Here is a 288,358-nt window from a genome sequence, read left to right as displayed (position 1 = left end):
GACTGAAAGTTTGAATCCAAAATGAAAGGGAGAAGGGGCTGGCTTACAGTCTTCCATGTGAAATGGCGTAGAATATCACAGGCATACTTGGATTGAGAAAGGGAAATACCTTCCTTGGATTGCAAGACTTGAAGACTGTGAAAATAATGTAAGTGTCCTAAGTCTGTCATTTCAAACTTCCTTTTAAGGCTAGAATTCACATGGTTTATAAGGTTGGGATCACTACCAGTCAGGATAAGATCATCAACATAAAGAACAAGAATGATAAGAGACTTGCCCACTTTCTTGGTGTAGACACTATTGTCAGAATGACACCTAGAGAAGACAGATTCTAAAAGAAAGTTATCCATTTTGGCATACCAAGCTCGAGGAGCTTGCTTGAGACCATAAAGGGATTTCTTAAGCCGACATACAAGGCTGGAGTCTGTTTGTATAAAGCCAATAGGTTGTTCCATATAGATTTCTTCATGAAAGTCCCCATGCAAGAAGGCAGATTTAACATCCATCTGATGGACTTCCCATTTGAAAGAAGCAACAAGGGAAAGAACAAGGTGGATAGAGTTCATTTTGGCAACAGGGGAGAAGGTTTTAGTGTAGTCAATGCCTTCAACTTGTGAAAAACCCTTAGCAACAAAACGAGCTTTATGTTTATCAACTTTCCCATCTGGTCCATACTTGGTTCCGTAAACCCATTTGCATCTAACAAGTTTTCGTCCCTTTGGTAGAGGAACAAGATCCCATGTATCATTTGCCAATAATGAATGATATTCTTCATTCATAGCTGCTTCCCAATCTGGATGGCCTGAAGCTTCTGCAAAGGTGTTAGGATCATAATTCACTGAAGCTTGAGCCAGTAAACAAGAGGCTCTATAGAACTGAGAACGTGTACGTCGCTGATCTATAGGATCACCGGCAAGATCACCTGTTGCATCCCGAGTAGCACAGACCCATTTTGGAAGCCGAGGAGCTGAAGGAGGATCCTGAGAAGGTGGGGGAGGAGTTTCGTCCTCGCTTTCATCATCTGAAGAAGAAATATTTTCAAAAGTAGAAGAGATAGGGAGAGGTGGCACATCCGCCGAACTAGGTTCGCAGGCCGATATATTTTCAGCAAACTTTACATCTCTTCTAATGATAAAATTTTTGGACTTAAGTGGAATAAGTCTATATCCTTTGACATCTTCAGAATATCCAACAAAAATACATTTTTCACTCTTATGTTCTAAAGCTTTATGCTTCTCATCTGGAATATGGGCCCATGCTTCACTTCCAAAAACACGAAAGTGACTTACATCTGGTTTAATTGATCTCCATGCTTCTTCTGGAGTGATATTCTTTAAAACCTTAGTAGGAGTGCGATTTATTATGTAATTTGCACAGTTAATTGCTTCTTCCCAATAATTAAGACTAAGTCCTTTAGATTGAAGCATACAATTAGCCATTTCCTTTAAGGTGCGATTCTTCCTTTTAGCTACACCATTTTGTTGTGGAGTACATGGAACAATATGTTGCATTTGAATTCCATTCTCAGTGCAGAAGTTGATGAATGTGTTTTTAACATATTCTCCGTCATTATCAGATCTTAGCTTAAGAATTTGATGTCCAGATTGTTTTTCAACAAAGGCCTTAAAGGCCAAGAACATGTTAAATACTTCACTCTTGAGTTTTAAGAAGTATACCCAAGTGCGTCTAGAGAAATCATCAATGGAAGTTAAGAAATACTTGTAGCTAGAGAATGAAGCAACTAGAAGTGGACCACATAAATCACTATGCACAAGCTGTAAAGGGCTGAGGCGTGCCAAGAGGCACGTTTTTCAAAACTGTCTTGATGATGTTTTCCAAGTACACATCCAGAACAAACACCATCTCTGCAAGATACCATTGGAAGACCTGTCACCATATTTTCTTTACATAGATTCTGAAGAGAGCGATAGTTTAAGTGACCAAATCGCTCATGCCAAAGTTTGCTCACTTCATCATTATGAGCAACAAATACTGAGGGAAGATTTGATGACCCAAATTTGTGAAACTTATACAACCTTGTAGAATCATCAGCAATGCCAGTAGCTAAAATCTGTCTAGGATCTCTTAGGTCCTTAATTACAACATCGTGAGGTGAAAACTCAACGATTTTACCTTCACCTGAATGAGTTATCTGATATACAGATAGAAGGTTGCAGGATAAGGTTGGAACACATAATACATCATTAAACTGACCATTGTCTATATGAACAGTTCCAGTCCCTACAACACTAAGAGATCTATCATCACCAACATATATATTTTGGTGTTACAATCATTTAAAGAAGAAAACATGGCTTTTTTTTTGGCCATGTGATAAGAAGCTCCAGAATCAATGAGCCACTCATGAGAATGAGAAGAAGAAGATACATTTAGTGCATAGCCAGACCGAGATTCTTGACAACCACATGCAGAAAGTGCCATTCCTGAAGATGAAGTTGAAGTTAAAGAGTGCTCCAAATGGATGTTATGCTTCTTCATTGCTGCTTCCAAGGCTTCCATCTTCTTAAAGCATTTGGATTCTAAGTGGCCATCTCGATTACAAAAGTTGCAATGTCTATCAGTCTTCTTCCCTTTGTTTTTATTTGTCTTATCATTTTTTTGAAACGATTTTTCATTTTGAGGCTGAAATTGCTTAGGATCCTTGTTTGGTTTAGGACCATTCTTTTTAGGATACAACTTCGTAGGATTCTTTGGATTTGGTTGTTGCTGGGCGGCTAACGCTTTCTTAGAAGAGTTTCCAAGAGGAAGAAGACCAAGGTGTAACTCTTATTAAAGAATCAAAAAAGGAATCAAAGGAAGGGGACTTGTAGGTTTGTCCTTAAGAAATGAAGGCTTCTCTTGTAGAATGGAAGGTGGAAACAAACACAGAATAGGCTGGTCCCAACTTAGTAAGAATGGAGTAGATAAGGCTACTATCTTCTTTCTTAACCTTAACACCTTCCAAGAGAAGTCTAAGGGTCTTGAACTTGGACAAAAAATCTTCAATGCAAGAAAAGTTATTGGGGTCCAATGTAAGCAATTCATTTTCAAGTTGATGGGCTTTAAGTTCATTTTTAATTCCAAAGACTTTAGTAATCTGTTTCATTGCTTCATCAGGAGTATCAAGTTCTACAATATGGAATCTAAGATCTGGAGAAATAGACATCCCTATCAACCCACATGCTTGGTCTTGCCTATTTTCCCATTTAGCTGCCTTATCTTCATCTTTCAGTTTGGTCTCTTGGCCTGTGGCTATTCTGCAAAGACCTTTACTTCTAAGTAAATCCACAATGTAGGACCACCATTGGAAGTAGTTGGTGCTGTCAAGAATTACTTGGCATGAAATTTCCATTTAAAAAAAAAAGCTGAAGCTATAGATGCTGAAACTAAGTGTTTCAATGGAAAGATCTTGAAAAATTAGGCTGTTTCAAAAAAAATAGTTCTGAAAACGGCTTCCGGATGAAGAAGTTATGGCCCTTTGAAGAAAATTTGATGAAGTCGTCGACGAAGTGTGGGAATGTGCGGAAATGAAAAATCCGCCCCCACAAAATGGAGACTTGAACCCAAGACCTCTACTCTCATAAATTAGCTTTGAACCAAGTGAGCTATACAAAAATTTTAAGAGAGAGAGAGGGAGGGGGGGGGGGGGCGGTTGATGCTTTGGGTTGTGTGCTTGCTTTGAGAAAGCTCTTTTTCCCTACAAAACAAAAAACACAAAACCCAACACGGACATAAAAGAAAACGAACCTTGCGGCTTGAAGTTAGCTTTAGCCAGAAACTAAATATTTTCAAAAACGAACCTTGCGGCTCGAGGTTAGCTTTAGCCCGAACCTAAATATTTTCCTCAATGTTTCTGATTTTTCGAGATCACACTAAGGCGCAGCGGAAAAGAGCATACGCATGAGAAAAATCATTCCTTTCTGTTTCTAATTTTCCAGATCACACAGAGTCGCAGGGCAAAGAGCATACACAGAAATGAAAGGTATAGATCCGGTAATAAAAAAAAATCTAAATAAACCGAAAACCGAAATAAACAGAGAGAAAATAACTGTAAACTGCAAATAAACACTGTATACCTCCAGATCTTGAAAATGACGCAGCTAAGGCTACTGGAAACCTTTTCATGTGAAACGAAAGGGGTTCCTCACTAGAAAAGATGCTCCCAACATAACAGAGCAGTCCTCTCGGCCCGAAAGTAGCCAGAAACAGTATATCTAGGAAACGGTTGTCGGATGCAGTTCTACCGGCTTCAGATTTGGATCACCAACGGACGCGGCCCTCAAATAGCTCTGATACCATGTAGGAATTTACAGGGTAAGTTCCTCAGACAGAACACCAAAGGAAACCGCTCACAAACAGATCACAGATCAATACACCAGTATTTTGACGTGGTTAAAACCCTCAAAGAGGGAAATAGTCCACGGCCTGAGCCAATGAGGCCACTTCAGGCAATTTATTAATAAAAGAATGAAAATTTACATATGCTTCTCTCATAGATGGATTACCCTACAAATGACCCTCCATGCTATTTAAATAGAGATCATGGACCAATCGGGTGTTAAGCCACAGATCAAGTGTCGGTAATACCGAGGAGAGAATGAATCGTCGGATCACTACATATCGTGACCGTCAGATTGTAAGTTACAAAATCTACATAGTAAAGAAACACACTTTACCTAACTCTATACCTAACTCTATACTAGACCAAGTTGTACTTAAATATTTCCTATGTGTCGGAATATCCTAACATCCAGCCCCAATCTGTTCGCGCTCCGGGTCGAAAAGGGGGCTCCACCTCTTGAGGAGAACCGGAGCCATCTCAATATGCTAGTACTTTGCCAGTACCAGATCCATGTAAACTTCCTTTGCAAAATGGAGGGAGAACCATCCACGGGGAAGGACATGAACATCCGGTAATTCTTTAAGTAGGGCACCCCAAATTTCTTTTACCCATTGCGTCAGCCTGTTAGCAGAGTATGCACGACCTCGCACATGACCGACCAGCACCGTGCGAGCCATGACCACAGCTTCCGCTATGGCCGAGGTCTCGCCAAACTTGATGGTAATATCCTTAGCAGTCGCCTTAATGCACCTTGCTTTCCTCTTCTTGGTATGGGGGGCCGAAGGGTGATCAACAAAAGGGTTTTGGAAACCCTCAGGGGAGATGCTCTTTGCAGGTTTAACGTTTACCGCCAGGGTTTCGAAACATCCAGAAGGCCATAGCCCAGGCACAGGGGGAATATTAGATCCAACCACGAGAATATCAACCGGGGGCGTCGGGAGAACAGTGGATAGGGGCGGATGAGGATCGAATGAGAGTGAGTGAGGCGTGTAGGTAGATAGAATGTGCAGAGTACCCGGAGATAGGGGAGGAGCTTCAAGACCCGGCGAGTCCACAGGAGGCGGCTTAGAGGAATAGGGGGCAGAGTTATATCCGGGCAAAGTGACCACAGGCGTAACGGCATGCGAGGTAAGGTCCGATATCAGAAATGGATCAGAAACCGACATAGAGAAATTAGGGTTACCGAAGATTACCCGATCCGGAAAAGGGTCCGCGGTGTAGTCCATGAGTTCTGTCTCCATATTCCCCTCCATAACAGCCAGCGGTCAGAATCGGATGGCGACGGGTGTGGTTAACGGCGAAATGGCACCGGCGAGAGGCAGTGAGAATGGATACAGTACATGCGACGGCCTGCAAGATTATGTAGAAAAAACCCTAAACATTTACCCTAATCCGGCGCGCTCCATCCTCTGCCGCCAGAAAAATTTATAATTGTATCCCTTTCTTGAACAATTTCCAGGGAGGAATATTTCTGCAACAGGAAGCCACAAACATTGCTTGTCTCTTCAACTTTGGGCTCCTCTTGAAAAAGGTTTTGTTTGTCATCTTCTCCACAATTATTTGTAAGCAAATCCCTTTGAAATTCTACAAAAATATCATCCTCCTCTAAATCATCTGAATCATAGATCAAAGAATATTTATCGACTTTAATATCAACTTCTTGAAATTGTTCTCCATTTGAAGGATGTGGATCGTAAAATAGAGCCTCTTTATTAACCTCTTGATGGGCTTGCTATTTTTGTGCATCTTCCCATGACTGGGACTGTTGTACTCCTGCATTTCTCAACATCCCATTTGAGTCATACAAATCATAAGAAGGAGAATCATACAATTTGGCAGAATAAGATCTCAAAAGGGTTTGTTTGTAGCTCGATGATGAATAAGATCTATAGGGGTTTGTTTGTAGCTCGATAATGTCTCCATCTTCTCTTTCTTGATCACTGGGTGATGCTTCTTGATGTGAGTAGATATCTTCTTCGAGTGGAGCCTCAAAAATATGTTCAGTAGGATCTTTAACCTCAGAAATATTTTCAACGTTAAAATGTGTGCAAAAATATTCAAACAGAGCATCCGGTGGATATAATATTTTGCAAAAGTGGTTAAATGCCATGTGAAAGTTATTTAAGGAAGATATGCTGCCACGAGGTATTTTTTTGTACCAAAGTATAACATCTTCCTCTAAAGCAAACATGAACGATTTCATTTTCACATCTTAAAAAATAATACTTAGTTGTTCCATGCATTCATGAAAATCCTTGAGGTTTTGGTCCAGCCTTCTATCTGTGTTTCCATTAAATCTAGGTAAATAGGTACACCATTCATGAGATGAAGGGACATGATGGGGATAACCAACAACAAAAGAAAAATCCAGTGGGGCAAATTTGCTGGCCAAGAATACAAGAATGGCCATTTTGAAAACCCCTTTAGGTAAGTAATCTCAAGATCAAATGTATGAGAAGTTTTCTGCTATTTAGAATCAAAGCGAGTATGAGGTCTCTTGAAAGTCAGGATGACCAAATAAAGTAATAAACAATGGATTTTCCAGGGTGTTTATAATAATATTCAAACAATGGAGTCACCAAGGTGAGAGATCTTCAACCCACACTTCCCTTTCTCACCTGATAGAGGGAATGTAAAAAATGTCGTACCCAGGGAAAAATATTCTAATCCATTCCTCGACAATGGCGGCATAAAGTTGTTGTAGATTTTTCTATCTTCCACCACAGAATTTATTTTAGAAGATATAGAAGCCTCTTAGAGACAACCTTTGGGTTGATAGGAGACCAGTGCCTAGGGCATCTGAAAGGAGTGCTTTTGAAGATTATTTAAAGGCTTTCTATTGCATTCCATATGTCACGTAGTTTGAAAAGAAATAATTCAGGGGCTTGGTTCAATAGTCCGTCATCAAGGTAAACTCAAGAAAACACATAGATATAAATACTTAGGGGGTAAATATTGCTAATCTCAAAGAGGATTGCCTTGGTTCTGGTGGTCGACACACAACAATAGGTAGCTTAACATTGTTTTTGTATTATAGATGAACAAGTTAAAGGATATGAGGGGAATTGATGCAGAGGGTTGGATAGAACACAAAATACTAAGCAACAATATACAACAAAAATATGGAAGAGTGAGGATATGAAAATGCAGAAAGAGTGGAACACGAATTAAGGTCTCAAACTCTATGCCTCATGAATACATTTGTTACCAAACAACAATAAGTAAATATGTGCACATACATGTACTGTAGCCTATTAAATAACACAAATAAATATGTTGTTAACACTACTACTTTTTATTACTTAGCAACAAACCTACAACCATAAGGAGAGTGATACCAACAACTTCATTACACTATTTCAGAGGAGGAAAGACATACATGAAGTGATAAAAAATGGGGAAACATACTGTGCATTGCTTTGATTGGAATCAACAAAACAATTTCATTAATCCTTCAATATGGAGTCCAAATCATAGTCCATTACAATTAACCATTGTATTAGCCCAAGGAACTCATGAACAAACAAATTGAACCAAAGTGGAACCAAAGAATTCAGACCTCTTGTGTGTAGAATTCCAAAACCCTTGTTAAGTGTTTCATCCCTCTTTTTATAAGGAGGGGGGGAGCTTTGAAAGAAGTTACAAAATATCTCATCCAAGATCCAGCTATTTGATCGACTAGCCATCTCAAAATGCAAAGGTCCGCTGCCCAAATCATTATAATAAGATTTGATTCCTTTCTTTAAAATGTAGAAATTACAATATAAAAGACCAAAGGAAATCATAATGATGATTGAGGAAAATATCTCACTGCCATTCCTGTGATGGCCTCTAATCAGGTCACATCTCTGCCATGATTCTCCTCTTCAGTCACTTGGCCAGTTCGCTTGTGGCTTTCCCCTTAACTACTTGAACTTCCCACTTTCTAGAGTTGGGAGAAATCAATTGTGGTGGCCTTAGTGGTGTCGCAAAATCACAACTGCTAACTCATCCATCTCTTCGCTCTCTGTATTACACTATCAGAGTGATATATCAGAGCTTTGCCTTATCATAACTTTATTATTAAAGGACATTATCTAAAAAACGATTTCTGATGACCTTAGCCCCTTTTTACTTTCCTCCATGGAACTGGGTGCGGTGACCGGAAACTTAGTTTTATCACCAAAAAATTGATCATCTAGCCTAATTTACTAGATGGATCGAAGTACACCATGTAAAGCCAATTTTACCATAGTAAAATTGCTTTCTTTATGAGAAATTTTGTTTCGCATTTTGTTCCTGCACGGGGGCCATTTTCCTTTGTTAAGAGCTTTCTACCCAAGGTTCTTTAAGTTCTTCTGGACCATGTGCTAGCCGAATATCAGAGCCACCTTATTGGAACTTTCCAATTGAAAATTGTTATAAAGTGCCAACATCCTTAACCTCCGATATGCGATCTTCGATATGATGTCATCACTCCACGTGGAAACTCATGAGTGGTGACACATGTCACCTTGATTTGTCCCCATAGGCCCCTAAAAATGCCAAAACTTCCTGCCACGTGTCCTTATTGGAACCAATCATATGTTTCCACGTGTCTCGCTAGAGGAGAGACAAAAGGGTCCATCCACCTTTGGTTTTGCGATGAAATCCTTTGTTAATCCTTATCAACGCTCCCTGACAGTTTTTAACGCTATCAAAACTTTTCCCACATTGGACATTTTAAAATCTTGTCACCTTCAAAAGTTCCGATCCTTTGATTTTCGATGTTACGATGTTGCGATATTATGATGTGCTGATCTCCTCTGAGCTCCGATACTACTTGCTCCAATGCATTGGACCTTTGACATGCAAGACCTCTGATATGCGATCGTCGATATGTCGATGCTATGATGTTGCAATCCCTGATATTCCTAATGTTTTGATGTGCGATCGCTGATATCTCTGGACCTCTAACATGCGATCTATGATTTTCCTTCATAAGGTTTTAATCCCTGAACTTCAGCAGACCATATCTTTTGATCCAGGAGTCCATTTTTGAACTTCCAGATATTGTTGGAAAGCTGGTTCAGAGAAATATCTAATGGATAGGGTATGATGTAGGAATTGAGTCATCTTGCAGCTTGGAAGATGAATGCAAGATTCTCTTCTCATTTACAATTTGGACAACTGGAAACACATTTTTCAATAAGTGACAAAAAAGCTCTCGGATGATCCTTTGATATGTGCATGCATGCATCCAAGAGGCTCCAGATGCTCCCACAACATGGGTATGCATGCATCCAAGGAATTGTCTGCCAAGTGCTATGCCTGCATCTCAAAGATTTGAGCCACCTTCTCAGGCCCAAAGCCCAGGTCACTGTCCAAAACTAAATGACACTTCCAAAACTAAAAGATGACAACATAACAATGATACAAATGAAAATATTTAAACAAGGGATTCACTAGACCCCTACTAGCCATGAAACCATTTCATCAAACATGTCACAAATATGTAATCTACATGTTTAAACAACATATCTAAGCATAGGGGTCTTATACTCATATGAGAATCGATAAGAAGCATTGATGCCTCAACACATTAGCTGTAGTTTCATCCATTAGGCCATAGATACATTTTTCATTTGTTTACAATTAAAAACATGATGAGAGACATACATATCTAATGTCATAATACATGTTCATAACCAGCATAATAATAACAGAAATTCCAAGGAAATAACAACCATATAATCCACATATAAACCAATATAATACTCATGAAATAACAAGGAAAAATAACCTCATATTAATGATGCAAAGGCCAACAAGTTGTGGGACTTCAATGAACCTCCCGACCGTAGACATGGTTGAGTCAAATATCTCTTCAGCCAGTCACTCCCGTGCCATATTCCAAGCATGAATGTTGGATCTCATAAAACACATCAATAAAAACCATCCAGGGCTTTTAGAGGCCAAGCCACCTCAACCCATAAAACAATGATTGTACCTCATGGTCAGACATCACAAATCCATCACCAAATTGGTCTCTACCCAAGCCTTCTAAGGCTCCAAAGCCTTTGTTCCAACTAAGGATTCCAGGACTACTAACTCAACCCAAAATTGTCGTTGGGTTCCAGAGTGTTTGTCTAACCAAGGCTCTAGGACTAGTAACTCAACCCGCCAAGGGCTCTAGAGTGTCTTTCCAACCAAGGCTCCAGGACTAGTAACTCAACCCAAGCTATTACAGGGCTTTAGAGAATTTTTCCAACTAAGGCTCCAGGAACTAGTTACTCAACCCAACCTAAAGGAAACATGAGAACCAACCAGAAAATAAAGAAATAAACCCACAAAACCATGGCTATCCCAGAAATGGAAAGGCTAGGAAAATCCACTTTCAATCCAGGAAATCCTCCATGCCAATGACAGATCATGACCAATAAATGACATGCATATTCCATGCATGCCAAAACTAGTGAGGAAAAAATACATGCAACTCGGTACCTGTAAGAAAAATATGTTGTAGCTGTTGATCTTGATGTCTTATTACACTTTCCAGATTTTCCTTTGACTTCTTTCTCCAAAACTCCAAGTATGCTACAATCTCTAAGAGTGTTTCAAGAAAACTCTAAGTGTCCAAGTGTATGAGAGAGAGATCCAAGATTGAATTGACAAAAGTCTGTGAATTGATCCTCAGAAGCCTTTTTATTAATGAGGCCTCTATTTTCTTCATTTCCTTCATTTTGCTCCTCACATGCAACATGTGACCTTTCACCTTCATTTTCTCCTAATTTCCATTATTTTCATAAATAAATGTGCCAAAATGCCACTTCGCCTTTCCAAATCCTTTATCATTGCCTTTTCCAATTTCCTTAGCCATCACTTAATCACCAGTGATTCCCATCGCTATGATTTTTCCCAACATTCAAATTGGGATAAGTGTCACATCAAACTCGGATATTATTTTTCCTTTATTAACTTTTATTACATGGAATTTTCACTAGGGCTGTTACACCTTGGCAAGGTTTCCTTCCGTCAGAAGGTCCAAAAACCAAGGCATATCTCTACCTCAAAACCATCATACCAGTCATAACATGCTCATGGAAATATATGGACAGTTTTGGGTACCAGTGTCCCACAATGGCCCTACTCTAGAAGTTCTTTACCAACATACTATTGCCTATTCCAATTCCTTTTGTTGCTACTGTTGCTAATTTCTTGCAGTCAATTTCAACCACCACAAACTAGGCATTTTCAGGCTTTCATGTACCAAGCACATAATTTCCATTAGATTCAAAATAAATTGGAATAAATTCACGTCATACCTAATTGGTGTCTTGTCAATAAGGTACACCTGCAATTCTGTTCACTTCCTGTCACAACAAGTCAAACTAGTTGTTTGATAAAATCATCATGAATAAACATATCACATCTGGTTAGCTCAAAATATAACCATCATAAATTAGAATCATAGATCACATGTAACCATCATAAGTTAGAGTCATAGATCACATGCATAATAAAAATGAAATAACTTATTGATACTTATCCTTTAATCGGTCCTCGCTTCTGCCTTTGTTCTTTGTCCTTTATGTAGACACATTGAATCGGTTGCCAAACCCGAAAAGCACCCAATGCCTTCTCTTTTCTTTAACCATGTACACATACACAAAGTGTACATCACACGCATACAACCATTCATGATGTACGACACCACAAAATACATACACCTACACCTGATGGGAAACAAAACTCATACACCTACACTCAGTGTATAACACAATACCATACATACACATACACAAAGTACAACACAATGAATACACGTCACGATACAATGAATACACAATACACATAACATAGTACCACATGTATACAACGCAACGTGTATGACATGCACATAATACCACATGTACACAACACCACTTGTACACAACACCACCTGCACACAACACCCCATGTACAACATGTACACAACACCACATGTACAATCATGCACACAACACCACATGTACATAGCACCACATGTACAACATGCACACAACACATTATGTAGACAACACTGCATATACAACATGTACATTAGCACCATATGTACACAACACCGTATATGCAACATGTAAATAGCACGATATGTACACAACACCACATATACAACATGTGCACAACACCATATTTACACAACATCGCATATTCAACATGCCCACGACAACAGATGTACACAACACCACATATCCAACATGTACACAACACCGCATATACAATGTGTACACAACACCATATGTACATAGCACCACATATCCAACATGCCCATAGATCATATGTACACAACACCGCATATCCAACATGTACACAACACCACATATGCAACATGTACACAACAAAATATATACACAGTACTGCATATGCAACAAACACACACAACACCATATGTACAAAGTACTGCATATGCAACATGTACACAACACCTCATGTAGAACATGCACACAGTACCACACATACGTAACACCACATGTACAACATGTACAACATGTACAACACATACACAATAGTATTACTTTGCATCCAAAGACAACACCATCTCTACCAAGCAACCTTGCTTCTAATGTATTTCCGTTATTCGTGCTTGTTCCAACATGCTGCATATCGCACTGCTTTCATTCCATTGATGTATCCCTCAACATTACCTGCCCATAACATAAACATAGACATAGTATAATCACATAATATAAATTCATAGCACATGTTACTAACCCCATAGATTTTTCAGGGCTACTCTTCCCAATTTATTTCTCATAAATAAGAACTCTTTCATTCCCTTCACCTGCATAAGCAATCATTCCTCCACAAGAATGATTCCTGAAGACCCTGTCAGACAACGACACACATACATACATATATACATATAAACATCAGCATAAAACAATCATGATCCCTAATGACCCTGTTAGACAATGGAATACATAGATATATATACATATAAACATTAGCATAAAACAATCATGATCCCCAACGACACCCTGTCAGACAATGGCATACATACATACATATATATAATCATTAGAATAAAACAATCATGATCCCTAATGACCTTGTCTGAAACAAGATATATACATACATGAATACATATATAGACATCAACATAATCATGATTACAACATAGTTACCACATATCACAAGGCCAAGGTTAAGAGAAATCCCTTTATCCATGCACAATATGCACAACATTGAGAACAACAGTTCTCAACATAGCCAAGGCATTTGACACCTCAAATCCATTTAATTTACCTTTCCTGATTACCATTCTCATGCATGTCCTGCCACCATCGATTTACCCCAGTGGAGTTTTCATATTCTTGCCTTTAGCTACCATTATACGTGCATTGGGCTTCATCTGAGTCTTTCATTACCTATTGAGTTTCATTCATCTCACCTTGAGCTCCATTAACTTTCCTCTTTCCCCAACCAATTCCAAAGAATTTCAAATCATAAAGGTAAGAACAAGAAACAAAAAAGAAGAAAACCATTAAAAATCAGTAGCAATACGACACCACAAACAAAGTGGTATGGCCATAGAATATACATAAACAAACTAAAAATCAAGTGCAAATAAATCACAGGGCACCGAAAATACAAAACTAGCAACAAACACCATGAATCAAACCCAAGGGTTCCCAATGCTTCCAAGGGAAAATTTAACCTGAGCCTTCTTCAATATTTCATGTTAGTACCATGAAATCCTTGAATCATACTTCCATAAACACATAATTGTCAATGTATAAATAAATATAAGAATATACCAATTATCTTACCTTGCTTTGCCAGGCATATTTCCTTTTAACTAAACACATCCATGCCATCTCTCAAGGGACTCCAATTCCCTTGATAGATCCAACTATAACTAGAAAATAGCTAATATACCTGTCAAATACATGTTCATGAATCTAGCACATATCCACATAACGTAAGACAAAATCAAGGTTAAGAAGAATTCATGTATGCAAGCACTCATTCATTTCGAATTGTGGTTTCCAAACATAGCCAAAGGAATTCTCACCCAATTTCTTTCTCTACCTTTATCTTGCTGCAATCGAGTCTTAATATGCCCTATCATATCACCCAATTGTTAGTTATATAAAAAAATCAACTGTTACCTTGTCACGCTTGTTGGGTTGTGTTATATTCTTTCCATGACTAGCCCCCCTTGTCGGTAGCCCCCCTCTATGGGGTCCAGGGTAGCGCCTTGAGGAATTTGTTTTTGGACCCTATATTAGGTGGATGGGCCTACCTATGGTTTTGTGCATGGCTTTCGCACATAGTTTTGGGTGCTACGGTTTTCGGTCCATGGTATTTTGTAGATCCGGTTAAGGGAACTATGGTTATGTTCTAATCCAGGGTTAATGGATTGGGGTTTATGGATGCTTCAACATGTATATATATGTATTATAATATTGAAAGGAAAATAATGAAAAATCAATCTGGTAGTCCCGGTTTTGGGATCCAGGGGAAAATATTTATGTATATTTGTTTTATGTGTTATGATCTCACCATTGTTTATTTTCCGTTTTTTTAGAATTCGTCTACGGTAATTTTTGAACGGGGTTAAAACCTACAACACTAATTCCAAACATGTTTCCCTGCAACTGCTCACACATGTCAGTCACATGTTCCAAAGATCAAGACATCATATCTATTAATATGAAATCAACCTTTACCAGGACTAGAAACCATGTCATAATTTGCAATCAACTCATAGTCATAAGTCAAAATACTATGATTATCACCCACCTGCACTCAAGCACATATTAGCTATCTCAACACATATTGAGTTAGTACAACCATTTTAAAACAAGATCATTCCTTCATACAATCTTATAGACACATACTCATATCATGTAATTAATCAAACATTCAAACAATGTGTAAACACACCATGTTAGATAATGTAATTAGACTATATAATCAAACTCATTCCTCAATGTGTCTCAGGGGAGGCTATCACATTTTCACAAGTTAGACCACATTAGTACCACACATATGACAAGTATATCGACTCATACCTGAATATCATAACCATAACTATCTGCACAAACCAATCCAAAGTAGCACAATACATAATGGCATCAAAATCTTAACTGCAATGGCCATAATCTCATGCATATGACCACAATGCATATAACAAGAAGTTAACTATTGAGCATGACTAACCGCACATGCGTATATGACTGTATTAATTAACTAGCATCTATCATGCATGTAACCACAACAACAATAGAATGACAAGCACATACATATCCATAATAATGACCATTAACCAACATACTTGCGTGCCAAACATACAATACCTATATGATGATCTACCCTTACCCCGAGGTCTAGTGCTGCAACTTTACTCTAATAATTTGTATCTCTTGCTCTATCTCAGCCAACATATCAACATCATAACATACCAACAGTATCATGATGACACAACTGCATTCAATGGCTATCTCAATGCATGCATAAAAATCACATAGACAACTAAGATTCTGGCATGAAAAACACCGTCAACCCATCCAGTCCAAGTGTTTGAATCTTGAAGCTCTGATACCACTTTGTGGTATCAGATATAACCCAAAGAGAACGGAAAACCACTCTAATGCCATGCTGTAGCCACCCCACCCACAATTACCCACTTTCATCGGCTTGTCAGGGTAAACATGAGATGAGGGCTACTATGGCATGAATCAACCTCCTAAGTATAGTTAAGGAAGTGGAATGGAAAAATTGAAACTTTAATGACCTTCCTTAGGGGCTACAAGAACCCCAAGAGCTAAACCACCCCTCCAGGTTCCCAACCCCTAAGTTGGATTGATTTTTCATTGACATGAACTCCTTGTCACATTCATGAGGCCACATCCATGCAACTGTAGGCCTCCAGTCACATGCATAATCTTGCAAGCTAGCGATTGCAGTCCCAAATTCCCAATTTTGTGCCTGAAACAACGAAATTTGTGCCACCATTTCAGGGCTAGACTCCAGATCACTACCCAAAACTTGATGAAACTTTCTAAAACAATAAATGACACAAATACAAAGCCTCTAACACAAAACGTTATCAAGTACTTGACCTAACCAAGCCCAACCATGACATATATTTCATCAAACATTTTGAGAACATGTAATCTACAGGTCATGAATGCATATCTGAATATAGCAATCTGATGCTTATCTGAGAATCATCAAGAAGTTCTAATTCCCTCTCACAATAGTTACAATAACATCTATTAGGTAATGTATTCAATAACCATTCATTTACTAATCAAAACATGTTAAAGGAAATAACTAGAATCTGTCATAAAACCATGCTTATAACCAACATATAACCAGAGTAATAATAATGATAGAACAACCATCAAAGCCACATAATAACAAGTATAAATACTCATGAAATACACGAGGAAAAAGGCACTTATTAACATATGAAAAAGCCAACCAAGTCAGGGACTTCCATGTGCCACCTAACCATATAGATTGGGTTGAACCAAATCTTTCTTTCAGCCAATCACTTCCGTGCCATATTCCAAGCATGAATGAGGGACTCACAACAAAACAACGAGGGCTTCCTCAGGCTTTACCGCATATCCCGCCATTACCGGTCAAGGGATTTCTAGGCTCAAAGCAAGCCGCTGCCTAACCAGACTTTACTGCAATCCTGCTATTACTGGTCAAGGGATTCCTAGGCCCAAACAAAGAAACATACATTAGTAGGGTTTACTGCAATATCACCAATACTGATCAAGCCTGGATCACTAGGCCCTAAACAAGCATAGATGCCTCCACACTTATTCACTAATACCTTGAGGAATTTTCCTATCTCCACCCTCAGGCTTTACTGCGTATCCCACCGTTACTAGTCAAGGGATTTCTAGGCCCTTGGGAATTTTCTTGAGACCGCTTAACTGAGTTCCAAAACTATCTGATAATGCAACCTCAGTTAAATGAATGAACCCCATCACACCATGGATATCCAAAAAAGGCAAGGAAAAGTTGAAACCACTATCACACCTGGAAAATCCCATGCCAATGACAACAAGAGAACCAAATGTACACATGCATATAACATGCATGCAAAACTAGCAAGTAAATCATACATACAACTCAAATACCTACAAGTAATCCCATTGTAGCTACTTGATACAATTATTCCTTGCTTAATATTTCTTTCCTTTGCTTTGTTATCCTTCCTTTACCTTCCTTTCTTCAATGCTAGAGTGCTCCAAGAATTCTCCAAGTGTGCAAGAGTATGAGAGAATAGAGAGAATATAGAGAGAGCTCCAAAACTGACCGGACAAAAGTCTGTGTACTGATCCTCATAAGCCTTTTTATCAATGAGAACTCTTTTTCTTCATTTTCCTTTATTTTTCCTTCAATTTCCTTCACATGCAATCCTATGACCTTTCACCTTCCTTTTCTCCTAATATCCTTTATTTCATATATAAAATTCCAATCAATGCCTCCTTGCCTTTTCAACGCCTTTTCCATTACCTTTGTCAATTTACCTTAGCCATAATAAAACAAATGAACACCCACTAGGATGTTTTTCCCAACATTCTTGGAATAAGTGTCCCATGGCCTTGGTCTTATTTTTATTAACTTTATTACATGAAATTTTAACCTGGGGTGGTTACAAGTAATTATTAAGAAGAGTAATTAAGTGATTAGACAACATTTCACTTGGTTTCTCAATAGCCTCTTGGATTTTGTCTCCCTTCCTTCTTTGTGAAAGATAAAACAAAAAAAATAATTCCTTCTCCATGTATCCCCTTCCCATTATTCAAAAATCTCCCCCCCCAACTAACACCATCCTTGAGCCACCATGCCACCCCTGCCATCACTCCACCTACCTGTTTGTCCCTCATTTAACACTTTGGGTGGTCGATTCACCCATTGATCTCTAATTAATGCAATAAAGTAATAATATTCTTTAAATTTCATTCAAACGTATGGATTCATAAGAATCCTATTAATTTAAATATTAAATAAATCATGTTTAAATATATTTCATTAATTATATCCCTGCAGAGGGTACACATTAAATGATTGACATGACAATCATGAAATATATCACGTTTAATGTAGGGCAGCACGCTGTCCCCACCTAGCAGCTTGCATGGCCACCGCACGACCAGGGGACTCAATCCAAGCAAGGTAAGATTCCACCGGCTCTGTAAGAAAGTGTGTGAAAGCTCGAGAACATACACTGACATCAAGGATATTACACTAGCTAGACCAGGGAAACAATTATGGTCCTGAGAGGGAAAGGACACAACTATAATCCTATGAAGTGGAAGGAAATTAGATCCATAGGTAAGAAAAGCAAATTGGGAGCCATCACAATTGATAAGCCATTGAGAACATTCCCCAGGCAGAATAATTTCAAGCCAACATGTCACATATATAGGTGACATTTAGTCCTAGGCATTAATACTTGCAGTTTGTCATCATGGTTCAAGGATATTTCTAATCATTCAAGCTTCTCCGCACTATGGATCTCTTCTTCTTAGGTTCAGAATTTTACTTTTTTTCCCTAAAATTCTTATCAAGGTTGACATCATTTATTCTTTCTTTGTTTGCTATAGTCGGTATTTTGGATTTTGGTTGTTCGTCCCTCTCCTTGGCCCTATTTTTTTATGATGTTATCTCACCTTCCTCTTTGTAAATTGGACTTGCCTTCCTCTCTATATTTTGATCTTTCTTGTTGATTTTCAACTGCATCTCATTGGCCCTTTGTCCCTCTCAATCATGTGTTATCCCTCATGAAACCTTTATTATCTTCACTCGACATCCCTTATTCTCGCTGCCCTAATCATCATGGTGTGCCATCAATTGGTTCATCCCACGAGATGTGGTCACTGAGGTAGGCCTGGTCTGCCACCTTCTCCTACTATCAACTCCCCTTTTCTACACAACACTCGTGCCCAAACTTCAGCCAAAGCTGCAATGGAATGATATAGACATATTATTCCAAACTCGGTTAGGAGGGCTATTTTAGATATTGAGTAACATGTCAGACAAGCACATAGATTTGTTCCTAACTCTCACGTGGAGAGGGAGACTAGAGATTGAATCCCTAATGTTGGTAATTCAACTAGTGCAAGGGAATCTACTTACAAGTATATGGTTAACCTGTACTAGCATGTTAAAATCTCATGGGTAGAGTCCTTACTAATAGAGAAAACACTCAACATGAGCTCCTCATTTGCATGGTTGAACTCATTCAGAAAATTGGACATTGTGAATCACAAAATCAATTTGTTGTTCAAGCACATCACAAGCACTCAACTCCCATTGTTGGATATAATGGAGATTCTTAATCACCCAATCAAACACACATCCCAACAACATGATATCATTCATAACTCATAATCTGGTCTTAATTTTGTCTCATAATATGTTTTTGTTCATCTATTCAAGTAATTATGTCCATGTAATACTTTCTTTTTGTTTAGGGTTTATGCTTTCAGATCAACAAATTAGGAACAATAACACAACTTAGAACTTTTGATTTTATGCTACTGGTCTGATTTCCCCATTTTTAGACCAATAGAGACTATCTATGATGTAATTTTGTGTTTTTTGAAGTTATATAATTTCTCTGACCTTACAAAAAAAAAAATTATAGATTAGGATTAAGGGTTAATTAATCACTAGCCAAGCTTGATCATTAATCAAGCTAAGGCTAATCATAAGCTTGATCATTAATCAAGCTTAACCATTAATTACTCATCTAACATAAAAGGATGTAGAATACCAGTGTATTCATGCGAAGTGTGGGTATGTAACTAGTGTATAAATAGTTTGTGCGTATACTAATAACATTAACATGGTATATCGCACAAGAAATCTCACAATGGCTAGGTTAACAACCTAATGTAGAATAATAAGATAAGGGAGTGAGCATGACATACAACCCTCCTTCAAAACAATTTGCCTCGAAGTTGGAGTTAAAGGGATACAACAATTAAGAAGTAAAATGATAATTAGAGATAATTGAAAAATGAGAAAGGTGTAGTAACCGAAACTAAACAAAATCACAAGAATAAACCAGCTTTGTCTATATTTCATGCTAACCTATATCCTCCCATACTCCTTAACCTACTTCTTCTCCCATCCTATCTGTCCTTTTTTGTAATATATTATGGCACCAACTATATTGATCTAACCATTGATATAAAAAAAATGGAAAAAGTGTCGACTATATGGGACTAACTTCCTCAATAGGCAATTTGTAGTCATCATTGTTTGTTTAGGGGAGCATGCCATCACAGAACTCCCACAACTCTAGGTTTGGAATTTATACATTAGGAAATTCTCCCACCCCTCCTCAATGTGTCAGGGACAACACCCTAACATAGGCCACACTATGACACTAGTTCTGGATACTTGTCATCAAATTATTCCACTGTGTAGTCATGTTACTTATTGTTTTCACCTTATTCAATGTCATAGCGACAAATATAAATTATAAAAAATATGAAAAGAAAATGTACATCATACCATTAATCATTCAATAACCTGACATTGATCAATTGCTAGTATGGGTATATGAATATTGCGTATCCATGGTTACATTGTATTTCTAAAACCCATAATATTCATAAATTAATGTAAATTCATATCATAGGAATGTTGCACATGTTTTTTTTTTAAAATAAACTAATTATAGCCTTATATTCACAAAACATCATATATTTACAAAATCATAGTATGCAGGGTGGCTTTCCACAATGGGAAAGGAAGCTTGGCATATTAACCATGTTGACATAGAAAATATTATAGAGTCAATAAACAAAGAAAAATCTGGAAATTTTTGAACAACAAAAAAGTTTGAGACCAAAAAGGTTGGCTACTGTAGCATGGTTTAACCATGTTTCATTATAGAAAAAAAATGAAACATAAAAGGAATAAACATAATTAAAAATATTAAGAAGAGAGGTAGTTCTCTAGGGGAGGGCTTATAGTTACCTCTTCCTTAATAACACTAGGTTTCTATGATCTTGGAGTGCTTGCTAGGTTATAAGAGGGTTGAAGAGGGTACTCATGTAATAGGATTGGGCTTCCTTGGGAGTTATTGGAGCCCATAAAACTATCCCTATCTCCTTTGTGCTTAGCTCATCCCACGAGGCCTTTAATTGTGATAGTTAGAAAACATCCCATTCATTAAGGACTTGATATTGCCTTCAAGGAGTGACAACTATTTTTTTAACTCAGTGTTTTCATCCCTTTATGGAGTGATGGCTTGGGAAACCATAGCTTTGGTTGTTCAATTCATCTCAACGAAGCTAATATTTTGTTTTTTGTTTTTTGTTTTTTGTTTTGTTTTGTTTTTTTCAATAGTTTGGGAATTACCAAGGGTTTGTAGCCAACCCCGTATACCTACTAACATCCTCTTAGAGCCCATAATTTCCCATATTCTCTACATTGCTACATCAACCTCATCAATGGAAACCTTGCCTTCTATAGGACACCCATATAAAAATTGGCTTTGGGTGCACTCCATATCCCACTTAGTTCTCCTAACATGTTGCTAACCTAGATCCTTGGAGTGGACATAGTGTTTTATCCCTACAACTAGATGTTTTCCACTATTATTGCATCAAGAAGATACCATGAATCTAAAACTTTCCCTAGTTGGTGTATTGATAACCCAAGCTCCCTCCACCTGCAAGTCCCCTCTACATAAATCTCATCTCTAGGAAGCACGAGGATGAAGTTGGGTAAGGTAGATCCTAGGTGAACCTAATGTGTATAAATCTCAAACCTCCTCAACTCGATGGAAATAAAAAATCCTTCGATGAGGTGGGTACGCTGCTCAATTCCCATTAAACAACTCAAAACCACCCTTCATTTGATATGATATCTTGTTCATGGTTATCTTCCTTTACATGGATAAAATTCAAGCAACTATCCAATAGAAGGTCTCATCTGCATGCACCCACCTAAGCCACCATCTCAATGGGCTAACTCCCTCACACTTACCATTATCATTAATCATTACCATGCACATGGAAATGAGTAGGGACATGAAACACATTCAAGAAAGGAGGTGGGCGGAGGAAATCATACAAGGCACTTCTTACAACCATATGACTTGTTTCTCCCACACTCGTCGACCTTGCCACAATGTTGATCTCAACTTCCACATCCATTATCCTGCTTTACTACACACTCGAACCTTGGATGAACACCCCATTTTGGGGATTGCACATGGTGATTTAAATAGCATGATGTTTATTAATTAATTTGCTACTAAAACTTTTAATTCTCCATTTGCATTTGAAACAACAAAAAATAACCAATGATATGCTAATTGTACTATCCATAATGAAAGGGTTTCTACAAACTAGGGTTTTCTCTCTAGCATAACCATGGTGTGAATGGGTAGGGGGGAACCTTCTTCTATAAAAATATGACTTTTGGAGATGCCAAAGTTGTTGATCATCCTGCCAATGATCACATCTCTCTCAATAAAGGTTTGAGGCATAAGGATAGATCAAATCACTTTGTCTCTTTTGCAAAGCCACTAGCCCGATTTGCTTGATAATCTCATGGATCGAGACGTTGTTTACAAAGTAACTATCAACCCCATATCCAAATTTAGATCTAGAAGAATAGGGATATACATGTAATTTATGCAGGATCTTGCCCTCATTTGTAAGTTTTTAGGATCTTGGCCCAAGAAAAAATCCATAGTGACTTAGATAAAAAACAAATGGAAGGAAAATGGGGAAATTGGTTTGGAATTAGGAGAAATGGGATTCTTCACTATTTTTTTCATAAATATAGAGGATTGAACTAGGGTTTTTGAAAATGGCCCTTACTTATTTAATTCAACTGGTTTATACCTTCATTTTTGGACTAGTCATTTTAGCCTATACAAGGAAGACCTCATAGCAACACTTGTCTAGATCCAACTATTTTCCCTCCCAGAGAATTTTAGGAAGAAGAAAATATGGACAGAATTGGAAATGCATTAAGGCATTTCATCAAAATATTTGAGGTAACCAAAAGAGGTTTCTATACTTCATATGCTCATATCTATGTGTATATGGACATATCACAACCGCTCTCATCTTCTGTTAATATTTCTTATCATGACATAGTGTGAAAGCAACCTTTGGACTAAGAAAACATCCCCTTCCATTGCCAAATATTCCATGAGTATGTCCACGTATTCATATATTTTCCTCTGCTACAAACAAAACCCCCTAGGTAGTAAGAAATTATAGTGGACAAAGATGGATTCATGTGGCTGAATCAAAGAAGAAAATCTCCTTGCTCACGACAATCCATGGGATTAGATCCAAAGGTGTCACTCATAACAAATTTGAGATAATAGTAGATCAGAGTTTGTAGACTTGGAAGAGGCAACCCGTAGTGAAATAAGAAAATTTCCCATTGCAAGGTTGAAAATACCTAACGAAGGTCCTGTTATACTCCTATAGTTATAGGTGTCATATTTCATGATTGACTGGTTGAGCTCTGTAATATGTTCATACCTTTCCTTGCTGTAAAGGTTTCCATATTATCAAAAAAAATAAAAAAATAAAAAAATGTAAAGAGGGTATACCCTAAAAGAAAAATCAAAGGGTGAAAAAAAAAATAAATGGCCAAAAGAAAACATGAAAAGAAATGAACCCCAAACAAAAATGACCAGGAAAGTGTGCAAGTCCAAATGCCACTACTATTTCATTTTCTGTAAATAAAGCATCATGTACAACTTGTTGAAACTTTATGCCACAATTGATGAATGGCTAAATAGCTTAATCTTGGCTAAGTTCATGTTTGAATTTCCTGTTTTAGAGATAGAGAATAAAAATCTATCCAAACTGTTTAATCTTGGCAGATGAGTAGATAGGTAGAGAAACAAAGGAGCTCAACTGTTTAATCTGAGCCCTTGGAAGTAATAAGTGTAGACTTAGGTAGGCTTACCATGGAAAGAAAAGAAAAAGTTGAAAAGGGTTTGCTAGTCTAAGTGCACCCAAAAGAAAGAAGAAAAAATGTTAGGCAAAGTAGGCTGGGTAGGTAGATGAAGTTGCAAAATGAGACTTGTGATAGGTTTTGTCTCTAAAAATGTGTTAACTTACACCTCTATGACAAATGCAAAGCAAATATTTTGGAGTAGCTCAAGCGAGGCATGACTAACTCCCCTTCTTATTTTTCCCAAAACATTTACTACTCCCCCCCCAAAGATATTAAGATCTGCTTAATATTACTCATTAATCACTTATCTCATTTCATCAACATTTTCCTAAGTGAATCCACTTTTACTTAGGGAAATGGCAAAATTCTCCATAAAAACCCTTTTTGTACCATAGGCCTAAGTCCATCATTTATCGCTACCATTTACATTTCTTCCATATTAACTTTAACATGTATTATTATGTAAATCCCGAAATAAACCCCTTCTCGTAATATGTATATATGTATAAAATCCCCATTATTAATATCCCGCCTCGGTCGAAATACCACCATAGTCATAACATAAAGCAAGGTTAATAAACTCATATGGACTTTATTAATAACCTTTCCCCGCGCGTTCAAAGGATTAGTTAACCCCACGTTAATTAATAATTTAATCACCCTGTAAACCAACAAAAATGCACCCGATATAATTTATTAAATGTTAATTATGTCGGTCCCACGCATTAAACCCCCGCCATGTCCGTGGAGTGCCCACTGTCGGATCTCAGCCCATCCATCCAACGATCCATAATCATATTGCAACCCCCTCCACTACTGAACTTTACCTCCCGGGGAAACGGTGGTTTTGCTCCTGTACCAGGGACACATGTCGACTGCCTGACGTGTTCACTGCCCCTCCGCCCAAAACCGCCCAACCCCAAAAGCGGTGCGGGGAAAACCATTTACCGCCCTCCCCCCCGGTGACGTCATCCACTGATGTCAGTTGTCCTTTGTTGACGTCACTTGCCACGTTACTGCCACGTCATCTGTCCCGTACCCCCCGCTGACATCATGCTGATGTCATTCATCCTTCAAGTCAAATTTTCCCGCCAAAAATCATTATTGTCAAATAAAGGGTAAAAACGCCGTTTTCTATAGTTTTTTGCATACAACACCCCACGCGCTCCAGGGTCAAAATTGACCAATGTTCACTGTTCATCCCCGACCGCCTCCCAAACAAGAAAGCTCCAGCACCAGCTCCACGACCAACCGTTCAACCTGCACAGTATAGTTCCTTCCTCATTTAACATAGTTGAAAGCAAAAGAGGGATTTCTAAGCTCGTAGAAGAGAAAATTAGGGATAAACAGGGATATTTGATACCCTAGCTAGTGGAAACCTGAAGAAACATGAATTGCAGAGGAAAGGCAGTGTAAAGACACGCAAGCATCTTTGTTTTACTAGACAATGATGTACAGAGATAAACAGGGTAAAACATAGTCAAAGAGTATCATAGGAGCATTAAAGAGTATCAGATCAAAGTCAAAGTGTATCAGATTAGAATTGAAGATTGTCAGATCAGCATTAAAGAAAGCAGATCAATAGTAAAGACTATCAGATGTGCACAGTTATTGCAGTAGACAGCTACAGGCCGAACCCTAAAAGCCTACCTCCAGCACAACATAAGTTAGCTGTTTCTACTTTGCTTGTAAATTACTTTAGGTTAAACTTAGATATTATCTCATAGCCTTGATGAGATATTCTGTTGTACATATTTTTGTTGTATAAATACCCCCTTCATTAGAGTTTTAAAGAGGTTGGGTGTGCGCAGATTTTCTAGACTTTTCTGTAAATACTAAACCTTTGGAATAAAAAGCTATTGGAAACAAATTGTTGTTTGGCCTACTGGATGAAGAATTGATGTAGAAGACTTGTCACAGAATTCTTGAATCAACCTATGGATCAATAAGTACCCTTATATCTTGTGTTTTACAGTTTTCTTGTCTATTATGTCATCTATGTTTCATGATTTGAATGATAAAGAGAAAGATTAATTCAGAATTTTCTTAACTGCACTCTGTTTTCAGTATTTATTATTCTCTGTGTTTTCTTCAGAATTAGTATAAACAATGAATTCTTAATTGCTCCTATTTCCTGATTCTCTCATGTTGAGTATTTGCTAAGGAATTCTTAACTGCTCCTTATCAGTAATCATTCACTTTCCCTCTTTTCAATATGATGAAGGATTCTTAACTGCCCTTCACCCATTTGAGTCCATTCCATCTGATTCCATCCTTTTAATTGTTCCATGTTTGACTACCTTGCTCTGTGATGCCATCCTCTGTCAGAAACCAAATCCAGAAAACCATCTCCTTTGACTCCATCATGCCCAATGGATTGAACTCTTTCAGTTTTGCCACACTGTTCTATTGAATCTCACCACCCAAACTCAAAACAAAACCCTTGAACATCATAACTAGCCTAATACCTTAAAAAACAAAGCTAAATCATAAAGCGAAAGCCCTCTCTGGATGCAGATTGGCTAGAATCTGTATGTAAAAGATTGGTCTATGGTTACCTCGGCCGTATTCCCTTTCTTACAACTTTTGGGAACAACCTGAGTGATAACATCATTGGCGACCCCACTGGGGACCTGAATAATTGTCTGTTGCTATTGTTTATTTCATAAAATACAGATGGAGCCCGAAGTTAGCCAGGTAGCCTTTGAAACTGATTTTTTCTTTGCAATTGCAGAAGTAAATAAATGCTGCTACAGTCTATCCCCAATCTAGTTTATGTTTTGAACAGTTGGTTTCAAATCTTTGATCAGTTCCTCTTTTCAAATAGTCTTTTAGGATAGTTCAAAAAATTCCCACATCCAAAACCTCCTAGAAGAGTTTGTTAAAGTTGTATTGTCAAAAACTATTCCAAGAAAAAACCAAAAACATACCTAGAAACTGGCTTTAGAAAGGTTTCATTACACCAGATCAAATCATGATTCTAATCTTCCACCTGTATTTGAAAATCCTAATCTGATTTCTAGGATTCGTAGAAGCCAAGAGAGCCAACAAAATTCTGCTAGTTCACACCTTGACAAAAATTTGCAGAACCCCATTCAATCTGAGCTTACCTCTGGAAAAAAACCAAACCTTTCTGTGATTACTGCAGCTTCTCCAAGTTCACCATCAGCACCCTAAGCTACCTTTTCCACTCCATTTACAACACACATTCCTACTGTTATCCCTACTTTTCCAGTTGTCACACTTATCTCTGCAATCATGGCAAACTGATATACTCCCCTAAACTTACCTGCAAATCTAGGGGCTATGCCTCAAGATTATCAAAGCAAAATCACTTATTTTGACGGTACTAGCACTTACACAGCTCAACAACATACCAAGAAAATGACCGACTATTTTGAAAACTATGAGATTGATGATGATGATGTCAGAATGAAAGTATTTGCTCAAAGTTTAATTGGAGATGTTAGAACTTGGTTTAGAGCCCTCCCTACAAACAATATCAATGAGCCACAAGCTATTTTTTAGACCTTCTTGAATAGATGGGAAAAGAAGAAAGATCCCCTCCACATTTTATCTGAATATGAAAACCTAAGAAGAGTCACACAGGAAACTGTCTAAGACTGCTGTACCAGATTCAATAATATCTACAATGCTATTCCTCAAAATCTCAGACGTCCTCCAGCTTTGGCCTTGATCAAATTCCCTGATGCATTTGACTCTGATATGGCATAACAACTTAGGGAAATAGCTCCTTGAAACTTAGAAGAGATGCAGAGTATAACTGTTAGTGTGGAGGCCAACCTGATATCTAAACGGTCTAGAGCCAGAGCTGAAAGAAGGACACCTTTCAAAGAAGAACCTTCTACCGTAGAATAGAAATTAGATACAATTATAAAAGGAATGGACAGACTTGGGGATAGAGTAGAAATAATTGAGAGAAAATCCCCTTGGGATGGTCAACCAAGAAATGTGGGAAGAAATCCAAATTTCAGGAAAAACCAAAATCCTAACACTGGAAAGATAGGGCTTGACCAAAACATTAGGCCCCCATTTCAAGAAAATTATGCTGAAGCCTCAACTTCTGATGAACCAACTGAAGACACTCAAATTAATTTTATGGGACTCAACAATGAACAACAAGTTTTCTTGACCCAAGAGGATCAAGAAGCTAACATTCTTGAATAATTCCAAACTCAGTCAGGTGAATCATTTGACTTTAGGGAGGGATATGATACAACCATTTATGAGGTTCACAAACAATACAATCTGAGGAGCAGAAGGATAGATGTCCTTGAAATTAGAAAACATAAAGATACCAAGTAGCCTAACAAAGGTAAGATCAGTAACCCCCCTATACATATTCTTTCTAAAACAGATCCTAACCTTGATAATCCAATCGTTGAAGATATATCAGATAATCAGCCTCCTAACAGACAACCTTCTACTTCTACTCCTACTAAAGAAAAAGAAGAAGAGCCTCTAGAACATGATTTGGAAACAACTTCAGTCCATAATCCCACTCTCGAAGAGGAGAAAAATGCAGAAAATTCAGCTTTCCGAATTACAAAAACTCAGACCGAGAAACCTTTCAATCTTGAGACAGAACTAGGCAAAATAAAGATAGCTGTTCCCTTATCAGAATTAGCTAAACATGATGTCTACAGAAGTCAAATCAGCAGATCACTCAAAATTTCTGTGAATGAAGATTCAATAAATGTTTTTGATGACTAGCCTGAACTGATATTTGGCCCTGAAGTAAATGGAAAAACAGCAAAGGGACAAGTTCCTCCTTTTTATGTGGCTTTAAAAATACATGATAAGATACTCCATAATGCCATGTTCGATTCTGGTGCTTCCCATAACTTAATGCCTAAATTTGTAATGGAAAAACTTGACCTTGACATCACCAGGCCATATAAATATCTTTTTTCTTTTGATTCAAGTCAGGTCAAATGTTTGGGTTTAATCAAAGACTTATGTGTGTCACTAGTCCAATATCCTGCCAAAACCTTCTTAATGGACATAGTAGTAGCTGATATTCCACCCAAGTATGGTATGTTATTGTCTAGATCTTAGGGTGCAAAGCTTCAAGGATCTCTACAGTTAGACATGTCTTATGCTACTATTTCAATGTTTGGTCAACCAAAGAGACTATACAGAGAAACCTTAATGAAATATGTAGTAAGTAGTAAAGAGAAACCTCAAAATTTCCCTATCTACTCAGTACATTCAGACATGGATTCTTTTATCCTGTACAATTCTGAAATTGATCCCCCACATGAAATAAAAGTTTTGGTAGATGAAACAGAAGAAACAACGAATGAAAAGTCTAGTGCCCGAATCCAAGAGATCTCTGAAAATCATGAAACGTTGGATAAACCAAAACAATCTGAAAGACCAGATCTCCCTGCTGAAAAGATCCCTGCAAATCTAGATACTAATTATAAACATGAAATCCTTTGGTACATAGAATTTGATGGTTCAGTGAACAAATTGGGGGCAGGAGCAGGGGTCTGGGTGCACAACCTTGAGAAAAATCATGCTGAAGGTCATGCCTACAGGTTAAATTTTAGGTGCATTAATAATATGGCTGAATATGAAGCTCTGTTGCTAGGTCTTAAACTGCTGAAGAAATTGGGAGCAACTAGAGTGTCAGTCCTAGGAGATTCTGATTTAATCATCCAACAGATAAAATGGAAGTTTATGACAAATGATCCCAGATTGAGAGAATAAAAAGCAACAACCATAGACATCCTTAACACATTTCTAGAAACTCAGCTTGCCAAAATCCCAAGAAAACATAACTTACAAGTTCACAACCTAGCAAATTTTTCCAGCACCTGTAAATTACCATTTGAACCAAACTATCAATTCACAATAGAAATTAGACACAGGCCAGCCATACCTAATAATGTAAAAAAATGGCAAGTGTTTGACAATGATAATCAGATCAACAATTTTTTAACCCTTGAAGAAGAATTTTCTAGCACCAACATAGATGAAGACATGGTTAGTGAGTTTGATCAAATAAGTTAGATACAAATAGACATTTTAGCAGAAAATACAAGTCAAATGCTTCATCCAACAAAATTCACCAAAGAGGAAATATAAGAGCTCAAACAAACAGATGTTGATGAGATTGTTGAAGGAGAATCTGAAATTATTAATTTGAAAGACAATCATTTGCTCAAAGGATTAACTCCTTTGGAAGATCCCTTTGATTTCAATGATATTCCAAAGAAACCTTAGATGGAACCTCCAAAAGCAGACATTGAAGACTACAACATAGGAACCAAAGAAAATCCAAAAATGATAAAGCTGTCCAAATCTTTGCCCCCTGATAAAAAGCTGAAGTATGTTGAACTGATCAAAGAATTTCAAGACGTTTTTTCCTGGAGCTATGAGGACTTGAAATCTTATGATACCTCTGTGATTCATCATACAATACCCCTCAAAGAGAATCAAAACCATTCAAACAAAAGCTCAGAAGAATCAACCCTGTACTGCTTCCTTTAATTGAAAAAGAAATCAGACAAATGCATGATGCAGGGATAATTACGCCAATCAGATTTTTCAGAATGGGTGTCTAATTTAGTTCCTACCAAGAAGAAAACATGAGAAATCAGGTTATGTGTTGACTTAAGAAATGTAAACAAGGTTTCTTTGAAGGACAACTACCCTTTACCCAAGATGGATCATATTTTACAAAGGGTAGTAGGTGCTTCTAGGATTTCACTTTTGGATGGGCTTTCAGGTTTTAATCAGATTCTTGTTCATCCTGATGACCAAGGAAAAACTACATTTACAACACCATGGGGTACATTCAAATATGTTAAAATGCCATTCGGACTTAAGAATGCAGGGGCAACCTTTCAATGGGCAATGGACATAGCTTTTGCCAAAGAAATTCATGATTTTCTGGTTGTATATCTAGATGACCTCATTGCGTTTTCCAAAATAGATCAGCAACATTTAGATCATTTGAAACAAGCGTTCCTTAAGTGCAGAGAGTATGGTATATCATTAAATCCTAAAAAGTCTTTGTTTGGTCTAGAAGAAGGCAAACTGTTAGGTCATATCATCTCCAAAGATGGCATCAAAATTGACCCTACTAGAATTGAGCGATTTTGCAAATACCTCACCCCAGAAATGTCAAAGAACTTCAAGCTTTCCTAGGGAATATTAACTTTTTGAGAAGATTCATATCTAATTTGGCTGAATTAATCAGATTGCTGAACAACATGTTAAAAAAGATTCAAAGGTTAAATGGACAATAGAAGCCAAACAAGCATTTGAAGAAATCAAAATGGTTTTGACCAAAACACCAGTCCTTACAAGTCCAAAATTCGATAGGGACTTCATAATTTTCTCATTTGCATCAGAACACACCATAGCAGCTATTTTACTACAAAAAGATGACCAAGAATGTGAAAAACCCATAGCCTTTTTTAGTAAAGCACTTAGAGATGCACCTCTGAATTACAAAATCATGGAAAAACAAGCCTTTGCACTTGTGAAAGCCATTCAAGACTTCAAAATCTACATATTGTACTCACATGTAATAGCTTCTGTGCCAAATGCTGTTGTAAAAGACATCTTGACTCAGGAAGGAATTGAAGGCAAATGAGGTAAATGGATTACTAAGATATTGGAGTATGACATTGAAATAAAACCTAAAAAGCTGATAAAAGGACAGGGATTGGCTAAAGTCATGACTGAAACCAACTTTCAAGCCCTAGATATTAATGAGCTGGATAATGAACAGGAGATGGCGACTCCACAAATCAGCCAGGCCTTCTTAAAATCACCTTGGTATGCTGATATAATTCATGTATTATTAAACCTGTAAGCTCTTACAGGGTTATCCAGAACAAATAAAAGATTTTTAAAGATGAAAGCTTCAAAATTCTGTATTTTAGATAATGCTCTTTTTTGGAAAAATCATGAATGTATTTTATTGAATTGTTTGATAAAAGAAGAAGTTGACAGAATTCTCAAAGAATTTCATGCAGGGGACTGTGGTGGACACCTGTATTGGAAATCAACTGCAGACAAAATCCTAAGGGCTGGATTTTACTGGCCATCCTTGTTCGCTGATGTAGAGAAGTTTGTCACTACTTGCCACAAATTCCAAATTTTTGAAGGTAAAAGAAAACTTTTACCCTTGCCCTTGAGACCAATTTCCACTGAAAGAACCTTTCAACAATGGGGTTTGGACTTCAATGAGAAATCCATCCCCCCTCTTTTGGCCAACATAAATGGATCCTTACTGCCACAGACTATTTCACCAAGTGGATAGAAGCCATTCCTTCTAGACAAGCCAATGACATAGTGATCATAGGATTCTTAGAGACCAACATCTTGTCTAGATTTAGCTGTCCTGAAAAGATCATAACTGACAATGCTGCTGCCTTCAAATCCAAGAAAATGATAAATTTCTACAGTAAATACCACATCACTTTAGGCCATTGCATAGCCTATTACCCTCAAGGTAATGGTCTGGCTGAGTCTTCCAATAAAAGCTTGATTAACATTATTAAGAAATTGTTGGAAGAGAACAAGAAAAACTAGCACAAGAAGCTCACAAATGCACTTTGGGCAGATAGACTTACTACAAAAAGATCAATTGGAGCCAACCCTTATGAGCTAGTTTATGGCATGGAGGCTATATTTCCTTCATCTTTAGGAGTTCCTGTAATAAAATTGCTGCAAGAATCTCAAGTGGAACCCAATGCCATTCAAAGAAGAATAAATCAGACCATCCGTTTGCAGCAGACCAGAGAGCAAGTGCACCAGAGATCCCAAGTGTTACAAGAAAAACTTAAGAAGATATTTGATAAAAGGACCAAAGCAAAAGACTTCTACATTGGAGACAAAGTTCTAAGGTGGGATTCCAGGAGAGAAGACAAAGGAAAAAATGGGAAGTTTGACTTCCTGTGGAAAGGACCATATATCATCCAGACATTGCAAGGGAACAACACTTACTTTCTGAAGAGCCTGGATGGTACAGAAACAGAAGAAGGACCAGTGAATGGTCGAATGCTGAAACACTACTTTGATCCAGTTTTTTGATATATTCTGACTCTAACATGTACATAAGGAAATTCAGGATCAGTAGCTTGAAAGAAGTGATCAGCTTGTTTATTGCAGCAATGAGAATAAGGAGGAAAGTGCAGAAAATTTTGAAAGCAGTGAAGTAACTCTACCATTTTTGTTTTGCTTCATTTTCAATTTATCAGAGATTGCAGAAGAAGACTTGGGAGCAGGAACATAAGATCAAAAAATCCAAGTAAACTATCCAGAACAGATGTACAGTTGTTTGAATCAGCTTAAGAAAACTGTATATATTTTACAACATCCTTTTTTACAGTTTCTAAGATTCAACAAAGGAAGATTTTAGAGCACAGTAAAAGGTATTCATAAGGCCATCTGACTTGCTGTTCTTGAATTTCCACCAGGGAAAGCCATCCCCAAGTGGAGCCAGTGTTATACTCCTATAGTTATAGGTGTCATATTTCATGATTGACTGGTTGAGCTCTGTAATATGTTCATACCTTTCCTTGCTGTAAAGGTTTCCATATTATTAAAAAAATAACAAAAATAAAAAAATGTAAAGAGGGTATACCCTAAAAGAAAAATCAAAGGGTGAAAAAAAAAAATGGTAAAAAGAAAAAATGAAAAGAAATGAACCCCAAACAAAAAAGACCAGGAAAGTGTGCAAGTCCAAATGCCACTACTATTTCATTTTCTGTAAATAAAGCATCATGTACAACTTGTTGAAACTTTATGCCACAATTGATGAATGGCCAAATAGCTTAATCTTGGCTAAGTTCATGTTTGAATTTCCTGTTTTAGAGATAGAGAATAAAAATCTGTCCAAACTGTTTATAGGTAGAGAAACAAAGGAGCTCAACTGTTTAATCTGAGCCCTTGGAAGTAATAAGTGTAGACTTAGGTAGGATTACCATGGAAAGAAAAGAAAAATTTGAAAAGGGTTTGCTAGTCTAAGTGCACCCAAAAGAAAGAAGAAAAAATGTTAGGCAAAGTAGGCCGGGTAGGTAGATGAAGTTGTAGAATGAGACTTGTGATAGGCTTTGTCTCTAAAAATGTGTTAACTTACACCTCTATCACAAATGCAAAGTAGATATTTTGGAGCAGCTTAAGCGATGCATGACTAACTCCCCTTCTTATTTTTCCCAAATCATTCACTAATTCCCACCCCAAAGATATCAAGATCTGCTTAATATCACTCATTAATCACTTATCTCATTTCATCAACATTTTCTTAAGTGAATCCACTTTTACTTAGGGAAATGGAAAAATTCTCCATAAAAACCCTTTTTGTACCCTAGGCCTAAGTCCATCACTTAGCACTATCATTTACATTTCTTCCATATTAACTTTAACATGTATTATTATGTAAATCACGAAATAAACCCCTTCCCGTAATATGTATATATGTATAAAATTCCCATTATTAATATCCCGCCCCGGTCGAAATATGACCATAGTCATAACATAAAGCAGGGTTAATAAACTCATCCGGACTTTATTAATAAAATTTCCCCACGCGCTCAAAGGATTAATTAACCCCACGTTAATTAATAACTTAATCACCCCACGAAGTAATAAAAATGTGCCCGATATAATTTATTAAATGTTAATTATGCCGGTCCCGCGCATTAAACCCCCACCATCTCCGTGGAGCGCCCATCGTCGGATCTCGGCCCATCCATCCAATGGTGTATAATCATATTGCGACCCCCTCTACTGTTGAACTTTACCTCCCAGGAAAATGGTGGTTTTGCTCCCGTATCAGGGACACGTGTCAACCGCTTGGCATGTTCACTGCCCCTCCGCCTGAAACCACCCAAGCCCATAAGCGGTGCGGGGAAAACCATTTACTGCCCTCCCCCCCGCTGACATCATCCACTGATGTCAGCTGCCCTTTGCTGACGTCACTTGCCACGTCACCACCATGTCATCTGTCCCGTACCCCCCGCTAACGTCATGTTGATGTCGTCTGTCCTTCAAGTCAAATTTTCCCGCCAAAAATCATTTTTGTCAAATAAAGGGTAAAAACACCGTTTTTCTATAGTTTTTTGCATACAGCGCCCCGCGCGCTCCCGGATCAAAATCGACCGATGTTCGCTGCTCATCCCCGACCGCCTCCCGAACAAGAAAGCTCCAGCGCCAGCTCCGTGACCAACCGTTCAACCTGCACAGTACAGTTCCTTCGTCGTTTAACACAATTGAAAGCAAAAGAGGGATTTCTAAGCTCGTAGAAAAGAAAATCAGGGATAAACAGGGATATTTGCTACCCTAGCCAGTGGAAACCTGTAGAAACATGAATTGTAGAGGAAAGGTGGTGTAATGACATGCAAGCAACTTTGTTTTACCAGATAGCGATGTACAAAGATAAACAGGGAAAAACACAGTCAAAGAGTATCATAGGAGCATTAAAGATTATCAGATCAAAGTCAAAGTGTATCAGATCAGAATTGAATACTGTCAGCTCAACATTAAAGAAAGCAGATCAACATTAAAGACTATCAGATGTGCATAGTTATTGCAGTAGACAGCGGTAGGCTGAACCCTAAAAGCCTGCCTCCAGCACAACATAAGTTAGTTGTTTCTACTTTGCTTGTAAATTACTTTAGGTTAAACTTAGATATTATCTGATAGCCTTGATGAGATATTCTGTTGTACATATTTTTGTTGTATAAATACTCCCTTCATCAGAGCTTTAAAGAGGTTGGCTGTGCGCGGATTTTCTAGACTTTGCTGTAAATACTGAACCTTTGGAATAAAAAGCTATTGGAAACAAACTGTTGTCTGGCCTACTAGATGAAGAATCGATGCAGAAGACTTGTCACAGAATTCTTGAATCAACCTATGGATCAATAAGTACCCTTATATCTTGTGTTTTACAGTTTTCTTGTCTATTATGTCATCTATGTTTCATGATCTGAATGATAAAGAGAAAGATTAATTTAGAATTTGCTTAACTGCACTCTATTTTCAGTATTTATTATTCTTTGTGTTTTCTTCAGAATTAGTATAAACAGTGAATTCTTAATTGCTCCTGTTTCCTGATTCTCTCATGTTGAGTATTTGCTAAGGAATTCTTAACTGCTCCTTATTAGTAATCATTCACTTTCCCTCTTCTCAATATGATGAAGGATTCTTAACTGCCCTTCACCCATTTGAGTCTATTCCATCTGATTCCAGCCTTTTAATTGTTCCATGTTTGACTACCTTGCTTTGTGATGCCATCCTCTGTCAGAAAACAAATCCAGAAAACCCTCTTCTTTGACTCCATCATGCCCAATGGACTGAACTCTTTCAGTTTTGCCTCACTGTTCTATTGAATCTCACCACCCAAACTCAAAACAAAACCCTTGAACTTCATAACTAGCCTAATACCTTAAAAAACAAAGCTAAATCATAAAGAGAGAGCCCTCTCTTGATGCAGATTTGCTAGAATCTGTATGTAAAAGATTGGTCTATGGTTACCTCGGCCGTATTCCCTTTCTTACAACTTTTGGGAACAACCTGAGTGATAAAAGGTCCAACAAAACATTCTTAGCCATCAGCCTCATTGACACCACGAGGAAAATAATTTTTTCTTGAAAATGAAGTGGTTATGTATGAAACATTGATCTAGGAATCCCAAGATAAGTTGGAAGACATGGATCTTGATTCCCTTGATATTCAAGCTATGGCAGCAAAATGGAATGGTAAAGATCCAAAATAAATTCCAAAACTTTAGGTGAAAATCCTCAACCAAACCCTACACAAATCTAAGATTTACTCCCATGAAGACTCCTCAAGTATTAATTCAACTTCCTCCAATATTGGTATTGAGTTGAACTCCTTCAAATATGCTCATAATAATTTTAAGGAGGAAAGGAATAAAGGCATGGGAAACAACAAAAAATGCTTGTAGGAATTAGGAGAAATATGGCAGAATGACCTTGATGGCAAAGGTGTTTGCCTCCCACCCGCTTCAATTAAGATCATTTCATGGAACATAAGAGGCCTCAATTACAAAGGCAAAAAGAGTCTCCTTTGTAGTAGAATTCACTAAGAACAATAAACAATAATCATGATTGAACAAACAAAATGCTCATGCAAGCAAGCAGTAATCCCAACATCCAAATGTTGGACTAGATCTCAAAGCATAAGAATTGATGAAAAAACTCAATTGGGTGGGTTAGTGATAATATGGCACCCATAAAGAAGCTATTCTCTTGGAATTTTTAGCCATTCCAATAATATTATCCAGCGAGATTTTGACCAATTAAATCTACCAAGGAAGGATATCTCTTGATTGTCTATGGCTCCCATATTGTAGGAAGAAAACCTAGATTTCTTAAATCACTATGCAATCTTCAAAACTTGATGCTCTATCTTTAATGGATCATTGTAGGTGAATTTAACTTCATTAAATTTTTAGAGGAAAAATGAGGAGGAATAAAATACCTGACACATAGGTAGATAAATTCAATGAAACTATGTGACAACTTAAACTAGTTGATATACACACGATCAATGGCACCTTCACGTAGAAAAATTGAAGAGGCATGGATCATCAAATTTCTTCAAGGATAGATTACTTCCCAGTTTTAGAATCCATTTTAGAAAATTATATCTTCCTGGAGGCCTCCATCCTCTCATACAGAAGTTTGAATCACTAGCTAGTCTTCTTAAGGTTGGACATCAATGCAAGGCCCAAGAAAATACCATTTTGCTTTGAAAGTTTTTGGTGCCATGATCATTCCTTATTGGACAAAGCTAAAATTTTGTGGCTACAAGTAGATTCATTGCTTAGATAGGCTATGTATTAGTTCCAAAAAAAATTAAAATACATGAAATCCTATATTAAGAGGTGGAACCAAGAGGAATTTGTAAACATCTTTTAAGCCCAAGGAAAACTAGAAAAAGGAATGACGACTCTGATTATGAAGATTTTATTAGATGTAAGGACAAAAGCCTTAGCCAAGGAAGAGGCATTTCTCATCCAAAAATTAAAATAATGGAGACGCGATGAAGAAATCCATTTCCATGAAAAATAAAGTGTAAGATGGCTTAAGGAGGGCGAAAAAATACTATTTTTTTGATAAGTCAATGATAAATCATAGAAGTTGTAATTTTTTGGGTATGTTTTATATTCTTTGCATGACTAGATTTATAAAAAACATGACATTTCAACATATAAGGTCATCATAAAATAACATCACAAACTTAAAGTGGGAAAACATCACACCATTTCTCATCTTTGAAGGGCTTGATGCCATAGGATAGGTAGCATTTCTAGCTTAAACATGTTGGATATGTGTTATATTCTTTGCATGACTAGCTACACACATTTTACATTGCACCTGACATAGTGGAGAGGGCGGGGGGGGGAGGGGCGTGGAAACCCTTGTTGGAAATGTAACTAGCGTTGGTCTTCATAATATAATTCAAATGCATTGTTGATGTATTTATTATATTCATCATTATTATTTATTTCTAGTCAAAGCATGTTCTTCATGCTTATAGGGTTTATTGGGTCAAAAGAAAATTTATTGTGATTCAAAGTCCCATTTGGAATTATTTTAAGAAAAAAAGAAAATTATTTTATCTTATGTCAAAAGAGTCAAAATTTCATCCACAGACCAAGTGGGCCCTCCCTGGACAAGTCAGCCTAAATAGGTAGTTATTTGACCTCTTGGACATGTATAAATATAAGGCAATTCAACCTCATTCATGCACTCACTCGATCACTTCAATTTCTATGAGAGAAGAAGAAGAAAAAACGAGAGAGAGAGAGAGAGAAAGAGAGAGAGAGAGGTCAAAGGAGAGTAAATTCTTATTTTCTACCCTAGTTTTTGTTCGCACATGCAATTTTTTCCTAAGGCATATTTTGTGCCATTGTAGGCCCGAAATTTCAGGAGACCAAATTTCATAAATTTGACTAGTGTTGACTTCTATTGACTATGACTTGTTGGAGATGGCTTGGAGGAGGGTTGACTTGGGTCTTTGTGGTAGTCTTGGTCTTTGTATTAGGTCTTGCATATCTCACTTTGATCTGATTCTATACGAAGAGGATTTTTCATGGGTTTTCCCCCCTGTGGGGTTTTTCCCTTGCTTGGAGACTAATTCCTTTTGTTATTTTGCTTTTGTAATATTTATGTTTTTTACATTTTGGTAATTGCTTTATGAAGGCAATATAAATTTAATAAGAAGCCAACAAACATTCACAAGTAATTATCAAGTTAGGATAAATCTACCCTAATCTACAAGCATCTTGATTTCTCAACATGGTGTCAGAGCTAAGGTGAAAGAATTGCAGATTGAAGGTCACATTCTGTTGGCTTATTTGAAGATATTATTAAATAGTTACATCTGTTTCTATCAAAGAAAAATAAAAACATTTGAAGTAGAAACCATCACTTTTGAAGATCATTACAACAACTATCTCTCTCTTGATATTATTGAAAGCTTTTTAGTTCTCTCTCACTCATGAATGCTCAAAATCCTCTCATAAAAACTCCTAAAGACACCCTTACAATAGTTATCTCCCTCTCAAGACACACATCGATCTCTATTATTAATATTTATGAAGATTATGGCAAGTTCCAAAATTATAGAAAAAAGTATATTCAAGAAGCAACAAAAAGTTTACTCAACCAAGGAGTCTATTTTTATCTCTTAGGATAATTCATCTTGTATGAGGTTTGTGGCATACATATAAGTTAAGTATCAACACTTGATAAAGTCTTTAGCATGGTTCCAGATTTATGATCTTCTTTTAACTCAAAGATATTGATATGAAGTCTGTAGCATACATTGTAGGAAGTCCGAAACTTACATTTGTTTATGATCCAATTTACTGTCATCATTCTTTGTTTGAATTCTAAGATGAAGAAAAATGTATGTTTAGTCTTGTTTCTTATTATATTGTAAGAATATTAGTTTTCCTCGCAAGAACTATGCGAAGAAGCATCTATTTACCTATAAGATGACTATAATTTGAACATCAATGAAGAAGTTAGAGAAAAGGAAAGAAAATTTTGGGCATATAAATCCATCCAAATACGTGATGATAATTTTGAGCAGTCTGAACTAGCATTTGTGAATTATTCAAATCTGTGGTGGATTGATACAATATATGAAGGATGAATCATATATCTTTTGTGGTTTGAACTACATGGGGAAATTGTGAGGAACAAACCAAACTTCTGAAAGTACTACAAGAAATCCTAATTGTTTCAGAGATAATCACAACTGTGTTAGAAGTCCAATACATTAAGAATTGAAGTATGTACACAAGCTAATGATAATTGGTGTGATAAAATATCCAAACAATGTGATTTTATGTGTTTACTTTCATAACTAATTTGAATACTTGGTGAAGTTGAAGCAAGTATTTTCATCCTTTTGGAACCTTGTGAAGAAAAACTATAATATATTACACTTGCAATATAACACATCAACACACTCTCATATAATCTAAGAAGATAATGATATTTTCTCAAGGATATTTGGGAAGATGATATGAAGTAAAGGTTTGAGACATAAAGGTGCTAAGTATATCTTTATGGAACCCTTGAAAGTGCGAAGTAATTCTGGAACATAGGAACTATGATCAAAGAAATTTGAAGTTTGTCATACTTCATCATTGTTCAAAGTGACATTCAAATCTATAATTAATATGAGCATCTCTATGACAAATCAAAAGAAATCATCTAAAATTTATGGAAGTTTGAGCAAGATAAGAGATTATTGTAGAATATGATGTATGACATTCAAATTCATAACTAGATTGAGCATGGAAAGTATCTGCTTGAAGGCATTGATGATGACACTAAATAACACTTATCCAAGATCCGAACACTACACATCAAAGGTATCCAAACGTTCTGTGGAGGAAACCAAATTTTCTACTGTAGAAGGCATCTGATCCTTCTATTACATTATGGTGACATTGTGAACATTAGACCTTTGGGGACAAAGTCTCTGTTGAATTCCTGAATTGCCTTCTTTTTTATACCCTTTTACCTTCATTTCTATCTTTTTAATGATAAGTTTTGCCACATTTTCAAGTTGAAAGGTCACTTCAGATATGCTCAGACATAATAAAAGGTATCATTCATTCATGGTTTATAGTCTATTGTTTATTTATGAAATTTAATCAATACATCTCTATAGCTACTGAAATGCACTCATTCTACAACCAACCAAAGGTTCTGCAGCTACATCCATGGTCAGACAAGTTCCAAATTGTTTGAGGAGGAATAAAGGATATAGGTAGATGATCATATGTTCAACATATGGATACTCACCTATTACACCGATCTCACAACTCACAAGGTTTGAGAGATTTAATTGTTAAACCAGAAGTCAACTCTGGTTATCATACTTCAGCCTTGCGCAGAATTTGAAGGAAGATTGTGGCATCGTCAAGTGAGCATGGGACTGAATGAGAAAAGTTTGGAACCAAAGATTATAACATATCAAATCAAAATATTCTCATGATTTTCTCTTCTAGTAGCAAATCATGAGAAGCATGATTCAAATGCTCTTTATTAGTACTCTTCTTTTTGTGATTTGACATTGATTGGTTTGCACAAGCCAAGCAGTCACATATTATAAAAAGATCAATAATATTTCCTTAATTTTCTCATTTCAATTGTTTTGTTTAATTTTAGATTTACAAGTTAATGACCAAATTGAGTCTTCACAACTACACACACTAGTAGTTCCACATAGTTGTATTTCAGATCATCACTTTCAAGTTCTTTTTCTTAATACAATTCAAAATTTGGTGAAATTGTGAAGAACTTAGATTAAAGCTTTCTTTCTATTGAATAGAGTAAAGACTTCAATTTCCAACAATAAGCATAGCATTTCAATTCATTGTTCTAGAATAGGGTTTCAATTTTGTTCATTAGAATAATCTTTCAAATTTCAATAGAGTAAAATTGTAATTCTTGTCAAGCAGAGTAATTTTCAATTCAACTCAGCAGCATAGAAATTTCAACTGATTTCAACTTTAAGATTAGTTTGCTTTTTACAGAATAGTTTTGATGGAAAATAACATGTGTGTAGGAATGCTATGAGTTAATCTTGTTGACTCAGAATTACACTTTGCTTCAATAGATTTAAAATTACATTCAGTTTCATCGTTTAATAAAAAACAAATGTCCTAACATATATTGTGCACATGCACTTCATAAGTACAAGAAACTTGGTTGACAGTTAATTAACTAATTTAATCACTAATTAAATTAACCAACATTTTGGCACCGTTACCAGGGAATTGTATATAGGAATTTATTTTTGGTTTGCATATCATGTAAAATGCATTCATCCTTTAGATGCATATTTAAAATCATATTAAAATAATTTATGATGCATGTATAAAGAATGATATTCTAGGGGTAGATTTATAAGTAGAGGTAGAGGATGTAGTTCAATACCAACATCACCAATCACCTCCACTAGACCATGTAGTGCCACACCATCCACTAACACTCGCATCCCATCCATAGCAGGTAGATATAGACTTCTTGAGGTACACATATATGAAATTCAATCTAGGGACTCACCAAATTCTTCCATGGAAGCTGTAGTTGAAGAACCTATATCACCTACTGACGGATTTGTATTTCTCTCTTCAACAGGAGAAAAACTCTTAGGAAAAGAGCTAGAAGTGCCAAGTGAGGAAGAGGAAGATTTTTTTTATGAGATACCATTAGTAGAAGAACCATAGGAAGAAGTAGACAATACTATTTTTGAACCTTATATTAGCTCCGAGGAATCTACAATGCAAGGATAAGTGGAAGGAGAAGTACACAATGTAGATGATGAACTTAGGATTAGTGGGGGAAGAGGTAGAGGAGGAAATAAAGGAGGTGGACGAGATGGTAGAGGAGGAAGGGGAGAACAAGACCCTCATGGATTCCCTATCTTTGATGAAGATAACATAGCCACAATGGAAAATATCTCACCTTATATTCTTTCCAATTTTCATGGCTTAAGAATTGAGGATCTTGAGACACTTCTTTTTGAGTTTGAAGTATTATGTAGATCCTATGACTATTTAACTGATACTAAAAATTAAAGTTATTTCTAGCTCTACTCTAAAAGACGGAGTCCTTAAATTTTTTATGGGTCTAGGAATAGACTCTATTAGAACATGGGATGAAATGAAGGGAGTATTCCTAAAAAAATATCAAGATTATTGTATGCACCATAACCTTAAGGATGAATACTTTAAGGTGATGCAAAAGGAGCATGAAAATATTGAAGACCTAGTGGAAATATTTTCCTACAATATCAAAAGGGCTAAGATGCACAATTTAGATGAGGAGACATTAAAAACTCTTTTGCTAAAAAATATAAGAGATGAGTGGATTGATATTATCAATTTAATGGGAAAAGGAAATGTTTCCCAATTATCATTTGATGGATTTTGTAAGTTGTGCAAACATATTTCAAGAGTTAAGGGCTAGATATGGTAATAATCCAATAGATCTAACCATGTTAAGAGTTAGTAAATCTTCATTTGGAACACTAAGTAGAAAAGAATTCAAAAAATTGCTTGACAATTTAAAAAAAATATCCTTGGAAATCTTGGTGAACAACTAGATACTCTAAAGATACAAAATAAGCAAAAGATTGAGAATGTTGCATTATCTGTTTTCTCTCCTAGGTGTAGGAAAAAGCATGCTCTAAGAGAATGTCCTCTTGATAATGTGAAAATTTGTGTCATATGTGCTGAAAATCATGATACAAAAGAATGTCCTTCAATGCTTGGCTCAAAGTTGTCTTTTAGGATGAAGTTGGACCAAGTAAAGTTGAATCACTTTGTTTTATTACCAAAAGACCATATCAGTCTTAACAAATAGGTATGGCACAAAGTCCCAACACTCAATATCAACCATATGCACTACCATAAAACAATTTGAATGCACCTATGCCTTGGAAACCTTGGCCACCCCATCCTCAAAATCCATCCTAGGCACAAGATTAGAAAAATTCTTATGGTAGAAATCCCTAGTATCCTCAATTCCAACAACTATATCCCCCATAACAACCTCAATACTACCCTCCTCAACTGACTCAACCATAATTTCAAACACAACCACTTCCAATACCATCCACTCCATTTCCTCAGAAATCAAATCGACTACCTGCTCAACCACTTCCAAATCCAAATAATAAAAATCAACAACCCATCTATAATGTTGAAGGTCAAAATTTTCAAGCTTTTATGACAGTCCCCTTAGGTATAAATGATGTCCAACTTAGATCTGGTATGGTTTTGCAAAAGAAACCACCACCAGTTTTCATCCAAGAATTTAAAGAGGATAAGGTTCCTAAAAAAGAGACACTTCTTGATCAAGAAAATACTCCTCCAAAGGAATATGTTCCTACACATTTAGGTGACAACCAAATAAAGCCAAATTCTACAATTCCTCTAGTAGAACAACCTTCTGCTCCCCTACAAAATCCTCCTTTTCTTGAAAGACTCAAAATCGATAAGGGAATAGAAAGGAAAATTGTTTTATTTGAATATGATATGATAGACGAACTGGAAAATATTTGCATCAAAATTCCTTTAATTCAAGCTATAAAGGAAATAATTGTATTTTCAAAAACAATTAAGGAGTTGTGCATTAAAAAAAGAGGAAGAAAAATAAAAGATGTTAAGAAAATTCAATTGGTAGGAAAGATTTCAAATATTATGTTGGGGAAACCAATAGTCCAAAAATATCTAGATCCTGGTAGCCCTATTGTAAAAATCCACATCAATGGTGTTGAAATCCCAAATACCTTGATTGATTTAGGAGAAACCATTAATATTATGAGAAAACTAACTATGGATCAATTAAAGCTTCCCAATCTTCAATATACCCAACTTTTCTACAATTAGCAGATAGATTTGTTATCAAACTAGATGGTATATTAGAAGATGTGTCTATGTATTTAGATTCATGGGATTATCCTATTGATTTTATTATTTTAACTCCCAAGAATAATTAGGAGGCCATCCATTGATCCTTGTTAGACCTTTGCTAGCTACAGTTGATGCATTCATAAGTTGTAGATCTAGTGATATGTACATTTATGATGGTATCTCTACTAAGAAATTCACATTGTACCCACTTGCAAAAACAATAACTGAAGTAGAAAATGAAGTTTTGATAGATTATGATAATGAATAATTTGATGATATTCAACCAATATTTACTCCTTCACAAATAGATGAGGAAGATGGATTGATAAATTTGATGAATAATAATGATTCTTCTTCATATTGTGAGCAAGATCAAAATTTTCAAGAGAAATGTAATATTGAATATTTATCATCTCATCAAATGGATTTACATTCTATGGAAAATTTTGGCAACTCAAAATAAAATTTTCTAGCAAAAACTTTAAACATTAATAATAACCCAGAAGAATTTTGAAAGAGACAATTGATAAAGATGCTACAAAAACTTTCCTATGCATACGCATGGGAATAAACTGATATGAAGGGAATTGATAATAACACATGTATGCATCACATTTATATTTAAGGAAATGTCAAACCAGTTAGACAACCTCAAAGATGGATGAATCCCAATTTGAGATAAATTTTTAAGGAGGAATTACAAAATTTTCTTAATGTGAATTTAATTTATTCGATATTAGATAACTAATTGGTTTCACCTTTAGTGATTATTCCAAAGCAGAATGGAAAATGGAGAGTGTGCATTGATTATAGGGAATTGAATAAGGCTACTTTAAAATATCATTTCCCACTACCCTTCATAGATAAAGTATTAGATACCTTAGTAGGGAAGAAATATTTTTCATTTCTTGATGGTTTCAGTGGATATAACCAAATCTAATTGGCACCAGAAGATCAAGAAAAAAAACCTTACATGTCCATGGGGTACATATGCTTATAGGGTACTTCCTTTTGGGTTATGTAATGCACTTGCAACATTTCAAAGAGAAATCTTAGGTATATTTTCTGATCTAATTCATGATTGCATAGAAGTTTACATGGATGATTTCACTGTCTATAGAAATACTTTTGAAGAAGCCATTGAAAAACTAGAAAGAGTTCTCATTAGGTATAAGGAAGCAAATATTTCATTAAGTCATGATAAATGTTTTATGATGTTTAACGAGGGAAGTTTTTTAGGCCATGTTAGGTCCTTCATTTTTTGGAGGTATTTTGAAAACAAGCCTGCAAAACAATTGCAGAGGAAGAATGGATAGATCTATCAGAAGAAAATCACCATAAAAATGAATGAAGCAAAAAAGTAAACGTTAGGCCTCAAGTAGCCGAAAAAGAAGTAAAATGCACCCATGCAAGCAAGAAAGGCTGGTTCAATTTTGAAAGAATCAAGAATAAAAGGGACAAAGGCACCGAGATTTTGTTAAAGTGGACTAGATCAAAGGCGGGATCAAGGAACTTGCATAGGACTAGATCAAGTGAGCGAGACTATAAAAGAAGAAGCAGAGGGACAAATAAAGAATCAATAGATGGATCTCTTGATCTACATGTTTGCCATCAACCTATTAGCTGTTGTTATTTTTCATGTGGAGATAAATAAAGAATCAATAGATGGATCTCTTGATCTACATGTTTGCCATCAACCTATTATCTGTTGTTGTTCTGCATGTAGAGTCTTCAGTCTGCACAAAGCTCTAAATCTTGTATATGAATTGTAATGTTTAGTGAAATCTGATTCTATCTAAGAGATCATGCAAGTATGTATGGGTTTTTGATGTAATGACTGGGCTATAATAATAATAAAATGACTTCTAAAACTACATTGTATTAGATATCATTTTGGGATTCAAATGCGTTAAGTAAGTCATTCACATATGACCATTTCCATGAGAGGTAGTCATAACTGATAAACAATTTCTCATGATTTTTGAATAGTTCACTTAGCACTCATTGCATTGGGTGATGCTGACAGGGGTGAAGAAGTGGGATTGAAACTAGTGAAATGAATCACATAGTGTCAAACATCACTTCTGGGGCTTTCACCTAGTAACCAAGACTTCTCAGGTAGTCACCCATACCAGATTGCCTTTGGCTCAAGCGCGCTTAACTGTGGAATTTTCCCCACAATCAAGCCCACTTAGCTTGCTACCCCATTTGCAAAACCTTAGAAAGTATTATGCCTCATGAACCATTCAAGAAGAGATCCCTTAATGTTGGCATTATGATTCTGGTATGGCTCTATGTTACAGATGTTGTACTTGATGGCAACACCCTCAAGTGGCAAAACTATAATCAGGCTCTCAAAATGATAAAAATTAAGAAGTACGCATGTGCTCAGTGAAAAGCGTGCGTACCCGCAGGTACGCCGTGCAGGGGCTGCGGCCATACACGTAGGTCACCCGTTCAGAAGGTGCGGACCCCCATTTCACTTACTTCAAGGCAGAAAAGCGCGCTCACGTGGGGTTTCTTATGTTTGGCCCGTGGTATTTAGCCCGCCGTTCTTGATTCTATGGTTTTGGCCCGTGGTATTGTTTTATATTATTATTATTATTGAGCCCCATGTTTTGGTTATCTATGGTATTGATCCATGATTTTAGGAAGAGCTTGCCTATATAAAGCAAAGGAGATCACTTGGCCAATGTATCTTTTGCAAATTGAATATCTTAAGATCTGAAATATTGGGTTATCGTTTTAAAAGCTTGATCTATATAAAAGTAAGGTTGAAAGTGAATCTATGAAGCATGATATCTCGGGCGTGTGATCAGATCTGGGCATCTGACTATTTGTGGCACACTGGTGGACTGCCAATTTGGCCCTAATCAGAGGTACGCAGGTGATTAACAGTGCAAGTGCGTGGGTACGCACAACAGAAGAAGGTGCACTGCGTGGGTACGTAGAGCAGAATAAGGCGCAGTGCGTGGGTACACAGCGCGTCAGAGGTTCAGGTGCGTAGGCACAGTGAAAGTACGCGACGCTTCAGAGCTGCAGGTGCATAGGTACGCAGCGCGATCGCATCTGTGGGTGCGTGGCTACAGTAGCAGTACGCGACGCGATAAAATCTGTGGGTGCATGCCTACAGTAACAGTACGCAGCGTGATTGAAGAAATAGTGCGTGGGTATGCGGTGCAACAGAAGGCTCTCTGCGGGTATACGCAGGGGAGCAGAAGGTGAAGTGTGGAGGCACGCAGGCCAGATAAAGAAAAACTGCGGATCTGTCTTAAGACCTTTTGTTGGCTGAATTTTTCTGTTGATAAGGTGTTCTGGGTTTAGTTTACTGTTATTGTTGATCTGGTTACTGCAATTGACTGGGTGATTTACTTGTACTTGATGATCTCTTGATGTTTATGGATCCAGTTTGAAAATTTATGAAAAGTGGTCCTTGAAAGAAAAGAAGTAGGGGGTTGTAGCTCCCTTCCAGGAGAGACTGGAAAACGAGAGAGAGTTGTAGCTCTCTGCAGGTTGCAGCCTACGTACTAGTAAAGGACTGCACTAGTACAAAACCATTGTAAAAGGAGTTTCTAATTTGAAAGAAGATAGAGACATATTGCAGCAGGTGGTTTTCACCCACATTGGGTTTCCACCTTACATCTGGTGTTCTTTGGTGTGACTATCTATTTTCTTTGTTCATTATTTTATGGTACTGACATGCAAAAATAATTCAAAGTATAAATAAGGAAGATTTATTAAAAGAACTTGATAATACTGATTCATCCCCCCCTCTCAGTATTATTTCCAACACTTAACTCTTTTTGAATTTAAGTAAGTTATTTAATGTCTGCACACCTCCTTTAAAATTTTGTTTCGTATGAATTTATGAATCGTTGTCATTTTATTCGTAAATGGTTGTTTCAATAGTGATATGGTTGTGTAGGTTAGTAAGATGGTTAACTTCATAAGTAATATAAAAATAAATTCAACTTTTCCCCATTGATTTGGATCCCTTATTTCTTTCTCGGTTCTATATTGCTTTGGGTGAGATGCTCCTTTTGCAAAATGGGAGAGAAAATGCTTGCGAAAAACTAGACTACAATGACTCCATTTGTTGGCAAACGTAGGCAAAACCCTGGGTCTTCACTGTTCCAAATTTTCTTCCAACAAATGGTTTCATTATCGGGACCCTAAAATATCAGGAGGGATCTAGATCATGGTATCTAGAATTCTTGGCATAATTGTTTAGGACTGGTGGCATGAGAAGGTTGACCATTTTATTTTGCAATGGGTTCAACTGAGACAAAAATGTCTAGATTGGGTTAAAGAAGAAGTTTTGTATGCTAAACCTGCTTGTGAACAATACAAAATCTTTCGGTGCAAGTTCCTTGAAGAATTACATAATTGGTTAAGGCAGCTGCAAGTTAAAGTAGAAGATGGAAGTCACCCTAGGCTCCATAGAGATTGGTAGGCAATTGATTTGGCTAACTCCACCAATTAGACACATATCTAACAAGGGTTGTTTATTTTTGGCTAAATGAAACATTAGAAGGCTATGTTATTGAGTTTGCAGCAAAAAATCATCAGTCCTTTTCTAGAGTAGAAGAAATAATTATGTTTGGGTTGTGGGGAAGATTGTTGAAAGAGATCCCAATTTAGATCAAAATCTTGATGGTCAGAGAAAATTTACTACCGTTCCAAGAAGATTGGATGGCTACTTAAAACCCTTAGTGCTGGGGATTAGATCTAGGGGGAGGAATGTTGTGCAGTTTTAGAAAATGAGGGGTTGTTGCTGTTGGTTTGTTGGGGCTCGACACAGGTTCAGAGTTAATTAGCTAAACAAATCCCTGTACTACTGGCCCTTTCAGCAACAATCCATGGAGCGCGGACTAAGGTCTCACCCGAAGTAGTATGGGAGGGTGCTAGAACTAGGTTTCTGCACCCTTGAGATGTCTGAGAGGTGCGACTGGTCCACTGTTGGTTCGCAGGTTGCTTCATGCATTTTCTTGTTCCTCACGGCCTGATACACTGCCTTCGTACAACTTTAACCAGGGGCTGTGGAGCTCCTGCGCCGCGCTCTACGCTATTACCCGGAGATCTTACTTATCTTGCAGTACTAGTTAATTACCTTCTCATACTTGAATGTCTTAAGTTATAATTAGTTATACAAAACATTCATATAGGTTCGCACATTAAATAGATAGTATACTCGCAAATTGTATCCAATCATGCACTAAACCAAGAAGAGATACACATAAATATAGTAAAACTTCTGTTTATTGATTCTTCCAACAGTTACAGACTCGACCTACCTTGTGCACTCAGCTGCAAGAGTCCGTGCACTTAGCTGCGGACAACTAGGCCTCTGCGCACTTAGCTACAAAGCCTTCTCCTACTATATGATCCACAGACACACTTTACACTTCGACTCAATCATTTCGGCTTCTCCTTTTCCATTCTTCTACTAGTTAGTTTTCTTATACAGTTAGAGCCTTGCTCTATTTATACAATCCCATGGTCCGCAAACCATAGGTAGGTCTATCCAGCTGACATTACATTACAAAAACTAGGGCAGACAACCTTATGACTCTATTATGATTTCACGCTCCGCACCTGCAATTCGTGGAGCTTTTACAAAGGATTTGGTCAAAACTTGGGCTTTAAGCCCCAAAACATGCCTTGGGGGGATTCCATGCCCAACAAGCCCCTAAAAAAAACATCGTGACTCACCCTCGAGTCACTCTGTTGGCGTGGAGATCTTTGCACGGAGTCCCTCCAACTGTTCTTGAACTGCGGCAAGGTTAGCAGCGCACTAAGCTGCTGCTTGCTGGATCTGCTGCATTCGTTGTTCCGATACCTCTATGTTAGAAGTGCTTCTCTGCATTAGTTCATGTATCCCCTATTGGAAATAATACTGGGGGGGGAATCAGTATTATCATGACAAATATTTCCTTTTTACTTTCAGATAATATATGCTACTTCAGTTAATAAAAACCGCGTATATACGCAGCTTCAGATAAGGAAAACTGCGTATATAAAGCATACTTATAATTTGATTTATCTTTCTGATGTCAGTTATTAATCTGTGAATCAGAAGCAAATAAACAGTACTAGAACCAGTGAAACGGAGCAGAAGACAGTCACACACATGAACACAAGATATAAGGAGGAAACCCAATGTGGGTGAAAACCCCTGCTGCAATTCGTCTCTATCTTCTTTTTAATTAGAAACTTCTCTTTACAATGTTTTGCACTGATGCAGTCTTTACCAGTACGTAGGCTACAACCTACAGAGAGCTACAACTCTCTCTCGTTCTCCAGCTTTCCTGGAAGGGAGCTCCAACCCCCTTAGTTCTTGTACTAGCTTGAGATACTAGTACGCAGGCTCCTACCTGCAGAAGGCTGCAACCTTCTCTCTGCTTTTAGGGACCTCGTTTCATTAATTTTCAGACTGGATCCACAAGTAATATCAATCAAACATCAAGTATTTTTGCATCAACCAAACCCTTTTCACCAATCAAAAACTGAATTAGATAAACACTTCTCTATCAGCTATACCCAGAACACAGTAATTGTAATCAAACACCAATTCTGAACCCAGAACAATGCAGCAATAAAACAGAAGCAGCTAGAACATAAATCAAGATATGTACGCTAATTCACTATTCATCAATCTGTGTGTATACGCTTCTGTACCACAACCAACCTGCGTATACACTTCTTTCATTCACAGAAAAAGCGTGTATATGCACCTACACTTCACTGAACCTGCGTACAGATCTATAAAGGATAATTTATTCTTTTAAACATTCAGACATTAGTTAACCCAAATTTATAGATCAAGAGTGCGCCACATATAACAGATCAAAATCATACAGAGATACCAATGTTCAAGCCTTGAGATTTTGATCCATCAATAGTCCTTATCCTTCTCGCGCTCAGGTTCCTCCTTCATTTAGATCTAGATCTGCACCATAACCCAATCACGAGTATTCCAGATCTAGCACGATATCAGATATTCAAATAAATCAGATGATCCACTGCCACATGATCTCCTTCCTCTTTTATAGTTTTAGCCCTTCCACAATACCACGGTCCAAAAACCATAATAAACCAATACCAAGGGCCCAAAACCTGGGGTCAACACTTCTAACGAGATACCATGGTCCAAAACCATTGGTTCAAATTCCAAGGACTAACAACCACGTACCAAAAATAAGTTTCCCACCATGTACGTGCTTTTTTGTGCATAAAAGTGTGTGTATATGCATATGCGACTTTCGAACGTATAACCCGCGTGTATACGCGTCTTAGGTAAGTGAACCTACATATACAAGATTTCCTTCATTCTGAGCACCTGAACTGAGATCTGTCACCAAAGTGAGTTGCCATCAAGGACAACACCTGTACCATAGCGCCACACCGGTGCCAAAATGCCAACATCCCCTACATGTGTGCAAGCTTGCCCTCAATTTCTGCTGTGATGGTGAAGGCCTTGTTGATCCAAGGCTGAATACGTGCCTTCAGGACTGCTTCCTTGTGTTGTGCCGCGCCCACTTGTTCTTTCAGTGCTTTGGCCTATTGCATCTGAGCGAGCCTCTAAGTGAGGGCCACTGTCTGTGCAGTTCCTTTGATGCTGTCATACTGCTGTTGGAGTTCTTGAGCCTCTGTCTCTAAGTGTTGGATGTTGGGGTCCTCTTGCAGATTTGTGAGGACCTCAAATGATTCTTCCAACATGCTAGTGCAGTCTCGCATTGCATTGCCAATTTCATCCAGTCTCGCTTTGATAGCGCTAGTGCGCTATTCTCTGACTTTCAGAGTGGTGGACAGCTGTGCATTTAATTACATCTCGGCGATCTGAAGGTTCAACTCCAGCTAAACCTTTGTCATTTCCTCCCTCACCTCATGCACCCCTGCTGCTAACCTGTGGATGTGTGCCTTTGCTGGTATGTCTGCTGGGATGGCTAGCTCTTGGATGCTTTGTCAAGCTTCGTCTATTACCTATACCAGCTATTGATTCTGGGACACCACTTTGTCGCGCTGCAAGCTCAATTTTTCCATATTGATTTTCTGCTTGCTGAGGACTTGTAGTGCACGACTCTCCCTAGCTTGCAGCTTTGTAGTTACCCCACCCTGTAAAACATATAAGGTCTCTCACGAGAGTGCAGCCATATTGATACCGAGACCCTTCAGCGCGCTAACCGTAGGCCTCTCGGCCTCATTTGTTGTCACTAGTGCCCCTTCTGGCAACACTATGGTATTCATCACCTAAGCGCGCATCATCTGTTCTGCTGCCATTGTTCGAACTGCAAGGCTGGTTGAAAGGGTACCAGCCTGAGGAGTGCGCACCTGCAACTCCTGTAGCTACGCTCTGAGGCCCCCTAACACAATCTAGTTCTCATGCATGAAATTTTGGAGGGCCTTAGAGGTGACATCGTGCACTGTCTCGCTGATGTCGTGCAGATCACCCTCAGTTGCGGTGATCGGGTCAATAGATAAATTTGATGCCTTGACCTTCTTGCATGACCCTATCCACTTGGCTGGGTACTATCGCTTCAACTGTGTTGATGTGGTTTGTGGATCTGCAACTCCCTCTTCTTCCTCTGCTTCCTACCCATGCGAAGGCGATGTTTTTCCCTCATGCGCCTTCACGGCTGCCTCCTACACTGCTACTGCTGCTACAGCCTTTTCCTGCTCAGTTGTTGTCTCTACAGTGTCTCGTGCTGCCTGCACTTCTGCTACCACTGCCTCCTTCCTTCTCTTTTCTACCAACTATGTGATGCGTAGCTTGGCCTCATCTTTCTTCCTCTGTGCTGCTGACTTCTCTATCTTCGCGATGTCTAGAGCATGCCACACCAGCGACCATGCCTCCAGTATGTTAAAGATGACATCGTCCATGGCTACAAAGGGTAGTTTTCTCCATTGTTTGGTCAGGTCCTTGCACACTCTGATGTAAATTTTATGGATGTCAGCTTTGAATTCCGCAAAACTTTGTAGGCTGTTGTAGACAGTGGGCGACAACCGCGACTTGCGGTTGATCCCCATTCTGAGGTTCATCTCCATGAACACCTAGAATATTTTATTGTTGTAGATCCTCTTGGCATCCTTTGTGGCCCAGAGCGAAGCGTACTTCATGGCCCCTAGAAGATCCCTGTCAATTGTGGGGAATTGACTATCCTCTTGTAATTCCGGTGCCACGAGCACTATGGACAGTAGAAGCCATGCATAGTGGAATGTTTTGCCCTATTCCTAAGCTTCGTGGCGATTCTCCAAAAAATCCTTGCAAAGGAACTTGGACCAGTTAAATTGGACCCCCTCTGTGCACTACTCAGTCAATGCTACCACTGATGCAAGTACATCGTCTGTACGAAACTTGTGCATAACCTTACTAGCCAATATTTGGGTTGCCACTTTCACTGCCTTGTCAGTGATGCTAGATATGGTGTAGCCGCTTTTCTTCTTTGCCAGCTTGTACTTTTTCTTCATGGCCTCGATGATGGCGAAGTCACTGCTTTTCCCTTCTGAGATGTCCACGGGGCCCTCTCCTTTGCATGGAAGCTAGGAAATGCGGTGAATCAAGTCTGCCATGATGGGGATGGGCTCTTCCAACCACAAACACCCATCATGCGCAAGGAAAAGTAGCTGCTTGATGACAAAAATGGTTATTGGGGCATGGTGGAAATGCGACACCCAGAGTAGGTTCAGTAGCCCAACCTTTTCCACTCTGCACAACCACTTTCGCGGCTATAATTCTGTAACCCCTGCTGCGGTGTTCTGCTTGGGCTTCATGAGGTGCGAGGTCTCAAGGTGAGGGAACTTCTCGTGGTTAGTGAGGTCCTAATATTCAAATTTTAAGCTCGGCACCCATCCTAGGTGCGTGCCCTCAAAAATAATGTTGTCAGGGAGAAGCGGGTTTGGAGTGAGCTCTTGGTCTCATCAAGGTCCTTGGGCACTTTAGCCTTCCCTTTTCATGGGGCGACATAGGCGGGCAAATTTTTCAGGGGGTGCGCAGGCTGAGTTTCCTCCATGCCTTCATCCTCGTCCTCTGTGATGATAAGATCCTCCAAGTCTTGTACTTCTTCATCAGTCTCTATGGTGATGACTTCCCCTTCTCCTCCATTGACAGCTTGGTGCACAGCGAGTTCTGCAGGGACACACATACGAGAACCACCGCTTGTTTGTCCTTCTTGGGTCTTGGCATGCACGATGATTTCAAGATTTCTGCTACAATCTTGACACCTTTTGGAGCATCCCCCATAGTCAGGGCCTGCGCGGCCTCTTCAACGGTCATTTTTGTTATCTCCATAACGTCATCAACTGTTTCCATCATGTCTGTCCTGAAATCTAGCATTCGTGAACTTAGGGGCTCAATTAATGTTCGGTACACAACACTCAGGGCTATGCTCAATAGATCAATTCGCAAATGACCAAGTGTTGTTTGTTGGGCAACCCCTTATAATTTATAGCACTTTTTGAATTTGAACTTGACTGTTTCCCCCAAATCTAGTTCATTAATGCTCCCTTGGCAGCAGATTACCCCAAATATTGCCCATAAATTGTGCCTTAAATGGCTGTTGCCCACTCCATTTGGTCTTAAGTTGAGAATCACATCGTGAGTAGTGACTTCAATGGTCACTTTCTAGGCAACCGGCGCAACATTGCAGCCTCCTGTGTGCGGGCGTGGACCTTGTGACTCTTTGCTTCTGTGTGCAACTCCAACATCGCACAGCCCTCGAGCAGAATAGTTTATAGTCCCGTGCTTCCTTTCAACTACCTGCAGAGATAAGACTTTACTTCTTTCGGCTAGTCTGGTGGTTGCACCACCCGTGTGAAGTTTCATCCTATCATCCATCATGTTTCCTGGAGAATACCCACATTTTATGGTTGACACCGCGCATTTTACCATTTACAACATGCTACCCTGGTCAATACACTTAGCAATGTGTAGTCCAAGCCAAGGCATCAGACTGATCAATTCGTGGCGATAGGCCTTAAACCTGTGATTGCGATTGTACACATCCTGCCTTATCACCCTGGTCCTTTTTCCAAGAAAATATTCCATTATCTCGTCCTCTAGCTTCTTGACTTCCGTGTTCACTAGAGTGCTTTTCTTCCTTAATCGTACCCTTTCTTCTTCAAGTTATTGGAGTCTAAAATTTCCTTGCTAGATTTCTGCTTCCAAGGTTTTGTGAACCATCGTATCTACCGGCGCTATCATGCATAGTCTAAGCTCTCCAAGTGCTATAGGGCTTACTGTGGTTGCTTCATACTCCAGCCTTGGCGGTGCTTGCGCGGTCAGGTTTTTGCACGCAGTCCTATAACCCTAGATAACCGCTGGTACGCATAGGTCCTAGTTAGTTCGCTTCACATTATGGACCTTGTTCAGTGCTTCGTGTACTTTGTTAAAAGCTTATGCGTGGATATTCTTCTGCACACTTGGTCTTTCCATACTCCATGGTCCCAACCGAAGGGGTTGTTCGTGCCATTGCCTTACTCGCACCTACTTACTGATCGTGTCTCCTAATGTGAGGACGATGTGCATTCGTGCAAGTTTCGTACCATATGCCTGTATCTACCGGGCTAGGTGGGTGCGCTGGCCGGTTCATCTGAAAATCTTGTTTGTTAATCACATCAGAGGTTTCCCAAACCGTATACACATCATCCTTTTGCATTCGTGCCAGTCCTAAAAACTTCTCTGGTGCGTACCCTTCTATCTTGCGAGTGTAGCTCGTAGTACCCATTTCATAGCGTCAAAAAGCTGCTGTTTCGGTACTTCTCTTTCAAATTTTTTCAGGAAGTCATCCACCTTGCCTAACCCATCATACATAGGCAGATCTCTTAACTCTGTCGCTATGGAGTGCATCGAACTCGTCATCATGTTATAGTTGAGCGTGGTTACCTCGTGTAATCGGTTTTGCCATTGTTTACCTCTGTCTCTATGCAGTGCAAAAAACTCATCATCATGTTATAGTTGAGCGTGGTTACCTCATGTAATCGGTTTTTCCATTTTTCTATCTCCTCATGAGAATCTGATGTGTAGGAGCTTTCGCACTCCCAAGAGATTCAACCATCCACAGTTGGATTTACCCAATCTTGCTCACGCATGGTTATCTTGTAGATGCAGTCCAAATCATTGTCGCTAGCGTAGTCATGCACTGACTCCATGTAGCGTGGTCCTTCTATAGGGTCTAAAGGTACCACTATGCACAATGAGTTTTTCTCAAAGATCATGTTGCACTTCTTTAGATTTATCACTCCATTCATGTCAGTGGCCCAATCTATTCTGAATAATGCAGGGTAGGGATTGCTGTCATCAACAATCTCTATCACTTCAAAATCTACTAGCGCACTTTCTCCTTCGATATCTATTGTGATTCCTTGCAATCTCCCCATAGGTAGGATCTTTTGCTAGTACGCCATCCACAGTTGGATAGGAGATCATTGCAGTGCAGGCCTGCCCATGCGCTCCCATGTTTGCTTTGGCAGGACGTTCGTGTCCGATCCTAGATCTAGAATCACTTGGTCCATCTCATATTCCTCGATCTGCATGGTCAATCTCATCTCCCTTCCTGTTCGTGTCGTGTACTTCCCGAGCTTCCAGATTATGTGCGGTTCTCCTAGTGTGGTCCTAAGGCATCTAGTTATGAGTTCTTGTAGCCCCTTTACAGCTTTGATGTTGTGCAACAACTTCATGCATGTATCCAAGAACATAGTGAGCATCGATGGGTCCATTTCCGGCTCCAGTCTATCTTTACTTCCTGAAGTGGAGGCATCAGTGAAGCTCCTCTTAGCTTCCATGAAGGTCTCTTTAGCACACTCCAAATCAAATTCTGGTTCCTTTGTTGGAGCCTTGCAAACCCAGGTACTTTCTTCAGGCTGCTTGCCTTTGACATCCCCTATCATAATACCACTTTGGAGCACGATATTTACATTAGGGTCTTCCTCGCACAGCTCAGACCTAATCATTTGCAGGTTCTGAATCGGGGGAGGCTGGAGTGCTCCTTTATCGTGCAACCTAGCTATCAGCGTGGGACAATCCTCCATCTCATGGTCAAACAACATATAATACAAGCATGATGATCGCGTTCGATTTGTAAAATTGCGGGCATAATGCCCTGGCCCTCCACAATTATAACATATCAGTTGTCCGAGACCCTTCCTGGCCCCCCTCCACCTCGGCCTCATCCATGCCCCTAAAATATGGTGCATGCCGTTCTTGCATTTTGATTGAGGGGCCATGTTTCAGCTTGAACTCTATAGGTAGGAGTTTGGTTCATCATCAACTCATAACTTCTACAGGTGCGCTCATCATGTCCTACTAACCTGCAGAAATTACAGAACAATTGCTGTGAATTATGCGTATAATTCTGTAATAGATGTAAGTTATCTGTAGCATAATTTTGTCCTATCTGACAAATGGTGCACCATAATGTAGGTGCCATGCTTGGTCCTGCTCGTGCCTTTGGTCTTAGTGGCATTAGTCCTCCTCCCGTAGGATAATTCGTGAACACCGGGTAGTGGTCCTTGTCGTGCCCGTGGCCTTTGCATTTTATGCACCATACCTCATCGCGCATCTCTGGGCAGGTTGTCCTGTCTTATTTCAAACTCTGCATCTCCAGGATCAAGTTTTTCAACTGCGCATGAATCTACTAAACTCCTAGGTTAGGATCTTGTATCAAAGTCTCGTGTAATCTCATCACAACCTCCAAAGCCTTAGCCTGAGTGGTTAGCCTTTGTTAGGACAACACATTTTGTAGATGCAACATTAATGATGCTACAAACCATTCGCGGTGTTGCCCATCTATTAATGTCATGTTCACTTCATGAATTGTGCACTTCAGTCTTTGATCTAATTCCCATGGGGTCTCACCTCGTAATATTGTGATCTCCTTGAATCCAATGATCGAATGTGCCTTAGACTTTGGCCTGCTAAATTCTTTATTTAGCGCAGCTTGGATATATGCGATCCCCACATTTGGATTGCCATTGGAATGCTTAATGTACCAGGACAACACACGATCATGCAGAGCGCTGACCAACATTGCCTTCTTTTTATCATGAACCAAAACTAGTCCAGATCTTCATTCCCTACTCCCTTGAACAATGGTAGCTTTATCACACTTGCCATACTGCTTTGCGGTGGTGGCGGAGGTGGTATGGGTGAAGACGGTGAAACTAGTGGTGGTGTGGATGGGGATGGTATGTGCAGAATTCTCTTCCTTATCAGATTGATCACACTTCTTGGCGAGACCTTCGTGAGACCTTCTTCACCCCCTTGTGGAGGTGAAATCAAGGGGCTAGTTTCTAGTTCTGTGCTACCTTCGTTTATGTATATTATCCCACTCCTCGTAGCCCCAAACATCAATTTATTCACATAACCCACTTTTCACACAGTAGCATTTTAATCCAAGTGTTTAAATATTTAATGTACCTACCTTGCGGTCACTTGAGGAAGTGTCGTTCTGCCTCGCTATAGCTGACTAAAGTATCTACCACAAATTTGGTGATGAATCCTCCTATGATTCTATCAAGTTAGTGATCGATAATGCGCACGATCTGATCTTTCGATGCTTCTAGTCTGTGCACCAATTTTGGAGTCCACACAATAGCTTTGTCGAGTTTACACCTTCCTTGGCTATCTGCTAGCTTCACGATCAACTCATACAATTCAGTGGGGAAGCATGCAAAGAAAATTTCATGGTTCTCTGTATATAAGTAGCAGTCTAACAACTCTTCCTATGATAGTTGCGCATTCCTATTTTCCTGCGCTGCGAACTCGTGAATCTTTCTATCCAACCAATCTTCAATTCCTTTCTTTGTTGGATTCTAGTAATATGAATCAGACATCTCTATGCAGATCCTGGTCTCGACAACAGAACCATTTGTTGGCTTGTTGGGCCCTAACCTAGGTTCAGAGTTAATTAGCCAAACAAATCCCTATACTAGTGGCCCTTTCGGCAATAGTCTGTGGAGCGCGGACTGTTGTCTCACCCAAAGTAGTATGGGAGGGTGCTAGAACTAGGTTTCTGCACCCTTGAGATGTCTAAGAGGTTCGACTCGTCCACTGTTGGTTCCTGCGCACAGGTTGATTCATGCACTTTCCCGTTCCTCGCAGTCTGATAAACTGCCTTCGAGTAGCCTTAACCAGGGGATGTGTAGCTCCCGTTCCATTGTCTGCACTATTACCCGAGGTCTTACTTATCTTCCGCTACTAGCTAATTACCTTCACCTACTTGAATGTCTTAAGTTATAATTAGTTATACAAAACATTCATACATGTTCGCACAGTAAATAGACAATATACTTGCAAATTATATCCAATCATGCATTAAACCAGGAAAAGATATACAGAAATATAGCAAAACTTCTCTTTATTGATTCTTCCAATAGTTACAAAACAGACCTTCCTTGTGCACTCAACTGCGGATTACTAGGCCTCTGCGCACTCAGCTGCAGAGCCTTCTCCTACTCTATGACCCACAGACACACTTTTCACTTTGACTCAATCACTTCGACTTCTCCTCTTACATTCTTCAATTAGTTAGTTTTCTTATACACTTAGAGCCTCGCTTTATTTATACAATCCCATGGTCCACAGACCATCTGTAGGTTTATCTAGATGACATTACATTAGAAAAACTAGGGTGGACAACCCTGTGACTCTATTATGATTTCATGCTTCACACCCATAATTCGCGGAGCTTTTACAAAAGGATTTTGTCAAAACTTGGGCTTTAAGCACCAAAACATGCCTTGGGGGATTCTGTTATCACTCAGGTTGTTCCCCAAAGTTGTAAGAAAGGGAATACAGCCGAGGTAACCACAAACCAATCTTTTAGATACAGATTCTAGCCAATCTGCATCTAGAGAGGGCTCTCTCTTTATGATTTAGCTTTGTTTTAAAATGTGTTAGGCTAGTTATGAAGTCCAAGGGTTTTGTTTTGGGTTTGGATGGTGGAATTCAATAGAATAGTGAGGCAAACTAAATAGTTTAGTCCATTGGGAATGATGGAGTCAAAGAAGGATGGCTTTATGGATTTGGTTTCTTAGTAGAGGATGGTATCACAAAGCAAGGTAGTCAAACATGGAATAAATACAGGCTGAAATTAGATGGAATGGACTCAATTGGGTGAAGGGCAGTTAAGAATCCTTCAACATATTGAAAGAGGGAAAATGGATGATTACTGTTAAGGAGCAGTTAAGAATTCCTTAGCAAATAGTCAAATATGCAAGAATCAAGAAGCAGGAGCAACTAAGAATTCACTGCTTATATTAATTCTGAAGAAAACACAGAGAAAAATAAAGATTGAAGACATAGTGCAGTTTAGCAAATTCCGAATTAATCATTTTCTTTACCATTCAGATTATGAAACACAGATGATATAGTAAATAAGAAAACTGTAAAACATGAGATATAGGGAACTTATTGATCCGGAGTTTAATTCAAGAATTCTATGACAAGTCTTCTGCATCAAATCCTCATCCAGTAGGCCAGACAACAAATGGTTCCAACAACCTTTTTATTCCAGAGTTTCAGTGTTACAGCAAAAAACTATGAATACCCACCAACCCCAAATACTTCATCTGGGGGGGGTATTTATACAAAATATCAAAATATATTACAAAATATCTGATAGAGATAATATCTAGTGATGACTAATCCCCTTTTTTTTACAAAAGATAGAGACAAACAGTCTCAAAAAGAGGGAAAAGATGAATCGATGTTGTACTGGCTGCTCTGTCTTCGTCGGATGTGCTGGAGGCAGGCTCTGCGAGTCGGTTTACAGCTGTCTTCGACTGATACTCTGTGCTGGCTGCTCCATCATTGCCGGACATTCTTTGACCTTGATCAGATATACTTTGACACACTTGAGCCTCATTTATCTCTGTTTATCTTTATCACGGAAAAATAGCCCAAAATGTACGTTTTACCCAAGAGAAATTTACAAAATCCCCAACATGTCTTCCCACCATTGTTGCTCTAGAAATTTATGTCTCTGAAGTTTCCTCAGGGTTTCATCAGCTTCTGTATATCTGAAAAAATTAGGCTAGAGCTGAAACAAATGTTTTACCTCATGTTCAATATAAAATAAGTTCTCCAAATTATCATAGAGACTTTGGCCTGTAGGGAGTGCTCTTACTCCTAAAGCACTTGTTTATGAATTAACTTTATCAACAACATATGTGTTTGACTTATGTACATAATCTACGTGTTTCATAAGGCGGTCATTATTTCCTAAAATACTTGGTAGCCCTTTATTCTGCAAAACTGTAAACCTTTCCATGAAAGAATTAATTTCTACTTGCATATCCTGGCATCTTTTTTCCAAATTATGCATTAAAGTTCTCTTGGTTAGAACTCTTTTGATTTCCAAAATGGTGCTTGTCTTGTCTGGGATGCCAAGTTGTTCCAGCTGTTCTCTGTTTCTATAATTCAAAAAATGTATGAGCCGGTTGGCTTGATCAGGCATTTGTCCTAATAAAGCTCTTGATTTTTGAATTTCTCCATGTGCTATTCACTAAGTCAACCTACTTGTAGATAGTTTGGATAGATGGCCAAACATTACTTAGGGATTTATTAATGTTGGTCCAAATAATTCCTTTGATTTCTACCAGAGGTTTATCCAAAGTGAGATCCTTCTCTAATGTTCTCACTTTATTCTCTAATGCTTTAACCTCTCTTATTTTCTCTACCACACTTATTTTGGATTTATCATAACTCTTTTCTACTTTTGCCTATTGCTCTTTCACTCATTTCAATTCTGACACTTGGAGTCTCAATTCTTCCATGGCCTTTATCAATTCTTCTATGCTCATATTAGCACTGTTGCCTGGTGCTGCTCCTGCTGATGATGTACCTGTGATTACCTCTGTTGCGACTGCTGGGACATTTGGGGCCAATGCTGATCCAACTGATGAGGGTACTACAGTTGTGACTATAGGGATTACCTTAGGTGGCTGGGAGGTCGAATCTCCCTACTTCTATTTTAATTCTTTTTCTAGTGCCTGCTTTGTATCAGTTAATCTTTCATTGAGCTTCATGAGCAGGTCCATCATGTCTTCCTCTTATTTTTGCTCTATGATTTCTGCAACCTGAGGGTGCCTTAAAGGAGGTAGCTTCAGTTGTTTCCTCAGGGTAGCAATGTCCTCTTCCTTCTTCTTGATTAGTGCCTTTATGCATTTAGCATCTTTGGGGTCATGTCCCAGTTCGATGGTGATCTCTTCTAAGGATTTGATTCTGTTAACCTTGGCCAGAGAAGAAGATTTCTCCCAATGCAACTGAGCTGTTGTGTTGTCTAAGGGATTTTGTAACTGGTGGGCCAACATTGCTTTGTCAGCCAGTGTAGAATAAACCATTTCTCCAGTCTGCTTGTGAAGTTCAATCTGGTCCAATGGATGAATGTCTTTGGCTAGGATCTCTAATTTTGTTCTGATGTAATCCACTGCAAACTGGGGTTGCTATACCTTTGGCTTAAAATAACTCATTAACATTTTTCCTTCTTTAATGTCATAGGTAGACATTAACCTTTGTTGGTTTGAAGGGGCCATCTTCAAGTATTGATTGTACATCTGAATTCTCACAGGATCATTTTTAGCTTTAATTTCTATGAAAGTCTATTTAATGTCTGAGGACTGTTTGCTTTGTGGCTTGGTGGATGATACCTCTACACTGTGCTGCCTTTCTAGCTCCTGCCTATGTGAGCTAGTTGATGTATCTACCACTGGGGAAGTCTGCTGGCTGACTACCCTCTCACCTCTTAGACTGTCTGTTGTTTCTTCAATGATTTCCTCTTCTGACAGAGAATTTAGTCTTTGTCTCTTTGCTCCTGGTTGTTCAGCAGGTCCACTAATAGATGTGGCCTCTTCTCTGTCTCTCTTCTTGATTCTTTCCTCATTTAGAGGAGTTTTCAATGCTGGGATTTCTGCTGCTTTAGATTGGGCTGGAGGAATTTGTACTTGTTCCTGTTCTTTGGACCCCCCTGGCTGATCAGTCATTATTGGCTGCTCTGTAGTTTCCACCTCTTTGCCCTTTGAAGTCCCTGTGACTGATGTGCTGGTTTTCTGTGCAGGATATTGAGAAGTTCCAACAGAGGATGTACCAACTCCTGATTATTGAGGCCAATTGAAAGATACCTGTCCAAAAGAGTCTAGGTCAAGGGTTTTTTCAAGATCTTTCATAGCTTTTTCCATCTTTTCCTGTTCACTAATTTCCTCTATTAATGTCCCTTCTACCCATTCTTCCTGATTTGCATATTGTTCAATTTTTGGGATCCTATGATGTACATACACTGATAGTCTGTTTCTTACCCTTCTGTCACTTATGAAACTACATGGGTCATATGGCACCCACTGAAAACTCTTCTTGAACCTAAGGTGGTCTTCTAAGATCTTTTCAGCATCTTCCACGCATCCCTAGAATTGATGAAATAAGGGACTAACTGGTTTTTGATTCTCAATTGAGCCTTCTTCTTTACATTACAAAAGTGGGTTAAGTTTGCATAGATGATCTGCCTGAAATATTCTAATGCAAATAACCTCATAGGCACATATCTAGGCAACTTGAAAGGGCATAGTTCACATCCATACATTCTGATTTCTATGTGATTCTGGTAGAGGTACCAGTCACCTATCCTGTACTGTTTGGAAAGCTGCAAAATCTTCTTCATATCACCAATAATTCTAGGAGGAGGAGCTCCTATCAACAGAGTAGAGGCTGGGTGTACAAATAAGTCAATGAATTCACTATAGGTATAAGGGGAGTCATAGTTATGGAAGACTGAACTCCAAAAGGTCACAGACCTCCGATTTCCTTTTGAGTCCAATTTCCTGATGGGAAATGGAAAGTTGTTTGGCTAATAATATAACAACAGATGGTATATATAAGAAGTGTATTTGAAAACTCCTTCTCTATACAAATTAAGGAATTGGTCATGGATTTTGTTAGCTATAAAAGTGGCATAGTCATACTTGACAGCAGGGCGCTGTCCTGGAGTAAAGATAGATAATAGAACTAGGGTGATATCATCCACATATTCACTAGATTTAAATCCCAAGATCAAGGATATCATGTCAAGAATGAGTTTTCCAGTCTCAGTGAACCAGGTATGTAAATAGGGAGGTGGGCCTTGGGGATGGTAGTTTGGTTTCATGAACATCTGAGCAATACGGGTTATCTTTGAGTTGGGAAATTGAGAAGCATGTTCAAGCAAAAATCCCATGGAAAGACGAGTAAGGGGTTCAGTGGAATGGAAATGTATCATCTCATTGATGGATTCAACAGTTATGGAAAAAAGGACAGTTTGTGAAGGTGACATAACTGCTCTGTGGACAGGGTCATAGCTGACACAACATTGGTGAATGATATATGGGAAAACATGGACTGAGGGAAGAAAGTACATGGGAAGGTTTGATTCCCATAGTCAAAAAATGTCAGAGTTTCTTAGATGACTATCTCTAATTTGGTAGAAGGTCTGAAGATGATTCCTGTCACCAGATAAGTCTTTTATTTGGAAATCTTTGTCGGCAAAGGGTAGATAATTCAAGTCTTTATGAAGTGCGTTCATGGGTGCGACATTCAGGGCTATGGGGGCTTCCATGTTTGGTTCTTGTGTATTCAAACTGGAATTTAGGCTTTCTGTGGAGAATTGGACTAAACAGCAGGTTTATGAGTCTTTTATGGACTAAACAGACTGATTTCAACTCCAATTTGGCTTTCTCAGGTAGAATTTTCAGTGGAAAAGTGAAATTGCAGGTTTGCAGGGTAAAAACGGATAAATACCTGGATTGCGGAGGTAAAACTGCGAATTTGCAGGTCGAATGGCAGACTACTGAGCACGACGCTGGAGTTTCTTGGCCAGGTGACGCGCTAACTTCTCGAACAGTCGACTGGACGTATTTTGCATGGAGAAAAATTTGCAGAGAATCGGGGCGAAAATCACATTTCATCATTTATTTAACGAAAATTGATTTGACGGGTATTTTTGGCATTTATTGAGCGAATGACATCAACATGACGGGACATCTTGTCACGTAGTGGAGGGTGGTAAGAAGTTTTACCCCGGACCGCTTATGGGCTAAAGTGGTTTCAGACGGGAGGGCCGCGAGCAGCGAAGGAATGTGACACACATCTTGGTATGGGCGGCGATACCACCGATCTCCTGGGTAGTAAATTTCGGTGGATGGAGGGCTAGCGATATAGATCTCAGCCGTTGGATGAGAGGGTCGAGATTGGACAGATGGCACTTTGTGGAGATGGCAAATTGTTAAGGCGCGAGACCGACACACGATAAATTAAAGTTTTATAATGCGTTGGGTTTTTACAATTGGTTTGCAGGGTTGCGAGTTTGGTTATTTATTTAACCAGAGGTTAATAAATCCCAATGTTGCATGCAGTGAAGACTATGGTTTATAGTTAAACCGGGGGGTGGGATATTAAATAATGTGGGGTTTTATACATATGTACATATTACGGGAAAGGGGAAAAACTATAGGGATTTATATAATAAACGTTGATTTGTAAATTGTTAATATGAAATTTTGAAATAAAAGCGCTGAGTATAATGTTTTAAGAAACTTGGGCCAAAAGGAAAAAGGAGTCTATACAAGGAATATGACAATTTTTCCTAAGTGAAGTAGGAATTCACTTAGGCAAATGATGAAATGGAATGAGATGGAGTGACTTTAAGGATATTAGGTAGATCTTAACACCATTGGGGAAATTAGTAAATGTTTCAGGGAAAAACATGAGGGGAGTTAGTCATGCCTCGCTTGAGTTGCTCTAAAAATATAAAACTGCCATAGTACCTATGATAGAGGTAAGATTATCATTATGAGAGACAAAATCAATCACAAGTCTCTTTCTGCAACATCAAAACTGCCTACCTAGCCTACTGTACCTAACATTTTTTCTTCTTTTGCTTTGGGTGCACTTGGACTGGCAAACCCCTTTCAACTTTTCTTTTCTTTACATAATAAGCGTATCTAAATCTGCACTTATTACATCCAAGGGCTCAGTTTAAATAGTTGAGCTCCTTTGCTTCTCCACTATCTACTTATCTGCCCAGTTTAAACAGTTTGGATAGATTTTTATTCTCTATCTCTAAAATAGGAAATTCAAACATGAACTGGCCAAGATTAAAGTATTTGGCCACTCATCAATTGTGGAAAAAAGTTCAACAAGCTGTACATGATGCTTTATTTACAGAAAAATGAAATAGTAGTGGCATTTTGACTTGCACACTCTCCTGGTCCTTTTTATTTAGGGTTCATTTCTTTTCATTTTTTCTTTTGACCATTTATCTTTTTACTCTTTGATTTTTCTTTTAGGGCATACCCTCTTTACATTTTTAAAATTTTTGATTCTTTTGAAAATATGGAAACCTTTACAACAAGAAAAGGTATGTACATATTGCAGAGCTAATCAAGTCAATCATGAAATATGACACCTATTGGTATAGGAGCATAACCGATTCCATGCCCAACAGTTGCGATGAACCAAGAAGAGTTGCATAAGGCATGATATTTTAGAGTGTTGCATAGGGTGAGGATAGTTGATGAGTGGAATCAAAGGAAGTTGTAGGGAATTAGGCATAGAAGGATGGTATTACAGAGGATATGCGAAGCGGTGATAGATTTAGAGTTGCATGGATAACATGGATAGTCCGGGGTTGCGAGGAAAATGAGAGATGAAGGATATCCTTTTCGCGAAATAGGAGGTGCCAGTGGAAGTGTTGTAGGAAGTTTGATTGGAACAGGTAGACCCCACTCATAATCAAGAGGATTTTTTACGCCTAAACCATCTGTATAGTTGATTATGATGTCTGGTGAGCATACTCCAATAGATGATGATATGGAGTTTGTGATGAGGAGGCTATTATTTGAAGACAATCCAATCCTTGTTAATGGTTATCTACAGCATAATGGTTCTACTCGTCCTCTCCCTAACCTTCCCTTGGTACTATATCAAGACCCTGATCATTTATTTTTTAAATCAAGTAAGACTCTAAGATTATAGCAAGTACATTCTAGATATACTTATGGTAGTTCTAGTGGAGAAAATAGTTCTAATAGTGTTGTTCAATAAATTTCACTTATTTATTCTTAGTTGGGTTCTAAGGGATTTGTAATAGTTTATCCTGGGCAAGAAACCATGTCTAGAAATATGGCCAAATCGCTTACCCGTTACTCAGAGATATCAAGATGAGGTGGTGAAGATTTTGAACAACATTGGTATATGTGTGAGGTTGTTTGGAAGGATCGACAGACTCTTAATGCCACTAAGCTTATTGAGTTCCAAACTACTTTAAGATATCAAGCACTTTGATGGTTTATTAAGTGTATTGATGCAAATCCTAATGCCACCATGGAAATAGTTAATTGAGAATTTCTTCAAGAATTTATGTTACCTTAGTATAATCAACAAGGCTTGGTGGAATTGTCATATACCAAGAAATGAGAAGGAGAATCTACTTGGCTATGTATGTAGAGATTCAAATATGCTATCAGTAAACTATCCTATCCCATTGATCTCGATCATCATAAAGAATGCTTCATTAAGTATTTTCTACCAATGATGAGGATTCCACTATCACAATAGAAGATTGACATACTGCAAGATGCTTTAGAGTAGGAGATGCGGATTGAAGTAATAGTGGTCTACCCTTAAGATTGTAAACTGAGAACTTCTTCTATTGATCTTGCTATTATGGGACTTCAAAATCAAATTTCCAACCTGACTGAGAAATTAACATATATTTATCCTACACGACCTATGAGACCTTAATTTTGGTGCATGCATTTCCAAGTTAAAAGGCATCATGTCATGGAATTCCTACAGCTCAGGGGTCCAAGACCATTTAGCATGCCTATGGGACCTCCTATGTCACCACCACATAGTGTTGGAGTTGCATAAATTTCTTTGACAATGCCTTTCTAGGGTCTGACTCAAGATCAGGCATTCCCACCTCATCAAGGTATGTCTATGAAATATGTAGGTATTTTGGGAATTCGCCTTGTTTATGTCCTATTTTATAGAATAATTGCAATGTGCCCAACAACATGTTTTGTGAATTTTGTGGATTTTCCACACATCATCCAGAACAATGTCGATCTATAGATACATTGTCTAATCATCTGGACCACATGACTTTTTGAGTCAATGAATATCCTTGATGATAAGGAGGAGGAGCTTCAAGGGGAGGAAGAACAGGAGGGAGAGGCCTAATCAGATACTATAATTGTGACAAAGAAGGTCATGTTGTGAGGGATTGTCCAATTTCAAAAGACCTTGGTGTTCACGTTGTCGGGTGAATATACATGCTACAAAGGATTGTCCATAACTTATTTCTCACTGGGAAGAATACAACTTGTTAAAGGGAGCTAATTTGATTAATGTTGAACCTCGAGAAAGAAAACTAGTTGTGCAGTCAAATATTAACACTATGATAAGGGGAGGGAAAAGAACTGGGGATGATATTGGAACTTCTGAGCAAAATATTGTTATAAAGTCGACACCACCAAAAAATTCCTATGATCCAAATCAACAAACGAAATATTATCAAGATGAAACTGAACTATTTAGGCAATTAGTTTCTTCTCATGGTCCCCATATTGAACAACAAGAACAAGTGAATAATAAATATACCAGAAAATCACAAGAGATATCTCAACCAATTTTAGTACGACTCAAGTTATTTCTATAGATTATGAATGATGAGAAACTAACTAGTCAATTGCATAAGAAACTAAAAGAAATTGTGAAGGATGATCCATTCTTAGAAGAAACAATTTCTGCTAATCTTCTTGAAAGCCATTCTAGGAGGGTTTGAAGAAACAAGAAGAGAACAAGAAGAGAATTTCGAGTTAATGCCTAGATTAATGGATACCAAATCAAGGACTCCATTTTAGATCTCAACTTAGATGTGAACATTTTACTAAGAAAATCTTGGGAAGCTTTAGGGAAACCGAAGCTAGTCTTTCCCCCATTCAGTTGTGGATGGTGAATCAATATTGTATTCTACCTATTGGTTGATTAGAAAATGTTGAGGTTGATATTGTAGGTGTTAATACCTATGAAAATTTTGAAGTAATAGACATTATGGGTGACAAATACCTGTACCCAGCTTTATTAGGAATTGACTAGGCATTTGAAAACTATGCGATCATTCATCTCAAATGAGAAACCATGACCTTCAAAGTTGATGGATTTCCGGTCATACAACCGTTGGATCCATACCAAGGCCCGAGGTTTACTGAACCTATAGATGGTGTTGAGGAACCTAACTTACTAGATCAACTATATCAACACACTACTGGGAATAGAGAGTATTATATTAATATGGTGGCAGATGGATCTATTAGCTAGAGAAATGTCCAAAGTATAGAAGTGGGGTCAAATGTTGTGATGGAAGATTGGTAGAAAAGATACCATGAGCTTCATTCATGACATTGCGCAACTATTCAATGCTTTCGATGGATTAGTACTGAGGTACGCGATTATCTTGTTTTTAATGAAACTAAATATGTTGTGAATTCTATCCAAGAAGTTGATTTTGGATTATAAGAGGGCCAAAATATCTCTCTAATGAATGTTACCTTGCAAGCCACCCCCACAGTATGGTGCACAACCTATCATTTCTATCTTCATGATTGGGATACTGTTAAGTCTGCTATGATGTATAGTTTTCGACTCCAGAGAGCACCTTTAACAACATTCCTATTTATGATGGACGTACTAGCTCACAAAAGCATGTAAAAAATTGTTTCTCCATCTAGACATACATCCATACATTCGATAATATTCCATAAGATTGGTTTTTGAAGGAGGAATTGAAAAGAAAAACGACGTATTGGGATATAATGACAAATAAGTTCTATAAGGATTTCTCCTTTTTTTTTTTTTTTTTATACTAGTGCAAAGCTAGCTGAAGCTCTAAATCTATAAACAAGGTGTTATTCCGCTTTGGAAACACTAAAAGAATGTAGCATATATGGCGATTTTGTGCATCAATATGATTCAGGCTTCCATGAGGCTATGGCCTGTAGGAAGAAGGGAACCTGATGATGATCTGGAGGAATTGGTGCACTTGTCCTTTAAATAATCTAAAGGATAAATGGGAATAAAGGAATATCTTGTTATAGATGCACCTCATTTGAAGCTGCTAAAGTTAAAAAAATTAAACATTGGGACCAAAAAAAGCCTAAAATTGCTTCTATTGGTTACTATCGGGACGAGTAGACCACTAAGATGTTTTTGATTTGCTAAAGGAGTATGAGTATTTGTTCCCTACGCCAGTCTCAAAATTGAAGGGAATTAAAGGAGATTTAGGGGAGATGAAGACAACTTTGAAACCAGATGCAAAACCAATCAAACATAAACCTTACAAATTAAATCCAAGAATCAAAGAAAAGGTGAAATAGATTGATAGTATGTTGGCTACAAGAATTATATTTCTAGTTGATAAGGCTAAGTGGATTAATGCAGTTGTAATCCAAGATAGGAAAGATTCACAGGAGATCAGGGTGTGTGTTAATAGAAGCCTTAACAATGCTTGTGTCCCTGATCCATTCCCCACTCCTTTCAGTGATGAAGTTTTGGATATGTTGGCATTATGACACAAGTTTGGCACAGGTTTGGCTCGATGACATAAGTGTTGTCCTTGATGGCAACTCACTCAAATAGCAGATCACAGTTCAGGCTCTCAGAATGGTAGAAAATGAGACACCCGCAGGTTCCTTTTCACAAAGCCGCGTACATACGCAGGTGCACTGAACAAAAGGTGTGTACATATACGCAGGTGTACCAAAGAAAAGGTGCGTATGTACAATACATGCACTTTCATGCAAAGAAAAGCGCGCACACGTGGGAAATCTTATGGGTTGTCCATATTTAGTCCGACATTTTTGAGCCTATGGTTTTGGTCCGTGGTTTTGTATCTAAAGTATTGAACCCAGGTATTGGGTCCCTAGTATTGGATCTCTATGGTTTTGGACCATGGTTTGAGTAAGGCCTAGACTATAAAAAGGAAAGGAGATCATTTGGCTTGGGTACACTGTTGGGTTGAATATCTTGAGAAGAGCAAGATCTGAAATACTGGTGATCGGTTGGGAGTTATAGCTGGACCTGAATCAAGGAGGAACCTGAGCATTACAAGAAGGTTAAGATCTACTGATGGGTCGAGATCTCTTTGGAGCATGATCAGATCTATAAATCTAATAATCTAGTTATAATTGAAGTCTGATACCCATAGGTTCGACACAGCGAAGGCGCAAATACCCGCAGGTTCGATACAGTAGAGGCGCGGATACCCGCAGGTTCGACACAACGAAGGCACAGATATACACGGGTTTGACACAGCGCAGGTGCATATTCTGTAGGATCTACACAGTAGAGGCGCAGATACCCGCAGGTTCGACACAACGGAGGCGCAGATACCCGCAGGTTAAGGAAGTGAATACTGCATATACACACAGCTTCGCTTTAACATATATGCGTATGTACATAGATTTCTATTGGTGAAGTAGCAGACTTTTCTTGAAATATATTTTAGCTGCTGTTGTTTATTATTGCAGTGTTCCAGGTTATGAATTGGTGTCTGGTTACTGGTACTATGTTCTAAGAAGTTATTGATTCAGTATTTGTACAAGGAAGTTGGTTGATTGTAGATCTATTTGATGTTTGATTGATATTCATGGATCCAGTCTGAAAAATTATGAAATGTGGTCCCTGGAAGAAAAGAGAAGTCTTCTGTAGGTCAACACCTACGTACTAGTACATCAGCTAGTACAAGAGCTAAGGGGGTTGTAGCTCCCTTCCAGGAGAGTCTGGAGAATGAGAGAAGGTTGTAACCTTATGCAGGTTGAAGCCTGTGTGCTGGTATAAGACTGCACCAGTACAGAATCATTGTAAAAAGAAGTTTCTAATTGAAAGAAGATAGAGGCATATTGCAGCAGGTGGTTTTCACCCACATTGGGTTTCCACCTTATATCTTGTGTTCTTTTGTGTGACTGTCTGCTCTACTTTTCTGTTCCTTCTTACTGTTATATGGTTCTGACACATAGACTAATGATCAACATCTGAAGAATAAATTAAATTATAAGTCTGGAAGGTATACACAAGTTTCATTAGTCAGATCTGCAAATATTTGTATAAATTGAAAAAGAAGTTGATAATATTGATTCACCCCCCCCAGTATTATTTTCAACAGGATAATGTTGTAGGAAATGAAGCTTATTCTTTCGCTAATGGATTTTTTTGTTATCACCAAGTCAAGATTTCAAAATAAGACAAGAAGAAAAATATGATCATGACTAAATGGGCTTCCTATGGTTACAATTTCATGCCTTTCAGTTTGAAGAATGCTCCTCTTATATTTTCAAAGATCGTGATTGCTACCTTCCAATACTATATTCATACATTTCTTGAGGTTTACATGGATGACTAGACAATATACGTTCTACTGAAGAAACATTCTAATTTTATCATAGTAATGTTCGATAGATGTAGGCAGCTTCAAATCTCCCTAAATTTAAAGAAGTTCACTTTTTTTTATCCCTTTTGGAACATTGTTGGGCCACATAGTGTGTAAGGAAGGGGTATGTGTGGACCCTACCAAAGTTACATTAATACTGAATATGCCACCATCAACTACTGTGAAGCAATTGTGGTCAACTCTGGGACACAATGGATACTATCATAGGTTCATCCTGAATTATGATTCAATCACTACTCCACTCGAGAATATTTTAAAGAAATCTGAATGGTTTGTTTGGTATGTTGAATGCGATTTTGCATTTAACACCTTAAAAGAGAAACTTGCAAGTGCACCCATCTTAGTTTATCTTGATTGGAATAAAGAATTCCATGTTGACATAGTTGCATCTAGGATTGCATTGGGAGTTATTTTGATGCAACCGAGAGAGATAGCTTGGACCATCCAATTTATTTTGTTAGTAGAAAACTTTCTACCATAGAGAAGAATCACAAAACCATGGAAAGGGAAGCCCTTGCTATGGTGTATTTTCTCCAGAAGTTCTGACACTACCTGTTGGGAGGTCCATTTAAGTTTTTCACATATCATTCATATTTAAAGTACTCAGTTAATAAACCTATACTAGAAGGGAGAATATGTCATTGGCTTCTCTTATTTCAAGAATTTACCTTTGAAGTCATTGTTAAGCCAGGACGATCGAATGTAGATCCAAATCATTTATCTCGCCTAGCATCAAGAGAATCAAGAGGCTCCATTGATGATTAGTTGTCCACTGCATATTTATTTAAAGTTGAAGTAGTTCCATATTATTTGGAGGATATTGCATTGTTTCTCGCAATAGGTAAATTCCCTAATGATTTTACATCCACTCAAAAGTGGCATATCGTTGTTCGTGCTTCATATTATCCACTGATTGCGGGACAACTACATAAAATGGGGCTTGATCAAATTCTTAGAAGATGTGTATTGGATCATGAAAGGGATAATATTTTATGGGAATGCCATGCAAGAGTTGTAGGAGTCCATGTCAGAGGAAAATCTACTGGTTGGAAAGCCTTACAAGCTGGCCTTTGGTGACAAACCTTATTCAGGGATGCAAAGGAATACGCAAAGTAGTGTGATATTTTCCAACAGGCTGGTCAACCATCTCAGTAAGATGAACTCCATCTACATCCAGTTAGGGCACTTCAAGCATTTGAAAAATGGGCGGTTGATTTCTTTGGACCAATCAATCCACCAGCTCACCATTCACATGCCATGTATATCATTACCACAACATATTATCTAACATGTTGGGAAGAAGTTGTTCCTATCAAAGATTGCAATGTTGATACAACTACATGATTCATCTTTGAGAACATCATCACTAGGTTTGGTTTTCCTAGAAGCCTTACTAGTGATCAAGGTTCTCACTTCATTAATGAGATGATTCAGTCACTGCTACAAAAATTTATGATACATCATCACAAGAGCAACCCTTATCACCCACAAGCAAATGGAACTATTGAAGCTTTTAATAAAATCTTGGAGAAGGGTCTTACCAAAATATGTTCTATGAATAGGGATGACTGGGATGAAAGGATTCCAACAACTTTATGGGCTTATCACACTACAAACACGTGGTTGTATAAGTATACACCATTTCAATTGGTTTATGGCATAGGAGCAGTGGTTATAACATAATTTATCGTCTCTAATCTCTTTATTGCTCATGATACTAAGATGTCGGAAGATGAGTCTATACCAAATCTCTTACAAGAGTTGTGACAACTAGATGAACAACAATTCCTTGCAGATTTCCATAAGATTATTGAAAAATAAATACATAAGGCTTGGCATGATCAACATATCAAGAATAAGTCATTTTTGGTTAGAGATTGAGTATTACTCTACGAAAACAAATATCTGAAGCATCTCAGTAAGCTACAAACGCATTGGCTTGGCACGTTTTATGTCGCATGGATTCAAGATTCAGGAGATGTTAAGCTTGCTCAGTTGGATGGTATCCTTTTTCCTGGTTGGGTGAATGATGTATGCCTAAATCATTACTTTGGTTCATTAATCTTGGAACACTCTCTGAAAATGGAGTATTAGTTAGGTTTTTACATTAGGATAGTTGCATCAATTTTTCGTTTGAGTCTATTTTCTTCTATCACCTGTGTTAGGTTTAATTAGAATTGGTCTCTTTTGTCAACTGAATCAATAAACACTTTTAGTTGTGACCCACTGCAAGTCATAATGGTCGGTGAGGGGTTGTCATTAGTCATAAATGTGTTTCTTTTAGGCCATTAAATGTAGTCTTTTTGCAATCATTAGAAATCTGATTTGATCATATTTCCGTAGGATTTTTAGTTTAATATTGGTTTTGTTAGTTAGTCATTTAAGTATTTTGGGAAACTTGAGTCATTTTAGTCATAATTGTGGGGTATTTCAGGCTTGTAATGAATTTGTGGGGTAACAGTCCAGTCATGTCAAAATTCCGCCAAAAAATGGTTAATTCAAATGTCGATGACCAGCTTCAGGAGGTCATCTAGTCCTAGCCTACTGAACTCAATGCTGAGACTATAATACAATTTTTGGGCAAAGTATCCACCACTTCAGAAACATGGAATATTATTGTTTCTGCATATACAAGTTTTAAAGATGATGTGTTGCAATCAGTGCCAGAGTTGGGTCCTTCATTGTAAGGAGAAACAACTACAAGAAGAGAAGCACAAACATATAAAGGACCAAATGTATCACTGATAAATAGACTTGAGGGCGAGTCAATATATTATGGGCGAGGCCTGTTGGGTCCTTCAAAGAAGTAAACATTGGGACTCAAGTAGCTGGAAAATAAGGAAAATGCACTCACAAAAGAAGGAAAGGCTGGTTCGATTTTGAACGAATAAAGAAAGAAAGGGACAAAGGCACCAAGATTTTGTTAAAGTGGACTAGATCAAAGGCAGAATCAAGGAACATGCATGAGGGCCAGATCAAGCGAGAGAGCCTATAAAAGTAGAAGCAGAGGGAAAAATCAAGGATCAATAAATGGACCTCTCAATGTGCATCTTTTCCATCAACCTATTCTCTGTTTTTGTTTTTCATGTAGAGTCTACAGTCTGTGCAAAGCTTGAATCCTGTATATGAATTTTAATGTTTGGTGAAATGTGATATGATCTAAGAGATCATGTAAATATGTATGCATTTTTTTTTTATGTAATAGATGGGCTATAATAATAATAAAAGGAATTCTGGGACTACATTATGTTAAGTGATTTAATGTCTACATACCCCCTTTAAAATTTTGTTTCGTATGAATTTATGATTCATTGTATTTTTATTCGTAAATGGTTCTTTTGGTAGTGATATGGTTGCGTAGGTTAGCAAGATGGTTAACCACACAAGTAATATAACAATAAATTTAGTCTTTCACTACTAATATGGATCCCTTATTTCTTTCTTGGTTCTAACTCGCCTCAGATGAGATGCTTCTTTTGGAAAAGGGGAGTGAAAATGACGATGAAAATCTAGACTACGATGACTCCCTTTGTTGGAAAATTCAAACCGTACTTTGGGTCTTCACTATTCCAAATTTTCCACCAATAGGCCACCATATTTTAGGGAATAGAATTAAGGCGGATACATCTAAGGTAGAAATAATTTCTAAAATTTCAGTTCCTACTTGTCAAAAATATGTTAGAAGTTTTCTTGGTTTTACAGGATATTATAAAAGATTCATAGAAGACTTAAAAAAAGAACCTCTCCACTTTTTAAACTTCTTACACAAGATTGCGATTTTGTTTGGAATTCTGACTGCCAGAAAACATTTGAACTATTGAAGCACCAATCTTAAGAGGGCCTAATTGGTCTCTTCCTTTTCATATTTCAAATGATGCTTTAGATACAACTTTAGGAATTGTGTTAGGGAAAAAATATCTAACTCCTTACGCTATTTATTACACAAGTAAAAATTTGACTCTTGTGGAGTTATGCATGCCATTAATAAGTTTGAACACTATATCATTGGTTATGAAACTTTCATTCATATACATCATTGTGCTATTATATATTTAATGAATAAACCAATTACTAATGGAAGTATTACTAGATGGTTGTTGTTGTTATAGGAATTCAATATTACTATTCTTGACATGCTAAGAAAAGAAAACATAGTTTTTTATTTCCTTTCTAGAATGTAGAATGATAATAATGATACCCTTGTAAAATATATTTTCATGATGAATATGTTTTTGTAGTGTCTGCTAACCTCCTTGGTTTACATATATTGCTAACTATTTAGCTATAGGAAAACAAACAACCCCCCCCCACACACACAATTACCAACTAAATAAAATTAGAAGGTTATCAAATTTAGTGCACTTTAATCTTAGATAGAGGTAGAATTGTATCATATTATACCTAACTTAATCATTCAAAGATTTGTTCGAGAAGATGAAGTACCAGAGATATTAAAATATTTCCATAATGAACCATGTGGAGGACATTTTGACAATAAAATAATTTCTTATAAAGTCCTTTTAGGATGCTATTGGCCTTCTGTTTTTAAATATGCCAAGGAATATGTCAAAAGATGTGATGGAAACCAAAGAATGGTAAAACTGATTTCATCAAATGAGATTCCTCTATAACCTCATGTACTTGTAGAGCCTTTTGAAAAATGGGCTCTAGATTTCGTTGGTACAATAAATTCTACATCTAAGCAGAAAAGGTATATACTTGTTTGCATAGATTATGTTACAAGATGGGTAGAATTATGATGATTTGAACACCGCCACAAGTGATATATTTCAATTTTTCCTGACCCTGACCACCATCAAACCATTCAGCCTTACCGACCACACCTCCATCACCCTTATCGAGAGAAGCAATTAAGGATCAAAGCTCCTATTTCATCATGGGTTTCATCGTCAGATTGGAGTTCAATGGAGTTAAGTTCTTCAAGCATATCTATGGGTCAAAGATCAGTTGCAGAAAGTGGGTTGGATTGATTTCTTTGAGAAATTTGATGGAGATAAGACAAAATTTACACAGGTTCTTGCACGGGCATTTGATGGAGTATAGGCGAATATTAGAGACATTAAGATGATAAATATAGAATCCATAATGATAGAGGCCACATGATTACCTAGAAATGGAGAGAGATGGTTCAAAAATATGAAAATAAAATAAAAGGAATGGGCAGTCTTCCTCCGAAACCCAGGTATGGATACTTCCATATTCTAAAAAGGGATATTGGTAACTGCATTAAAAACTAGGTGGAGAAATTTGTTGCTAGTCATTCATAAATTTTTCATTTGTGAAGGACGATATGCCCCAATTTCGTTCTACCATATTCGACTATTAATTCACTTCATTGATGGAAATGAGTTGAATTTATCATATTTTCTACTTTATAGTCTCAAGAAAATGGCTTCTAGTGTACAATAGGATTATAAAATCCTTGATAGTGCCCTGTATCATCCCACACTAATTAAAATTCTTATTAAAGCAACTTTGAGGACTAAAGGAGATAATTGGAAAAGTTTTTTAGTTCGAAACCATTTGGTAGAGGCTTCAAAAGAGGAAATAGTAACAAAAAAGAAAAGAAGTTGACATAGAACAATTTTAAACGCTAACCTTGAGCTTATCAATGAACAAGAGGGTTTGACTATCAATGAAACAAAATAGATGGAAGCTCCACCAGATTAATCAGAGGACAACACCCTCCTTTGTTAGTTTTTAGAGAAAATTAAGTAGAAGAATAAGAAATAAACTATTAGAAGAAAGGAAGCCAACTCAAGTATTAAGCATTTTGAAGCAATGGACAAGGAACAGGGGAAAATGAGGTAGCTAGGTGACAAGAGAAAGAATATCAAACGACAAAGGAACCAAAACGGAAGCTGAGAAGGAGTAAACACATTTATAAGCGTTTAAATATACAACCACCTAAAATAGTTGACCTCGAGGAGGGAGATCATAGTACGAACGAAGCCATAGGAGCATCACCATTTTATCAAGCCCCAAGTCCAACCAGAAAGACACCTGAAATCAATCTTGTCCAACAACAAATTTATGACTATGTGGAAACACTGGAGCAAAGAGCACAACATAAGGTAAATTCTCCTCTACAAAGTGAATATGAAGACACTTTTAATGAAAAGGGTCCCTTGACTAATGACATTCCTAAAAAAAAAAAAGGAGATTGAAGATGATTTGAAGGAGGATATCTCTCTCTCTCTCTCTCTCTATATATATATATATATATATATATAAAACAGACATCTCAAAAAGGAAAATGAGGCAGTAAAAATATAAAATGAAATTTTAAGGACTCAAGATGATATTACACTATTGAAACTATGCCACTTGTATAAGAAAAACAAGAAACTCAATGCCAACAAAAGGATTCTAAAAAAAAGTCAGTGGATTGCAAAGAAAGATCTTAATGAGGAAACCAAGACTAGCACTTAATGTTAAGAGTCGAAAAGGAGGCACTAGTTTGGATGTTCTAATCTAAGCTTCAGAAATAGTGTAGTGAACATAACACTTTACCAATTTTGAAGTTTTGATGCATGAGGACATGAAAAATCCTCAGTGTGGGGGAATGTTGAAGTCCTGAATTTTCTTCTTTTTAATACCCTTTTACCTTCATTTCCATTCTTTTCATGATATGTTTTACCACATTTTCACATTGAAAGGTCACTTCAGATATGCTCAAACATAATAAAAGGTATCATTCATTCATGGTTTATAGTCTATTGTTTCTTTATGAAATTTATTCAAACTTCTCTGTAGCTACCTAAATGCACTCATTTTGCAGCTAACCAAAGATTTTGTAGCTACATCCATGGTTAGACAAGTTCCGACACATTTGAGGAGGAATAAAGGATATAGGTAGATGCAATATGTTCGACATATGGAATCCACCTATTACACTGATCTGGACTCATAGGTTTTGAGAAATACGATGGTCAAACCAGATGTCAACTTTGGTTATAATACTTCAGCCTTGCAAAAAATTTGAAGGAGGATCATGGCATCATCAAGTGATTGTGGGATTGAACGACAAAAGTTTGGAATTAAATATTACGATATATCAAATTGAAATCTTCTCATGATTTTCTCTTCTAGTAGAAAAACATGAGAAGAATAATTCATATTCTGATTTAATTACTTAGTTGTCAAATATAAACTAACTTCTCGGCTTATAACTATTCAAATTGTTATTCAAAAGAGGATTATAAATAGCTTTGGAGCAAGGCAATGAACCTTTAAGTTTTGTAATAATTTTCTATTGGATACTTCTACTTTTAATGTGCAATTACTTTGTTCCTTTGATGATTAAATGTGTGGGTGAATAAATCGTTAGTTGAAGTATTTTTTTGGTTATGCTCAACACGGGGCCCCCCTGAAGAGTTGTAAACTAGTTTAGTTGCAGAATTGTTTCAAGAGTAGTCTCTTTTCCATTACAAATAATTAAATTCTCTTTATTAGTACTCAACTTTTCATTATTTGACATTGATTGGTTTCCATAGGTCAAGCGCTCACATATGATAAAAAGATCAAAAATATTTCCTTCGTTTTTTCTTTGATTGTTTTGTTTACTTTTAGATTTACAAGTTAATGACCAAACTGATTCCATTCACAACTATGCACACTAGTATTTCCTCAGAGTTGTATTTCATATCATCACTTTAAAGTCATGTTTCTAAATATAATTCAAAATTTGGTGAAATTGTAAAACACTTAGATTAAAGCTTTCTTTCTGTTGAATAGAGTAAAGACTTCAATTTACAGCATGTTATCACCAAAAAAGCCACCTAGCCATTTCCAACTAGGTGGATCGAAATACACCATGTAAGATTAATTTTACCATAGTCACTACGGGAATAATTTAGTAAATTATTTTTATTAAATTATTTTTTGATTAAAATTAAAAAACCCCATGAGGATATTTGAGTAAATTTTTATTTAATTAATTTTCTCTAGGAATAATTATTAAATCACTATTTAATAATTATTCCTTGTCACATTTGACTAAATCACCTAGGAATAATTAAATAATGAATAAATTATTTATTATTCCTTAATTCCATTTTTTGAATAATTATTAAATCACTATTTAATAATTATTTCAATTTCACACCATTCATAATCCTTGGGAAATAATTAATAAATCATTTTATTTGTTAATCATTTCTAAATAAAGACATTTGACCATTTTGAATACCTTTTCCCTCTCCAAAAAAATAATAAATTATTCATAATGGCTAGATCTTGATTTGGTTTATATTATTTATTATTTTCCATTTTCGAGATCAACCCAATACTTTGTTATAAATACGATGGTTTTCCATTCATTCTTCACCATGATTATTATCATTGTCACCATTATTGTCTTCTCACATCTGGGCTCCCACTTGAGTTCCATTCTTTGTTTTGGGTTTTTTACACATTGAGAGAGAGAATGGATCGCTGAAGTATAAGCACATCAAAGGACCCATCCTGTGGAGGGGGATTTGCAAACCCATGTTGTAGATCTCCTTCACTAGGTGTTTTAATAAAAGATTATTCATATACAAGTCTTATTCTATTGGGTTATTACGCCAAATATTTCTTGTTGTTTTCTATTTGGATCGCATACAATATTTTTTCTACAAATTCTTCTCATTTTATTATTGCAGATATAAAGCATCAAAAACAACATAATGTTGTTAGGTTCATTTGTCACTAATGACTTAAAGTGAAGTATTTTTGGTACATCTTCCTGAAATTTTTACACTAACAAATGGTGACTCCACTGGAGATTTAGCTACATTTGTCGTTAACAAATGGAAACTCCAATAGTGTAGTAATTCAAATCCTTGGTTACTAACATTTTAGTGGTTTTCAGTATTTTCTTCAGCTATTTTTAGCCTCTCAATTTCTATTTTTAGGCCTCCTTTATTTTCTATCAAATTTTTAGACTCTCGTGGTTTTCTAGTTTTTATCGTAGGTCACAGGTACCAGCCGAGTAGGAGACAGAAAAATCTATGTGAGATCTGCCGGCCGAGAGTCCCAAGAGAAAAAACCAATTTTTAGTCCCATATCTACATTCCAGAAAACCCCTTTTGGCCAGTTTACTACCTTTTCCATCGATTCCAGGTTAGAACCTACGTTTTGAATTTTTCAGCAATTTTTATTTTTTATTTTTTATTTTATTTTATTTTGTTTATTATTTATTATTTATTATTTATATATTTTTAATCATTATTATTATTATTTTTTCAATATTTTCTCAGATTTGGTGAGAGTGTTGTGTGTGGATTGGGAAGGCTTTCTTTTCTCTTTTGAGTCATCCCTATGCCTATATTATCTTAGTTTTTTCTCTTTGAGGAAGGAAAAACCCCATAGGGTTTAGAGTACACCTCCACCATTTTAGGAAGAGATTTGCTAAGTTGAGGAGTCTAGGGTATAACATATTCAACCACTAATTTTGTGGGTTTTGTCCACTGTTATATAACTCTTTTTGATAGGTTTATTCACCCTTTTACTCCCTTTAGAGTTTGGGTTTTTCCTTTCCCCCTTAGGATCCCCTTGAGTATCCTAGGTTTTGGAGTTTCTTGCCTATCCTTTGCAACATTTTTCACCTCTGATTTTGTTGCTTGTCTACACCATTTACAACAGATTAGGGCCTCTAGATCATAATCCCTTTGAAATTAGATCTTTTAGGCCATTTATGTGTCCTTGAGTAACTTGTTTTCCTTTTCTTCTTAGCTGTTTGATAACCTTTTTGGGTGGGGTTTTGTGTGTTTGATTTACGGTTTATTTTTCTATACATTTTCAACATTATTTACAATATTTCAACACTTTATTTTTAGCAGCACATGGCATCATAAAACATGCCCAATTAACTCATCCACTTGAAACATAATTTTCACACACTCACACCTTAGGCGAACATGAGCTTGGTTAACACCACCAAGCCAAACTTTGAAACAATACACCTTAATAATTCAACACACATAGATTAAGCCCACTTGGCCACTAGGGCCAAATAATCTATGTATTTTAGGTGTAGGATCAGGGGTATAGGCTTCCAATAACACCCATCGATCACTTACATTAAGACATATAAGTCGACATATTACATAGCTTAAAATCCTTCACCATCCCATGGTCCAAAGCTGGAGTGTGTCAGAAACCTGATTCAGAGGGGGTTAGGCTAGGTCATCATGCGAGCAGTTCTCCTCGGGGCTACTCTACATGTGGCAGGGAATCCCGTACCATGGCTGATTACCAGGAAGCTTAAGACTCAACCAACCCCGTGGGAGAAGGTAACTGTAGTGACCAATCTAAAGAAAACACCCTATAAGAATGGCTATGAGCAGCAGTTGGTTCTCTACCCCACCTTTCTCTAGACAACTCTACTTGTGGGCATTCGATTCCATCAAGTAAGAAGTTCTTTGGAAGGACATCTAAAACAATATATTTAGGAATTTTTTGAGGATTTAGATCACTTATAGGCTACATGCCATTTTCATTTGATAGGATGCATTTACTTGAATTAGAGTATCTTAATATAGTTAATTTACACTTGGCACCAATGCACCAGGTGTTTGCTTGTTGTTTGTTGCTCTTTTTCTCCTATCATCAGCCTTTAGTTTATTGTGTCTTCTTTGTCTTGAAATCATTGTGCCCCCTAGGAATTTGTCTCAGAGACTTTTTCCTTCACCCCCATTTTCCTTTAGGACATCTTACTCCTCCCCATAAAGTTAGATTTCATCCTCCTAGTCCTCCATTGAGTCGTCATTCCAACTCTAGTTCTGTTGAGTCTTCTAGTTCTTCCTTTGATTCTGCATCTTCCCAACCCCATATTGCCACCATGTCAAGCACCAATGTCGGTGCAAGAAACCCAGGTGGTAACCCACGTTGCTCCATAATTGGAACCTCTACCGTTATGGTTTCTCCTACTCCATTTCTTCCTTTTATGGTTATTTTGAGCCTCCCTGATTTCAACAATCTCATCAATGGCCCTCTTCTCCATGATCTCATTTGGTCTGGTATTCCTACCAAACTTCCTTCACACATCCCCAAGTTCAAAGTTAATCTTGGAGAAGATCCTAGAAATCATGTTCTCTCATTTCATATGTGGTGTTCATCTAATTCCATCACTGAAGACCTCATTCATCTTCTTTTGTTCCAAAGCACCCTTACTAAAGTTTTCGCCAAATGGTATGTGGACCAACTGGATGCCTCCCATTCCACCTTCACGACTCTAGCCAAAGATTTTATATCATACTTCCAGTTACCTCTCTGATATGACACTGGTACCGAATTGTTGACCTCTTTCTGTAAAACTTCTGACACCTGCCTAACTGATCATGTTCAAGAATGGCTTAGAAGGAAGAGCAATGTAAAGCTTTTGAATTCAAAGACTGTGTTTACATGGATTGGTTCCTTAGTTCACTTTTTTACCCCATTGGTAAAGATGTCACCTCCCACTTCCCCCAATCTAAGGAATATTCTCTCCAAGTAGCTTTGAAATATGACCTGATTTATGCACAATCAGGATATGTTTATACTATCATTCCCAATCTACCTCGGCATGGTGCTACTAATGTGTAGGGGGCATCTCATGCCGATGATGGTATCATTGGATAAATTTAACACCCTAAACCTCAACCATATGCTCCACCTCTGATGAGTTAGGGTCAACCCTAGGATGGGATTAATTCCTCTTACACCTATCCCCCTCCCAATACTTCACATGGAAATTCTTATCCAAGTCCAAGCACATCATATGCATATCCCATCCGCATCAGCAAATGCCAGGGTTTGTTTTTGCTCCACCTATTTATCCTAATGTTGCCCCCTCTACTTACTATCTGTATGCACCTCCTGGTGCTCCATCCCCTCTAACAATAGCACCTCATCTCCCCATGCCTCCTCCACCTATGCCACAACAACAACCTCCTCCTCAAGGTTAAGTGTATGCTCAACGGAGCACAACCAATCCTGCCAACCCTAAGAAATGGAACAGGGGGAAAGGTAACTTGAACGAACCATCTCAACGTAACTAGGTTCACCACCTAATGCCCCTCAGGGAAACCAGCCTAATCCCGCAACCTAGCAATAGGGCAGTCAACCTAAGAAAAACAAGACTCTTCATAAGAATAAAACTTGAGCATGTCGTAGTGTATTTGGTCATTATACCCATGAATTCCCCCTTTACCTAAGATGTGCTAAGTATGGGAAGCTCAAGTAGCTGCTTTTAGAGGAATTTATCCCATGGCTTCACCTCCTCCTGCTTCATCTGAACCAGTTGTGCTTACAAATCATTTTCCTCATCACTGATATATTGCTGCTCAACTTGCACAAGGTCATGCAGCTCCTCCAGCTTCACAATCTGGTCCCCATGATTACTAGATCCTTATGATGAATTTTGACGAAGTTAATACTAAACAAGTCAACCTTCAGACTCAGTCGTGCCAATGTGACAAGCCTCCTACAAAGTCAGAAACCGATTCCCAACCTCAAGTTTCCTCCAAGCCTCTGTTGTCATCAAATGGAACCTTACAGATCCCTCTGCCTAAGGTAGAGGTTATCCCTAATATCCCCAAAGGTCCATTACATCAAAACGTTGCTTCTTCTAAAGCTGCCCATACCTATAACATGGTAATTGATTTAGCACAATCTCTTGCTATGATGTCAATGTTGTAAGTCCTTCAGACATACCCATCCCAATGGAAAGATCTACTATCTAATTTGGGTTCTATGGATCCTTCCTAAGATTGGATGATTGTCTTTGACATTGACAAAGAAGAATATCACCCCCTTCCTTCATCCATTTCCTTTTAAATACCAGTCTCCATAAGAAACACCATTGTTCAACGACATATTATAGATGAAGGTGATTCCACTTGTTTGATGGATGCTAGTGTTTGTAAGCAAATTGGTTCACCTAACTTGTCCCCATTCACCATCACTCTTCATGCTTGGGATAGTAATCCCTCGCAGCCGCTTGGCTTATATCACAACTATCCAATTATTGTTTCTGACAAGATAGTCTACATTGACATCGAGATCATTTTTGCCCCATTAGATTATAACATCCTGTTGGGTCCAAGTGATACCTATGCTATGTTCTCTGTTGCATCTGTGATATTTCACAAGATTTTCTTTCCCCATAATGGAAAGATTGTCACTATCGATCAATTCACTTACTGTGATCCTAAGTCTTAGACTTCCCTTGAGTCCACTATCTCATCAATGACTAGTAATAAGACTGTCTCATCGCTCACTAATGTTTCACATGGAGTCTACAAATATTCCATGCTACTTTGTGCTTATTATGGTCCACCACTTTCCCCCTCAGAGCTTAGATCTTCCAATGTTTGCATGCTTCAAGCATCATGGGCTTCCCATAAGTAGTCTGATATGCCTTCACAATAGCCAACACCTCTAGGTCTAGGACAACAGGTTCCTCAGTACATTTTGGTCCAGTCTCTGGTCATTATTGGACACCAAGCTCACTAAGTCCACAACTTTCTATCCCCAAACTGATGGTCAGATAGAGATCGTCAACAACATGATCGTACACATTATGTGCATGTAAAAATGAAAGAATCCATGCACATGGGATGAGAGCCTTCCCTATTTCCAACACAGCTTTAACCGAGCTCTCCATAGCTCCACTGGCCACATCCCTTTTCAGGTGGGCTTGGGATTCTAGCTACTATGTCCCATTGATGTGGCCATACCATTTGTAGCTACTCAGGCAGATTTGACTCATGTTAAATTGGAAGTTAATAAGGAAATAACTTCATTGAGCACATCCAACATATCCACTAGCATTTCCATGACATTCTGGAGAAATCAAATGCCAAGTACAAGAAGGAACATGATCAACATCGGGTGCCACACAAGTTTTGAGTGGGTGACAAATTTTGGTTGCATTTGTAGAAGGAATGCCTTACCGGAACCTATTGTAAACTCAAACCTACCCCATTACCATTTGGTCTCAGAATTCTCCCATTCCTTGGCCTGCACCTAGTGTTCAATGTGGACTTCCTTCGACCATACTTCCCACCATTGCTAGACACATCAAACATTGCAGAACAACTCACACCTACAGAATTAAATTCAGATTGCATGGAGCAAGCCACAACTGATCAGATCATGGACATGTAGATCAAGAACACTTGCTAGTAGCAGATCCAACTGTATCGAGTTGTCAAAGCAGGCCAACTTCTTCACTAGGGAAAGTGGCTCACCAGGGACCAAGTTCAGCAGAAGTTTCCTCATATCATGGAGGAACTCAACGCAATGGAGACCATTGCTTCCTAAGGGGGGAGGAATGATCTATGTGGATATTGGTGGCCACCAACCAATTCCACTTGGACCCTACCATTGTTTCTTTCAATTTTTCAATTTCGTTAATTGTAGCACAGTTTACTATTTTTAGCAGTTTTTTGGGTCCTAAACTTCTGGAGCCGTTTTTCGGCCCTAAACGACATTTTTTTGGCCATCTACCGCTAGAATTGTTTTCTCAAAAATCATCTTTTCTGTCCAGCTCACCCTAATGGGGCCCATAAAATCTTGGTGTTACATCTCCTCGGGTTAGGGTTTTGGTTGTTTAGGGTTTGGTCTTATTGTTTAATAATAAAAAGGCCCTTGAGCCTCATTGTAACACAGTTCAGAGGCATGTATCCGCCACATCTCTTCTCATAGATAAGCTACCATCGCCCAATCTAGTGTTATTTCCATTTTGTTTGTAAGCATATTTCAGTATTTGATATTAATGAAATGAAGTGTTATTTCTACTGCATCTTTGTATTTATGGTTATATCTATAATTTTTTACATTCCTGTTTAAATTCGGATCAGTGGTAATAGAGCTGTTTGATCTTTCTCTATTTTTCTTTGCATGTCTCCATTGAGGTCAGGATATAAGGAATTAGGGCTTGAACTGGTCGAACCTTTGCAAGACCAGCCTCATAAATCTCGATGGCCTCCCATGGAAAATGAAAAGAAAGACGAGGGGGCAGGAGATCCTATCAAAATCTTGCTCGAGGAAGCCCTCAAGTGACAAAGGAATGTGATGATGGACAAATTTTCCCATATCCTTCAATGGCTACCCAGGGGCTACACATCTAATTCCGGTAGGCTACTCTAGAAGTGCCACACCCTTTAAGGTAACCTCGGTTACTGTTACACTAGGATTAGTGCTAATGTTCTCAGGTAACTGTGAAACTTCCTCTTTAGGAACAGACGTACCAGAAATAATTGGAGTAACTAGAGACTCTGAAGTGGTTGAAACAAATGTTTCAAACAACCCAGAAGAAGAACTAGGAGTTCTTGATGTACTAGACTCAGTTAAATGAGACCGCTTTGTTTGAATTAGCATTGCTTTGAGAGGCAAAGACAGTTGACTCGCTGTTCTCCGCGAACGACGGGGTTTGGGTTGACTTTCTTCCATGATTTCGGATTACTTTATCAACTTAAACTAAACCAAGGAATAAGGATGTTATTCGTGGTCAATTAATTTTACGACACTTGGAACACAACTTCGCGTTTTTAGTTTTAAAGAGTTGAGAAAAAGTAAAAGATGACTCTAATCGCCTTCGATGTTTAATGAGCCTGAAAGGACAAGTGCTGAGATGATCCTTTTTCTTTTAAAGAGTAAAAAAGGAATGAAAGTGACTGCTCTGGATATTCTAGACAAGAGGGTTTACCAGAAAAATCATAAAACTGCAATATACACCTTGGTTAAATGAAAGAGAAATTACCAAGGACTTTAAGTACGACAGTAAATCTTCCCAAATGTTGTGTTCAGTGCATTGCGATCAGTAAGGCAGCAGACTCAGCTTCCTAGAGATAAAGGATTTCAACCTATTGGGGTCTCCCACTATATACTCAACAATACAGGGAGCACAAGTCCGTACTAGTACTTATCGGATCAAAGAGGAGGAATCACCCAACCTTCAATGAAAATGATAGCCACTAGGTTTAAAGACACCGGAACATGTCTCTAGCCTAGACCTCTAAATGTTTTCGTTAATTTCCAAAGCGTTGAACATAGATTAATTGATGTTTATTTTAAGTTGATATTGCTCAGAAATTTTCTTTTGAAGGTTCACCGTGAAATGTGTTTTGAAACTCCTAAGAATGCAACTAGAATGATAAGCACTCTTTTCGTTTAATTTCAACAATGAAAATCCAAACTATAAGGGATAGAGCATAGAAGTAATTTTGAGCAAACAACAAAGAGCACAAACTAATGCAATTCCCTAAACCATTCCTTTTAGCACACAAACTAAAACTCTAAAATGCAAATGCATGTATTTCTTTTCAGTTTCTCTTAAAGTGAATGATACAATAAGAAAAGCTAATGCACAAATGATTCAAAACCTTTTCATAAAAAATGGCGATTTACGACAATTTTCTTTTAAGAGAAAAAGGAAGAACAAATGACACTTTCAATTTTTGAAGAAATGAAGCTTTTTGACACTTTGAATGAAATCAAATCAAATGCACAAAATAGATCAATCGATTAGCTATGAAGGAGGACTTTACGACACTTCAATTTTTGAAGAAAATGAGGACTTTACGACACTTTTCTATCGGAATGACAATCGATCAAAACTAATTTTCGACAATGGACTGCGAATGAAAAAACAAATACATAAAAAACATTCACTAATCCTAGTTTAAACAGGGCCAAATTAAAGAGATGAAGGCTGGTTTCAGAGACGAGACATCATTCATGTTTAGAGATGACACATCAAAGATGAAACTTGATAAAAACTTCAGTTCCTAGATGGGAAAACGGATCTTCAAGAAATCAGTGCAGGCTGTGGTGATAGACAGTGTGATGCATAACATTGTGTCCATGTGGGAAGTGCAATGCATAGCAGGTCTTAGTTAAGGACAGTGCGATGATTACAGTGAGAAATTTTGAAGGTGTTTTTGGCTCAAATTCGATTCAATTTTCAGTGGATTAAACTTGACTTCAATAAACAATAGCAAGTACAATGTATTGGAATTTTCTAAGAGGCTACTAAACTACCAAAAAGGGAAAAATATTCCCCAGCGGAGTCACCAATTTGTTTTGGGAATAATTAGTGTTTCTAAAAAATGCTAACCCTCTAGGATTGGTAGCTAACCTAGAAACAACAGTTAAAACAATTCACTATTTTTCCTACAAACAACAGATAAGAGAAAGACTATAAGGAACCAACCTACAACTTTCGCTTGTTTCCTCTCTTGATCCCTCTCTCCCTTGACTGATCTCGTTGCACCTTTCCGTACTTAACTCACTTGGAAAGTACCTGTGCAATTACAAAAATAAATACCCATCAAAGCATAATGACCTATTATTCATAAATAACATAGAACCGAAAGTATGATAAACATATGAATGCATTGACAAAATACACAAACATAAGGGAAAAATTGTGAAAATCTTTATTGACAGAAAGAAGTATTACAACCCATGAGTTCGATCCAGCGTCATCCTTCTAGCTTCAAACCTTCTTCATCTCATGAATAGCAAAACATTCCAACATTACCACAATACTTAGACTCAATACTAAAACCATCAGCATCTCCTTACAACTCAGAATTATTCAGCCTCCTGATCTCTTAGATGAGGGATCTATTTATGGATGAGTGAAGGAGGTTGGGTCATCAATGATGATGATGAATGCCTTTCTATTTTTAGAAATTGGTTCCATGAAAGAAGGGATAGGAGGTTGATGTTTCCTGATTCCTTTTGTCATCCTTGGGTGAACTCAGAGGGGCAGGTGGCACTTGAGAAGCTTCTAGAGGTTTCCCATGGATAGGGAATCTTCAAACCTTCTCGGAACTTTGCCCAAGTTCACTCATCGCAGGCTAAAGAGGGACTAAGTGTGATGCATAACACTTAGTCAGTGTGGCACCTGCAATGCATTGCAGCCTGATAAAAGGCTTCCTGCAATGATCTCTTTAGAGAAATTGTTTGGATGTATTCTATGATGGAAATTCTTTGGGAGTAAGGCATTGTGATGAATAACTTCTTTAGAGCATGTAACAACTGTATTAGGGGTTTATGAGCCCTAATAACATTGACCTATAAGTTGGAGTTGATATGCCCAAATGGATTTGCAATAGGGATATCCAACGTTGCCAAGAAAGGCAGAGTGTGTGGTGCCCCCGACTCAGACCAAGGCGATGATATATGGCTTGACATCCTTGTGTTCCTCCCATCGTTTGAGTCCCAATATCATACATAGGCTGCTTGGTATAGTAGTCGCCTTGGGGTATGGTGTTGTAACGTGGATTTCCATGGGGATTGTGATGCTAGGGTATCGAATTTCCCATAGGATAAGCAGTGCCCCCTTGACTCATTTGAATTTGTAAGTAGGGTGCCCCCATGGATTGGTTGGGACCTCCTTGAGGATTCCCACCTACCATAGAACTAACCTATGTCCTTGATTGACATAAGGAACACTCATATCAACTACTAACTGACCATGCATGCCTGAGAATGGAGGGGGAACTGTTACGTTCCCGACTGGTATGTGCATATTGGGAGTGCCTCCAGATACTTGAATCTAGGGATTTGAACTCTACAATGGCTACCAACCATATTGTTGGTTGACGGGAACCGTGCTAGTAGTGCTATATTGAGCGTTATAAGGAGTGTTGTATGTAAGGAGGGTGTCATGTGAGTTTTTGTACATGGGACAAATGGGATAGCAGGGTTGACCATAAACGGTGTGGTGGTGACTATCGACTGGGGAAGTGGTGGAGGACCAAAAGTGTCCACAAAGTTCCATGACTCGTTAGTCATCGACGAGATGGATGGAAATGTTCTGACTACAGAAATAGGAAGTACAGATGCCACAGGAACCAAGAGTGGGTCCAACAGATTCGTGAGCGGAGGGTTAAAGGGAGGAAGAAATGCTTCGGTAAAGAAATCCTCCGACAAACTTGAATCATTGGTTGTCCAAATAGATTACGTGTGAGATCAAGGAGACTGATTCCCCGAAGATGGGGAATTTGGTTCACTGGAACTCAGTGGATCTTCCACAATGAGTGGAGGAAGTCCTAGAAATCGTCTAAATTGACAATGAGGGCCAGATGTAGCCACAATGGCTGTTAATTTTTATCAATAAATTTTATCGCGATATTTGTTAAAGTTTCAAATGATAACACTCGGGTGCCTAAAAAATATAAAAAATACACTAAGTTGATCAATCAGCAAACAAAGGGAAATGACATTGTTTGATAAGCACCAATCACTGGAGATGAAACCCAGTATCACAGTGAATAACAAAGAGGGATGGATAAATGTATAGTTACGGTTACTCTTGAGCTTCACCCGAACCTCATATTAAGGGGCCAAGTACTCTTGTGAAGATGAGCACCCTCCAAAAAACTGAAGACAGAGTAGATCCATCTGTGCTAGGTACCAGGGAAGCCCGCCCTAGTCACCTTGTGTAAGTCCCTAAAAGCTTGGCCACTAAGGATACCTCAAATCACAGACACTACTGGGGGGGACATATTCACAGATAGTACGCTGTGTGGGCAGGATACCTGAGTCCCCGACTCAGCTCCGAAATCCTCGAAGGGATCCCCAATACATAGAATACCTAAAGGAGTTGTAGGCGAAGGCGGGCTACCTTCACTTATAGTCCGATGTTGTCTTGTATTTCTCTTTGATTTTACTGGAGTGGTCTCGGTAGTATGAGTGCAACATGAATTTCTTCTCTTTTAATGACACTAGTTTGGGTTTTCGATCTTTGGCAGTTTACTCACACTGCCTATCCCAAAATCCTAGCCTGAAGTAATGTTTGTTTGCTCAATAAAGAGTTGCTGATTGATTTTAGGTAAATTTTATGTGTACTTTTTTATTGTCTTTGGTAGGGGAGTTGACATATGAAATGTGATGGGACTCTGACTCAAAAATCATGCACAATACAATGCTTTAAAAAAAAATTCAATTCAATGAAAACAAGCTGTATTCTGCAGGTGAGAGCCTTTCACATATTCATATTCGTTCCATGCATCATAGTCATTTAACACATGCATAACCAATGGAAATCTCTCCAACGTTTTCTTAACAACTACTTGAAACTAAGAATAAAGCAACTTTTAACCAGCTAAACAGAAGAATGAATAAAAAATGTGGATCTTTCTTTCATAAAAAATGATTTTAAGAAAGAAAAACAAAATTTATTTCCTATTTTTTTTTTTTTACAACACCTATCTTGCTAAAAACATGCAGTAGCAGATCCTCTTTCAGTCCATGATCAGGCTTCTTATCTCTTTTGATTTGCAGACACAGCTAGAAATCAAGGTTTTGGGAGACTAACGCTCTCTAACAGTGGCCATAGAGAGTTACTGGGTCCACTAACGCACCCTGTATGCAGACACAGAGCTTTACAAAGCACTGTGTAGTCTACTAACCTGCGTTAGTGTGGGGAAACAACTCAAAACAAGGCTTCTTGGATCAGATTCAATGATGAATATATGTAGGCAAGATGCAACAAGATTTTGGTGGGTCAGAAAGGGAATGAAGAAGTATAGGGAGGTCTTAGAAGGAGGAGAAAACTGAGAACTGTCCGGGTAAAATGGGAACTAGATGTATAGTCCCCACCAAATTTACCCCCTCATCAACTCAGAGGGGAAAGACATGATAGATGAAGCAAATACCAAGATCACGTGCCTTGTTTCCACACTAACGTTGGCTATGCGCTGACAAGCTACTTTATAAAGATTCTCTGCAGGCCTAAGGGTGCGTTAGTGACCCAACTAACTCAAGTTTCTAGTTTGGGAATAATGTTAGTGGATCCTAGTGAAGTTCTAAGGGTCAAAGGAATGAATTGACTCATAAATATCTAGATATTTGTTCCTAAATTCACTCAAGAAAAGCAAGGAAGCATCTAGATTTAGCCTATTTGGAGGATTTCTAATCCTAATGAAGGAGGCAAATGAGAAAGAGCTGAAAAGCATGGAAACTTCATTGCTTTTTCCCTAGGGAACTCAAGGAGGAACTTGGCAACCCTAACTCAATTGCTACATAAGCAAAGCTAGGGCTATGGTGATAGAGGTCACAGCATTTGAAAGGATAGCATACTTGATTGTCGAGCATTGTCTCAAATCCTAAGAAGTTGGTAAGAAGGGAGAGAGAGAGAGAAGCTGGAGGGGTAAGGGAAGGCTGATACAACAGATGGTTGTAATCACTCTTCCAACATTAAAATTGAACTGCAGTTCATTATTAATGTTGGAAGAGTGATTACAACCATCTTTTGTATCAGCCTTCCCTTACCCCTCCAGCTTCTCTCTCTCTCTCCCTTCTTACCAACTTCTTATGATTTGAGACAATGCTCGACAATCAAGTATGCTATCCTTTCAAATGCTCTGACCTCTATCACCATAGCCCTAGCTTTTCTTATGCAGCAATTGAGTTAGGGTTGCCAAGTTCCTCCTTGAGTTCCCTAGGGAAAAAGCAATGAAGTTGCCATGCTTTTCATCTCTTTCCCATTTGCCTCCTTCATTAGGATTAGAAATCCTCCAAATAGGCCAAATCTAGATATTTCCTTGATTTTCTTGAGTGAATTTAGGAACAAATATCTAGTTATTTATGAGTCAATTCATTCCTTTGACCCTTAGAACTTCACTAGGATCCACTAACGTTGTTCCCGAACTAGAAACTTGAGTTTGTTGGGTCACTAACGCACCCTTAGGCTTGCAGAGAAGGTTTATAGAGTAGTTTGTCAGTGCATAGCCAGCGTTAGTGTGGAAACAAGGCATGTGATCTTGGTCTTTGCTTCAGCTATCCTGTCTTTCCCATTTGAGTTGATGAGGGAGTGAATTTGCTGTATAACAAGTGGGGAACCCTTTACCCACATCTGGGAGTGGAAGAGGCACTCCTCGTCCTCTAGATCTTTAGGTTTCTCCTTCTGGATCTTCATGGTGGCAACAGTGGTGTTGGGCTCCACATCGATAATCTACTTCCCTTTTCAATCCCCTTGTCAGGTTCTGAATCACAGTCATAACTTGCATATGATTCTGAAGCCTTTAACTCAACCACCAGTGACTGCTTGGCCCGAAACTCACTTGTGTTGTGAGGGGAGCTCTTATGGAACTCACATCACTTTCCCGTGTCCTTCTTTAGCTTCACAGCATTGTTCTTAGCTTGTGGCTTTGGCAGGTTGTCCTCATCTGCCCTGCCTTCGCTTTGTACTTTGTTTTGCGATTTGGGGGCACCTTTCCCTTGCTTTGGATTCGCAGATTCAATGTCTCGCTTCTTCTGTTTAAAATTTTTCTCAATCTTAATCGCATATCGGTATGCCGTGTCGAGTGAGGAGATGTCCAAGAATTCCATCTCATCCTGGATGTACCTATGCAGGCAGCCGAGGTACTTGAGAACCAAATTCTTCTCAGAATCCTTGATACCCAACTTTGTGTGAAGGGTATGAGAAACATTGGTAAAATCTGACACATCTTGGTCGCTTCCTTGTCACAGCATTGTCCACTTTATGTATCTATCATCATAACTCCTGATAGGGTAGTACTGCTCCTTGATGGCATCCTGGAATGAGTTCCAAGTGGGTGCGACTGAAAACAGTGAGTTCATACTTTCATCCTTCTACTCATAGTAGGTTTCCCACTAGTCCTTGATGTGAGGGGCTGCGTTGAGAAGTGCAAAGGTGATCTTTTCCTGGCTGGAAAAATAATGAATGAAAAAATATCCTTCCAATAGTTTTAACCATTTATCTACAATGTCTGCATCTATCTAACCCTCAAATATGGGAATGTCAAAGTTAACTTGTACCTTAAAGGGTGTGGTGCTTCCAGAGTAGCTGTCCAACTTCACGGGGCTGCGAATTGGTCATATTAGCTCTGTTTGATGCGCATGATAAGCTGTTGGAAATATCTCTCCATGGACTACAGTGAAAGAGATGATCCTAGAAAAAGAATCGCTGGCGGTAGATTCCCAAACAAATGTCATTTAGGGCCTTAAAATGTCTCCGGAAGTTTAGGACTTGAAAAATTGCTAAAAATAATAAACTGTGCTACAATTAAGGAAATCGACAAACTAAAAGAAACAATGGTGGGGGTCCAAGTGGAATTGGTGGGTGGCCACCAATATCCACCTAGATGATGCATGTACTTAGATATTATTGTATTCAGTCATGACCTCTGTTGTTCTAGGAACATTATGTATATGAGAATCACTATGTTCTTTTCTAGCCTAGTGATGCCAACATATCATGTGTCATGTACTTTGTATCTCAGTGCCACATTGTTGGGCTCACCATTATTCTTTGTAATCAATTATCAGGACGTGTATGGGTATGCCTCCCTTGCCTCATTTGAGATCATATACTCCAAACAAAAGGAGACTTACATCAATTTAGTAGGTCTCACCCCCTCCATTCCTTCATCCTTCCTTGTATTACTTCAGTTGTATATATATATATATATATCTCTCTCTCTCTTTGACTCCCATTTCGTGTCTTGTGGAAATGTAACCTAGAACGTATTTCGATCATCCAATTTTCTCCTAACACTCATACGTTGGTGGGAAATCCATTATCACCTAAAAAATGATCACCTAGCCATTTATAACTAGGTGGATCGAAATACACCATGTAGGGTTAATTTTACCATAGTAAAATCACTTTCACCACAAGAAATAATTTAGTAAACTATTTTTATTAGATTATTTTCTGATCAAAATTAAAAAACCCCATGAGAATAATTGAGTAAATCATTATTTATTTCTTTTTCTCTAGGAATAATTATTAAATCATTATTTAATAATTATTCATTGTCACATTTGACTAAATCTCCTAGGAAAAATTAAATAAATCAATATTTATTTATTATTCCTTAATTCCATTTTTTTTTTGTAAGTTGCGGTGTTGCTCTTCTTTTTCTATTACTTTAAATCAAAAACAAAACAGTATATATTTGGTTGACTTCAACTCGCCCTCTTGGGGAAACCGAGTTTTTCAGCCACCTAAAGTTCTTAATAGCCGACCAAAAATAGAAGTTCCAGATTCTGATTATCCATGCTAAATAAACTAAACAGTCTTGCATATTTCTAATTCTACTTGTATGCATATATCGATTTTCCTCATCTAATATTTTAAGCAAGCTATAATTATCTATACTATGCAGCTTCATCAAAATTAATACATATCTATACTCAAATAGCTTCTGCCGCTTGTCGCTGGTTTGTCTCCCTGTTTGCACCCTATTGTCCTTCCCTTATCATTTGCTGAATCTCCTCAAGCTTCTTTTCTTGCATCTCCAATGTAATATGAATAATCCTCACCTCCCTCCTTAGGTTGGGGACTCCTTGCGCCAGTTTTGCCATCTCTGTTGCAGCTTGTTCCAAGGCTTTAGCCAACAATCTCTTCATCACCCAGTAGATATGCAGGGACTGCTTAAATAGAGACATTCTGCCTCTAGTATTGCCAGGGTCATGGAGTAAAAACTCCCAATCTTCCATCTCTGAGTCAGACTGAGCCTGAAGCGAATCTTCTTCCATATTCTGGATAATCCTCCTGATTCTTGGGTTAGTGTTCTGACTGTAAGCCCTTTCTGCTTGTTGAATTTTCTTATCTAACGATCTATTTGTTCTTTTGCCAGGTCTCCCTCTCCGCCCCTGTCTTCCTCCCCTTTCTCCTCTGTTTCTGTGCGGTCCTCTGCCTCTCCTGCTACCCGGATCCAACCTGCTACCTGTGCCTCTGCCTCCCCTCTGTTTGCCGCGTTGCCTTACCTTTCCCTCCCGCTGTCCTTGCTGCTCTTCACTGGTTTGCTGGGTATCCCAGCCTCCTACAGTTCCACCTCGTTCCTTGCCTCGCCTACCTGGTTCTTGCAGGTCTTCCTTATCCTCAGAATCGTCATAGATTTCATATATCTCTTCCACTGTTTCCTCCTTCGCTAACGCCTTGCCCTTTTTGTCCCTGACTTTGCGTTCCGTGGCTTCCAGTTCCTCTACAGCCCTTGCTCTCTTCCTGGTTTCCATAGTGTCCTCAGTAAGGTTTCGGTACAAATTCTCTCTGGAGCGGATCTCCACCACCTTTCCTCCCTTCACGCTCTGATTTCCAAACAAGTTTCCTCGTCGTCGATCCTTTCGCTGCTGCCCGTTTATAATCCTCCTTGCTTTGATCTGCCTACCTGTCAACTTAGCCTTCCGCTGCCACCTGTTATTTTTCCTGCTGCCTTTCCTATCAATTATCTTTCTATCCTCATTTCCATTTGTGGACTCTGACATACCGTTCTTTCCCCCTCTCCGATCACTTGAGTTAATTCTCTTGCTGTGGGGTGGTTGTTTCTTACCTGTCGTCGCACACTTCTGCTGTAATGTACCTTGCCTGCCCATTATACCACTCCCATGCCTTGACTGACACTCATTTAATTTCTGGGGTTGCCGATCCATCTCACCTGTCCGTTGCACAGATGTTATGATTCTCATTTGTTGCTTGCTCATGGTCATAATTAATGATACCGGCCAGGTCTTCTGATTCTTTGTTGGGTCGCAACATTCTCCATTGATTGTCTATTTTGCTGTTTCAATCCTTACAACCCCAATTCGCGAGGAAATCTGCCGCTCGGTTTCCATTCCTTTTCACATGGTTAAAGATTTTATAGTCAATCCCTTTTAGTAAGTCAGCCATTTCTTGAACAATCCCTGCGGTTCTCCAACTATTGGTGATCTGCTCCCAATTCTTCCCGTTGTTAAGTTTCTTCAGAATTTCTATTGCTATCTGAGAGTCTCCTTCTATTTCCAGGTTTCTATAGCCATTTCTAATCGTGATTCTCAAGCCTTGGTGGATCGCCCATAATTCAGCCATTTCTTGAATAATTGTTAAATCACTATTTAATAATTATTTCAATTTCACATCATTCTTAATCCCTGTGAAATAATTAATAAATCATTTTCTTTGTTAAGTATTTCTAAATAAATATATTTGACCATTTTGAATACCTTTTGCCTCTCCAAAAGATATAATAAAGTATTCCTAACGGTTAGATCTTGATTTGGTCAATATTATTTTCTTAGTTGATGTTTTTGAGATCAACTCAATGACTTGTTATAAATAAGAGGGTTTTCCATTCATTCTTCACCATGATAATTATCATCAAGACAATTATCGTCTTCTCACATCTAAGCTCCCACTTGAATTCCATTCTTTGTTTGGGTTTTTTACACATTGAGAGAGATAATAGATCGCTAAAGTACAAGGACATCAAAGGACCCATCCCACGGAGGGGGATTTGAAAACCCATGTTGTATATCTCCTTAACCAAGTGTTTTAATAAAAGATTATTCATATACAATTCTTCTTCTATTAGGTTATTTCATCAGATATTTCTTGCTTTTTTCTATTTTGGACCGCACATAATCTTTTTGCTGCAGGGTTTTCTCATTTTATTATTGCAAATTGAAAGCATAAACAACTACATATTGTTATTGAATTGAGACTTCTGTGATCCATATCCCGGCCCAGAACTTGGGGGTTCTCAACACCCTTGCAACTCGTACCTTAAGGATCTCTGATGATAAGAGCTTCGAGGAGGATAAATCCCACCTCCTTAATGTCTTTGTTGAAAACGGTTATAGTAGACACTTGGGACAAAAGGCTTTCCTCAAAGCAGCTAAGAATTCATCAACCAAAAGAGGGCCTAAAGAGCGGATTCTTAGTGTCCATCTTCCGTATGTTCAGGGGACCATGGATAAGATTGTGAGGGTCCTTAAGAAGCATAATGTCCCCGCAACTTTTAGACCTCTCAACACCATTTGTAAATCCCTCAGATCTGTAAAGGATCCCATTGACCCTAAGGACATGAAAGGGGTTTATATTATTCCTTGTTCTTGTGGGACCCCCTATATTGGTGAGACTGGTCACTCCATTAATCAAAGGATTAGTGAGCACGCAACTGACCTCAAGCATATGAGAACTAAGTCTTCTGCTTTAGCAGAGCATGTGGAGAAAACCAATCATCATGTATGCATCGAGGAGGCTAGTGTGATTGCTAGAGTATCGCAATTCCATCACCGGAAATTTAGGGAAGCCCTGGAGATTGAAAAGAGACCGAACAATCTCAATAGAGAGGATGGCTGAAAGATCAGTAGTTGCTGGATCTCAGCCCTATGCTCCTAGTCGTTTTAGTTCTTTTCCACCCTTATTTCATCGATATATTATTTTTATATGGTAACTTATTTATTTATTTATTATTATATATATATATATATATATATATATATATATATATTAATTTATATGTAAAAGTTTTTTGACTATTAATTTAAACTTAATTTATCTACAAAAAATAATTTAAATCTATGTTAAATAATTAATTTAAACTATTAATTAATTTTGATATGGTAAAATTAATAATACATAAAGTGAATTTTAAAATTAATCTATTTTAATATACTATTTTTATTATTTATTTATTTATTTATTTATTTTAGACCTTGAATTAATTTTTATATTTCCAACCCTTGAGTTCTCTAACTTTTTTTTTTTCTCAATTATTTATATTACTAACTAATATTTTTATCTAACAATTTAAAATTAATTTTTAATTAATATATTTGAAATTATTTATGTATTTATTTATGTTATTACTATTATTATTATTATTATTAATAATTTTACTTTATTCATATATTAATACATTTGAAATTAATTTATTTTATGTTTTACTTATTATATTAATTTATTCTATATTTATATTACTAACTAATTATTTTTATCTAACAATTTAAAATTAATTTTTAATTAATATATTTGAAATTATTTATGTATTTATTATTATTATTATTATTATTATTAATTTTACTTTATTAATATATTAATACATTTGAAATTAATTTATTTTATGTTTTACTTATTATATTATATTAATTTATTCTATATTAATAACCAAATATATATATATATATATATATATATATATATATATATATATATATACCCCTTATCATGGTCAAACTAGCCATTATAACTAACTAATATTTTTATTTAGCAGTTTAAAATTAATTTTTTTCTTATTCTTGTTAATTAGTATATTTGAAATTATTTATTTATTATTATTATTTAATGATTTACTAATTTTACCTATTCTAGTATACATTTCTAACAATTTTTAAATTAATTTAGGTTTATTAATATATTTAAAATTAATTGATTTGTAATTAATTTATTATATTAATTTATTCTATATTAATAACTGAAATTTCTTTTATATAAATAAAATAAATAAATAGTATAAATTAATATAATGGTCAATGTTACACTAAAATTTGTCACCATGACTATTTGTAGTCAGTATGGCTCCATCAATAACCATACTATCCTCCTTGGCAAGTCTTATACCTCTGCTCCTCATGTCAAACTCCAAAAAAAAGAGAAAGCCTTTAAAACATCAATATAACTCTGGTTCCGCACTTTCTCTTACTCTTACCTGCGGGCCCGCACCTCAAGTACATAATACCTGCGTACCTGTACGCTCTGTCTATAAAGGGGTGGGTGCGTACCCCTGTAAAAGTCAAAAGGCGCAAGTTTTACTTCAAAAAACTTACTTGCGGTCAATTCTAGAGCATTCTAGAAGATGTTTTGACATGGATTGAGCGCCTCCAGATGGTTCATGCATCCCAATGAAAGAGGAACTTATCCCATGAAGAGGGGAGCTATCCCTTTGAAAGAGGGGCTTATCCCATTGATGGTGGACCTGTTTAACTTCCTCCAAAGCATTATAAATACAGGCATTGGGCCAGAGGCAAGGGAGGTTGAAAGCTGAACATTCCTAAGGGTAGATGCTGCTGAAATTAGGACTCCCTTATAGAGCTTGAGAGGAGAGATCACATTCCTTTCTTAGCTTCATTTGGAAATGGGTGAGCTGATCAAAGTAGAGGAGAACTCTTGCTAGACCCTGGGAGGGACCTGCACAACACCAAGGCGTTGGTTGTAAGGTTTCTTTTGTTTCCAATTAATACAATTAAGTTCATTTTTCTCAACAAAGTTGTTATATATAATTTGTTTCATAAACTCCTTGGTCTTTATGATGAATATGTTTTATTATATGAGTTATTCAGGTGCTATGTAATCGTTTTCTTGTTAGTGTATGCAGGCTTCAAGGAGAGGAGCTCATCTGGATCGAAGAGGCTTGGCCGCTACAAACAGCGTTGGACTAAATGTAAGCCTTAAACACTTGGTTGCTTTTATTTTAAATGCATATTTAGGGAAAGATAGTGCTTGATTGTTTTGTTTGTCACTAGAAACGCCTTAGTTTCTAGGGAGGTCGGTTTTGTCCGCAAAATTGACTCTTTCCGCATGACAAAATGGCGACTCCGCTGGGGAACTTGATTGTTTTCTTTGTCTATACTTTGATTTGAGAAACTGTATTTTCTGTTTCTGTTTTTGACTTGATGACTGTGGGATTGGGTGTATTTAGTTAATTTTGAGTTAGTCTTCATTTTTCATAGTTTTGGGAGAGGTACGCACCCTCTGAGTTAAGCACAGTGCGTACTTGTACGCACTTTTGCTTTGTGCACAGAGCATAAACGCACCTGTGTAAACAGGCTGCCTGCGTACCCTGTCAAAATTTTGAGAAATTTTAAATTTTCTTCTTTTTATCAGTTTAGAATTTGTTTATAGGTTTTTAGCCACTGCCCAGACCTGCATGTGACTTGTCAGAAACTTTCCTTGGTTAATTTCATTGGCATTCCTGCTTCAAGCTTTTATCAATTCGGTGTTTTGAGTCTCTTTTTTGAGAAATTCTTAATTTGATTTCCTTTGGTCATTACTTGGAGGTTTGTCTCAGTCTTTTCACAATTTTGCATCTTTTTGCTTTTGTTTTTGCAAAAAAAAATTCCCCCTCATTCGCCGGGGGGGGGCGCTAAATTGTGTATGAGTGTTAATCGCCTTTGAGTGTTTTTATTTTTGATCTTTGGAACTCTCACCCAATTTTCTTGACTTGCACTTGATTGGTTCTTAGATTACATTAGAATCATCTTGTGTTTGAGAATTCTCTTGCATAGATCACATTTGCATAATTAGAATTCTCATTTTCAGAATATGAATGAAAAACGTGCATAGATTACATTTGCATACTTTTCAAATGAATTGTGCATAGATTACAATTGCATAGTTCACATTCTGAAAAATCAATCGTAGATTTAGATCAGCTTTCTTTGATTTGAATTTACATATTTTTATGCTTGTTCTTTAACACATAAAAATAAAAATAAAAATAAAAAAAACTATTTTGGAATTGATTTGCATTAGTTTTTCTTGATGAAATTAGTGCATTAGAGAATTTGTTATATTTTCTCTTAGTGATCAATTTTTTGCATTGTTGGAAGTGAATGGAAACTCTCTCCTTACTTTAGTTAGGATTCATCGAATTGAAAAGATTACATTATCATATTCGATTGCATTCAGTTTTGAGTTGGGTCATAACACCATTGGTTTCGTATCCATTTACCCATTTGAGTAATAACAGCCTTAATAACACAGCGCTTAATTAAAATTCATCTAGTAATATTTTTATTTTCTAGGGCTCTGATACACCAACATAGCTTAGGCTAGTGTCTTGGAGTGGGGAGTAATTAACTCTCCAAGACAGTAAAATAAACAAGTAGCTGTATCTTGTGGTAGGAAGAAATCCAATTGTTGCATTTATACTCTGGGAAAGCTCCTCTTAAAGGAGAAGCATGAGATCGTGTCCGAACCAGTGTGGGAATCAATCCTTCCTCATTGGGAACGACACCAGATATTCACGTATTAAAAACGGTAAACCTTGGATTAACCATTGTCGAGGAGCCTGGGGTCACTTGTTGGTAAACCTTGGATTATGTCAAGGAGCCTTCAAGGGGATTGAGCTTGCTACTCTGCCCTTGCGTGCGTATCGGATCGTAGACTATTCCCCCAGGTATATTTGTTTCGGTTGGTAACCTTAGTGACCATATTCTTTAGGATTCTTCCTAAGGTGACAGTGGTGGGAAGATCCCACTGTACCTGGAGCAAACGTCGGCTAGACTCACTTGGATTTTCTGGGGGGTTCTCTTCACTCGAGACAATTTAGTGGAGAAACTTGTGCCAGTCTATTCATTAAGCAGGTTGCCGGGGTAACTGTTCCAACCACTATTTCTGTATTGAATTCTGCGACGTTGGATTTCATCACCAACTAGTGTTTTCAGTACGGAAAGTTACTGTTTGTGTGTGGTTTGACCCCTAGATTTGATAGTGCGTGTTAATTTGTTTGTTTTTACTTTTAGAGACCATAGGTGTGAATTGTGAATTTTAATTGTTAGGTGTGAATTGTGAATTGTTAATTTTAGTTTTAAATTCACTGAAGTTGAATATAATGGCAACTGTTCCGGAATTTACCAACCTAGGAACCCCTCTTAACGAGGATCCTAGTACTTTTCCTTTCTTTGGAAATGTTGGTCCTCCTTATATGGCTACTTTGCCATTACCTGGATTTACAATAGGTTTACCGATATGGTTATTTTCAACTTCGTTGGCCCCAAATACTCCAATCGTTCCACCTCAACCGAATGCTTCACCTCAAAAGAGTTCACCATCTCAACATCACCGACCTTCTGTTGACCCTTTACCTTCTTCGCCTAATTTTTCTTCCTCCATTTCTTCCTCTTCACTTGGTAAAAGCCTTGACGCTAGTAACCAGGTGGCTAAGAAGAAGAAGAAAGGGAAGAAGAAGAAGAAGAAGAAGAAGCAAGATAAGAAAGAAGTCAACCAACCAACCATAACTGTAAGTGTTAGTTGTGTTGAGGAAAACTCCGACATGCATCGTAAACCCAAATACCCTTGCAGGCTTTGTAAGGGTGACCACTTCCTTGTCAATTGTCCTGGTATTCCAAAGGTCTTGGAAGTATGGTCAGGAAAATCTCATCAACTTTCCATTGATGCATCAACCAGTGATAGTCAGGTTCCTGGGAAAAAAGGTAAAGTTAGGTTTCCTTGTAAGTTATGCAAAGGGAGTCATCAAACTCACATTTGCCCTCACATGGATGAAGCCTCAAAATTGTTGGAAAACCTTACTGTTCCACAGCAAGAATTTCCAACTGGTTACCGTAAACTTTCTCCCAACCTACCGTCAACTGACGGAGTGATTGATCTAATTTCAAGTACAGTCGATCACACTCTTCCATTGGAGAGTGAAACTCATATCACTCAGGTTGATGATCCATTAGTTGATCAAGTGGTCGATTCAATTTCACATTCGGTCGATCCCACTTTCCCTTTAGAGAGTGAACTTCATACCTCTCAGGTTCTTTTTGTTACATCATATTCTTCTACGCCGGGGGGCATTTCACCTATTTCTACAGAACCCCCTCCAAGTACTGAGGTCTTTTCCTTTGATTGGAATAGACTGACAGAACCTCGTCTTCCTTCCTCCATCCCTTTCCAAATTATTGTCAAGGCTGGTGGTAGGGACATACATCGTAATCAGGTAGATGAAGGTGCTTCTGTTAGAATTTTATCCTCAACTATTTGGAAAGATTTGGGTTCCCCTCAGCTTGCGCCTATTACGCAGAATCTGAAAGCTTTTAACAGAACCATTAGTGAACCTTTAGGGATCCTTCCTAAGTTTTCTATTAACATGGAAGGTAAAACTGTCTGTATTAAAAAATATTATGGTAGTTCGAGGTCCCTTGGATTTCAATTTACTCCTTGGATTAGACTATGTTTATGCAATGAAAGCTGTCGTATCGACACTCTTTCGCGTGATGTCTTTCCCTCACAATGGCAGTATTGTGACTGTAGACCAGCTTTCATTCCCTAGTCTTGTTTCAACTACCAATAATATGACACCCCTAAATGTTCCTGCTTCTAAAGTGGTATCTACCCCGCCATGGGTTAATTATGTGGCAACTGGTCCCATGTTTTCAGTTACCGACGTACATGAGCCTCCCACTGTTTGCTCATCTTCCTTTGATTTAGATTCGGTAATTGACATGGAAAACTCTATGGGATTACTTGAACATGATGTTCTTATCCCTTTTGAGTCCCTTGACATGTGTTCCTTCCAGAGAACTATTCTTCCTTCTGATGAAGACCTCTTGGAAGCCATGATCAAGGTGTGTTCATTGACATGTCTTTCTTCCAGTTGGAAGCCATGATCAATGAGTGCGAGGATAGTTCCTTTTTATGTGCCAACCTCGTTAAAAAATGAAACAGGTGTCCGCGAGGATAGTTCTTTTCCTGTGTCAACCTCATTAAAAAATGAATCAAGGATTTTAGAGGATAGTTCCTGTTACTGAGTCAACCTCATTAAAAAATGAATCAGGTAGATTTTAGGATATATAGGTAGATTGTAGAGAGTAGTCATGAGCATAGTTCCTTATCTTGTGTCAAGCTCGTTAAAAAAATGAAACAAGGGTTTTGAGGATAGTTATTTTCCTGTGTCAACCTCACTAAAAAATGAAACAACTCCCACGAGTCTTTCCAAGATTTTGAAAGTGAACCTTTATTTCATTCACCTGGTTGAATGCAATGAAGCTTGGGGGGCATGTACCTTGATTTGCATCATTATGCTGGGGGCATCTGAACTTATAACAAGCATACTTTTTCGTTTCAAGCTTGCATAAACATGAAACCGGATCCGAGCATAGTTATTTTCCTGTGTCAAGCTCGTTAAAAAATGAAACAAATCCTCCTCTAATTGAGTCGAGAGTTTGACTAGATCTCATAAATGTTAAGTTGTATATTTAGGTTAGTTATTTCAGTTTTTTTTCATAATTTTCTTACAGTTGTAGGTCGAGTCTTTCAAATGATCTCATAATTGAACCTTCATTCCATCAAGCTATTAATTAATGTACTTAGTTGAATGAAATGAAGCTGGGGGGGCATGCGCTCTAGCAGTTATGCTTAGGGGGCATCAAGCACAGTTTTCTCTTTGTTTCAAGCTTGTGCAAAAATGAAACTACTTTGAAGCATAGTTTTGCTCTGTTTCAAGCTTTTGTAAAAATGAAACCTATCTCGAGTCAATTTCAGTTATTTTCAAGACTCGTTAAACTCATGAAAATCCCGAGATTATTTTGCTATCTTTCATTCTCGTAAAACAAATGAAAATGTCGAGTTCTTTCCATCCTTTCCTGCTCATAAATTAAATTGAAAGTCGGCCATATGAGTACATTTTTATCATTTTTTTGAACTCATTAAAACTTACGAAAAAATGAAAACCATGAGTACATTTTTATCATTTTTTCGAACTCTTTAAAACTTACGAAAAAGTGAAACATCAGAGTCATCTTTAAGCTCTTTTCTGACTCCTAAAATGTGAAAAGATTGCCGAGTTTTCTTTTTAGCTCGTTAAAACAGAATTAAAAAGACGGTCCTCTTACAGCCCTTTTCTGACCGTAAAAACATGAAAAGATTGCCGGATTTTTGTCGTTTCAAATTCGATATTGGAAATAAAACGACGTGTCCTTGATCGCTTTCTACTTTTCAGATCAGAGACACTAATCATGAAAGTACTCCTTGGTCGTAAAGATCAAGCGGTTCTCTCAAGTATTATTTTATACTTTTTCGGGCTTGGGAGACACAAATTTATGAAAAAGGTCAACCCTGGAGTCTTCTTAAGTTTTTCAGACTCTCTAAAATTGAAAAACGCCGAGTTTCTCCTATACTGAACTCGTTAAAATTTCACAGTAAAGGACCTGTTCGATTACAAACAGGAATGAACCACTCCTTCTTAGGGTTCGAATCTAAACTAAGTTGGACTCATCTGAAGGATGAGCTTATAATCAAGCAAATGTTATCCTCCTCAAGCTTGTAAAAAATAAAGAGGTACTTGCGAGAAATGGTGGGGGAAAAGAGAGGAAAATGAGACTATTTGTTATACTTTGTCTCGGAAAAACCTTATCACCACTCTTGAACACGACACTTTTCATTCACCTGGGTTGGGAAATCCTTTGCCTAACAGTTGATCAAACCACATTGAAAGTCTTCAGCCGGTTTCTGGGTATTAACTTAGGGTCAATTGTCACCAAGCCATCTGTTGTGTCGTTATGTGTTCAAGAGGTCACTGCCAATAAGCCATTCATCTGCAAAATATCTGTCATCCATCTTGACCATCCCTGAGTCAGTCCTTACAGCTACATTTTTTCAACTTGATCTATGCTTTCGTGTTGTGGGCTTGCCTGCAACGGATCGCTTTCTATCGACTTCAGTTCATTATCTAGAAAGATGATCTAGAAATCATCAGTACCTTGAAATCTGCATGCCTCAATGGCAGGTTTCTCGCCTTTGACGACAATTTACATCATTGACTTTCGATTGAAGGATTCCGTGACATGTTCGACATCAACACATTCATTCACATCTCATGGATTGTACTGGGTACTTTGAGAGCCATTGACATCACTGGTGGTCTCTCTCACACTTGTTAACAGTTTACATCATTGACTGGTAATCAAGTGGTTTCTACCATGTTCGACATCAACTCATTTATTCGCATGGATAGAATCGTACTATTTCGGGAAGAAGAAATGAAGACCCTGGATCTAGTTTCCGCCATCGAGGCTGCGAGGAGTTTTGTATTCATTATACAGTAGACTAATTATAAACAGATGGCTGCATCCATACTGTGTCTACATATGTCTATGATTATGATGTATTGTGAAATCATTCCTATATCAGAGCAGTAGTTAGTTTATTTTCAAGACTCGTTAAACTCATGAAAATCCCGAGATTATTTTGCTATCTTTCATTCTCATAAAACAAATGAAAATGCCGAGTTCTTTCCGTCCTTTCCTGCTCGTAAATTAAATTGAAAGTCGGCCATATGAGTACATTTTTATCATTTTTTCGAACTCATTAAAACTTACGAAAAAATGAAAACCATGAGTACATTTTTATCATTTTTTCGAACTCGTTAAAACTTACGAAAAAGTGAAACATCAGAGTCATCTTTAAGCTCTTTTCTGACTCCTAAAATGTGAAAAGATTGCCGAGTTTTCCTTTTAGCTCGTTAAAACAGAATTAAAAAGACGGTCCTCTTACAACCCTTTTCTGACCGTAAAAACATGAAAAGATTGCCGGATTTTTGTCGTTTCAAATTCGATATTGGAAATAAAACGACGTGTCCTTGATCGCTTTCTACTTTTCAGATCAGAGACACTAATCATGAAAGTACTCCTTGGTCGTAAAGATCAAGCGATTCTCTCAAGTATTATTTTATATTTTTTCGGGCTTGGGAGACACAAATTTATGAAAAAGGTCAACCCTGGAGTCTTCTTAAGTTTTTCAGACTCTCTAAAATTGAAAAATGCCGAGTTTCTCCTATACTGGACTCGTTAAAATTTCACAGTAAAGGACATGTTCGATTACAAACAGGAACGGACTACTCCTTCTTAGGGTTCGAATCTAAACTAAGTTGGACTCATCCGAAGGATGAGCTTATAATCAAGCAAATGTTATCCTCCTCAAGCTTGTAAAAAATAAAGAGGTACTTGCCAGAAATGGTGGGGGAAAAGAGAGGAAAATGAGCCTATTTGTTATACTTTGTCTCGGAAAAACCTTATCACCACTCTTGAACACGACACTTTTCATTCACCTGGGTTGGGAAATCCTTTGCCTAACAGTTGATCAAACCACATTGAAAGTCTTCAGTCGATTTCTGGGTATTAAGTTTGGGTCAATTGTCACCAAGCCATCTATTGTGTCATTATGTGTTCAAGAGGTCACTGCCAATAAGCCATTCATCTGCAAAATATTTGTCATCCATCTTGACCATCCCTGAGTCAGTCCTTACAACTACATTTCTTCAACTTGATCTATGATTTCGTGTTGTGGGCTTGCCTGCAATGGATCACTTTCTATCGACTTCAGTTCATTATCTAGAAAGATGATCTAGAAATCATCAGTACCTTGAAATCTGCATGCCTCAATGGTAGGTTTCTCGCCTTTGACGACAGTTTACATCATTGACTTTCGATTGAATGATTCCGTGACATGTTCGACATCAACACATTCATTCACATCTCATGGATTGTACTCGGTACTTTGAGAGCCATTGACATCACTGGTGGTCTCTCTCACACTTGTTAACAATTTACATCATTGACTGGTAATCAAGTGGTTTCTACCATGTTCGACATCAACTCATTTATTCGCATGGATAGAATCGTACTATTTCGGGAAGCAGAAATGAAGACCCTGGATCTAGTTTCCTCCATCCAGGCTGCGAGGAGTTTTGTATTCATTATACAGTAGACTAATTATAAACAGATGGCTGCGTCCATACTGTGTCTACATATGTCTATGATTATGATGTATTGCGAAATCATTCCTATATCAGAGCAGTAGTTAGTTTGTTACTTAAGTTTTTGATCTGAGTATGGGAATGCCTACCTCAGCGATGATATGATCTCATATATGTATTTTGTGTTGAATATTTGCAGGTTCCGACTGGGCTCTCCACAAGATAATCCTCGAAATGATAAAGTGCTTCACCCTTCCTAGATGATATAAAACCCTGATCTACTACAGACCTTGCACTTTAGGGGGAAATCTGTTACACTAAAATTTGTCACCATGACTATTTGCAGTCAGTATGGCTCCATCAATAACTATATTGTCCTCCTTGGCAAGTCTTATACCTCTGCTCCTCATGTCAAACTCCAAAAAAGAGAGAAAGCCTTTAAAACATCAATATAACTCTGGTTCCGCACTTTCTCTTACTCTTACCTGCAGGCCCGCACCTCAAGTACATAATACCTGCGTACCTGTACGCTCTATCTGTAAAGGGGTGGGTGTGTACCCCTGTAAAAGTCAAAAGGCGCAAGTTTTACTTCAAAAAACTTACTTGCGGTCGATTCTAGAGCATTCTAGAAGATGGTTTGACGTGGATTGAGCGCCTCCAGATGGTTCATGCATCCCAATGAAAGAGGAACTTATCCCATGAAGAGGGGAGCTATCCCTTTGAAAGAGGGGCTTATCCCATTGATGGTGGACCTGTTTAACTTCCTCCAAGGCATTATAAATACAGGCATTGGGCCAGAGGCAAGGGAGGTTGAAAGCTGAACATTCCTAAGGGTAGATGCTGCTGAAATTAGGACTCCCTTATAGAGCTTGAGAGGAGAGATCACATTCCTTTCTTAGCTTCATTTGGAAGTGGGTGAGCTGATCAAAGTAGAGGAGAACTATTGCTGGACCCTGGGAGGGACCTGCACAATACCAAGGCGTTGGTTGTAAGGTTTCTTTTGTTTCCAATTAATACAATTAAGTTCATTTTTCTCAACAAGTTATTATATATAATTTGTTTCATAAACTCCTTGGTCTCTATGATGCATATGTTTTATTATATGAGTTATTCAGGTGCTATGTAATCGTTTGCTTGTTAGTGTATGCAGGCTTCAAGGAGAGGATCTCATCTGGATCGAAGAGGCTTGGCCACTACAAACAGCGTTGGACTAAAGGTAAGCCTTAAACACTTGGTTGCTTTTATTTTAAATGCATATTTAGGGAAAGATAGTGCTTGATTGTTTTTTTTGTCACTAGAAACGCCTTAGTTTCTAAAGAGGTCGGTTTTGTTCGCAAAATTGACTCTTTCCGCATGACAGTTAAACTAGCCGTTATCAGGTCAAATCTAGCTGTTGCCTTTTTAGCTGAAATCTGAGTTAGTGGATATTCTGCCCTATCTATTTAAAGTGCATAGCCAGATCTGCTCATTCAACTTGTCCTGACGATGAACCACACTGGTTGGTTCGAAACGCGTCGACAAAAATTTCTCCATGTGATTTTCGCCGAAGAATTCTTCAAAAACTACATATTGTTGTTAGGGTCACTTGTCACCAATGACTTAAGTGAAGTATTATTGGTACATATTCCCAAAATATTTACACTAACACAAAAATAAGCTTATAATTTCAATTCATTGCAGTAGAATAGGGTTTCAATTTTGTTCATTAGAATAATATTTGAATTCAGTTCAGTAGAGTAAAATTTTAATTCTTGTCAAGTAGAGTAATTTTCAATTCAGCTCAGTGGTATATATCTTTCAATTGATTTTACCTTGAAGATTAGTTTTATTTATAAAGAACAATTTTAATGGAAAAGAACATGTGTGTAGGAATGGTATGAGTTAATCTTGTTGACTTAAAATCACAATTTGCTTGAATCAATAGATTTAAAATTACATTTCAGTTTCATCTTTTAATAAAAAATAGAATTCCTAGAATATATTTTGCACATGTACTTCCCAAGTACACGAACCTTGTTTGACAATTAATGAAGAAATTTAACCACCAATTAAATTAACTAACAATATCCTTAAAAGAACAAAACTAATGTTGTCAAATATATGAAAGGAACATAATTATGTGCAATAAATGTGACAAGGAATTTGAAGCTATATGAAACATATCTTTGTGACATCAGTATATGAAGCAACTACCAAGACTTCCTCTTATACATAAAATAAGGTCCTACTACATCAATGAATCCAACCTATCTATGAAGTCAAGATAAATCTAGCATCCCAAAGGTATCTCTATGCTTGAAAGATAAAGGATTGATATCAATATTTGATCTCTTGAAGACCATACGAATTTATGGTTACAACAATATGGACATAATTAGTGTAAGAATGTATTTTTAACAACCTCAAGAAGTTATAGTATAGTACCATACTCGAAGGAAATAATGGAGAACATGTGAAATTAAAAGAGGTATGTATAAAATATGTTCATTTGTAATGAGTGATCTATGTCAATAATACTGATGCTAAGATAGTGACCTCTTGAAAGATAATAATACATCATAGGAAGGGTCTATGTAGATATATTTTAGAGATCATTAGTACTTGAAGTCTTTCCTTGCATATAAAGACTAGGAATGAAATGAATTTAATATAGAAAGATTGCTAATGATATTTCTAGGGTTTGTGTATATATAGAACTTGAAATTTATAAGTTGATAGGTCTTGAAGATCTTGGCATCTAGGGTTTGTAAACCCTAGCATAGTTTGGATTAAGAAGAACCCTAGGAGAAAAACCCTATCTAATCAGGTCTGATGTAAGAGGTAGATCTAACCCTTGATAATGCCATCATGCTAATGTGAAAACAAGGTTGGTAAACAAGTCTTAAATTAAGAGGGAGGTAGCCTTTCTTAAAAGATAAGTACTCTACATCTCCTTGATCATTACTATTGTTATTATGTTTTTAATTTTCATTTTGTTTTTTCATGGTCTTCTTAAAGGTAGCAGGTCAAGAAAAGATCTATTTAAGCTTGATTAGCATATGGAAGAATTGAAAGAAAATGTCAAAGCATGAAGATTAAGTAGGAGGATGAAGAGGTCGATTATATGACAACACAAAATAAGAAGATAACCTACCTAAATTGGAGAGAGGGAGTTCTGATGTAGATAGAGATACTACTGATGATTTTAAGCTGATATAATTTATTGGAAAACTGGAAATCAAAATTTTGTTACGAAGGAAGAAGATGTGAAGGCTTGTGAAATCAACTATGAAGAAGTTTGGCTCCATAAGATGTTATCTTAACTACTTGATGAAATGTTGAAGCTACATGAAGATTGAAAGATAACTATTAAGGTCGAAGCTCATTATGATGTAATGTAGATAGAGGCCAAGAAGTTACAACAAATCTCCATGGAAGAAAAAGTAGTTGATGCATTAATGAGTATTTTTGACAAGCTTAGGCTTGTGGTTATTTTTCCTTGTGGAGAGTGAGTGAGGATATCCTCCATGTTTGAGAAGGAATGATGGCAAACACCATATTCTCCATGTGTCATGCACTACGACCATGACTAATAGTTGTAAGCCTAGTGAAGGCACTAGTAAGGAGAATGGTGGATTAGATAAGCATCTAGGATTGATATTCTTTGAGGATTTTAATCCAAGATAAGAATAGTCCCAAGAATCAATATTCTTTGAGGATGTCAATCCAAGCTAAGATTAGTCGTGTAAGGACATACCTAGTGAAAATCTAGATGGGGTATGTTCCTAGAGAGTCCATGGTGTCCAAATTTATGCCTCCCAAGATTTTTCTTTGATTTAGTGGAGAGATAGTTCTTGTTAGTCAAGGCCTTGCTATTTTTGAAAATGCTAGTTATGATGATGCCTATCAATCTAAATCTCTTCTTATAAGAATATTTCAACTTGAGAGTATCCTATTGTGTCATTATGAATACCTCCCTAGTTAAGAGGAAGTGTTGGAAATGTAACTAGTCGGTCTTCATAATGCAATTAATATGTACTATTTATATATTTATTATTATTATTTATTTATAATAAAAGCATGTTCTTCATGCTTATAAGGTTTATTGTGTCAAAATAAAATTTATTATGAGTCAAAGTCCTGTTTGGACTTCTTGTATGAAAAAAGATAAATATTTTATCTTGAGTCAAAAGAGTCAAAATGTTATCCATGGACCAAGTCATTCCTCCTTGGACAAGTCAGCCCAAAGAGGCAGTTATTCGACCTCCTAGACATGCATAAATACAAGGTAGTTTGACCTCATTCACTCACTCACTCAATCACATTGATTTTTGTGAAGAAAGAAGTAGAAAATCAATTAAATTTAAAGTAGAGAGATGTTCTTTTTTTCTGCCCTAGTTTCTATTCATAGGTGTAAGTTTTTCTAATGCTATTTCTGTGTCATTGCAAGCTTGAAATTTTAGGGGCCTAAATTTCAAGAGATGACCAAATTTCAAAGATTTCACCAGTGTTGACTTTTGTTGACTATGATTTGTTTGATATGGCTTGGAGGAGGGTTGACTTAGGTCTTTGTGGCAGTCTTGGTCTTAGTATTGGGTCTTGGATATCTCACTTTGATCTAGTTCTATAAGAAGAGTATTTTTCTTGGGTTTCCCCCTTATGGGGCCTTTCCCTGGCTTGAAGCCCAATTTCTTGTGTTCTTTATCTCTTTTGATCTTCATGTTTTTTACATTTTGGTAATTGCTTGATGAAGAGAATATAAATTTAATAGAAGCCAACCAACATTCATAAATAATTAATAAGTTAAGAAAAATATACCCTAATATACAAGCATCTTGATTTCTCAACCACCCCCTCATTTGGTTGGTTTGTAGGGGGTGGAAGCCTGCCTATGAAGGGGTTTGGGGGCAGGGCCCCTAAAAAAAATCTTTTGGGCATTTTTTTGCATCCATTTTTGGCAGTTTTAGATACATGATTTTTGGTAAAAGCGGTTTTGTGGCACATGGTGGTTTTCCCCATGGTTTTATAGGTTTAGTTATGGAACTAAAATTATATTATAATCTAGGGTAAATGGATTGGAATTTCATGGATATCACAAAATATATGTTATATTGTAATAATGTACAAAAGATATATATTCAAAAATCTTGTTGGTTTTCCCAGTTTTGGGTTTCTAAGATAAAGTATCTATATTGATGTATGTGTTTTCCATTTCATCTTTTCTATTTAAATTTAGAATTTGTTTGTAGTAATTAATTGTATAAGGTTAAAACCTATTTTTGGTATCAGAGAAATTTTCACTTCAAGGGGACGCCTCTATGGCTAAGGGGTGTTGGTTGGGCCTGTGGTAAACCTTGCTATAGTGGGAGATTTGTGGAAGTGATTAGTGAAAAGGAATTGGAGATCAATGCGAAGATAGAGATCGATAAATTGCCAGAGTTTTGAGCAGTGGAAGGTAAAAACTGAATATTTATTGGTGGACAAATATTAGTGGATTGTTGTGGATCCAGGTATTGTTGGAAATCAGATCACTACTATGTGGGGAGGGGGGGATGATTCAATAGTGGTAGGTTTTATAAAATATATATATATATATATATATATTTTTCACTAAAATGCTAAATGATGAGTATCCCAACATATCAAAACAAATCTAAATATGTAATCTTAACATAAATTTAACACATAAATTCCATAATAGATATCACAAAATCACATAGAAGGAGACACAAAGTTTTCTTGTGGAAACCCTCCAAGGGAGAAAAAGCACCTTGCTGTTGTTGCACTTCTCTAAATTTTTATTATTTGTCAAGCAAATCATTACTAGATAAGCTGGCCACTACGAGGTAGGACATATCACCCCAACTACAATTTGTTGGCCACCACCAACTAGAAATTCCCAACTTTTTGATTACTATTTTGATGGCAGTTACAAGCAAGAAGCCATACTCCTATCTTGGCAAGCCACCACTTTCCAAAGGCACCAACCTCCTCAACCTCGATGCTGATATTGTTTCAAAATTTTCAGACTAGGCCCACTAGGATCTACTTAACCTGCATACAACAATGCCATATCAAATCTACAAATCAATCTTTGAAACTGTGCTAATTAACAATACAAGTATACAAGAGGCATCACTATGCACTGTAGCTCTCTTACTAACACACACATCCTCCAATTCTAGCATAATATATTTATAATTTTCTTCTTATCGCAATGGATCAAATCAAAACATTAATTACCTTCCATTCCTCATAATGACCATATAAAATAAAATAAACTTAAATTAACCATTAAGCTCTCACACCAAATACCGTGGTAAACCATTATTCTCTCACACCAAATACCATGGGAAAAATCCTTGGTAATTTTATCCAAACACCTACAACCAATCAAACAACACTGCATATCCAAACACATGCAGCTAATCAAACATATGCATAACTAAACATCTGCAACTAATCAAGAACACACGGTAAGGTTGAAATCAATGCCAACCAAACATTTTTGGTGCCAAAAAGCTCCCCCTTTGGCATTAAGGTCAAACAACAACCACACCAAACTCAAATGTCATGTCACTCTCCCCCTTTGACATCAATGGCAAAGGGCTATGGCTGGAAAGATGATAACAATGCCAATGGTGCCAACAATCATCCACTGATCACATAATTGATAAAGATGTGCAATATACTCCCCTTAGACACATGCTAACTCTTAAAAAGATGACATGGATTTTCTCTCCATAACATATGCAACAATATATGCCCAATAGCACATGGAAACAAGTAATTCTTGGTCCATTAAGCAACAAAAAACCTATGATCAATAGGCAACAACATATGACAAGGTATACATGCCATCAACATAACAATTCTTTCTTTAGAAGTAGCAACGCATATGCATCATGAGAAACAATAACATCATTTAATATACTAAGCACCAATAACCATAAAATATCAATCCTAACGTATAATATCTCTTCCCATCATAGAAAATAGTCCTCTAGCAATCTAACTTTGATAACACAATCCAACACCAATAAGTTGACCCATACTTTATCATTAACATCAATACAAGATGTTGAGAGGTTGGCAACAATACCATTCTCTCCATCTTTGATAAACAACTCCACACATACGCAATCCTTTGATCTAAAGATAATAATGTTTGTTGCGACAATATTTGGAAGACAAAGGAGCCACATACATCTCTCATCAAAAGTGACAAACCTTGACTGAACAATACATTAATGGCAAATGATACTAAGACAATATACACTCAGCCACTCTACTAACTCATTAGTTCATCAATATCTAATGCAACATATTAAAGGTCATGGAGATAATATAACAACAATGTACCAAACCCTAGCTCATCTTAGCAACAATATAGAACTCACTCTCTACTCATACATTACATTACAACTCAGACCAACAACCTCTCTTGATACATTAGACAATAGAATAAAATACACTATGACTCAAACACACATTATTACAAGGATTTGACAACAATACAAAAATTGATGATAATATCATGGAAAGACTCTCAACATATTCAACATTACAGGGATTCAACATAAAATACAAAACATGTATATAAATCACTGCAACATGAAATACTTTTCCATGTATTCCTTGCAATACAAATATGTCAACACATTTTCAGCCTCGAACATTAGATTGATGCTCCATATGTAGTAAAACTCTGTCAATGATATCTGCATGATATTCACCAAATTACACCAACATTCCTACACTCGGTCAATTAGATACGAATTACATGCTAGAGGTATGCACTAAGCTAAAAAATATCACATCAATGGCATGGTGGAAAAACCATTTAACATTCCATAGCCATGCATTTAAACAAAACACCCAAAATTTCATGTGATTCACTAGATCAACCATATTCTAGCAATTAATACATTTAGTAATTATGGATACCAAATAAATAATTATTTATTTGAGTGTGCAAGGATGTGTCCTCTCTATCATGTGACAAACACTCTCAATTCCATGAAAAATATCCACATATATCAACCATATACACACTATCAAACACACTCATGCACACATATATGTTGGCATTCGATAATGAACTTATGCATACCCCCCCTTTTTTTTTTCTCAGTAGTTTGATATACCTTTTGATAGCTTTGTCTGGTAGGTCTCCTTGTTGTCTTCAAAATCCTGCAAATCATTGAACTTTTCCTTCACTTTTGAATTAATATTGGCAACATGCAAGTTCATTCTCTATGCTGGCACCATAGATACAAACATTATAACCCATGCCCTAGGCACACAAAACCCCAAAAAATCCACCACTGTCATTGATGAAAAACAATAAGACAAATTTTTTTCCTTGCGACCATATTTCCCAAGAGCCATATTAAAAAAATGACAGTGATAATGGGCATGAATCAATTCTCCTTATGCTCCTTTAGATCAAGTTCATATTCAATCCATTATCTATTTCTTCTTCTGGTAGAATATGTAAACACCTGCTGTTCATTCCACTACAAAATAACTAAAGAGACGTGAGTCTTTACTTCATTCAAAACCTTTCATTTGTGGTTCAGTTACTTTTGTGCTCTTTTGAACTTTTCACCCTAGATTGCTCTTGTTTGTTGAATAGTTGAATAGCATGTTGAATAATTCATCATGGATGCCATAAAGTATGGTAAAAAACTTGGCATTCTTGGAGGCAACTCATGGAGGATGAAAAGGACAAATCCTGAAGGAATAATCTACACTAGTGAGTAGTATACAAGATCCAGAATTGGATGAATCTTCATGATTCCAATCTATCCTCACAAAGCTTCTTCCTAGGCCTTCTCTCATCAAGAGGAAACCATTTAAGCATCAATAAGCCAACACTACCATAAATGATGTAAGCACAATAAACAATGATCCAATCATTTCCAACAAAAAATCGTGGCCAACCCTTCACACGAATACCCAAATGCACAACTTGGTAACATAAATCAAACCATTCACAATATCACTCTCAACCTCACCATATGAGGTCCCTTCTTATAGAGGAGCGCATATGCATTGACAACTACTTCATTCCATTACATGTGTATTCTCTCTACACATTTAACCATTCAAATCATGCTCTTCACGCTCTTACTTAGGAACATACATTACATAGCCCATAAATTTCTCGATTCAATGCTCTAAAGCTCAATCATGCAAATCTGGTTATTGTTGCATTCGTTGGTGACCATAGAAAATCCCTATATTTTTTTATAATCTATCCATTACACCCTAGCACATTAATAGTTATCTCAATTAAATGCCATAAACTAAAGATATTTTGTCGCTTATACCTTGCAAAGTCCGCAGTGCATTACCACTTCTCATTGTCACCACCTCAGGTCCAATATATATGATGTTTTTGCTTAATCTCTTATGTAGAATATGATAATATGACTTGTTGCTTTTGTAGACCATTTCATCGTGCATATTAACACCATATTAAAAGTTATACCATGGGAATTATCATTGCATTGATACAACTCTAATATATGTAGAATAGATAATTTTTTATATGAACCAAACCATAAAGCATCAAAGATAAGCTTTGAATCTCTCTTCACATTACATGCTAAGCTTCCTTGCACTAATTGCATTGCATCAGAGCTAGCCATTGCTATGCTCCAATTAAAAAATATATGCTTGTTTGATGCCTATACACCTTGCGCTTTGCTTGCAAAGATCCTAATTTTTCCTTCACCATTGCTTGACTCATTCCACTTGGACCAAATCATAAAATTGTACCATATTTGCTCCTTGCGGTAAATTTCACTTCAATCTGCACCTTCACCATTAGAATAAGATCATAGATTTTCTACGTCTTACGCTTGTTAATCAGTTATCCATGCTTCAGATGCATTAATAAGCTAGGCAAGGACTCTCCATGTGCAGAGAAGATGACTAGGATCCAATGCCTAATTGTGGATGCCTTGAGTTGTAAAAAACTTGTAAAAAATTGTTGATGAAGAATCTGATTGATGTGGGAGAATACGCAGCTTGGTATCGATATATTTAGATTGAGAATGTGACATTAAAAGAGCTTTGGCTTTTACCTTCATAAGAATGGTTCCCACAACTTTTCGACTGATATTCAATTACTCCTTGTGCGAGCAGCAACCACCAATCACATGCCATTCAGTGGAAGAAAAACTAATACTATCTAAATTTTTCTCTATTCAACACTCTGTATAATTAAACTTCCTTTTCTATCACCAAGTCAAACTAGATCAAAGCATTACAACATTTGAACCATTCAATAGCTAATTGTGACAACCACGTCTACCATTGTTTCCATAATTAACTAATCAACATGTTCACTATTTAAACACCATGTTCAAAACTTCAAGAAATCAGCGTAATTGAAACATTAAGTCCATTAATAATTGATCAAATTTACTAGATTGATATTAATACATTCACACAATGATCAATGACTAAGTCAAGGGATAGTCCAACAATTTCTCAAACAATTAATGCGTTCAAAACTCTAAACATCAAATCAAACAAAGCATTAAGATATCATATGTTTAACCACATTAATTCATTAAGTGTGTTCCATTATTTTCTAAGAGAGTTGATGAATTAGTTCGTTGTAGACCAATTTAACTTATGCTAATCACATTCAACCACCAGAACCTGCGCTCTACCCAATTCTACTCTTTTATGAATTAGATCACTGCATCATAAACACACTTTGCCAAGTATGGATCAATCAACGCTCAATTTCATAATTAATGTTCTTTCTTACGCCCTTGGAGAATCATTCATATGAACCAAATGTTAATAACGACTAAAACACTTCAAAATTCCAATCAAACCATTCTTTATTTTGTCTATGGGAATAAACACATTAATTATTTTTATATGCATGTTATCTCATATAGGAGCATACTTACCATGACTTTAAATGACTTCAAGGTTGTAGGATTTCATAAACACTGAGTGATGGCACCACCAAATTGTTCTAGCAATCACTTCCAGACAATGATTGCTTCAAAAATCGATTATAGCTAAATAATTTTTCTCTTTAAAACACTTTCAAAACTAAATTGGATCAGATAGGGCTTTGATTACTTATGTATAAGATCAAATATAATCCATGCTAACATTCTATGGGTAAATCAAGTGATAAATCAAAAACATGCAAGCCTTTAACACTGATACAACTACTATTGATTCAACCTTCTTTTCTTGGAGGAAATCCCCTTGAGATTATATGCCTTTTGTTACAAGATCCCCTTGAAACTGAGCTAGCTCTAATTTCTCTTTGAAGCCTCTTGATGATCCTTTTTCCAAACCCTAATATGCTTCTTTCTAGTATGATCTCCTTCCATTTTTTATTTTCTTTTCCAAATTCTTCTTTATTGACTAGATTCCTTATGAGCCATGGGCAACTTGAAATCTTTGGCCATATGCCCAATCTTTTCACATGTAAAACATCTTATGTTCCCAAGAAATAGAAGAAAAGGCTAAGATATTTTTCTAATATTCCTCCTAATTTATTTTTCATCTTCTTTACATTAGCCTTGCAATCCACAACGTTATGCTCAAAGTTGTTACAAAAATAATAGTAGCCATAAAAGAGATTTATACCTGAAAGCTAATGTGACCAATATTTGAGAATGCTCCTTATTCAACTACTTGTTTTGCTGGGAGGATTTGATCTTTATATCTTTGCAATCACCTGAAATGTGTCCAAGTTTTTGACAGTTGAAACATATAATACTTGTACTTGAAACATTCTTTGGATCCCTGTTTTGATGTTGGTTCCCTTTCTTGCTATTGCAATTAGAGTAAATTTCAGCCTAAAAGTTCCCACAAATTTTTCATGTAATTTCCATGTCATAATATGTAAACCAATCAAAATCATTTAAATTTGAAAATAGGTACATGTAAATATTTTGGAGGGAAAATAATAAAATAACTTCTTTTTTTTAATTGTATTTTTTGCTTATCTCGTTACAGGTTTATTCAAATGTCAAGTGTAGACACTTATTGGATGTAGAATTGAATTCCATATTGAATGAGTACCAATTATGCATAATTTTGAAAAGGCCCAAATTGATAAAATTGAATATACATTAAAGGTATGTTGAACATTCTCTTTTAATGTATATTCATTTTTTTTTTTATCAATGTGGGTCTTTTGAAAAGTATGCATAATGCGTACTCGTTGGATGTGGAATTTAATTCGACGTCCATCAAGTGTCTACACTTGAAATTTGAGTAAACTTATATGAAGATAAGTCCAAAATAAAATTACAAAAAGAAGTTTTCTTCTTTTCCCTCTAAAATTCATAACTTTTATTTTATTATTTTTCCTTAGGAGGCCACTTTTAGGCTGAAATTTCCTCTAATGAAGTTTCTTCTTTAGGATTTTCGACTGCTTCCTCATTAGCTCCCTTTGAGCAAGGCCTAATTTTTCAAACTCTTCTCTTCCTAAAACCACTTTAGCCTTTAATTTTTCATAATGGCTTATATGATCTTTGAGCTGACTACTAATATCCTCTTCACATCTCCTTTCTTCCTCCAATTGGGTTTTTAGATCTAAAATTTCTTTCTTCAAGCATTTGGAGAATCCATTTCAAATATTTATTTTCTGTTGATATATGCTCTATATCTTCTAATGTTGAGCTAAGTTGAGCTTGACCTTTAACTGATTTTTCCTTTCATTCATCATTTCTCCAGATTTCTTCTCCATGTAGTGCATGCAACCTATCCCAGATTTCTCTTGCAGTATTGAGATCCATGATTTTCTCAATGTCTTGATCGTGAATATTATCATACATTACACATCTGGCTTGTGCATCCAATAACCGAGCCTTTTTCAAAAAAGGTTCATCGTCATAATCATTTATCACCATTTTCCAAACTTCAGATCCTTGAGAAATTATATATGATTTCACCTTCTCTCTCCATGCTCGAAAATTTGCAACATTGAGTTGTGGAGCATCTTAATAATCCATGATTCATCTAGATCCACCTTCCAGCACTTAAGTTGCAATAAAAGGCACTAGATTTGATACCACTTGTTGGAAATCAGATCACTATTGAGAGGGGGGGGGGGGTGAATGAGTAGTGACAATATTTATAAAAATTCAAATTTTTTTCACCAAAATGCTAAATGATCAGTAGCCCAACATATCAAAACATATATAAATATGTAATATCAACATAATTTTAACACACAAATGCCATAATAGATATCAATAAAATCACGCACAAGGAGACACAATTTTTTCTAGTGGAAACCCTTAAAGGGAGAAAAACTACCCTAATCCTATTGTGTTTCTCTCAATTTTTATTATTTTTCAAGCAAATCTTTACAAAGATCAATTGGCCACTACCAGCTAAGAAATATGACCCAAACTACAGTTTTCTGGCAACCACCCGCTAGAAATCTCTAACTTTTTTCCTACTATTTTGCTAACCACTACCAGCAAGAAGCCATACTCCTATCTTGGCAAGCCACCACTTACTGAAGGCCCCAACCTCCTCAACCTCTATGTAGACCTCATTTCAAAAATTTCAAAGAAGGCCCACTATGATCTTCTCAACATGCACACAAAAAAACATTTAAAGTATGCATATTAATATTTGAAACTCTACTGATAAATGCTACAGGTATATAAGAGGCATCACTATGCCATGTAACTCTCTTACTCTCACACACATCCTCTAATTCTAGCATAATACATTTATAATTTTATTCTCATCTCAATGGACCATATCAAAACATTAATTACCTTCCATTACTCATAATTACCATATCAAATAAAATAAAAATCAAGTAACCATTAAGATCTCACACCAAATACAATGGTAAAGAATTAAGCTATCACACCAAATACCATGGGAAAAATCCTTGGTAATGTTAGCCAAACACCTGCAACCAATTGAGCACACTCAACACTGCATAGCCAAACACCTATAACCAATCAAACATACACATTTAACCAAAAATCTACAACTAATCAAGCACATGCTAGAAGGTTTAGATCAATTCCAACCAAACACTACTAGCGCCAACAAGCACTACACCAACAAAGTTGTTAATAAAATACTAGACTAAGTTAGATGGAAATGCAAAAAGTACAATACATTTGTGTTTCTAATATTCAATATTACTAATTATTTCGCTGGAAGTTACACAAAGGATTTATGGGACAATGATCTAGGAGGATCCAAGATACTTAAAAATTCAATAGTCCCAAACTCTGATGAAAATTCCACCATGTCAATGAGCTCGACGAGACCTTTCCAACGCGGCTTGAATGAGCTCAAACAAAATTTGTATGAGAAAAATATCATCTTCTAAAGTTTTGCGAAACTAATACAAAAGGAAGGAAAAAGGTGACACGTGGAAGTACCAGAAGGTGACATGTGGCAGGCCATATGAAGGAAACATGACATCACTGTGCAAATGACGTGGCAATCTATGAAGGTGACACATGAAAAAGTTGTATAGGTGATGTGGTAGACTATACGATGACATGGAATCCAAGATGGCAGGGCATTTTGCAGACATGTGGCACATGTGCTAACTAGGTAGATGATATGGCAAGCTTACTTAGCAACTGGCATGGCAAGATAACAAGGCACAATATTGATTGTGTTCTAGAGAGACCTATCCTACGGTGATACCTTGATAAATCACATGGTGCCATGTGGTATCTCAGTTGGGAAAATTTGGGCTTAACTGTCATGGAATGTTTGGATGGGGAATAATGTTGATATGTGGTTGTAACTGATGTCAACCCAACCATCACCAAGAGATTCCTCACCTCCTTTTAGCCCAAATGACATGGAAATTCATAATTTTTTGAGTCCAAAGCACCCTTGTTGGATTCTCCTCATTGAGTTGATTCCAGTGGTATGTGACATGCCATGAGAACTTTCACAGTTTGAGAGATACACTTATTTGAAGTTAGAGCCCCAAACTTGTGGGAAAAATCCCCAAAGGGTGATGATGTGGCAACTTCTAGTTAAATGGTCAAGGTATGTGTCTCTTATTTAACAAATTAAATAATTACAAAAACATTGTTCTTGGTGGGCCTTCAGATTTTATTTTTTTGAAAATCAAATTCAAAGGGGTTTTGGGTTCCAAACTTTATAACTCAATAAAAGTATAATTTGAGTTTATTCTTGATCCCTCCAATGAATCACCTATTGAAACCCCTCTCCATTCAAAATAAAAACTATACAAGAGGCTCTCACAAGCCATGCACTTTAATGAAAATCCTTTGTGATATAGGTATGAAATTTTTCAACCCCTTGTGGATGATTGCAACATAAGATGAAGGGTTGGTTTCATTGACTATGTTTTACAAATTTTAGCCCTATAGGGAATTATATTTTGGATCAAACATCCATCACTATAGGCCAACGATATGTTTTTCTTTACTACAAGGTCTCTCAACCTTGGTTATGAAGAATACCAACTAGAAGAATCTCATTGGCTTATTCTTTGTAGTCCCCTTTACCAAGTATCTAATCACACCTAACTGTAATCATGGAATCAATTTTAAGGTCATATTGTATCATATTCTATATTATATCTCTGCAGTCATGATAGCGGATCTCTGATCAGTGTTTTACTTGATGTTTAGGCCCTCTTAGGGCCCCAATTATGTGCATAAAATCTTATTATAGATCATCTAGGAAACGTTGTTGCTTGGTTATCCGAGTATACTCCTGAAGAAGACCAAGGGATGAAAATTAATTCTATGGGGTGGATTTTCCATGAAGAATAGAAATTTCCCTTCTCAACTAATCTGAAATAAACCAAGACTATACTCTAAATACGCGAGGGAAAAGTTTGGTAGTGGACGATTTATTAGCTCCAAAGTTTTCACCATTACTCGAAGTAATTAAAATTGGATAAGTGAAATGTATATGACCATGATCCAAAGTTTGCTAGAAGTTGGTTGTGAAGTTCATTAAGTTTGAAACCTTCTAAGTGCAATAAGGTTCAGATAATCAGATGCATTGGAAAATTTTGTGGAGGATCTTAGTGCTAATATAAAGAAATCATGTTGTATTGACTAAACTTTAAGTCTCGTTCTTTGAGGTCTTTACAACTATCTGACCAGTATTTATTGAGGATATTATCATCATTAAAAAAGGTACTCAGTCTAGCATAATTACATGCCAGTACATATAGCTCCAGACCAAGCTAACTTATGCAAGTCCTAGACACTAAATTCTATTGAAGCTGCTATTGTGGAAAGTTTTTATGATCCTAAAATCAACTCATTCATTTAGTTGTAGATGATAGCCTATTATGGAGGTATGTAAGAAACACTAATCAATAAATTAGATTTTATTATATGAATGGTTTTTTTAGCAAGGGTTTCAATACATAGTTCAAATTTGCAGAAAAAAGCTCCAACAATAAGATAACAACAATTGCATCAAGGGTTGATAGTTGTGTGAAATATGGAAAGCAGTAGGGTCCCATTTATGCAACAATTAGGTTTTGAGTTTCCAAATATATGGGAAGTGCATTCAATTTCATGAACAAGAAGACCCATCAATATTTGATTGAAGAGTTTGAATACTAGTGATGTGACACTATTGGCAGTTAGGGTTCTTTGCAGTAAGGATAACAATATTGATCTTATCTTTTCTATAACAGTCCCATTATTCTTGACAAAGGCTTCATTACTGTGTAAGGGTCTCATCTATAATCATTATGCAACAATGAAGGTTTATTCATATCACCTTACAACCATTACTTTTGGAAATGGATTGTTTTGGTTGGATTTTAGTGTTAAATTATTTTCATTAGTCTATCATTATAAGTAGCTAATTTTCCCTAATACGAGAGCCCACAAAATTTGATTTTATTTCCTATAATTTCCTGGGTGGTTGGTTGATTCTAGGTAGGTGGTTGAAGTCACCTTCAGGTTGGAGCCCAAAAACACTTCAGGGTGGTAGAGTGGTGCTAGGACAAGTTGGATCTTGCTAGGGTGTTAGAGCATCCTTTTAGTAGTTCCTGATAAAACCAAGGCATTAGAGCATCCTTCCAACTGGAGCTAGAAAATTGAACACTTTTCTAGAGTACTAGGGAGTTGGGGCTTCCCTTTTCTGTTGGAGATAAATTATTAATGCACTCATAAATTATTAGAGAAGTGTTCAGTGGTTTTTGTCTTGAAGGGAGTTTCCACCTAAAATATATTATGTCTACTGTCTACTCATTATTTATGTTTTGAATTGATGACAAAGATAAATTAACGCTCTTAAAATATTAATATAAGAAATATTGATTCACCCCCCTCTCAGTATTTCCAACAATTAGTATCAGAGCAGGTTCCTTCACTAGTAATTTAACAACTCGAAGGAGATCATGGAGTGGAATAAGTCGAGAATTCTAGTACTTAATGGGAACCACTATGCATCTTGGATCAGAAAGATGAAGGCATATCTTAAAGCACAATGATTTGATGTTTGTAATGATTTGTTAGCCGAATACACGGAACCTACAACTCCTCCTTTAGATGATAATGACCAAAGGGTTTATGAAAGCCATAAGTGATGAGTTTACAAATTCAGTTCAAGGTGATTTTACTGATTTGAGTGAAGAGTTGAAACTTCTTGGGGAGATATTAGTAAATTAGAAAGTGCATATTTAGCTTGTAAAGTTGAACTTGGAAGAAGAGGAAATTTCCTCGAAAGACAATAATGAGGAGGAATTTACAAGGCTTGAGCAAAAAATAGTGAAGCAAGTGTATAAACCAGAGTGTGCCAAGAGTCTTGAAACTCTTATGCACAAAGAATATGAGTCTTGAAAATATTCTGCACAAATAATATGTGCAACAACAAGCAAGAGTTGATAACAAGTTTCAGTAGTCAAGGACACACTTGGATGATGAAATTGATAGCCTTTGTGGATGTTGATGAAGAGGATGATCAAGAGAAGGTAAAACAAGAGGAAAAGGACATACACCAACAAAGTACAACTAACTGAGAAAATTTTCATCAATAAGGCAAGTGGACGAGAACAACATAGAGTTTGGAAGGCTTGAAAAGTGAAGGAAACATCAATAATAGGACAACAACATGCTAAAATGGATGCACAACTAGAACACAAGGATTGAGATCTTGGATGATTCAGAAATGGATGACACATGGCCAAGAGGTCATGATATTTTTCTACCTTGGTATTCTAATGCAGTAGCATTAAACCTTCCAAGCCATTAAGTCTTCAATGTGAAAAAGCTTCAAAAAGGGGTTTTTATTTTTAAGAAGAATTTATATTTTTCTATGTAAATAAATTGTATTTTCTGAGTTGAGATATTTTATGATTTTTAGAACTAGATGAGTCATAATTTTAGAAAAGTTATGGATATGAAATATTTTATCCATAAGGAAAAAAAATCTTCCTTATAAAGCACGAGAGATTCTAAGGATAGATTGAGTGATGTTAGAATTTATGGAGTGATTTATGGAGTGGTTTTAGGATTTAGGAAAATATGATTTATGGAGTGATTTTAGGGTCATAAAAAATGTATGATGTTTCTGAATTTTGTCTATTGTAAGCCTATGGGAAATAAAATAAGTGATTAAGTGTGAGGAAATGAGAGAATGACCAAATGGATGTATAATTCGGCTTAGAGAGGAAGAGAGTTCTTGAGTATTTGTGTATGTACATATTTTAATTAATGAAATAGAGTTTCATACTTTTTGTGTATGAATTATGTACATGCATGATCGCTTGAAGAATTATAGTTTGTGTGTTAAATCTAGAATTAATATGAAATTGAGTCTCTGAATGGGTGTGTTGTTTAAATACAAATAAATATTATATCTTGGTAGAATTCCACTTATAATTCGAGCTATATCAAGCTTGAATTTGGATAGAATCCACAGAGATTCCAAATTCTGTAAAATTCTTTATGACATAGAAGTGGAGCTTGTAGGAAAAGTCATATTTTTTCTACATAATGATGCATCAAACTTCTTTTGGAAGGTTTCAAACCCTAATTTGTAAAACTGATACTTGCTAGTAAAAATGGCTTTGTGAGTTGCTTCCTTTTGTTTTTCCATTTTGAAAGAATCAAGATGGATGACAAATAATATAATGATCCAATATGAATCAACACAGGACACTAACAAGACCGTTAAGATTCTAAAGGAACATGAAAGGGATGTTTGTGGGATACAAAATATGATCCTAAAAGGAAAATGGACACAAAAATGATGCCAACGAAAACTTTAGGATGCAAAATACACATAAAAATGACACTGGAAGACTCATGATAAAATGCTTTTAGGGGGCTTAGGGAACATATGAGACATACAAAAAATGTTTTCTTGTTGCATCCTATTTTGCATCTCAATTTCACAAAAAATAAGAAGGGAATAAGATATAAAATGACTTTATTATAGTAGTATATGAACATGTTTTCTAATGCATCCCGGACAAAGAATATGGGTCTATAAAATGCATGTTGTGAAAACCAATTCTCCATGAATATTTTTTAGAGTTTGCTAAAGTTACTTATAAATAAGTGTGTATAATGTTTCATGGAAAATATCTTGATTTCACAAATAGTCTCAAAAAGTTTTGATTACACTATCTGGATAATGTTGTTACAAACATGGGAAAACTAAGAATTTGATGAGGCCATTTCTAGATTTATTGGTGTTTTTAAAATTTTCAACCATGGAAACAACATGATTACAGAAGTAAAAATATTTAAAACTTATTTATAGATGTAACACCCCTAATTTTCTATTTTGGATATGCTTTGAACAATCACTATTTTAGATGTCAAATATTATGGGTCTCAGTGACAATGAAAGGCATGATTGGACGTTATGATAATGTCATTATTTTATGGAATATCAAATAAAAATTGTTTGAAAAAACTTAGGAAAGAGCACTATAGATTGATATTTCTTGGAAAGCATGGAAACCACTGTTGGGGGTCAAGTTCAAGGTGGACCTTCCCTAAAAAAAAATCTCCAAAAAATCCCTAGGAGAAAAAAATGATTTAATATGATGGGAGAGAAAGATCATATTACATTACTTCGTTGGAGAAAGATACTAAGTGGGGGTGGAAAAGGCAGGATTTAAATAAAAAAGAAAGAAAAAAACATTTTCGAAAAACAAATAAAAAAAACCTAGGAAAAAAGGGTTGGTAGATCCAAAAGTGGGACACTGCTAAAAAAATCTAATTTGAAGAAGATCTATAAAATAATCCACTAAGGAATCAAAGATGTTGTTTATTTCAAAGCAATAATATCTTATATTGTCGGGAACAAGTAGAGGTAGCTCATGTTAGGGAGGAACATCCTCGAATCCTAGTGTGTTTCAAAAGAGAAATGGTTGCAGTTAGCTATTTACTAGGGTTATTGTTTTAATCGTATAGTAAATTATCTCTTCAGTTTTATGATAATATAATTATTTAAATATACGAGATTGAAAAATATATGCATGTGATGTATTTATGTTTATGTTATGGTTGTGTGTTGCGTTGAATGATTCATCTTAAATTGGAAAAGTAAATATATGGATATGATGTATTTATGCCAAACTGTTGGTTCTGTGTGCGCTAAAGTATTCATATTAAAGTGATTTTTTTTTATAAACTAGCACTTGATATTCATTAAACCATTACATTTGATTTGTATAGAGGTTAACATATTTATTGTGGTATTAGTACAGTACATGAATTCTAATGGAAAACCATAAAAGAAATGATCTTCGGGTGATAACTAGAGGGGTAGTGGAAATGGAAAAATAAACTAAATTGATTCGTCTAACCTGGAAGACATAACTGAAAACAATGCGCATATATTAGTAGGGCTACCAAATAGGAGAAAACACATACGGTTTAGTAAATTCAGTTGAGTATTACAAGTGGAGGAGGAGATGAGTTTCCATTAAACATCGCCATAAGTGTAGACACACCCTCAGTGACAAAGCTGCCTCTATTGTGTGACTGAGAAAGAAAAAGAGAAAATGAAATTACAAGGTTCAAAAATCAGGGTTAGGGTTATTCCAGGTGCAATTATCACCCTTGGAATAGGCCAAAGTGAACTCCACCATTTATTAGTGTAAAATACTAGAGTTTACATGGATTTTATGTGAACCACTTGACCATAACCACTGTAAGAACACAAGGTGTGTAGCATACACCTCAAGTGAATGTTCTATTTTCATCAAAATTCATGGTGAGGTATAATATATTAACTGTGCTACCATGTTCACCTAGTTTCCAAATTAAATGTCAAGCCACATATATTTAAAGTTATGAATCAAATTAATGTATAGTGTGTTAGGTATTCCATTAGGTGGAGACACCTGTAGGTGAAAACAATATAAAAAAGAAAAAGAAAATATGGTAATCTAAACAAACCCCAATGTTTCTCATAGTAAGAATTCATAACTTAGTAGGAGTAATTGTAGAATTTCCTTGTAGATTCAAGCTGCTAATTCTTATATGCTAAAACAATAGACTTGAATCTACTCTACTCATCAGCAGAAACGATTAAATGATTGCGAAATCACAAAGCATACAAGAGAAATAATTAAATCAACACATTACACAATGATTTCCAGGGGAAAGCCACAACTAAAAACCCCACCTATTTGTATATTGTATTAGTCATAATATATGAGAAGATTATAATTATTTCCTCAAGCCCAAGCAACCTATGCATTATCTCTATCTGTCTCACCGCTTCCTAGATAATCCCATGCCAACAATTAACCAATTTTGTGCTTTATCAAGTCCCCATTTCCTTGCATTGTTCTCTTGGGAATTAACCCCCTATTAATTAGGGAAATTCCTCAATAGGAATTATGAAATCATCATAGGCCTTCCTCTGACTGCATGCACCACCTATACAATTCATATGATTATACAACTGATAGTACACTATCCCTGAACTCAAATCTCAACTAGGTCTTTCTCTGATTTGACATGCATGAGTTAATTATGAGTGAATCTTTAGTTTACTAGTTGATCATTACAGGAAGCACCACACTACTAAATCTCCCACTAGTTCCTCCAACATTTGGAACTAATTTAATCAACTTCAACTCAGTTAGACTGAATTAATTAATTACAACTCAAAATAAACTCAACCAAGGCTCCTATAATATAGGAGACACTCTACATGACTCTAGTTGGACCCTCAACTCAAATTAACTGAGCCAACTAAGTGAATGTAACTTAGTTATCTAATACAAATTGTCATGAGATGTGGAATTACAATTTTATTCCCAATTTAATTCAAGGATAAAATTAAATTAGGATTTCTTGATGTTATTTTCAACATTTCTTATTGCAATTTTTAACACTCCCTCTCAACAAGAAAGTGATTCACATCTATCAGATTCTAGTACCTTTGGAATGTTCTGCATGTAACACTTCTCATTGCTTTTGTTGCTACTGCAACATCTGTAACTGAAAAGCATCCAAAAAATAAATAAAATAATCATTGAATAAATCTGCAACTATCTACTAGAAAAAATGTGCTACTGCTAACTATGCTACTGAGCCTCCTACTCTGTTGTCAACACTACTCTGCACTTCTCAGTATTTGACTGGCATTGATTCTCCTTTTATTGAATATTGTGGGCCCCTGTATAAAGGGTAGTGATCCATGAGACAAACACACCTTAATGTACCCTCCCTAAATTTCTACACTCTTGGGACTATTGCTTCACATCGCCCCACCTCTCACTTGGAGATATGGTTGCATGTGCTCCCTTTGCCCACTTGGCTCGAAATTCCCCCCTACTGGAGGTCTATGATTGAGTGGATGATTCTACCCTATCTCCTATTTTCTTATCCAATTGTGGTTGCTCCACAACTTGTTGAAGCTACATATGAGGCTCCATTTTGAGAGATAAATCATTTTCCCTCTCAATCACCAATTCTCTAACCTTTTCCTTGTTCCTCAAGGATTTGCATGCATATTGTACCTCAAGTGCATATAGGTTTTTTACTTGCACACTGATATACTTTACCTATCCCGTGGTGATGTGTCTAAGGAAATCCTTTCCTTTGCTAAATATCACATCATAGCCATGGTCTTCCAATGTCGTTGTTAGTGTCAGTCAATTCAGCCTGTCACCAGTGATCAAATATGCTCTTACAAGGTGTTGTTAGGGTGTCAAGTCAAATTTTTGTCATTTCAGTGAATCTTCAAATAAAAATTTGGCCACTACCTGTTGATGTCTAGTTCATTACTGTTCCCTTCACTTAATCATGGTATTCATCACTCATCATGGTCATTATCTTCTTCTAGGTATCATATCTTCATTTAAAGTGTCTTGGGACATGAAATGGTTAAATTCCTCATTTTAGGTTATGATATAGGGTTTCACTGCATGTGTCATCATGATATCATATGCCAAAACAAAAAAATGTCCATCATGTGATTTAGTGGGTAAAGGGAGTTATCAACTTAGGGAAAGAAAAATAAAGGTAAATATAATGTTTTATTTTAAATAAGACAATGTTGCAGTACACTACCTCACCTCATGATTTCTCATAGGGACATGTTTGCTTCAAAATATGTTTCTGACAGAATGGAGAAGAATTTTACAAAAGTGAAAGAGGCTTTTGTCCATTATAGTCCAAGGAACAAAAACCCCCTTCATTTTATGTACAAGTGTTATAACTTGAGAGAAACGCCCAAACTATACTTGCTATAGGAGTGTTGTTGCACTTATGGACAATTTGACTTCAAGGCCTTTCTTTTAGGAAATTGTAGCAGGTGTTGGAAATTCTTAAGAACTCTATTGAGTAGCAGAGATCCTAAAATTTCCAATGGTACCTTCAGCTCATGATTTAGATTAGTGGAAGCCATCCAAAAGTGCTCTGCATATTGGTGTTGCGCTTTTGTCAGAGAGACCCTGGGTTTTTGGTGTGACCATAGGAAAATCAATTTTCTCCCCGATGGAGTGTCCAAATTACATTCTTAAGGTGTCCATCTTGTAGCAGAATTCAAGTGCTTTCCACTAAGCTATCAAGTTCACAATTTGAAGCAATTTAAGGCCTCCAAAAGTGGTATTCAAGTGGGTGTTGCACTTCTGTGAATTGCGCTGCACTTCTGGAGGTGGCGCTACGCTTTTGTGAACTGCGTTTCGCTTGTGACAGAGGAGCCCAAAATCATCCAAAATCACCCAAATTTTGATTTTGAAGCATAACAACCTATTTCTTGCTATTATAAGCTTGTTCATATGTATAACACTTTCCTTACCTTTTTACTTTGTCCAAATGAATGCAAATGCAAGTTCTCTTCATCTAGGGTTTAGGTGAAATTTTCATGCTACAAGCACTAGTGTAACTGATGGTTTGGTTAGTTTTGATATTGAAAACATGTAAATATTCCAGCTCACACCTCTGTACATGTTTAAAACACCCTTTGATTCACTAAATAACTTATCAATCATCAGATTTCCTCACCCTTACCTAAACCCTAGCTCATAACTAGCATTTTGAGCAGATTTCCTAGCAGCGCAGTTTTTCAATTTATCCTAATCATTCCCTTCCATCATTTCGCTCCATTTAAGCTTCCTAAGTTTTTTTCCACCTCTATCCATCTCCCAAAATTCCCCTATCATCATCTCCCTTCCCTAACTCCCTCATTTCATCATTTCCTTCCTTGAGCAAGAAAATAGTCAGCTTAAGATTGAACAACTGATCATGGAGAAAGATTAATCCAAGATGCTACATCAAGGAGGCAAAGGTAAAGTAGTGTTGGAGCTTGGTTAAAGTTATGAATAGGAAAAGAAGGAAGGTAAGAAAAAGAGGCCAAGAACCAGAGGGCTTAAGAAAGCATTGAAAGAGGAGAAAGAGCACATCTTGTTGGATGAGGATCTAGAGCTAGAAGACAAAATTGCCTTAGAGGTCAATGAAGATAGGGAGTATTGGTTAGAAAAGGTGAATGACCACTTGGAGAAGCTTTTGGGCAAGTCCAATAGAGACAACCATCTACTAAGGCATATGTCACATCACTACTAGGCCAAGAATATGATTTGCAATGTCAAGGTCAAACAAATCGAAAACAAGCTCAAAGAAGCCCTAAAGGACCAAAATGAGAAGGGTACCTTAGAGATGCTTGCAAAAGCATAAATGAGGGGTTAATATACTTCATTTTACAAATTTTACCATTTTCTAAGAAATTATTAACATTTTTGTTATTTTGGATATTTTGGTGCCTTATGCAGAAATTCAGCCAGTTACAGGCATTGTGCTTTTTCCTCAAGCACTCAATTCAGAAATGGGTTGCATTTTTGGAAAGCCCTTGGAATCCTCTAAAAAACGATTTCTTCATGTTTTCTAGAGAGGGCCTAAATTTTTAGAAAAAAGGGGGAAAAGTGGTCAAAACTTAGCTTTCTAGACCTCATTTTGACAGGCACTATGCCTCTGGAGAGACCTTGGGAGATTGAATATTTGAAGGCCTTCCCATGGGTCATTTTAAAAAATTCAAGGTGTTATGGAAACTAGTCTTGACAAGATAGTTTACCAGTCTTTTATATCTTCATTTGGACCTCAGGAAGGACCTTAAAGTGGGCTCAAAGTCGGCGTTGCACTTCTACAATTTCTTGCTTTTTTTTTATTTAAAATTTCACTATGTAAATTTCCTAGTTTTCAGTTTGACTTGGTCAAAATCAAAACCCTTGATTTAATTGAAATTAGTTTGAGGTTAGATGATGTAAGCATGAATAAATTCACATGATAGGTTGTTTTTGATGTTCAATAGGCCTCATTAAGGAAACAAAATCCAAAACAAAGTCTCCAAGAAGTATTTGTGTTAACCTTCTCACTCTCACTTGTTGGTTGAGAGAATCTTGGAATCAGTTCCATCACCTAGCAATTTGACTCTTGAAGGTGGGGAAGTGGTATAATGGAATCTATATGTATCATTTCTCTTTCAGAGGGAGGGGTTTGACTTTTGTGGAGGAGGCTTAGATGTTATGATTTTTTCAGCTAATACAAAAGCAGTTGCAGCTATTTTTTAGGAACTCTAGTTTTGTGAGAGTATGGTATTTGTTTAACCTTTATTTTAGTTTCTAATGGCTAAATTCTATTTATTCACATGATTTTTATTCTATCTATGAGTTACCTTGCAGTTAAATAGACAATATTCTTGATTTCAAGCTCTGTTTATGTGGTGTTCAAAGTTGTGTTTATTTCTTCTAAAAGCTAATGAACTTATACTTACATATGCTCATTAGAATCTTCAAAACTTTCTAATCTATACCACATTCAAAAAAATTCAAATACACCATAGCCTTCAAATTCCTAGCTCCTTTCTATATTTGTCTCTGCATTCCTAAAGCTTGTAGAAATTTTGAATAATATGACACTTATTCACAGAGATTATCCTGATTATACACTATTGCGGAATACATGCATAATACATAACCTCCTCTACATTGATCATCAATTTTACAGCATTAAAAACAATGAAACATCAATCGCATGCACACATTAACACAATATGTAACCCAGGGAAAGCATACAGCTGAAAACCCCACACTATCTGTATATTATAATCATCGAGAACATGTAACAATACATAGTACAATACTCCTCACAAGTACTCAGTACTATCTCCACCTGTTACACACAAACTAGCTTAGATCTGATGCCTCAAATCTCCTCCACTATTTTCCTACCTCCACTGTGCAATCCTGCAAGAGAATCGATGAGAATAGCTGAACCAAACTCGTATTTCCTTGGCTAAACCACGCAATCCTCATTGGCATTACTCAATCCATTGATTGTGAAAATCTCATGCACAACCATAGTCACAATTGACAGCTATCTTGCCCTTTCAATCACCTCTAACACCTGTAACACTGAACTGTCCATGCACTGAGTTAACTGATGTATTCTTTAGTTGATTTATGAGTTAATAATTAGTGAATTAATTAAAAATTAATTCACATCACTCATCACTAGTGTAGTCTTTAGTTAGACTAAAAAGTCAAACTGAACACAACTCCATCAACTCCTCAATCAACTCCACCAAACTCAATCACTTGAGTCCTAACTAAAGTCTTGCATGCAATAGCTCAACTGACTCATAATAAAAGCATATTTCCTTCTGACAGCTACATGTGCCACATTTGTAGCTCAAACTGAAGTGCTCCAAGAGGATAAGATAATGTTTATAGTCCAAATATTATTATGAGCTAATAATATTTGACTGTTCTATTTTTAGCCTGGCAATTTAAAAATAGAAACCGCCCATATGTCTAAAAATAGAAGTCCATCTATTTTTACCAACATGACCAATCATCCACAAATAGCATCCTGCAACTCATATACCATGATCCATATGTCTAAAAATAGACATAGTCTAAAAATAGACTTTGCGCCAAAATAGCCTGCAGGCCCACTTAGTGAAGGCGACTCCTTTCCACTAAGCTCCATCATCTTGTTGCATTTTCAACACTCCCTCTCAATAAGATATGGATTATCTTCCACCCTTATCCTGCAACTCTGGAATGTTCTGCATGCAACACATTTGCTCCGTCCACTTGCTCCAACAACACTTGGAACAAAAACATTGCCAACTGACCACTCTGTTGGGCTAGGAACATACTCTGATGCTAAAGCTCTACCTGCTGCTGACAAATGCTCCCTCTCTGACATCTGTGCTACTGCAACATCTCCATGCATCTCGCACCATTGCACACCTCTCTGTGCCACCTAGCACTGTGCAAAACACTTGTGCCTCTCGCATTGCTGCAGCCTGCTAGCTATGCGTTGTCCTGGGATTCCCTACACTGTCGCTCTCTCTGCTGCTCCATCCACATCTATCTCTACCCAATCAGTCAGTTCCTGCTACTCCACATTGGGGCTCCCGTAGCAAGGTCTCATCCAAGAAGTTGGTTACCTCAAGGATCCTGCGCCTCCTCCTTGGGACGATCACTCTATATCGCCCCACCTCCTACCTGGAGGTATGGCTGCATGTGATCCCTCAGCCCACCTGGCTCGAATTTTCCCCTTACTGGAGGTATCTATGATGAGTATATGTCTCTACTTGATCTCCTCTCAGCTTCCCTTGTTGTGGCTGCTCCACAACCTCTTGAAGTTGCTGCACCAATCGTGGCTCCTCCACAATCGTTTGAGACTTCTTCTGGCTCTGTATGTTGAGCGGTAATATACGCTCCCTCTCAACCACCAAGTCTCCATCAATTGCCTCGCTTCTCAAGGCTTTGCATGCATCTTGAACCTCAAGAGCATACATGTTCTTGACCCGTGAACCAATCTGCTTCACCTGTCTAGTGATGATGTGTCTAAGGAAAACCTTTCCCTTACTGAAGACTACATCACAGCCTCTGTCTTCCAGCATCGTGATCGATACCAAGTTTCTCTTCAGTCCTGGTACATACTTAACATCAGTCAAGGTAAGGCGAGCTCCATGCTCCCTCTGAAAAATAACTATGCCTACACCTGAGACACTATACTTGTCATCATTACCCATCGCTATGAGTATCTAGAGATCTTTCTCCTCCAAAGTACTGAACAAACTCTTGTCACCGGTCATGTGGAAAGAAGCTCCACTATCAAGAAACCAACCACTTCCCATCATGGATGAAACCATGCATGCGAATAGTGTGAAATCCAACTCAAACTGTGAAGCAAGTGCCTCACCTTGAGATCCTTCCCCGGATCCCTTCTTGGATTTTCTTCGTGGACAATTTGTAGCATAATGGCCCACCTCATGACAATGGAAGTGTCAAACTTTCGATTTGTCAACCTTCTTCCCATCATTGGAAGAACTAGATTTGGAAAGAGAACCCTTCTCCTTACCCTTCTTTTCTTTGGTAGCCAAAGCGCAATTTTCTTCATCAGATTCCTTTGATGAAGATCTGTCCCTGGTATTCCGCCTAATCTCCTCTTGCACAAGATCCGACCAAAGTCTCTCCCATCCTGGCAATTTCTCCCAACCATTGACAGAGTCCTGATAGGAATGCCAACTCTTCGGAAGACCAAGGAGAGCTAAGCTCACAAAGTCCTCATCATCGACAATCACCCCATACTTCCCTGCTCATCCCGACATTGGGTGAACCTCGTGAGATACTTGGGCATACTGTCTCCATTCTCACACTTAATGTTTTTGAGTTTATCCTTGAGCGCGAACATCCTCTGGTCGCTCTTGCTTTTGAATAAATCTTTCAACGCTTTCCATATCAAGTATGGAGAAGCCTTTCCATGCAGGCTGGATACAATGTGATCCTTCATGCCCTCCAACAGAATCCTTCGACACTTTGCTGTCTTCTTTTGCCAAGCCTCAACGTGAGCAGCATTAGCAGGCTTTGGGACCTCAGCCTCTATGAACTCCTTCAACCCATTATCATCTAACACCGCCTCCATCCTATCTTTCCATGCAATATACTTCGAGCTGCCTTCAAGGGAATACTCCAATCGCAATCCGTTGAAAGACATTTCAACTTCGACACCAAGAAAACACTGTTGCAAATTCGAATTCCACCAGCTCAAAACTCAACCGCTTCTGATATAAAATTCGTGAGAACAAAGTATTTCTCGTACAGAGATTGACTATATGGGCATTCACCAGATATCTAACCTTCCAAAAGAAGGATGAATCCAGAGGCTACCTGGCCCGATTACAGACTCTGCCTGAAGAAATAAAATGTAAACACTTTATGAATAATAGATCTGATGATCAACAGCTCTGATACCATGTAGAAATTTTGAATAATATGACACTTATTCACAGAGATTATCCTGATTATACACTATTGCGGAATACATGCATAATACATAACCTCCTCTATGTTGATCATCAATTTTGCAGCATTAAAAACAATGAAACATCAATCACATGCACACATTAACACAGTATGTAACCCGTGGAAAGCATACAGATGAAAAACCCACACTATCTGTATATTATAATGATTGAGAACATGTAACAATACATAGTACAATACTCCTCACAAGTACTCAGTACTATCTCCACCTATTACACACAAACTAACTCAGATCTGATGCCTCAAATCTCCTCCATTGTTTGCCTGCCTCCACTGTACAATCCTGCAAGAGAATCGATGAGAATGGCTGAATCAAACTCGTATTTCCTTGGCTGAACAATGCAATCCTCATTGGCATTAATCAATCCATTGATTGTGCAAATCTCATGTACAACTATAGTCACAACTGACAGCTGTCTTGCCCTTTCACTCACCTCTAACACCTGTCTCCACTAAACTGTGCATGCACTGAGTTAACTGATGTATTATTTAGTTGATTTATGAGTTAATAATTAGTGAATTAATTAAAAAGTAATTCACATCACTCATCACTAGTGTATTCTTTAGTTAGACTAAAATACAACTAGTTCAACCAAGTCAAACTGAACACAACTCCATCAACTCCTCAATCAACTCCACCAAACTCAATCACTTGAGTCCTAACTGAAGTCCTGCATGCAATAGCTCAACTGAATCATAAGAAAAGTGTATTTCCTTCTGAAAGCTGCATGTGCCACATCTGTAGCTCAAACTGAAGTGCCCCAAGAGGATAAGATAATGTTTAGAGTCCAAATATTATTATGAGCTAATAATATTCGATTGTTCTATTTTTAGCCTGGCAGTCTAAAAATAGAAACCGCCCATATGTCTAAAAATAGAAGTCCATATAGTTTTACCAACATGACCAATCATCCATAAATAGCATCCTACAACTCATAGACCATGATCCATATGTCTAAAAATAGACATAGTCTAAAAATAGACTTTGCGCCAAAAATAGCTTGCGGGGACACTTAGTGAAGGCGACTCCTTTCCACTAAGATCCATCATCTTGTTGCATTTTCAACAAAGCCTAGACCTAATCATTGGCTCTAAACCCTAGTCTAGCAAACCCTAAAATCTCAAATTCACAAACACGAAAACAAACATACATATCTAGCCTAAAAACATTGTTCTTTAAAGCTATTCATTGATAAAAACTTTAAGAGATCCCTTTCAGGCTCAGTAGGGCTAGTTGATGAGCTCCATAAATGGGTAACTATATGGGCTCATTTTGCCTATTATTTCCATTTAATCCCCCATTCTCCATATTTTTGTGCATGTTTTGAATATATTTATGTCAATTGAGTGAATGGGGATAGTCACTTTGCCACATAGTCTAATGAGTGTTTATTATAGATTTTTGTACAAGGACCAAGCATTTATGAGTAGAATGGCAGCCAAACTCTAGGAAATAGGGTTGAGAACTTATAGGAGGGGTGTCTCCTGCATTACTGACCCCTTCCTCAAGTTCTCCACCAGTAGCTCGGAGTTCAAAGGCCCATAATGATGATCCAAAGGGGCAGCCGAGCATGTCTAGTAGAAGCTACTGTTATCTTTAGTTTAGGCAGCCAAGTTCCTTAAGTTTAGGAGGACTGTTGGGAGTCCTCACTTGTATAAATAAGGAGGCTTTAAGCCTTAGTAGGTTAGCCATTTTCATAGTCTATTTTCACACTTTTGTGCAGTCTTGTACTTAACTCATTTTCGAGCTCCTTTTGCAGACAGTTTTGTGATGTAACTATTATTTTTTTTTATCAATGAAGATGAATCCAGCTTTGAACCAGCACTGATCTTTTCTAGAGGGCTGAAGCTCTTGGGTTAGGGCCCAACCCAAGCTGCCCAGCACCTCCTTTATGTATTTATATGTTTTTTTTCCTTGCATTCATACGCTGATTTCTGTTGTTTAGGATTAATCTTTCTTTGGTAAAATAGGTTGCTTTTGATGATTAAATTAGTTGTTCCTGCTTCTGGTTGTTTAAGTAGTTTGTTGTAGTAATAGAGAAAGATCCAAAAGGGCTACTAGCAGGCCTTGATCCCCTTTCTCCCTCCTTGGGACCATGAATTGAGGATAAGGCACTACTGTTGCCACCAAAAACACATTTTTTTCCTTTCATACAATTGATAGTGTGATGTTTTGAGTTGGAGAAGCTGATATTTGCTTGGATTCACATGCTTAGACCATTTAATGTTCATTTTCCATGGATTTCTCACATAATTTGCGGTTGATAAAGTTCTGTTCAGCAGTACTCTATTTTTAGGTCAAATTAGACAAACTTTGTTTTTTGGTTCTTGCTTGGGTCAGTTTTTAAGAAGTAGGTGTGCAGCTCACTTGAAAAACATTCTAGCTTATCATCCCTCCATAGCACAAACTCTACCAACTCATCGTTCACATATTCCTTGTTGTAGATCTAACCCGGAAATACTATAGATCTGATATGAGAATACAAGATAATGCCAATATACCGAGAAACAATAAGATAGACATAGATAGAAATGTTGCTTTATTGATCAAACCCTTAAGGTAGGGCAACACCATACATTCACTCCTTAAGGATGGAGAACACTCCACAAGCCATATGCCTGTTCATACAAGAATACTTCTCTTCCTCTTCCTATGTGGAGTCTCTAGCCTTTATATAGGCCTCATACATACAATACCATGCATCATTACCATGGTTTCCTCATACCATCAACTAATACCATGGGCCCATTACATTATTATTAACTACTTGTGGTCCCTTACATGACATGGGTTAACCACCTTATTTATTACTATGGCCCATCTCATTATTACATTATTACCTTGGGTACCTCCCTTGGTACCCCATATTATCCCCCCCAGGTACATAACATTCCTTCACTCATTCACCACATTTCGCCAAACTGTCCTAATTTTTGCATTTTTCAAAAAAACACTTTCTTACCCTTTGAACAAATCCAACCATCTCTTTCATTCCTGATCTTCATCAACAGAGTCCTAGACCCTTCAACACCTTCATCCAATTGTCATTTCCCTTTTCCCATTGATTTTCCACCTTCAAACCTCCAATAAAACACTTTCGGCCTCCTCTTGTAGATCTTCCTGTAGAATCCCCTGTAGATCCCTTGCAACCTCCTGTAGAAGTTCATGCGAGTGATTTTTAGAAGTTTGATCGCAATGGAAGTCTCTAGAAGGGTGCTAGGGACATCTTAGGACCTCCCCACACCTTCCTCATCATTTGCAAAAACCAACTCCATTTTCCTTTGCCACCAAACCATTGCACAGTCACAATTAGTCAAATCACAAGCATAATAAATCTGCATAAAAATACTCAAAATTGTAAAATATGATTTCTTTCCATTTCTCTTCAGAAGTAGCTTGAATAAATGCAATTTACCTTTTCAGTAATCAATGGAACCCATTTCAGTAGTTTCCATCTCTTTTCTTGCACGATTAGGGTTTGTTAGGGTTTGAGTTCCATTTCAGTTTTCATTCTCTTTCTGCAAGTAGAATAGCCCCTGTAGAATTAGTCTTCTGCCATCACAGTGAAAGCTTCTTCTAAGAACTCATAGAAGTTGGCTTAAGCTCCTAGCGAACTTGTGCCAGCTAATCAAGTGACATCCTGCAGTAAGAGCTAGTACTTGTGCATACAGCACCATCGCTTCCAAGTTTGTTACGAACTACTGGGTTGATAAAAGTAAAGAAGTAAGCCCCAGGAGTTGCAGCATTGTTGCTGCAATACGGGAGCTCATCACTAGCTACTGAGCTAAAAGTGGTTTGAGCTTACCTCTTTTGATCTCCTCTTCAGCCTAGGAAATTGTGGAGGCTAACATTTTTGGTGCCGTTGCCGGGGAAACGAGAGATCATATCTTCCCTGGGAAAGAATGACAAAGATCAGATATGATTGCTAATGGTGAACAGTGATCAAAAACATATGAAGGCAGAACCTTTCACCTGGTGACTCCCATTTGATCAAAAGACTCCACTGGTAGCAGGATCCAGAAATAGAAATGAGTTCTCAATCTAGAAGGTATGTTCCTATGCATCGAGATCATCTTCTAGGCTTTCAAAATCGTATGCCTCAGGTAGATTGGCAAACATACTTGCCAAAATTTAGAGATGGAAATGGTGATGATGCTACACTTCATTTAATGAGATTTCATAGCATGTGCATAAGATGAGGATTAATTTTCATGAAGATTGTTTAATGAATATGTTCATGGTCACATTAGAAGAAAGAGCACGGTCATGGTATGAACGCATGCATCCTACTTGTATCTATTCTCTCAAGGATTTTCGCTCAGTATTTTTTGAGAAGTATAAAGATGCCTATCCTTCTTTGTTTTTGATTGAGGATTGTTTTGAAAATTTTATTCAAGAGATGGAAAGTGCTTATGTCGATGAAGAGTTTATGGATGATGAACTCTTGGATGATTTGAATGCAAACCCTTTTCACCACCATGTTAAGATCATGGAGTCTACCCTGGATGACAGTGAAATTGAGAAAAATTCTCCAATAGATGATAGTGATCTTCTATCATCTAAAATATGTGATAATTTGCAACAGTCATGCCTTTCTTTTAGTACACAAGATACATATGATAATGGCCATTTCAGCTACCCTCCACTCCTTGATGAAGATTCTAATTATGATTTGGTTTGTATTAAGATTCCTGAGATTCATCATTCATCCATTGAGTTTGAAATGAATGAGCAGTATGTTTATTTCTTAGAACTTAATGATCAACCTGTTCAACAGATTTTAAATCAGCAAGGAAAAGAAGAAATAGATAGTCAAATGCTTTATGTTTCTTCTGAGGAACTAATGGATAAAAGGTATATTTTAGATCCTTTTAATCAATCTTATTCTCAAGAGCATGAGAATGCAACTCAAGACGATGGAATTAAAAGGGTATGTGATATAGAATTACATCTTGTTGTGCCAGTTGTGGAAGAATATTTCGAAAGTAATCTTTTCTAAATAATTGATGAATCTGTTGCTCTAGAAACTTTCAATCCAAATTTACATAAAGAGACATTCATACATGTAGCTTCAGATTTTGAGGATGTTAGATTTCAAATTGACGATGATGAGTTACAGGAACGCAGTGATAAAGAAGAGGTTGTTTTAGAGGAAATTTAACATGATGATCTTCCTCAAGATTCAGAAAATGAAGAGTGTGCTTGTATTTATTCTGACTTTCAAGATATGGTAATGTTCTAGATTATTATAGACCCTATTGCCAATTTGTTCTAGCCATCTAGGAAGATGAATTTTCTATATTTATGGATCATGAGCACATGTTCAGTGGATACTTGGAGTGGATTAGCTTTTGTTTTTTCTGCTTGCTCAAGGAAAGTGTGAGTATGATTCAAGTAAGTAGCCATTTGCTAGATTGGTTACACTAGAGGGATCATTACACATGATTGTATATACATCTTCAGTGGGTTGGAAATTATCATCATAAGTTTGAAGTATGAGGAGAAGGCCATAAGGCTTTTATGATCAATTGTTGTTTTCTATTTGTTAAAAAAAAGTTGTAAAGTCCGTTTTTCAGTCAGTATGTATTTTATAGTCAATACAGTTCAGTTAGTTAGTCATTTTTCATTTTGAGTATAGTCTTCGAATTTTGAATCCATACCCAATGGACAAGGCTACTTGGTTTATGGTGTTCTTGACACCTCCAAGGAGCTACCATCACCAGTTGGAGCCAATGTTAGTGTTAGTCAGTTCAGCCTGTTAGAAATGATCAAATATGCTCTTACAAGGTGTTGTTAGGGTGTCAAGTCAAATTTTGTCATTTTGGTGAATCTTTAAATAGAAATTTGGTCATTAGCTATTGATGTCTAGGTCATTGCTTCTCCCTTCATCAACTCACGGTCTTCATCACTCATCATGGTCATTGTATTCTTCAAGGTATCATATCTTCATTTAAGTGTCTTGGGTCATGAAATGGTTAAATTCCTCATTTTAGCTCATGGTCTAGGGTTTCACTCCATGTGTCATCATGATACCATATGTCAAAACAAAAACATGTCCATCATGTGATTCAGTGGGTAAAGGGAGTCAGCAGCTTATGGAAAGAAAAATAAAGGTAAAGGTAATATTTTATTTCAAATAAGACAATGTTGCAGTACACTACCTTGCCTCATCATTTCTCATAAGGACATGTTTGCTTCAAAATATGTTTCTGACCAAAAGGAGAAGAATTTTACAAAATTGAAAGAGAGTTTTGTCCATTATAGTCCAAGGAACAAAACCCACCTTCCATTTATGCACGGGTATTATAACTTGAGATAAATGCCCAAACTACACTTGCTATAGTATAGTTGCTGCACTTCTAGATAGTTTGACTTCAAGGTAGCTTTTCATGGATTTGTAGCAGGTGTTCACAATTTTTAAGAACTATATTGTGTAGAAAAAATCCTAATGTTTCCAATGGTACCTTGAGATCATGATTTGGATTAGTGGAAGGAATCCAAAAGTGCTCTGTAAGTTGGTGCTGCACTTTTGTCAGAGACACCCTGGGTTTTTAGAGTGACCTTGGGAAAATCCATTTTTCACCCTAAGGGGGTGTCCACAATACATGCGTGATATGTCCACCTTGTAGCTAACTTCTAGAGCTTTCCAACGAGCTATAAATTTCGTAATTCAAAGAAGGTTAAGGCCTCCAAAAGTGGTTTTCAAGTCGGCATTGTGATTCTGTGAACTACGTTGTTCTTTTGGAGGTGGCATTGCACTTCTGTGAACTGTGCTATGCTTTCGCACTGCGCTTGTGCCAGAGCATCACAAAACTCATCCAACCTTACCAAATTTTTTATTTTTAAGCTTGTAAACCTATTTCTTTCTATTATAGGTTTGTTCACAAGTAAGTATAATACTTTTCTTACCTTTTTCCTTTGGCCAGATAAATGCAAATGCAAATTCTCTTTATCTAGGGTTTAGGTGAAATTTTCATGCTGTAAGGACTTTTGTAACTGATGGTTTGGTTAGTTTTGATACTGAAAACATGTAAATCTTCCACCTCACATCTCTGTACATTTATAAAACACTCTTTGATTCACTAAATAACTTATCAATCATCAGATTGCCTCACCCTTACCTAAACCCTAGCTTATACCTAGCATTTTGAGCAGATTTCCTAGCATCTCTATTTTTCAATTTATCCTAATCATTTATTTCCCTCATTTCAATCCATTTAAGCTTCCTAAGTTTACTACCACCCATATCCATCTCCCAAAATTACCCTATCATCATCTCCTTTCCCTAACTCCCTCATTTCATCATTTCCTTCCTTGAGCAAGAAAATAGTCAGGTTAAGACTAAACAACTGATCATGGAGAAAAAGTAGTCCAAGATGCTACATCAAAGAGGAAAAGGTAAAGTAGGGTTGGAGCCTAGTGAACATGATGAACATGAAAAGCAGGAAGGTAAGAAAAATATGCCAAGAACCAAAGGGCTTAAGAAAGCATTGAAAGTGAAGAAAGAACACATCTTGCTAGATGAGGAACTAGAGCTAGAAGACAGAATTGGCTTATAGGTCAATGAAGACAGGGAGCATTAGTTAGACAAGGTGAATGACCACTTGGAGAATCTTTTGGACAAGTCCAATAGAGACAACCAGCTACTAAGGCATATTGCACATCACTACCAAGCCAAGAATATGATTTGCAATGTCAAGGTCAAACAGTTGGAAAACAAGCTCTAAGAATCCCTAAAGGACCAAAATGAGAAGGGTAACTTAGATATGCTTGCTGAAGCATCAATGAGGGCTTAATATACTTCATTTTACAAATTTTGATGAATTTTGAAGAAATTCTGAACATTTTTAGTTTTTTGGATATTTTGGTGCCTTACACAGAAATTTGGCCAGTTACAGGCGCTACGCGTTTCTCTCAAGCACTCAAATTAGAAACGAATTCCATTTTTAGAAAAACCTTGGCATCATCACAAAACCCATTTCTTCATATTTTCTAGAGAGGCACTAAATTTTTAGAAACAAAGGAAAAAGTGGTAAAAAACAAGCTATCTAGACCTCTTTTTGACACTCGTTGCGCTTCTGGAGCAACCTTGGGAGATTGAATTTTTGAAGGCCTTCCCATGGGTCATTTTAAAAACTTCAAGGTTTTCTGAAAACTAGACTTGAAACTATAGTTGAAAATTCTTTCAGATTTTCATTTTGACCTCAGGAAGACACCTTAAAGTGGGCTCAAAGTTGGCGCTACGCTTTTGTAATTTCCTGTGTTTTTATTTAAAATTTCACTATGTAAATTTCCTAGTTTTCAGTTTGACTTGGTCAAAGTCAAAACTTTTGATGTAATTGAATTTGGTTAAAGGTTAGCTGATGTAAGCATGAATAAATGCACATGATAGGTTGTTTTTGATGTTTAATAGTCCTCATTAAGGAAGAAAAATCCTAAACAAAATCTCCGAGAAGTGTTTGTGTTTAACCTTCTTACTCTCACCTGTTGGTTGAAAGAATCTTGGAATCAAGTCCACCACCTAGGAATTCGACTCCTAAAAGTGGGGAAGTGGTCTAATGGAGTATATATGTATCATTTCTATTTTAAAGAGAGGGGTTGGACTTTTGTGGAGGAGGCTTAGATGTTATGGTCTTTTCAGCTAATACATGAGTAGTTGCAACTATTTTTCAGGAACTCTAGTTCTGTGAGTGTATGGTGTTTGTTTAATCTTTCTAACAGTTTCTAATGGCTAAATTATATTTCTTCACTTGCCTCTTCTTCTATCTATGAGTTACCTTGCTGTTAAATAGACATGATTATTGATTTCAAGCTCTGTTTATGTGGTGTTCATAGTTGTGTTTATTTCTTCTAAAAACTAATGAACTCATACTTACATATGCTCATTAGTATCTTCAAAACTTTCTAATTTATACTACATTAACAATATTTCAAATACACCATAGCCTTTAGATGCCTAGCTCCTTTCTATATTTGTCTCTGCATTCCTAAAGCCTAGACCTAATCATTGTCTCTAAACCCTAGTTGAGAAAACCCTAAAATCTCAAATTCAGAAACACAGAAACAAACATACATATCTAGCCTAAAAACTTTGTTCTTTAAAGATATTCATTGATAAAAAATTTGAGAGATCCCTCTCAAGCTTAGTAGGGCTAGCTACTGAGATAAAACTAGTTCGAGGTTACCTCTATCGATCTCCTCCTCCTCCTAGGAAATTGTAGAGGTTAACATTTTTGGCATCATTGCCGGGGAAACAAGACATCATATCTTCCCAAGGAAAGAATGGCAAAGATCAGATCTGATTGTTGAAGGTGAACAATGATCAAACATGTATGAAGGCTGAACCTTTCATTTGGTGACTCCCATTTGATCTGAAGACTCCATTGATAGTAGGATCCAAAAATCGAAATGAGCTCTCAATCTAGAAGGTATGCTCCTATGCATTGGTATCATCTTCCAGGCTTTCCAAATCGTATGCCTCAGGTAGATTGGAAAAAATACTTGCCAAAATTCAGAGATGGAAAAGGTGATGGTGCTACACTTCATTTAATAAGATTTTTTATGTACATGTGTTATAACTTGATCTAAATGCCCAAACTACACTTGCTATAGGAGAGTTACCGCACTTCTGGAGAGTTTGACTTCAAGGCAGTTTTTCAAGGATTTGTAGCAGGTGTTGTCAATTCTTAAGAACTCTATTGTCTATTAGAAATACTAAGCTTTCCAATGGTACCTTCATATCATGATTTGTATTAGTGGAAGGCATCCAAAAGTGCTCTACAAGTTGGCACTGCACTTTTATCAGAGACACTTTGGGTTTTTGGAGTGACCTTGGGAAAATTATTTTTTCTCCCCGATGGAGTTCTAAATTACATGCTTGAGGTGTCCATCTTGTAGCAGAATTTAAGACATTTCCCAAGAGCTATCAATTTCAAAATTTCGAGCTGTTTAAGGCCTCCAAAAGTGGTTTTCAAGTCAACGATGCACTTCTGTGAACTGCGTTGCGCTTCTGGAGGTGGTGCTATGCTTCTGTGAATTGCGCTGCGCTTGTGCCAGAGCAGCCCAAAACTCATCCAAACTCACCCAAATTTTGATTTTGAAGCTTGAAAACCTATTTATTGCTATTATAAGCTTGTTCAAAATTAAGTATAACACTTTTCTTACCTTTTTCCTTTCACTAGATGAATGCAAATGCAAGTTCTCTTCATCTAGGGTTTAGGTGAAATTTTCATGCTGCAAGCACTTGTGTAACTGATGGTTTGGTTAGTTTTGATATTGAAAACATGTAAATTTTCCACCTCACACCTCTTTACATGTTTAAAACACCCTTTTATTCACTAAATAACTTATTAATCATCAGATTTCCTCACCCTTAGCTAAACCCTAGCTCGTACCTAGCATTTTGAGCAGATTTCCTAGCAGCTCTGTTTTTCAATTTCTCCCAATAATTTTTTTTCCTTAATTTCAATCCATTTAAGCTTCCTAAGTTTTCTACCATCCCTATCCATCTCCCAAAATTCCCTTATCATCATCTCCATTCCCTAACTCCCTCATTTCATCATTTCCTTCCTTGAGCAAGAAAACAGTTAGCTTAAGACTAAACAATTGATCATGGAGAAAGAGTAGTCCAAGATGCTACATCAAGAAGGCAAAGGTAAAGTAGTGTTGGAGGCTAGTGAACATGATGAAAATGAAAAGAAGGAAGTGTCAGGCCAGGGTAACTCCAGAATGAATGAGCGCAAGAAAAACTGATTGATTTATTCATTAGCTAACTATCAGTTATATACACAAATATGACGGATCAGTTCATCTTCTTGATGAATGTCCAGTTCACCCATCAGTTGAGGATTAGGTGTCAAAATGCCCCCCCTTAATCTGAAGGGATGTTGGTGAGTCCAAGCATCGTTCTGAATCTTTCAAGCTTTTCTCTTCCAAGCGCTTTGGTGAAGATGTCTGCAATTTGCTCGTTTGTGGAACAATGACGGAGATGGATTGTTTTGGCCTCAACATGATGTCGGATCAGATGATATTTAGTATTGATGTGCTTAGTACGATCATGGAACTTTGGGTTCTTGGCCAACTTTATTGCAGAGGTGTTATCAATCATGAGTGGAGTTGATTGTATTTGTTTTACCTGCAAATCTTCAAGAATTTTCCTGAGCCACACAATTTCTTTCGTTGCTTCAGCTGCTGCCACATATTCTGCTTCTGTTGTGGAATCTGCTGGTACTGATTGTTTGCGTGATCTCCAGGAGACAGCTCCTGATCCAAGACTCATAGCATATCCTGAAGTAGATACCCCAGTTTCTTTGTCTCCATCGAAGTCTGAATCAGAGTATCCAATCAAGTTGAAGTCGTCCACCTGTGTATACTTGATTCCAAGGTCTTGAGTTCCCTTCAAGTACCTTAGAACTCTTTTTGCAGCAGACCAATGTCCCTCACAAGGCTTTTGCATAAACCTGGAGAGGATTCCAACAGCAAATGAAATGTCTGGTCTGGTAGTAGTGAGGTAGATGAGACTTCCTACAAGCTGTCTATACTTTGTTGCATCCTCAAATTCCTTTCCTTCAATAGATGTGAGCTTCAAGTTTTGTTCCATTGGAGTAGAAAGAGGATTACACTCTGTCATGCCAAATCTGTTTAACAAATCTCCAATGTATTTCTTTTGAGAAAGAAATATGAACTTTGGATGTTGGGTTACTTCAATGCCAAGATAGTAATGAACATAGCCCAAATCAGTCATTTCAAAATTTTTTCCTAATTCTTTCTTTATGGATGCAATATAGCTTTCATTATTCCCTGTCATTAAAAGATCATCTACATATACCACAAGATATACAACTGTTTTGCCAACTTTCTTGACAAATAAAGTTGCATCATCAAGATCAAAATGATTGAAGTTGAGTTTCAGAAGATGCTCAGTTAGTTTTTCAGACCAGGCTCGTGGTGCTTGTTTGAGCCCATACAAGGACTTCACAAGTTTGCATACTTTATGTTCATGTCCTTTCACAGCAAATCCTTCAGACTGGGACATAAAAACATTCTCTTTTAGATCTCCATTCAAGAATGCAGTTTTTACATCCATTTGATGGACTTTCCAACCGTTCTGAGCAGCTAGTGCAAAGAGTGTCCGGATGGTGGCCCATTTTGTTGTGGGGGCAAAAGTTTCCTCATAATCGACCCCTTTCTTCTGTTCAAAACCTTTTGCCACAAGCCTAGCTTTGTGCTTGTCAAGTGAGCCATCAGCTTTGTACTTTTTCTTGTAGACCCACTTGCAGCCAATTGGTTTGGTTCCAAATGGAGGATCAACCAGCTTCCAAGTGCCATTCTTTATGAGGGCATCATACTCCTTCTGCATCGCTTCTTTCCATTCATCATGAGAAGCAGCTTCTTTGAAGGAAGTTGGTTCAAAATCTGTAGACAAGTTCAATTCACAATCATAAGTAGCATCCATATCAACAGGTGAATTAGAGTTATCTACATCACCTCCATCTTGTCGGTTTGTACTTCTGGTTCCTGTTTTTCCAATTTCATCAGGATGAACACTTTCAAGTGTCTTTGTTAGCCACTTTGGGGGACCTTTCTGAGATGGTCCAGGCTTCTCTGTTGATTGAGTTGGGTCTGAATCAAGATTGAGTCTCCCAATTCTATCAATTACATCACTTAAAGCATCATCCTTTGTTGGAGTGTCATGCAGAGGGGATTGTTCTTCAGAAGAAGATTCCACATTTTGATCTAGTATAGGAATCCCCCCTTCAAGATGTGGAATCTGATTATCAAACTCTTGAAATGATTTCGGTTTTGTGAATCTATCCAAGCGATCAAGTTGCCGCTCAACAACACTGTCAGATTTGGATGATTCAAGAAAAATGACATCTCTAGATAAAGAAAACTTTTTATTTACTTCATCATAGAGGCGGTATGCTTTAGATGTGTTTGAATACCCCAGGAAGATACACTTATGACTTCTAGCACCAAGTTTGTTTCTATGTACCTTTGGTATTAAAGCATAACAGGTGGAACCAAAAATCCTGAGATGTTTTACCGAAGGAACATGTCCATACCACAATTCATAAGGAGTCTTGCTTCTTATAGCACTAGATGGACATCTATTCTTTATATATGCAGCACATAGAACAGCATCAGCCCAAAACATTGTCTTTACATTTTTGAAGAAAAGCATGGATCGTACCATATTCAAAATTGTTCTGTTCATTCTTTTAGCTACACCATTATGTTGGGGATTATAAGGTACAGTTGTTTGATGTTTAATCCCATGTTGGCGAAGATAGTGTTCAAATTCATTTGATGTATATTCTTTTCCATTATCAGTGCGAATAGACCCAATATGAGATTGTGCATCATTTTCAATCCACTTATGAAAATTCTTGAATGTTTGAAAAACATCAGATTTGTTCTTCAATAAATAAACCCAACACATTCTGGTGTAATCATCAATAAATGTCATGATATATTTATTTCCATTTGCAGAAGAAACAGGCATTGGACCACATAAATCTGAATGAATGAGTTCAAGTTTCCTATGTGCTCTTGAATGTGAATCATGAAAAGACTGTTTGCTTTGCTTTCCTAGAATGCAAGCATCACATTGCTTATGTTTTCTAGGAATTGTAGGCAAACCAACAACACCATTTTTCTTCAACAAGCGGAGACTATCATAGTTTAAATGTCCAAATCTAGCATGCCATAATAAACTTGACGGAAGTGTACCTTCTTCATGATGAGAAATATATGAAAAATGTTGTGCATGAGCAGAAGTTCCTTGCAGTTTAAGAAGTCTTTCTTCTTCTATACCCCTCATGACAAGTGAGTGGTCAGATGCCTTTCTTACCTCAAGCTTGCCATCAAAAATATGAATGGAGTGACCTTGCTGGCGGATGTGGACCAGGGACAACAAGTTTCTCTTGAGCTGTGGGAGATATAGAACATGGTCCAGAAGAAAGTCTGGAAGACTAGGCAGTTTAAGCCTGATTGTGCCAAGCCCTGATGGCTTGATTTTTGACTGATCTGCAAAGTATACTGCTCCATCAACATTGTCAGTGAAATCTTCAAAAAAATCTTTCCTATGAGTCATATGACAGGTTGCTCCTGAATCAAGCAACCAGTCATTTTTCGAAGAAGCAAGTGAAGCATTAAACAAATCTTCATTTACTCCAATGTTACATTGTGCCTCAATATAGTGAGCGGATTAAGGTGCTTTACCTTTGTCTGTGTCATCAGTTTTACCTTTCTGCTGATTTCTTCTCTGCTCAATTTTGTCCCATGGTAGCTTGCATGTAGAAGCATCATGTGATCCATTTCGTTTGCAGCGAATGCAATGCAGATCTGCCTTTTCTGCTTGAGAATGTCTGCCCCCCCTGCCTCTGAAGTATCTTCCTCTTCCTCTTCGTCCACCTCTTCCTCTTGTAGAATCTTGAGCAGGATGCTTTTCTTTATGAGCAAGGCAAACAGTCTCTTCAGAAGATTTAGGGACTGTTTTCTTTCCAAAGGCTTTCTCTCTTTCAACAAACTTTTTCACAAGAGACTCAAAGGTTATGTCTTTAAGATTTCCATTTGCTTGTAAAGACTCAAGATAATTAGAGTAGGTAGGATAGAGTGCTTTGAGAAAGGCAATAAGAGAGATATCCAGCTCAACCTTAGTGGATTTAATATCATGCATTATAGATTTTATTTCAGATGCAAGAGCAAGGGGATCATTATTTTTCAGTTCAAGAGTGAAGAGTTTAATCATGAGCTGAACAACTTCAAGTGCAGAATGTGAATCATAGAGTTCTTTCAGCTTTTGTAACGCTTCAAAGGCAGTGGAATAGGATGAAATATGACGACTTACTTCTTCATTTACAGATGCTGCGATCAATGCATAGGATTTGTTGTTCTTGTTTTCCCAAATGACAAGTTCTTTATCTGATGTAGGCTGCACAGGGTCTTTGTCTTCTTCTCCGACACACACTCCTTTCCACAACTCATTGTAGATGAGGGTGTGTTTTACCATCTGAGACCATTCAGAATAGTTCTCCTTGCCAGTGAGAACTATTCCTACCATAGAGATGATTGAATGCATTCTGTAAAAAAATACTTCTGCTAGAAAAAACTTCTGCTGATAAGAAATTTCTGCTGATAAAAAAAACTTCTACTGATGTACAGTGAAATTGTACTAAAAAAAAGGGCAAATACTTTACTGTTTCTTCAAAACCCTCCAAAGATCCTCACCATATTACATATGTACAGACTACGCATTCAAAACTCAAACGATGGTTGATATATATATGCTGTTCAAAACGCTAGCTGGTTAATATATATATGTCAAGGTACTTTCACAAATAATGCTTTTAGCCGCTAGCACTTTTTTTTTTGTTACATGGCAATCAACTAAAATTTTCACAACTAACATTCAGTTTTCACATGCCATATGATCAAAGTTTTCTAAACGGCAAAATAAATTCTTCCGTAAACGCATACCCCGCCAATGAAAACAGCAGCATTTGAAAATGTTATTTGACACCATTCACCATAAGCTCTCTTCTTCCGATCCGTGGTAAATGAATGCGTTACTGTGGGGAGGGAATAAGCTACGAAGAAGGGGCCATAATAAACACACTAACCCCTTTTAGATAGCAAGAGCAGCGCAAGATTCATCTATTTCCTTGCGACTTTAGTTTAATTGACTCCCCGATTAAAAGCGTTTGATCCCAGTATGGGCGATGGGTATCGCGAATTTCATCCACCTACGTCTATTCTGTTGTCTCGGAGGAAGCCTATGCCTTGGGGCGATTGCTACAGCAACTTCAGCAAGCATTACTGTCAACTTCAGCAAGCATTACTGCCAATGGGGAGAAGTATGAGTGCTTTCTACCAAATCATGAAAATAAGGGCTTTAAAGAATCCAATCAACAATACAGCAGTAGCGTTACGGCATTAACCGATAAGCAGAGTAGGACAAAGACACCTGATGAGCTTCTTGAATCATTGAATGGCCAGTGCTTCCTAAGACATGAAGGGTGGTGGTCTTACGAGTTCTGCTACCATGGAAAAGTGAGGCAATTTCATGCAGTGGAGAATGAAATGAGATGACAAAAGACTCGGCTAGGAGTGGATTGAACAATTTACCATTCACCCGTGAACAAAACTTCAATCAGCCGCTTTAGAGGAAAATTTGAGTTTTTCCACCAAATCCCGCGCCTTGACCATCCCTGGTTTTCCTGGTGTATACGTTGTGGAGAGGCAGCAAAAAAAACGCTCAGGGAAATCAGGCTTCTCAGGCTGTCGAGAATAGAACGGTAATCGAGAGGCGGTAAAACGGATGCGCAGAGAATCATGAGGCGCAGGGAATCACGCAGAGGACAGAGCGCTGGCAGAGGCAGGAGTTACAGCTATTTTAGGAACTGGGACCTGTGCTCTGATACCATGTCAGGCCAGGGTAACTCCAGAATGAATGAGCGCAAGAAAAACTGATTGATTTATTCATTAGCTAACTATCAGTTATATACACAAATATGACTGATCAGTTCATCTTCTTGATGACTGTCCAGTTCACTCATCCGTTGAGGATTAGGTGTCAACAGGAAGGTAAGAAAAAGCAGCCAAGAACCAAAGGGCTTAAGAAAGTATTGAAAGAGGAGAAAGAACACATCTTGCCGGATGAGGAGCTAGATCTAGAAGACAAAATTGCCCTAGAGGTCAATGAAGACAAAGAGTATTGGTTAGAAAAGGTGAATAACCACTTGGAGAAGCTTCTAGACAAGGTCAATAGAGACAAACCGCTACTAAGGCATATGGCACATCACTACCAGACCAAGAATATGATTTGCAATGTCAAGGTCAAACAACTAGAAAACAAGCTCAAAGAAGCCCTAAAGGACCAAAATGAGAAGGGTAACTTAGAGATGCTTGTTGAAGCATCAATTACGACTTAATATACTTCATTTTATAGCTTTTGATGAATTTTGAAGAAATTCTAAACATTTTTGGTTTTTTGGATATTTTGGTGCCTTATGCAGAAATTTGGCCAGTTACAGGCACTGCGCTTTTTCCTCAGGCACTCAAATCAGAAATGGATTGCATTTTTGGAAATCCCTTGGAATCCTCTCAAAACCCATTTCTTTATATTTTCTAGAGAGGGCCTAAATTTTGAGAAAAAAGGGAAAAAGTGGTCAAAAATTAGCTTTCTAGACCTCTTTTTGACAGGCGTTGTGCTTCTGGAGCAACCTTGGGAGATTGAATTTTTGAAGGCCTTCCCATGGGTCATTTTCAAATATTCAAGGTGTTATGGAAATTAGACTTGAAAATATAGTTGACCATTATTTCAGATATCTATTTTGACCTTAGGAAGACACATTAAAGTTGGCTCAAAGTTAGCGCTATGGTTTTGCAATTTCCTGTGTTTTTTAATTTAAAAATTCACTATGTAAATTTCCTAGTTTTCAGTTTGACTTTGTCAAAGTCAAAACTATTGATGTAATTGAACTTGGTTCGAGCTTAGATGATGTAAGCATGAATAAATTTGCATGATAGTTTTTTTTTTTTTTTTTTTTTTTTTTTTTATGTTTAATAGGCCTCATTAAGGAAGTAAAATCCAAAACAAAGTCTCCAAGAAGTGTTCGCGTTTAACCTTCTCACTCTCACCTGTTGGTTGAGAGAATCTTGGAATCAATTCCATAACCTAAGAATTCGACTCTTGAAGATGGGGAAGTGGTATAATGGAGTATATATGTATCATTTCTCTTTTAGAGAGAGGGGTTGGAATTTTGTGGAGGAGGCTTAGATGTTATGATCTTTTTAGCTAATACAAGAGCAGTTGCAACTATTTTTTAGGAACTCTAGTTCTATGAGTGTATGGTGTTTGTTTAATATTTCTATCAGTTTCTAATGGTTAAATTATCTTTATTCACATTTTTTTTCTTCTATCTATGAGTTACCTTGCTGTTAAATATACATGATTCTTGATTTCAAGCTATGTTTATGTGGCATTCATAGTTGTGTTTATTTCTTCTAAAAGCTAATATACTCATACTTACATATGCTCATTAGTATATTCAAAACTTTCTAATCTATACTACATCAAAAATATTTCAAATACACCATATCCTTCAGATGTCTATCTCCTTTCTATATTTGTCTCTGCATTCCTAAAGCCTAGACCTAATCACTGGCTCTAAACCCTAGTCCAACACACCCTAAAATCTCAAATTCACAAACACAAAAACAAACATACATATCTAGCCTAAAAACTTTGTTCTTTAAAGCTATTCATTGATAAAAACTTTGAGAGATCCCTCTCAGGCTCAATAGGGCTAGCTACTGAGCTAAAAGTGGTTCGATGTTACCTCTTTTGATCTCATCCTCAGCCTACGAAATTGTAGAGGATAAAAACTGTGACAGAAAAAATATTCTTCATTATTCCTGGAAGAAACAACACATATGTGAGTCTGAGAGGGGAGACAAACTCCATCTGAAAAGTAAATTTACTGATATGGGTTGCGTTATAACTCCCATCATCTCCAAACACTATGTTCTGCTTGAGGTATTTCTCCTCCAAATTAACAAAGATATCTCTATTCCGTGTCATATGGAACAAGGCATTGTTGTTGAGATACTGCATGCTTCCCATTACTGTGCTTTCCATGCATGAAATGAGATTGAAATAAAGCTCAAATTGTGAAGTTAGAGCTTCACCTATTGTTGCTACTGCATGCTCCTTCTTTCTTGCTTTCTTCTGTAGACATTTCATGGCATAGTGCCCGAACGCGTGATAGTGAAAACAATTAATGTTTGATAAGTATTTCTTCTTTCCCTCCTTGCCTTGGGACTTATTTCCCTTGTGTTTCTTTTCTTTGCTGACTAATGCAAAATCCTCTTCCACTTCTTTGGATGAGGTCCCATCTAGTGTTCCGCCAAATCTCTTCTTGCACCAAGTCGGACCACAAACACTCCCACTTTAGTAGCTTCTCCCTCCCATTCACTGAGTCCTGGTAGCTGTGCCAGCTCTTAGGAAGGCCTAGAAGTCCTAGGCTAACTAGATCGTCTTCAACAACTGTAACATTGACATTTCCAAGCTCATCCCCACATTGGGTGAACTTGGTCAAGTACTTTGGTATTATGTCACCCTTCTCCATCTTGATTTTTCTGAGCTTGTCCTTCAATGCCAGCTTCCTGTGGTCACTATTGTTTTGAAACTCATTTTTCAAGGCCTTCCACATTGCATATGGAGTCTCTTTACCATGGAGGTTCGAGACAATATGATCTCGAACTCCTTCTAGGATAATCCTTCTCACCTTTGCAACACATTTTCTCCACTCTTCTAGATCTTGAGCATCAATTGGATTAGGAATATATTTGTCTATGAATTCCTTCATACTGTTGTCTTCCAAAACTACATCCATCCACTCCTTATAAGAAATATTTTTCGAACTACCCTTGAGGGCATATTCGAGTCTCAATCTGTGGAACGACATCCTGCTGGCTCTGAAGTATGATACTGCAAATTTGATTTCACCTACAAATGACAAACTCGTATTATCCTCTTCTATAGAGATTTTGGCTCTGAATACCATATATAATTGCTTCTAGATTCAAACTACTAACTGTAATATGGTAAAACAATAGACTTAAATATACTCTACGCATTAGAGAAAACAATTAAATGATCAAAAAATCACGAAGCATACAATAGAAAGAATTCAATCAACACATTACACAATGATTTCCTAGGGAAAGCCACAATTAAAAACCCATGATATCTATATATTGAATTAGTTAGAAAATATGAGAATATTACAATGCTTTACTCAAGCCCGAGCAATCTCTGCACTATCTCTATCCGTCTCACTACTTCCTAGACAAGCCCATGCCATTAATTAACCAATTTTATACTTTCTCAAGTCCCTATTTCCTTGTGTTTTTCCCTTGGTAATTATCCCCCTATTAATTAAGGAAATTCCTCAAAAGGATTTGCGCAATCCTCATAGGCCTTCCTCTGACTACATGCACCACCTGCACAATTTAGATGATCATACAACAGATAGTACACTGCCCCTAAACTACAATCTCAACTGGGTCTATCTCTGATCTAACATGCATGAGTTAATTATGAGTGAATCTTCAGTTTACTGGTTGATCAATATAGGCAACACCACACTACTAGATCTCCCACTAGTTCCTCCAACATTTGGAACTAGTTTAATTGACTTTAACTTTGTTAAACTTAATTAATTAATTACAACTCAAAATAAACTCAACTAGGGCTGCTATAATGTGGGAGACACTCTACATGAATCTAGTTATACCCTCAACTCGAATTAATTGATCCAACTAAGTCAAATTAACGTATTAACAAATACAAATTGTCAAGAGATGTGGAATTACAATTTTATTCCCAATTTAATTCAAGGACAAAATTAAATTAGGATTTTCTTGATGCTATTTTCAACATTCCTTGTTGCAATTTTCAACAGTAAGCATACAATAGCTATTAGCTTGCCTGATAATAGGATGTGTAAAAAAAATAAATTATAATGTTACCATGGGTAAGGGTTAGCTAATGACAAATGAAACATTTTATAATTTTAAAAATAATTTTGTTAGTTAGCCATGGTTGCAATGTTATGACCTATATTCATTTAATTAAAAAAAAAAATTACTTGTGCAAACCAGGGTTTGTGACATATGGTATCAGAGCCCAAGTTGAAAAAATTGGGCCTAAGGGAAGCCACCATAGTGAATAAATTTAGATATTTTGTAGAATTCAAAAAGGTGCAAACTAATTATAGGTTGTGTTGATTATAAGGTGCTCACTGTAGATTTTAACTGTGTACAGAAATTACCTGCATATGAATTCTAAAAAAATAAAATAAACAATGGTGAGAGCATCAAACAGATATTTTCCCCTAGATCCCAAAATCGGGACTACCATATTGATTTTTTAATTATGTTCCCTTCAATGTTACAATACATATATATACATGTCAAAGCATTCATAAAACCCAATCCATTAAACCTAAATTAGAACATAACTATAGTTCCCTTGATCAGATATAAAAGATACCATGGGTAGAAAACAATCATGCCCAAAACCATATGCGAAACCCATGCAAAAAACCATAGGTAGGTCTGCCCACCTAATATAGGGTCCAATTTTTTTCCCTGCGGTGCTGCCCTAGACCCCGTAGAGAGGGGCTACTCCCCCCCTCAAACCCCCTGACACAGGGCACTGCCACCCCCCTGTGAACCCCCTATTGTGCCCGACACAACGAAGGGGGCAATAGCCACCCACCAATTCTACGTGTGGGGCTAGTCGTGGAAAGAAAATAACACAAACCCAACACTGAAGTGGAATAGTGTACAGGGAATAATGGCATAAATTTAAAATCTACCTTCGATGGAGGGAGAAGGAATTTATGTAGAATTGGGAGAAGGAAGTACCCCACCAAAATCTCAATTTCTAGAGATCGTGGGAAATATGAAACAAGATTTGGTTCATCTCAGAATCTATCATGAACAATTTCTGAAGAATAGTGAGCAACAAGAAAGGCTTATAAAAGACTTGACTGAAAAATATAGCCGTAAGACCATAGAGACAATGGGGCATGGAGACAAATTAGAACTCTTAAAAAGAAAAAAATGCAGGGACAAAGACATAAAAGTATGACAGTGGAAGTGAGTAAGATCAAACATATCCACAATGACAAAAAACAAAATAAAAGAAGATAATGGATCTATAGGGTGAGTTTAAGCAAATAAAGCCCCCTACCTTTGATGGTAAAATGAGGAGGATGCAGAGGCATGGTTGCTCACTATGACAACATATTTTCCAGTTTATGAGTATGATAAGAATTTAAAGGCCAGGTTGGCCATTTATCAACTACAGGGAAAAGTCTCTCTTTGGTGGGAAAAAGTTAAAATAGTGCATACGTTGGAGGGAAAAAATAGTTTCTTGGGAAGATTCCAAAATAATTTAAGTCTAAGTATTCAAATGAGTGGTACTATGATGACCAGGCCAAGGAATTCCAAGAGCTAAGACTGGAACAATGAACTATGGATGAGTTTGTAGAAAAGTTCACCAATTTGTTGCGTTATCTTCCCTATATTAAGGAAGAGAAAACCAAAGTACAAAGGTTTCTAAATTTCTTACCTATTCCCTATAAAGAAAGGATTGCGTTCAACAATCCTAGAAAAATGGATGAATAGATCCGAGCTTTATTTCTCCAAAATAAGACCACATAAGTTTAAAATATAACATAATTTCCTTGTACAAAGAGGATACATGGAATGAGATGTGTTCTCTCAGAATTTCAAGGATTAAAATTGAAAGAAGAGTCACCAATCTACAATAAAATTAAATTTGTTCATTCATTATTTTTCCATCCTCTCTTTGACTCTTATTTCATTCATTCATTGTCCTAATGATGGATCCCCTTTGGGATTCAAAACATCGATAAGATTCATGTAATACTATGGAAGATCTAAACCATATTTCTCCAAAATAATACCACTGAAGTTTAAAATATAACATCATTTCCCTGAACGGAGGGGATACATGGAATGAGATCTGTTCTCTCGAAATTTCAAGGATTAAAATTGAAAGAAGAGTCACCAATCTACAATAAAATTAAATTTGTTCATTCATTATTTTTCCATCCTCTCTTTGACTCTTATTTCATTCATTCATTGTCATGATGATGGATCCCCTTTGGGATTCGAAAAATCGATAAGATTCATGTAATACTATGGAATATCTGAACCATATTTCTCCAAAATAAGACCACTGAAGTTTAAAATATAGCATCATTTCCCTGTACGGAGGGGATACATGGAATGAGATTTGTTCTCTCGAAATTTCAAGGATTAAAATTGAAAGAAGAGTCAATGATCTACAATGAAATTAATTTTGTTTATACATTATTTATCCATCCTCCTTTTGACTCTTCTTTCATTCATTCATTGTCTTGATGATGGATCCCCTTTGGGATTCAAAACGTCGAAAAGATTCATGCAGTACTGTGGAATATCTGAACCATATTTCTCCAAAAGAAGACCCCAAAAGTTTAAAATCTAACATCATTTCCCTATATGGAGGGGATAAATGGAATGAGATATGTTCTCTCAAAATTTCAAGGATTAAAATTGAAAGAAGAGACGCTGACCTACAATGAAATTAAATTTGTTCATTTATTATTTATCCATCCTCCCTTTGAATCTTCTTTCATTCTTTCATTGTCTTGATGATGGATCCCTTTTGGGATTCGAAACGTTGACAAGATTCATGTAATACTGTGGAAGATCCAAACCATATTTCTCCAAAAGAAGACCACATAAGTTTAAAATCTAACATCATTTCCCTGTACGAAGGGGATACATGGAATTAAATATTTTTTCCCAAAATTTCAAGGATTAAAATTGAAAGAAGATCCACCAACCTGGAATGAAATTAAATTTGTTCATTTATTATTTATCCATCCTCCCTTTGACTCTTCTTTCTTTCATTCATTTTCCTGATGATGGATCCCCTTTGGGATTTGAAACGTCGAAAAGATTAATGTAATATTGTGGAAGATTGAACCATATTTCTCTAAAATAAGACCACATAAGTTTAAAATCTAACATTATTTACCTGTATGAAGGGGATACATGGAATGATATTTGTTTTCTAAAAATTTCAAGGATCTAAATTGAAAGAAGAGCCACCAACTTGCCATGAAATTAATTCTGTTCATTTATTATTTATCCATCCTACCTTTGACTCTTATTTCATTCATTCATTGTCCTGGTGATGGATCCCCTTTGTGATTTGAAATGTATACAAGATTCATTTATAATGCGGAAGATCTAAACCATAATTCTCCAAAATAAGACCACAAAAGTTTAAAATCTAACATCATTTCCTTGTACAGAAGGGATACATGGAATGAGATATGTTCTCTCAAAATTTCAAGGATTAAAATTGAAAGAAGAGCTGCCGACCTATAATGAAATTAAATTTGTTCATTTATTATTTATCTATCCTCCCTTTGACTCTTCTTTCATTCATTCATTTTCCTGATGATGGATCCCCTTTGGGATTTGAAACATCGACACTATTCATGTAATAATGTGGAATATCCAAACCATATTTCTCGAAAGGAAAGAAAGAGTGTGCTACCAACAATTTAGAAACAAGGGAGAAAGATCAAAATTCTGGCAAGGTGGTGACAAAAATAAATCCGCAATGGGGAAAAAGGACAAAAACATGCCTACCTTAAGAATTTTGTAAGGGACCATTAGTGGAATAAATTCAACGGAGAAAATTCCACCGAAACTACTCAATCTCAATCTGGGTCCAAACACATGGACTTAAATAATAAAAAGACAAGCATAATCAAGGAAAGAGAGCCATGTAAAACAATTTTCAATAGATCTAAATGGTTGTCTAACTGAAGTAAACTTAAATATACTTCCTTTAGGGTCATATGATGTGTTAATAGGTATGGATTGGTTGGAGAAATGCAAAGCTATAATAAATTATCCAATCTGAGCTATCTTTCTCCAAAAGAAGACCACATAAGTTTAAAATCTAACATCATTTCCTTGTATGGAGGGGATACATGGAATGAGATATGTTCTCTCAAAATTTCAAGGATTAAAATTAAAAGAAGAGTCACCAATTTGCAATGAAATTAAATTTGTTCATTCATTATTTGTCCATCCTCCCTTTAACTCTTATTTCATTCATTCATTGTCCTGACGACGGATCCCATTTGGGATTCGAAACATCGATAAGATTCATGTAATATTGTGGAAGATACGAAAATATTTCTCCAAAAGAAGACCAATGAAGTTTAAAATATAGCATCATTTCCCAGTACGGAGGGGATATATGGAATGAGATATGATCTCTTGAAATTTCAAGCATTAAAATTAAAATAAGAGTTGACAACCTGCAATGAAATTAAATTTATTTATATATTATTTATCCATCCTCCCTGTTACACTAAAAAATGTCACCATGACTATTTGCAGTTAGTATGGCTCCATCAACTGTCATACTATCCTCCTTGGCAAGTGTCATGCCTCTGCTTTTCATGTCAAACTCCAAGAAAGAGAGAAAAGTCATTTAAAGTCAATTATCTCTGGGTACGCAGTTTCTCTCAGCCTTACCTGTGTGTACGCAACCCAAGTTCACAATACCTGCGTACTTGTACGCTCTGTATGTAAAGGGGTGGGTGCGTACCCCTGTAAAGGTCAAAAGGCGCGAGTTTGATCTTAAAAAAGTTACTTGTGGTCAAATCTAGAGCATTCTAGAAGATGGTTTGACGTGTATTGAGCGCCTCCAGATGGTTCATGCACCCCAAAGAAAGAGGAACTTATCCCATGAAGAGGGGAGCTATCCCATTGAAAGAGGGGCTTATCCCATTCATGGTGGACCTAATTAACTTCCTCTAAAGCACTATAAATATAGGCATTGGGCCAGAGGGAGGAGTGGTTGAAAGCTGAACATTCCTAAGGGTAGATGCTGCTGGAATTAGGACTTCCTTGTAGAAGCTTGTGAGGAGAGATTCCCATCATTTCTTGTTTCATTTGGAAGTGGGTGAGCTGATCAAAGTAAAGGAGAACTCTTGTTGGACCCTGGGAGGGACCTGCACAACACCAAGGCTCAGGTTGTAATGGTTTCTTTTGTTTCCTATTAATACAAATAAGTCCATTCTTCTCAACAATTTTTTATTTATGAGTTGTTTCATATACTCCTTGGTCTGTATGTTAAATATGTTTTATTTTATGAGATATTCAGGTGCTATTTAATCATTTGATTGTTAGTGAATGCAGGTTTCGAAGAGAAGGAGGAGCTCATCCGGATCGACGAGGCTGGACTACTACAACAACATTGGACTACAGGTAAGATCTAAACACTTGATTTCTTATATGGTAAATGCATATTTAGAGAAGGATTATTCTTAATTGTCTTGTTTGTCACTAGAAAGCCTTAAGCTTCTAAGGAGGTTGGTTTTGTTCGCAAAATTGACTCTTTCCGCATGACAAAATGGCGACTCCACTGGGGAACTCCATTGATGTGAATGATTTTTCCTTTGTCTGAAACTTTGATCTGAGAAAAGTCTTTTTCTTTCTGGTTTTTGGTTGTCTGACTGTGTGTTTGGGTGGCTTAGCTTAGGGTTAAATTAGATTTTAGTTTTTCTTGATTTTGCTAGAAGTACGTAGCCTCTACTTTAAGCACAGTGCGTACTTATACGCACTGCAGCTTTGTGCACAGAGCGTACACACACCTGTGTAAATAGGTTGCCTGCGTACCCTGTCAAAATTGAGAAAATTTCAATTTTCTCCTTTTTTCCTTTTAGATTTTGTTTTTGAGTTATTTTTACCACCCAGATCCACTGGTTACCTGCCAGAGATCTTCATCTGAACTTGTTTCATCAGTGTCAAGTGTTTTAGTGGAATTCGTAGAGGTTCTAGCCTTAGGGTTTGATTTTTGTATTGGTCCTGTAGTGATTTTGGCTTTAGAAGTCGTAAAACCTTGGATCTCCCTGGTATTTGCAGTCTTCTTAGGAGTCGGACCTTTCATAGAATCTACCCTTGTGAGACACCTACCTTCGTTTTGTCTCTTTGTCGAATCTCGAAAAAACTTGTTGATTGAACTGTGAATTTCATTTTACGAAAAAGAGCAAAAGATTTTATGTTTGTTTTTGACTAGTTTTTGATTCTGCATTGACTAGTCCTTAGTTAAATCACGACTGAGTAAAACATCCTGGGAACATACTTTGTAGTTTTTGGCCTCATTAGATTTGCTTATTAGGTGAATTTCTTTTGATTTGCTTTTAAGTAGCTTTGATTTGATTGTCATAGATTTGTAAAGGTTTGATTTTTGATTTTTAAATGCTTTGTTAAGTAGGGAAAAAATCCAAAAAATCTCTTTTGAAAGAAAAGTTTGCTTAGGTAGCATTTGAGTCTTTGAAAAGAAAAGGAATTTTCATGAAATAATTAGTGGTCATTTGTTGTATGTTTTGGAAAAGATAAAGAGATTGTTTCTTTGATTTTCATTGCCAAGAAAGTTGTCTTTATATCAATTTTGCATTCTCCAACTCTCTTAGCTAGGGAATTCATTGAAAAAGGAAAATTAGTATAAATCATCCTAAGTGCATCTTTTTAGTGGATTTGAGTCGAGTCTACACACCATCAGTTTCATCTCCGCTACCTTTTGTCTTAAAGAAAAGCCATAAAAAATTAACGCTTAAAGTAAAATCAACTTAGTAACTTTTTATTTACTAGGGCTCTGAAACACCAATATAGATCAGGCTAGTGTCTTGGAGTAGGAGAGTAATTAACTCTCCAAGACAGTAAAACCAAACAAGTAGCTTATCTTGTGGTAGGATAAATCCAACTGTTTCATTTGTACTCTGGGAAAGCTCCTCTTAAAGGAGAAGCACGAGACCGTGTCCGAACCAGTGAGGGGATCAATCCTCCTTCATTGGGAAAGACGCTAGATACGCACGTATTACAAACGGTAAACCTCGGATTATTGTCGAGTAGCCTGGGGTCACTTGTCGGTAAACCTTGGATTATTGTCAAGGAGCCGGCAAGGGGATTGAGCTTGTTACTTTGCCCTTGCATGCTATCGGGTCGTAGACTGTTCCCCCAGGTATATTTGTTGCTGTTGGTAACCTTAGTGACCATTATCTTTAGGATTCTACCCAAGGTGACGGTGGAGGGAAGATCCCACTGTACCTGGAGCAGACGTCGGCTAGACTCACTTGGATTTTCCAGGGGGTTCACTTCACTCGAGACGGTTAAAGTGGAGGAACTTGTGCTGGTCTATTCATTAAGTAGGTTGCCGGGGTAACTGTTCCACCCACCACTTTTGTACTGAATTCGGCGATGTTGGGCTTCATCACCAACTAGTGTTTTCGGTCCGGAAGGCTACTGTTTGTGTATGGTTTGACCCCCTAGATTCTTTAGGCATGTGATTCAAATTTGTTTGGTTCTTTAGAGACTTTAGGTGGTTTGCTTTGAGATTTTACTTTGTTTGCGTGTGCAGTAGTTAAAAGTTTTTAACTGTGGCGGAATTACCGAGACAGTCCCGTAGACTTCGGGGCCAGTCTCCTGGGATTGTTACCGTGGCCGATTTGTTGAGGAAGTCCTGTAGACTTCGGGGTGAGCCTCCTCAAGATGTCCCGAGTCATTACGAAGGTTTGAAAGTCCTTGTAACTCCTCCTAGTGGCAGTAAAGTAGGTTCACCTGAAGAAGGAGAGTCTTCGTTGGTAGTCCATCCAAATTACCGAAGTCCAGAAACAAGTTATAATGCTGAAGCTGTTGCAGTTTCTGAGCTTGCTGGTAGTTTTTCATCTACTAGTGATATAGGCGAAGAACCTGAAATATCTGAACCTGTTACTCCAACTTCTAGTGTTCCTGATTCACCTAGGGTAGAAAGAGTCATCACCGAAAATCTTCCTTCTAGTTTGATAGCTATTGAAGAACTTGCTCCAGAAGAAGAAGAAGGCGTCCCTATTCCTGAAGATCAACCTACCATTGATCTAAGGGAGCGTGAATCCATTTTTTTTTACAGTCCACCTAGAAGTACTACTTGGTATCTTTCGTTAACTAATTACTTAGACAACTCAGGGATAAGTTTTTCTCCACCTCGTACTCCTTATCCACCTGGAAGTATTTATACTCCTGTAAATATGTCTAGTCAGTCGTCCATGTTTACTCAATCTCCTGAATCTTTCTTGTATGGTGGTCCTCTTGTTCCTGCTGGGTATCAGTCACTTTCTGGTACTTTTGCAAGGGCATCTCCTCAACCCATTGGACATGGGTCATTAGCTGGAAACAATGGTAATAAACCATTGGGCGTAGGAGACATTTATATGATGTCAGGTTCATTTCCCGGTTCTCAACCTCAAGGTGGTCAGTTACCGCCTGGGGGGCAACCTCAATTAACGCCTGGGGGGCAACCTCAAGGTACACAAATTGTATCTGGGGGGCAACCTTAAGGACAGTATGTACCCATGGTACAGTACATTCCTCAAGGTCAATCCCAGCCTCAATATGTACCCCAAGGTCAACCTCAGTATCAATATATGCCTCAAGGTCAACCCCAGTATCAGTACTTACCTCAAGGGTATCTACCCCAAGGTCAGTACTCGAGTCAAGGTTATCAACCACCTCAAGGTCAATCTTATGTTCAAGGTATGGGAAATGTACCTCTCAATTATCAATCCTACCCTCAATCTGGTTATGGATCTCAATATCCTCAACCTGTCATGGGTCAATACCCCGGAATGAACATAGTGTGGGATCCATCGCAAGTTCAACAAGTTTTGCAGCCAAGCGCATAGTTGTCATCTCAAACTGGACAACCTATGGTTTCTAGTCCACCCCAGCAACTAGTCCAGTCTAATGTTCAAACTTCTGTACCTTTGGTAGTTACTCAGTTGTTAATCGCACCTAGTGCTCCATCTCAAACGACTGCTGCAACTACCGCAACATCTGTTCCTTCCACCACACTTACTTCTGGCGTATCGACAGCTCCGGTTTCTACTGTCTCTGCCACTACTCCGCAGACATCTTTACCCTTGTCTGGATCTACGATTCAAACTACGGTTCAGATGCCTGTGGGGCAGCCAGGTTTAAGTACGGTTGTCACTACTCAACCACAATTTGTTTATCAACCGTACCAGGGACAGTACCAATACGGGCCTGCTGTCCAACAACCGGTTTACCAGTATCAACCGTATCCTGGGTACACTTATCAACAACCACAGCAACCCCAGTACGGTCTGGTTAATACTGGTTTTCCGGGAGGATACAATATCCCGAATGCGATTCCTGTTCCAAGTTATCCTAGATATCCTCCTCCTGGGACTGGTCTTGTGACCCAGAGTTTTAGGGATCCTAATCGGCAATTGCCGTTTATCACAACTTTAGATTTACCAGACTTGACGCGCCTAACGAACGATCCAATAAATTATCTTCCGTTCTGGCCACCAATGCCAAATAAGTTGCCCAGTGATATACCCAAGTTCGAAGGTAAGTCTGGAGAGGATCCATCAAATCATGTGATGACTTACCACCTCTGGTGTGCCTCAAATTCCATCTCGGATGATTCGATCCGTTTACGTCTTTTTCAGCGTATGCTCATTGGTCTCGCGGCCAAGTCGTACATTGAGTTACCACGGGCCTCTTTTTATAATTTTAGTCAGTTAGCTACCTCGTTCTTAAGAAATTTTCAGTTGCTGGTCAGATATGATAATGGCACCGAGTTATTAACTTCATTAAAACAGTCGACGTCCACTTATATTTCCGACCATATTCATGAATGGAGACGTCGAAGGCGATTAGTGAAAGTTTTTATCCAGGACCAAATCTTAGCTGAATGGTTTGTTAAATCATTATTACCGAAGATTACTGAAGACGTAGCTAAGGCTGGAGTAGTTACTGAAGAGCAAGTGATTGCTCAAGCGCAGTACCTTGACTTAGTTTATACTCAGTCGGATACGTTACACGAAAAGATCCCAGATCTTCCAAAGTCGAATCAAATCGCTGCTGCTCCTTCGAGATCTCATGCTGCTGATGGCATGATTGGTACGGTAAATACTAAAAGCAAGAAGAAGTCTTCAAAGAATTCTTCGCCCATTATCACCCTACCAGACTCCCCGACAGGAGAATCTTCTGCTGAAGTCTCCGCTGATATTCACGCTGTAGAGTCATCTACGGCTAAATCAAAAAACGGTGGGAAGAAGAAAGGCAAGAAGAAGAATAAAGCAGACAAAACTCCAAAGGAGAAAACAGAAAAGTCGGAAACCAATGACGAAAAGCGCAAGCCCCGTTATCCTTGTCTTATTTGTGAAGAAGATCATTTTACAAGAGATTGCCCTCATCGGGCCGAGGTTGCGAAACTCGTCAAAGGTTCCCAAATTCCTGCTGTCTTGAAGGATCCATTTCCGAAAGATAGCAAAATGATAGGTTCTTCCTCGAGTGCCGTTGAAGAACCCATATTGATGATGTCTCATGTAAGGATTGCGACTCGGTCACACGATTATGGTAGTAAAAGTCCTGTTGATGGATCCAAAGAAGCAGAATCTTCTCAGTCAAATCCATCAACCTCAGCTCCCGGTTCCGATCCACTACAGATCGAGAAACCTAACCCTGACTTAGTAATTAAACCGCTCGCCAAGGGTGTACTTCGAAGGTCTGCTTTCAATCCACATGCGAGAGCGGCCCAGAATTACAACATTGTTGAGGATTTAGCTGTTTCACCCTCAGCAATGTCGGCTTTAGAAGTGCTGCAATCATGTCCAGCACAACGAAAATTACTTTTGTCGGCTATAGGAGCTGTTGATGTTCAGGACCCGAACCTGATAATCTTTGATCTAGAAAATAGTACACCGCGTTTACCTCATCAGATGGCTTTCCAGATTCCAGTGATAGTCAAAAACAGACCTATTCATCGGACTGTAATTGATGAGGGAGCTTCCACGTGTATTATGTCGATACAGTGTTGGAGATCGCTTGGTTCTCTTTCACTAAATCAATCCCCGACAATCCTTAAGGCCTTTGATGGCCGTGGGTTCCATCCGTTTGGCATTCTACAGGATTTTCCTATAGGGGTTGAAGGAAAAACCGTTAGTCTGGATGTGGAGGTGGTTGATGCCCCTCTAGACTACAACCTTCTCTTGGGTCGAAGTTGGTCTTACGCTATGACAGCGGTCGTCTCATCGGTCTTCAGAGTAATAAAATTTCCACATAATGGCAAGATCGTGACCATAGACCAGCTGGCTTACTTTTCATCCGACCCAGCCTCTTCAGAGAGTATCCAGCATGTCGGTAAAACGACTATCCCTTATAAGGATGTTGGTGTAGGATTAGTTAAAGATGCCGGTTTACTGGGAACTTTTCCTTTTCCTCCAATCAACGCCGTGTCTTCGTTTGCATCCATTCATATGATTACATCAGATACCATTGTTTACGACGATCCTTGGATCGTTCCTTCCAAATCTGAAATAGACTCATTTGGTGATGCTATGCCTTTGAGTCCATATGAAATTGCTTATGAAGCCGTGCAGTCTTTTATCGACTCGCGTTCAACCAAAATCGACCAAATGAATGTGGTCCGTGAGGAATCACTTTTCACTTCAACCTCGGAGTTAATAGCTTTTCCCGAAGTTGTGTCATCTGACGAACAACTTTGTGAAGTCCTGTGTGTAGACGATTTACCATGGGATGATCTCCATCATAGATCTTCATTTTTACTTGAGGATGATCACTTTGAAAACGATTTCTCATCAGTTTTTACAACTGAATATGTCAAGGAAGCTCAGACTCCAATGAAACATCTTGATTCGGAGCTGAATTTGGGAAACATATCTCACACTGTTCCCATTGACATTTCAGTCAAGCCCGGAATCATTGAAAACATTCATATAGGTTCCTCGTGTTCAGATGACGAAATTCAGACATACAAGGCCCTATTTCAAGAATTCCGCAACGTGTTTGCCTGGTCCTATGAGGAAATGCCAGGAATTGATCCCGCAATTGTTGTCCATGAGATTAAGACTTACCCAGACGCTAAACCCGTTCGGCAACGTTTGCGTCAGATTCACCCACGAAAAGCGGCTGCAATTAAAGCAGAAGTTGAGAAGCTGTTGAAAGCAGGTTTCATTTATACGATCCCGTTAACGGATTGGGTATCGAATATTGTTCCGGTTAACAAAAAACAGGGAACAATAAGAATATGTGTCGACTATAGGGATATCAATCGTGCTTGTCCCAAGGACAACTATCCAATACCCTATATCGATCAAATAATTGATGATTGTGCCGGCAGTAAAATATTTTCCTTTATGGACGGTTTTTCTGGTTACAATCAAATCAATATTCTACCTGGCGATCAACCAAAAACGGCTTTCATTTGTCCATGGGGGACATTTTCTTATTACAAATTACCTTTTGGGCTTAAGAATGTCGGAGCCACTTTTCAAAGGGCAATGTCTTATGCGTTTCATGACATCAAACACATTGTGCAACCGTACCTCGATGATTTGCCTGCTCATTCATTACATCGAGCTGATCACCTTGTTCATTTACGAGCAACCTTCATGAGGTGTAGGCATTATCGTATATGTTTGAACCCACACAAGTGTGTCTTCTGTATAGAAGTGGGACGATTGCTGGGATTTGTAGTTTCAAAAGTTGGCATTCACGTCGATCCCTCGAAGGTAGAAGCTATCATCAAGTTGCCTCCTCCTTCGAGTCTTCGCCAACTCCAAAGTTTGCAGGGGAAAGCAAACTTTTTACGCCGATTCATTCCTAACTACGCCGAGGTTACAAAAGGTTTTACACGGTTTTTGAAACAGAACGCTCAATTCTCTTGGGATGAGATAGCTCAGCAATCTTTTGATGCACTTAAACACGCGTTGACCCATGCACCGTTGTTGCATCCTCCCAACTACAACCAAGACTACTTTTTGTACCTCACTGCCTCTCATTCCACTATTGGAATGGTGTTAGTTCAGGAAGACAAATTCGCAACGGAACATGTGATATATTATCTTAGTAGGACGTTAAATCCCACTGAGCTAAAATATTCACATGTGGAGAAATTGGCCCTGGCAGCCGTTCAGACTATCCAACGTTTTCGTCACTACATTCTTCTCCGTAAAACTACAGTCATTTCGGATTGCAACCCTATGATTTACATTTTGACTAAACAATTGCTAGGGGGCAAGTACTCTAAATGGATCGTTATCCTGCAAGAGTTCGACTTAGAGTTTGAAAAATCTAAGTCTAAGAAATCTTTAGTCTTTCCAGAGTTGATGTGTGACTTCCCGCTTGCTGACACGGAAACTGTGGCAGAGGAACCCATTGCGGACGAATTTTTGTTTCTCATCAGCACTTTAGATCCGTGGTATGGGGATATAATCGTCTATCTCCAAACCCAATCCTTTCGGCCTGAAGCTTCAAAGTCGGAACGTCGGAAAATTCGATTCCAGTCCCAACAGTACAAAATTATTGGAGATACTCTTTATTGCCGTGGGGCAGACTTGGTTTTCCGACGTTGCTTAACTCACGAAGAGGCAGAAAGGGTTTTGAATGACTGTCACTCTGGGGCGTGTGGCGGTCATATGTCTGGGTATGCCACAGCTCAGAAGGTGTTGCGTGCTGGCTACTTCTGGCCGTCCATGTTTAAAGATTGTATCATTGCGGTCCGAAAGTGCCACAACTGTCAAGTGTTTGATCGCAAGATGCGCGCACCACCAGCTCCTCTCCACCCTATAATTGCCATTGGTCCTTTTGCCAAATGGGGTATCGACTTTATTACATGTAACCCTCACTCGGCCGGGGGGAATGCGTATATCATCCTTGCGGTTGATTATTTTACTAAGTGGGCCGAGGCGATGCCTACATTCGAGGCAGACGGCAAGACAGCTGCGATTTTTGTATTCAATCACATTATTGCTAGGTTTGGTGTCCCACAAGCGATAATCACTGACCATGGGTGCCATTTTCGAAACATTATGATGACAGAACTTACAGGCCAGCTTGGTTTGCGTCACGATAGCTCAACTCCTTATTATCCACAAGCCAACGGTCTGGTTGAGTCCATCAACAAAGTTTTGGTTATCATGATCCGACAAATCATTGGGATTAATCGGTCGAATTGGCACAACATGTTATTTTCCGCGCTTTGGACATACCGAACTTTAGTAAAAACATCAACAGGGTTCACTCCTTTCCAACTAGTTTATGGTTTGGAAGCTGTGTTGCCCATTGAATGCGAAATCCCATCACTTCAAATGGCTGTCGAATTACTTCCAGCTACTTCCGAAGAGGAGAAGCGTTTATTATACTTAGCTCAATTAGATGAGACTCGACGCGATGCTACACTGGCAATCGAGACTCGTGCAAAACGAATGAAAGCTCAGTATGATCGAAATGTGACCCCTCGAAATTTTTCGGAAGGAGACCTAGTGCTATTGTATGATCAAGCTAACGATAAATTAGGTGCTGGAAAATTCGTTCCTATGTGGCATGGGCCCTACATTGTTAAGCGAAAGCTAGCAAAAGGGGCCTATGAGCTGGTTGACTTTGACGGGGACTCTTTGGGTAAACCCAGAAATGGACTTTACCTAAAGAGGTACTATGCTTAAATGATGGGTGTGAAGATTTTTAGGTTAGTTAGGTTAATTTTTCTTTCTAGCTAGTATGTTTGTTAGTTTAGACAGTGTGCTTAGCTTATAAAGTGTGTTTTTCGTCGTTATTCTGCTTATCTTGGTTTTACCCTTGATGATTGCAGATGTTGATGCCTCTCCAAACGTACATTGGATTCGCTGATGGTGCTTGTCGTAATACATGGAATATCTCTTCCGCAGCTTGGGTTATCTAGTCGTTATTCTGCTTATCTTGGTTTTACCCTTGATGATTGCAGATGTTGATGCCTCTCCAAACGTACATTGGATTCGCTGATGGTGCTTGTCGTAATACATGGAATATCTCTTCCGCAGCTTGGGTTATCTATTCGCCCTCTGACGAATTAGTTTCTATGCATAGGGTGAGCCTCGGTCAAACAACAAACAACATTGCAGAATACAGTGCAGTGATTGAGTTATTATCTGAATCTATTTCATTTGGGATTCGGAGTTTGATAGTGAGGTTAGATTCTGAACTCGTTGTATTACAACTTAATAGAGTTTATGCCATCAGAAATCTAGTGTTATTAAGGTTATTTTTGAGAGTGTGTCTCTTGGAACGTGAGTTTGATTACATTTAATATCAACATATTCCAAGCTCTTTAAATACATTAGCAGATGCAATTGCTTCTCGAATGTTAGACAGACATTTGCAATAATCATACATGTAAATTTAAAAACATTTAATCACACATGTTGAACAAAATAAGCCGGTAATAATGATATATATAGATAGTTGTGTGTCAAAAATACATCGTCTTCGATCATAGGTTGAAAAACACCTTATGATCGGTAAAAATGATAAGTACAAAAAACCAAAATGTCACATGTGTCTACAAAGTGACCATCCAATCACTGGTGGTGCTCCCTATATGACACCACTGCATGGGCTACCCTACACAAGAACCTCCTAAAAGGTCCTGGGACTGCGACTACATAGCGCTGAAGCCTGATAGGAATATCATCTATGGTAGTCTCTGGTATGTCTGCCGTAAGACGCTCTAGGTCTTGTTCCAACTCAGCTAAGGTCTCTGCAGCCGCGTCCTGTGGGACCGGTGCCGGTGTAACTGGTTGTCTCCTCTTGAAAGGCTGGAGATTGGCTGGACGCCGTGGACCTACATCTGCATTTTGAAAATTTTTACTGTCAGTTTTGAGACGATATATAAAAACAAAAAAAAATATAGATAATTTAAAAACTTGTGAAAAATGAAGTACCTCTGTCGTCCCATTGTTCTCCCTGTGGAAGAGCCATGTCCAGATCACCGTGAAAATCCACTCCGGCATAAGGAAAATCCTGGATCGCAAAGACCTGGTCCTCCAACCAGTGAAAGTAACCCGCAGGAAATCGGACAACTCCCGCTCCCTCATCAGGATATCGGGCCATCACCGCAACCCATCGCATCAACTTTGGCTCCCGAGGAGGCCCAACCTCAACAGCGAGATGCTGCAGGATCAGCATCGGAACTCTCTCTAGGGTAAAGCTCACAACTAAAGGCCCATACCCAAAGGTCTTTAATTGCCCGTTCTTTGCCCTAGTCAGTTGGCCCTTCATATTGGCCAACACAGCGTCGCACCAGTTGAAAATGGTGCCTCGGAAGCAATCAATAGCCATCCGCATCTGGGATCCAGTGGCAATGTGCAAAGCGGCAGCCCCGCAAAGTCTGGTAACTGTAAAGGCAATTACCATAAGTTCAGGTCGGGATATGTATTTGATTTCTATCCCCTTCTCCTGGTTCTGATTATTGCACCACTCTAGCCGGAGACTAGCAAGGGATTGGCCACCCGGCCTAGTCCCGAACAGAGACAGTTGCTCGCCCCTATTAGGCAAACCAGTGAGAAAATATATGTCTGAGGGCTCTATCTCGAGCTGGTGCCCTCCGATGTAAAAACATTGATCCTGAACGTTCCACCTTTCAACCAGCCACTCTAAGAATCACACCTGGGCCCTCATGCCAGGTATGGCCCAGTATTTGTAGAGACCGCATGCCTTCAAAGCATCAATGGAAGGTTGATGATCTATTGCGGCCAAATCGACATCTTCGTGTTCTCTTTCGCGCCAATCAAGCATGGTGGGCAATCTACACACCAGAAAACATCCATTAGAATTCACTAAATCAAAAATTAATGGTTCAAATTTGAGATTTGGGGGTTTAAAAATGCTTTGCGCGGAGTACGCACCCCGCGTTCAGAAACAGAGCGTGGGTACGCAACTGCTCTGAAGGTAGGTTGCGTACACCTACCATTTTCCCAATGGAGAAAATGTCGGGGTACGCAGGTCACCCATGGGGCACCTGCGTACCCCGAAAAGCGGATCTTGAAACCCCAAAGCCCCCAAAAAATCAAACTAGGGCCTAAAATGAAATTCTAAATGGATGAAAACAAAGAGGAGGATGTTGTGAAATACCTGAAAGAGACGGCGCTCGATTCCGACGGTCGGATTCTCCGCAAAGTCCACGGGAAGTTTCTTGCCAAAAGCCCTTTTCTCTCCCTCAACAGTAAAATGGTAAAAATGACATGGTAAAAGGTATTTTTATAGGTTTTTTGGATAAATGAATGCTAAGTTTGTTTATTTTTCACCATGGAAGGATATTTTTCAATGTATTTTTGCCTATCTTAAACAGGTATGAGTAATGTGTTGTTTTTGTGCAGGACAAAAGGACTTTCAGGGAAAATTATCATTTTTCACGAACCAAAACATCAGAGTCATCTTTTAAGCCCTTTTCTGACTCCTAAAACATGAAAATATTGCCGAGCGTTTCTTTTACACTCGTTAAAACGGAATTAAAAGACGGTCCCCTTATAGCCCTTTTCTGATCGTAAAAACAGGAAAAGATTGCCGGGTTTTTGTCGTTTCAAACTCGATACTGGAAATAAAATGATGTGTCCTTGATCGCTTTTTACTTTTCAGGTCAAAGACACTAACTATGAAAGTACTCCTTCGTCGCAAGATCAAGCGGTTCTCTCAAGTATTATTTTATACTTTTTTGGGCTTGGGAGACACAAATTTACGAAAAAGTTCAACCCTGGAGTCTTCTTTAGTTTTTTCACACTCTCTAAAATTGAAAAACGCCGAGTTTCTCCTATACTGGACTCGTTAAAATTTCACAATAAAGGACCTGTTCGATTACAAACAGGAACAGACCACTCCTTCTTAGGGTTTGAATCTAAACTAAGTTGGACTCATTCGAAGGATGAGATTATAATCAAGCATATGTTATCCTCCTCAAGATTGTAAAAAATAAAGAGGTACTTGCCAGAAATGGTGGGGGAAAAGAGAGAAAAATGATCCTATTTGTTATCCTTTGTCACAGAAAAAACCTTATTACCACTCTTGAACACGACACTTTTCATTCACCTGGGTTGGGAAATCCTTTGTCTTAAAGTTGATTAAACCACTTTGAAAGTCTTCAACCGTTTCTGGGTATTAACTTTGGGTCAATCTTCGCCAAGCCATCTGTCGTGTCGTTATGTGTTCAAGAGGTCTCTGCAAATAAACCATTCATATGCAAAATACTTGTCATCCATTTTGACCATCCCTGAGTCAGTCCTTACAACAACATTTCTTCAACTTGAACTATGATTTCGTGTTGTGGGCTTGCCTGCAATGGGTCGCTTTCTATCGACATCAGCACATTATCTAGAGAGATGACTTAGAAATCGTCAGTACCTTGAAGTTTGCATGCATCAATGGTAGGTTTCTCGCCTTTGACGACAGTTTACATCATTGACTTTCGATCGAAGGATTCCGTGACATGTTCGACATCAACCCATTCATTCGCATCTCATGGATTGTACTGGGTACTTTGAGAACCATTGACATCACTGGTGGTCTCTCTCACACTTGTTAACAGTTTACATCATTGATTGGTAATCAAGTGGTTTCTACCATGCTCGAAATCAACTCATTTATTCGCATGGATAGAATCGTACCAATTCGGGAAGTAGAAATGAAGACCCTGGATCTAGTTTCCACCATCTAGGCTGTGAGGAGTTTTGTATTCATTATATCGTAGACTAATCATAAACAGATGGCTGCGTCTGTATTGTGTCTACATGAGTCTACGATTATGATGTACTGCGAAATCATTCCTGTATCAGAGCAGTAGTTAGATTGTTAGTTAAAGTTTTCAATCTGAGTATGGGAATGCCTACCTCAGCGATGATATCATCTTATATATGTATTTTGTGTTGAATATTTGCAGGTTCTGACCGGGCTCTCCACAAGATAATCCTTGAAATGATAAAGTACTTCACCCTTCCTAGATGATATAAAACCCTAATCTACTACAGGCTTCGCACTTTAGGGGGCAATCTGTTACACTAAAAAATGTCACCATGACTATTTGCAGTTAGTATGGCTCCATCAACTGTCATACTATCCTCCTTGGCAAGTCTCATGCCTCTGCTTTTCATGTCAAACTCCAAGAAAGAGAGAAAAGTCATTTAAAGTCAATTATCTCTGGGTACGCAGTTTCTCTCAGCCTTACCTGCGTGTACGCAACCCAAGTTCACAATACCTGCGTACTTGTATGCTCTGTATGTAAAGGGGTGGGTGCGTACCCCTGTAAAGGTCAAAAGGCGCGAGTTTCATCTTAAAAAAGTTACTTGTGGTCAAATCTAGAGCATTCTAGAAGATGGTTTGACGTGTATTGAGCGCCTCCAGATGGTTCATGCACCCCAAAGAAAGAGGAACTTATCCCATGAAGAGGGGAGCTATCCCATTGAAAGAGGGGCTTATCCCATTCATGGTGGACCTAATTAACTTCCTCTAAAGCACTATAAATACAGGCATTCGGCCAGAGGGAGGAGAGGTTGAAAGCTGAACATTCCTAAGGGTAGATGCTGCTGGAATTAGGACTTCCTTGTAGAAGCTTGTGAGGAGAGATTCCCATCCTTTCTTGTTTCATTTGGAAGTGGGTGAGCTGATCAAAGTAAAGGAGAACTCTTGTTGGACCCTGGGAGGGACCTGCACAACACCAAGGCTCAGGTTGTAATGGTTTCTTTTGTTTCCTATTAATACAAATAAGTCCATTCTTCTCAACAATTTGTTATTTATGAGTTGTTTCATATACTCCTTGGTCTGTATGTTAAATATGTTTTATTTTATGAGATATTTAGGTGCTATTTAATCATTTGATTGTTAGTGAATGCAGGTTTCGAAGAGAAGGAGGAGCTCATCCGGATCGACGAGGCTGGACTACTACAACAGCGTTGGACTACAAGTAAGATCTAAACACTTGATTTCTTATATGGTAAATGCATATTTAGAGAAGGATTGTTCTTAATTGTGTTGTTTGTCACTAGAAAGCCTTAAGTTTCTAGGGAGGTTGGTTTTGTCCGCAAAATCGACTCTTTCCGCATGACACTCCCTTTGACTCTTCTTTCACTTATTCATTTTCTTGATGATGGATGACCTTTGGGATTCAAAACACCGATAAGATTCATGTAATAATATGGAAGATTCGAACCATATTTCTCCAAAATAAGACCCTAAAAGTTTAAAATCTAACAACATTTCCCTATATGGAGGGGATACATGGAATGAGATCTATTCTCTCAAAATTCCAAGGATTAAAATTGAAAGAAGGGATGTCGAATTGCAATGAAATTAAATTTTTTCATTTATTATTTATCCATCCTCTCTTTGACTCTTCTTTCATTCATTCATTGTCTTGATGATGGATCCCCCTTTGGAATTCGAAACGCTGACAAGATTCATGTAATATTGTGGAAGATCCAAACCACCTTTCTCCAAAAGAACACAACATAAGTTTAAAATCTAACTTCATTTCCATGTACAAAGGGGATACATGGAATGAAATATTTTCTCTCAAAATTTCAAGGATTAAAATTGAAAGAAGAGCAATCAACCTATAATGAAATTAATTTTGTTCATTTATTATTTATCTGTCCTCCCTTTGACTCTTCTTTCTTTCATTCATTTTCCTGATGATGGATCCCCTTTGGGAATCAAAACATTGATAAGATTCATGTAATACTGTGGAAGATCTGAACCATATTTCTCCGAAAGAATACCACATAAGTTTAAAATCTAACATTATTTACCTGTATGGAGGGGATACATGGAATGATATTTGCTCTCTCAAAATTTCAAGGATTAAAATTGAAAGAAGAGTCATCGACCTGCCATGAAATTAATTTTGTTCATTTATTATTTATCCATCCTCCTTTTGACTCTTGTTTCATTCATTCATTGTCCTGGTGATGGATCCCCTTTGGGATTCAAAATGTAGACAAGATTCATGTAATAATGTGGAAGATCTGAACTATATTTCTCCAAAAGAAGACCACAAAAGTTTAAAGTCTAACATCATTTCCTTATACGGAGGGCAGGGAAAATTTTAAGGATGGAAAATTATCTTGAAGTTTAAAAACGTTGGCGAATCTCACTAGTCCCTAATATGAAAGCTATAAAATGTTTATTGATGTATTTGTAAAATTATTCAAATTTATAATGATTTTATATATACTCCCTATATAATGTTGGTGACTTTTAAGGTAAAATAATTTTATGTTGTAAAATTCAGGCTAACCATTTTTATAAAAAATGGAAATTGGCGAACCATTGTTTTGGAAAAATCATGTAAAATTAGCCCACCTGCGAATATTGGCCCCTAAATTTTTCCATAACGGAGGGGATGCATGGAATGAGTTCTTTTCTCTCGAAATTTAAAGGATTAAAATTGAAAGAAGAGTTACTGACCTATAATGAAATTAAATTTGTTCATTTATTATTTACCCATCCTCCCTTTGACTCTTCTTTCATTCATTCATTGTCTTGATGATGGATCCCCTTTGGGATTCAAAACATAGACAATATTCATGTAATAATGTGGAATATCTAAACCATTTTTCTCGAAAGGCAAGCAAGACCGTGCTACTAGCAATTTAGAAACAGAGGAGAAGGCTCAAAATTCTAGCAAGGTCGGGATAAAAATAAATATGCAGCGGGGAAAAAAGAGAAAAACATGCCTACCTTAAGAATTTTGGAAGGGACCATCAGTGGAATAAATTCAACAGAGAAAATTCCACCGAACCTACTCAATCTCAATCTAGTTCCAAACCCATGGACTTAAATAATAAAAAGACAGGTAGAATCAAGGAAAGAGAGTCATGTAAAACAATGTTCAATAGATCTAAATGGTTGCCTAACTAAAGTAGACTTAAATATACTTCCTTTAGGGTCATATGATGTGTTAATAGGTATGGATTAGTTGGAGAAATTGTTAGAAAAATATTATTTATGACAGAGAAATGCAAGACATATAATATGCGGAAAAACACAAACACATAAAACCAGAGAGACATAGATATACCTGGTTCACCCAGTTTGGGCTACGTCCACCCTGAACAGATAATGCTTCCTTTCTATTATCCAGTAAAATGAAGAGACACAACCTATAGTAGATCTGTTGTAATATCCTCTGTTTTCTCTCACAATCTCACCTATCTTTTTCTCGCTCTAAGAATACACATATATTCCACAGCCTTAATACAATTCCCTCATACAGAGAGAGGGATTGCCTTCTAGGGCAAAAAACCCTAAACTAAACATAAATTCTACCGTCAGATCATCCGCCTAATGAATAACCCATATTGACTAGAAATTACTATACTTTTACAAGGCAATTTTACATCTGTTTTTAGCATTGAGGGTGCTGCCCCCGAAACCCCTGCTGGGGGACCACTGGTCCCCAGACCCCCCAGCCGGGGGGGATGGCCCCCCCCCCGAATCCCTGCAGGGGGTACAAGTCCCCCTTGCATCCCCCCGCATGGAGGGATGTACAATCTTCTTGGGGTATACATCTGGCTGAAACAAAGACCTCTAAATTAGGATGATAATCATGCTCCACACCCAACAAAGATGTAAAGCTGTAGTAAACTATTTAGAAAAAAACAATGAGTGGTGTAACCAAAGAGAGAATAATGCAGTTGATAAGAGGTATACTGAAATCAATCTCGGTTAGACAGATTTCAACATTACAACTACAAACAAGTGCTTGAAGGGGGTGTCAATTGCTCGTTGTTCAGGTTGAAACAAGTGAGAAGAAAAAAAGACCACAATTTAGATGAATTGCCAATTATTAAAAAATTTCATGGATGTTTTTCTGGAAGAGATTCCAATTCTTCCTCTTCGCAAAGACATAGATTTCTCCATTGATTTAGTTCCAGGGTCTACCCCATTTTCTAAAACGCCTTACCAAATGAGTGTCCCAGAATTATTAGAACTAAAAATGTAGTTGCAGGAATTACTCAAGAAAGGCTATTTTAGACCCAACATTTCACCATGGGGGACCCAATGCTATTTCTAAAAAACATGATGGTACATTTACAATGTGCATCTATGATCGATAATTAAACAAATTGATCATTAAAAAGAAATACCCACTGCCCCATATTAATGATCTATTTGACCAAGTAAGAGGGTCAACCATATTCTCAAAAATTGATTTGAGAACTGGGTACCATCAGTTAAGAATAAAGGATGAAGACAACCATAAAACGACTTTTTGAACAAGATATGGTCACTACAAATTTGTAATGTTACCATTTGGCCTTAATAATGCACTGACCATATTTATGTGCTTAATGAATAGTGTACTGAGTAAGTATCTTAATAAATTTGTGCTGTCATTTATAGATGGAATTATGGTGTATTCCAAAAATGAATATGAACATAAAGAACATTTGAGACTAGTGTTTCAAACCTTAAGAGAACATAAATTATGTACTAAGTTTAGTAAGTGTGAGTTCTACAAGGACATAATACAATATTTGGGCCATGTAATTTCAAAGGAGGGACTGTCTATTGATCAAGAAAAGGTTAGGGCATTTTGAACTAGCCCATACTAAAGGACATGTCAGATGTACGATCCTTCATGGGAATTACAAGATACTACAAAATATTTATTGAAGGTTTCTCCAAAATAGACTACCCCATCAAGTCCTTACAAAAGACAAGAATAAAATTTGATTGGACAACCAAGTGTCAGGAAAGTTTTGACAAACTGAAACAATTATTAACAGTAGTGCCTATCTTGAGAATTGTGGAACCAGAAAAAGAATTTGTGGTATGCCCAAAGGCTTGTTTGGAGGGTTTAGGTAGAGTCTTAATGCAATATAATTTTGTAGTGACCTATGAATCTAGGAAACTAAAGACACATGAAAAGAATTATGTTGTATATTGTCTAGAATTGGTTGTTGTCATACATGCCTTAAAGATGCGACAACAATATTTATTGGGTAAAAGGTTTACATTGGTAACATAACACATTAGCCTCAAATATCTTTTAAACCAACTAGATATTTACGCTAGAAAAACTAGATTGATGGCTTTCTTAGTGAGTTTGAATTTGATATCAAGCATATTAAAGGTAAAGAAAATAAACTAGTAGATGCTTTAAGTAGACATGCAGACTCAATCTCTATTAGAAATATCAATAGAAATTTTGTTGAATAGATAAAAAATGCAATACAGGAGGATCATATTTATTAGGGATTTCAACAAAATTTTCAACAAGAAAAAGTCCCGGGTTATGCAAAAGTTTTATAAAAATTATTAATCTACAAAAACATATGGTATATTCCAAATACAAGTTCCTTAAAAAAATTGATATTAGATGAGCATCATAAGAAGCCATATGCTGGACACACTGACTATCAAAAGATGATAACTACACTAAGGAAAGATTTTTATTGTCTTGACATGAAAAAGGAAGTAACATAATATTTGTCAAAGTGTCTAGAGTGTTAGTAGGTGAATGTAGAACACCAACACCCAGCTGGACTATTGAACCCACTACTTATTCCAGAATGGAAATGGGAATTTATTTCCTTAGACTTTATTATGGGATTACCAAAGACATGATGACAACATGATTCCATCATGGTAGTTAGAGACAAGTTGAGAAATGCAACACACTTTATACCAGTACAATTTACATTTGGGATGACTCAGATTGAAAACATCTTTATGAAGGAGATTTTTCGATTACACCAGGTACCAAAGATGGTAATATCTCTTAGAGGTGCGAAATTCAATTCCAAATTTTGGGAGGCCCTATTTGAGGGAATGGGGACCCAACTAAATTTTAGTACATCCCATCAACCTTAAACTAATGGAAAAACAGAGAGAATGAACGATATTCTAGAGGACATGTTAAGAATATATGTAATGGAGAAACCTACTAAATGGGAAGATTTTTTGCATTTAGCAGAATTAACTTATAATAATAGTTATCAATCTTCTATAAAGATGAGTCATTTTGAAGCATTGTATGGAAGGAAATGTCATACCCCTATCAATTGGAGTCAACTAAAATATAGGATAATTTTGAGTCCAAATGATTTACAAGAAATGGAACAAGAGGTGCGAAAAATTAAATATAATTTAAAAACTACACAAGATAGAAAGAAAAGTTACGCTGATAAAAAAGAACTCATAGAATTTAAGGTTGGAGAGAATGTATATATAAGAGTTAAACCTAGGAAGAGCACCTTGAGGAAAGTTACTTATGATAAACTAGCACCACGGTTCTGTGGTCCTTTTGAAATCATAGACAGAGTCTGATAAGAAGCATATCAGCTGGCATTTCCCAACCATATAAAAGTACACAATGTTTTTCATGTATCTTTGTTAAAATAATATATACATGATAACTCTCACATAATTTATTGGAATTTGATATAAGTGGAACTAGAGGAATATTTCCTAGCAGAACCACTTCACATATTAGAACAGAGAGAGACACTTCTCCAGAATCAAGCTGTCAATTAGGTTAAAGTGCAATGGAAGAACTTCGCACTCAATGAAGCCAGTTGGGAAGTTGAAGGCAAAATGCAGGATCCCTTTCCAACACCATTCCAAAAGGAGAAGTATTGAAGGACAAACACCGAAGTGGGTGTTTAGTTTAAAGGGGCTCAGATATTTAACACCCCTACTTTTCTATTTTGAATATGCTTTGAACAATTGCTATTTTAGATATGAAATATTATGGGTATGAGTGAAAATGAAAGACATGATTCGATATTATGATAATGTAAACAAAGAGATTTTTAATTCTAGAGTAAGAATATATTAGCTCGGGGGGAACTAGCAAAGATAGTTCATGGTCAGGAGGAACATGTTGGAATCTTAAGTGTATTTCAGACGAGCAACAATTGCAGTTAGATATTTACTAGGGTTATTGTTTTAACTGTATAGTAACTTATCTGTTCAATTTTATGATAAGATAATGATTTAAATATAATAGATTGATAAATAGATGCATGTGATTTATTTCTATTTATGATCTGGTTGTATGTTGCACTGAATGATTCATCTTAAATTGGAAAAGTAAATATATGCATGTGATGTAGTTATGCCTAAGTGTTGGTTCTATGTGCGCTCAAGTATTCATATTAAAGTGGAAAAGTTTTTATAAAATAGGCACTTGATAGTCATTAAACTAGAGCATTCGATTTGTATATAGGTTAACATATTTCTTGTGGTATTAGTACAATACATGAATACTGATGGAAAACCATAAAATAAATTATCTCTAGGTGATAGCTAGAGGGGTAGTGGAAATGAGAAAATAAATAAATTGATTCATCTAACCAGGAAGACATAAGTGAAAGAAAGGCGTACACATTAGTAGGGTTACTAAATAGGAACACATCGTTATATGATTTCTTATTATAGAGTCAATTTGGGTAGAGGGTATTTCAACCTGATAGGATAAAATTCGCCATTTCAGAATAAATTCCTGAATTTACCAATTCCTATGGAGGCACGAATTTAAGAACTTTTTGATGGTGTTGGACCCACCAACATTCAGGGGATCACCTCGGTATGAAGTCCCAACTAGACCTCACGCCGTTTGGTGTGGGAGTCCCACTTGATATGATGGCTCAGTTGCCATTGTCTTAAGGATTTGTCTCAACTCTTGCTTGTCAACACATGAGAGTTGTTCGCTTTGTCTTTGAGAAGTGAGGTTCGTGTGTCTGGTGATTGTAAGTGTACTTGTGTCAATGGTTCTTTCACTGTGAGGGGAAGAGAGTGAAGGTGAGTTCCAGGTTGAAATGGATTAGTCCTAACTTAGCTAGGAACAGACAACACAAAAGGACACGCATAGCTTATGGCGTACTAGTCCACTCAGATGCAGATGTCACAACATATAAGGTAGGGTAACACGTACAACACTCACAAATCAATCCGAGATGAGTGTGATGGTTGTTGCAACAATGTTCATGTGAAAGGTTTGTTCGATGTCCAACAGAGCAGTCAACACAGACAGGGAAACATTAACAACATATACAACACATTTCCATTAATAGATGTTGCATTACAACAAATGGATCCGTTCAAATGTAGAACACATGGTTAAAGAAACATGCATTACAAGTGTTAAAGATCAGTCTTACAACAAGTACAATACATGTGTGAAAACATGCTGGCCTGTTAATAGTTTTCTGAATTAAGCCAAAGTTCCAAGACACATCGTTACACCATACATCACTAACCTCATTAGCGGGGCATTGGAGCCACTATTTACTCCTCAAAGAAAAGATTACAGACTCTATTGGCTATGTGGGAGGAGTTGAGGTGAAAAGTCCTTTCATTTACAAATGACGGGGATATTTATAGCCAAGGGTGAAACTGACCCTTATGGATGTTTGACTACCCTCATGACCATTCGACTTCCATGAATTTCCGACTTACATGACTCTATGTTCAACAAGTGGGTCTCTCAGACTTCCACATTACATCAAATGATTGACAACAAGCCCATAGTGGAGATGTGGGCAACATGACTCATGAATCGACTCGACATGGCTTGACAAGACAATGCTGGTACATTCGTGCTGTTGCTAGAGTGCATGTTGAGCTACAGTGTTGTTAAGTGATGGATGTCTTCGTGGTGTATCATAGCTTCACCTCTACTTGGAGAAGTGCACGGAGTCTTCTATGGTCCTTGCTTCACTTGACAAAGCTCTAGCATGTTGTTCCTTACTTTCATGTTGGAAGGCTTGATAGGTTCACTTGTTAGCGAAGATGCATGTTCATCACATTCATCTACTTCATATGCTTCATTTGTTCATCTACTGGTGAACCTTTCCATCTACAAGTGCTCTCTTCATTCATCTCGTTCATTGTCTTGACATGTTTGTTGGTGTACCTGTACTTATAGTCACTCTGACGAGATGACATAAAATCCAAAACCTCCTAGTCTACCATAAGACATGATCATTCAGATGCGAGTGACTGGGAGAGGCAATAGGGCTGTGATGTGGGATGATGACTTTGGGTAACCACTAATGAAAACTACACAAGAGTCACTGAAGGATGGAGATGGACAATTTGAGTTGATAGTGTTTGACTACAAGGTCTAGCTCGGCTGGGGAGCAACATTGCACAAATTTTTGGAGGGACAGTCTAAGCTACTTGAAGGTAAGGTAGGCATGGTCCACACATTTTCTGGAATGAACGGTCAGAAGGGGCTAGACATCCAAAGTTTTGCAAATTTTGAGAGGAATAGGTCAGATTGCATGAGGGTTCAGCAGGTAGGGATTGTGCGATTTTTCTGGGGAACTTCTAGGGAGACTAGTAGCCAGATCTACATAATTCCTAGAGGGAACTGCCAGTTGGCTATTGGGTTTACTGGCAGCCAGATCTGTGCAATTCCCAGGGAACTTCCAGTTGGCTTCTGGGGTCATTGGCAGCCAAATCTGTGCAATTCCTACAGGGAACTGCCAGTTGGCTGCTGGGGTCACTGGCAGCCAGATCTGTGCAATTCCTAGAGGGAATTTCCAGTTGGCTACGGGGTCACTGGCAACTAGATTTGCGTAATTCATAGAGGGAACTACCAGTTGGTTGCTTGGGTCACTGGCAGCCAAATTTGCGCAATTCCTAGAGTGAACTGCCAGTTGGCTGCTCAGTCACTAACAGTAGAAACTACACAATTCCTGGAGGGAATAGGTAGTTTGTTGCTGGCTGGGAAAAATGCACTAAGGCTGGGAGGCTAGACTGCTGATCATCTTTGCACAATTTCTAAGTTGAGATGATTGATGGGTAGTGGCAGACCAGCTCATGAGCACTGCTCAATTTTTTAGATGAACAGTCAATTGGTTGTCCGGGTGGCCAACATGAGTGTTACTTGAGCTGCTTGTGGGCAACACAACTTGAAAGAACTAGCTTGGTGTTTCTGCGTTGTTCTAGTTGACAGTCGATCAGGTCAAAAGTATGGTGATGGTCTAGCTGTTAGTGAGGAGTCTAAACATTAGAACTTCAACAAAAATGACTAAGTGTGTGAACAGTCGAAAGATGCATAGGTGATCATACAAACACACACTCGCATGACTTGACGACGAAATGACCAAACCATACAGACACACATGTTCACATGACTGATCGATGGTGTGAGTGACAAGCGTGACACTCGTGATTGATCGTTCATGATCGAGAAGATGCTTGTATAACAATGAATGTGACTCTATGTGTGAGTGCGATAGATGCTTGCATGGTGAACACAACAAACACATATGAAGTGAAGACTTTGAGCATAACCAGAACATGGTCGCAAGCACGAATTAGACATCAACATGCAGAGATTTGAGTGAAATAGACAAGCAAGGTGAATGTAAAGATTGACACGAGCTCACAGAGTGAACCCGAGTGTGTGCAATCATCAAGCGAAACTCTTTAAGGGAGGCTCCAAAATTGGTGCAGGCCACAATTTTGGAGGGTGGTTGTAGCCACTACAACACTTGGCAACACATTGGTAAAACTCCAACTTCTCTGTTTCAATTCATTGCTGGCACAGGGCCTTGGTCTTTTGGGAGTATTGAATCATTGTGTGGGTTACTTCAGTTTCCCCACTTACCCCATGGACATACATGGTTCACCCTTTGCCAACTTAGTCAAACACAATAAAAAATTTAGCTTAGATCTCAGTGTTTCGAATCTGGGAATGGTAGTTTAGCTTGGGAGTTGATGATTTTCAGAGTATAAGTTTTCATCTCTGGTTTTGCTCCATTGCCAGCAGGCCTAGATAGTACCCCGACAGAATCACGTAGGAACACAAACATTTATTCACTACCAGTGAGCCTGGTCAATACCCTGGTGGAGTTGCATGCTTCACCTCTCTGCACAAGAAGCCTTTCTCTTCTTTCGCCTTTGTATTTTGTTTTAGAGAACTGTGCATAGGCACTTATTTATTTTTGGGGTGGAAGAGGGATCCCGACTTATTGAGAGCATAAGAGGTTGTTCCTTCAAAGAAGCATGTAAGACCTCTGACATAGGTTTTATCATTTAGATTTCCCCCTTCTCCATTTCTACTAATTAGATTAGCTTCAACACACAGAGCAAAAGGTTGAGTAGAGGCAGGGGGCTACCCAGTGTGGACACAAGTTCACGGTTTGACCAAATTTTCCCTTATAGACAGTTTGTATTTTCCATCATGACTTCACTGACTGAAGCTTGTAACCAAGCACAAAGAAAATGGACACAAGACTAACCAAGTGTTGCAGTGTCACAAGTCTCTTCAAATTTCAACCACATACTCTATTCAAAAGCCAGAATGTGGTAGTTGACAACACTTATTTCCAAAAACAAAAATAGTAATATATCAAACAATCCAAAATGCACATGAACAAAAATAGTAAGGAGAATCAAACAAAGAAAAATAAAAGATAATAAGAAAAACAAAATAATGAAACAACAAGTAGCAAGAAGACTATGTACAAGGCACAGGCATGGCCCGACATATTGAACTAATGCTTGAGGACTTGGTCTTTTATAGGAATATTATCAATCCTCCTATGAAGCGATTGCAAATGATAGGTGTGTTAGCCAAGTTTCTCGTGGACCAGTGCCGGTCCACTGGGCTCCACTACCGAAACCTGGTGGCATTCTAGAAGACCTTCAAGTGAAGACAACACCACTATTTCAGGTACTGCTTGCAACATGGGCTTAGATGATGGCACGAGGTAGTTGTTTTTACTATGAGAAGGGTTCAAGTTTCAAAAATCAATGCGTAAGCGGATCTTCCCAGATTTCTTATGTGCAGGATTTAAATCAGAACACCAAATGTGATGACGAACTTTGCAAGTAATCCAACCGCTTAAAATATTAGTCAATTTATTTAGTGAAAGGAGTGCAAAGAACATATATGTGTTACTTGTTCTTTGTTGTAATGGCTTGTCTTTTCCTTTACCTAGAATCTCATGTTGGATTGTTCGCATGTAGTGGGTATGTAGGTCATCATCTACTCGTGTACGACCTTCTTGGTACTGTTCGATCAAGTGGCCAATGATTTGTTGCTGTTGTAGTGTGAAACTTGTACCGAGATTAGCCATCTTCGGATCATGGTGGATTTCCAAGCTGATTTGTTCATTCATAGTGTGGGTCCTCCTTGTGTTCAGCATGAGTGCTTCAACATCCTTGTTTGTGACTCCGAACTTCAAACAACTTGAAATCATGCATTGTTCATTATTTTGGATGACTGAGATGCACTCGGTCCTTGAGTCATCATGTGTTCCTAATTTATCAAGAGTCATGGTCCGACACTTATCTGTACATGGACCGTTTGGCATGCTGGTACTCCTACTACCACCGCTATTGCCACTACTTCTATTAATAGAAAAATAAACTGTACAAGTTTCATTATCATCATTTGGGCGAGGAAGGAGTACCAATTGCTTGTTTGATGGGGTTGGGGTTGGTCGGGTAAGATAACACTCCAATGTCCTTTCCAGGAAGCAGTTGCCAAACATGAGTTCTGCGAAGGCCAATGGTTCATTCTCGTCATCAAGAGGAGTGACATTGTGTTTCATATACCTCTCAGATAACACCTAGATTTGGTTGCATTTTCCCTTGTATGAAAGCCACAAGTGAGACCAGTCTATAGAAAATTACCCATCTAGTTTGCTGGACCAATCTCTACTGAGTAGTAGATCATATGCTTCCGGTATGGCCAAAAAAATTGTGTTGATGCACTGGTGGAATCGACTATCATGGGATAGTCATATGATCACGTCACATAGTTCACAAATGGTTGGTACTGATTTTCTATCAAGTTGGATGATTCTTGTGGATGTTTTCCTCCATTGTGCATTTATCTTCTTAGCAATGGAGAGCAGCATGACATTGGCTGCCGCACTAGAATCAACCAAACAATTGTGGACATTTTAGTTGAAAAATTCGAATGAAAGCATGAATGGGGGGCAACCTGAGTTTGCTTCTTCCATCTGATGTGTATTGAGCACAATTGATACTGATCCAAGAGGTGTGCATGCTCCCTTAATAGTAGAGGCCGCACTGCCCATTTCCATTTTTCCAAATGCGCGTAGCAAGATATCTCACTCGCTCTGGATTTTGGCTAACTCAAACAAACTAGTGTTCACTCAAGTTTTCTTCATGTCATCGACTATGTTATAATCCAGAGGTGTTAGACTCACCGAGGTGTCCGGGGTGGAATGGATGCTCGCGATGTCTAGAGGACTATTCTGCAACTTGCTTCTCAGGGATGTGTTCTTATCTGCCACTGTCTTTCTGGACTTGCTTTGTGTTTGTTGATTTGAGGTAGCTGGTGGATCGACCTTCTTTATTAGTCGTCTCACTTTCTCTTGCATCTCCTCAAGTGTCAGGGGAGCCCCTTTACTCCTAAGATTGTATCGATCATTTTTCTTGTGGGGCTGATTCTCGGTGTTTGTCTTTGAGACTACTTGTGAGCACTCGTATGCATTCACTATATGCCCAAAACTTGGTGCTTCATCAGGTGCACCCTCTTCATTGTCATCAGTGTCTTCCAGTTGCTCTTGTACGTCGCCATCTACATCAAGTGTAATGAGTACAGATAAAGGTAACAATTTGCTTCCAATCTAAACAAGAGTTCTCGGGATGAAGTTTTTCGTGGAAGAAACAATACTTAGGATCAGTGCATTGATCGAGTTGGAACATAGGCTTTTACGTAGATTTTGTGCTGAACTGACTATTGCTTGATGGGCCATTTGATGAACTAATTGCCTGTCTCTATCTTGGCAAATGACTCTTTTCGAATGTGTCCATCTTCCATTGCTTGAGTTTAGACATTTTTGTGGTCAACTTCTTGACAAGGTGAGTGAGGGTCTCAATGTCAGTTTCTTCCTTGTCTCTGCCCTTGCTCCCCATTACTTGGGGCTTTCTTCTCACATCCTTGGAGTCTTTCGTTGATTCGCCATCCTTGATGACTCCAATGGCGCACAAGTACTTCTCAACAAGAATAGCCTCTTCGCAACTTTCTAACAATGTTGGCTTTGCATCTTGATTGACGAACTACGCAATGGTGGATGGCAGTGCAGATGTGTAATAGTCGACAGTGATGGAGTCATGAGGTTTGGAACCTGCTGCAAACTTGTTCAAGATATGCGTAAACCTCTGATTTAAATCTTTCACTTTCTCTTTTCCCTCCATCTTGAGGCTTCCCAGTTCTTTTGAGTAGCATCGCTGGGGTCTTGTCATCAACAAACTTTTCAAGGAACATACGTTTGAAAGAACCCCAGTTCTGTATGGAGTTGGGTGGAAGGTTGTGATACCAAGTAGCTGCCCATCCATCCAAGGTACATGGAAATTGTCCACATGCTACATCATCATAACGTACCTCAAGGGTTTGCAGTTGCAGGTAGAAGTTGTCTAAACGGTCTTCTGCCTTCACTACACTGTCAGCATTAAACTTGAAGTTCATTCTCTTTGCTCACTTCGACATCTTGTGTAGAACACTCGAGAGAGCCAATGGTCCTTGAGTCATCCATTCAAGATTTGGGTCTTCCATTTCTTCATCTTCTTCATCCTCTTCGTATTCTTCCTCTCTTTCAGAATTTGATGGTTCTGAATCTGAATCTATCAGTTCGTCTCTGCCTCCACTTCCTCTACTGCCTTCCCCTCCACCTCCTATACTAGAGTTTGATCCCAAGACCACAAGAGTGCCTTGTTCATCTTCAAAGAATATTGGAGGTTACTCTCTGTCTTCAATAGCTTCTTCCAACCCTTCAAGAGTAGCAAGGATTGACTCTCTCACCGATGATACAACCACTCCTGTGGGAGTGGCCTTTGGCTTCTTAGATGCATGTGGAAGGTATTGTACACCTGGGATCAATCCAACTGCTTTTACTATCTGGAGAGTGATGGGACGGGCAGAGCGAAGGTGTTGATATGAAATTTTGTGTTCACTTCTGGGAGGTGAGGAGTAACCAACTGCAGATTCGTGAGAGAGGGGTTGCAAGTTACTGCCTTGATCAGATGGTTGATGAGTGAGTGTGAGGGGAATTTCAGCCATCTACAACTGGCTTCCCTCCTTCTAGCATTTGAAATGTTGATGGTGTTGGACCCACCAACATTCAGGGGATCACCCTGGTATGAAGTCCCAACTAGACCTCACACCGTTTGGTGTGGGAGTCCCATCTGGGATGATGGTCCGATTTCCATTGTCTTAAGTATTTTCCTCAACTCTTGCTTGTCAACACAGGAGAGTGATTTTCTTTGTCTTTGAGAAGTGAGGTTTGCATGCCTGGTTACTGTAAGTGTACTTGTGTCAATGGTTTTTTCACTGTGAGGGGAAGAGAGTGAAGGTGAGTTCTAGGTTGAAAGGGATCAATCCCAAATTGGCTAGGAACACACAACACAAAAGGGCATGCACATTTACTGGCGAAGTAGTCTACTTGGATGCAGATGTCACAACATACAAGGTAAGATAACACGTACAACACTCATGGATCAGTCCGAGATGAGTGCGATGGTTTTTGCATCAAGGTTCATGTGAAAGGTATGTTTGATATCTAGCAGAGTAGTAGACATGGAACGGACAACATTAACAACATATACAACACATTTCCATTAATAGATGATGCATTACAACAAATGAATCAGTTTAGATGTAGAACACATGGTTAAAGAAACATGCATTACAAGTGTTAAGGATTAGCCTTACAACAATTATAATACATGTATGAAAACGTGTTGGCCTATTAAAGATTTTGAATTAAGCGAAATTTCCAAGACACATTGTTACGCCATACATCACTAACCCCGTTAGCGGGGTGTTGGAGCCACTACATACTCCTTAAAGAAAAGATTACAGACTCTTTTGGCTATGTGGGAGGAGCTGAGGTGAAAATTCCTTTCATGTACAAATGAGGGGGGTATTTATAGCCAAGGGTGAAAATGACCCTTATGGCTGTTTGACTACCCTCATGACTGTTCGACTTCCATGAATTTCTGAATTACATGACTCTATGTTCAACAATTGGGTCTTTTGGACTTCCATGTTACATCACATTGATTGACAACAAGCCCATAGTGGAGATGTGGGCAACATGACTCATGACTCGACTCGACATGACTTGACAAGGCAATGTTGGTACATTCATGCTACTACTGGAGTGCATGTTGAGCTGCACTGTTGCTAAGTGATGGATGTCATCATGGTGTATCATAACTTCACCTCTGCTTGGAGAAGTGCGTAGAGTCTTTGATGGTCCTTGGTTCTCTTGATGAAGCTCTAGCATGTTGTTCCTTGCTTTCATGTTGGAAGTCTTGCTACTAAGGTTCACTTGTTCGCGAAGGTGCATGTTTGTCAAATTCATTTGCTTCGCATGCTTCATTCACTCATCCACTGGTGAATCTATCCATCTGCATGTGCTCCCTTCATTCATCCCGTTTGTCGTCTTGACATGTTTGTTGGTGTACCTGTACCTACAGTCAGTCATGACGAGATGACATCAAATCCAAAACCTCCTAGTCTACCATGACACATGATCATTCGGATACAGGTGAATGGGAGAGGCATCAGGGCTATGATGCAGGATGATGGCTCCGGGAAACTGCTGATGAAAACTACCCAAGAGTCACTGAAGGATGGAGAAAGACAATCTAAGTTGACAGTTACTGACTGCAAGGTCTAGCTCGGCTAGGAGGCAACATTGTGCAGATTTCGGGAGGGACAGTCTGGGCTATTGGAAGACAAGGGAGACATGTTCCGCGCATTTTCCGAAATGAACGGTCAGTAGGGACTAGACAACCAAATTTGTGCAGATTTCCATAGGAACGAGCTGAGATGCATGAGGGGTCAGCAGGCAGGGATTGCACAATTTTTCTAGGGAACTGCTCAGGAGACTGGCAGCCAGATCTGCGCAATTCCCAGAGGGAACTATCAGTTGGCTATTGGTGTTAGTGGCAGCCAGATCTACGTAATTCCTAGAGGGAACTGCCAGTTGGCTGATGGGGTCGCTAATAGCCAGATCTGTGAAATTCCCAGAGGGAACTGCTAGTTAGCTGCTGGGGTCACTAGCAGCCAGATCTGTGCAATTCCTAGAGGGAATTGCCAATTGGCTGTTGGGGTCACTGGCAGCCAGATCTGCGCAATTCCCATAGGGAGCTGCCAGTTGGTTTTTGGGGTCATTGGCAGCAAAATCTACGCAATTCCTAAAGGGAACTGCCAGTTGGTTACTCAGTCATTAGCAACAGAAACTGCATAATTCCTAGAGAGAACAGGCAATTTGCTGCTAGGAGCTGCTAGTTGGTAAAAATGCACTAAGGTTAGGAAGCTAACCTGCTGATCATGTTTGTGCAATTTCTGAGCTGAGCTGACTGATGGGCAATGGGAGACCAGCTCATGAGCACTGCGTTTTATTTGAGTTGAATAGCTGGTTGACTGTTCGGGTGGCCATCATGAGTGTTACTTGAGCTGCTTGCAGGCAACGCAACTTGAAAGAACTAGCTTGGTGTTTCTGCATTGTTCTAGTTGACAGTCGATCAAGTCAAAAGCAGGGTGATGGTCTAGCTGTTAGTGAGGAGTCTGGTCATCAGAACTTCAACATAAATGACTAAGTGTGTGACCAATTGAAAGATGCATAGGTGATCATACAAACACACACTCGCATGACTTAAGGACGAAACGACCAAACCATCCAGACACACATGTTCACATGACTGATCGATGGTGCAAGTGACAAGCGCGGCACTCGTGATTGATCATTCATGATCGAGATGACGCTTGTATAACAGTGAATGTGACTCCGTGTGTGAGTTTGACATATGCTTTCATGGCGAACACAACAAACACATATGAAGCGAAGACTTGGAGCATAACCAAAACATGGTTGTAAGCATGACCTATATATCAACATGTAGAGACTTGAGTGCAATAGACAAGAAAGGTGAATGTAAAGACCCAAACGAGCTCACAGAGTGAACCCGAGCATGTGCAGCCATCAAGCAAAACTCTTCAAGGGAGGTTCCGAAATTGTTGTAGGCCAAAATTTTGGAGGGTGGTTGTAGTTGCTACAACAGAACTAACAACTATTGTTGTCTCAATACGTTACCAAATATATTTCAAACACAGTTACCATACAAGGATGCAAAACAGAAAGAAATAACCTTTTTATGATATTAATTTACTTAGCAAAGGGAAACAATTATATAATTAAATAGATTGAAGTGGTTTAATTATGTATAGGACGAAAAAAACTAGAGGCCTCAAACATATAAGCAACGACCTCATGTTAAATCATAACTTGTACCCATAACTATGATGTTTACAATTTCCCTCTATTAGCCAAAGTTACAAATCGTATATCCAAATAACTCATAGAAGTTTCCAAATCTATTGGTCAACTAATTGACATAAGTTCTAGAAAATAATTCCAGATGGCCTCAAGCCAAAATGAATAGGAATGAGAACTATAGCGAAAAATTTATAATGAGCACATTTGCACCTAACTTGGAGAGGGGATGTCATGAAAAGTAGAATGTGCAAGGTGTCAACCTAGAAAAATTGCAAGTCAATGATGAGTGCCTTGGAAAATAGAATCTCATGGTACAAAACAAGAAAAATCAAACTGACCATTGTTAGGGTTTAGTACCTAGAAAGAACAAAGTGCATAAGAATAGGGCACTATATTATAATGAAAAGAAATATCGAGCAAGGTAGGAACTAACACGATTCTAACTTAGTAAAATAGATGGTGTTAAAACACAGAAGAAATAACAAAGTGAGGTGTAGGAGCTGAAATACCTGTATGAGGAGTAAAATGGGAGTTATTTTACGAACTCTAAAAGCAAAAGAAGACAAAATTTTAGTGCAGGAAAAAACCCCAATCTCATCTAACCCATTAAACATTTTCTTACAACATCCCAGTATCAAATTGGAAAAAAAAAAACAAAAACAAACTAACTAACTATAGAGGAGAGGGTTGACTCTATAACCAAATGATTTTAGGGTGAACCCTTTGAACATGCATTTGATATTTAGAAAGGAGAAAATATGACATTGTTTAGTCTTCCACTCCAGGAAATTAGAACAAAAAAAGGTCTCAAAGCTACCTAGAGGTGTCAAGTTTGTCATAACCCAGAGTCACATCCTAAACCTATAGATTAACACATATGAGGGTTAATATCAATAAGATGCATAATAAATCTATACCAAAATAAGAGAAGAGGAGGTAGGGGATATTTACCTTATAAAAATAATAGTATAACTATTCTGAATTGAAACCCTATTATGCCCCTATACCAATAGGTGTCATATGACATGATTGATTTGATGAGCTATGTAATATGTTCATACCTTTTCTTGTTGCAAAGGTTTTCCATATTTGTGAAAAATTAAAAAATTTTAAATATGTAAAGAGGGTATGCCCTATAAGAAAAATCAAAGGGTAAAAAGAATAAAAGATGGTCAAAAAAATGAAAGAAAATGAACCCCACCAAAAGAAAGATGAGAAAAGTGTGCAAGTCTAAATGCCACTACTTTTTCACTTTTGTATAATAAACAATTGTGTGCAGCTTGTCACTTATGCCACAATTCATGAATAGTCAAACAATTTAAACTTGGCTACTTCATTTTTCAATTTCATGTTGTAAAAGTAGAGAATAAAGATATGACCAAACAGTGTAATCTTGGCAGATAAGTAGATAGGTAGAGTGAATAAAAGGAGCTCAACAGTGTAATCTGAACCCTTGGATGTAATAAGCGTAGACTTAGAACATCATTTCCATGTAAAAGAAAAGAAAATTTTGATAAGGGTTTGCCAGTTTAAGTGCACCCTAATAAAGAAGTAAAAATGTAAGGTTAAAGTAGGTAGGGTAGGTAGATGATGGTTGTAGAATAACATGTGGTGAAAGATGATGTTCAAATGTGCAAATCTTTTATTTTCATCATAAGGCAAAGGCATGCAGTACATAAAAGACATATCAAGCAAGCAAAGTCAGAATAATTAACTCCCATACTCATTTTCCCTAAATTGTTACTAATTTCCCCTAAGTACCAAGGTATTTATGAAATTAAAGGGGCTCAAAGCATTTCTCTGACTTCTGGAGGGACCGGACCCTCGGCCCAATAATTTATAAAGCCTAAGTACTTAAAACCATTCATTAAATCATCATACCCATTCATAAATCATTCATTCCTTTGATAAGTTTTTCCTAAGTAAAATTCTATTTTACTTAGGAAAATTACAATGTTTTCTATAAAAACCCTTTTTCACTTTAAGCCTAAGTTTGAATACACACATCAAATGTTTTTATACTTAGCGCTTTTTGGTTCATTATGTCATATTAACTACTAATTTGTATTAATTTATAAATCCCTTATAAAATCTACCCATTCCCGTATTATTGTAACTATGTTAAAAACCCCGAAATATTAATATCCCGCCCCTTTGGTTAAAATATAACCATAATCTGTTGTAATTAGGGATTAATTAGTTAATTCGTAACTAATTAACAACCTTAAACCCCCACCACACTAAAAAGGGATTAATTAACCCTCACGATTAATTAACAGCCTCCCCGACCAATCCTGTCACCTCCAATATGATTAAATAAATCTTAAATATATCGGGCCCACCTTTGTTAAACCCCCGTCACTTCGTATCCCCCGACAGTCGTCTGATCAAACCCTCGAGAGCCGAAGGCTATTATGCATATCGCATGGCCCTTTGTGACCACATGTTAGCGTGCGATCACAAAGCGGTTTCATATACAGTACCCCTGCCATGCGTCAACCTTTCTATGGAATCACTGGCTTAATGCTAAATACCACCCCTCCCCATAAGTGGTGTGATAAAAACCGCTTACTTCTTCCCACAAACGATGAAAAATGTCAAATCACCCCCGCTGATGTAACCTATCACTGTCGTTAACCCACCAATATCAACCGTTTACCCGTTTAAACACAAAAACCCCAGTTTTCCCTATTTTCACCTGATTGAGCAGTAAAACCCTATGTAACCCATCTATGCCACCTGAAGCCTCTGTTAACTGATTCAAGCATGGTTTATCTCCCGAAAAGCACTCTAGACTCACTCCACAGACCTCTCAAGCTCAAATGAAACCTTTTCGACCCTCCCTATCAACCTAATGTTTTCCTAATAGTTTGTTTTGTTTTACAGGTGATCAAAAGACTGTAGCCTTGGATAAATGGTCTTAATACTATTCATAAGACCTATTTTCTCCAAGATTGTTATCAAGCCTATTCAAATAGAGATGGAAAATAAATACACAGCTGAAAGACAAGTAGAGGGAACATGGAAATAAAAGGATTTACTGTTGAAATAGACAATAAAAATCTAAAATATATAGTGAAGGTAAAAGGACACAGTAAAGAGAAGTCAAAGTGTATCAGGATTAAAGCGTATCAGATTGAAGACCAAGTCAAGTAAATCATCTAGCATGAAGATAAACAGCAGGAAAGATAATTACAAAACAGAGCATACAAATTCATGTCAAAGTGAAGACAGATAAAAAAACAGAGTGGTAAAAGTAAAAAGTAAACAGTAAACAGTAAAAGTAAACATGAAGCCATTAAGGGTTAAACAAAGATGAAAACACTTTCACCAGCTACAATGAAGTTTATCTAAAGTAAAAGTGAAAAACAGTTGAAATAAATTCAAGGTTAAAAGATGAAATCAAAGCAAAAATGGTACATTCTTCAGAAATTTCCTGTTTAAGTCATAGTTTTGTAGGAACTATTGTGGCCACTCAAAGAAGTATTTTACGACACTAGAGGAGGTTTTTGTTCCTAACAGGACAATATACAAAAAAACTCTCTCACTTTTTACACAAGTGTTGCCAAAAAGGAGATAAGTGCATGTATTCATAGCCTATTGTTCAGTGTGTGCAAAGTCTTGTTTTTGACATCTTTTTGAAGAGCATATTGTGAACATTTGGAGCTGAATTTTGGGAAACAGAGAGAGGTTTATCTCAAAAACAGTCTTATATATAATAACCTCTTTCACTTTTCACATATCTATCATGGATTGAGATATACAAGCATATCATTGGACCCTAAGTTTGCAGAATTTCTAGAGTAGAATGCACAAAGGAAGGATGTAGTTAGTGATTGGGATGCCTCATCATCAACTAAGAGTTGCTATAAAATTTGACTTTCTCTTATTTGTCACCATAAATCCATAGAAATAGTGCCAAATAGATTCATTAGCTTTGAATGTCCTTTATTTAAGTTCTATTAATGTAAACAGTTGGAGAGATTTGTGAAACTAATCTTGATATTTTTTCAAGATATTTCAGTTTGCAATTAATATGAATACTTCTTCATTTGAAGTGTTTTGGGTGGATTCTTAGACATTGTTATAAAACTGATTACTTTGGAATAAAGAGTTGTTGGGAAAATTTTGCATGGCTGGTTGGATGAAGAATTAATGCAAAAGACTTTTCACAGGATTCATGTGTCAAACACCGGACAAATAAGTATCTTATATCTCATGTGGTATTGTTTTCTTGTTTATTATATCAATTATGTTTCAGATCTGAATATTAAAACGGAAAAGAATAATTCAGAAAGTGCTTAAGTGCAATTTGTCTTCAAACATTTTTGTTCTCAACGTTTTCTTCTAAACTAGCATAAACAGTGAATTCTTAATTGCTCCTGTTTCCTAGTTTACTCATTTTGATCATTTAGTAAAGAATTCTTAATTGCTCTTTATTGGTGATTATTCAAGTTCTCTTCTCTTAAAATATGTTGAAGGATTCTTAAGTGCCCTTCATCCCTTTTAAGTCCATCCCATCTTTTCAAGTCTCTATTTGCTCCGTGTTTAGCTATCTTGCCCCGTGAAGCCATCCTTTGTTGACAAACCCAATCTAGTTGAGCCATCTTCTTTGACTCCATTAGCCCAATGGCCTAAACTATTCAGTTCTACCCCTCCGCTACTAAATTTCACCACCAAACCCAATCAAAATCCCAAAGCTTTCATAACTAGCCTAAAACCTCATAAAACAAAGCTAAAACTTAAAGAGAGAGCCCTCTCTAAGTACAGATTGGCTAGATTATGTACCCAAAAGTTGGTTTGTGGTTACCTTGGACCCCTTTTCTCTTCTTACAACTTCTAGGAAAATCTGAGTGATAACAAACCCTACGACCGCAGAAGGGAACGAGAGGCACCTATATGAAATCAATGAAATAATGGATGATAAGTTGCCCTCTGCCTATTAAATAAAAACACTGAAGACCTTGGAATTATTATAGAAAAAAAATATAAGACTAGAAAATGTAGAATCGAAAGAGGAATAAAAAAAATCTTACTGCTACATTTGTGAGGGCTAACCGATTTTAGTTCTGGAGGCAATGAACTCTGTAAGTAGAGTATTAGAAGTGGAGGAGGAGATGAGTTGCCATTAAACATTTCCATAGGTGTAGACACACCCTCAGTGACAGAGGTGCCTCCATTGCACGACCGAGAAAACAAAAGGGAAAATGAAATTATAGGGTTAAAATTAGGGTTAGGATTATTCCAGGTGAAACTATCAGCCTTGGATGAGGCCAAAGTGATCTACACCATTTATTAGTGCAAAGTACTAAAGTTCACATGGAGTTCATGTGAACCACCTCACCATAACCATTGTAAGAACACTAGGTGTGTAGCGTACAACTTAAGTGAACATTCTAGTTTCATCAAAATTCACGACGGGGTATAATATATTAACTATACTACCATGTTCACCCAATTTTCAAATTAAATGTCAAGCCACCTATATTTACAAGTTATGAATCAAATATTGTGTAGTGTGTTAGGTATTCCATTAGGTGGAAACACTTGTAGGTGAAAATAATATAAAAAAAGAAAATATGATAATCTAAACAAACCCTAATGTTGCTCATAGTAAGAATTCATACCTTAGTAGGAGTAATCATACAAGAGCTATGGCCTTGTCTGCTAATAAGACATGCAATTTTTTTTTATAACATTACCATGGGTAAGGGATAGCTAATGACAAATGAAATCTTTTATAATTTTAAAAATCATTTTGTTAGTTAGCCATGGTTGCACTCTTATGACCTATATTCATTTAATTAGGAAGGAGAAGACTTCGAAAAAGTAAAGGGTTTGTGACAGTAAATTTACTAGCAATATAGCTATTTATAAACACTGGGCAACAATATGGAATTTGTCTTGTGTGGTGTAATGACTTTAATAGTTGCATAAACTCAAAAAAAAAATTGTTTCCACTCTTTCAAGTATTACGCACAATATTTAAATTAGACTTTATTTTCATTAAATATTTATTAAATATCATAGATAATATTGTTATGTATTTTTTTCTATCTTTAAATCTTAAATGTCAAACATTTGAAAAAAACACATATAGTTTTTATTTTTTAATTTGAAAATATATTATTGTTAAATTGATTACCAAAATTTACACTTATAAATTGAGAAAAATATTTTTGTCGTTTATAAATTACTATAAAACTGAATATAAAAATGAAAAATAAAATAAAAATAAAATAATATTGATATGACTCAACTTACTCTTTTAATATTCGAACATGGTTACACATGTTACCTTTAGTTATAATCTCCTTCTCTCTTTGAATAACAATATATTTTATATAATATAAAGTATATTTTGAAATTTATTTTTAAATTTTAAATTGGAAAATATATTACTGTTGAATTTATTACCAAAATTTATCAATAAATTATGATTTTTTTTTAAATTACTATAAAACTAAATATAAAAAATGAAAAATAATATAAAAGTGGAAAAAATGAAAAATAATATAAAAGTGGAATAATATTGATAGGACTCAACTTACTCTTTTAAAATCTCAACGTCGTTACCTTTAATTAAAAACTAAATATAAAAATGAAAAATAATATAAAAGTGAAAAAAAATAGAAAATGATATAAAAGTGGAATAATATTTTTTTTTTTTTTTGTAAGCTGTGGTGTTTCTCTTTCTATTACTCGATCAAAAGAACATTACATCATATCATAATCAGTCTTTGCCCGCCCTCTAGGGGGAACCGGGTCGTAACTCCATCTATAGTTTTTAAAAGCAGCCCAAAAATAGAAGGCTCGCAGTCTGGTTGTCTGAGCTAGATAAACTATACAATCATGAGCCTTACTAAAACTATGTCTAAAACTACTGCTCTGTACTGCATGCTTTTTCCTATCTATAACAGGTGCAAAGCCAAAACCACAAAAACCAGTTGCTAAACATATCTCATATCATTCTCTGTCGCCATCAGGTTGCTGAGCTGCTTCTTCCGCAGGGGCTGGGAGAACTCGATTCAGCAGCTGCTGGATAGCCTCCAGCTTCTCATCCTGTTTGATCATTGCTACGCGCAGAAAGGCCAGTTCGCAGCGGATGTCGGGACCCCCCTTAGCCAGATTGACCATTTCTTTTGCCACCTGCTCCATCGCTTTGGCCATGAGGCCCTTCATGACCCAGTAGATGTGGAGCGACTGCTTAAATAAGGACATGCGCCCTCTTGTGTGCCCCGGGTCAGGGATAAGGAATTCCCATTCCCCCATCTCCTCGTCAGATTGATCCTGGATCGATTCTTCTTCCAGGTGCTGTATGAGTCTGCGGACTGCAGGTTTGGCGTTGCGGTTGAAAGCCTTTTCGGCCCTGCAAATTCGATGAATGACAATTTCTTTTTGCTTCCGTCTCTTCCCCTGGTCACATCTGGAAGTCTCCCCTTCCACCTTACCTTTACCCTTATGGCTTTTTGGCCGTTTTCCATCCCGGTCTGGTTCCTTATCGGTTGTCGGGTTGCGCTTCCTCATGCCGTAGCGACGGACCTTCGAGTCCTGTAGACCAGACAAATCCGCCTCCATCTGCTCCTTTCTTTCCTTCGTCGAGTTTTTGCGTTGGTATCTGCGTTTGCCTCCAACATCCAGGGCTGGGTCTTCATCCGAATCATTCTCAATTTCCCAAACTGAAAAAGGAGGGTTCTGCTGCATAATGATTTTGCCTTTACGGCATCTGCTATCCTCCTCGACACTCTGGTTCTCTTCCACCTGCCTTAGCTTCTGTCTGGTTTCCATGGTAATCGACGATCGGGCGCCCCTTGCTCTCTGATTACTTGGTATGTTCTCTGCTCTCTGGTGATGCTCGAAGGAAGCCTCCACCCTTACCCAATTTGGAAATGCGCAAAATGTTTTTTCATTCGGCCAACTTTGGGGATATATCTGATTTCTTTCCTTAGCGAAACCGTTTATTCCGGTTGTCATATGCCGCCAGTAGCACACCTGTGATCCACTACTCTCTGTCATCATGTCTTTATTAATCCCTTCTGCTGTGAGGTCCGGCGGACCGCAACCTTCACCTCTCATAGCACGGCCATTAATTACCTTACCTTGTGTGTACTGTTGCCCAACCCCTCCATCCGCCTTCGCTGTACTGTCATCGAGGTCTTGATCCTTCGCTCCGCAATCTTCAATGATGATTTTTGCACGTCCCATCTGAACTCTTTCCCTTAAACGAGGCCTCCACCTCCCCGTATCTGTCCATCTCACTGATTCATTCATTGGCATTTGTGGCATGGTCATGATCGGTCTTGATTAGATCTGCCAGCTCTTTCCATTCCTGATTACCCGCCACGGCTCTCCATTGGCTATCCATGGTGTTGCCACGTCCTCGGCAGCCCCAATTGGCTAGCCAGTCAGCGGGCTGATTCCCTTTCCGACGTACATGGCTAATAAGTCTGTAATCGATGCGCTTGATGAGGCCTGCAATTTCTTGAATAATTCCCGCAGTGCGCCAGCTTTTGGCGACTTTCTCCCATGCCCGCCCGTTACTGAGCCTCCTCAGCATGTCCACAGCAATCTTCGAATCCCCAGAAATTTCCAGGTTGGTATAACCGTTCCTAATGGCAATACAAAGACCTTGATGCAGGGCCCAGAACTCGGCCTCATTATTGGTCATCTGCCCTCCCCAGTCCGCGAAAATCCATCTCACCTGGTGGTTACTGTCTCTGAAGATTCCTCCGAAGCCAGCTTCGCCCGGGTTCCCCTTCGAGGCTCCGTCGAAGTTGAGCTTAATAAACTGATCTCGCGGATACCTGAATTTGTCTGGACTTTGAATTCGCATGTCTTGAATGGCCGAGCATTTAAAGTGAACCATTTCCATTTTAAGATTTAACTTGTTTAAAATTTCCTGTTCTTCCGAGTTTGTTTTCCAATCATCATTTTCCCACTTCTCGACCAGGATAGTCTCGCGCATATTTTCAATCACCCGGTCCCAAATAATCTCTGGACCTTTCGCAGAGTTCTGAAACACCCTCCTATTTCGCTCCTTCCAGACCATCCAGAGTATGAAGGGAGAGATAAGGTTCCATGCCCTCTGGACAACCCTGCACTGAAAGGTTTCCTTGCTCCACTGGAAAACCAGATCAGTGAAATCTCTGGTATGAAAACCTGCTTTGTTGAACAGTCGTTTAGTCGTCCTCCAGAGTTGCTCTGTGTAGGAGCAATTGACCAGCAGATGATCTCTGGTCTCGGTATCATTGTTGCATAGGTAGCATCGGGAAGGGCCAATGAATCCTTTCTTTTGGATTCGATCCCAGGTCAGAATTTTGTTTTTAGAAGCTAGCCATACAAAGATGGACACCTTAGGCCACCAATTGCTTTCCCAGATTGTTTTCCATTCCACATTCCTGTCGCCTCTGTCTTGAGCGTCCTTTAAGAAGTAGGCCTCTTTCGTTGTGAATATCCCTTTCATAGAGTATCCCCATCGAAGGATATCTTTCCCATGTCGTTCTCTGATTTTCCTTGATCCCATTTCTTTTCTGTAATGTTCCTGAAGCTCTGGGGGAAGTTCGCGATCCCACTCTGTCGGGTCCACCCAGACTCTCCATCCCTCCGATATTTCATTTGTTTTCCAATAATCTTTAACACTGGGTCTGTTTCCTTCAATTCTACCCCGAATCTGCAAGAGGTCCTGATTGTTATTTAACCTTTCTCGTTGTTGCCACCTATCTTCCCAGAAGTTAGCTTCACTGCCTCCTCTAATTTCCCAGAAGGTATGTTTGCTAATTAGATCTCTGTTTTGGGAGGCAAGATCCCAAATAGAGGAGCCTTTGGGGATTTCCTGCTGTCTTAGGATGTCAGCCGGAGAGTTTGGCATTCTATATTTGGTCCTCCATATGTTTTTCCACAGGTCATTTCCACCACTGAGCCACCTCCACCACAGTTTAGCTCCCAACACCTTATTAAGAATTTCCGGGTCCCTTAGACCTAAACCTCCTTTTTCTTTTCGTTCTATTAGCTGACTCCACGAGACCAGGGCCCATTTTTTCTTCTGATCAGAACCACTCCAAATAAATTTCCTTATTATTTCCCTAATTTTGGCACAAACCCCTGCTGGGGCAGCCATAATTGCTAATGGATATATAGGAATCGCCTGAAGGACCGACTTGGCAAGAACAACTCTGCCAGCAATATTCAGAACTCTGAAAGCCCAATTTGAGACCTTGTTGTTTAGTTTGTCAAGAACTCCTTGCCAGTTCTTCACCTTTTTTGAGGTGAGGTCCAGAATATTACCTAAATATTTAGTAGGCAATTCTCCTCTCTTGAATCCAAGAATTCTAATTAGATGGGATTTGACCTGCTCCATTGTATTGAAGATGAAGATGCAAGACTTGTCTCTATTAATTTCTAACCCAGAGGCCTTGGCAAATAAGTCTAGGATTCTCTTAAGATGACGGACTTCTCTTACCGTTGGTTCCCCGTACAGCATAATGTCATCAACAAATTGTTGATGTGTTAAAGGCAGGTTGTTTCCCCAGAGTTGCAGCCCTTTGATTCTATTTGCTGTTCTTTCTTGTTTAATAAATCGACCAAGTCCTTCAGCGGCAAGAATGAAAAGAAAAGGGGACAATGGGTCACCCTGTCGGATGCCTCTGGAGGCATTAAAGGTTTTTGAGGGACTTCCGTTAACCAGAATAGAAAAGTGGGGAGAGGAGATCAGGTTATGAATCCACGTAATCCATCTTTGGTGGAAACCAAATCTCTCCAGGACTGTTTCTAGATACTTCCAATTAAGCCTATCATATGCTTTGGATAAATCCAATTTGATCAGCATTCCTTTTTGTTTTTTAACCTTTAGGGAGTGAATCACCTCCTGAGTTACCACCAGCCCATCAAGTATTTGCCTTCCTTCCACAAAACCAGTTTGTTCAGCCGAGATAAGATTGTCTAAGAGAGGTTTTAGTCTTTTGGCAATCAGAGAAGTTATCATTTTGTAAATGACGTTACAAAGAGCTATAGGTCTGAAGCCACTCGCCTCTTCTAAGTTGTCTCCCTTAGGTATGAGGGCAAAAAAGGTTGAGTTAAGAGCATGCCATACCTTTTGATTTATTCTTGATTCTTCTACTATGTCCAGTATCTCGCTTCCCAAGAAGTGCCAGCTTGCCTGGTAGAAGTCCACTGTGAAACCATCCGGCCCAGGAGCAGTTCCTTTTTTCATAGTCTTCACGACGTCCTCCAGCTCTTCTAAGGTCACGGCCCTCATGAGGGCTTTGTTTTGATCCTCAGTGACCAGACTAGGAATGGCAGAACAGATCTCTTGGATGGCTCCCGATCTATCCACTTGAGGTTCGGTTAGCATCTCTTTGTGGTGATCCAATAGAACCTGCTCTATTTCATTCTGCTCTACCACCCTTTTCGCATTCCTATCTTTAATCGAAAGGATTCTATTTCCTTGCCTGTGTTTGATCATTGTTTGGTGAAAGAATTTTGTATTTTTCTCTCCCTCTCTTAACCATTTTATCCTAGATTTCTGGCGCCATAGGATCTCCTCTTGCTTTCTCCTCTCTTCCAATCTTCCAAGGATTACTCCTTCCCTGTTGATGCTATCCTCCGTTCTGCCTTCCAGAATTATCTTCTGCTGCAGATCTGCCATTTCCCCTTCCAGTTTTTGTTTATCTTCCAAAATATTGCCAAATTCCTCTTTGTTCCACTTTTTTATTCTATTTTTCAGCTCTTTCAGTTTAAGCTGGAAGGTATGCATTCTACATCTGCCTTTACTGGTACATTGATTCCACCATTCCTCCACTTTCTTGATGAAATCAGGGTCCCTCAACCAAAAGGCTTCAAATCTGAAAGGTCTTTTCCCCTGAATCTTCTTGATATCCACCTCTAATCTAATCGGCCAATGGTCTGATCCCAAAGATGGAATGATTTTGGCCTCTACGAAAACATCTTTGTTCATAATGTCTTCAGATATTAGAAATCTATCTAATCTGGATGCAATTTGATTCTTACCTCCCCTTCTGTTGTTCCACGTGTGGACCCCATTGATAGTCTGGACGTCAACAAGCCTAAGTTCTGCTATCATATCATTGAAATTTTCCATGAAGTGATCCCTCTTCCTAGTCCCTCCTTTCTTCTCTTCCAAGGATCTGATCAGGTTAAAGTCTCCCCCAATGATCCAAGCAGCTTCAGGGTAAATTCTACGGATCGATTTGAAACTGTTTATGAACTGCTCTTTTTTCCCAGGGGTCGGGGGGCCGTAAACGCCTGAGATAACCACCTGATGATTGGTTCCTACTATCCTGCCTAGCCCAGTGAGGATGCCGCTCATACTTGACCAGTTTTCTATGATGATTTCATTTGGGTTCCACAGGACTGCAATCCCTCCTGCAGAACCGATTGCATCTTGTCCCATTACTTGATACTGTAACCTGCCTTTTTCTATTATTTCTTCGAGCTGCTGGTTCAAAATCTTTGTTTCCTGTAAGATCATAACACTAGGTTTCTCATTTTTCAACTTATCCTTCAAGTACCGCTGTTTGCCTTTACTATGCAAACCCCTGATATTCCAACTGAGCACTATCATTTAAAACTTTTTGTAAGAGGGGAAGAATACCTCCGACAGAGGTATCACCTTTCCTGAGTTTATCAAAATTTCCCCCACTGTCTGGATGGTCTCGCTCATTGGCTTTCGGCCTCTTTTCCTGCTATTTTTGCCAGAGTTGGTCATTTCTGTATCCTCATTCCCCTGTTCGCTTTCTGACATGGTTAGGTTATCCGGGGGTTCTCCTTTTTTCTCTTTGTATTTCTTGAAAACTTCCTTATACAGCTGTTTTTGTTTTTCAGGTATGAACCTGCTATCCAAATATTTCCATTCTTGAAGCAACCTTCTCATAATTTTCTCCTCTTCTGCTTCGTTTTCAGGCGGGTTTTCCACTTCCATCTTAGATTCCTGTTCTGTTTCTGTTGATATCTCCTCTGGTTTTTCTCTGTTTGCTTTGTTTGTGTTTGTTTCGTTTCCCTTTCCTTTCTCCTCTCCCGCTATTTCCATAGGGGTATTTTCCGGATCCTCATCATCTTCTAGATTTACTTCATAATCTTCATCTTCACTCTGAAGGACCTGAAATTTGTTTTGATTATTTATTTTCCTCGGTTTTTCCTGTGTTTGGGTCTTTGATGTCTCTCTGTTCTGTCGTTTCTTCCTTACTACCTGTTGAAAACCTTTCTCAGCCTTTCTTTGTTGATCCTCCTGGCTTTTCTTGAGTTCTTCCTCTTTGTTCAAAGGACATTGCCTGAATAAATGGCCATATTCATGGCAGATGCGGCAGCGGAAGGGTATATGTTCGTAATCGACTGGCTGTTTCCAGATTTCATCGTGATACTCTACTTCGACAATTTCTGGGAGGGGCTCTGCTAGATTTATATAAACACAGATTCTCGCATAAGCATTGTACTTACCTCGTTTCGTAGCCTCGGCAATTTTGACAAAGCTCCCAATCGTATTGCCTATTCCCTCCAGAGTTTCAGGGTCCCAGAACTCATCAGGAAGCCCAAACAATCTGACCCAGACTGGTGCCTCAAGCATTCTTTCCCTTTCTGGATTGTATCTCTCTTCCCAATATTTCATGAATAGGCCTGCATTGTTCAAGAAATATGGTCCCTCCTCAAAAATCCGGTCTTTATCTTCCAGATTGGAGAAGATTGCTGTGAAAAACCCTTGGGCTCCGAGTTTGAGATCTATCTGTCCCTTAGGTCGCCATCGCTGATCAATCCATCTGTGGAGTTCCCGCTCAGACGGCCAATACCCAACAAAGCGACATATTATGGCATGGTCTTTCATGTAGCTATTATACTCTTCCAGTTTGTTATGGGGGACCACATACCTTGGTTGTTTTTGAGCCCTAGGTAGGCATTTACCTCTCATTCTTCTTTGCCACAGATTGCCCATTACTGGGGCATAACCTTCCTTCTCCGTTTGCTGTTCTCCTCCTTTGCTAGTCTCGCCCATTACCACGTTTTTGAAGGAGGGGATCTCTCCCCCCCCCTTGGCTCCCCCATTCCGCTCAGAGCGTTTTCTGGGGTTCAGAATCCCGTTTGCTGCTGATATCCCCGAGACCAACCCGTGACTGCAGGGCGGGGTACGCTGATCCCGCAGGGCTGAGGGGGCTCGCCTTAGTCTGACTCTACCTGCAATCTTTGTCAGCGATGTCCGTTGCTGCTAACCCTAGCTCGCATCGCCTCTCAACAAGTGTGTTTTCCAAAAGTGGAATAATATTGATATGACTCAACTTACTCTTTTAAAATCTCAATGTAGTTACCTTTAATAAAAGTCTCATTCTCGGTTTAAATAACGATGTATTTTACAAAAGTATATTCTCATTTTTATTTTTGTAATTAGAAAATATATGTTTGTTGAATTTATTAGCCTAGATTGAAAAAGCTAATTTTGTTTTTATAAATTATTATAAAAAATAATATAAAAGTGGAATAACACTGATATGACTTAACTTACTCTTTTAATATCTCAACATGGTTACATTTAATTAAAGTCTCCCTCTCTCTTTGAATAGCGAGGTACTTTACAAAATATAAAGTATATTCTGGAATTCATCCTTATGGATGTTTAAGACGACTTTATTTTCTTAACTTTAATTTGCTACTCTAAGAGTATTCTAAGAGTATTTGATGACTTTTTTTGTCGCGATGCAATTTAAGAAATTTAAGATAAGTTTTGCATTAATGCTTTTAATGGTAGGATTATCTTTTGCGGTTTTCTTTTAATGGTAGGTTGTTTAAAAGATTTGAGATGAAGTTTTAAAAAAATAAAATAATGAAGTGAAAGTACTTGTTTTTTAATATATGGAAATTTTATTTTATTTGTTATTCTGTGACTTTTATTGGGATGGTTTTCTGTGATTTTTATTCAAATGGTTTTGGATTATTATACAGGGGTAATTAGTGGTTTAAGTTGTTTAAAAGATTTGAGATAAAGTTTTAAAAATGTAAAAATATTGAAGTGAATTAGTTGATTTGTTTTGATATTGAAATTTTATTTGTGATTGTGATTTTCATTTGAATCAATTGAATTTGGATTATTATACAGGGGACAATTAATGATTGTTTGAGTGATTTGATTGTTTTGGTGATTTGAGGTGAAGTTTTAAAAAAGATAAAATATTGAAGTGAATGGTTGTTTAATTGATTTAAGGTGAAGTTTTTAAAAAGGTAAAACATTGAAGTGAATGTAATAACATTAGTTGTTTTGCTCGGGTGTTTTTACTTGAAAGTTATTAAAAGATATATTTTATAGGATTCATTTTTTATAGTTATAATCAAAATTTTCAGCTGCGTGACAAGTATGATTTTAGGCATTTCATTCATATTTTTATGATGTAATTGCAACTAATGTTATTATGATGTCATTCTTATGTTGTATTGTAATATTTAGCTAGACAAATAAAAGAAGGACTCATTTCATCAATTAACGCGTATTGATTAGTGTAAAGAAGAAAATAAAAAGTGTCAAATTTAGAATAAATTCTCATGAGCTCTATAGTGGAAGTGGGCATTGGCCAATTCCAAAAACACCATGATATGAAAAAATCTTACCTTTGTAACAAAAGTTGAAAATGAAAATCACTCTTAAAATATCCTTATAATCAAGTTATATCTAGCATTTAAAATATTTATACACTACCAACTTTCTTAATCTTTAAACTGTAATCTTAAAACTCTTCTTTTAAAATTTCTCGGACATAAAAATAAAATTCGATTTTTTTTAAAATAATATCTTTATCTTCTTAATATGTCATAAACCATATTTGAATGGAATAAACATTAATCATCAATAAAACAAACTTATTTTATTATTAAAAAAAGCTATTCATATCCCACAACATTATTAATAAACTTTTACATATTTTAAAAAATCTTAATTTTATCATAAACATTATAATTAAACTTTATTCCCTATAATGATTGGATTTTACCAAACTTTTATCAACTAAAACACAACATTGGCCACATATATCAAACCATATTTAAACTTCAGGTTTCATCAGGTAAGAAGCCTCGAATTTCATATGCTCAACATCAAAAGTGATAGATACTTCTTCGTTTAGTCAAAAAAGAAAAAAAGAGAGTGGTAAGTTAGTTGAAGATGGACTTATGAGTTCAGTCAAAAGGACAGTTGAAGATGCCCCCACGGTTTATCTACTTTTTCCAGGAATATATTAAACGGCTTTTATTTATTCAAGCCTGTGCTTGCTCTCCTTGCAAGTAATAGTATACGTTTTCTATGAATTTTATGAAATAGTTTTTATCTTTTTAATTTTATATAATTAATTAAATACGTGGATAGGTATATTTATATTTATTTTGAAATAAAGTTTTTAGAATTTTAATTTAACTCATATAATTATATAAATTAAATGATTAGTAAAAATACATAAATATTAAGTATTAAAATATTTCATAACAAATTTCTAATGCTAAAATTTAAAAAAATCATAAAACTAAATTATTGTTGAAAATTAGTAAAGAATGACTTTTTTTGACTTGTGCTTTAGTTTACTAATCTAGTTTCATCTTAAGGGGGATCTATCAAGTGCTGATAGGGATCCAATCTCTCGAGGTGTAGACCTCTTTTATGAGTGCAAAACTTGAGGAAAGATTTGCGCCTCAAAAGATTTGATCCCCCTCTCGAACCTTGATAGATCCAGGGTTAAGATGGATGTAGACTGGTTATATAATACTATATAATATTTACATTTGAATCTATGTGGTTCTTTCTTATTCTCTCTCTCTCTCTATGTCACCCCCCAAACATACACACACTCTCTCTATATCTATCTTTCTCTCTCCCTCTCTCTCTCTTCGTCTTCTCTCCTTTTCTCTCTCTTGGCCTGTGCTACCCTCTCTCCCTCACTCTCTCTCCATCCCTTACTTGCTGCTCCCTCTCTCTCTCCACCTTTCACCCTCTGTCTTTTTTCTTCTTTACCTCTCTCTCTTCTTTTCTCACTCTCCCTTTCTTTCCGACCTTCCTCTGTATCTTCCCCCCATCTCTCTCTCTCTCTCTCTCTCTCTCTCTCTCTCCTCCAACTCTGTCACTATCTCCCTGCCTCTCCCTCTCCCTTCTTTCTCTCCCCTCCATCTTTGTGTCTCCCTCTCTTACCCTTCTCTCCCTATCTCTCTCCCCTCCCCTCTTCTCTACATCTCCCCCTTATTACTCCTTCCCTCCCTCTCTCCACCTCTATCTATCTATGTATTTGTTCTTTCCTCTTTCTCTCTCTCTCTCTCTCTCCCATCCCCCTATTATAGACATTTTTGGGCAATGCAACCCCAAGCATAAATGTCCATAAACCAAGGGCTCCTAAGTCCCTAAAGGTGTTGTTCCAACCCCTAGAAGAACAAGGTCAGCTAATTACAGCATCTCCCAGAAGTTCTCCATGAAAAACTACTCAAAACTGGTCAAAACTAGACCATTTCACCTGCTCCATAGGCAAAGTGTGTTGCATCCCACCTAAATACACACAGTAGGTGCGTTGTATGTCAAAAATCCCTTCTATGGGGTGCGATGGGCGAGAAGCGACAAATGGCAGGGTCAATCCGCAAGGTGGAGAAGCATGGAATCTTCCAGAAACTTCTCCTGTGACACTTGCCTCTCTGAATTCGACCAGGGATGAGTAAGAGATCATCAATCTCTAAGTGGAATCAAGAACTATCAGAGGGAAGACACTAATCAAATCTCAAGCTGACTCACCTCCCTTGCAGACATCTATATATGGATCCCTCATCCCAGAGATCCAGAGGCTGGAATTTTGTATCTCGTAAGGAAGTGCTGTTGGTTTCTTAGTGCAACATCATAGTGTTGGGTGATCTAAGCTTTTCATGAGGTGAAGAAGGGCTTACTTGCTGAGAGGATGATGCTAGGTCAGAACAATTGGTTGTAATTCTCTTGGCTCTTTCTTGATTATCAATATAGCTATTCAAGTTTTCCTCCATACACTTGTGTGATTGATGTTTTATGCATTTGTGTGGTTAATATACATCTGATCCTATATTGCTCATGATAATATATCTATGTTCTCGTATAGTGTTATGCTGCTTTGATTCTACAGGTACTCTGTGAAGCTGGGTACACAAGAAAGCAAGTAGCAAAGGACTATCAGAAGAGAGAGGAATCGAGCAAGGAACCAAGCGCAAGACAGAGGTTGGTCTCCTTTATTCTTCTCTCATCTATCTCTCATAAAGGAAAACGAAAGTAGTTTTAGTTTGTTTGTTTCTAAGGTAGCTACCAGCCTTAGTGGGATTATCTGCTCTGCATAGACACTATTCCCGGTAACAAAATGGCGACTCCGCTGGGGAGGAAGTAGATTGTTTGTTCATCTACATTTGTTTACTTTATAAACTTACAGACGGAGCCTGAAGTCAAGCCAGCTAGCCTTCGAACTGCATTTGCTATGCAAGTGCAAAGTAGATCAACGCTGCTTCAGTCAATCTCCGGGTTTTGTTTATGAATTAAATGATTGATTTACAAGCTTTCTAATTGCCCTCGTGGTGGCTCTAGTAACCTCCTTAGATCTACCCCTATGATTGATTTACTGATTACCACTTGCTTAGCCTAAATCCCTGAACTGAACTGCAAACTGTGATTCGGAATCCAATCAAAGTCTCGTCCCTGGTCCAGCGCACTGTCTGTTCTGTGAACTTCAAATGCAGCGCACTTCTCGAGTGTAGTAGGTATGTTGCATTTCAGTTTCACTGTGTTATAGGTGTGCTGATCAGACAAGGCCTTGTTCCTAAATTTTGGTTTTTGTGTTCACTCTTTTCAGCTCTATTCAGGAGTTTTGTTGCCTGTAGTCAGTACACATCTGTTTGAAACCCCTTTCCTTACTGTTATTCTGCCTCCATTGTGCAAAGAACTATAAAGGTTTTTTTATGTATTTTTGAGTCATTTTCAGTTCTCCTTTACAAAGAAGTAGCATAATTGTACTGTTGTTTCTTGATTTGAAAGTGTCGCAAGTGTCGTTTTCAGTCATAGAAGAGAATCTGATTGTTCTTGATAGTCGATTACACTGTTACTCTTGTACTTGATCTGAATTAGTAGTTTTTCTAGTGTCGAAAGCAAGTTTTCAATTCCAAATCGCAAAGTGTTGTCATTGTCCTCATTTTGTTTTGAAAAGAAGCTTGTTAGTAATTGTTGCTTTGAAAAATAATTCAGATTTGCGCATTAGCTTTCTTTTTATCATTCACACATTAAGAAGGCTGAAAACAAATACATGCACGTGCATTTGAATTTAGATTGTTTGTTGGTTTGATTTAGGATAGTGCATATAGTGTGTGCTCTTTGCTCTTTGTTGAAAGAATGCCATCTCTCTTTCCTTAGTAGCTAGGATTTTCATTTGCAAAAAGAAGATCAAATGACTGTATATCATCTTAGATTGCATTTTACGAATTGTACATCTACATCACGCGGTGAACCTGAAAGGAAAGTTTCTTAAGCAAGATCAACTATAAATAAATTTAATGAATCTAAAAACGCTTTGGAACCTAACACACAACATCTAGAAGTCTAGGCTAGAGATGTATTCCGGCGTCGTAAAGCTTGGTAACTGTTGTTTTCACTGTTGGTTGGGTGATTCCTCGACTTTGAGACGAGAAGTGCCAGTACGGACTTGTGCTCCCACGTACCGTTGAGTATATTTTGGGAGACCACAATAGGCTTTATCCTTTATCCATAGGAAGCCGTGTCTGCCGCCCTATCGATCGCAATGCACTGAACACAGCATTCGGGAAGATTGATTGCCGTACCGTAAAAAGTATTATGCAGTTTTGCGATTGGTTTGGTAATCCATTTGTCTAGATTTCCAGAGCAGTCCCTTTCGTTCCTTTTCAGACTCCTTAACGGAAAAGGTCCATCTGAGCACTTGTCACTTCAGGCTCATTAAAAATCAAAGGTGACTAGAGTCATCTTTTGTTTTTTCTTGACTCTTAAAAATTGAAAAAACAAGTTGTGTCAAAGCGTCTAAAATTTATTTTAAACGGAATAATCATCACCTTTCCTATGTTGATCTTAAGTTGAGAAAAATAGAGTCCACCAACCAAGGAGTTCCCCTTGGAGGAAATCCTAGTCCCTTCTCCTCTTGGGGAGATGTTGGTGCACCCCATATGGCCACATTGTCTCTTCCAGGATTGACAATCGGCTTGCCCGTATGGCTCTTCTCGACTTCTGTCATTCAGAACACCGTAATTGCTGAACAATCAAGTCAGCAACTAAACAATATCAGAGTTACCCCCCAACCCTCTACTTCGTCCAATTCTTCCTCTCCCCCTTCCTCTTCGCTTGATGAAGCTGGTAAAGCCCAAAATCAAGTAACTGAGAAGAAGAAGGAGAAGAAGAAGAAAGAGAAGAAGAAGGAGCCAAAGGCGAAGAGGGGAAACCAAACATCGTCTAGCGAAAATCCACACACTGCACTGACCAGGCCTAAATTGCCATGTGTCATTTGCAAAGGAGACCACTATCATCGAGATTGTCCTTGCACCCCTCGGATCTTAAGGGATTGGTTTCCTCGTTTGCACAATCCGGTGTCATCAACCTCTGACGATCATGTTGAGCATACACCGTCAAATAGTGAAAGTGAAGCCCCTAGACAAAAAGGAAAGTATAAATTTCCTTGTAAATTGTGTGAAGGTGATCATGCCGTCCACCGTTTTCCCTTCTTAGATGAGGCTAAAAGAGTTTTGGACGACTGTCCGATTTCACCGTTACGGCTTCCTCCTGGATACAAGAAACTCTTGCCAAGTCCGTCACTAGTTGAAAATCCGGCTGACACAGCCTTGTGGTCGGCCGAAGCATCTATCGTTAAAGATAAACCATATAAATCCATACCAGACGAAAGTCAAAAGGTCGAGGTGGCAGTTGACCCGGTCATGTCTTCAGAGGATCAATCTTCAGATGATACAGTCACCGAAGAGAACAAGAATGACACCGTTCAAATTCTCTTTGTAAAAACAGACTTCGATGAACATGGGGGCAGTCTACCCATTCCTTTACCGCAGGAAGGAAGTTCGTTAGAGTCATACCCAGCCGTCTATTCGGTCCCACCTCCAAGCAACCTGGTTGTTTCCTTTGACTGGAATCTACTAGGCAGACCCCGTTTACCAGCTAGTGTACCATACTGAATCATCACTCAAGTATATAGAATGGTCATGGCCAGTACCATCATAGATGAAGGGGCTTCTGTGAGTATCCTTTCCTCAACTGCTTGGAAAGCGCTTGGTTCGCCATCGCTTTTGCTTGAAATGAGAAATCTAATAGGCTTTGACAAAGGAACCAGTCGACCGTTAGGGATCCTTCCCGATGTGCCCATAACATTGAGAGGGAAAATCGTTCACATGAATGTAATGGTAGTACAAGGACCCTTGGATTATAATCTACTCCTTGGACGAGACTATATTTATTGCATGGGAGGAAAACCCAAATCAACGCTCATCAAGCATTTGGATAGATAGGTCTAAGGAATATGGCACCCCTTCAGATCCTTGGTCGCAAGTGCATTACACCGACGAAGGAATTGTTCAATAAATGGTAATTGAAGGGGCACCATGGGAAGATTACCACCATCGTTCCCATCTTCCGACTTGTAAAGAAGATACTCCCGATGACCTTCATCATCCGTCAATTTTTGATTTCCTATCAAATACTGTAAACACGGTGGATTCCGAGCGAAACTTTTCCAACATTGAAGAGACTATCGCCATAAATATCTCGACCAAAACAGATGTTTTAGAGAATATTTATGTTGGCAAATGTTGTTCCCCTTCAGAACTGGAAATATATAACGCTCTTTTTCGCGAATTCAGAGATGTCTTTGCTTGGTCATATGATGAAATGCCAGGCATTGACTCGAGTATAGTTGAACACGAAATTAAGATGTATCTAGATGTCAAACCAGTACGACAACGGCTACGGCAGGTGCACCCCAAGAAAGCCATTGCCATCAAGGCAGAAGTTGAAAAGCTTCTCCATACTGGTTTCATTTACCCAGTTCCTCTAACTGATTGGGTATCGAACATTGTTCCTGTTATGAAAAAACAAGGAACGATTAGAGTGTGCATCAATTATAGGGATGTAAATCAAGCTTGTCTAAAAGACAACTACCATACACCCTTTATTGACTAGATAATTTATGAATGCGCTGGATGTGAAATCTTTTCATTCATGGATGGATTCTCCGGGTATAATCAAATAAATATCCACCCACAGGACCAGTCAAAGACTGCATTTATTTGTCCGTGGGGCACATTCACATATTGCAAATTACCCTTTGGTTTAAAGAACGCAGGGGCAACATTTCAGAGGGAAATGAATTATGCCTTCCATGACATCAAAAACATCGTTCAACCATATCTCGATGACCTTCCAGCTCATTCGCGAAAGCGGAACGATCATCCGCAGCATTTGAGAGAGATATTTCTACGTTGCCGACACTACAAGATACGACTCAATCCACACAAATGTGTGTTCTGTGTCAGTTCTGGTCGTTTATTTGGCTTTGTAGTCTCAAAGGATGGGATTCATCTTGACCCATGTAAGGTTCAGGCAATCATAAATTTGCCTCCACCTTCAAATCTGCTTCAGATTCAGAAACTCCAAGGGAAAGCAAACTTTCTGAGGAGGTTCATTCCAAATTATGTAGAACTTGCTAAAGGTTATACACGTCTATTGAAAAAAGAAGTACCCTTTAACGGGGATCAGGTCACGCAAGCTTCATTTGAAGCTTTAAAAGAATCCCTGATGGAAGCATCATTAATGTACGCTCCTGATTATCAAAAAGACTTTAACTTGTTTCTGGTTGTAGCAGATACAACCATCGCAATGGTTTTAGTTCAGGAAGATAACGGAATTGAACATCCTATATATTATTTAAGTAGAAACTTAAATGATACAGAGAGAAAATATTCCTATGTTGAAAAGCTGGCGCTCGTAGCTGTTCAAGCGATACAGAGATTTCGACAATATATCCTCTTTCGAAAAACTACCATTCTGTCAGATTGCAACCCCATGACTTATATATTGTCGTGATAGTTGCTGGGGGGAAAATATTCAAAATGGATAGTAATTCTACAAGAGTTTGATCTGGAATTTGTAAAATCCAAGTCAAAAAAAGCCCTGGTTTTCGCAGAATTATTATGCGATCTCCCATCGTCGTCCAACGATGAAACATCCGAAGAAACAATCGTGGATGAATCTTTGTTTCTAATATCTTCAAGCAATCCATGGTATGGAGATATAATCATCTATCTCCAAACCCAAAAATATAGGCCTAACACCTCCTGCTCTGAACAAAAACGTATTCGATACCAATCAAAAGACTACATGATTGTCGGTGACACGCTTTACCGTCGTGGTGTCGATACAGTTCTGAGGAGGTGCCTCACCCATGAGGAAGCCGAAAAAGTCCTGAATGATTGCCATTCAGGCGCATGTGGGGGGCATCAATCCGGTTACGCTACGGCGCAAAATTTTTTACGAGTAGGATACTTCTGGCCAACAATGTTCAAAGATTGCATAACCGCAGTCAGAAGTTGCCATGCCTGTCAAATTTTCGATAGCAAAACCAGAAGACCACCCGCACCTCTGCAGCCAATAGTTGCTGTTGGGCCATTCGCCAAATGGGGCATTGATTTCATGACATGTAACCCCACCTCGACCGGGGGGCATGGGTATATCATAGTCGCAGTGGACTATTTTACCAAATGGGCCGAGGCAATGCCTACATTAGATAACACTGGTGAAACAGCTGCCCTTTTCTTTTTCAATCACGTAGTCGCCAAATTCGGTGTTCCACACGCTATAGTCACAGATCATGGATCGCATTTTCGCAATCACATGATGGCCGAATTAGCTGCCAAATTAGGGTTGTCTCACAACAACTCTACTCCATACTACCCGCAGGCCAACGGATAAGTTGAAGCAATCAACAAAGTCCTGAAGCGCATGCTGCAAAGGATGATTAGAGTCCACAAAAGGAGTTGGCACCTGATCCTGTACTCAGCCTTGTAGGCATACCGAACATCGTTAAGGAATGCAACCGGGTTTACACCCTTCCAACTGGTGTATGGCCTAGAAGCAATCTTACCATTTCAGTGTGAAATCTCGTCCCTCAAACTTGCAATCGACCTTCTCCCCGGAACTTCAGAAGAGGAGGCTCGTTTCTTAGAACTAATCCAATTGGATGAAACCCGTCGTGATGCCACTTTGGCTAATGAAGCCCAGAAGAAATGAGTTAAGGCATAGTTCGACAAGAATGTCAAACCCCGTGCCTTCTCAGAAGGTGACCTGGTCTTACTTTACGACCAAGAATCCGATAAATTGGGAGCAGGTAAATTCAAGTCTTTATGGATGGGCCCCTATATTGTTAAACGTGTATTAGCAAAAGGAGCCTACGAGTTAATGGGGACGGAATTCCACTGGCGCAACCCTGTAATGGGTTGTACCTTAAGCGTTACTATGCATAATCAGTATGGTAACCTATATGCTTTTGTTACATTTTTGTTTTCGCTAAGGGTAATCGTTTTGGTCAAGTAAATCCACTTTTTACATTTGTCGCAGATGTCTAACCTACTGGAATCTATTGTTGGATATGCCGACGGAGCAAGTTGTAGTTCGCGGAACCTATCTTCTGCGGCCTAGGCCATTTTTTATCCAAGCGGTGAGTTAGTAAGTTTCAGAGGGGTATGTATTGGTCGATCAACGAATAACATCGCTGAATATAGCGCATTGATAGAACTTCTCTCTGATGCCATCACACATGGCATACGCCGACTTGTCGTCAGGCTAGACTCACAGCTCGTCATACTACAACTCACTGGTATCTACTTTGTCCGAAATCCAGCTATTTATCGCATGTTCCTAAGGGTCAAGATTTTGGAAAGGCAATTTGATTTTATTCAATATCAGCGTATTTCCAGAAGCTTAAACACATTAATTGACTCATTGGCAAATTATGTGTTGGATAGACATTTGCAACATTTATAAAAAGAAGCATTTCATCAATATTTGCATTCGGATTATGTAACGTAACCAAAATAAAACTCCGAAAAAAACTATATATATATATATATATATATATATATATATATATAGTTATATATATATATATATATATATATAACTTTTTATGGTTTACACATAATGTTCTGTAACCAAGACAAAATTGGTCAAATAACCCAAAACTCAAAACGCTAGGGGGCACCCTAGTCTAATGATGTTGGTGATAACAAGTCACCGCCTGTGCAATCACGCGTAAAAGCCTAGTCCATTGACTTGGCACGCCAGTGGTATGTCGCTGCAACCTCAGAGGCAGCTCGTTAGTCCTCACATTTAGAATATCGAGAGTGAGGCCCTCGACCTGATCCTGTAATGCTGAAAGAGTCTCGGCCACATCAAGGTCGTGAAGGATAGCCCTTCCCACAACCTCCTCTGCTGGAGCGGCGGCTGGCACTCTCAGACATACTACTGGCCGGACAGGACCAACATCTACATGAGCACATGAGTTCTGATTAGTCTTGATAGAATAAAGAATAAGGACATTATAAAGAGAACCGATAAACATAAAAATGGTCAAAGAATTTACCAATGGCACCCCACTGCTCGCCAGCCGACAGTACCAAATCCAGGTCACCCCGGAAGTCCATACCAGCATATGGATACTCGGAAAAAACCATCTCCTGACGATCGAACCACCCGAAGAAGGTATCAGAAAAGGAAATCTAAGACTGACCAGCATGTCTGGACATATGGTCGACCCATCTCTGCATCCGTGGTTTAGTCGGTGGAGGTAAACCAAGTGAAATATATTGCGGCTGCATCAGTGGGATCTTTTCCAAGGCGAAGGCGGTCAAAATAGAACCATATCCAAAGTTCTTCAATCTTCCGTTTTTCACCTTGGTCAACTATTCTTTCATCACAAGGAGTACTGCATCACACCAGTTGAACACCTTTGGTTCGAGACATTCTAAGGCGTACTGCATATAAGACTGGTTGGCCACATGGAGAGCCGCACCACCAGCCATCCTACCAAAGGTGAACAGAATGGTCCTCAAAGACCTGTCAGTGACATCTCGGATGATGATCTTGTTGTCTTTACTTGGCTGAGATCCCTCTCTGCAATACCTGTGAACGTAATCTCTCACAGATTCGCCTCCATGGGCCAAACCTGATAAAGAGATAGGGGCACCCCGCCTTGATAAGCCGGTCAAAAAATAGATGTCCACGATAGTCAAGGGGATGGATTTTCCCCTAATCTGGAACACCTGGCTGGTAGGGTCCCAAGCATCGAGCAAATACTGCAGCAAGTTGATTTGTTGCCTCATGCTAGAGATGCGGAAAAACTTCAGCAGGCCACAGTTCCGCAGTGTGTTTACTGTAATCGGATCATGTAAAGCAAGCATGTCCTCTTCTTCATGCTCACGTTCTCACCATGTAATAGGCATTTTGCTCCAATAAATCTCTGAGAACAAACAAGAGAAGAGTTAGATCCTGATTCGGTGAGAAACAGGCAAAAATTTCCATTGGAAACTGTGCACAAATTTCCCTCCTTGCGCCCATCGCACCCCCAGCAGTGTTCTGGGTGCGTTGCATGCTAACTGTCCAGTGAATAGGCCAACATGCAACACACCTTTCGATATAGAAAGGGTGTGATGGAGCCAGAGCGAGTTTTTCAAACCCTGGGGGCTCAGAAAAACCAGAAATTGGGCTTAGAATGCAAAATGGAAAGGATGAAATGAAAGAGCTCAGGTTTAGCTCCTACCTAGTCCAGATGGCGCCAAAAATCGTCCGTAGAATCTCCCGGAATCAGCTGGTGAAAATCAAGGGGGAAAGCACCTCCAAAGCTCCAACAAGCCAAAGTTCAAATGAAATGGTAAAATGAGGGGTAAAAGCACTTTTAAATTACTTTTTATGTAACTCAAGTAAAATATTAGTGTCTTAACTCATTTTCCAAGCATGTATTGTTCATTTCTAACTAGTTTGATGAAGAAATTGAGCATGCAGCACAACCTTTGAAGGAAAAAAGTCATTAATGGTAAAGTCAAGAAATGACCATTAAAATCAAGCAGTTTTATCCCAGAATTCAAGCTCGTTAAAAAATAAACATAAGCAATGAGCACGTGTTTCCCCCAGCATTTAAGCTCATTAAAAAATGAACCAATTTCCGGTAAATAACCATCGTGAATGTATTACTTCAGCCTTTGAAGCCTTGGTCGTGTTCTCATCATCACCTCCACTCTGTATTGGCCGATCATTCACCTCCACTTGATTGTTTACCCCTTTTGAGGAATAGCTGCGAAGAGTGATCTTGTTAGCCATCCTTGTGACACTGCCTTGATTGGAAAATTACAAACCTTACCTGGAATCAGATGCTACCCGAATCTATCACTCGTTCCTCAAAAAACGAGTCTTCTTTAAGCTCTTTTCAGCTGACTCGTAAAAAATGAAAAGATTGCCGAGTCATTGGCCTCTCCAGCTCATTAAAGTGACCGGAAGTGCTATCCCTCGTCTAGATTTTAATCTTTTTGGACCTGAGGGATTATTACACAAAAAGATCGAGCGCTTGTCTTGTTCGGCTCGTTAAAATTACAGAAAATTCATCCCTTTCGTATTATTTGATACTTTTTCAGACTTAAGGGATTAGATGACGAAAAAGGATTTTGGAGTTTCCTTTGTGTTCCTTTTCAAACTCTCTAAAATTGAAAAGGACCGAGTTATCTTTGTCGTTAAACCCGTTAAAACCTAATAGTGACAAACTTGTCCATGACAGACAAGAACGAGTTTCACTATCGCTAGTCTCGTTAAAACATAGCGATGGGTTTGCCTGAAGGAAAAATTATAGAACAAGCATATGTTATCCTCCTCAAGCTTGACAAAAATAAAGAGGTACTGGTCAGCAATGATTGGGGAAAAATTGGGAAGAAAACTTGAAGAAACTTTGTTGGTAGCAAGTTGCTCTTGAACATGACACTTTCACTCCGCATCCAAGTCGGGTTGGGTTGTTCCATTCACTGGTCACATCACCATGGTTCCATCACACCATCCACATCACCATGGTTGCCGATATGTTCAAGAGAAGTCACTCAGAGAATTCACCTGTGTCGCACCCACTATAATACATTTTCGCTCCATTCTTTCATGACCGCCACCTTGAACCATATATCACCAGATTGTTTTCACCTCCATTAAAATCATTTACTCCGTTCCGTGTCATTGATGTGGGATTCACTAAGGCCCTCCTATGACAGATCCCTTCTTGTTGACATCAGCTCATTATCCAAGAAGTCGATCTAGGAACAACCCTTTCAGTACTTTGAAGCTTGCATGCCTCAATGGCAAGTTTCTCACTTCCGGCGACAGGTTTACATCAATGGCCTTCGACCGAAAGATTTTACGTGGGGTTCGATGCCAAGTCCCTTATTCACACCACGTGAATTGTACTGCAGTACCTTGAGGATCATTATCCTTATCGGTGATTCCTCTCGCGCCTGTTAACAACTTACATCATTGGTTGGTAATCAAGCGATGTCCTTCCATGTTCGACTCCAGAACATCTCTCACATGGATCGACTTATACTTTGAGTGAATATCGAATGAGATTGAAGACCTCGGATCTAGTTTCATCCATCTGGGTTGCGATATATATTCAGGAAAATAAAGACATCAAATGTACATCATTGCTGCACAGATAATCATCCAATCTAAGGGATGATGGCTCTACCAGAATCATCAGTCTACACTCATACGATTGTTTGTCCTATGTACATGAAAATGAATTTATAAAGCTGAGCATGGGAATGCCCACCTCAGCTAGATCATGAAAATAAAATGAAGATAATGTATTGTATTTTATCTTATTACAGGTCGCCTCCCAGCTTGAAAAAACTTCAGATCCTCATGATAAAGCATTTCACCCGACATCAAAAGATTAACGACCTCATGCTTTAGGGGGCAACTGTTATAGAAATTTTTGGGCACTGCAACCCCAAGCATGAATGTCCATAAACCAAGGGCTTCTAAGTCCCTAAAGGTGTTTTTCCAACCCCTAGAAGAACAAGGTCAGCTAATTACAACATCTCCCAGAAGTTCTCCATGAAAAACTACTCAGAACTGGTCAAAACTGGACCATTTCACCTGCTCCATAGGCAAAGTGCATTGCATCCCACCTAAATACACACAGTAGGTGCATTGCATGTCAAAAAGCCCTTCTATGGGGTGCGATGGGTGAGAAGGGACAAATGGCAGGGTCAATCCGCAAGGTGGAGAAGCATGGAATCTTCCAGAAACATCTCCTGTGACACTTGCCTCTTTGAATTCGACCAGGGATGAGTAAGAGATCATCAATCTCCAAGTGGAATCAAGAACTATCAGAGGGAAGACACTAATCAAATCTCAAGCTGACTCACCTCCCTTGTAGACATCTATATATGGATCCCTCATCCCAGAGATCTAGAGGCTAGAATTTTGTATCTCGTAAGGAAGAGCTGTTGGTTTCTTGGTGCAACATCATAGTGTTGGGTGATCTAAGCTTTTCATGAGGTGAATAAGGGCTTACTTGCTGAGAGGATGACGCTGGGTCAGAACAATTGGCTGTAATTCTCTTGGCTCTTTCTTCATTATCAATATAGCTATTCAAGTTTTCCTCCATACACTTGTGCGATTGATGTTTTATGCATTTGTGTGGTTAATATACATCTGATCCTATATTGCTTATGATAATAGATCTATGTTCTCATATAGTGTCATGCTGCTTTGATTCTACAGGTACTCTGTTATGCTGGGTACACAAGAAAGCAAGTAGCAAAGGACTATCAGAAGAGAGAGGAATCGAGCAAGGAACCAAGCGCAAGACAGAGGTTGGTCTCCTTTATTCTTCTCTCATGTATCTCTCATAAAGGAAAACGAAAGTAGTATTAGTTTGTTTGTTTCTAAGGTAGCTACCAGCCTTAGTGGGATTAGTAGCTTTGCATAGACACTATTCCTGGTAACACCCCCCCTCTTAAATTTGATCCCATTGTATTGTGTTTAAGAAAGTATCTAAATTAGAAAAACTCAATTGGCTGTAAAATATTAAACCTATATTTTGGATCAATCATGTCAAAGAAAATAAATAGTAAAAAACTTAAAAAAACACACACTATCTCTCTTCTATTATTGTTAGTCATTTTTTTCTCTTGTTGCTTAGATCCTTAGTTAATATGGATCTATGTTGGTTCTTAATAATACTATTTATATTTATATATTTCACAACTTTAAATATAAAAGTATTCTCATTTTTAGTTTTATTATAACCTTAATTTAATTTCTATGGTAATATTTTTAGTAGTCCTTAGAGGGTTTATATATATCTCAAAAGTAATTATAACCTTTTTCCTTTTAGCTTCAATTAAAAAAATTGTTATAAAATTAAATTAAAATAAAATATTTTTATTGTGAAATAAGTTACGATTTGGGCATGTGGTATTGATAAGCCATGGTATTGTAACAAAGCCTATTTACAAGTTAATAATATCCATGGTAAAGTGGGGTGAATATCCATGGTTAAGAATTTTATCATATTTTTATAAAAATATTTTGATTGTGAAATAAGTTATGATTTTTTTGGCATGTGGTATTGAAAAACCATGGTATTAGCCCATGGTATTGTAACAAAGCCTATTCAAAAGTTCATGACAAAGTTGTGGTGAATATCCATTAGGGTTTTCCCATGTTTCTCAACAATAAATAGGCCTTCAAGTCTCATTGTAACACAGTTCAAAGGCACGTAGCCGCCACATCTCTTCTCAGAGATAAGCTACCATCGCCCTAGCTGGTTTATTTCCATTGCTGTTTGTAAGCATATTTCAGTATTTTACATTAATGAAATGAAGTATTATTTCCACTGCATCTCTATGTTTATGGTTATCTCTGTAATTTATTACGTTCCTGTTTAAATCCAGATCAGTGGTATCAGAGCGATTTTCTTTTTCTCTATTTTTATTTGCATGTTCCCAACGAGGTCGGGATATAAGGAGTTAGGGCTTGAACTAGTTGACACTTTGCAAGACCAGCCTCGCAAATCCCGATGGCCTCCCATGGCGAATGAGAAGAAAGATGAGGGGGCAGGAGATCCTATCAAAATCTTGCTCGAATAAGCTCTCGAGCGACAAAGGAACGCAATGATGGACAACTTTGCCCAGATCCTTCAGCGGCTACCCAGAGGCGACACATCGGCTTCCAGCGACTACTCTGGAAATGCCACGCCCTTTAAGGTACAAGTTAATTTTGAAATCCCCATATTCGAGGGTCAGGTAGACACAGATGTCGTAGATAAATGGTTAAATCTGCTAGGGGGTTATTTTTCTATTCATGAATTTTTGAGTCGAGAAAAGATTGTTTTCGCTCTTCTTAAAGCAGCCCCCCACGTCAAGGACTGGTGTGAAACCTACTGCGAGCAGAAGGATGAAAATAACGGCTCACTATTTTCAGCCGCACGCACCTGGAATTCATTCCAGGATGCCATCAAGGAACAGTACTACCCTATCGGAAGCTATGAGGATCAATACATAAAGTGGACCACGCTGTGGCAAAGAAGGGACTAAGACGTGTCAGAGTTTACCAATATTTTCCATACCCTTCACACAAAGTTGGGTATCAAGGATTCGGAGCAGCATTTGATACTCAAATACTGTAGCTGGCTGCACATGTACATCCTGGAAGAAATAGAATTCCTGAACATCTCCTCACTCGGCACGACATACCGATATGCCGTCAAGGTCGAGAAAAATTTTAAACAGAAGAAGCGAGACTTTGGATCTGCGAATCCAAAGCAAGCGAAAGGTGCTCCCAAATAGCAGAACAAAGGACAAAGACAAGGCGGGGCGGCTTAAGACAACTTGCCAAAGGTGCAAGCAAAGAATAGTGCTATGAAGCCGAAAAAGGACATGGGAAAATGGTGTGAGTTCCATAAGAGCTCCACTCACAACACGAGTGTCGAGCCAAGCAGTCACTAGTGACTTAGCTAAAGGTTTTAGAATCAAATGCATGTTCCGACTCTGAGTCAGAACCCAATAAGGGGAATGACAAAGGGAAGCAGATTATCGATGCGAAGCCCAATGCCACCATTGCCACCACAAAGATCTAGAAGGAGACACCCGAAGATCCAAAGGAGGAGGAGCATCTCTTCCACTCCCATATGTGGGTAAAGGGATCCTCGCTACAATTCATTGTCGACAGTAGGAGCAAAAGAACCTCATTTCGGTAGAGGTCGTGAAGCGGGTGGGCTTACTGACCACCGCACATCCACAACCGTACACCATCGAGTGTCTTAACCAAGAACGAGATCTTTGCGTGAGCCAATAGTGTTGCCTCCCATACAACATCAGGCCCTTCACGAATGAGGTATTGTGTGACATTGCTCCCCTTGAAGTTTGTGATGTACTATTAAGACAACCATAATTGTGTAAGAGACATGTTGTGTATGAATCAAGGCCTTGTGTTGTTATTATTACTTTGGGAAATAAGTTGTACAGGATATCAGAGGTAGCACCGCCTACCGCCATCTCTTTGGTTACTGCAAAACAATGTAGTAAGCTCATTTCCAAAACTAGAAAATTTGGTTTCTTGATGATATGCCCTCAAGGAAAGAAGAAGACGGTGGCCACGACCTCCAGACAGGGCCCTTCCACACGATAACTATAGATGGACAAGGTTGTGGAGGAGTACAATGACATATCACCTCCCCCATAGGGGTTCCTCTATACTGTCAGGTCAAGCACTCCATCGATCTGACCCCAAGTGTGCCGCTGCCCAATGGACCAATCTATCGGTGCTCCATTATGGAGAACGATGAAATCAAGAGGTAGATTCAGGAGTTGCTGTAGAAAGGTCACATCCATCCGAGTTCATTGCCTTGTGGGAGCCCGATCATGTTGGTACAGAAGAAGGATGGGAATTGGAGACTCTGTAATGACTATCGGGCACTGAACAAGATCACTATCCATAATAGGTACCCGATCCCAAGGATTGATGACTTCCTGGACCAACTGAAGGGGGAAAAATATTTTATCAATATCGATTTGAAGTTAGGATATCACCAGGTACCAATCGAACCCTCCGATGTGTGGAATACTGCCTTCAACGCCAAGGAGGGCCTTTTCGAATGGTTGGTTATGCCTTTCGGATTGATGAATGCTCTTGCAACCTTCATGAGGCTAATAGATGACATCTTACGGCCATTCACCAACTCATTTGTAGTGGTATACTTGGATGACATCCTGATCTTCAGCCAGAGTTGGGAAGATCACCTCCACCACATCTGACTATAGGTTTTAACCCCGTACAAGAATTACCTGCATAAGAATTCTAAAACAGAGAAAATAAATAATGCGAGAGCATAACACATAAAACACATATACACAGAGATTTTCCCACTGGATCCCAAAACCGGGACTACCAACTTGATTTTTCATTATGTTCCTTTCAATTTTATAATACATATTTATACATGCCGAAGCATCCAATACCATGGACCGAAAACCATCGCGTCCAAAAACATGTGTGAAAATCATGCACCAAACCATAGGTGGGTCCGCCCAACCTAACATAGGGTCCAAAACCAAAATTTTTCTTGGCACTACCCCAGACCCCATAAAGTGGGGTTATAGGTACACCTCAAACCCCCTGTGACGCCCCCCTACTACACAATCGGTGCAACGAAAGGGGGCTTTGCCCCCCTCTAACCCCCCAATTAACTACGTGGGCTAGTCGTGGAAAGAATATAACACAACCCAACATTCTCGCACTTTTTGTTTTCTTTCCATAGGGGGCCACAAGAGAGCTTAGTCATTTTTCCAGCCCTAAAATGCCCATTGTCTCTCTACACCAAGAGAACTTCTCAGACCTCGCAGATTTTGTCAATGCATCTGCAGTATTCTTCAAAGTGTCAACCTTTACTAGCAACACCTTTTTGTCTTCTATCATATCCCTCACAAAGTGATACTGAACATCAATGTGCTTTGTCTTTGAATGATATGCGGGGTTCTTTGCCAATAAAATTGCACTTTGGCTGTCACAGTTTATCCTTATAGCTCCCTATACTAACCCCATACTTGAACACAATCTCTGCAACCAAACTGCTTCCTTGCTTGCATGAGTGGCTGCCATGTATTCTGCTTCTGTAGTTGATAGTGCCACTACAGATTGTTTCTTACTCATCCCATTGGCTGCACCTCCAAATAGGTTAAACACATACCCACTTATCGATCGTCTCTGATCCAGATCTCCAGCCCACTCTACATCAACAAAGCCACGAATATCCAACACTCTGTCCAATCCTGGTCTTCCTTGGTAGCACAAACCATAATCACTAGTGCCACACAAATACCTGAAAACCCGCTTCGCTGCTGTTTAGTGCTCCTTCCATGGTTTTGACATAAACTTGCTCAATACTCCCACTGCATGTGCAATTTTTGGTCTAGTACAGACCATTGCATACATTAGGCTATCAACTACACTTGCATATGAAACACGGGACATGTCCTCTTCCTCTTCTTGTGTCTTGGGACACTATTCAACAGATAACCTCACACCTACAGGAATAGGAACCTTCATCGGTTTACTATCCTGCATATTAAACCTCTATAGTATTGTCTCAACATACTTCCTCTGGTTTAACCAGAGCTTCCTCTTTTCTTGATCTCTTTTAATTTCCATGCCCAAAATATAGTTTGCAGCACCAAGATCTTTCATGTCGAATTTGGAGGACAATTGGGTCTTCAAATCCTGGACAATTTCTTTGTCATTTCCAACCAGCAACGTATCATCCACATATAAGACCAAATAAATAACACGGTCACCAATTAATTTAAAATACAGACAGTGATCTGCTTTGCTTCTGGTGAAGCCAAGTCCTCGTATAAATGTATCAAATTTCTGATACCACATCCTTAGTGACTATTTTAACCCATGCAGAGACTTCTTTAACTTGCATACCAGTTCTTTCTTACCCTTCACCGTAAAGCCTTCAGGTTGATTCATGTATATTTCCTCTTCCAGATCCCCATGAAGAAATGCTATCTTCACATCCATCTGTTCTACCTTAAAATCAAAAGCAACAACAATAGATAAAAGTAATATAATAGAAGTTACCTTGGCAACAGGAGAAAAAATATCACCAAAATCAATTCCCGGCACCTGGGAATAACCTTTTTCTATCAACCGAGCTTTGTATTTCTCCACCTTTCCTTCTGCATTTGTCTTCTTCTTGAACACCCATTTGCTGCCAATGGGTTTCCTTTCAGCTGGCAACTCCACCAGATCCCAAGCCTCATTTTTGTGCAAAGATGCCATTTCATGAACCATGGCCTCTTTCCAGAGTTTGCCATCCTCTGAATCTACTGCTTCCTTCACTGTTTTTATATCATCGTCAGTAATAGATAAATCAAAATTTGAACAGAAAGAATATGGACTATACCTTTCTGGCTGCCTTCTTTCTCGAACTGATCTTCTCACACCCGGAGTTTGTGGCTCTTCATTTTCTGATTCCTCCTCTACTGTAGAGTCTGATTCTTCCTCCTTAACCTCAAACCCTATCTTCTTAGGTTCCTTTGGTTGGACTTCATGTTTAATAACATCTTTTACCTCTTTGAACACCACATCTCGGCTGTACACAACCTTCTGTGTGACTGGGTTCTAAAGCTTATACCCCTTTAAACCATCCTTATACCCAATAAAGATGCACTTTTCAAATTTACTATCCAACTTGGTTCGTTTGTCCTTTGGAACATGTACATATGCATCAAATCTAAATACCCTCAGATGTGAAAGAGAGGGTTTCTTACTAGTCCATACCTCTTGTGGAGTCTTATCCTCCAACGCGGATGAAGGTGACCTGTTGGCTAGGTAACATGCAGTATCCACCGCCTCTGCCCAAAATTCCTGTCCTAACCCGACACCATTGAGCATGCTTCTTGCCCTTTCCATCAAAATTTTATTCATTCTTTCTGCAAGTCCATTTTGCTGAGGTGTATATGGAGTAGTCTTCTGCCGTGCTATACCACACTTCTTACAAAATTCTTCAAATTCCTTGCTACAAAGCTCTCCACCATTATCTATTCTCAGCACCTTTATCTTCTTCTCTGTCTAATTTTCCACGACAGCCTTAAATTCTTTAAACCTGTCAAAGACTTCAAATTTCTTCTTAAGGAAATATATCCATGTATTCCTTGAGAAGTCATCTATAAATGATACATAGTACATAGACTTACCCAATGATGGAACCTTCATAGGTCCAAACACATCATTGTGCACAAGCTCTAATATCTATTTTTCCCTCTTACTACCAGAGGGGAAACTGACCCGATTCTGCTTCCCATATACACAATTTTCACAGAAATCAAAATCCAAAGAGCTATTACTCATACCTTCTACCATACCTTTACCATGAAGTATTCGAAGGCCCTTCTCTCCAATATGTCCAAGCCTTTGATGCGACAACATGGTCTTTTCTCCAGAGACCACCAAATTTTCTGCTCCACTTTCAGGAAGCACAGAACTATTGCACCCATCAATAACAGTGCTACCTTGCAGCTTGTACAGAGTTCCAATCCAAACTCCCTACATCAATACCAGTGCTCCCCAAACCGTTTTGCAAGTATCCTTCTCGAACACTGTTTTTACACCTGCATCATCTAGCTTGCTTATAGAAATCAGCTTTCAGGCCAATGCAGGAATATGCAGAACACCTGGAAGTGTTCTAACCCTTCCACCTTGCAACTTCAACTTTACTTTTCAGTGACCAATTATTCTAGCCTTCCTATCATCCCCCAAGAAGACATCACCACCATCATATTTCTCATACTCGCAGAACCACTCTCTATGGGAAGTGAAGTGAAAGGATGCACTTGAGTCAATCAACCATGCCTCATGATCTACATGTGTACTTGAAGAAGCCAAGTACACATCCCCACCTTCATCTAAGGTGGTTTTTGCCTCTGCAGAAGGATCATTATTAGATCCATTTCCTTTGTCAGGAGCTTTAGATTTACAGTCCTTTTTGTAGTGCCCTTCCTTTCCCCATTTCCAGCACACCACCTTTATAGGTTTTCCTAGAGATTTAAATCTCCCTCTAGATTTAGATCTGCCACTCAATGACTTATTTTTGTTTCTGTTCTGGGACCGTCCTCGTACAAACAAGGAATCACCATTCTGGCTCTCCATATTTTTCTGTCTCATCTCCTCCGTTAGTAAGGATAAGACTATTTCATCAAACTGCAAGGCAGTTGCATTGCTACCTATTGTAATAACCAGACTATCCCACGAATCTGGTAGAGAACACAACAAACTGATGCACTTATCTTCATATGAAATTTTAATATCAACAGATGCTAACTGACTTACCACAGTATTAAATGCGTTTAGATGCTCTGTCACCGAGTCTCCAGCTTTCATCCTCAGTTTATACAACTTTTTTCACAGGAAAGATTTATTCACCAGAGACTTAGATTGGTACAAAGTCGCTAACTTGTCCCACAAAGCCTTCGCCGTAGCTTCACCCGATACATTCAGCAATACTGAATCTGAGACAGACAATCGTATTGTGCTCTTTGCCTTCCGATCCAACTTCTTCCATTCTTCATCGGATACTCCCGTTGGTTTAGTAACCGGATCTACCATGATCCACTGATCTTTATCCACCAACAGATCCTACATCTTGAGTTTCCACAACTCAAAACTCTGACCATTAAATTTCTCGATCTTTATCTTTCCACTGCTCACCATCTTATTTCACCACTAGAATCAATCTCACAGATCTCCCACTGAACAAGGTCTACCACAGGCCCGAGTGAAACCCCTCAGCAACAAAGGCGTCCCCTTGAAGCCAAAACAACTTTGATACCAAATGTAGGCTTTAACCCCATACAGAAATTACCTGCATATGAATTCTAAAACAAAGAAAATAAACAATGCGAGAGCATAACACATAAAACACATATACACAGAGATTTTCCCACTAGATCCCAAAATCGGGACTACTAGCTTGATTTTTCATTATGTTCCTTTCAATGTTATAATACATATTTATACATGTCTAAGCATCCAATACCATGGACCAAAAACCATCGCGTCCAATACGATGGACCGAAAACCATCGCATCCAAAAAACATGTGCGAAAATCACCTCAAACCCCCTGTGACCCCCACCCCCTGTTACACAATCAGCGCAACAAATAGGGGCTCCACTCCCCCTCTAACCCCTCGGTTAACTATGTGGGCTAATCGTGGAAAGAATATAACACAACCCAACACCGTCAGGTTCTCCAAACACTACAACAACACAAGTTATGTGCCAATTTGGAGAAATGCACTTTTGGCATGACCCAGGTTCAGTATCTGGGACACATTATTGATGAACAGGGGGTGCATGTGGATCCAGCCAAGATCCAAGTCATTTGAGATTGGCCCTCTCCAACCATTCTAACAGAGATCCGCAGCTTTCTAGGTCTTGCCAACTTCTACCACAGGTTCGTGTTGGGATTTTCTCATATCACTTGGCCCTTGAGTCAAGTCACCAAGGGAGGAGTGAAAGAAAAATTCTTTTGGTATGAATCTCAACAGAAGGCATTCACAGAGTTGAAAGATTGCCTCTGCTCGGCACTAGTGCTCGCATTTCCAGACTTGAAACAACCATTTGAGGTCGAGATAGATGCCTCTGACTATGCTACTGGGGCAGTCCTTACTCAACACAGGCATCCAGTGGCATATCATAGTGAGACACTTTCAGACACAGTCCAAAAGTATCCCACTTGTGACAAAGAGATGTATTCCATTGTGTAGGCCTGTTGACAATGGAAACATTACGTTGTGGGGAATGAAATGTTCATCCACATAGACCACCGACCCCTCCAGTTCATACAAACCCAAGGGAAATTGCACAATGATCGCCATCAAAAGTGGTCCACATACCTGCAACAGTTCCATTTGAATATCAAGTATAAGAAGGACAACACCAATATGTTACAAATTGCCTCAGTCGACCATCGATCATGGCATTAACCACCATGCTCAACTCTTGTGGCCACGAGACTTCTGGTTGACCACTTCTCTACAAAAGAGACCCAGAATTTGGCCACATACCAGACACTCTTGGAGGGTCGGCATGTTCCAAATTTTCACCTCCAGGATGCCCTATTATGCCACCTGGGTTACCTTTGTGTTCCTTAAAGAAAGCATGCCAAAATTATTTGGGAAGCACACTACAGTCGGGTTGTTGGGCATTTCGGGGTCGAGAAAACAGTGGCAGTATTGCAGAAGTATTTCTATTGGCTGAATCTTCGACAGGATGTCAGGACATACATCATATCATGTAATGAATACACCATTTCCAAACCGATCGTCAAGAAGCAAGGCCTCTATACCCCGCTACCTAGCCCTAGTCGACCTTGGGAATCCATATCCATGGATTACATGTCAGGCCTTCCTTCCACTAAGCATGGAAACGACTATTTTTTTGTTGTCGTCGACAAGTTCTCGAAGATGGCCATTATGGCGGTCTGTAAGAAGAATATCACAGCAAAAGCCACTACTAAAATCTTCTTTGAATGAGTGTGGGTACACTTTGGGATCCTACAGTCTATCATCTCAGATCAAGACAACAGGTTCCTCAGTACATTTTGGTCTCGTCTCTAGTTGATGCTGGACACTAAACTCACCAAGTCCACAGCCTTCCATCCTCAAACTGATGGCCAAATAGAGGTTGTCAACATGATGATTGTACACATTTTGCGCATGTACAACTCAAAGCATCCACGCACATGGGATGAGAGCCTCCCATATGTTCAACACAGTTACAACCGGGCTCTCCACAGCTTGACTGACCACAACCCTTTTCAAGTCGGCTTGGGATTCCAACCATTATGTCCATTGATGTGGCCATGCCATTTGCAGCTACTCATGCAAATTTGGCTCATGTCCAGTCCAAAATAGATAAGGCAAACAACTTCATTGAGCACATCCAACATATTCGTTAGTAGGTCCATGACATTTTCGAGAAATCAAATGCCAAGTACAAGTAGTGACATGATCAACATTGGGTGCCACACAAGTTTCAGGTGGGCGCCGAAGTTTGCTTGCATTTGCAAAAGAACACCTTATCGGAGCCTATCAGAAACTCAGACCACTCCGATATGGTCCTTACACCATTACCAAGGCCGTGGGAGACAATGAATTTGAGATCAGCATTCCCCCATTCCTTAGCTTGCACCCAATGTTTAATGTAGGCTGCCTTTGGCCATACTTTCCACCATTACTAGACACATCCGACATTGTAGAACAGCTCACACCTACAGAGTTAAATCCAAATTGCATGGAACAAGCTGCAACTTATCAGATCATGGATACACAAATCAAGCAAAATTGCCAGCAGAATATCCAACTCCGGATTTGTCAAAGCAGGCCAACACCTTCACCAGGGCAAGTGGCTCACCAGGGACCAAGTTTAGCAAAAGTTCCTCATCTCATGGAGGAACTCAACACAATGGGGACCATTGCTTCCTAAGGGGGGAGGAATGATCCAGGTGGATATTGGTGGCCACCCACCACCCACCAAGTCCACTTGGACCCCCACCATTGTTTATTTCAGCCTTTTTAGTTTCCTTAATTGTAGCACAATTTACTATTTTTAGCAGTTTTTTGGGTCCTGAACTTCCGGAGCTGTTTTGAGGCCCTAAACGACGTTTTTTGGGAAAACGGGAACAACATTGGTCTATGGACCAATGTTTCTCTTCCCAAATTTGTAGTTCTCGGATAGATCTTTATAACAAGATATTGTACTCATCAAACGGAGATCGTATGCCAAAGTTACGACCTCGGGAAGTTGATGTACCAATTTACCCAAATGAGGCCCACATTTTGGCGTTTCATCTTCTAGGGTTAGGTTTTTGGATGTTTAGGGTTTTCCCATGTTTCTCAACAATAAATAGGCCTTTGAGCCTCATTGTAACATAATTCAGAGGCATGTAACCGCCACATCTCTTCTCAGAGATAAGCTACCATCACCCTAGATGGTTTATTTCCATTGCTGTTTGTAAGCATATTTCAGTATTTTACATTAGTGAAATGAAGTATTATTTCCACTGCATCTCTATGTTTATGGTTATCTCTATAATTTATTGCATTCTTGTTTAAATCTGGATCACCATTGTTAAGAATCTTGTCATATTGTTATAAAATGTTTTGATTGTGAAATAAGTTATGTTTTTTGGGCATGTGGTATTGAGAAGCCATGGTATTGGCCAATGGTATTGTAACAAAGACTATTTATGAGTTAATAATATCCATGGTAATGTGGGGGTGAATATCCATGGTTAAGAATATCTTCACATTGTTATAAAATATTTTGATTGTGAAATAAGTTATGTATTTTGGGCAAGTGGTATTGATAAATCATCATATTGGCCTATTGTATTGTAACAAAGCCTAGTTTTTACAAGTTCATAAAATCCACAGCAAAGTGGAGGGGAATATCCATGGTTAAGAATCTTGTCATATTGTTATAAAATATTTTGGTTGTGAAATAAGTTTTGGTTTTTGGGAATGTGATATTAATAAGCCATGGTATTGGCCCATGGTATTTTAACAAAACTTATTTACAAGTTGATAACTAAATCAAAATATAACAAATTTTGTTTTTTTATTCCTTTAACTTTTTATTATTAATTGAGTCAACATTTAAATGTTTGCACTCATCCTCGATATCACTTTTAACCCTTTTTTTTCCAATCAAGTCGACATCTAAAATTATTTACATACTTACATTACACCTACACATCTACCTTATACTGGGTTGTAAAGCATCTTCCACACAAAAATGCTAATTCAATTTCAATCTCTTAGATACTTGAGTTAGCTATCAGTTAACATGTGTGATGTGGCATATCATTGAGTTATAGTCAGTTAATTCTAGTTAGATGGGTTTCAGTGAGTTGTGGACTAGTTGATGTCTAAAATTAGCTATCTAGTGTAGTTAAACTCTAGTGTCTATCGGTTAACTGATCTCTAGTTCTAGAATAAAGATAGATTTGAGTTTAGTTGAGTAGTTGACTTTAGATTAACTTAATTTACTCACATTTAACTGCAACTGCTAAAATTATCCCTACTAGGCCATGCGATTTGAATTGCCAATTAAGATTGAATGAAGGCACAAATTGTATTTATTACGGTACACTGGTTTTTGTGTGCAGAGCTTGAGAAGAAAACATAGATTGAATGAAGGCACAAATTGTATTTATTACGGTACACTGGTTTTTGTGTGCAAAGCTTGAGAAGAAAGCATAGAAATTCTCTTGGGAATTGTGCAAGGAAATAAGAGAAATTTCTATTTTTTAAGGGCAAATTTGTGTTAGGAAATAGGAGCTCCTAGCAAGCCTTATTTGCATAAGTGCTGGGAAGTATTGTAGAGAATCGATCGATATTGCAAGGAGCTTTAGGCTTGAAGTAGATTCTATGTAATAGATTAGATTGCTCAATTGATTTAATACAAGAAAGAGGGAATTTTCCTAGTTGGGTTCTAGAGATAAATTGTGTTCTGTGATATTCCTAGGGAATGTTTACAGTAAATAACAAATCAAACATAGACATAAAAACCATGAAAATCAAACACATGAATTAGTCCATTAAATTTCACCAAAAATTGCTTTGCTGAGCCATTTTATTATAATATGAAGAGGGTACAGTGAGGTTTTGGAAAGAGCGCACCTGAGCTTGCTCAAGGCAAGCTAGCTAAGCCTAAATGAATAATAAGAACCCCCTCCCAAATCTGATGTGGCTCTCTCTTGGCTCTGTGTTGAAATTGTAAAGAAATATGATGCTGTCTGTGAAGAACTGTTGCTAGGGCCTCCTCTAGTGCTTGGAAAATTTGGGGAAATTAACCCCGAGCTCTTCACCAAAAACCCACAAAGGAATTGACCAAATGTTGAACTCGGAATTTCAGCCCAAATTTCCATAGCTCCTCTTGTTGCAGGCTGAGATTGGACCCTTGTTTGACCCCTCAAATATGCCCATAAATTTTTCCATTTTAGATATGATATTCTTGTCAAAAGCCTAGAAAAACCCAGAAAGGGTTTCCCTTGGTTCCAAACTTAACAATTTGACCCTTCACAACTTGGCCCTCCACCAAATTCGAATTATGTTATTATGGCTGCTCCTATCAATCTCTTCTCTCCAAACTACAACAATCCTCCTCCAATGGCCCTCTAAATGAAATCCCAGCATCTCATCTCCTAAATGCTTCTCTCAAGCCTACCCACAACCAGCTCCACCAATGACTGCATAGTCCGGGACAAATTTACGCATGCCCAACCAAAGAAATCTTTCTTGTTGAGAAGGACACTCTCAACTCCCATAAATTAACTTCCTTCACCTGTAATTTAGATAAGGAATTCCCCAATAATGGTATAACCTCTAATTTCAGTACCGTACTTCACCCAAGAACTGTGTGGTTCTTCTTCTGCTTCTAGGCCAAAGTAAGGCAAGTCATACCACGTGAGACTGGTCCCCCAAGTCTCCACAAAGTCGTGACAATACCTCCCTAGGGTGGCACTCGTGGTCCACTGCAGAAGAGGGTGAGATTTCCCCTCAGAAACCTCTAGTGATAAACAACGCTTGTGACTCAGCTCAACAACTACAACAACAATGTGTAAATTTCAAATTATCAAAAGGTACCCAATGTTGCCTCCAATCCTCTATTTATAATTGTTGCCTCACCTTTCCTTGTGGGTCCCTCATCCAAATATTTCGACCTTCATTCCACAAAATCAATTTTTCCTCGAAGGGGTGAGTATTCCACGAGGGGTGGCCCCCATATTCTACTAATATTGAAGTTTTTGATTTCTCCTAAGTCCCTTGTACAAAAAATCTCTCTAATGCTTAGAGTACAAAATTTTTCTATGCTTAGCTCTTCTTCAATAAAATTAGTTAATCCTATTAAATAAAAAATCAAAATTGGGGATATCACAGTCCTCCCCGCCAAAAATTTCTTGTCCTCAAGAAATGCCTGAACAAGCACGCTCTCTGGTTGTTGATCCCCATTGTCACTACAAAATATGATAGGGTCCCAGATGCACCACTAAATCATCCCAGACCTCTACACTGTCCTGTCATGAAGGAATCCCTCAATACCAGGATCCCAAGCCATCCTGTCCAACATGAAGCTCCCCTTGCTCAATTCACTACCCTTCCAGGTATAAGTACCAAAAGCCCTCTACATACCATCAATGAGTAGGGAATCATTATAATGTGGCACCATGTCCAACCCCTCACGAAGTGACCCTACCAATTAGTCCAGCTCATACACTCCAAGAGTAAACTCTTGAAGATCCCACCCAATCCCTGTGGAGATAAAGTCTTGCTCACATGAGCTTCTCCAAATATCATCCTGGTGACCAACCTTCCATGCTAATGAAGTTACCGACACCATCAATGACTTTGTAAAGCCCAATGGAAGATCTAAATGATCTCCCCATGTAGTAGCCAACTCATCCCTAAAGGTCGTTGAGCTGTGAAGTACTGTGTTGCTCGGATCCCTTGATAATCTCAGAAGGGTACCACCATGCTGGCATTGTGCCACTCTAACTATGACATACTCCCCAACGTGACCAGACTGTACCCTCCTCTCTTGGGACCTGATGGTGAAAAATCTATGAAGGCTAAGATCATTGTGCCCAGGCATCTCCATGATGCCAATGTCTACCCATCCACTGCCAATCTCGGTCCTAAGCAACAACAAGATAAATTTTCCTCACCATACACTGAAGGTCTTAGTGATCCCCCATGTGTTAAATCCAAGGTGAACTAGATCACCCTCTGCCATGTCTCTGATCATCACAAAATGGAGTGACCTATTAGCTGAGTGAATCCCCTGGATCCCATAAAAAGATTCACTGTGACATAGTTCTGATGACTGTTGGAACCCTCCTATTCCATATCTTTGCTCCCTGTATGTAATCAATGTATAGAATTTGCATGTCGTGAATCAACCAGGTGAACTCAAAATTTCCCTACTTTTGCCATTCGACATCATGAAATCTTTGATCCTGCCTCTTGAAAGCGCACCTCGATATTGCCTGTAGTCCAAACATTTTCCTGTAGATGAGGTCTATCATCCACTTCACCTCATGCTCATATAATTCCTCAGAATGTCTCGCTGAAAGTGCATCATGCAGCTCCCTCATAATCATCTCCCCAAATGTGAGCCCAGGGGTGGAACATATGCTACCTCGACAGTAAACCACGCCATCTTTGAGCCTATATCTGTCGACTTGTGCACCCACGACTTGTGCACCCACCAAATGTATCAACTGGAGAGTCTCCCTCTTGCCCATGACACATTGTGTCTCATCCATATTCCTAGGGTGAGCCTCCCATATCCTATTTCATGTAATGAGAGCATAAAAGGGAAACAACCAAATTCCTTGCAACTATAAGCAATACAGGAGCGTGATAGGTGGGTAAGTACCCATGGGTATGACTAAGAGTTTGCCGAGATACTGAAGAGTAACCCTATGGACAACCCTCCCTTTGCCTCAGATTTGTTGATAACCCAATCGAAGACCTATCTCCGCTGAACATGTTGTCCCTAGATGATCAACAATGTCCCCATCGGTCTAGGGTGAGTTTCTCCTGATGGTAAATATAACGTCCATGCCCATAAGTCTCCTTGGAGGCAACACTCCAAGAGCCCATTGTGTTGCACCATATGTCACTACATAACACCAAGTGTCCCTGTACTCAATGTGACATGAGCTTCTCCTCCTACTCTACAACACAATTTAGAACACTAAAACACACCACAATGAACCTCCATGTCCACCTACCAACCATTGCTCAACGTTGGATGCTCCTATGCATCCCTGGGTGTCATGGCCTAAAGCTGTGATAGTACGCTTCAGCCTGCACCTGACTGACATCATCACCTCTATAGTCACATCACCAGGTCCTCTAATGAATGGATCTCCATAATCTCGGATAAGTGGATCTCCCCTCCTGATCCTCCCTAAGAGATCTAACATGCGAATCTCTCTGTGTACTTGTGGGGGTGTCACTAAGGTGTTGCTCCTCGGTGACCATTGTACCCCCTATATACATGGGAAATACTCCTCTCCATACAAGGAACTATATGGTGGCCTGCCGATACCACCACCTTTGACAACCTCCTGCCAAGGTACATTGATCATCCTATGCCCCTACAAATGAATAACATGCCAAGACAACTCATGGAGTCTTCCTGCCCCTCTATCAGCTCGACCTATCATGGTTGTTGCCCAAAAATCTAGTGGTTATATGAAAATGGGGGTGATTCTAATCATTGGATCCACCATCCTGCTACTACCCTAAATGACCCAATCCATGGAGTGGTAGGGAGTCCCACCTGGGTCCTAACGATGATCCAACCCTTGAGCCCCTCTGGAAAACGATGACGCCTGCTGAACTATGCTCTCGAACATGGATGTATCCAAAAACATAGTCAGCCTTATCAGGTACCAACTAAATAACTCATGCCACCCAACCCCATGAGAGGTATCAAATGCAACGGTCCCCAAATATGTAGCAAGTCCATCATGCGAGTGTTGTGCCCTAAACAACTCATGTCGCCTCATCTCACTGGCCCAGTCAACATATACAATCTCTTTATGTAACTTAGGCACTCTCCCTCCAACGTGCATAGGTAGCCTAATAGTACTGTAGGCCCCATCTATCTAAGCTTGAAGAGAACTACTGAATGGAAGTACTGCAACTCTGCTAGCTTCCTGTGCATCTATATTCTCCAAGCAGATGGCAGACCCAAAATATTATTGCCCATCCTCCTCCATCATGAACTCAATTGGGGTCTCGAGCTGCCCCACCACAGATACCTCCTCAAGAAAAACATCCTCATCTAGCTCACGCTTCTCAAGGTGCTCTCCAAGTTGTTGTATGTAACTATCATCTCGGAACTCTATCACGGATATGGGTACCTCTATGCCTACTGGCACCCCGTCAATAGATGGTCACATGGGTGTGTGTCCAACTGTCTCCACCAATGTGTCAATTGGGTCTACCAAAGGAAACTCCGACAAGGGTGGCTCCTGTGTCACATTATGTGTATCTACATGCTCCTCACAACCCTGCATGACATCAACCTCATGTTCGACCTTCTCATTAGTCTCATGATGTCTAAAACCAGGTCTCCACCAGCAAAATCACCTCTGGGTCTCATCCTCTAACTGCCCACCTCTACATGATGGTCCAACCCTTGAACTATACTTCTCCTTCTCCTGTTCATCCAAGGAATGAGGCATGGTAGGATGGTTAGACTAACCATATGTGTGGGTGTTGTACTACTGGGATGTGTGTGTATGTACTTGGCTTCTGTGTTGGTTATGTATCATTCGTTGCATCCCCTCTAGAATCTGTTGGTTCTGCCTCACCAATTGTTGGCTCTGCCTCATCAACTCCTCCATGATCTTGCTAGCCTCCCCACAGCTGGCCAAGATCATGCTCTGATACCACTGTAATATTCCTAGGGAATCTTTATAGTAAATAACAAAGAAAACATAGACATAAAAACCATGAAAATCAAACACATAAATCAATCCATGAAATTGCACCAAAAACTGCTTTGTTGAGCCATTTTATTATAATATGAAGAGGGTACAATGAGGTTCTGGAAAGAGTGCACCTGGGCTTGCTCAAGGCAAGCTAGTTAAGCCCAAATGAATAATAAGAAGCCCCTCCCAAATCTTATGTGGCTTTCTCTTGGCTCTGTGTTGAAACTGTCAAGAAATATGTCGTTGGTTGTGAAGAACTATTGCTAGAGCCTCCTTTGGTGCTTAGAAAATTTTGGGAAATTAACTTCGAGCTCTCCACCAAAAACCCACAAAAACCCAAGAAGGAATTGGTCAAATTTTGACCTTGTAATTTCGAATGAAATTTCCCTTAGCTCCTCTTATTGCTTGCTGAGTTGGGACCCCTGTTTGACCCCTCAAATCTACCGATAAAATTCTGCAATTTTAGTTATGAGATCCTTGTCAAAAACCCAGAAAAAACTCAGAAAGGGTTTCCCTTGGTTTCAAACTTAAAAATTTGACTCTTCACAGCTTGACCCTCCACCAAATTCGAATTATGTTACTGTGGCTACTCCTATCAATCTCTGCTCTCCAAACTACGACAATCCTCCAATGGCCCTCCAAATGAAATCTCAGCAGCTCAGCTCCTAAATCCTTCTCTCAAGCCTCCCCACAATCAGATCCACCAATGACTGCACAGTCTTGGGACAAATCTACATAGGAATAACCAAAGAAATCTGTCTCGCTGAGAAGGCCACCCTCAACTCCCATAAATTAACTTCCTTCACCTATAATTTGGATAAGGAATTTCCCAATAATGGTATAGCCTCTAATTTCAGAAGGCAAGTCATACCACCTTAGACTGGTCCCCCAAGTCTCCACAAAGTCGTGACAATATCTCCCTAGGGTGGCACTCGTGGTCCATTGAAGAATAGGGTGATATTTCCCCTTGGAAACCTCTGGTGCTAAACAACACATGTGACCCAATTGAACAACTAGAGAAACAATGTGTAAATATAAAATTATCAAAAGGGTACCCAATGCTGCCTTCAACCCTCTATTTATAATTGTTGCCTCCCCTTTCCTTGTGGGTCCATCATCCAAATATTTTGACCTCCTTTCCACAAAATTGATTTTTCCTCCAAGAGGTGTGTATTCCATGAGGGGGGTGGCCCCCATATTCTACTAATATTGAAGTTTTCGATTTCTCCTAAGTCCCATGTACCAAAAATGTCTCCAATGATCAGATTACAAAATTTTGCTATGCTTAGCACTTCCCCAATAAATTTAGTTAATCCTATTAAATAAAAAATCAAAATTGGGGATATCACATGTTTTATGTGTGATTGTGTTCTATTCATTGTTTTCTTTCCGCAAATTTTTGGTAGAGAAATCTTGTGTCTTTTGTTATTAGTTTGATCTCATTAACAGTTGCAAGGTTTAAAGGATTTTATACAATTATAATTTTATTTAAAATTATATTATTATTAATTCAAAAAAAATTAATATATAGGTTAAAGACATATACATTTAAAAAAACATGGATTAAGATTCTTAACGATGGAGATAAACTTCCAGTTTACCATACACATTATTAATTTGTAAATAGACTTTGTTACAATATCATGGGCCAATATCATGAACTACCAAACCCATATGCCCAAAAAACAATAACTCAATTCATATAACACTTGTTCATATGACATTTTTTTAATTAATCAACTTAATTAAAAGGGAAAAAATGGTATAATTACTTTGGAGATAAATCTCAATCTTTGATTTATGTATACTACTATGAATATTCTAGAATATTTTGTGGATACTAATAATTATGTTGAAAGGATTGTGATCTTGTTAGGGGTTTTGATATGTGGTTTAGATATTGTTAACATTAATGTAGATGCTATAGCAAGGGATTGCTATTAGTATCTTGACTGAGCTTGTAGAAGTTTGAGATGTTGCTAGTGATGCTAAGGAGTTTTTGTATGATGTTGACATTGATCAAAGCTACCATGGTGAAATTGTTGTTAGTAAAGGATGTGATGTGTTAGAGTCCTATATATTATAGGATCTTAAGGTGATTGAGTATTCTGTATTTTTGATTTCTTTTTTTTTGCTAACGCAAGTGTGGATCCTTCTATTTCAATAAGAAAAAACTAGTGTACACTTTTTACAAACATCTACCCGACGCCAAGGACAGAGAAAAGAAAGAAAGCCCCAGACATCAAGGGCTAAACCTTCAAACCTTACAACAAAAAATTCAAACGCAAGGAAAAACCCGCGAACTTCCCGCTACCCCAAACTCAGAAAGGTCCGGGCTATCTGGGCCGTCCAAAAGAAGTAAGAAGATCAACGGCTAAGGGGAAATTGCTTAACTCAAAAAGCCCCAGAGATAAGTGACACTGCCCCACCAAGATGCATGATCAAATCCAACCGTTGATCGTTGTCGACCAAAATCTACGGGTGAGAGTGATATCGCACTGGCCAACTAGAACAGGCGTTAATGTGCGATAAGGGGCAGTTTTCGGTACACTCCCCCTGCCACGTGTTGAAGCTTGACTGGAATCGCTGCGAAATCTCCGAAACCGCTCTCCACATAAAAGCGGTGCGATCAACATAAAACTGCCTGGGAGGTGGTTTCCTGTACTGGGCCCTCAAGTTCATAACAAACTAGCTGGCCAATAAACCAGGGTTCTTCTTGCGCCTGATAATCTCCCTCTCCTGAACCTGGAACCTTGGAAAGTTTAGAGGCGTTCCCTCGAACCTGAGTCTGATCCCGAGTTTAATTAGGAAATAAATCAGCCAGGGGGCCACCAAAAACCAGGGAGACCTGGTCGAGAAGCTCCATGAGGAGATGAGTTCGAACATGACTATCTGCTTCTCAGGTTCTACCTGCTGGACTGAGAAGGAACCCCCCATTGTCATCCAATCATAGGATTCCACCCGGCACGATATCGGGCGACCTCCCTGTCCTCCTTAGCTTGTTCTTCCCAGATAGCCTTTACACGACTTGGAGGAATTTCTTGCCACTTCTTGGCCATTCCACCTTCAGCACTGTTCACACCTTGATTGGCCAGTAAGTCGGCCAGTTTATTGGCATCACGTCAAACGTGGTTGAAACTGATGGTTCGAAGGCCCCTTAGATGCATTTGTATTCTTTGATAAACCTGGATAAGTTTCCAATGATTCGAGACTCTATCCGGCTTGGAACCACCACTGATTCTTTTTGTTGCGTTGATGGTAATCTCAGAGTCTGCTTCCACAATTACATTTGAGTGATGATTCTGTGATAGAGACTCTAGACTCTGCTCTAGCGCCATCACTTCAACCATGTTATTAGTAGCTCTACCTAAATGGTAGTGGAAGATAGATATAATATTTCCCTCTTCATCCCTTAAAACTCCTCCATAGCCTGAATTGCCTGGATTTCCTTTAAGGAACCATCAATGTTGTATTTTAGAAAGCCTTTCAGAGGGGGTTGCCAGTAGTCCTTCTCCGTAACCATGGTTTTATCCTTTTTGTTTCTACCTTGAGGAGTTATCTCTAGCATTCCCAGTTGCCTGAGAATTCTCTACTCTTCGTCTGTGGGGGGGTTCGAGGGGATATTGCTTACAGTAGATTTGACTATTTCTCTGATTTGTTTCAAGATAAGGTCAAGAAGGAGTTGTGCTGAGGACTTACCATGCTTGAAAATTCTTTTATTTCTTTCTTTCCAAACGTTCCAGATAATAAAGCCAGGAGTGAAGGCCCAGGCCAAATTGAGGGCTTCGTTCTCCTTGAAATTTTTTCTCCAGTGATTTAGGGTATTTGTGATACTTCCTCTGTCTCTATCAGACTGCTGGAAAATTGAAGAGAATGACTCCCACAGCCAAGAAGTATAAGAGTAACTATTGAGAATATGTTCCATCGTCTCCTCCTGTTCCTCACAGAGTTGACATCTGGAGGGCCCCATAATTCCCCTTTTTCTAATATTTTCCCAAGTCAATATTTTCTTGTGATGAACCAGCCACATAAAAATCTTGATCTTCATCCATCCTTGCTACTTCCAAAGATGCTTCCAAGCCTTGTCTAGAACACTGTAATTTAGCCCTAGTAGATAACCCTTCGCGTCCTTGAGATTAAAGGCTCCTCACTTGTTGTTACCCCATCTTAATTGATCTTGCCCTTTCATTTTAAGATCATCCTTTGCTTGAGCAAGTCCCCAAGAGCCGCTGCTTTTATTTTTAGGGGGTTATCCTCTCCACAATCAATGTTTCTCCAGCTTCTCCATTTTTTAGAGGTATGCGTGAGATCCCAAAAATCCTTAACTCTGATTAATCCTTGGGCATCTGTTTCCTACTTGAGGCATACAAAATTCTCTGTTAACAATGTTGGTTCCTATTGCCATTTGTCCTCCCAAAAAAGAGCAAGATCTCTTGCTCTAATTTCCCAGAAACTATTATTTTGAACGAGACTTCTATTCTCCCAGGCTCTATTCCATATGTAGGAACCTTTTATAATTCCAGACATTCTTATGAGGTCATTATTGTGCCACAAGCTGGCATATTTCTCTTTCCATATCCTGGCCCACTGTGCTTTTGGCTCCTGCACCCATCTCCACTAGAGTTTGGCTCCTAGAGCTTTACAAAGAATCTCTTGATCATCCAGGCCAAGGCCCCCCTGACTTTTGGGCTTGCATACCTTATCCCAGGAAACCAGGGCCCATTTCTTTCTAGTTTCCTCCTTTCCCCACAGGAAGTCTCTCTGAATGTCTCTGATTTGCTCTAAGACACCTTTTGGGGCTGGGAGAGCTGATAACATATAAACAGGGATGGATTGGAGAACAACCTTAGTCAGAACTAACCTTCCGGCCAGGTTCAAGGCCCGGAAGGTCCAATTTTTTACTTTATCCTGCATCTTATTAAGGACCGGTTCCCAAATACTCTTATGCATGGGTCTGGCAGTAAGAGGAATTCCTAAATATTTGGAGGGGAGGGAATCACATTGGAATCCAAGAATTCTTGAGATATTTCTTTGGATGGCATTGTTAGTGCTAATGAAGAAGATTTTTTATTTAGAGAGGTTGACTTCCATACCTGACACTAGGGAAAAATCTTTAAGAATTTGTTTGTAGACCAAAGCTTCTTTGACTGTTGGAATGCCTTGCAATAAGGTATCATCCAGAAATTGTTGATGAGTCAGTACAGAACCGTTCTCGGAATTTTGAAGACCCCTAATTTTACCCATATCTTTGGCTTACTTAATGGATCACCCGAGCCCTTCCATTATAAGAATAAAGAGGAAGGGAGAAAGAGGGTCTCCTTGCGTGAGGCCTCTAGAGGGACTGAAGATTTTTGAGGGGGATCCATTGACAAGAATGGAAAAGCTAGAGGAGGACACCAGCGCCATAACCCATCTGACTAGTTGTGGTCGAACACAAAGGCCTGGAGAACCTTCTTGATATACTTCCAATTCACTTTGTCATATGCTTTGGCAATGTCTAGTTGCATTAACATCCCTGCTTGTTTTTAGCTGGTAAGCGTGTGCAACAACTCATGTGCTTGAATAATGTTATCTAGAATCTATCTTCCCTCCACATAACCTGATTGTTCCTCAGACACTAGCGAGGGTAGGAGAGGTTTGAGTCTATTAGCCACTACTTTGGATATTATCTTGTAGACCACATTACATAAGGCAATAGGTCTGTATTAGTCTGCGGCTTGAGTGCTGTCCTGTTTGGGAATGAGGGAGAGAAAGGAGGTGTTGAGAGCTTTCAAGATAGTCTTACTTCTCCTGGACTCCTCAACAAGATTCACAATGTCTTCTTTAACAATATGCCAACATGCTTTAAAAAAATCAACATTGAAACCATCGGGACCTGGTGCTTTTCCATTCTGCATTTCTTTGAGAACCTCGTTGACCTCCTCCTCCTCAACTGGTTTATTGAGGTTAAAATTGTCCTCTCTGGACACCAGTTTGGGGATATGCCTTGTGATTCCCCTTATGGGTTGATCCCTATCTAGAGTGTTTTCCCTAGTGATGTTCCTGAAATGTTGGACCAGCACAGCTTCAATATCTTTGTGAGTGGTTTGAATTTCCCCTCTCTCATTTTTAATCATGGAGATTCTATTGTGAGCTTTGTTGGCCATAATGGATCTGTGAAAAAATCTGGTGTTCTGTTCTCCTTCCTTGAGCCATTGAATTCTGGATTTCTGTCTCCAAAATATTTCCTCTTGTTTGCATAAATTTTCCCAAACTAGATGGTATTTATCAGCCTGCTCACTTTTGGCTTTGTCAAATCCATCGTTAATCAGAGCCTTGTTGAGTTCTTGGATTTTAATTTCCACTAATTGCTTTTCCTCAAAAATGTTACCAAAATCCTTTCGGTTCCATTCCTTTAGTCTAAACTTAATGTGCCTTAATCTTTTATGAAGAATGTACATCCTAGATCCTTGTATTTGCAAGTCTTCCGCCCACCATTTTTCAATGTTGCTGATGAATTCCAGGTGGGAGAGCCAGATGTTTTCAAATCTGAAGGGTCTATTCCTGGGAGCATCAATACCCTTGATTTCCAACTGAACCGGCCAATGGTCTGAACCTCCAAAAGGAAGCACTCTGGCTGTGAGTTCATTATTTAGAAACATTAAATCCTCCGATATCATGAACTTGTCTAACTTAGACGCTACCAGCGCCTCTCCCCCTCTTTTATTGTTCCATGTAAAAAGGCCTTTGCTTGAATCTGACTCAACCAAATTCATATTGTCTGAAAATGATTGAAACACTAAGGAGTCTTTATTAAGCACTCTGGTACCTCCTTTTTTTTCTGAGAGAGATTTGATCATGTTAAAATCTCCACCCAAGATCCAAGGCATTCCATTCTGTCTGCTCCTGAGATCACTAAGGGCTTCTAATAATTTGAGTTTATCCTCTAATTTTTTAGGACCATAAACATTTGTTACCAGAAAGGTTTCCGAAACCCCGACAGGTTGAATGACCACTGATAGATAATTTCTTGATGCCTCTGCATCCATGATGCTAATCCTTTGGGGATTCCAAAGAGTAAGAATACCCCCCGCTGTGTTCTCCGCTTTCACCTCTAGAAACTCGTATTTAATGAGCCATTTACTGTGTATGAGTCTTATTTTCTGAATGGAACATTTTGTTTCCTGTATGAAAATCATGTCCGACATTTCTTGTTTCATTCTATGACTAAGCATTCTTTGTTTTCTTCTACTTCCTAGACCTCTGATGTTCCAAGATGTAAATTTCATTATTAAAGACTTGTAAAGGAGTAACTGGTTAGGTCTTTCATCTTACCCGAATCTATCATTAGCTTTCCGCACTCCATCAACAGTTCCTTCTGCTTTTTCCGGCCTCTCTTCTTACCCGTATTTCTAGGAGCTATTCCTAGGGATGGTTTCATTGTTTTCACTCCTTTGTTTTCCAGTTTGTCAGTGGTTGTTCCTGTTTCTAACTCTCCTTCTTGAGTCTTCCATAAAAACAACTGCTGTATTCTGTTGCAGTCCTCTTGGGGTAGTGAATCCAACCCTCCTGTGGTTCCCTGCATCAAGAACCCTTCCAGATCTAGATGTTCCTTTTCTAGAATTTCTTGTAATTCATGCTCTTCCAGATCTGTTTCACTTTGGGTCATTTCCATATCCATTTCTGCTTCAGCCTCACTATTCATTGTTTCTTTCCTATTACTAGTCTCTTGTGTTATATTGTAGTTTTCCTCCATCTCTTTTTCCTTAGGTCCGTTCTCCATTGCTTGGTCTTCACTTGTTGTTTCTTCCTTTTCTTCCAGTATTTGAAACCTGTTCGTGTTGTTCTTCTACCCATCGCTGCGCTGTTTCCTTGATCCTTTTCTGCCCCCTTTTCCTTTATTAACCACTCTTTGAAAGCTTTCAGTATCCTTCACAGTTCTAGGTTCTCCTTTATTGTCTTCTTTACTAAGAGGGCAGTCTCTAATCAGGTGCCCATGTTCGTGGCATCTACAACATCTGAATGGGATGTGCTCATAATCCACCATTTGGACCCATTCCTCATCATAAACTTTTAGGATTACTTCATCCGAGAGAGTGCCTGATAGATCCATTTCTACACAAATCCTAGCATAGGAAGTATATTTTCCCCTTCTAGTGGCTTCCGAAGCTTTCACAAAGCGCCCTAGCTTATTGCCAATGGCAGCAAGCGACCCATGTTGCCAATAATCGAGAGGTAGGGAATAGAGCCTTACCCATACAGGAACCGAGGTGAATGTCTCCCTTTCTGGAATGAAGTTCATTTTCCATGGCCTCATATAGAGGCCTGCTGCTGCAAAGAAGTAGGGTCCTCCTTCGAATATTCTATCTTTATCTTCAATGTTAGTAAATACCACAGTAAAAAACCCCTTCGACCCCAGATGGAGTTCAATACTGCCTTTGGGTTTCCAGTGGTATTTGATCCATGTCTGTAATGCCTTTTCAGAGGGCCAAATTCCCATGAACTTGCAGATTATGGCGTACATCCCCATATGGTCCCTGTGCTCCTGCAGAGCAGGATCATTCAACACAACTCTCGGAATAGTCTCTGTTTTAGGTCTGCACTGTCCCTTTTGGTTTTTGTCCCTTGTTCCCTGGCTTTTATCTTCTTCCTCTTTGTCCTTTGTGCTACTATTTTCCTTAGACCTGGCCCCATCTGACTCCTTCTCATTATTTTTTTCCCCTTCTTCTTCAGAGCCTCTGACTTTACCCACTAATGCCTTGCCTCTACCAGCAGTTGCTTCCTTGTAGGAGGGAGTGGAGCTCCCTCCTCTATTGCACTCCATCTAGAGCGACCTTCACGTTCCTCTGTATCCCTGTTTTGTGCTCACGATATCACTCTCCTCCCTTGATTTCAAAAAATCTTGTATTTGTGATTTCATATTGTACATAAATTTCAATATTCAAATGATTTCCAAAAAGAAATAGAAAAATGGAAAATCAAAAGAGGGTATGATAAAAAATAAATAAGAAAAAGGAAAAAAGAACCCCACAAAATAAAAAATAGGAAATAAAACTAAAAGTGTTGCAAGTCCAAGTGCCACTACTCATAAGTTAGATCTGTTATTCTATTTTCAAATAAGGTTGTGTGAAAATTGTTCTTGAATGCCACAATGACTAAAATCTATTCATGTCATACAGTTTAATCATGATTGGACACATTTATATTTATGTTAAATAGATTAGTGAATGAAAGAAAGAAGAGAAAATGTTAGCTTATAAAAAAGAATGGAATTCAAAAGGGTAGGTAGAAGCACTATGGTGGGAAAAGATGAAAGTTTTATCCTAAAGTTAAATGTTTTTATATTATTTTCATGTGCAGAAGAAAAGGGCAAAGGATCAAAGTTTTATTCTAAAGTTTAATATATTAATTAACTTTTGGTGTATTAATCCCTAAACCTAAGTTCTAATACCCAAACTCATACCTCCGCTTATATTTTTGTCCACTTCCCTATTCCTAAGTTTTATTACCCCGCCATATACTCCAAATAGTCCCCACTATGCATTAAATTATTTTCTCCCGACCCCACCGAGAAACCCGTCACGTCACATGTCCACTACCACCTCCCAACATTCGATGGCCCACAGTGTATTTCAGCCCCCCCCACCATCCGATCTTTACCATGGGGGGGGGGGGGTCTGAAATGGGTGGTATTCGAAACTACGCCTGCTACTACATGTCAACACTACAACATTTCGGACCCCCCTCAGGCGAAATCTTTAACTGCCTGCCCCCACCCTTTGAAAAGAAGTTTCTTTGCCTCCCGATGTCACTCTTCTATCCGTTGTGCTCCCGCCACTCACCTTCTGCCATGTCATTTTCCTGTTGATTCCACCAATCACATCTGCTCCCTCCAAAATTAAGCCGTTAAGAAATGAACTTGATTAACCATTAATTCAATGGACCCATGCCATCATGAACGTGAAAACCAGAGTGTTATATAATCCATCATTTTTCTCATTAACCGGCTACTAAGTTTTTACATTGCCACTGATATCGCTCTGTTACAGGTGCACCACTGCGAACTACAAACACTTCACCAGGCTAGGAACATTGCCTGCTCACTCAATTTTAGGCTATTACCTTTGTTCTTGTCTGCAAATCCTAAGTCCTCTCTGTGTATTGAAGCTTGTAATCTAGTTTTCACTACTGTCCTTAGCCTTATCTGAAGATGCCTCCAAAAGACAAGGGACCAAAAGAACCTATCAATCCTTTGATCTATCCTCCCATTGATTTTCACCACATCCCTTTGGCTGACAGAGACAATAAAATCCATGAAACTCTCTACGAATTTGATCTTTTTGAGATGTATTGCTGGTTTGAGGACAAATATATAGATAAATCCAATGACATTCAGCTGTGGGAATCTAATTTACCCCACTATATTTTTCCCCATATCCACAACACCCTAGAATTTGTTAGGAAGTGTCATGCATGTTATTTGCCAAGCCAAAGGGCCATCATTGCCCCCACTGGAGAAATTAACTATCACTCCTCAAGCCATAGATGAGATGATGCAAGCCCCTACAATAGAGAATTCCACCCCCTTTTCCTATGAAGCACTTGTTGAATTGTACCAGAAATTGGAATTTGCTAAGAGGGCCAAAACCCTTGAGATTTTCTTAACAGAAGATGCTCCATTACCAAAGGAAAAGCCTCCCTATCCCTCCTCTATTTTCCCTAAGAGATCCAAACAAATTATCACAGTCATCTCTTACCTCCTAGGCCACTAATCAGATTAGTGGGTAGATGAGGCCATCATAGGATTTCTTTCCATTTTCTCTACTGATTCCAAGCCCTCCATCATGTTTAACTTTAGCTAATTTCTTGCAGATTCTATTCATGAGTAGTTTATAAAATTCCAGACTGAGGAGGTATTCAAGTATGCTTCTCTGTTAGTTTATATGTTCTTATATTTTCGGGAGGCAACATCAAGCTTTCTTTACAAAAGTTGGATGAAGAAGGGAACCAATAGTCAATCATCTTTTGGACTACTCTGGTGATGAAGGAACAAAAGGAATACACATACAAACAATTCATAGAGATGTTTTTACATCCAATAATTAGTCTCTTAGGAAACATAATAGAACCAAGTATCAATGAAGAAATTAGAAAGGTTTTGCAACTATTTGACGATTCAAATAGGGGATTGGTACCTCTTTAAGAATTATACAAAATTAAGAATATTTGGGTGTGAGATTACCCCTTACAAGCTACCTATATTCCTCCCAATGAGGATTTTTTCTCTAGAGTACATAAGACAGATTCTTAATGTGGATGAGATCCACTTTGTAGCTGCCAAGAAGAAATCCCAATTCAAAATTAAAAAATAGATATGGCCTTTCATTTGCAACAACAGGGCAGCAGGGGACAAAGCAGATAAGCTAATAAAAGAAATGCAGTTCAGCCTTAGTTTCACATGGTCATATGATCCATTAGGGATGATTTCTAAATTAAGAGTAGAAAACAAATCCACTACCTATTTTCTCATAGCTAGACAAGAGATAGAGAAGTATAAAAACTAGCTAGAATGTGTTGAGAACACCCTACAAGAGGCAGAAGAGCAACTGGTATCATTATCTACATTATAGACTCCTACCATGTAGGAGAAAATAACTAAGAGAAGTAGAGAAGAAGAGTCCCCTTCAGGGACTGAAATTTTCGGTGAAGGATTCAAAATTATGTATAGGAAGGAGGCCAATCTTAGTTCCAAACTAAGCCTTAGTAATGATCCAAAGCAGGAGAACATCATCACCTCCAAAGAGCCACTTCTTTCCTCATTGATGGGTGATCAAACTACACTCTCTCCCACTACCTCCACAACTTCATAGGATCAACAACAGATTATGCAGACCAGCACATCTACTACAGAGGAGACAAAGAAAAGTGTATTTGACATTTTTAAAGAGATTAAAATGAGGAATGAGGCCTTGAAAATCAACACCTACAATCAGTTTTGGAAGCAGACTTCCAGTTCTCAAAGCGGGCTGTTGTCAACCTTTGATTCAGAGAAAGGGAAAATGCAGATGACATTCCTTTAGGCACAACTTCCCCAACCCAAGGTAGCATCAAACTACAAGAAGACAACATTTGAGTTTAATGTGAAAGACATACATCCCATTGACCAAATGGATATGCACAAGTAGACTGGGCAAATGATTTTTTCCACTGTCACTAACATTGCTATGAGTTTGTCTAAGTTGTAGGTTACCTTAGCCAACGTTCAATTACAACTGAAGATGGAGAAGGTCTCTGCACTTGCCAAAGATACTATGATCAAAGCTCTGGAGGATTTGGTGATCAAAGTGGGTTATGACCCTGTAAACATCAATGTTGTAGAAGAGCTAGAGAGGAAAAAGCATAAAGACATAGCAACATTAAGGAAGCAATTGAAATTACCAGCTACATAAGATCCTCTAGCCAAGGATATTGAAGAGACAAAGACACAAAATGCAAACATGATGAAACTCATCATGGTGCAGAGTGCATAGTTGAAATAAATGGAGACAAAGATGGAAAAAATGATTAAAGAAAAGGAGCAAGCTGCGAAAATGGTTGTTGTCCCTTTGGAAGCACTCCCTATCATAGCCATTCCTACAACCACATCTTCTACAAAAGGCACAGGGGCTGCTGCAGATCAAATGGAAAATGCAGTGCAAAACATGTCTCTCCAGACTGAAGATATCAAAATATTGCAGGCTCATGTCAATCTTCTATAAGATCATCAGACAAAGACTGAGACTTTCCATGCAGCAGAGCTACAAAGAGCTCAAAATCAGATAGAGGTATAGAAGAAGTCATCAACTAAGTCCTCTATTGGCCACACACTCGCCCAGGTTAAAGAAATTATATGGAACAATATCATTGAAGAAATAGATGAAATCTGGCCATGTATCTAGACTATATTCGAGTAGAAAGAATCGATGGAGAAATCCAAGCAAACCATTTCCACTATCAATACTAAATTGGGAGAAATGCCTGCTACAACCAACAACATCATAAAGTTCCTCAATTCCAAAAAAAGATATGAGCTGGATGAATTGGGAGTAGATGACAGAACAAAAACCATCCTGGAAGTAAATAATATTCTAACAAAGAAGAACTTGGTTGTACAACTGATAGAGAAATGTCACACTCTGGAGGTACTAGTTAATAGATTTTTCATTAGAATAGATGCATTGAACAAGAAAGGTCTACCTTCTTTATTTCTGATTAATGAAAAATTGATGACGAGGGAAGATTGCAAGAAGAATCTTCAAGACATTGCAAAGGATACACCTAAGTATTCCCACATCAAAGGTACTATGATAGGGAGAGCTTTTTATGAAGCTATCAACACCATGAGTTTTATCCAACATGAGATAAAAAACTTTTTTGTAGTAAAACCCACTTTTGCTTTATATACTAAGGTAGATGAGATCTACCGCAAGGTAACAAAGATTTCTATTCGAGATGAAGAACGATGGGATAAGTTGTGTGAATTCCAAGATTAAAAAGACAGGTCAGCTTCACCAGCGTAGCAGCCGAATAGTGGCCACTCAGCAACTGCTCTCCTCCAAAGCAATGTCAGATGTCCAGATCACTTCACTAGATTCATTCCTTTTGATCGCATTAATTGTCAGTTCAAATTCAATAATAGAATTCCATGTGACTGAGACATTAATTGTAATATTTTTGTAAATTTTGTTTAAATACTTCATTCTATCAAAGTATTGAGGGTTGGTCCTTGAACATTGTAACTCTTTCTATCAAGCACTGTACCTTTTTCACGTTGTTGGAGCACCATTAATGAAAATACTTTTCATAGGATACTTGTGTTACGAAATACTAGTGATGTTTTTCCTACTGTAATTGTGTTTTCATTGTTATTCTTCTTATGTTATTCATCTGAAATCTAATTGTAAAATAAGAGATGTGAAAAATAAGATATGTTTTTGAACACCTTATTTGGACTACATTTACAATCTATATGTTTTCTTCTAAAAGTGTGATTGAGAAATTATTAAATGCTTCTCAATCCCTACTGAATCACACCTTTTCTCCATTCCATAATTTAATTTAAAGATCCAGTAAATCTAGCTAGCTTACCCTGTGATTACTCCTTTGAACTTTTGATGCAGCATTCCATCTTTATTTGATTCCATATCTGAATGGGAAGAAAGTAATTTGTTTCATATCAACCAAACAATCAACCAAATTAAAGAAAACAACCAAGCATAATCATAACTAGCCTAAAATCAACCTAAAAACCAAGTTAAATCATAAAGAGAGAGCCCCCTCTTAAGCTAGCAGGGCTAGATCACAACATTCAAAAGTGGTTTGATGTTGTCCAATGTATTTACTCCTACAACCTCAAAAATACAGAATGATAACATGATGGTTGATTCATATTTCTCTAGCTACTTATATTTTATGTGTTTTTTATTGTCAAATTGGTAATGCTAGGGTTTTCGTGTATGAGCCTTATGTTGTCGTTGCAGAGGACTGAGAGAGTGTTGGTGGGTTATTGGTTGTGTATTCTACTCCTAAGGTATTGTTGTATGAGCTTTTGTTGGTTTAGAATATTTGTTTGTAGATTTATTGAGCACCGTGTTGATGAGCCAGGGTTTGTGACCGAGAATGTGCTATTGAGTGTGTTTGAGTAACAAAGAAGTTCCTTTTGTATCTTGTTGTTATTATTGAGTAGAGTTTGAGAATATGTGAATCCAATGTGAAAATGTATGAAATCATGATCCATAGTGGTTATTGAAGGTTGGGGCCTTCAGGCCAAGTGGTGGCTTGCTAATTATAGAGTAGTGGTTTCCTTCAGGTGGTTTCTTGAGAAACTTTTTTGGGGTCAGCCCTCCAACAGATGGGTGTCTCCATATAGTTGTGGAAGTGGGTGCTTCCATCAGGTCATGGCTTGGAGCCAGTGGCTACTTGCATATATCAAAAGTTGGTGCTTGTATCCTGGTGGGTGCTAGTATATGATGTAATGAATTAAGATTAAGAAAAGAAGAGGAAGCCGATGACGATTTTCCCCCTTAATGGGTTTCCACCTAATATCTTTGTGTCCTCGTGATTTGGATGTGTTTCTCATATGTGTTGATTCTTATGCTGCGGTTTCATGCTTTTTACTTGTTATATCTATTATTTATATGCCATGTTACTAATTGATTAATGGTTCAATTAACTATTTAATGAATTGGAAAAAAAGAGTAATAATTATATAATAAGTCTCACTACTGATTGAGCCCCTAGTAGTGAAATGGTTACCAACAATTGGAATTAGATATTAGTTCCTTTTGGTGTAGCTTCACTGCTGGAAGGTAGATAATGGATAATTAGGAAAGGCTTACAATAAATGGAGTTCCTTTTCTTCATAGAGTTGATTATGCAATATGGAAGGAAATATTGGAAGCATACCTGATGACTCTTGATGTGAATATTTTTATTTCAACAGTGTATGGTATGAAGGATGTGTTTGCTGATAAATAAAGGAGGATCTTTTAAAAAGGATTTCAAAACCTGTTGTGCTATACAACAACCCCAACCCAAACCACACCCCCCCCCCCCCCCACATCCCACCCCACCCCACAACCCCCCCCCCCCCCCCCCCAAACCCCACCCCCCCCCCCCCCCCCACCACCCCACCCCACCCCCACTCCCCCCCACCCACTCCCCCCCTAACATTTCAAATTTTAAACTCTTAGTCTTAAAATACTAAATAAGAAATAGTTCCCTTTTAGAATAGAAATAAAAGAAATAAGCTTTGAATAAAATAAGTTTTCAATAAAAGGTCATATAAAAATTGCTTTTAGTGTATTTAAGATCGCTTATCGCAAGTGAAAATTTCTTTAGAACCCATGAACTTACATTTAGAGATCTTACGATGCGATCTGAGTTATAACAAAATCCTCATTGTGAAGTTTTATCAAGGTAAGCCATTTATACACACGATGTAATAAAACTATCGCATCTCGCGCAAACACATATCCCATGAAATGACTTAAAGCAGCATTGAAACCTAGTGATGTGATAATACTATCGCAATTGCATATCGCTGATTCATAGTGAAGCATTAAAAAACTCTATTGAAATTTCGCGATGCGATGATCACAATCGCATATTGCTCATTCATAAGGAAACATCCAATGTTCCTTTTTAAGGAATTGGCCATGTGATTCAATTATCGCATATCACGCTTTCGATAAAAGCAAACCATAAATACATGCATTATAGAGTTAAATTGATTGTAAAGAAAAAACATGATTTGCCAAGATGAAACCCGCCATGTCTCTAACCAGCTCACCACTCATCGCAAACACAACTATTCAAACAAAGCGTTTAAGAATGGTGCTTGAAACTTCCGATTTGCGATACACGATTATTATATAAATATTAAAATCAATCAATCGTTGATCGCAAATCATGTAGTCTCGGCACCTATTCTAAAAACAAAAATGGACCGTTACAAATTTTGCGATGCGACATATGGCTTCAACATTAAAGTTCACGTTTGAAGTTACGGTAAAGCATTAAGGAGCAGTTATGGTTAAGTCCTTTAAAGATTTCATCCATGATAGCTAAGTACAATATAATATCTCATGCATGTAATGTGCTTAACTGCATTTTGTCTATAATCTGTATTATCTCCTCTCAAGTTTTTGACTGTTATGATCATATTTCTCATTTTGCAGAACTAACTGAAAATTATGCAGTCAAGCAAGATGTCGAAGAAATCCCGAAAGGAAAAGACCCCCGTTATAGTGGAAGAGGCACCAGTAAAATTGGCGTTAATTGTAGACACTACTTGTTAAGGCCTCGATAAAATCTCATGGGAGGGCATATATTCTTTCCTTGAAGCAGAAAATCCAATAGAGATTGAGGAAGAAGCAATGGCTGATGCAACCGACAAAACAGAGAACTCGCTCAATGATTTGGCCAGCGCTTTTCTCCATAGAATAGTAGCTCGCGCTAAAGTTTTTCCATACAATGATCTGGTGAGATGGGTGATTAAAAGTATTAATATAACAAATAGAGCTTTCTATACAGCTGATGGAAGGATGTTTGGGACATTCAGGCCTGAAGATATAAATAATATGTATCACTTGTCGGATCCCCAACGACACTACAACAAGGCATTTTTGGAAGCTTTTGCTAAAGAAAACGAGGTAGAGTCAGACCTGATCAAATAGTGGAGGCATTTTCCCAACAAACATAAACATGAATCTTCTGGTATGTACTCCGTGGACTCTTTGGAATCTCCATATTGTTATGATGGTGCTATGATATGTAGGCTCTTTGGAACCCCTAACTCTACTAGATTCTCTATAGAGATGGTTCCTTTGATGGAAGCAGCAATCAACTCCTTTATTATGGATTGGGCAACCATTCTATCAGACAAGATAGCCAGTCAAATATTAGATAGAAGAAAAGATTTGTCACCACCAGAGTCATGCCCCATTTTATATGAGCGCCTATATAATGGACACAATCTGTTTTAACTCTGACTATCCCATTCTAGGTTGGAAATGGACAGTCCAAGACCCAAACCCCATTCATATATATCATAAGCATTTGTGGAAGTCTGACTATAAGAGTCATATATACAGAATTTGCCATGGTTTTATTTTACCTGTTTATCAAGCCATTTTTAACAAACCTGCTCCTAGGGTGTCTGATGAGGCAAGCATTGATTTAGCTTCAATCGAGAGCTGGTTCGGGGAGGAAAATTTTACTTATATTAGAGTATTTGGTAGTATTACAGATCCCCATTTCCTCCCACTCTATATCCTAGACAAGCTATTAGCAAGAGAAATAGCATACCAGATAGTGGAAAAGGGAATGACTAGGATTATTAAAGACTCTAAAAAACAAGTATGGCCTTCATTTCCCCCTCCCTGTGGCACTTACACTTTGCATGATTCCAAACATGCTGAAAAATAGGCAAAGAAAACTAAGGATCTAGGTCTAGCATTGATTCCTGAAAGACAGTATGATCCAAAAAAGTTGCTTACAATTTCACTAGCCAAGTGAAAATTAGTAAATTTATACATGAGGAGGATGAGTTTGATGATTTATTTGCTTCAGCAAACCTATTCTCATAAGTAACTCATCTGGTACAATTCAAACTGGGAGTCGAGAAGATGGATAAGTTCATGAATACAAGACGTGGAGGTCACAGACATTACCCCTTGATTTATAGAATACTAACCCTACTGTTCAGCAAATGGAGCACAGTGGAGAACAGAATATTGAAGAGATTTCTAGGGAAGGGGAAACAATTGAAAAAACTAGTGAACCCCTTAGCACAAATGTTAATATTGACCCCATATTAATCAGAGAGTGGGAGTAGTTTGATCAGTAGATCAAAAGCCAGAGCGACCCCCAAAACATCATCGCATTAGCATTGCTCGCAACAAAACAACCCATTGTTACTGACAATACAATTGAGGAGACACCTAGTACAGTCATGGCTCAGAAAGAGGTTGAAATAATACCTAAAAATCCTTCAAGAGAAATCACATTAAATATTGAGGAAATACCTCCTTTGGATGTATTTTATAGCCCAAATCATAGGGCTGTAGTCAAAAGACAAAGAAAAAAGAGGAAAATTGATCAGACATCATCCGCAGCTCCTCAATAAGAATTTATGAATGTAATATGGAAGGATTCAGAGGTCAATCCTTTTGAGGACTTAACTAATTTTTCCCAATTTGCAGGGGCATATACAACCAACAATTGATAAGTCCATTGAAGTTAATCTATTGATCAAAGAAAAAGATTAAAGGATTACTCAGCTTGAAGAGAAAACAGTAGTAGAACAACAAAAAATTCATCGGCTTGAGGAACAGTTGGCAGAAGAAAAGCTAAAGAACGAACAACTTAAAGTGCAAATAAACCTACAGAAACAAAAGATCAATCAACATGCCATCGAAAAGCAACAACAGTTGTCCAAACAACTCGAACAACTTCAATTGACACATCAACAGGGAATGAAAGCTAAAGAGAAGGAGATCTCACAGCTTCAACTATAAATAGAACAGTTCAAAGACAATCCTAAGGTCAAAGAATTTAAAAAGGAAGCCCTAGAAGAAAGTAAAGCCTTATCACAATAGCTCAATCTACTTTGCAATAAAATATCTCTTGTCGATCCATTATGCATTATAACAACATCATTGGTCGATCAAGTAGTCAATACCAAACTAGAATTTGAGGATGCAGATGAGAAGGTTACAAATTTCCTCTCATGGAAAAGCACAGTGGAAGGCAAAGATGCTAACCTACCAAAAATTGAAGAATCACATAAAGAAATATTATTTTCGAAATGGGAAACACAACTACTAAAGGTAGAAAGGGCTACTTCTAGAGCTAGGGCTACAATGAACAATGTGATTGAGCTGATAAATGATAATTTATATGAAGCAATTTAATTTCCGATTGTTCTCTAGGGAAGCTTTAGAAAGTGAAAGTCTTAGAAAATCAATGGAAGTAGGATTTGGATGCTAAAGATGAACAACTCAGCAGAGTTCAAAGCCTCACTTAGGATGCTTACTGGTCCTTTTTAGTCAAGCCGCACAGTCAACAGATGACCATCAAATGCCTTACCGATGTTGTTGATCGCATGGTGCCTGATCTTTCAGATGCCACGTATATATGAAAACTACATTCCAAGATGAGTCATCCTCTAGAAATTCAAATCATGCTCTCAATTTGTCAGTTGCGAATACATGAAAATAAATAGATACAATGTATCTTTTCAAAGGCAATGGCACTAGTATTTTTGCAATACAAATCCCAGATTTTAATGTTTTCATTTTCAACAACTCTAAGCGATTTTTGTTGACAATTTGTTTTAATTCTATTATATAAACCCTTTCATGTTATTGAGGAAAGGGTCCTCAATCTATACACAAACTAGACTTCAGAGGTTGCACTTTTGCACTTCTAAATTTATTTTTTATGAGCAGTGGATCAAGGTTTCTGATTTTTGTGAAAGCTCTTACAAGACCTGCATTTTTGTATCTTCTAAAATTTTCTGGAATAAAGAGGTGGAACCAAAATGTTATTTACATATCAAGACTCAATCGCATGTGGTATTTTTATCACTGTTCTTTTGCCTTGATTTAATTAGCATTTCATTTAATTTGCTATTGTTGATGTATTAATATGCTTCAAGCAATTCTATATTGGGTCATTTTGAATGGTTTAGAATTGTCATAAATTAGAGATATATGTTAGTAATATATATTATCATGTCATGAGATATGTTTTTTATAATTACTTTGTTTAATTTCTTAAACAAAGTAATCATTATTCAAATGAATCTTCCTATAGATAACCTAATCATCTATATGATTGTTTGTCTGCTAGGAAGTACTAGAAATTGCATTGTTATAAGCTTACCAGGGTTAGTTAGGTATATCTGTATACTTTAGAGTCATAGATAAAACCACCTACCATATTTGATATACATTTTTAAACACTCATTCATTAAACCACACATTATAGGGAAACTGGTCCCATAATATCTAGTCAGAGCCACCATCCCAAACGGAAAAGGAGTTGTACTAAGGTCCGGACTCGGTGGTTATCCCCCAATGTTGGTGCTACGGTTTTAGAGGCATCAAAAGAACCTGACTTTGATAATGTATGGCATTGTGAAGCAAGAAAATAAATGTTGGACAAGCTACAAAGTATGTATGGAGGAGGAGAATTTCAAGTCCCATAGAATTTTGAAGGACCCTATTCTCTCATGATGAATCCGACCTTAAGAAGTTGCAATATTCAACAATATCTAATCAAGACTCTTTGAGATAGTAAGAGGAAGTCAATAGTATAAATGAAATGTTGGTAAATCATTTGAAGGATCATGAAGCCGATTGTGTAAGAATAGAAGTCGAGAGATAACCTTAGTGAGATATAACCTAGAAAGAGTTAACAACCAACTATCTTGATATCAAAATATGGAGAAGAGTATCAATTTCTTGGATGAGAATCACAGTAGTTAAAGATACCCACTCATGAAGACAAGTTTGGGTTTCCAAGAAGAATCATGCTCCATGAAAGGAAAAGAGGAAGAAATAGATAGTCATGTTGCATGAAATCATAATTCTACCAACAATGAAGTCAAAGGAAGTCATAAGAAGAAGTAAAAAGGAAATTCAATGAAGATAAGCATCCACCAACAAAAAAAAACCAAATACAAGTAGATCACGGTCACAAAAGGAAACAACATTAAAGAGGAGAAAAGAAGAAATCAAGGTAGTGTCCTTCTCATGGTCTGATGAACTAGAAGACAAGATATCAATGTTTATTTACGAGTTATTTTTTTTCTCGTAATGGTTTTGTGGCATTAGGCAATGGAATGTGAATACTTTACAAGAAAATAAAGGTTGTTGAATAACAATCATTTCAAGTGTGGAAAACTTGGCCACAAGGCATTAGTTTGCAAATATGATAGGATGATGCTTACAAATGAAGCAACCCAGCCATTGAAGACAAAGAAGGTTTGGAAGAGAAAAGAGGATCCTATAAAATATTAACTTACTAAAGTCTGGAAAAGAAAAGATAAGCTACAAAAAGTTAAATCTAATGGATCTCCAAATAATTCCAAGAAAGGATATATTGTCTGTAATGTTTTAGCTAGTGGCTTACAAAACATCAATTTACTCATGAGGAATAGATCCTCAAATTTTTTTCAGTAGAATATGGATCCAAGAAGCCAAATGAGTCAGATGAAAACATCAAAGAAAAGAAAATGCATAATTGTGCATTTTATTGCTATAGGTCCTAGGAAAAGTTTGAAGCAGCAAAAGAGAATGCATGAGCTCAAGGGGAGCTACACATCTAGTAGAATCTTGAGAAAAGATGAAAATCAACAACAATATAATGTAAAATCACTTAGGGGAGAGTTGTCAATGGCATGGAGATTATGCTTATAAAACAATGAAGAAATGACACAATTTTAGGGAGATCTTAACAAATGCTTCCAGCAGATTAGCAATTGATGAGTATTTGAGAGTGTGTTGGCATTGGTAGTATGAGGCCAAAGGGACAACATGGTGGATACCCTTACTTTTTTCTGATTAATCACATGATGGTGTAATCACATGTCTAGAATAATTATTTATTTATATATATTTTGGAGTAATTGTTGCTAATAATTTTGTGTAGGCCAAACCCTCATATGCCTTGATCTTGTGAGCAAAGGTTTTGATCAAGTGATGTATATCATTCTATCTATGCAACATTTTTTTGGCATAGGGAGTTTGGTATATGGCCTATCTATTGGATGCATCTCTTTGTGTTAGAATTCTCTAATGCACTGGTGGCTCTGATATGATGAAGGCTCAATTGTGATTCTTTTGAAATGATGTTTCCTTTTGAATATGATCTAGCACAACTTGCACATCTAATTTCTTTGTGACTAAGGTGTGATGGTGGTTCATTGCACAACTCGTTATAAAGGTGTAATTTTTCTTTGGATTGATTGCATATTGCTTATCTTATTTTGACTTGTTGAATGTGTAGCAAGAAAAGGCTCTATTTAACTAGTGCCTTAGTCAAATGGATAAAATGTGATTTTCCACATCAACAGGATGACTTGGATTGCAATTAACTAGAGTGACCTAGCCTTGCCTACTAGTTAAGTCAAGAAATTCGAGTTTGTAGGCTAGAAGTAGAGTTTTGCATGAGTTGCTTGCTTAGATATAACAATCTAATTGAGTTATTGTTAGTTGAGCTCAGTTAAATAAGCTCAAGTCATTAGTTGAGTCAACTGAGTAGTTATGACTATTGTTAACTCACTGATCTCTCTATTAACTAGTGAATCAACTAAAACTAGACCTAGTCATGCATGAAATTCGAATTTCCTCATTGAGTGGATGGAAAAGGAACATTTGTATCTATTATTGTATACTGTTGAGTGTACAATGATTTTTCACTAAGAAGGTGATCAATTCCCCTTTGATTTTCTCAAGGAAATAGGGAATTTCCCTATTTCTTAGGAGATTAATTCCTGTAGGTCTGGGTAAGGAAATAGGAGGTTGGTTGGGGCTTAAATTGGCTAAATGTTGGCCATATTAGGGAAGGAAGCAAGAGAACAATTTTATAGTGTAAGGTATGCTTCATGTGTGAAGAAAGACATTATAATTCTTTCTCTTTCTCATTTTAATTAATGCAAAGCAGCGGAGGGGTTTTCCTAGTTGGGTTCCCTTGTAAAATCATTGTGTTCCTTGTGTTTTGATGGTTGCATGTCATTGCATGTGTTTCTATCATGTGTTTTCCTTTGCACCAAATAGTAGAAGAATTTTTTTCCTCTTGATTTCAGTTTGATTTCGTTAGCAATAGAATTTTTCTTGCAATTTCTACATGGTATAAGAGCCTTAAAAGACTACATAGAAACCTTGTTCCAAATATCCTCTCAAATATTTTTTATTTGCATAGTTTTTGGTATAGATCATGTGGTTTTAAACTTGCATGGAAAGTAGATTCCTTTTGCAATGTGGAAAATTTGACATATCTCTTCCAGAGAAACAATGATGCCAAGAAATTGACATTAAGAGATAAACTCTAGAGCATTCAAATGCAGAAAAATAAAGCTATTCCTCAATACCTATCATGTATAGGAGAAAATGTGCCATTGTCTGAACTTGTGAGCTTAGCACTCCTTGGCCTTTCAAAATAATGGCACAACTATCAGGATTCAGTTAATGGAAGAGACAAGCTACTGGATTGGGAGTGACTTTGGTTTGATTTGGCGCACAAGGAGATCGAAAGAAACACTAGAGATGGTGTCACATCCATTGAAGATGAGGAAGAAGATTGTGATCTAGTTGGTAAAGGAAAGAATTCGAAGGGAAAGAAGGCCCAAGGTGAGGTAGATTCCAACCATAAAAAAGGTAAGAAAAAGGACCTCAACAAATAAAATGTTTTCACTTCCATGAATACAGACAATATGAAACCAAGTTTCCACACAAGAAATCCAGCAAGGAGCCCATAGTAGGAGCAGGAGGAGTAGGAGGAGATGATCTGGATCTCAATTCGACTTATATTTGATCATGTTTGTTTGCATGTTAAGCACAATAAGAGGGAGTGAGTAGTACCTAGATTCTGGGGCCTCATATCATATAACAAGAAACACAGAATTATTCAGTAGCTTAGAGGAGAAGGATCTCAAATTCGACATAGAATTTGGAAGTGATGGGAGGTATAGTACTAAAGGAATTGGTACTGTTACCTTTAAGAGGGAGTCAAGCTCCCATATTCACTTGAAAAATGTAATGTATGTGCCTGAGCTGAAGAAAAATTTGGTTTCTGTAGCTTTATTGGAGGATAAAGGTTATGATGTGGTGTTTAGTAAGGGAAAATATTTTCTGAAGCATGTTTCTTTTGGACAAGTGAAACAAATTAGAGTTAGAGTGAAAAATCTCTACAAGCTAGAGGTAGATTTCATGATACATGCAACTATACCTCTAAGAGTGAGGTGGGGAGATGTAGAGCCGTAATCCCATAGTTTCAAAGATTTGGGTAGGTTCCATAGGAGGGAAGTAACAATTGCAATACACTCTTCTCATGGATCATCACCCTTGCTACAAGGGACTACAATATTCAGTTGCAGAAGGATCAATGTCAATTGATGCATTCATATTTGAGTGATAGTTGTAGACTAGTTGCAATCAAATGCTGAGGAGCATAAAGTAGTATTGATACCAATGCAAGAGGAACAATGCAGAATCAACAACAATGCAGCTTTCCTAGTAGACCGTGAAAAGACTAGTAGCTGTCTGATGCTTAGGAGATAGTTGCAACTCATAGATATAGTTGATTTAATATTTCAGATGCTTCTCAGCTGTAGTTTTTGCAGTAGCAACAAAAATAGTGAGAGGGAGTATTGTTATAGTACATTCCTACAAGAGAAGGTTTGGGGTTGTGTAAAACCATTTTCTTAATAAGAGGGAGTGTTGAAATTGTAGAAAGAAAAGACTTCATTTGGCTAGTTCCTTAGTCAAATGGAGAAAATTTGATTTTCCACATCAACAAGATGACTTGGATTGTAGTTAGCTAGAGTGACATGGCTAGCTAGAGTGACATGGCCTTGTCTCCTAGTTAAGTTAGTAAATTTGATTTTGTAGGCTAGAAGTAGAGCTGTGCATGAGTTGATTGCTAAGACATAACAATATAGTTGACTTATTGTTAGTTGATCTCAGTTAACTGAGCTCTAGCCATTAGTTGAGTTGATTGAAGGTCAGTTGAGTAGTTAGGATTATTGTTAATTCACTAATCTCTTAGTTAACTAGCCAATCAACTAAAAATAGACCTAGTCATGTATGGAATTAAAATTTCCTCTTTGAGTGGATGGAAAAGGAACATTTCTATTTATAATTGTATGCTGTTGAGTGTACAATTATTTTTCACTGAGAAAGTGATCAATTCCCCTAGGATTTGCAAAAGGAAATATGGGATTTCCTTATTTTTTAGGAGCTTAATTCCTCTAGGATTGTGTAAGGAAATAGGAGGTTGGATGAGGCTTGAATTCACTAAGTGTTGGCCTGAGAAGGTTAGGAAGAATGAGAACAATTTTACAGTGCAGGGTGTGTGTGAAACAAGACATTATAATTGTTTCTCTCTCTCATATGAATTAATGCAAAGTAGTGAAGGGGGTTTTCCAGTTGGGTTCCCCTGTAAAATAATTGTGTTCCATGTGTTTGGATGGTTTCATGTCATTGCATGTGTTTCTATCATGTATTTTCCTTTACACATAATAGTAGAAGAAATTTCTGTCTCTTGATTTGAGTTTGATTTCATTAGAAGTAACAAATTTCTTGCAATTTCTACTTGACTTAGTGTGTGATCAAGTACGAGTGGAGTTACCGCTGGATTGGATTTTGTGGCATAATGTATTCTCTTGTGTGTAATGTAAATAATGACATGTAACATGTAATTTGGACATTGTATGAGCATTTAATTGTCTTGTTATTTTACCCTTGTTATGGCATAAGACCAATTACAATAGATTGAAGACATTTTTGTCTATGGATCGATATAGCATATCTGGCTTGGTGTGATATGATGTTTTTTACATATGTTATCAACTATTGGTTGGGATTCTGATACATTAGTTTATTATGAGTTTGTTACTTCTTGGAATTATTTGTATCTAGAACTTCAAGAAGCTATTGATGCTATCCACAGAGACGAAGACAATAATGATCAAGGTAGAATTTGTGCTTAGGAAACTCTATTTCCATAATTGCAAAAGTGAATGAAAAGTCATATGCAATATGTTTTTGTGAGAAATCAAGATTTAGAGATGAACCTTTGTCTCATGGATAGCTCATTTGAGATGCATCTTGGCAAAAATATAATGGAAATTATGGTGAGGTTATGAGGGCTAAGTATGTGAAAGACAATGAGATGGACTATAATGAATAACCTTGTACAAGTATAATAAGCATTGATGAGACTATGAGGTTTTCAACAATAAGAGTTGGGATAACAAGATAGGTTTTTTAGAATATGGTAAGGATCTTGTTGTTGATAATAAGGGAAACTAAGATGTACCACACTTAAATCAACAAAAAAGTTTGTAGCTCTTTACTAGAAGTAGGTAATTTATTCAAGTAAAGAATTCTACTTTACCCATTTGGTTCAAGGAGGAAACTAGGAGCACAATCTTTTACAAGTTTCATAGTAGGAGTGTGCAGAAAGGCAAGGAATGCAGGAGTGAGTTTTGGTATCTTCATAATTAAAACCTTTGAAGGCCATGGTTGTGATCCAAAATGGATCCAGTTTTGCCTCCAGATCGAAGTCTTCAAATGCAGTGGAAAGTAGAATCAAGTCGAAGTTCTCGTCAATACAATTCGAACGGTGTGTAAATTCAAGTTCAGATGAAGAAGTTAGGAAAGGTCAAAGTTCTTGGGAAAATTAGGACAAATGAAAAAAAATTCAAAGGTCAACGGTCAATAATCAATGGTAAACTAGGTCAATGCCTACGTCAGCAAGGACATGTGTCAACCCGGGAATGAGCCATGGGTCCTGGATGATGTCAGCAGAGGAGATGACATGGCAGATTCTGATTGGTTGATATGGGCCAATCCACTGCTGACACGCGACAGCCTAGATTTTTCCCAATACCTCGTATTTTCCAAAATTTTGGGGATCAGGGAGAATCAAACCCCTGACCTCCCCGAAGACTGAGTTTTCGCTGGAGTGGCTGCACCGGACGGGCTACGATGGTCCTTTTGAAGATTGTGGATGACTTTGTATTTATGGTTGCGGGATTGGAGGCGCCAGAAAAAAGGGCCAACGGCTGAGGTCAACCCCACGGCTGTTGAAACCCTTGGTTTGTTTTGGAATTATCCCACATCCACCGAAAAAAACAACCACATATGGTATATATAACCATATATCCCATGTATGATCCAGGTGGATCTCCAGATACCAGTGGCATGGAAAAGGCTCAAAATTCAAAGTGTTAGAAAGACGATGAACTTGACATCAGATCGAAGTGCTCATCACCCTAATTCCAACAATGTGAACGACACTCCAATTCGAGTCCGAATGAAGGAGATAGAAGTAGTCAAAGTTGGGGTGAATTTTTGCCCACTGAGCAGGATTAACAAGGACACAATTTGAAATTTTCTGGCGGATGGAATCCGGTCAACTCTGGCCAGATTCCGGGTGAAATCGTTGCCTGGTTAAAATGATTCCTTCAGTCAATTTTTTTTTTTCCAAAAATGCACACTTTGTTTTATTTCAACAAAAAAATATATATAAAAAAGGGGGTGGTAGGCCACCAACCCCGCCGCCCCAACCCATACCATGTAAAAAATGTGTATTGGTGGAGGGGTGGGCCACGATCCTGAGCCCCTCCCATGGAGCTAACAATAAACAAACGGGGTGGGCAGCCATGACCCTGCCACCCCACAACCCACAACATTGTTCAATATATATATATAGTGGGTGGTGGGCTGGCCCTAGGGGCATGGACCCAACCACGCCCAAAGAAACACGCAAAAGCCACTTAAAATAATGCATGGAGCGAGTCAGAGCCACAGGTGGGTGGCGGGCCTGGCCCAACCAATATTTTAATTAAAAAGGATTCGTTTGTGATGTATAAAAAAAGGGAGGAGGCAGGGTTTGACTGCCCGACCTCCTCCATATTAACTGGATCCTTAACCAACTCAACCAACTGTCAGCTTTGGAAAATCTGCCAGAAAATTTATATTTAAACGCGTTTTATCAGTGCGCCCAGGCAGGGAGGAGGCAGTTTGAGGCAGAATTTTGCAGGAGGGCCAAAATTTCACTTTGTCAAATTTTGACAAATTTTATATGGTTTCAGCATTTCTCGACACCACGAATGCAATGGCGCTATCCATTTCTCCATCAAGTTTTTCATGTTTCAGCCATTTTTTAGTATGTAGGTATAAAACTCCTTTTTTGTAATTGATGCTTGTACTCTTCTTTTTCATGCCACTTAATGAATGAATGCCTTCCCATTGATTAAGCAGGGCCCGGAGAAGTAGTCCAAGTCAGAAAAACTCTGTTATCAAGTCTCGTTGTCTTCTTTCATGCTTTATGTGTTTCTCCTCTTCTCTCATGTGCACATTAAATTTTCTATGTTAAGCTACAATTTATGCATGTAATTCTTTAACACATCTATAAGCAAAACATCTTGGATCAATGTATAAGACATCGGAGTGCAGAGATATATTCCACCAAAGTTTCATGCGAATATATGTTTCTATGTATGAATATTAATCCATATCAACACGCCGGAGTGTAGGGTGGGAGTTTCGACCCGCCGACCTCCAACATTATATACCAATGCATTCACACCTTCGGGCTAACCACAATGCCAAGGGCAGAGCTTGGTAAACCAAGCCACCAAAACTTTGTTTAAGGTTTATGTAGGTGCCGAACTAGTAAAACCACTAGCATGTAGACCGAGGTGGTATTGTGCAGACAAAAGTGGTTTTGCAAAGGGCAGAGATGGTTTTGGATTTCTCCAGGGGGTCTGGAGGTCACAAAGGCCAAATATGGGCATGTTTATACTCGTTTGAATCGAAATTTCGAGTTGAACGCAATGGTAAGATCCTTTTTCTCATTTGAGTCTCTGTTTTTGAGCTCATGTCTGTAAAATCATTTTGAAGAATAATAAAGTGGTCACACTAGAAGTGAAGGACCCGAAGAGGTAGCGAGGAAGTCTGGTGGACTCTGTTATCAATTTTTTGCTGTGTTGATATGTTTAATTATGTTTCAATTTACTTATGTGTTTATGTTATTTGCAATATTTTCGATCCACTGCACTAAGTAACATAAGCAAACTTCACATAAAGTCTATAATACCTTTTTCATTAACAGATCAAGTGGTATCAGAGCAACAAGGTTTTTAAGGTCTGACAAGATTGTGTGAAGATTTGAATGCTTACTAGGTTAAGGCTTGAACGAGGTAAAGGTGAAATTGTTGAGGCAAATCCAGGGATTGGCAGGGTCTTTCCACAAAGAAGGATAACAGATGAAACCCCACTCAGATCAGAATCTCAATTCCTAGATAGTTTCATGATGATACGTGCAATGGTGGAAGAGATGTATCGCGAGTTTAAGAAGAACAAAGAAGAAGGCACTTCATCACCTAAAGATCAATAAGATAAGGGAAAGGGAGAAATGCTTCCTCCACCATCTCCTCCATCATCACCATCATCGTCATCATCATCATCATCTTCTCATAAATCTAGTCCTTCTAAGAAGAAAAAGAAGAAATCCTCTTTGATCAAATTAGATGTAAAATTTGATTTCTCGATTTATGATGGAGAAATTAATGTTGAAAATCTTGATAATTGGATAAGACAAATTGAAGTGTATTGCAGGGTGTAAAAAGTTGCTTCAGAAAGGAAGAAGATCCAGCTTGCTAGCCTTCAACTTGGAGGAACCGCACTTGTATGGTGGGAAGGAAAGACACAAGCAGATCTAAAAAAGCATGGTAAAATAATTTCAACTTGCAATGAATTTGTTTATGCTATTAAGAATAAACTTTATCCTTTGGCTTATATGCAACAATGATGAGTTGGCAAACACTATGTCAATTAAAAGGTCAAAGTGTTCAAAGTTATACTCAGGAATTTCATAAAAGAGCTTTAACATTAGGTATATCATTGGACTCACTAGAGACAGTGTTGAAATACATTGGTGGTCTTCATATTTATTTGAGGCATACTATACTTATGTTTAATCCAACTAGCTTAGATGATGTATCGGTCCAAGCAACTCATCTAGAAGCTAGAGGAAAAAATGTAACCCATGATGTTCGGAAATCATCCAAACCTATTGAAAGAATAATAAAGAAAAGAAGAAATTTAAATGGAAGGAGAAGTAAATGAACACCGTGAAGAAAGATAAACCTTCATGCACTCATTGTAAGAAGGAAAGCCACAATGAGACACATTCTTATGGTCATTGCATCCGGGATTGAAGCCTAAGAAGTTTGGGAGTAAGGAGCAGAAGAATGTTATTGCTATTCAAAAGGACTTGGGATCATATTCAGGTGACGAGACAACGATTAATACTACAGGTATAAAAGGTAAAGATTTTAAAGCATATACAAGTACTTCTTCACATTCTGTTGATAATGATAATGATGAGAGGAAAATAAATGAGTTATTTCACATTAGAGTCATTTCCAATCATACTAAAATTGATACTTTATTTGATAGTGGTTCACAAGTTAATTTGATTCTGAAGCAATTGTAAAGAAGTTGGGTCTAGAAACAAAACCTCATAAAAAACCATATCCATTAGGTTGGGTGTGTGATAAAACTAAGCTACAAGTTACAAAACAATGTAAACTTCATTTTGCTATTGGGTCAAAATTTGTAGATGAGGTTGAGTTAGACATAGTCCCATTGGACATATGTGGAATTGTACTAGGAAGTCCATACTTGTATGATAGAATGCTATCTTCTATCGAACTGAAAATAATTATCAACTCACTAAGGATGGAATTGAATATATTGTAAGAGCTCATAAACTCAAAGATAACTTTTCTCTCATAAATTCAGGACAGATGAAAAGAATTGTAAATTCAAGTAAACAATTTTTACTATGATTGTAAAAGAAAAGGATATTGATAAATCCAATTCTTTCCAAGGCTGTAATCCTAAATAGAAAGAAGATCTAGTTAAAGTTGTTTCCGATTATGATATTTTATTTGTAGAAAGATGCTCCACTACCTAACATTGGGATGTATAGGTTATCAACTCTACAGAATGTAGAGATAAAGAAGCAGGTACAAGAGTTTCTTGATCAAGGGTTTATTCGACCAAGCACATCACCGTGCGGATCACCTATTGTGTTAATGCGAAAGAAAGACAGTTCATGGAGAATGTGCATTGATTTTAGAGCATTAATAAAATCACAATAAAGAATTGTTATCCTCTTCCTCGTATTGATGATTTGTTAGAACAGTTAAAATATGTAGTTTACATCTCTAAATTTCACTTGCGAAGTGGCTACCATCAGATTAGAGTTGCAGAACAGGATGTATCGAAGACTGCTTTCAAAACAAAGCAAGGACTCTATGAATGGATGGTTATGCCTTTTGGCTTAACTAACGCTCTAGCTACATTCATGCGAGTCATGAATTATGTATTTAGACCATTCATTGATGATTTTGTAATAGTCTATTTAGATGATATTCTTGTTTTCAGTATAACATAGGATGAACATGTAAAGCATGTAAAGCAGGTTTTAGATGTTTTCAAAAGAGAAAATCTCTATGTAAAACTATCAAAATGTGAATTTGGTAGAACATCTTTGAATTATTTGGGTTATATTGTAGGGTGTGGTGAATTGAAGATAGAACCCTCTAAGGTTGAAGTCACTGTAAATTGGCCTAAGCCCAATACTGCTACAGAAGTTAGAGGTTTACTAGGGGTAGCACAATATTGGAGACAGTTTATTGCTAAATTTTCTTTGATTGAAACTCCTTTACATTCTTTGACAAGTGTGAAACAGGTGTTTCAGTGGGGAGGAAAACAACAGAAAGCCTTCAACACATTGAAAGAAAGGATCAGTACAACGCCACTACTAGCACTGGCAGATCTTCAACATCCATTTGAGATCGAAACAGATGCAAGTGAATATGCCATGGGGGCAGTGTTGATGCAGCACAGAAAGCCTATATGCTTTCATTTTGAGACATTCACATCAACAATAGTTAACTATCCTACATATGATAAAAAATTGTATGCATTAGTTCAGAGTGTTAAAAAGTGGAAACATTACATAATGGGTAAAGAAACAATCATACACATAGATCATCAACCACTTCAATATTTACACTCACAAAATAAATTGCAACATGCAAGACACTATCGATGGATGGGTTTTCTACAACAATTTCATCTTGTTATCAGATATAAGAAGGGCATACATAATAAGGTTGCAGACATGTTATCAAGACCAATTATAAATGCATCCACAATACTTAAGCATAATTCAGTAATTCATGAAAGTTACATTGAACAATATGCTCAAGACACAGATTTTAAGGATGTATATGCAACTTTAAGTCATGGTAAGCAGATAGAAGAATTGGATTATTTCATAAAGGACAAACTCTTATATCATTTGGGAAAGTTATGCATTCCACAAACTGAAAGAGTTAATATAATTCGAGAAGCACATACTTCTCTCATATTAGGTCATTTTGGTGTAAGTAAAACAATTGCACAATTGCAAAGATTATGCTACTGGCCACGAATGAATGAGACAATTTCTAGATATATTAAAGGATGTACTATGTGTGCTACAAGCAAGCCAAGTAGTAGAAAATTAGGCTTGTATACTCTACTTCCAATTCCTTCTCATCCTTGGGAAAGTGTATCCATGGATTTTATAGGGGGATTGCCAAAGTCTAGAAAGGGTCATGATTACTTGTATGTAGTTGTGGATAGGTTCAGTAAGATGTGTATTTTGACACCATGTAGTAAACAGGTCACCACTGAAAAAACTGCAAAGTTGTTCTTTCAAAATGTATGGGTTCATTTTGGGTTACCCACTTCTATTGTATCTGATTGAGATTCTCAATTTGTTGGGAAATCTTGGTCAAGTCAATGGGAGTTAATGGACACAAAGTTAAAGAAGAGCACAACATTTCATCCGCAAAAAGATGGTCAGACAGAAGTGGTCAACATGACAGTGATACAGTTGCTTTGAGGATATTGTAGCAAGCATCCCAAACTTTGCGATGACCATTTGTGTTATTTTTAGCATGCTTACAACCATGCAAAACATTCTTCTACTCAGAGATCTCCTTTTGAGACTTGTTTTGGTTTTATACCAAAGTCTCCCTTGGATTTTGTCTTTGGTAAAGACATAGCAGTTGATGGACACAGTGAGGTGGACAAAGAAACCAAGTTCATTGAACAAATCTAGGATATTCACCAGGCAGTACAGGAACAACTGGAAAGAAGCCAAGCAAAGTAGAAGGCGCGGCATGACAAGCATCGAGTTGAGCATAGTTTTCAAGTTGGTGATTAAGTCTGGTTGTACATCAGCAAAGAAAGACTACAAGGGGAACGTAAGAAGTTGAAACCAATTAGATATGGTCCTTTCAAAATACTTGACAAAATTGGTGAAAATGATTTCCACCTAGATCTACTAGCTTATATGTAGATCTATTCCATCGTAAATGTTGAAAACCTGCGATTGTATGAGCCTTCATTGATTGAAGATCATGAAGAGCTAGGTCAGTTACCTTCCATTGAATATTTTTTGCCCAAGTATCTCAATGAGCTATAAGAGGATACAGTTCTTGACAGGAGGATAAGGACTTTGTGACGAGGAAGTGTTGAGTATCTTCAAGTGGGACTCAAAGGTACAAATCCAAGTGAAGCATGATGGATAGAGATTGGAAAAGTGATGGAAGAATATCCTCACTTGTTCAACAACTAAAACCAACTTTTGGTGGTCCAAAAGCTTCTAGTGGGGAGGAGTGATCCAAAATGGATCCAGTTTTGCCTCTAGACCAAAGTCTCCAAATGCAGTTGAATGTAGACTCCAGTCGACGTGCTCGTCAATATGATAGCAACGGTGTGAATGATGCGTAAATCTGAGTCTGAATGAAGAAGTTAGGGCCAGTCAAAGTTTTTGGGAAAATTAGGACAAATGACAAAAAAGTTAAAGGTCAATGGTCAACCAGGTCAATGCCTATGTTAGCAAGGACATGTGTTAACCTAGGAATGAGCCATGGGTCTTGGATGATGTCAGCAAAGGAGGTGACATGGCTGATTCTAATTGTTTGATATGGGCCAATCTGGTGCTGACATGTGGCAGCCAGGATTTTTCCCAATATCACCTATTTTCCAAAATTTTGGGGATCAGGGAGGATCGAACCCCTGACCTCTCGAAAGAATGAGTTGTTGTTAGAGGGGTTGCACTAGACGGGCTACAATGGTTATTTTTAAGATTACGGTTGAATTTGTATTTATGGTTGTGGGATTGGAGGTGCTGGAAAAAAGGGCCGACGGATGGGGTCAACCCCATGACCACCGGACCCCTTAGTTTGTTTTGGAATTATCCCACATCCACCGCAACAGACAACCACATATGGTATATATAATCTTATATCCCATGTGTAAGCCAATAGAGTGCAGAGATATATGCCACCAAAGTTTCATGCTAATATATGTTGCTATGTATGAATATTAATCCATATCAAAACGCCGGAGTGTCGAGCGGGTGTTTCGACCTGCCAACCTCCAACATTATCTATCAACGCCTTCACACCTTCGAGCTAACCACAATGCCAAGGGTGGAGCTTGGTAAACCAAGCCACCAAAACTTTGTTTAAGGTTTATGCAGGTGCCGAACCAGTCAAACCACGAACACGCAGACCGAGGTGGTATTGTGCAGACCGAAGTGGTTTTGCATAGGGCAGAGGCAATTTTGGATTTCTCCAGGGGGTCTAGAGGTCACAGAGGCCAAATATGGGCAAGTTTATATTCGTTTAACTCAAAATTCTGAGCTGAACGTAATGGTGAGATCCTTTTTCTCATTTGAGTCTTTGTTTTTGAGCTCATGTCTGTAAAAGCATTTTGAACACTAATAAAGTAGTCACATTGGAAGCTAAGGACTTGGAGAGGTAGCCAACAATTTTGGTGAACTCTGTTATCAGATTTTTTATGTGTTGATATGTTTTATTATGTTTCAATTTGCTTATGTGTTTATGTTATTTGGAATCTTTTCGATCCATTGCACTAAGTAACATAAGTAAACTTCACATAGATTCTATAATACCTTTTTCATTAACGGATCAATTAGTTTCTTATGAGTTTGTTACTTCTTGGAATTGTTTGTGTCTAGAACTTCAAGAAGCTATTGATGCTATCCACATAGACAAAGCCAATAATGATCAAGGTAGAATTTGTGCTCAGGAAACTCTATTGCCATAATTACAAAAGTGAATGAAAAGTCATAAGCAATATGTTTTTGTGAGAAATCAAGATTCAACGATGAACCTTTGTCTCATGGATAGCTCATTGGAGATGCATTTTGGAAAAAATATAATGCCAATTATGGTGAGGTTATGAGGGCTAAGTATGTGAAAGAAAATGAGATGGACTATAATGAACAACCCTATACAAGTATAATAAGCATCGATGAGACTATGAGGTTTGCAACAACAAGAGTTGGGATAACAAGATAAGTTTTTTAGAATATTTGATAATAAGGGAAACCAAGATGTAACACACTTAAATAAACAATTTTTTTTTTTATCTCTTTACTATAAGTAGGTAATTATTCAAGTAAAGAATTCTACTTTACCCACTTGGTTCAAGGAGGAAACCAGGAGCACAATATTTCACAAGTTTCATAGTAGGAAAGTGCAGAAAGGCAAGGAATGTAGGAGTGAGTTTTGGTATCTTCATAATTAAAACCTTTGAAGATCATGGTTGTGATGAATATGATACTTTTCCAAGCTTACAATCTATCCATGATGGCTGATTGGATATGTCCATAAAGACATTAGTGCTATTGTAGTACATTATTGATATGACAAAGGGATTATATGAAAATACGATGGCTTATAGTGTTATGTTTGGCAGTTGAAATGATATTCAGAATTCATATGTTCTACTTGGAAACCAGGGTTGCAGATGTTGCAACATATGTTCAAGGAGAGATAATATAACAGTTGTTGGAAACTACGAAGAGAACAATTGGAGTTGGTTCATTGGATCAATGTTTTGTCAAACATTTATGGTAATCTTGGTATATAGAGAGATTAGTTTCCCTTTTCCATTGATGTCAAAAGTGGAGAGAGAGAAATCAACCACACATAGTAAAATGTGCCAGCATTAAAAGTGAAGGAGAAGAGATCATCGGGTGTTTGTTGTTGATAAAACTTTTGGTGGTTGTGGTTGCCATCAATGCTAATGGGGGAGATTGTTCACAACAACATGGTGGTGTTTGTTGGTGATGAAATTATTGGTGGTTGTGGTTTCCATCAATGCTAAAGGGGGAGATTTTTATCAACAACATGGTTGTGTTGACATTGGTGATGATCTTCAAATCTTAGTCTATGCACAGGTTGTAGGTGGTGTCATGGCGTTTACAGATCCTATGATGCAGTGTTGATGGGTGTCAACATATTTGGAAGGATACATTTAAGTTTTCCCTAAATTAGGCTATGAACGCCAATTAGAAACTGCTTACTAGTGTTTACAAACTCGATTTCCAATTTGTAAATAACGTCAAAATACAAGATTAGCCTTTGTAAATTGGCATCCACGGTCTTGGTTATGGAAAATAAAAACCTCAGGCCTTCCCATGGAAATTTCCCAAGGAAATTGGAGTGATGGAAGAATTTTGATTTGGTACTTATGACTTGACTCAATATTTGATTGATTTGGTCCAAGATAAGATTTGATTAAGTCCCGGAGCACTTGAATTGGTCACTAAAACAAAGTGTAATCAAATTAATGTGAGGATCTGGTTCGGCTAGTGAATGTGAAACTAATTCATAATCATTCTGTTATTGATATGGATTTAAATAGGAACACAATAAAACACAAAGATAACCATAAAGACAGATATGCAGCGGAAATAATACTTCATTTCATTACTATAAAATACTGAAATATGCTTACAAACAAAAATGGAAATAAACCAGCTAGGGCAATGGTAGCTTATCTATGAGAAGAGATGTGGTAGCTACATGCCTCTGAACTATGTTACAATGAGGCTTGAAGGCCTATTTATTGTTGAGAAACAATGGAAAACCTTTCACATCCCGAAACCTAACCCTAGAAGATGAAACGCCAAATTGTGGGCCCCATTTGGGTAAATTGGTACATCAATTTCTTGGGGTCGTAACTTTGGCATACGATCTCCATTTGATGTGTACAATAGCTCGTTAGAAAGATCTATCCGAGCACTACCACTTTGGGAGGAAACAGTCCATATGGACCCATGTTTCCCTAGATTCCCCAAAAAATGTCGTTTAGGGCCTTAAAACGGCTCCGGAAGTTCAGGACCTGAAAAACTGCTAAAAATAGTAAATTGTACTACAATTTAGGAAACTGAAAATGCTGAAAGAGACAGTTGTGGGGATCCAAATGGGATAGGTGGGTGGCCACCAACATCCACCTGGATTAGTTATGGATTGATATGAGTTTTTTCAATTGGAGTTTTAGAGAATTTGAGTAGAAGATGCAATGATTTGATACCTATATGAAAATACAAAGGTTACATGTAGTGTGATTTGGTTGTACCTGTGTGTTGAGTGATCCAAGAATATGCATATAGCCTGAGATCGATGACAACCTAAGTGGGGGTAGAGTTAATATATAGATCAAATGAATGCTGCATATGGGGCCATGCATGAGGCAAAACAGTGGTATTATCTATGCATAACAATAAGTGTGGTTGAGTGAGTAGCTTGTGTTGAGTTGTGGCAACATGAGTGTGTTTTGTGTAAGTTCGTTGGAAGCCTGTGATGTAATGTTTTATGCTCATGAGAAAATTCCAGATGATATGTATATGGAGTAAAATAGAGGACATTGGATCAAGTTCACAAAGATGTTATATAAATGATCATATATGAAGGGCATGTCATTCAGTGCGAATCCCAAAAGCCTACATCTAGTGTGTTTGAACCTTGAATTGACCCATATTGTGTAATGGAGTGTATGAAAAAGTTTTAGTGTTGAAAGGACTATGGAATTACCAAGGTTTTGATCTGTGGTTTAGATATTGTTAACATTGCCTTAGATGCTATTGCAAGGGAATACTATTAGTATCTTGGCTAAACCTGTAGAAGTTTGAGATGTTGCTAGTGATGCTGACGAGTTTTTGCATGATATTGAAATTGATCAAATATTCCATGATGACATTACTATTAGTGAAGGATGTGATGACTAAGTCATATTACTCTAGTTTCTTATATTTTATGTGTTGTTGATTATTATATTGCTACTACTAGGGTTTTCATGTATGAGCCTTATGTTGTTGTTGTAGAGGATTGATAGTGCTAGTGAACTATTGGTTGTGTATGTTTCTCCTAGAGTATGTATGTATGAGCTTTTGTTGAGTAAAAATATGATGCTATAGATGTATTGAACAAATCGTTAATGAGCTAGGGTTTGTTAGTGAGACTGTGTTGCTGAGTGTGTTTGAGTAGCGAAGAGGTTGTTTTGTATGTTGTTGTTATTATTGAGTAGAGTTTGAGAGGATGGATCCAGTGTGAAAATGTATGAAATCATGGTCCAAAATGATTATTGAAGGTTGGGGCCTTCAGGGAAAGTGGTGGATTACTAATCAGGGAGTAGTGGCTTCCTTTAAGTGGTTTCCTGAGAAACTATTTGGGGGTCGGCTCCTCCAGCAAATGGGTGTTTTCATATAGTTGTGGAAGTGGGTGCTTCCACAAGGTCGTGGCTTGGAGTGAGTAGGTGCTCGCATATATTTCAAGTTAGTGCTTGCATGTTGGTGGGTGCCAGTATATGATGTTATGAATTAAGATTAAGAAAATAAGAAGAACCCGATGGTGGTTTTCTCCCTTTACGGGTTTCCACCTAATATCCTTGTGTCCTCATGATTTATATGTGCTTCTCATATGTGTTGATTCCTATGCTATGATTTGTTGATGTTTACATGTTAGATATGCTATTTATATGTTATGTTGTTGGTCAATTAAAGGTTCAATTAATTTTTTTTAATTGGGAAAAAGGAATAATAACTGTATAATAAGTCTTGCTACTGATTCACACCACCCCATCCCGCTCCTCTCAATAGTGACTTGGTTACCAACAGAAAAAACCTCAAGATAGTTAAGAAAGTGAGCATTGGATGGGTTGCTGAAAATATGAATAAATATGAGAAGGATATCATTGAGATTGAATCCCAACTATAATAATATTATGAGGATGTGATGCTTGGTTTTGAAACTGAGGAGGTTAAGGAGGTTAACAATGCTTTAGAACTCAAAAATAGAAAGCTTCTAGAATCCAAAGAGATTGAGTGGAGGATGTAAGGAACTTTAGATATTAGCCTAAGGTGTGTAAATTATATTTTTTTCACCATTTTGTAAACCATAGGAGAAATGTTAACACAATTTGGAGGATGCATAATCGTGAGGATAAAGAGAGAAACTACTTTTAAGACATTGGGAAGTTGGGATTAGAGCACTTTGGGGATTTATGTGAGGAAGATAACATTATTATTTATAAGGTGGTCAAGATGATAAACTTATTCACTAGCTTTATCAATGACATGGTTAATGAGGTTAATGTGGAAGAGGTGACTAAGGAAGAGCTATAAAAGTTTTTCACATCTTCAAAAAAGATAAAAAAAAGTCCAAGACCATATGGCTATTGCATTGAATCCTTTTTGGGTTTTTATGAATTGATCAAATAAATTTAGGACTCCATATTTAAATTTAGAGTATTTGTAGCCTTTAACTTTCATAGCTTTGATATGAAAATAGAAAATGCAAGGTCATTTGAAGAATTTAGAACTGTATTAATTTGTAATTGAATTTATAAAATAATTGCAAAAAATATTGTTAGAAGTGTTAAGACACCATTTTTTGATACCATAGATTAGTAAAAATTTGGGTTCTTAGCTGGAAGATAAATACATCAGGCTCTAGGGGTGGAAACATAGGTTCTCCACTGTATAAAATTCAAAAGGATGCCAACCATAATTGTTAAAATTGATCTATCAAAGGCATATGATAGAAATAGGTGGTTGTTTATTAGGTTGATGCTAACCCACATTTATTTTTGTTTGTATTTTGTCAAATTAGGTCATGAGTTACGTCGTTTATTTTTCATCTTTATACATTAATGATGTTGCTACATGATTTATCAAACTAGGTACATGGTTAAAATATGGGTGTCCCCTATCACCCCTACTATTTCTTATTGTGGTAGAAGGGTGAGTAGGGATTTTCTTGAAGCTAAAAGGATGATGAGTTTTAAAGGAGTTAGATTGTGGGAAACCTTATCTCTAGCTCACCATTTGTTTGTTGAAGATGTGATGATATTTTGTGATGGACCTAGGAGGGATGCATGTAAGTTAATAGAGATAGAGCATATTTTTTTCTTGGCTACTAGAATGATGTTAAATTCAACAAAATCCACTATTTCCTTTAGAGGCACATTTGATGAAGAGAAAATGTTATATGATGAGTAATTCTATTATAAAGATGGGTTCACAAAATGGATTGAAGTACCTTGTCTTTAACAACAAGCCAAATGACTACAATAAGAAGAAATCTAGTGTTGGAATGGCTCATTGGAAAATTTGAAAAGAGAATGATAGTCTATAGTTTTATATGGATCTAAAGGTGGTCGATTAATGTTGGTGAAGTTGATATTAGAAGCCATCCAAATTTACTAGATGTCATTAACCTTAAAACCCAAAGGGGGACTTGAAAAGATCATGCAAATTAGTGTGAGATTCTTATGGACATGCAGTAGGGAAAATAAAGGTTCCCACATTGTTAAATGGGATGGATTTTCTATACTAAAGGACTTGGGTGGGTGGGGATTGAAAAATCCTCATATTTTTGCTAAAGCACCTGAGTGTGGATATTTACTATATGTAGTGGATAATGGAGACAAGTAATTATTTAGAAATATATAAATATAGCTTCAATGGAGAAGTGGATTTTTAATGCAGTAAATACATAGATTCAACATTGTTCGTGGAGGTTGTTATGGAAGTTCAAATTTTCTTTAAGGGAATTTTCTATGTTATTTTTTTAATGGCTAGATCTATATAATAAACTGTTGAATTGGTATAATTTATACAAAAATGGGCGATGACCTAGAATATCCTGTTTATGTTTTCTTCTTCTTGAATCTATCCATTTTTTTTTCAAAAAATGTGAATAAGTAGGTTAGGTCTAGAAATAAATAGAGATATGTTTAGGTATAAATTGGCTTGGAGAGGTGATAGGGTTGGGAATTTACTAAAAATATGAATGATGAATAAAGAGATTGATGGTGCCAACACCCTTCCTATAATTCTTCTATGGGGTGTTTGGTTGATTAGAAATTCTTCCATATTTGAAACAAGGAACATCATACATGTTGGATTTATGGATAATGTGTTGTCCTTGATGGCAACCTACTTGATAAGAATGTCAAAATTAGGATAACAAGATGATTAGACAAGATGGAACAAATGCTACATAAATAATGGACAGAGACATGACAAATCAGATAGAAATGGATGTAGAATATGACTTTTGGGAATGCATACATGGATACTATGGAGAAGGGTCACATACATACATGGGTATTGTGAAGAAAAGTCGCATACAAAATTTGCACCATGGTAACTTGAATACTAGGGGTCTTTACTATGGTATTGGCCCATAGTAATGAGTGCAAAAAAAATTATTTGATCCTGTCAAATAATACCAACGACATTACTAAGGGATTGGCTTAAGGTATTGACTAAGGCTAAGGCTATATAAGGAGATGGAGATCAAAGTGTTAGGCATGCAAGTATTGTGTTGTTTATGAATGATTTGAACTGAAACAAGTGTGCACCAAGGAGTAATAAGAAGACTCAAATAAGAAGGATCTGAAATATATTGACATGTATGCTTAATTGATTTACTTGCTGCAAATGTTTAATATTGAGGAAACTGTGATGTTATGATCTAAACAATTTATTCAAAAGTTTGTAGCATTAACAATCAAGGTTGTGGAAGTGAAATTGTGTTTACACGAAAGTTTTCAGAGCTATATGCAGGTATGTTTGGGCATAGTCGCGTACATATTTTGCGAAATAATTTTTCAGTTTGTGAAGATCTATACATGG

This window comes from Pinus tabuliformis, chromosome 4_2, assembly GCF_031772625.1.
Source record: "Pinus tabuliformis cultivar Carrire ecotype Pingquan chromosome 4_2, CPIR1, whole genome shotgun sequence".
Classification (NCBI taxonomy): Eukaryota; Viridiplantae; Streptophyta; class Pinopsida; order Pinales; family Pinaceae; genus Pinus; species Pinus tabuliformis.
Note: the sequence above shows the minus strand (reverse complement) of the source record.